The following is a 286264-nucleotide window of genomic DNA, read 5'->3' on the forward strand; positions in this document are numbered from 1 at the left end:
CCGCGCAGCCTGCATTTGCTCTATAGGACGCACACACATTTCCCCTTAATTTTTGGAGGGGGAAATGTGCATCCTATAGAGTGAAAAATACGTTATGTCCCCTCCCAGTCCCTAACAGGAGTGCTATTGTTCAGCATTCTAGGCAAGCCAGAAACTTTGCAGCAGTTGGGCTGCGGGGAGAGAGAAACCATTTTTATTTGTGTGCACGCGTTGCAATCGACATAAGAAGAGGCTTGCCTAGTTTAACTATGTGCTGTGTGACATGCTTCTTTGGCTGGCATTCAGCTTCATTGGATGACCAAGGGTTGGGTTCTAGCATGATGGGTGTGAAGAAATAGCGCACTCTCTGCTGTGGCATGGCTCCCCAAATCTATTTTCTGATGAGAGCAGCTTTTACATCTCATCTGGAAACCAAGGACCCAGAGTCTGGAGGAAGAATGTCTTGGAACTTTGAAGTGTCAGGCATAGCTCTAATGGCTTTAGCCCAAACGTAGCAGAGTTTTCCTGCACAGCGAAGAAGCTAGTTGAGGTGGAAATGACTAGTCAGCTAGACTCAGAATAACTATTTACAGGATTTATTAAAAGGAAAAATAAAACCAGCAGAGTTTCTGCATACAAAACAAAGCAAAATAAATCCTTTCTTTCTCTCTCTCTCTTAACCATACACAGCACTCCTTCTCCTAACACACCCACTTTAACACAAACTGTGCTAGCATTCCTAGATAACAGAGTTGAGTGCTGGTCGTTAACCAATCAGAGTAAGTAGTTTCTAGGCCAAGCAGACCTTGGCTTTCTGCCAAGAGTCAATTGACACGGCCTTGAGTTAATTGTGTGAAGTCAGAATCTGTAAGTTTCCATGAGAATCAATTAACAGAAACTGAACAGAATGGGGAGGCACACAATGCCAGATGCTTGAAGTCCAGTGTGAAGTTTCCACAGTCTGTGTTGATTTGGGGAGCCATGTCATCAGCTGGTGTTGGTCCACTGGGCTTCATTAAGTGCAGGGTCAAGGCAGCCGTCTACCAGGAGATTTTGGAGCACTTCGTGCTTCCTTCCGCAGACGAGCTTTATGGGGATGCTGATCTCCTTTTCCAGCAGGACTTTGGCACCTGCCCACACTGCCCAAAGTACCAAAACCTGGTTCAATGCCCATGGGATTACTGTGCTTGATTGGTCAACAAACTCGCCTGACCTGAACCCCATAGAGAATCTTTAACAAAGATGAGAGACATGAGACCGAGCAATGCAGAAGAGCTGGAGGCTGCTATTGAAGCATCCTGGTCTTCCATAACACCTCAGCAGTGCCACAGACTGATAGCATCCATGCCACGCTGCATTGAGGCAGTAATTGATGCAAAAGGGGCCCAAACCAAGTACTGAGTACATATGCATGCTTCTACTTCTCAGAGGTCCAATATTGCTCTTTTTGCAATCCTTGTTTTGTTGATTTCATTTAATATTCTAATTTTCTGAGATTGTTAATTTGAGGTTTTCATCAGCTGTATGCCATAATCATCACAATTATAACAAATAAAGGCTTAACATATCTCGCTTTGCCGGTCATAAAACTATCTCATATATTAGTTTCACCTTTTAAGTTGAATTATTGAAATAAATGAACTATTCCACGATATTCTAATTTTCTGAGTTTCACCTGTATTACGTTCTGAAGAGGAAAGAAAAATGTGGGTCAGATGACACCACAAAACCCACCTTGGATGGCTGCAAGAGAGCACAGAAGCAGCCCCAAGCCAGGAAGGATGGGGCTCCCCCTGGTTTGGACCCAATCCCTTGCCCCAGAGGACCTCCCTGGGCCCCACAGCCTCCTGGGCAGAGGTGGAAGGGCAGCATCAGGAAAGGGGGCAGGAAAAGCCTCTGGCCTCATCCTGGCTCCCAGGGACACATACTGCATCATGTGTTGAAAGTTGTTTGGGGGTGTGCTCTCGGGAGCGATTGAAGCAACCAAAGAAATGAATTCAAAAATGTTGCTGGCCGGTACTTTCCCCAAGGGCGTAGCCTTGAAGGTCCTGCGGGAGGAAAGAGCATCTCAGAGTCAGGGGCCAGTCTGGGCCAAAGCGGCCTCCACTCCCCCACCACAGAGTCCCTGGCACTCCTGAACCATGAAGGCTGCAAGTTTGTTTGTTTGTTTTAAAATAATTTTTATTAACTGGCCAATCACATCAAATTAAATCACATCGCATAAATTCCAAATTACAAAGCCAAATTTTTAAATTTTGTTGGGGGAAGCCATACTTCAAGATCCAAAGGGGGATTCAGATCATCTTCTTCTTACTGCGTTAATGTCCAAATCAGTCCCAATCAGTCCAGACAAAGTTCATAATTCTATCCAGTCTTATCTTGGTGCTTCCACATCATATCTTGTTCATATAATTTCTCTCTTCTGTTAGTCTCCTTAAGCCGATAAGCAAGTATAATAATCCTGTGTGGATTTCCCGTTCCTCCACTAAGTCCAGATGGTTTCCATATATCTCCTTTGTAGATAACATCACTCTTTCCATCATAAATTTGGCATTGTCGCTCTTAAGTCCCACCGAGGAGTTGATCCACGATATGTAAACAACTTTATTTCTCTCTTTCTCCTCCCAGACCCAAGAGCTCCAACAATGCCTCCCAAAATGGCGACCACATTTTTAACTGCGTCATTCCAAAACTCTTAGCTTTCCAGCTTTATCTTGAACCATTGCTTTGGATCAAAAGTTTATCTCCACACAGCCTTAAATCCACAGCTTAAGTCCTTAATTTCTGACTCATTAGGGGAGGGGATTCTTGTTAAATCACATGAAAAAAGGGAAGGCAGGTTTTCCCCCTGCTCCCCCCTCAGTCATTTGTCGTACCGTATCTTGACGTATCTTCTCATATTTTATTCTTGTCTTGTTATCAGAGATCTCTTCTGTCAGCAGTCTTTACTCCCCTTTTTCCTTGAAGCATGTGCAATTAATCTCGTCCAAATTGTTTCTTTTGAAGATCATTGCAACTAGCGGCGCGAATCAGGGACGGCGTCAAGGAGTGCCGGAATCCCACAGGAGGGCTTTGTGCCTAGTGCCCCCACCCCCACAAATTCGGGGGTGGTATAGGGCACAGCAGGCAAGGGCCGTCCATCCCCCACAATCCTGGGGGGGTTAAGGAGGCTAATTACCCCCATCATAGCCTCCAAATTACCACGTGTGGGTCGGAGAGATGTTATTGTCAGCCATCTTCCGATGCGCCACCTAGTGGCCCCCCGAAGGCTGCAAGTTTTGGTCTTGGGCCAACCCCATCCTGCCTATGAAGCAGACAGGAACATCTTCCCGGAGCAGGGTCACCATTTGGAGTTTCCGCATTGGCCTAAAGGAAAGTCACTAAAGTTCTAGCGATTCTACCAGTCTCTGTTTCCTGCCCCTGCGTTTGTAATATAAGGGGTCCCTTTACTTTTACCTAAGAAGTGCTGGAAAATAAGGGTTTTTTAATAATAATAAAAATACCCCACAATCAGTTGTAACAATGGCAGATGACATATGACATCTTAAAATCTGCATTTAGTTCGACGAGAGGGAAAACATATTTCCAAAACGATTACAGGGCAGGATTAATATAGGATCCGAGACCCCTCATTTGCACAGGCACCAGAGCTGCTGTAATACAGTGGTACCTCAGGTTACAGATGCTTCAGGTTACAGACTCCGCTAACCCAGAAATAGTACCTCAGGTTAAGAACTTTGCTTCAGGATGAGAACAGAAATCGTGCTCAGGCAGCGGGAGGCCCCATTAGCTAAAGTTGTGCTTCAGGTTAAAAACAGTTTCAGGTTAAGAACGGACCTCCGGAACAAATTTAGTTCTTAACCTGAGGTACCACTGTAGAAGAAAGGTCGTGGATCAACACAAAGAAAGCCCCATTCCCAGATGCCTGGCCACGTCCTTCATCCTGCAAACGGAACTAAACTACACTACACAGACTCCTTCCTTCCTGCCTCCCTGCCTCTGCTGTGGAGAATAAACTCTTTCTCCACGCTTGGAAAAGGCTGCTGCTCCACTTTGGGCTGGCCCGAAGCATCCATCGGCCGGCCAGCTTTGGAGAGGAGGGCAGGCTCAAGGGTCTGAGCACTGAGCAAGTTGGGAGGGAGCCCACAAGGGCCAATTTCTGTTCTCTCCCCCCCCCCAATAATTTTTATTATTTTTTTTCCAAATGTCGTAAACACAATAATAATATTATTCTCCTTTCAATCTATATCTTATCCAAATTAACTTCCCTCTACCCCTCTTCCGGCTTCTCCACATTGCTCTTACTTAAGCGTGATTACTATATATACATTCTATAAATGTCTACAATTCCTTAATAAATTTTTGTATTATACTTTAGACATACATTCCTTATTACAGCATTACATCTTGTGGTCTAACCAAATGTTTACAATAAACGTTATGAGTTTTATTCCAGTCCTGTGAAGTGTCTTTATTTATGTACAGTTTTTTTTCTCTCTTTTTTTTTAACAAAAAATTTATTACTTTTTATAATATCATCAACAAACAAAAACACAAAACAAACAAAACATAACAAACATAAATCATAACCTTATTGAAAATAACAGTTATTTACTTTGTAAAACAACTTCCTCGTTTCCTCTTAGTTGAATTTCATTGCATATCCTTATAACGGTTTTCCAAATCCCAATTTTAATACCCTTTAAATTAAACATTAACATCTTTAAGTCTTCTCCTTGTATTAGACATATTATTTTATCAGTTAACATAAATACAATCCTAAACCATTAAGTATCTGGAAGCTATTTCCAATTATTTTAGCTTAACAAATTTAGCTAAATAATCATTAAATTTCTTCCATTCTTCGTGGTGTTCCTCCTTCTGGTTGCGGACTCTTCCGGTTAGATCGGCTAGCTCCATAAAATCCATCATCTTCATCTGCCATTCTTCTACTGTTGGTAATTCTTGAGTTTTCCACTTTTTAGCTAACAAAATACAAGCCGCAGTTGTGGCATACAAAAATAAATTAACATCTTTCTTGGGCAATTCTGAACCTGTTATTCCAAGAAGAAAGGCCCCTGGTTTCTTTATAAATGTATATTTCAACATTTTTTTCAATTCATTATAAATCTTTCCCCAGAAGTCTTTCACCTTGGAGCAGGTCCACCACATATGAAAGAATGTTCCTTCTTTTTCTTTACATTTCCAACATATATTATCACAATTATGATACATCTTTGCTAATTTTACAGGAGTCAAATACCATCTATACATCATCTTCATAATATTTTCCTTTAACAAACTACATGCAGTGAACTTAACCCCTTTCTGCCACAATCTTTCCCAGTCCTCAAACATTATATTATGTCCTAAATCTCTTGCCCCATCTATCATCATCAATTTAACTTGTTCATTTTTCGTATGCCACTCCAGCAAAAGCTTGTACATTTTAGATAAGTTTTTACCTTCAGTATCTAACAACTCCATCTCCAACTTAGATTTTTCCAAGGCAAAACCATTTTTTATGTACAGTTTTCTCTAAGTATATCATAAATTTGGACCATTCTTTTTGGAATTTCTCATCATCCTGCTGTCGGATTCTTCCAGTTTGCCTTGCTATTTCCGCAAGGCAAGGAAATCCTTGGCGAGGAATCCTGTTCGGAATAAGGGAATTTCCCTTCAAAAATGGGAAACGTTGACAGCTATGCTCTCCCTACTCTTGTTTCCTCCAATACTCACCATTGCTGGATGACAAAAGCCTGTGGCACATCTTCAAGAAGAGAAAAACAAGTAATAAATGAAATAAGAAGCTGAGAAAATAAGAATCCACTGTTTGCCTCGCCTTGTCCTCCATCAACTGCCACCAACTGCTCTCTCGTCCACTCGCCTCACTGCTAACCCAAAATGGCCGCCTGCAAGTCTATGGCTTTTACCGGTCCTTGTCACCATGGCAACCCCCCTCCCCCTGGACCTGGGCCCACCTGGCTCCACCTATTGGGAGATGATCTATAATGAAATGAAAAAAAATGTTTAAGATAACCTTTGTTAAAAGATCAGAAGCGTTTTTATTAGGAATTTTAGGGCAGGATTTACCAAAAGATAAGGAAAATCTATTCATGTATGTGACAACAGCGGCCAGAATTTTTCTAGCTCAAAGATGGAAAGGCGATGAAATACCAGCGAAAGAACACTGGCAAGAAAAGTTGATGGAATAGGCTGAAATGGCGAAGCTAACTGAGAGACTTAAAGATAAGGACAATAATGACGTTTAAAAAGATTGGGGACCTTTTAAGATGTATATACAGAAACAATGCATAGAAATGAACTCACTGGCAGGATTTGAGTGATACACTTAGAGAGGACAAATACAAACAGAAAATACAATTATGAGGTAAAAATGAGAAGAAGAGACAAATGTTATAACCTTCATTTTAATATATAAGGAATACAAATTTATAAGCAAAAGAAACAGAGGTGTTATGAACCAGGAAGGGAAGTTGGGGGAAGACACGGATGGGGGAGTGTTAATTGAAATTGCAAAATGTAATTTGAATGTTTGATTATGTTAAAATTTATTTAATTAAGTTATATTTTTTAAAAAATAAAGAAAAGCAATGGCTCCTCTTACTTAAGGGCCCCCCAGACGTCATGGGACACCAGAGCAGATTCCCTTGTTGCTTTTTTGAGTCGACCAGCAATGGGGGTTGCATTTCTTTATTTCCAGGAGGGCTGTTGCTGAAGCACATGACATGCTCTTCACACTTAGTTATCTGTTAGGAACACAGGCACAAATTATTGTATGTGTGTTTGTATTTGCAATCTACCCCAGTCTGAGCGGTGAGATTCCACGGGTCCCAGGCGCTTCCCCATCTTCAGTTTCCTTGGAACGAAAATCAGTGGAGACTGTGTTGTCTTTATGATATCTAGTTTTACTCACATACGCAACCGGAGTGTAGGACGGAGGGGCTCACAGCATCAAGACCCGAACAGATCTTGCTTCTCTATTAGTCGCAGCTTTGGCTCCAGCACAGAGCAAGCTGGTTTCGAGGTTTCCCACAACTCTCTCTGGGTCTTGCTTTCCTATCTAGCAGCCAGGTGAGATGGGAGGGGGGAAGGACAGGTGAGTCCGTCCCTGAGCACCTGGCAAGGCTATTCCAAGAGTTTTTTCCTGGATTCCAAGTCCTACTACAGGGGAGGGACACCCCAGACCTTGGGGGCTAATCCTGGCCTCCTTCAACCAGAATGTGGCTCCCCAGGCTAACAAAACGCTATTAGCAACGTTATGCTATTAACAACCCTGGAGATTCCACCTGCCTCTTTTGAAAGGAGAACACTCACCTGATCAATTTAATTAATAATAATAATAATAATAATAATAATAATAATAATAATAATAATAATATATTTATACCCAGCCCATCTGGCTGGGTTTCCCCTGCCACTCTGGGCGGCTTCCAACAAAATATTAAAATACAGTAGTCCATCAAATATTAAAAGCTTCCCTAAACATAAAAATAACAACAATCCATTTTCAGTCCATTGAATTAGCAATTGAGCATTTCTGGAAAGGGAAATGACATTCTTTTGTTGCGTGCATAAGAAAGTATTACTCATTTATGATGAGAATAGGGTTTATTTATTTTGAACCTCGCTTGGTTCCTCCTTGGCAGCCAGTGCGATTGTTTCAGCAGGGCTGGAACTCAGGACCCGCTGCCTTGAGGGACATCTAAGAGCAGTTGGGCAGGGGAAAGGTCTCCCTTGGGAGGTGGGGGACTCTCCTTCCTTGGAGGTTTCTAAGCAGAGATCGGAGGGCCATCTGCCATGGATGCTTGAGCGGAGATTCCTGCATTGCTGGGGGTTGGACTAGATGACCCTGGGATCCCCTCCTATCTCTCCACTCCGGAATTCTAGGAGGAGCTTCCTTGCCTCCTGCAAAGCCCTTTTCCCTCCAAGCTCTTCCTCTGGTTTCTGGCCAAGGGAGGGAGATGCTCAGAGTCCAGCCAGGAGCCTCACCCCCAAAAGGATATCTGGGCAGCTGCCCCCTAAATCCATAAAAAATAATAGAAATCTGAGGTTCTGCCAAGCGAGAGAGGGCTGAGCTGGAGGGACTGGCTTGGCAAGGGTTAAAGGGAAGTGAGCTGCCTTCCTAGAGAGGCCAGGAAGCAAGAGGGGGCAGGTCCTCCAGAGCCAAGGCCCCTCCCTCCCTCCCTCCCCAGTCCTGTCCTTGCTTTGGGGTCTCTCCTGCCTCGCTGTCCCCTCCTGGGATCTGGTGAGTCTCCTCTCTCTCCCCCCAGAGGGTGCAGTGGGGAGACGGGGGGGAGGGCCAGGGCTGCAGCAGGGGAGGGTGCCTGGGGGGTCTGATCAGGGAGGAGAGTGTCCTGCCAGGGAGGGGCCAGGTCTGCCACGCTCTCCTTCCTGGAGATCAGAGGATCCCAAACTCATTTGCCCCCCCCCCCTTTCAGAAAAATTCTCCCTTTAAACAAAGGAGTCCCTGGCACTTTAACTCTGTGTGACATCGCTCAGCCTCATTGCACAACAGAGGAAACATGTGCAAATGGTTTTCCAAAGCTGGACGAGGAGGTGGACTAGCCCCCCCCCCAAAGAAAACACCACGTGGAGGAAGGAAGGAAGGAAGGAAAGGTGGGAGAGAAAGGAGAGGAATAAAGAGAGGGATCCCAGCCCATAGTCTGGCTGCTGCATTGCGGACCAATTTACCAGTCGTCTCCAAGGGCAGCTCCCCAGGGAGGCCACTGCAGCAATCCCCTCGCACCCAGAGCATGGCATCCCAGGACCACATCCTCGCTGTCCCAAAGGGATTGTTGATGGAAAAGCAGCCAGAAATGGGCGCTGCTACTCACCAAGCCTTCAGGGACCATGGCATCAATGGCTGTGTGTGTGTGTGAAGCTATCCAACAGAATAATAATAGTAATAATAATATTAAAATAAGAAATTACCCACCTAAATTTCAATGGAGATGTTTTTGGCCCTGCCCACTTGGCCCTCAGGGGGTTGATCAGATACATACCTGGCCCTCAGAGCAAAGAAAAAGGGTCCCCACCCCAGGAGTCTGCCTAGAGAGTGGCAGAGAGTGCAAGAAAAGGAGACAGAAGCTGGGGAGTGGGGGGGAGCAACTCCTGAGGACCCCCGGGTGAGGACCCCCACTAGAGCCAAGCATCCATTTTCACAAGATACAAACGATTCTCTTCTCTGTTGGTTCTGACTTCATGCCTTAACTGGAAGGCTGCAGAAACCAGGTTGATTAATTTTCCAGAAATCCCTTCAGTTGCCTCCACATTTTGCATTACTAGAAGGCTAGAGATTTATTTCTTCTCCTCTTCCTGATCTTTCTTTTCAAAAAGATAGCTCATGCTCTGCGATGCGGTGCAGTCCAGCCCTGGTTCCCAGCAAGACTCATCCATGCTTCCTCAGGGAACCATCCCCCCCCCCCCGGTTCTACAAATTTTGTAGCAGAACAATGTATTTGCTTTGTAGGATTTGCTAGAGCCTCTCATTAAGACGGACACAACTTGTCAGAAGACCAAAGGGTTCCTTCTGATATCTCAAAGGCTTCCTGAGGGCACTAATGGAAGAGCAAGACTCAGCTGGCCCTGGAACAGAAAGAGGCCATGCCAGCCAAACTGGGAGCAGTGGGGGATTCTGGGAAAACCCAGTGCAGAAGATCCTGGGTGAGGAGGACACCCTCTGCTCAGAGGTGCAGAGCCAGCAGTTGAGGCAGTTCTGCTGCCAGGAGGCCAAAGGACCCCGAGAGGTTTGCAGCCGACTTTACCACTTTTGCCACCACTGGCTGAAGCCGGAAAGGCACACGAAAGCTGAGATGCTGGACCTGGTGATCTTGGAGCAGTTCCTGGCTGTCCTTCCCCTGGAGATGGAGAGCTGGGTGAGGGACTGTGGAGCGGAAACCAGTTCCCAGGCGGTGGCCCTGGCCGAAGGTTTCCTCCTGAGTCAGGCAGAGGAGAGAAAACAGGTGAGAGGGACTTTCCTCTGGTTACTCCCAAGGGGCTCCAAACAGGACAGAGAACATCCCATAATGGTCTGCTGATGGCCAATCCGTTTTATGGGAAAACATCCATGGAATGAGATCTCACAGCCTTCAAGTCTTTGCCATTCTCTTTCTAATATTTCTCCCCATTCTCTGTTTTGAATCCTTGTTTCTTTTTCAGGGAAAGGATCTCTTTGCAGAAATGGACCTGGATTCCTGTGAGGCAGAGAGGCCTCCGTTGGTCACCAGAGAGAGCCCACTGGGTAAGGAGGAAGGTGGTTTTTCTCTGTTTGGTCTCATTCTGTTGGTTTTCCATCTGAGGGTTCTTTTTATCTTGTTTTGGGGGGAGACAGTTGGGAAGAAGGGTCCAGAGGAGGAGAGATGTATTTCTGCACAACTAACATATGAAATGGGCACAAACGTCCAAATGCTCTCTGTAGGAAAGGCTTTCTCAAAGGCCCATCTGCAGTTTGAGATGCCCTGTTTCACCTGTGAGAGAAGCAGGCACTCCAGGCGTCCTGCTTACCTATTTTCTCTTGCAGGTGGCAGAAGGATGCCAGCAAGACCTCCTGATCTGTCTTTTCATTGGGGCAGAAGGGAAACAGCGGCTGTGGAACCAGATCAGGTCAGGGGAAGCTGCCTTGTGGGGACAGAGGCTGAGGGATGGAGCAATGTCATGAACTTGTTGGGCACAGAGGAGTGGTGGGAGGAAGCAGCCGGGGAACCAGGAAGGGAAGATGGCTGAGAGCCCAAGAAGTGGAGGTAGAAGAAGGATGGGTGGTCAGAGGGGGAAGAGGGAGAAGCCTGGGAAGAGGAGGTGTCAGAAGCTGAAGGGCTTACAGGGCTTAGTGAGCTGGGAGACTCTGTGGCAGAAGCAGTGCAGAATCAGCGGAAGAAGAGGAAGGAGGCGAGTGGGAGAGGAAGGTCGAGAGGCAGAGGTGAGTCAGGATAAGGAAGAGCCACCGGTGGCTCCCTCTCCTTTTGCCAGAAGCCACCCTCCCTACTTGTCTCTCAGAGCCAGGAGACCCCGTGCATTGCAGGAATCTCTGCTAGATCATGCTAGAGACAGATGGCCATTCAAAATAGTCTTATTTTATTTCTTTACTTCGGTTACCAGACGTCCCCCTTTCCCAGGGACTGTCCTCGGATTTGTGAATAAGTCTGCGGACAAATACCATCCCTGGCATGTCCCCAGATCTCATCTAATGTCCCCGGGAAACGCAGCAGTGGCAGTCTCAGCAGCCCAGAGCTGCCTGAGAGATCCCTGCCTCTCCTGCTTGCACGCAAGTAGCAGTTGGGATGGGGCTGCTCCGAAAGGCAGTGTAAAGCCTCGCTTCGCAGCTAAGGGATCTACGCTCCCTCCTGCTAGCATGCAAGTAGGAATGGAATTGGGGCTGCTCCGATGAGAAGGGAGGCATCGCGCTGCCCGAGCCTTGCCGCTGCTCTTGGCCTTCCTTCTTCGCCTTCCATGCCTGACCCACCGCGCAGCACTCCCCCCCCCCCACCGAAGAACCAACAACTCAGGGGCTACCCAGGCTCATGGAGAAAGGAGATAGAAGCCTTGGAGGAAGGGGAACCGTGGCGGTTGAGGTCAAGGTGGTGGCCGCCCCTCTTCCACCTCCATCGCTGCAGCATCAACGTCCCACACTTGTAGTTTGATTTATTTATTTATTTATTTATACTTAGTTTCCCCGGATTCATTGAAAAAAATCTGATAACCTTATACAAGATTCATCAATGAATGCTAAAATTGGTTTCTAAGTGGTGGACAAATGTGAACAAATAGTGGCCTGGATTCACCTAACCAGCCCCATCGGCTGCAAAATGGGGCCTGCCCCCCATTGCTCCCCCCTCCATGCCCCCATGAACCCCTTGAATTTGGCTCTAGGGCATTGGGAGGGAAGTCCCCAGAACAGCTCATGAGGAGAGGAGAAAGTGGATCCTTCCATCAGGCAAACTGGAATGCTTATGTAGGCAGAATGACTTGGAAAACATAATGTGGAGAACCACATATTTGCACAGAGACAAATAAAGGTAAAGGTAAAGGTACCCCTGCCTGTACGGGCCAGTCTTGCCAGACTCTGGGGTTGTGCGCCCATCTCACTCAAGAGGCCAGGGGCCAGCGCTATCCGAAGACACTTCCGGGTCACGTGGCCAGCGTGACATCGCTGCTCTGGCGAGCCAGAGCTGCACACGGAAACGCCGTTTACCTTCCCACTGGTAAGCGGTCCCTATTTATCTACTTGCACCCGAGAGTGCTTTCGAACTGCTAGGTTGGCAGGCGCTGGGACCGAGCAACGGGAGCGCACCCCGCCGCGGGAATTCGAACCGCCGACCTTTCGATCGGCAAGCCCTAGGCGCTGAGGCTTTTACCCACAGCGCCACCCGCGTCCCTGCACAGAGACAAATACCCATAATTAAAACGCAGTATAAAATAAGCATCCATATTTGAAATGTGCAGCAAAGCAACCCTATTGAAACAACACCATAATGTACAGGAAGGAAACAACAGAGCATTGTGTAGCAGATCATATTTCTGCTGTCTCAGAGGAGGACATTTCCCTTTTTCTTTTAGGGTCCAGTGTGCTTTGAAGATGTCGCTGTTCGTTTCACGGACGAGGAGTGGGTGTTGCTGGATCCTGACCAGAGAGCTCTGCATAAGGGCGTCATGGAGGAGAATCATGGGATCCTGGCCTCTCTTGGTAAGCCTCCCTGTGGGATCGTCATATCTGCCTGGAAATTCAAAAAATACCTCTATGGGCCCAACCTCATTTATTTTCAAAAAGCTCAACACCTGGAAACCTGATGATGATGATAGTAATAGTAATACAGTGGTACCTCGGTTTACAAACTTAACAACAACAACAATAATAGCAAGAGTAATATAGTGGTACCTAGGTTTACAAACTTAATCTTTTCCGGAACAGGACTGTTCTTAAATCGAGGTACCACTGTGATAATAATAGTAATTTTTATTTCTATCCTGCCCATCTGGCTGGGTTGCCTCAGCCACTCTGAGCGGCTTCCAACGCATATATAATCATGAAACATAAATAAAAATGATCTGAACCCATATAAAAAGAACATTAACTTTAAAATTAACAACTTATACTAGAGGCTAAACTTGTGTAAATCTTTTGTGAAACATGTATTTCTGAGGTTTGATGTCTCATAACACTACTTTTGTGTGGAGTAATGCCATAAAATTATAGAGCAATGGAAAGACAATTTAATGAAGAATGTATTGCAATAACTTTTATGAAGGAGTATTTATTAGAACAGCAATCATAAAGAAAAAACGTGAAACCTTTGGTAACCATTGGTAACCTTTAGCTTTCATTACGGCCTTACAACGCCTTCCCATGAAGTGAACCAAGTTTTTAGTTTTGCAGCTGTAAGAATGCCAAACCAAGACTGAATTATTGTCTCTGTTAATTGGGCTTTATTGCTGGGTTGCTTCTGACTAATAAGTTTCTTTAATCGGCTCTATAGATCTCTGATTGGGTTAATGTTTGGGCTATTCCCAGGCCATTCCGGCAGTGAAATAAGATTATCTTGAAAGCACCTTTTGCACACACAGCAACATGACATGGAGCTGAATATTGTTGAAATAGAAAACAAACAAACAAACAAATATAAATGCTTCCGTATCTGGGTAAAGATCACCTGCGGAACGCTTCAGTTTGGGCTCAAGTATTTCATTGATGCGTTTTGTTGTTGTTTAGTCGTGTCCTACACTTCGTGACCCCATGGACCAGAGCACGCCAGGCACTCCTGCCTTCCACTGCCTTCCGTAGTTTGGTCAGACTCATGTTTGTAGCTTCGAAAACACTGTCCAACCATCTCGTCCTCTGTCGTTCCCTTCTCCTTGTGCCCTCCATCTTTCCCAACATCAGGGTCTTTTCCAGGGAGTCTTCTCTTCTCATGAGGTGGCCAAAGTCTTGGAGCCTCAGCTTCAGGATCTGTCCTTCCAGTGAGCACTCAGGGCTGATTTCCTTCAGAATGGAGAGGTTTGATCTTCTTGCAGTCCATGGGTCTCTCAAAAGTCTCCTCCAGCACCAGAATTCAAAAGCATCAATTCTTCGGCGATCAGCCTTCTTGATGGTGATGCGTTTTACATTCCCATTAATGACGCATATTTTGCCCACACCTTTTGCTGCCATGCAACCCCAGATCATCACACTATCTGCGTGTTTCACGGTCGGTGTAATGCAAGTAGGATGTAAATCTTTTTTTTAAATAACTTTTTATTAGGTTTTACACAGTTTTTATAGACACATACCATACACACTCTATATACAGACAAACATGTATAATTTCCAATCCCTTATTTCTTAACTACTTTTCCTGACTTCCCCATCCCTCCCCTTATTGTATCCCAATTCCCATGGTTAGTTCAGCAAGTTCTTACTAATATGACTTATATACTTTATGAGCTTATATATACTCAACTTATAAACTTATAGATGTAACTTATATACTTGCACATTCTTACCCCTTTTTCTAAGGTCGACCCAAGTTCCCTTCCACAAAATTCCCAATTTTTATATTGATTCCAAACCAAATGACAATAAAAAACAGAAAAAACAACTTATAGTTTAAATTCTAAAATTCTCCTCCCCCCCTTCCCGGTTTTGATCCCAAAAAATGCCCATCAACCAGTCAATTCTCATCCTGGATCCCTCACGTCCGAGGCTCTTAAGTCTCTCTCAGCCCTCTCAGCCGGTTTTGTTGGTAGTCCTTTATGTTGAACATCATGTCGCGGAGAAGCTCAGTCCCAAAAGGATCATTATTTCTTCCAACCAGGCCTCCATGCTCAAAAGTGGAACCCAAATCATATTCCACGTTTCTTTTAAATCCAAATGTCCCAAATGGTCCAAAGGCTCCATCTTTCACCTTATACAAATTTATAATCCTTAAACCTTCCGATCTCCCCATTGGAAGGTCTCTACTATCTTCCTTCTCAGTTTCAAACCGAATTTTGGTCATCCAAATCTTAATTTCCTTGTAATCCATTTTTGGAGGCCTCTGGTTGTTCTTTTCCACCAAAAACTTTTCAGCTCCTCCTTCTGGCCCTTCTGAAACAACACATTTCTCTTCTTGTTCAGCTGCAAGATTTTCTTGAGCCAAATCCGTAGTACAGTCTACAAGTTTGTTTACATTGAGATTCAAGGTCCTAACTTCTGCAACCAAAGCATCACTCTGTTCCTGTAACTTTCCCACAGTAGAAAATATTCTCTCTAGTTCAACCAGTACTTTTCCATCTGCAGCCATTGTAATGTCTCCGAACCCCTCTAGAGGGATTCTAGTTACTTAGTGTTCTTTCTCCAACAATCAAGTTACTTTGTTCTTTTTTCTTTATTTTCAACAACTTAAAATCAAATGTAGCGGGGGGGGGGACTCAGCAAAAGTAGCAACAAACAGATACTTCTAACTTTGACAGCTCATTTGACAGCTGTCAAAATCCTTATGTCTCCAGCCAGTTCTTTCACTGATCACTCCCGGGTCTCGGGGGGTTGCAATTCTTCTAACACAATACTTATATATCCAAATCGTGAAATTAATAACTTTCTTCACAAAAAGAGCGAAAGTAGTCTCTCAACCTTAGTTATCCAATTCTTGCTTTAAATTCACTACAATACTGGGGGGGGGCGGACTTCCTTTTGACACCTCCCCTGGTCGTTCCGAAATTCAAAGGGAAAAGAAATTTTTCGTTCCAATTTCCATATTACTCATGGGTTATTTCTTTGCAGTCCACATTTCAAGGAAGAAAGTCAGCGCTCTCTGGCCATGGCTTGCGGCTTCGCTCCGTAGAAGTAGCGGTCTACTCTCAGCACCGCGCCACTCTCCGTCCCCCGCTCCGAAGCCTTTAAAAAGGCTTCTTCGCGAGTTGGGGGGCGCAAATGGTCCCACCGAGTCACCAAGTCCACAGGCTTCCGCGCCTGTGGTTTTTAAGGGTCCCCGTGTCGCCAGCGCGGCAGGACCCGTCTTCCACGGAGCCGATTCCCTCCGGAGCTCAGAGGGAATCCGCCAGTAGCCTTTCGCGCTAACCCGGAAGTCCCCAAGTAGGATGTAAATCTCTGATTCTTCTTGCATATTTCATGCCATCACTTTCAAGCAAGGAGATTTGGGTCTCAATGCTCCAAATAACACTGTCCCATTGTTCCGCTGTCCAGTTAACATGGGTTTAATCATTTCAAGCTTTGCTTGAGAGATAACAATGGCTTTTTTCTTAAAATTCTAACATTTAGACCAGTCCTAGCACTCAACTTCACAGTACATTGCTCCATGTCATCTTGTATACACCCATATGATTTTCTTCTGTCATGTAGGGACAGTCTCTCCATTCTTTGATCGTTATCTGCCTTTGTGCACTTTTTCCTGCCTTTACCAGTCTGATTTTATAGTGATTGAGTCTCCTTATACCTCTTCAAAAATATAGAAAGGCCATCTTTGGTTAGGTTTTTCCCAATCTTTCATCTAATTTCTTCATAACGGTAGCCTTGTTCACTTAATGCTTAATGTTCAACTTTTTGTGCCATTTCTATAATTTTATAATGTTTTACAACCTAAGCAAATTGTGCTTCCTTTTTCTGGTTATTTTTCTATAATGTTTTATAGAATATGGATAATTGGTAAAAATATGGATACCGGTAAAAACAACACATAAATAACAGCTTGTGCATGTGGGGGAAAAAAACAGCCGCTAAACCACTATAACAATAAAATACTATAAGATAGAATGGCATACTACGCCTTAGTTAGCTTGTAGTGCTCCTTGGCGTCGCTTTTGGGTAAGGACAGCGACCAGGAACCTAGCCACTTTCAGGGTCGTATGAGTTTCCTTATCCTGCAGGATTTGGGCAAAGTGGAATTTTGGTGGGGTACCCTCTAGTTTCTGTATGATTGATCCCAACAAATTTGCCCGTGGCATGTTGAACAGGGGGCAAGTGAACATAATGTGCTGGAGCGACTCCGGCGTCTCCTTATCACATTCGCACATGGCGGGGGCTAGGCCCTTTGAGAATCTATGTCTCAGGACGTTGGAGGGAAAAACGTTGAACCTCGCTTTGGTAAAGGCCAGTCTATGGGCAACAGTCGAAAGGGAGGAGAGGTATGATGGAACGCAGTAAGTTAAAGTGATACCAATGTTCTGGGGTGAACAAACACCTCCCCCCAGCATATAATTTCGCTGTAGATCGATGTCATCCAGTCTTTGACGGATCAGTCTTTGAGCAGTAATTTGGTCTAGTTTTAGGGAATCTGAAGGGGAGATTCCATAACTCAGGAGTTTGGCATGAATTCTTGATTAAATTATCTTCCCATTGATATATAATTTTATGATATTACTCCAAAAGAAGTAGTGTTATGAGCCATCAAACCTCTGAAATACACTTTTTTCCAAAAAGTTTCCATAATTTTGACCACTACTGTATATCAAACAAAGCAACATTCAACAACACATCACAATCTCATACTTAATATGTTGGTTAATGACAAACAACACAGGTAATGAACAAAAGCCCTTCAGTTTTTCTCCATTTGTTCCTGAGGTTCTAACCCCTTTTTGTCTCCATTGCAGATTGTGATGAAACGGAAATAGAGAACAAAGGTGACCATGACAAAATCCCTAGAGAGGACAAGCCACGTAAAAATTTGGAGTGTGGAGAAATGTGTAGTCAGAGCTCCCATTCCACTTCCCTTCAACAAAATCTCATTGGAAAGAAACTCTATCAGTGCATGGAATGTGGAAAAAGCTTCAGTCACAGCTCCAAACTCACTACCCATCAAAGAATTCATACAGGGGAGAAACCCTATCAGTGTGTGGAATGTGGAAAGAGCTTCAGTCAGAACTCCCATCTCACTTCCCATCAAAGAATTCATACAGGGGAGAAACCCTATCAGTGTGTGGAATGTGGAAAGAGCTTCAGAATCAGCCACGATCTCACTTCCCATAAGAGAATTCATACAGAAGAGAATCCCTATCAGTGCGTAGTATGTGGAAAGAGCTTGAAGAATAACTCCAATCTCACTTCCCATCAGAGAATTCATACAGGGGAGAAACCCTATCAGTGTGTAGAATGTGGAAAGAGCTTCAGTCAGAACTCCGATCTCACTTCCCATAAGCGAATTCATACAGGGGAGAAACCCTATCAGTGTGTAGAATGTGGAAAGAGCTTCAGTCAGAGCACCCATCTCACTTCCCATCAAAGAATTCATACAGGGGTGAAACCCTATCAGTGTGTGGAATGTGGAAAGAGCTTCACTGATAGCTCCGATCTCACTTCCCATAAGCGAATTCATACAGGGGAGAAACCCTATCAGTGTGTGGAATGTGGAAAGAGCTTCAGTCAGAGCTCCTCTCTCACTTCCCATCAAAGAATTCATACAGGAGCGAAACCCTATCAGTGTGTGGAATGTGGAAAGAGCTTCAGTCACAGCCACAGTCTCACTTCACATCAAAGAATTCATACAGGGGAGAAACCATATCAGTGTGTGGAATGTGGAAAGAGCTTCAGTCACAGTCAGAATCTCACTTCCCATTATCGAATTCATACAGGGGAGAAACCTTATCAGTGTGAGGAATGTGGAAAGAGCTTCGGTCAGAGCTCCGATCTCACTTCCCATAAGCGAATTCATACAGGGGAGAAACCCTATCAGTGTGTGGAATGTGGAAAGAGCTTCAGTCGCAACCACAGTCTCACTTCCCATCAAAGAATTCATACAGGGGAGAAACCCTATGAGTGTGTGGAATGTGGAAAGAGCTTCACTCAGAGCTCCTCTCTCACTTCCCATAAAAGAATTCATACAGGGGAGAAACCCTATCAGTGTGTGAAATGTGGAAAGAGCTTCAGGAAGAGCTCTGATCTCACTTCCCATCAAAGAATTCATACAGAGGCGAAACCCTATCAGTGTGTGGAGTGTAGAAAGAGCTTCAGTAACAGCCGCAGTCTCACTTCACATCAAAGAATTCATACAAAGGTTGGAAAAACCATTATACAGATTTAGGAGCCAGGCAAATCCACACTTTTTAACCAGGCCTTTGGCTGATTGACATTTAATGCCCTTTTAAAATGTGGTGTTTTGTGTGTTTTTTTAGTGTTTTTTTATGTTGTAACTATCCTGAGACCTGTGGGTGTAGGGAATTGCTGCCAACTTTCTGCACCACCTAGAGTACCCACAGAATTGTGGCTTCTACTGGCAACACACAGAGGAGAACAAATGAAAGATAAACACAAGGGGCCGGGAAAAACCTGGAAAGGGCCATACCAAATGGACATCCGGTGTGAAGAGGTCACTTTTTCCACTCCTGAACCATGCCACAGGTAGAGGATTTGAAATGCTAGAAGTGTTCTTCGGGGCAAGGGGAGCTGCTGGGAAATTGAACTACGGGCTCAAAATATTACTTTTTTAAAAAGTTGCTGCCATTATAGGCATTACAGGTAGAGAGCTGGAGGGAGAGTAGGCCCAGGCTGTGCTGCGCCCAAGAATGGGGGTGAAGGGAGAAGGGAGAAGTGAAGAAACAGTGAAAGCTTTTTCTTCCTGACGTTTCCGGTGTGGCTCTGAATTCCACCTGCTCCGGAATTGTCCAGTGGAGGGACAGGATGTCTCCAAGGCCGTTTTCTGTGGTAACCAGATAACAGGAGCTGCCAAGTGTGGGAAGCCTCGCAAAAGTCCCAAGAGAAGTGGCAGAGACATGTCGTCACAGCATCATTTGGCTGCTGCTATGGCAACAGTGAAAAACTGCGACCAGGGCCACGGGCTGAGCTGGGTGATTGACAGTGGGGCCAGTCACCACCTCATGCCATCGCCATCTAGTGATTCTTTGTGGAACTGCAAGGCTGTGAAAACTGGAAGAAGTGTAACTCTTGCAGATGGTTCCAAGCGCTAAGTCTGGCTCTGTTTATTGTTCTTTTTTACAGGCGGAGATTGAGGCCTATGTCGTTCCAGAGATGCAGTGCTGTTTGCTTTCTGTTTCCTCTCTTGTCCATGATGTATTCAAAGTGTGTTTTGAAAATAATGTTTATTCCATTTCCAGAGGTGGGCGACAACTGGTCAGTATTGAGTGCAAAGACAGGCTGTTTGTGCTAGAAACGCCTATTGCAGGTAAAGGTCCCACTGAGGATGCACAAGCACAGTGTGCTAAGGTTCCCATTCATGATGGGTGCCATCATGGCGTTTGGCACCGGAGAATGTCACATATCAACTGGGGGTACGTGAATAAGGTCCCATGGTGCACTGAGGGGTGCAAGATGAAGGTATGTGACAAATACCTGGAATGCAGGGCCTTCAAGAAAGCTAAGGTTCAGACGTGCTCTTATCCTAGGTCTGACAGGGTAACCACAAAACCTTTTGAGCTAGTCCTTGCATACCTTTGGGGCCCTATGCCAGTTGCCAGTCTGGGCGGGGCCAAATTTTTGCTATCTCTGGTGGATGATTCTTCCAGAAATGGGTGGATTTTCTCTCTGAAGCACAAGTGAGAGGCCGCTGCTTTGGTGAAAGACTGGATAACGGCAGTAGAACTACAGTTCTCACTGTGGGTCAGAGCTTTCAATCAGATCACGGTGGAGAGTTCACCAGGTCTGTGTTGCAGAACTTCTTCTGCCAGAAAGGCATACGCCACAGGTTGACTAGCAAATTCTCCTCAGGAGAATGGAGTTGCAGAATGCAGGGAGAGAACGCTGCAGGAGGCAACCGAAGCCATGCTCTTTGACACAGGGTTGCCCCAGCAGTTTTGGGTGGAAGCGTGGAAATCTGCATCCTTCACTCTGAATCTTTCTTACAGTTCTGTAGTAGGGGACACGCCCTATTTTCTTCTGCATGGGAAGAAGCCCAAGGTCCATTTCTTCTTCTTTTCCTACAATCCCTAACAATAATGCTTCAGGCTTTTTTACAAAAGATAATTGGAACATTTTCTTCAACTTATTGTATATCATTTCCCAGAATTTTTGTATTTTATTAGAATCACACCACATATGGTAAAAAGTCCCTTCTTTTTCTTAGATTTCCAACATATCTTTGAGCTGGTTTTATAAATTCTTCCTATCTGCACTGGTGATATATAGCATCTATACATCATTTTCATGTAATTTCCTGTCAGCAAAGAGTGGTCTTTAAATTTTAAATCAGTTTTCCACAATCTTTCCCAATCTTCAAACATTATATTTTGACCTATATCTTGTGCCCATTTAATCATGTCGTGTAGCTAAATCCTTTCTTATGGTCTTCTTTGTATATTTCATATTAGTTGCCGATAGCGTAACCAACTCTGAAAGTGGTCTTTTTTTCCCTTGCAATCTCTTCGTTTGCATTTTCCTTCTTGATCCTTTAACAAGTCAGCAATACGTAAGCCACTTTCCTTTCTTTCCAAGTGGTTTGAGCAGTAAAGCTTCATGTGCTGAAAGCCACCGAGGGGTCTTCTGTTCTAACCTATCTTTATACAGTAGTACCTCGGGTTACATACGCTTCAGGTTACACACTCCGCTAACCCAGAAATAGTGCTTCAGGTTAAGAACTTTGCTTCAGGATGAGAACAGAAATCGTGCGGCGGCAGCAGGAGGCCCCATTAGCTAAAGTGGTGCTTTAGGTTAAGAACAGTTTCAGGTTAAGAACGGACCTCCGGAATGAATTAAGTTCTTAACCTGGGGTACCAGTGTATCTCTCCCATATGCTCATTAGTGATTTCCTAATTATATGGTTATAAAAACATTTTTTATATATCTTCCCTTTCCCATGCCATAAATATGCGTGAGACCCCCCCCTTATAAACCTGATAATTTATTTCTGCCATTCTTTGAAACATTTTGAAAAATCTTTCACAATTACTGGGACTGATTGAAAGAGGAATAGCATTTTTGGCAGAACATTCATTTTAACCACTTAAATTGATCTAATCTAAATACTGGACTACCCAATAGCCTGATTTATTTGAAAGCTTCAAATGCATGAGAATCCTCCATTGGGCTGTAGGTAATAAGACACTATACATTGAACATAAAAGCAATTATACACAAAAATTGGGTGTCCCCCCCCCCTTTGTGGAAATAACATACTGTCAGACACATGTTAGCATTCCTACATAATATCACACAATACACCACATACTAATGAAATCTCAGTTGCATATCTTGAGGCAATTGTGATCTTTTACATATCTTTTCAGTCCTGGCGCCCAGAGTCTTGAGGTTTAAAAGGTGAGTGAATGTGCTTGCAATTCAACTTTCCCCCCATTGTCAGCCCCCTCCCTGTCAGTCTATATCCTTTGGAAAGAGATAGCTGGGGCCACTCTGGTGTCTTTTGTTGTTGTTGCTGCTGCAGGTAATGAATAGTCTTGTGGTGACAAGGTCTGCGTTGACATCTGTAGAAGGGGTATCCTGTGGGGGGGGGGCAGGACTTTCGGGACTTAAAGACACAGTTATAAAGGGAAGAGGTAAAAGCCAAAAAGGGGAGAATCTCCTTGAGTTTTCTTGGGAAGCTGCAAGCATTTTATTCATTTCACTATTATTATCTTAGCGAGTTAAGCATTTTATTCATTTCAATATTAGGATCACATTTCCATATACCGGTATTTACTACTGTTATTATATGCTAAAAATACAAAAAAAGGAAAAATATAAAAAGAAAACAAAAGTAAAGAAGATAGATTACCAGTTAAACATTTCTTTCCAGATAAAAAATAAATGGACTTGATTCAAAGTTAGCAGATTTTTAAAAAAGTTATTATTAAATATTAAATAATACAAAGATATTATCAAAACCACACAGATTGTTACTGGACTGGAACCTTAAGGACTAGGACGTGAAGGTGAAATGGGCACACGATTGTGGCTGTCCAATGAAGATGAAAAATGGGGGGAATTATGGAAAAAGACATAAAATTCACCACGTGCTATCTGATTTTTAGATGGTACCTGACCACATCCAAATCAGTCAAAATAAATAAATAACAGCAATAAGTGTTGGACACGCAGACAAAATGAGGGAACCTTATTCCACAAGTGGTGGACATGTCCCCAAAGGGAAAATAAAATAAAGTAAAATAAATGCTATTTTAAAGAAAACCAAAGCTTTCCTATTTTATATTCTAACAATAAGCATGCCAAATGAAAATCAAAGAGTGTTTCTTTACACGACAACAGCGGCTAGGATGTTAATAGCAAAATACTGGAAAATGAGTTAATATCAACAAAAGGTGAGTGGCAATTAAGTTGTGCTGGTACCTTGAAATGGCCACAATGCCAGAACTTCCAAGAGACTGAGATCTACTCCCAGTAATAAAAATCCTGCCAGTGATATACCCATTGTCTCTGCCCAGAGTTCTTGAGCTTTTCTCAGGGAGCAGTGACCAGAGTGGTGGATCGACCACTAGATCATTTAACAAATTAAAATGATATAAACAATCGTGCTATAAAAGTACATGCCATATATGAAGTATCACGATAATATAACTTGTAACACAGTGGTTTCTCCAATGAACAACAAGTCTTACAATGTATATAGACAGGCGCAGCATTGATTTTAGCTACAGGTGACAGAGATCTGCAGCTGCAAGGTTTTCTTCTTCAAGTGACCCCTTTAAAACAACAAATGTAAAACAAACTTTATCCATTCACAGTTTGTTAATTTGTTAAAATATGTTGAATTACAACATTATATTCATTTATATTACTTAGAATATGTATAACGGATGGAGCCCATGAGAGCGAAACAAGGCATTATTCCGGAAATCCTTGTCAACACTGTGGAACTGTAATAGGCTCCAATTTGGACTTTATGAACGTATGTGGAACCGAAACCAGCAGACATTTGGTCTTTATGAATGAACTGATTTATTGGGGACTTCCGTCTATATTATTGAACTTTATGTGCTGTTTATGTGCAAGATAAACCTTTGATATTGTGATAAGAATGTATAGAAGAGTATTGTTTATGTGAATGCACAGCCGGTTACGTCTTGTGTGTTTGTACATTCAAGGAACAGCATTCCTGACCCAGATTTTCACAGGAAGTCCCTAAAATGATTCCCCTTTCAAACAGGATACGTGAACCTAGGCCAGCATGGTCCTCCTCTCTGGCAGATGGACAACCCTTCCCCCCCAAAAAATATAGTCTGGCCCCCCACATGGTCTGAGGGATGGTGGACTGTCCCATGGCTGAAAAAGGTTGCCCCAGGCTAACCAGATGGTCAATATCCGGTTCCACTCCACCCTTTTAAAATTTCAATATCAAAACAGATCCCAGCTTTCAGAGCATGTAAACCACATGAGTGGAAAGACCGCTGCTCCATGCACAAAAATAGGACTATACTTCCTTCTCCCACCTTTAAAGTAAACGTCTATGTAACGAAACCAAATTGATCCAAGTCTGCCTTTCTCCACCAACCTCAATTTCGCTCTTCAAGCCAAAAGACAACACTTCCCCGTCCCTGGGCGAAACCCCCTGGCCTTCCATTGGTAGAGCCGCCAACACGCCTGTGGCGTTTACCACAGCGCGACGCAAGGACTGAGCGGGTGGCGAGATGCTTTCAGCCTCAGACACTTGGCGGGTTCTGAAATGGCTGTGCAGGCCAGATTCACGACCCTGATGGGCTGGATTCATCCCGTGGAACATAGTTTGAGGACCCCTGGTCTACACTGACTGGGACATTCTGCATGCCAAGCAGATGCTCTAGGGCTCCCCATAGTTCACTAGCCTTTCAGTGTTATGCTATTAGCCACCATGGAGATTCCACCTACCTCTTTCATTTAATAAATAATCATAAACATAAACATAAGCATATATTTATACCCCGCCCATCTGGCTGGGTTCCCCAGCCACTCTGGGTGGCTTCCAACAAAATATCAAAATACAATAGTCCATCCAATATTAAAAACTTCCCTAAACATAATAACAACAACCATCCATTTTCAGTCCATTGAATTAGCAATTAAGCATTTCTGGAAAGGGAAATGGCATACTTTGTATATTAGCATAAAAAGCATGCATAAGAAAGTATTGCTCATTTATGATGAGAATAGGGTTTATTTCTTTTGAACCTCGCTTGGTTCCTCCTTGGCAGCCAGTGTGATTGTTTCAGCAGGGCTAGAACTCAGGACCTGCTGCCTTGAGGGACATCTAAGAGCAGTTGGGCAGGGGAAAGGTCTCCCTTGGGAGGTGGGGGACTCTCCTTCCTTGGAGGTTTCTAAGCAGAGATCGGACGGCCATCTGCCATGGATGCTTTAGCTGAGATTCCTGCATTGCTGGGGGTTGGACTAGATGACCCTGGGATCCCCTCCTCTCTCTCCCCTCCTGAATTCTAGGAGGAGCTTCCTTGCCTCCTGCAAAGCCCTTTTCCCTGCAGGCTCTTCCTCTGGTTTCTGGCCAAGGGAGGGAGATGATCAGAGTCCAGCCAAGAGCCTCACCCCCAAAAGGATATCTGGGCATGGGCCTAGCCAGGGGGGCAGCTGCCCCCCTAAATCCATAAAAAATAATAAAAATCTGAGGTTGTGCCAAGCGAGAGAGGGCTGAGCTGGAGGAACCCGGCTTGGCAAGGGTTAAAGGGAAGTGAGCTGCCTTCCTAGAGAGGCCAGGAAGCAAGAGGGGGCTGGTCCTCCAGAGCCAAGGCCCCTCCCTCCCTCCCCAGTCCTTTCCTTGCTTTGGGGTCTCTCCTGCAAGGGCTGCCTCGCTGTCCCCTCCTGGGATCTGGTGAGTCTCCGCTCTCTCCCCCCAGAGGGTGCAGTGGGGAGACGGGGGGGGGTCCCAGGGCTGCAGCTGGGGAGGATGCCTGGGGGGCCTGATCACGCTCTCCTTCCTGGAGATCAGAGGATCCCAAACTCATCTGGCCCTCCGCCGCCACCCGCTTGTCAGAAAAAAAATCTCCCTTCTTTAAACAAAGGAGTCCCTGGGACTTTAACTCTGTGTGACATCGCTCAGCCTCATTGCACAACAGAGGAAACATGGGCAAATGGTTTTCCAAAGCTGGACGAGGAGGTGGACTAGCCCCCCCCCAAGAAAACCCCACGTGGAGGAAGGGAGGAAAGGTGGGAGAGAAAGGAGAGGAATAAAGAGAGGGATCCCAGCCCATAGTCTGGCTGCTGCATTACGGACCAGTTTTCCCGTGTCTCCAAGGGCAGCTCCCCAGGGAGGCCACTGCAGCAATCCCCTCGCACCCAGAGCATGGCATCCCAGGACCATATCCTCTCTGTCCCAAAGGGATTGTTGCTGGCAAAGCAGCCGGAAATTGGCGCAGCTACTCACCGAGCCTCCAGGGACCTTGGCATCAATGGCTGCGTGTGTGTTTAGTTATGTAGTGAAATAATAATAATAAATTACCCGCCTAAATTTCAAGGGAGATGTCTTTGGCCCTGCCCGTTTGGCCCTCAGGGGGTTGATCAGATACATCCCTGGCCCTCATAGTAAACAAAAAGGGACCCCACCCCAGGAGTCTGTCTGGAGAGCGGCAGAGTCCAAGTGCAAGTAAAGGAGACAGAAGCTGGGGAGTGGGGGGTAGCAACACCTGAAGACCCCCGGGTGAGGACCCCCACTAGACCAAGCATCCGTTTTTCACAAGATACAAATGACTCCCTTCTCAGTCGGTTCTGACTTCATACATTGACTGGAGGGCAGCAGAAACCAGGTTGATTAATCTCCCAGAAATCCCTTCAGTTGCCTCCACATTTTGCATTGCTAGAAGGCAAGAGACTTATTTCTTCTCCTCTTCCTCCTCTTTCTTTTCAAAAAGATAGCTCATGGTCTGGGATGCGGTGCAGTCCAGCCCTGGTTCCCAGCAAGACTCATCCATGCTTCCTCAGGGAACCATTCCCCCTCCTCACAAACAAATTCTGTAACAGAACAATGTATTTGCTTTTTAGGATATGCTACAGCTTCTCATTTAGATGGACAGAACTTGGCAGAAGACCGAAGGGTTCCTTCCAATCTCTCAGAAGCTTCCTGAGAGCACAGATGGATGAGCAAGATTCAGCTGGCCCTGGAACAGGAAGAGGCCATGCCAGCCAAACTGGGAGCAGTGGGCGATTCTGGGAAAACCCAGTGCAGAAGATCCTGGGTGAGGTGCACACCCTCCGCTCAGAGGTGCAGAGCCAGCAGTTGAGGCAGTTCTGCTGCCAGGAGGCCAAAGGACCCCGAGAGGTTTGCAGCCGACTCTACCACTTTTGCCACCAGTGGCTGAAGCCAGAAAGGCACACGAAAGCTGAGATGCTGGACCTGGTGATCTTGGAGCAGTTCCTGGCTGTCCTTCCCCCGGAGATGGAGAGCTGGGTGAGGGAATGCGGAGCGGAGACCAGTTCCCAGGCGGTGGCCCTGGCCGAAGGTTTCCTCCTGAGTCAGGCAGAGGAGAGAAAGCAGGTGAGAGAGACTTTCCTCTGGATACTCCCAAGGGGCTCCAAACAGGACAGAGAACATCCCATAATGGTCTGCTGATGGCCCATTCGTTTTCTTGGAAAGCATCCATGGAATGAGATCTCACACCCTTCAAGTCTTTGTCATTCTCTTTCTAGCATTTCTCCCCATTCTCTGTTTTGAATCCGTGTTTCTTTTTCAGGGAAAGGATCTCTTTGCAGAAATGGACCTGGATTCCTGTGAGGCAGAGAGGCCTCCGTTGGACACCAGAGAGAGGTCACTGGGTAAGGAGGAAGGTGGTTTTTCTCCATTTGGTCTCATTCTGTTGGTTTTCCAACTCATCTGAGGGTTCTTTTCATCTTGTTTTGGGGGGAGACAGTTGGGGACAAGGGTCCAGAGGAGGGGAGATGTATTTCTGCACAACAAACATATGAAATGGGTACAAACCTCCAAATGCTCTCAGCAGGAAAGGCTTTCTCAAAGGCCCATCTTTAGTTAGAGATGCCCTGTTTCACCTGTGAGAGAAGCAGGGACTCCTGGCATCCTGTTTACCTTTTATCTTTTGCAGGTGACAGAGTGATCCCAGGAAGACTTCCTGATCCGCCTTTTCATGGGGGCAGAAGGGAAGCAGTGGCTGTGGAACCAGATCAGGTCAGGGGAAGCTGCCTTGTGGGGACAGAGGCTGAGGGATGGAGCAATGTCATGGACTGGTTGGGCACAGAGAAATGGTGGGAGGAAGCAGCCGGGGAACCAGGAAGGGAAGATGGCTCAGAGCCGAAGGAGTGGAGGTGGAGGAAGGATGGGCGGTCAGAGGGGGAAGAGGGAGAAGCCTGGGTAGAGGAGGTGTCAGAAGCTGAAGGGCTTACAGGGCGTATTGAGCTGGGAGACTCCGTGGCAGAATGCAGTGCAGAATCAGAGGCAGAAGAGGAAGGAGGCGAGTGGGAGAGGAAGGTCGAGAGGCAGAGGTGAGTCAGGAGAAGGAAGAGCCACAGGTGGCTCCCTCTCCTTTTGCCAGAAGCTGCCCTCCCTGCTTGTCTCTCAGACCCAGGAGACCCCCCTGCATTGCAGGAATCTCTGCTAGATCATCCAAGACAGATGCCCATCCAAAAGATGTTATTTCTAGATTGATCACTGATTGCAAAAATTGGTTTCTAAGCAGTGGACAAATGAGAACAAATAGTGGCCTGGATTCACCTAACCAGCCCCATCTACTGCAAAATGGGGCTTGCTCCACATTCCTCCCCCTCTCCATGCCCCCATGACCCCCTTGGATTTGACTCTAGGGCATTGGGAGGGAACCTTCCCAGAACGGCTCACAAGGAGATGAGAAAGTGGATCCTTCCTTTGGGGAAACTGGAATGCTTGTGTAGGCAGAATGACTTGAAAAACACAAGGTGGAGTACCACCTATTTGCGCAGAAATGAATACCCATAATTAAAATGCAGATTAAAATAAGCATCCATAATTAAAATGTGCAGCAAAGCAATCGTATTAAAACAACACCACAATGTACAGGAAGGAAACAACAGAGCATTGTGGAGCAGATCATATTTCTGCTGTCTCAGAGGAAGATATTTCCCTTTTTCTTTTAGGGTCCAGTGTGCTTTGAAGATATTGCTGTTCGTTTCACGGACGAGGAGTGGGCGTTGCTGGATCCTGACCAGAGAGCTCTGCATAAGGACGTCATGGAGGAGAATCGTGGGATCGTGGCCTCTCTTGGTAAGGCTCCCTGTGGGAATGTTATAGCTGCCTGGAAATTCAAAGCATACCTCTATGGGACCAACCTCATATATTTTCACGGAGCTCAACCGTGGCCCCTATATCACCTGGGAACCTAACACCCCCACAATAAACAGTAAATTACAGTTTTTTCTTTGAACAATCTTCCTCAAATTATTCCTTTTTCTACCATGATTGTGTTAGGATATTGATGTTCCGTTCCACCTAAACAGATGTGTGGAGCTATTGTATGTCACATGTCTGTTTACATTCCAGCACAGCTTGCTGGGAACTTCCGTTTGTGTATAGCTTTTGCCTCATCCTTCCTGCTCTTAGACATGAAGGAGAGCAGACATGCTTTTCTTTGTCTTGATCTATGCTGAATAAACTGCTTGTAAATATGCTTTACATATGCCTCTGTCCACCCTTCTTTTTTTAAAAAAAAACACATTTTATTAGTTTTTACAATATCAACAACAAACAAAAATATAAAACAAACAAAACATAACAAACATAAATCATAACCTTATTGAAAATAAGTTATTTACTTTGTAAAACGACTTCCTCGTTCCCCCTTAGTTGAATTTCATTGCATATCCTTATAACGGTTTTCCAAATCCCAATTTCAATACCCTTTAAATTAAACATTAACATCTTTAAATCTTCTCCTTCTTGTATTAAACATATTATTTTATCAGTTAACATAAATACAATCCTAAACCCATTAAGTATGTGGGCGCCATTTCCAGTTATTTTAGCTTAACAAATTTAGCTAAATAATCATTAAATTTCTTCCATTCTTCGTGGTGCTCCTCCTCCTTCTGGTTGCGGACTCTTCTGGTTAGATCAGCTAGCTCCATAAAATCCATCATCTTCATCTGCCATTCTTCTACTGTTGGTAATTCTTGAGTTTTCCACTTTTTAGCTAACAAAATACGAGCCGCAGTTGTTGCATACAAAAACAGATTAACATCTTTCTTGGGCAATTCCAAAACTGTTATTCCAAGAAGAAAGGCCTCTAGTTCCTTTATAAATGTATATTTCAACATTTTTTTCAATTCGTTATAAATCTTTTCCCAGAAGTCTTTCATCTTGGAGCAGGTCCACCACATATGAAAGAATGTTGCTTCCTTTTCTTTACATTTCCAACATATATTATCACAATTATGATACATCTTTGCTAATTTTACAGGAGTCAAATACCATCTATACATCATTTTCATAATATTTTCCTTTAACAAAGTACATGCGGTGAACTTAACCCCTTTCTTCCACAATCTTTCCCAGTCCTCAAACATTATGTTATGTCCTAAATCTCTTGCCCAATCTATCATCACCAATTTAACTTGTTCATCTTTCGTATGCCACTCCAGCAAAAGCTTGTACATTTTAGATAAATTTTTACCTTCAGTATCTAACAACTCCATCTCCAACTTAGATTTTTCCAAGGCAAAACCATTTTTCTTATCCAGTTTATACAATTCATTAATCTGGTGGTAATGTAGCCAATTTTGCTTATCTTTAATTTGCTCAAATGGTCCTAATTTATAACCTTCCTCTTCTTCTATTAATAAATCATAATATCTCAACCATTTGGTATCCATATTTATTTTTTTCTGGGCTTTTGCCTCCATTGGTGAAAGCCATCTGGGCGTCTTTCTTTCTAAAAGGTCTTTGTATTTTATCCAAACATTATACAACGATTTCCGAATTATATGATTTTTAAATGCTTTATGGGCTTTTACTTTATCATGCCACAAATATGCATGCCAACCAAACACATTATAAAATCCCTCCAAATCTAGTAAATCTGTATCTTCTAATTTCATCCATTCTTTAATCCAACAAAGTGTGGCAGCTTCAAAATAGATTTTTAAGTCTGACAGAGAGAATCCCCCTCTTTCTTTGGAATCCGTAAGTAATTTGCATTTAATTCTGGGTTTCCTCCCCTTCCACCCTTCTGTCACAAAGAGTTAATTACTCTGCTGATTAGAGGGTGCTCCAGCTTCTGAAGAGTTCTGAAGCTGCGGGTCGTTGTTTGATGCTGTTCCGCGGACCGGAGTTTGCCCGGTTACCGGTCGGTGGGCTGGAGCCAGCTGGGAGCCTGCCAAATGCCCCCGCTTCCCTTGGACGCATCCCAAGAGATTGGGCTGGTCTGAACTTCCCAGGCCACCTTCACTGTCAGCTTCAGAATTGTTAGGAAAGCTAAGTAGCTTCAGGTTTTTGTTATTGCTCCTGTCAGTCTTGGGTTGACCAAAGAGAGGACTGGCAGCGAAGCTCAGGTGCTGCCAGCCAGAGAAGAAGCAGGCCTAGGGAGAGGAGAGTTAGCAGCGGAAGGCAGAGAGGAGGGGGAGAGGAACTGTCATCTGAGCTCTGAACAAAGGGGAGAAGGAAAAGAGAGGCACAGTGACAGACAGCTGTGTGAGAGCTACAGGAGTGAGTCAGACGCTGGAATGCAGGAAGCATTCTCTGCCTAATCTCGTAAAGATACTGGAAGAGAAGGTGGGGGCTTCTGTGCTGGGGAAGGGGGAGGAGCTCAGTCTGGGCAACTCGATCTTGTGGGGAGGACGATGAGTAGAGGAGCTCCGTCCAAGTTTGTTGTTTTAGCAATACATCTGAAATTATTAACAGCCAGAGTCTTCTCACGTTTGTGGGAGGGACCAAGCCATAACAAGGACTGACATTGGAGATGGAGGGGATGCCATGACTGGGCCAAACAAAATCCATCCCAGAGAAAAGCTAGGCTTATGGAATCTCAGGTAGTAGTAGCAGTGATGAGGATGAGGATGATACAGTGGTACCTCGGTTTACAAACTTAATTTTTTCCAGAACAGGTACCACTGTAGTAATAATAATAATTTTTTGTAATGGCTTGGCTCTCCCACAGAAGCGAGACACCGGCAGTAATTATCTCAGGTTTATTGCTCAAACACATAAATCACTCCGGAGCTCCTTCACTCCGTGTCTGACTTCAAGTTTGCAGTTGCCAAGTCTAAACTCCGCCCCTTCCTCTTCTTCCAAGAGGGGAAAAAATCCTTTCGCTTCCGCTCTTTCCCCTCCTCTCACTGACCTTTTCGCGCCTTCGAGTTTTTGGGCTAGCTATTCCTGGCCTCTCCCCTTCTGTCTCTGAGCTAAGATTGGTATTTTGTGGATCTTTGCTATCTGCTGCCTGCTCTCTGTTCTCTGAAGCTCTGCCACTCGGCTGCCCCTCCTCCCTCTCACGTTCCAGCTCAAATTCCAGTTTCCTTATCTCTCTTTGCCTGCTTTCATACATTCCAGCCTCTGTCAGCTCCGGAACAAAGCTGACATTTTTATTTCTACCCTGCCTGTCTGGCTGGGTTGCCCCAGCCACTCTGGGCGGCTTCCAACACATATATAAACATGAAACATAAATAATAATATTCTGATCCCATATAAAAAGAACATCAACTTAAAATGAACAACTTATACTGGTGGCCAAAATTGTGGAAACCTTTTGTGAAAAGTGTATTTCTGAGGTTTGGTGGCTCATAACACCACTTTTGTGTGGAGTAATACCATAAAATTATATATCAATGGAAAGATAATTTAATGAAGAATGTAATGTAATGACTTTTATGAAGGAATATTTATTGGAACAGCAGTCATAAAGAAAAAGCATGAAACTTTTGGTAACCATTGGTAACCTTTAGCTTTAATTACAGCCTTACAACGCTTTCCCATGAAGTGAACCAAATTTTTATTTCTGCAGCTGTAAGAATGTGAAACCAAGATTGAATTATTGCCTCTGTTAATTGGGCTTTATTGCTGGGTTGCCTCTGATTAACAAGTTTCTTTAGTCGGCTCCATAGATTTCTGATTGGGTTAATGTTTGGGCTATTCCCAAGCCATTCCGGCAGTGGAATAGGATTATCTTGAAAGCACCGTTTGCACACAGCAGCAACATGACATGGAGCTGAGTCCTGTTGAAATAGATAAATAAATAAATGAAATGATAGATCGATAGATAGATGATAGATGATAGATAGATAGATAGATAAACAAACAAACAAACAAATATTTATAAAAATATATATAAATGCTTCAATATCTGCGAAAAGATCAGCTGCGGAACGCTTCAGTTTGGGCTAAAGTATTTCATTTATGTATTTGGGGGCATTTACATTCCCATTAATGACGCAAATTCCACCCACACCTTTTGCTGCCATACAAGCCCAGATCATCACACTATCTGGGTGTTTCACGGTCAGTGTAATGCAAGTAGGATGTAAATCTTCTCTTAATCTTCTCTTCGCGTATTTCATGCCATCACAACCAAGCAAAGAGATTTGGGTCTCATCGCTCGAAATAATAATGTCCCATTGTTCCACTGTGCAGTTAACATGGGTTTAGTCTTTCAACTTTGCTTGAGAGATAACAATGGCATTTTCCTTAGAATTCTAGCCTTTAGACGAGTCCTTGCAATCAACTTCACATTACATTGCACCATGTCATCTTGTATACACACAGATGATATTCTTCTGTCATGTAGGGACAGTCTCTCCATTCTTCGATCGTCACTTGCCTTTGTGCACCTTTTCCTGCCTTTACCAGTCTGATTTTATAGTGACTGAGTCTCCTTATACATCTCCCAAAATATAGAAAGGAAGCTTTGGTTATGTTTTCCCCAATCTCACTTCTAATTTCTTCATAACTGTTGCCTTGTTCACTTAATAGTACAATTTTACATCGCTTTCTGGGATGACCAGTCAACTCTTTGTGCCATTTCTATATTTTTATTGTGTCTTACAATGTCACTAAATGAAAGAACAAAAAAACCCCAACCAACTTGATAGCAATCACGTAACAAACTGACAAAAGTCAACCTAAGCAAGTTGTGCTTCGTTTTTCTGATTATTTGGCTATAACATTTGATAGAATACGGATAATAAAACAAACTTTGTTGAATTGCATTCTTGTTAAAATTATATTTCCATTGATATATAATGTTATAATATTGCTCCAAAAGAAGCAGAGTTTTGAGCCATCAAACCTCCGAAATACACTTTTCTCCAAAAGGCTTCCACAATTTTGACCATTTCTATATATCAAACAAAGCAAGATTCAACAAATCTCCAGAAACTCATAATAAATATGTTGGTTAATGACAAACAACACAGGTAGTGAAAACCCCCCCAAACTCCCTTCAGTTCTTCTCCATTTGTTCCTGAGGCTCTAATCCCTTTTTGTTTCCATTGCAGATTGTGATGAATCGGAAATCGAGAACAAAGGTGACCACGAAAAAATCCCCAGAGAGGAGAAGCCACGCAAAAATTTGGAGGGTGGAGAAAGCTGCAGTCAGAGCTCCCATTCCACTTCCCATCAACAAAATCTCATTGGAAAGAAACCATATCAGTGTGTGGAATGTGGAAAGAGTTTCAGGAAGAGCTCCCATCTCACTTGCCATCAAAGAGTTCATACAGGGGAGAAACCCTATCAGTGCGTCGAATGTGGAAAGAGCTTCAGTCAGAGCTCTGCTCTCACTTGCCATCAAAGAATTCATACAGGAGAGAAACCCTATCAGTGTGTGGAATGTGGAAAGAGCTTCAGTAACAGCCGCAGTCTCACTTCACATCAAAGAATTCATACAGGGGTGAAACCATATCAGTGTGTGGAATGTGGAAAGAGCTTCAGTGACAGCCACACTCTCACCTCCCATCAGAGAATTCATACAGGGGAGAAACCCTATCAGTGTGTGGAATGTGGAAAGAGCTTCAGTCAGAGCTCCACTCTCACTTCCCATCAAAGAATTCATACAGGAGATAAACCCTATCAGTGTGTGGAATGTGGAAAATGGTTCAGTCAGAGCTCCCATCTCACTTCCCATCAAAGAATTCATAGAGGGGATAAACCATATCAGTGTGTGGAATGTGGAATAAGCTTCAGTCATAGCCACAGTCTCACTTCACATCAAAAAATTCATACAGGGGAGAAACCATATCAATGTGTGGAATGTGGAAAGAGCTTCAGTCACAGTCAGAATCTCACTTCCCATCAAAGAATTCATACAGGGGAGAAACCCTATCAGTGTGTGGAATGTGGAAAGAGCTTCACTCAGAGCTCCAATCTCACTAAGCATCAGAGAATTCATACAGGGGAGAAACCCTATCAGTGTGTGGAATGTGGAAAGAGCTTCAGTAAGAAGAGCAGTCTTGCTTCCCATCAAAGAATTCATACAGGGGAGAAACCCTATCAGTGTGTGGAATGTGGAAAGAGCTTCAGGACGAAGGACATTCTCACATTTCATCAAAGGATTCATACAGGGGCGAAACCCTATCAGTGTGTGGAATGTGGAAAGAGCTTCAGTCACAGGCCGAATCTCGCTTCCCATCAAAGAATCCATACAAAGGTTGGAAAAACCATTATACAGATTTAGGAGCCAGGCAAATCCACACTTTTTAACCAGGCCTTTGGCTGATTGACATTTAATGCCCTTTTAAAATGTGGTATTTTGTGTGTTTTTTTGTTTTTTTATGTTGTAACTATCCTGAGACCTGTGGGTGTAGGGAATTGCTGCCAACTTTCTGCACCACCTTGAGTACCCACAGAATTGTGGCTTCTACTGGCAACACACAGAGGAGAACAAATGAAAGAAAAACACAAGGGGCAGGGAAAAACCTGGAAAAGGCCATACCAAATGGACATCAGGTGTGAAGAGGTCACTTTTCCCACTCCTGAACCATGCCACAGGTAGAGGATTTGAAATGCTAGAAGTGTTCTCCGGGGCAAGGGGAGCTGCTGGGAAATTGAACTACGGGCTTAAAATATTACTTTTTTAAAAAGTTGCTGCCATTATAAACATTACAGGTAGAGAGCTGGAGGGAGAGTGAGCAGGCCCAGGCTGTGTTGCGTCCAAGAATGGGGTGAAGGGAGAAGTGAAGAAACAGTGAAAGCTTTTTCTTCCTGACGTTTCCGGTGCAGCTCTGAATTCCACCTGCCCTGGAATTGTCCAGTGGAGGGAAAGGATGTCTCCAAGGCCGTTTTCTGTGGCAACCAGATAACAGGAGCTGCCAAATGTGGGAAGCCTCGCAAAAGTCCCAAGGGAAGTGGCAGAGACATGTCATCACAGCATCATTTGGCTGCTGCTATGGCAACAGTGAAAAACTGCGACCAGGGCCACAGGCTGAGCTGGGTGATTGACAGTGGGACCAGTCACCATCTCATGCCATCGCCATCTAGTGGTTTTTTGTGGAACTGCAAGGCTCTGAAAACTTGAAGAAGTGTAACTCTTGCAGATGGTTCCAAGCGCCAACTAACTATGTCTGGCTCTGTTTATTGTTTATTGTTCTTTTTTACAGGCAGAGATTTAGGCCTATGTCGTTCCAGAGATGCAGTGCTGTTTGCTTTCTGTTTCCTCTCTTGTCCATGATGGGTTCAAAGTGTGTTTTGAAAATAATGTGTGTTCCATTTCCAGAGGTGGGCGACAAGTGGTCAGTGTTGAGTGCAAAGATAGGCTGTTTGTGCTAGAAACGCCTATTGCAGGTAAAGGTCCCACTGAGGATGCACAAGCACAGTGTGCTAAGGTTCGCATCCATGATGGTGCCATCATGGTGTTTGGCACCAGAGAATGTCATATGTCAACTGGGGGTACGTGAAGAAGGTCCCAGGGTGCACTGAGGGGTGCAAGATGAAGGCATGTGACAAATACCTGGAATGCAGGGCCTTCAAGAAAACTAAGGTTCAGACATGCTCTTATCCTAGGTCTGACAGGGTAACCACAAAACCTTTTGAGCTAGTCCTTGCATACCTTTGGGGCCCTATGCCAGTTGCCAGTCTGGGCGGGGCCAAATTTTTGCTATCTCTGGTGGATGATTCCTCCAGAAATGGGTGCATTTTCTCTCTGAAGCACAAGGGAGAGGCGCTGCTTTGGTGAAAGACTGGATAACGGCAGTAGGACTACAATTCTCACTGTGGGTCAAGAGCTTTCAATCAGATCGCGTTGGAGAGTTCCCCAGGTCTGTGTTGCAAAACGTCTTCTGCCAGAAAGGCATACGCCACAGGTTGACTGCAGCAAATTCTCCTCAGGAGAATGGAGTTGCAGAATGCAGGTAGAGAACGCTGCAGGAGGCAACCAAAGCCATGCTCTTTGACACAGGGTTGCCCCAGCAGTTTTGGGTGGAAGCGTGGAAATCTGCGTCCTTCACTCTGAACCTTTCTTACAGTTCTGTAGTAGGGGACACACCCTATTTTCTGCTGCACGGCAAGAAGCCCAAGGTGCATTTCTTCTTCTTCTTTTCCTACAATCCTGAACAATAATGCTTCAGGCTTTTTTTACAAAAGTTAATTGGAACATTTTCTTCAACTCAATTGTATATCATTTTCCAGAATTTTTAAAATTTTATTACAAGCCCACTACATATGGTAAAAAGTCCCTTCTTTTTCCTTAGATTTCTAGCATATATTTGAGCCAGTTTTAGACATTCTTCCTATCTGCGCTGGTGATATATAGCATCTATACATCATTTTCATGTAATTTTCTTTCAGCAAAGAGCGGTCTTTAAATTTTAAATCAGTTTTCCCCAATCTTCCCCAATCTTCAAACATTAAATTATGTTTTTTGTTTTTTTTTCCAAATTTTTATTAGGTTTTTTTTAATAAAAAAGATACAGAAATAAAAAACAACATTGTTGTGTCTTGACAAAATTTCATAACATCTTTGGACTTCCTCACATCTCCCGCTCACACTTACATCATTCATAAAAATTTTCAAGCAAATTACCATCTTGTTTACGATTTTGTAACCAATCATTAAAATATAGTCTAATAACACTCATCTAATTTGGTGATGGCCAATTGAGTATGATCAAGCATCCATCTTAGCATTCCATCAAATTACAATAATTTTGTAAATAAATCTTAAATTTCTTCCAATCTTCTTCGATCTTTTCTTCTCCCAGGTCTCGAATTCTGCCAGTCATTTCCGCCAGCTGCATATAGTCCATCAGCTGCATCTGCCATTCTTCCAGTGTGGGTAGATCCTTCAAACATTAAATTATGACCTATATCTTGTGCCCATTTAATCATGACTGATTTTACCTCTTCATCTTTTGTTTCCCATTCTAGCAGAATACTATATGCATCTTTCAGCAACTTCCCTTTCCCTTCTACAACTTCCTTTTGAAATCTAGATGTTGTGTAGCTAAATCCTTTCTTATTCTCTTCTTTGTATATTTCATGTTCTTGTCGATAGCGTAACCAACTGTTAAAGTGGTCTTTTATTTCCTCGTAATCTCTTAGTTTCCATTTTCCTTCCTTTAACAAGTCAGCATAGGTAAGCCACTTTCCTTTCTTTTCAAGTGGTTTGAGCAGTAAAGCTTCATGTGGTGAAAGCCATCAAGGGGTCTTCTGTTCTTACATATCTTTATAGAGTGGTACCTCGGGTTACATACGCTTCAGGTTACACACTCCGCTAACCCGGAAATAGTGCTTCAGGTTAAGAACTTTGCTTCAGGATAAGAACAGAAATCGGGCTACTGCAGCGCAGCGGCAACAGGAGGCCCCATTAGCTAAAGTGGTGCTTCAGGTTAAGAACAGACCTCCGGAATAAATTAAGTACTTAACCTGGGGTACCACTGTATCTCTCCCATATGCTCATTAGTGATTTCCTAATTATATGGTTATAAAAACTTTTATGTACCCTCCCTTTCCCATGCCATAAATATGCATGCCAGCCAAATCTTTTGTCATGTCCTTCCAATTCTAATGCTTCTTGCTTTTCCAACTTCACCCAGTCCCTAATCCATACCAGGCATGCTGCTTCATAATATAATGAAAGATCTGGGAGGGCAAAACTAGCTCTGTCTTTTATGTCTATAAGTATCTTGTGTTTTATCCTTGGTCTTTTGCCCCCCCCCCCCCGCCCACTAAACTTGGAAATTTCTTTCTGCCATTTTTTGAAACATGCATCTTTCACAATTACTGGGACTGATTGAAAGAGGAATAGCATTTTTGGCGAACATTCATTTTAACCAATTAAATTCATCTAATCTAAATACTGAACAGTGCAATAGCCTGATCTATTTGAAAGCAAAATGCATGAGAATCCTCCATTGGGGTGTAGGCAATAAGACACTATACATTGAGCATAATAGCAATTATACACAAAATTTGGGTCCCCCTCTTTGCGGAAATAACTGTAATAATACTGTCAGACACATGTTAGCATTCCTACATAATATCACACAATACACCACATACTAATTACCATATTTTTCGCTCTATAAGACACACATTTTCCCCTCCAAAAATTAAGGGGAAATGTGTGTGCATCTTATGGAGTGAATGCAGGCTCCATGGCTTCAGCGATAGCAACTTGAAGCCTCCGAAGCGCAGTGGGAGCGCTGCTGCCATGCTCCGGAGGCTTCATGTTGCTTTCGCTGAAGCCTGAAGAGCGAGAGGGGTCGGTGCACACTGTCCTATCTCGCTCTCCAGGCTTCAAGGATAGCCGCCTGAAGCCTCCGGAGTGCGGCGGGAGCTCCCGCTGCATTCCAGAGGCTTCGGGTTGCCTTCACTGAAGGGTAGGTGCCCCTTCAGCTAAGGTGCAGCGGCCCTTCAGCTAAGCGGGAGGAGAAATGGAAGGGGCTCCGTTTCTCCTGCCGTTTTGCTGAAGGGGTGCTGCGCAGAGAGAGGGAGTTTTCCCCTCCCATGGTCTCCCCCCTCTATAGCAAGGTGCGTCCTATGGTCGGGTGCGTCCTACAGAGCAAAAAATACGGAAAATATCAGTTGCATATCTTGAGGCAATTGTGATCTTTTACATATCTTTTCAATCCTGGGGCACAGAGTCTTGAGGTTTAAAAGGTGAGAGAATGTGCTTGCAATTCAACTTTCCCCCCTTTGTCAGCCCCCCCATCAGTCTATATCCTTTGGAAAGAGATAGCTGGGGCCACTCTGATGTCTTTGTTGTTGTTGTTGCAGGTAATGAATAGTCTTGTGGTGACAAGGTCTGCGTTGACATCTGTAGAAGGGATATCCTGTAAGCGGGGGGGGGGGGGGTGTGTGTGGCAGGACTTTTGGGACTTAAAGACACAGTTATAAAGAGAAGAGGTAAAAGCCAAAAAGGGGAGAATCTCTTTGAGTTTTCTTGGGAAGCTGCAAGCATTTTATTCATTTCACTATTATTATCTTAGCAAGTTAAGCATTTTATTCATTTCAATATTATGATCACATTTCCATATACCAGTATTTACTACTGTTATTATATGCTAAAAATACAAAAAAAGTAAAAAGATAAAAAGAAAACAAAAGTAAGAAAGATAGATTACCAGTTAAACATTTCTTCCAGATAAAAAATAATGAGGGAACCTTATTTCACAAATAAAGTAAAATAAAGTAAAATAAAATAAATGCTATTTATTTTAAAGAAAACCAAAGCTTTCCTATTTGATGTACCGTATTTTTCGTCCTATAGGGCACACTGGCCCATAGGGCGCACCTATGAAGATGAAAAATGGGGGGAATTATGGGAAAAGACATAAAATTCACCACGTGCTATCTGATTTTTAGATGGTACCTGACCACATCCAAATCAGTCAAAATAAATAAATAACAGCAATAAGTGTTGGACACGCAGACAAAATGAGGGAACCTTATTCCACAAGTGGTGGACATGTCCCCAAAGGGAAAATAAAATAAAGTAAAATAAATGCTATTTATTTTAAAGAAAACCAAAGCTTTCCTATTTTATATTCTAACAATAAGCATGCCAAATGAAAATCAAAGAGTGTTTCTTTACACGACAACAGCGGCTAGGATGTTAATAGCAAAATACTGGAAAATGAGTTAATATCAACAAAAGGTGAGTGGCAATTAAGTTGTGCTGGTACCTTGAAATGGCCACAATGCCAGAACTTCCAAGAGACTGAGATCTACTCCCAGTAATAAAAATCCTGCCAGTGATATACCCATTGTCTCTGCCCAGAGTTCTTGAGCTTTTCTCAGGGAGCAGTGACCAGAGTGGTGGATCGACCACTAGATCATTTAACAAATTAAAATGATATAAACAATCGTGCTATAAAAGTACATGCCATATATGAAGTATCACGATAATATAACTTGTAACACAGTGGTTTCTCCAATGAACAACAAGTCTTACAATGTATATAGACAGGCGCAGCATTGATTTTAGCTACAGGTGACAGAGATCTGCAGCTGCAAGGTTTTCTTCTTCAAGTGACCCCTTTAAAACAACAAATGTAAAACAAACTTTATCCATTCACAGTTTGTTAATTTGTTAAAATATGTTGAATTACAACATTATATTCATTTATATTACTTAGAATATGTATAACGGATGGAGCCCATGAGAGCGAAACAAGGCATTATTCCGGAAATCCTTGTCAACACTGTGGAACTGTAATAGGCTCCAATTTGGACTTTATGAACGTATGTGGAACCGAAACCAGCAGACATTTGGTCTTTATGAATGAACTGATTTATTGGGGACTTCCGTCTATATTATTGAACTTTATGTGCTGTTTATGTGCAAGATAAACCTTTGATATTGTGATAAGAATGTATAGAAGAGTATTGTTTATGTGAATGCACAGCCGGTTACGTCTTGTGTGTTTGTACATTCAAGGAACAGCATTCCTGACCCAGATTTTCACAGGAAGTCCCTAAAATGATTCCCCTTTCAAACAGGATACGTGAACCTAGGCCAGCATGGTCCTCCTCTCTGGCAGATGGACAACCCTTCCCCCCCAAAAAATATAGTCTGGCCCCCCACATGGTCTGAGGGATGGTGGACTGTCCCATGGCTGAAAAAGGTTGCCCCAGGCTAACCAGATGGTCAATATCCGGTTCCACTCCACCCTTTTAAAATTTCAATATCAAAACAGATCCCAGCTTTCAGAGCATGTAAACCACATGAGTGGAAAGACCGCTGCTCCATGCACAAAAATAGGACTATACTTCCTTCTCCCACCTTTAAAGTAAACGTCTATGTAACGAAACCAAATTGATCCAAGTCTGCCTTTCTCCACCAACCTCAATTTCGCTCTTCAAGCCAAAAGACAACACTTCCCCGTCCCTGGGCGAAACCCCCTGGCCTTCCATTGGTAGAGCCGCCAACACGCCTGTGGCGTTTACCACAGCGCGACGCAAGGACTGAGCGGGTGGCGAGATGCTTTCAGCCTCAGACACTTGGCGGGTTCTGAAATGGCTGTGCAGGCCAGATTCACGACCCTGATGGGCTGGATTCATCCCGTGGAACATAGTTTGAGGACCCCTGGTCTACACTGACTGGGACATTCTGCATGCCAAGCAGATGCTCTAGGGCTCCCCATAGTTCACTAGCCTTTCAGTGTTATGCTATTAGCCACCATGGAGATTCCACCTACCTCTTTCATTTAATAAATAATCATAAACATAAACATAAGCATATATTTATACCCCGCCCATCTGGCTGGGTTCCCCAGCCACTCTGGGTGGCTTCCAACAAAATATCAAAATACAATAGTCCATCCAATATTAAAAACTTCCCTAAACATAATAACAACAACCATCCATTTTCAGTCCATTGAATTAGCAATTAAGCATTTCTGGAAAGGGAAATGGCATACTTTGTATATTAGCATAAAAAGCATGCATAAGAAAGTATTGCTCATTTATGATGAGAATAGGGTTTATTTCTTTTGAACCTCGCTTGGTTCCTCCTTGGCAGCCAGTGTGATTGTTTCAGCAGGGCTAGAACTCAGGACCTGCTGCCTTGAGGGACATCTAAGAGCAGTTGGGCAGGGGAAAGGTCTCCCTTGGGAGGTGGGGGACTCTCCTTCCTTGGAGGTTTCTAAGCAGAGATCGGACGGCCATCTGCCATGGATGCTTTAGCTGAGATTCCTGCATTGCTGGGGGTTGGACTAGATGACCCTGGGATCCCCTCCTCTCTCTCCCCTCCTGAATTCTAGGAGGAGCTTCCTTGCCTCCTGCAAAGCCCTTTTCCCTGCAAGCTCTTCCTCTGGTTTCTGGCCAAGGGAGGGAGATGCTCAGAGTCCAGCCAGGAGCCTCACCCCCAAAAGGATATCTGGGCATGGGCCTAGCCAGGGGGGCAGCTGCCCCCCCCCCAAATCCATAAGAAATAATAAAAATCTGAGGTTGTGCCAAGCGAGAGAGGGCTGAGCTGGAGGAACCCGGCTTGGCAAGGGTTAAAGGGAAGTGAGCTGCCTTCCTAGAGAGGCCAGGAAGCAAGAGGGGGCAGGTCCTCCAGAGCCAAGGCCCCTCCCTCCCTCCCCAGTCCTTTCCTTGCTTTGGGGTCTCTCCTGCAAGGGCTGCCTCGCTGTCCCCTCCTGGGATCTGGTGAGTCTCCGCTCTCTCCCCCCAGAGGGTGCAGTGGGGAGACGGGGGGGGGGGTCCCAGGGCTGCAGCTGGGGAGGATGCCTGGGGGGCCTGATCACGCTCTCCTTCCTGGAGATCAGAGGATCCCAAACTCATCTGGCCCTCCGCCGCCACCCGCTTGTCAGAAAAAAAATCTCCCTTCTTTAAACAAAGGAGTCCCTGGGACTTTAACTCTGTGTGACATCGCTCAGCCTCATTGCACAACAGAGGAAACATGGGCAAATGGTTTTCCAAAGCTGGACGAGGAGGTGGACTAGCCCCCCCCCAAGAAAACCCCACGTGGAGGAAGGGAGGAAAGGTGGGAGAGAAAGGAGAGGAATAAAGAGAGGGATCCCAGCCCATAGTCTGGCTGCTGCATTACGGACCAGTTTTCCCGTGTCTCCAAGGGCAGCTCCCCAGGGAGGCCACTGCAGCAATCCCCTCGCACCCAGAGCATGGCATCCCAGGACCACATCCTCTCTGTCCCAAAGGGATTGTTGCTGGCAAAGCAGCCGGAAATTGGCGCAGCTACTCACCGAGCCTCCAGGGACCTTGGCATCAATGGCTGCGTGTGTGTTTAGTTATGTAGTGAAATAATAATAATAAATTACCCGCCTAAATTTCAAGGGAGATGTCTTTGGCCCTGCCCGTTTGGCCCTCAGGGGGTTGATCAGATACATCCCTGGCCCTCATAGTAAACAAAAAGGGACCCCACCCCAGGAGTCTGTCTGGAGAGCGGCAGAGTCCAAGTGCAAGTAAAGGAGACAGAAGCTGGGGAGTGGGGGGTAGCAACACCTGAAGACCCCCGGGTGAGGACCCCCACTAGACCAAGCATCCGTTTTTCACAAGATACAAATGACTCCCTTCTCAGTCGGTTCTGACTTCATACATTGACTGGAGGGCAGCAGAAACCAGGTTGATTAATCTCCCAGAAATCCCTTCAGTTGCCTCCACATTTTGCATTGCTAGAAGGCAAGAGACTTATTTCTTCTCCTCTTCCTCCTCTTTCTTTTCAAAAAGATAGCTCATGGTCTGGGATGCGGTGCAGTCCAGCCCTGGTTCCCAGCAAGACTCATCCATGCTTCCTCAGGGAACCATTCCCCCTCCTCACAAACAAATTCTGTAACAGAACAATGTATTTGCTTTTTAGGATATGCTACAGCTTCTCATTTAGATGGACAGAACTTGGCAGAAGACCGAAGGGTTCCTTCCAATCTCTCAGAAGCTTCCTGAGAGCACAGATGGATGAGCAAGATTCAGCTGGCCCTGGAACAGGAAGAGGCCATGCCAGCCAAACTGGGAGCAGTGGGCGATTCTGGGAAAACCCAGTGCAGAAGATCCTGGGTGAGGTGCACACCCTCCGCTCAGAGGTGCAGAGCCAGCAGTTGAGGCAGTTCTGCTGCCAGGAGGCCAAAGGACCCCGAGAGGTTTGCAGCCGACTCTACCACTTTTGCCACCAGTGGCTGAAGCCAGAAAGGCACACGAAAGCTGAGATGCTGGACCTGGTGATCTTGGAGCAGTTCCTGGCTGTCCTTCCCCCGGAGATGGAGAGCTGGGTGAGGGAATGCGGAGCGGAGACCAGTTCCCAGGCGGTGGCCCTGGCCGAAGGTTTCCTCCTGAGTCAGGCAGAGGAGAGAAAGCAGGTGAGAGAGACTTTCCTCTGGATACTCCCAAGGGGCTCCAAACAGGACAGAGAACATCCCATAATGGTCTGCTGATGGCCCATTCGTTTTCTTGGAAAGCATCCATGGAATGAGATCTCACACCCTTCAAGTCTTTGTCATTCTCTTTCTAGCATTTCTCCCCATTCTCTGTTTTGAATCCGTGTTTCTTTTTCAGGGAAAGGATCTCTTTGCAGAAATGGACCTGGATTCCTGTGAGGCAGAGAGGCCTCCGTTGGACACCAGAGAGAGGTCACTGGGTAAGGAGGAAGGTGGTTTTTCTCCATTTGGTCTCATTCTGTTGGTTTTCCAACTCATCTGAGGGTTCTTTTCATCTTGTTTTGGGGGGAGACAGTTGGGGACAAGGGTCCAGAGGAGGGGAGATGTATTTCTGCACAACAAACATATGAAATGGGTACAAACCTCCAAATGCTCTCAGCAGGAAAGGCTTTCTCAAAGGCCCATCTTTAGTTAGAGATGCCCTGTTTCACCTGTGAGAGAAGCAGGGACTCCTGGCATCCTGTTTACCTTTTATCTTTTGCAGGTGACAGAGTGATCCCAGGAAGACTTCCTGATCCGCCTTTTCATGGGGGCAGAAGGGAAGCAGTGGCTGTGGAACCAGATCAGGTCAGGGGAAGCTGCCTTGTGGGGACAGAGGCTGAGGGATGGAGCAATGTCATGGACTGGTTGGGCACAGAGAAATGGTGGGAGGAAGCAGCCGGGGAACCAGGAAGGGAAGATGGCTCAGAGCCGAAGGAGTGGAGGTGGAGGAAGGATGGGCGGTCAGAGGGGGAAGAGGGAGAAGCCTGGGTAGAGGAGGTGTCAGAAGCTGAAGGGCTTACAGGGCGTATTGAGCTGGGAGACTCCGTGGCAGAATGCAGTGCAGAATCAGAGGCAGAAGAGGAAGGAGGCGAGTGGGAGAGGAAGGTCGAGAGGCAGAGGTGAGTCAGGAGAAGGAAGAGCCACAGGTGGCTCCCTCTCCTTTTGCCAGAAGCTGCCCTCCCTGCTTGTCTCTCAGACCCAGGAGACCCCCCTGCATTGCAGGAATCTCTGCTAGATCATCCAAGACAGATGCCCATCCAAAAGATGTTATTTCTAGATTGATCACTGATTGCAAAAATTGGTTTCTAAGCAGTGGACAAATGAGAACAAATAGTGGCCTGGATTCACCTAACCAGCCCCATCTACTGCAAAATGGGGCTTGCTCCACATTCCTCCCCCTCTCCATGCCCCCATGACCCCCTTGGATTTGACTCTAGGGCATTGGGAGGGAACCTTCCCAGAACGGCTCACAAGGAGATGAGAAAGTGGATCCTTCCTTTGGGGAAACTGGAATGCTTGTGTAGGCAGAATGACTTGAAAAACACAAGGTGGAGTACCACCTATTTGCGCAGAAATGAATACCCATAATTAAAATGCAGATTAAAATAAGCATCCATAATTAAAATGTGCAGCAAAGCAATCGTATTAAAACAACACCACAATGTACAGGAAGGAAACAACAGAGCATTGTGGAGCAGATCATATTTCTGCTGTCTCAGAGGAAGATATTTCCCTTTTTCTTTTAGGGTCCAGTGTGCTTTGAAGATATTGCTGTTCGTTTCACGGACGAGGAGTGGGCGTTGCTGGATCCTGACCAGAGAGCTCTGCATAAGGACGTCATGGAGGAGAATCGTGGGATCGTGGCCTCTCTTGGTAAGGCTCCCTGTGGGAATGTTATAGCTGCCTGGAAATTCAAAGCATACCTCTATGGGACCAACCTCATATATTTTCACGGAGCTCAACCGTGGCCCCTATATCACCTGGGAACCTAACACCCCCACAATAAACAGTAAATTACAGTTTTTTCTTTGAACAATCTTCCTCAAATTATTCCTTTTTCTACCATGATTGTGTTAGGATATTGATGTTCCGTTCCACCTAAACAGATGTGTGGAGCTATTGTATGTCACATGTCTGTTTACATTCCAGCACAGCTTGCTGGGAACTTCCGTTTGTGTATAGCTTTTGCCTCATCCTTCCTGCTCTTAGACATGAAGGAGAGCAGACATGCTTTTCTTTGTCTTGATCTATGCTGAATAAACTGCTTGTAAATATGCTTTACATATGCCTCTGTCCACCCTTCTTTTTTTTTTAAAAAACACATTTTATTAGTTTTTACAATATCAACAACAAACAAAAATATAAAACAAACAAAACATAACAAACATAAATCATAACCTTATTGAAAATAAGTTATTTACTTTGTAAAACGACTTCCTCGTTCCCCCTTAGTTGAATTTCATTGCATATCCTTATAACGGTTTTCCAAATCCCAATTTCAATACCCTTTAAATTAAACATTAACATCTTTAAATCTTCTCCTTCTTGTATTAAACATATTATTTTATCAGTTAACATAAATACAATCCTAAACCCATTAAGTATGTGGGCGCCATTTCCAGTTATTTTAGCTTAACAAATTTAGCTAAATAATCATTAAATTTCTTCCATTCTTCGTGGTGCTCCTCCTCCTTCTGGTTGCGGACTCTTCTGGTTAGATCAGCTAGCTCCATAAAATCCATCATCTTCATCTGCCATTCTTCTACTGTTGGTAATTCTTGAGTTTTCCACTTTTTAGCTAACAAAATACGAGCCGCAGTTGTTGCATACAAAAACAGATTAACATCTTTCTTGGGCAATTCCAAAACTGTTATTCCAAGAAGAAAGGCCTCTAGTTCCTTTATAAATGTATATTTCAACATTTTTTTCAATTCGTTATAAATCTTTTCCCAGAAGTCTTTCATCTTGGAGCAGGTCCACCACATATGAAAGAATGTTGCTTCCTTTTCTTTACATTTCCAACATATATTATCACAATTATGATACATCTTTGCTAATTTTACAGGAGTCAAATACCATCTATACATCATTTTCATAATATTTTCCTTTAACAAAGTACATGCGGTGAACTTAACCCCTTTCTTCCACAATCTTTCCCAGTCCTCAAACATTATGTTATGTCCTAAATCTCTTGCCCAATCTATCATCACCAATTTAACTTGTTCATCTTTCGTATGCCACTCCAGCAAAAGCTTGTACATTTTAGATAAATTTTTACCTTCAGTATCTAACAACTCCATCTCCAACTTAGATTTTTCCAAGGCAAAACCATTTTTCTTATCCAGTTTATACAATTCATTAATCTGGTGGTAATGTAGCCAATTTTGCTTATCTTTAATTTGCTCAAATGGTCCTAATTTATAACCTTCCTCTTCTTCTATTAATAAATCATAATATCTCAACCATTTGGTATCCATATTTATTTTTTTCTGGGCTTTTGCCTCCATTGGTGAAAGCCATCTGGGCGTCTTTCTTTCTAAAAGGTCTTTGTATTTTATCCAAACATTATACAACGATTTCCGAATTATATGATTTTTAAATGCTTTATGGGCTTTTACTTTATCATGCCACAAATATGCATGCCAACCAAACACATTATAAAATCCCTCCAAATCTAGTAAATCTGTATCTTCTAATTTCATCCATTCTTTAATCCAACAAAGTGTGGCAGCTTCAAAATAGATTTTTAAGTCTGACAGAGAGAATCCCCCTCTTTCTTTGGAATCCGTAAGTAATTTGCATTTAATTCTGGGTTTCCTCCCCTTCCACCCTTCTGTCACAAAGAGTTAATTACTCTGCTGATTAGAGGGTGCTCCAGCTTCTGAAGAGTTCTGAAGCTGCGGGTCGTTGTTTGATGCTGTTCCGCGGACCGGAGTTTGCCCGGTTACCGGTCGGTGGGCTGGAGCCAGCTGGGAGCCTGCCAAATGCCCCCGCTTCCCTTGGACGCATCCCAAGAGATTGGGCTGGTCTGAACTTCCCAGGCCACCTTCACTGTCAGCTTCAGAATTGTTAGGAAAGCTAAGTAGCTTCAGGTTTTTGTTATTGCTCCTGTCAGTCTTGGGTTGACCAAAGAGAGGACTGGCAGCGAAGCTCAGGTGCTGCCAGCCAGAGAAGAAGCAGGCCTAGGGAGAGGAGAGTTAGCAGCGGAAGGCAGAGAGGAGGGGGAGAGGAACTGTCATCTGAGCTCTGAACAAAGGGGAGAAGGAAAAGAGAGGCACAGTGACAGACAGCTGTGTGAGAGCTACAGGAGTGAGTCAGACGCTGGAATGCAGGAAGCATTCTCTGCCTAATCTCGTAAAGATACTGGAAGAGAAGGTGGGGGCTTCTGTGCTGGGGAAGGGGGAGGAGCTCAGTCTGGGCAACTCGATCTTGTGGGGAGGACGATGAGTAGAGGAGCTCCGTCCAAGTTTGTTGTTTTAGCAATACATCTGAAATTATTAACAGCCAGAGTCTTCTCACGTTTGTGGGAGGGACCAAGCCATAACAAGGACTGACATTGGAGATGGAGGGGATGCCATGACTGGGCCAAACAAAATCCATCCCAGAGAAAAGCTAGGCTTATGGAATCTCAGGTAGTAGTAGCAGTGATGAGGATGAGGATGATACAGTGGTACCTCGGTTTACAAACTTAATTTTTTCCAGAACAGGTACCACTGTAGTAATAATAATAATTTTTTGTAATGGCTTGGCTCTCCCACAGAAGCGAGACACCGGCAGTAATTATCTCAGGTTTATTGCTCAAACACATAAATCACTCCGGATCTCCTTCACTCCGTGTCTGACTTCAAGTTTGCAGTTGCCAAGTCTAAACTCCGCCCCTTCCTCTTCTTCCAAGAGGGGAAAAAATCCTTTCGCTTCTGCTCTTTCCCCCTCCTCTCACTGACCTTTTCGCGCCTTCGAGTTTTTGGGCTAGCTATTCCTGGCCTCTCCCCTTCTGTCTCTGAGCTAAGATTGGTATTTTGTGGATCTTTGCTATCTGCTGCCTGCTCTCTGTTCTCTGAAGCTCTGCCACTCGGCTGCCCCTCCTCCCTCTCACATTCCAGCTCAAATTCCAGTTTCCTTATCTCTCTTTGCCTGCTTTCATACATTCCAGCCTCTGTCAGCTCCGGAACAAAGCTGACATTTTTATTTCTACCCTGCCTGTCTGGCTGGGTTGCCCCAGCCACTCTGGGCGGCTTCCAACACATATATAAACATGAAACATAAATAATAATATTCTGATCCCATATAAAAAGAACATCAACTTAAAATGAACAACTTATACTGGTGGCCAAAATTGTGGAAACCTTTTGTGAAAAGTGTATTTCTGAGGTTTGGTGGCTCATAACACCACTTTTGTGTGGAGTAATACCATAAAATTATATATCAATGGAAAGATAATTTAATGAAGAATGTAATGTAATGACTTTTATGAAGGAATATTTATTGGAACAGCAGTCATAAAGAAAAAGCATGAAACTTTTGGTAACCATTGGTAACCTTTAGCTTTAATTACAGCCTTACAACGCTTTCCCATGAAGTGAACCAAATTTTTATTTCTGCAGCTGTAAGAATGTGAAACCAAGATTGAATTATTGCCTCTGTTAATTGGGCTTTATTGCTGGGTTGCCTCTGATTAACAAGTTTCTTTAGTCGGCTCCATAGATTTCTGATTGGGTTAATGTTTGGGCTATTCCCAAGCCATTCCGGCAGTGGAATAGGATTATCTTGAAAGCACCGTTTGCACACAGCAGCAACATGACATGGAGCTGAGTCCTGTTGAAATAGATAAATAAATAAATGAAATGATAGATCGATAGATAGATGATAGATGATAGATAGATAGATAGATAGATAAACAAACAAACAAACAAATATTTATAAAAATATATATAAATGCTTCAATATCTGCGAAAAGATCAGCTGCGGAACGCTTCAGTTTGGGCTAAAGTATTTCATTTATGTATTTGGGGGCATTTACATTCCCATTAATGACGCAAATTCCACCCACACCTTTTGCTGCCATACAAGCCCAGATCATCACACTATCTGGGTGTTTCACGGTCAGTGTAATGCAAGTAGGATGTAAATCTTCTCTTAATCTTCTCTTCGCGTATTTCATGCCATCACAACCAAGCAAAGAGATTTGGGTCTCATCGCTCGAAATAATAATGTCCCATTGTTCCACTGTGCAGTTAACATGGGTTTAGTCTTTCAACTTTGCTTGAGAGATAACAATGGCATTTTCCTTAGAATTCTAGCCTTTAGACGAGTCCTTGCAATCAACTTCACATTACATTGCACCATGTCATCTTGTATACACACAGATGATATTCTTCTGTCATGTAGGGACAGTCTCTCCATTCTTCGATCGTCACTTGCCTTTGTGCACCTTTTCCTGCCTTTACCAGTCTGATTTTATAGTGACTGAGTCTCCTTATACATCTCCCAAAATATAGAAAGGAAGCTTTGGTTATGTTTTCCCCAATCTCACTTCTAATTTCTTCATAACTGTTGCCTTGTTCACTTAATAGTACAATTTTACATCGCTTTCTGGGATGACCAGTCAACTCTTTGTGCCATCTCTATATTTTTATTGTGTCTTACAATGTCACTAAATGAAAGAACAAAAAAACCCCAACCAACTTGATAGCAATCACGTAACAAACTGACAAAAGTCAACCTAAGCAAGTTGTGCTTCGTTTTTCTGATTATTTGGCTATAACATTTGATAGAATACGGATAATAAAACAAACTTTGTTGAATTGCATTCTTGTTAAAATTATATTTCCATTGATATATAATGTTATAATATTGCTCCAAAAGAAGCAGAGTTTTGAGCCATCAAACCTCCGAAATACACTTTTCTCCAAAAGGCTTCCACAATTTTGACCATTTCTATATATCAAACAAAGCAAGATTCAACAAATCTCCAGAAACTCATAATAAATATGTTGGTTAATGACAAACAACACAGGTAGTGAAAACCCCCCCAAACTCCCTTCAGTTCTTCTCCATTTGTTCCTGAGGCTCTAATCCCTTTTTGTTTCCATTGCAGATTGTGATGAATCGGAAATCGAGAACAAAGGTGACCACGAAAAAATCCCCAGAGAGGAGAAGCCACGCAAAAATTTGGAGGGTGGAGAAAGCTGCAGTCAGAGCTCCCATTCCACTTCCCATCAACAAAATCTCATTGGAAAGAAACCATATCAGTGTGTGGAATGTGGAAAGAGTTTCAGGAAGAGCTCCCATCTCACTTGCCATCAAAGAGTTCATACAGGGGAGAAACCCTATCAGTGCGTCGAATGTGGAAAGAGCTTCAGTCAGAGCTCTGCTCTCACTTGCCATCAAAGAATTCATACAGGAGAGAAACCCTATCAGTGTGTGGAATGTGGAAAGAGCTTCAGTAACAGCCGCAGTCTCACTTCACATCAAAGAATTCATACAGGGGTGAAACCATATCAGTGTGTGGAATGTGGAAAGAGCTTCAGTGACAGCCACACTCTCACCTCCCATCAGAGAATTCATACAGGGGAGAAACCCTATCAGTGTGTGGAATGTGGAAAGAGCTTCAGTCAGAGCTCCACTCTCACTTCCCATCAAAGAATTCATACAGGAGATAAACCCTATCAGTGTGTGGAATGTGGAAAATGGTTCAGTCAGAGCTCCCATCTCACTTCCCATCAAAGAATTCATAGAGGGGATAAACCATATCAGTGTGTGGAATGTGGAATAAGCTTCAGTCATAGCCACAGTCTCACTTCACATCAAAAAATTCATACAGGGGAGAAACCATATCAATGTGTGGAATGTGGAAAGAGCTTCAGTCACAGTCAGAATCTCACTTCCCATCAAAGAATTCATACAGGGGAGAAACCCTATCAGTGTGTGGAATGTGGAAAGAGCTTCACTCAGAGCTCCAATCTCACTAAGCATCAGAGAATTCATACAGGGGAGAAACCCTATCAGTGTGTGGAATGTGGAAAGAGCTTCAGTAAGAAGAGCAGTCTTGCTTCCCATCAAAGAATTCATACAGGGGAGAAACCCTATCAGTGTGTGGAATGTGGAAAGAGCTTCAGGACGAAGGACATTCTCACATTTCATCAAAGGATTCATACAGGGGCGAAACCCTATCAGTGTGTGGAATGTGGAAAGAGCTTCAGTCACAGGCCGAATCTCGCTTCCCATCAAAGAATCCATACAAAGGTTGGAAAAACCATTATACAGATTTAGGAGCCAGGCAAATCCACACTTTTTAACCAGGCCTTTGGCTGATTGACATTTAATGCCCTTTTAAAATGTGGTATTTTGTGTGTTTTTTTGTTTTTTTATGTTGTAACTATCCTGAGACCTGTGGGTGTAGGGAATTGCTGCCAACTTTCTGCACCACCTTGAGTACCCACAGAATTGTGGCTTCTACTGGCAACACACAGAGGAGAACAAATGAAAGAAAAACACAAGGGGCAGGGAAAAACCTGGAAAAGGCCATACCAAATGGACATCAGGTGTGAAGAGGTCACTTTTCCCACTCCTGAACCATGCCACAGGTAGAGGATTTGAAATGCTAGAAGTGTTCTCCGGGGCAAGGGGAGCTGCTGGGAAATTGAACTACGGGCTTAAAATATTACTTTTTTAAAAAGTTGCTGCCATTATAAACATTACAGGTAGAGAGCTGGAGGGAGAGTGAGCAGGCCCAGGCTGTGTTGCGTCCAAGAATGGGGTGAAGGGAGAAGTGAAGAAACAGTGAAAGCTTTTTCTTCCTGACGTTTCCGGTGCAGCTCTGAATTCCACCTGCCCTGGAATTGTCCAGTGGAGGGAAAGGATGTCTCCAAGGCCGTTTTCTGTGGCAACCAGATAACAGGAGCTGCCAAATGTGGGAAGCCTCGCAAAAGTCCCAAGGGAAGTGGCAGAGACATGTCATCACAGCATCATTTGGCTGCTGCTATGGCAACAGTGAAAAACTGCGACCAGGGCCACAGGCTGAGCTGGGTGATTGACAGTGGGACCAGTCACCATCTCATGCCATCGCCATCTAGTGGTTTTTTGTGGAACTGCAAGGCTCTGAAAACTTGAAGAAGTGTAACTCTTGCAGATGGTTCCAAGCGCCAACTAACTATGTCTGGCTCTGTTTATTGTTTATTGTTCTTTTTTACAGGCAGAGATTTAGGCCTATGTCGTTCCAGAGATGCAGTGCTGTTTGCTTTCTGTTTCCTCTCTTGTCCATGATGGGTTCAAAGTGTGTTTTGAAAATAATGTGTGTTCCATTTCCAGAGGTGGGCGACAAGTGGTCAGTGTTGAGTGCAAAGATAGGCTGTTTGTGCTAGAAACGCCTATTGCAGGTAAAGGTCCCACTGAGGATGCACAAGCACAGTGTGCTAAGGTTCGCATCCATGATGGTGCCATCATGGTGTTTGGCACCAGAGAATGTCATATGTCAACTGGGGGTACGTGAAGAAGGTCCCAGGGTGCACTGAGGGGTGCAAGATGAAGGCATGTGACAAATACCTGGAATGCAGGGCCTTCAAGAAAACTAAGGTTCAGACATGCTCTTATCCTAGGTCTGACAGGGTAACCACAAAACCTTTTGAGCTAGTCCTTGCATACCTTTGGGGCCCTATGCCAGTTGCCAGTCTGGGCGGGGCCAAATTTTTGCTATCTCTGGTGGATGATTCCTCCAGAAATGGGTGCATTTTCTCTCTGAAGCACAAGGGAGAGGCGCTGCTTTGGTGAAAGACTGGATAACGGCAGTAGGACTACAATTCTCACTGTGGGTCAAGAGCTTTCAATCAGATCGCGTTGGAGAGTTCCCCAGGTCTGTGTTGCAAAACGTCTTCTGCCAGAAAGGCATACGCCACAGGTTGACTGCAGCAAATTCTCCTCAGGAGAATGGAGTTGCAGAATGCAGGTAGAGAACGCTGCAGGAGGCAACCAAAGCCATGCTCTTTGACACAGGGTTGCCCCAGCAGTTTTGGGTGGAAGCGTGGAAATCTGCGTCCTTCACTCTGAACCTTTCTTACAGTTCTGTAGTAGGGGACACACCCTATTTTCTGCTGCACGGCAAGAAGCCCAAGGTGCATTTCTTCTTCTTCTTTTCCTACAATCCTGAACAATAATGCTTCAGGCTTTTTTTACAAAAGTTAATTGGAACATTTTCTTCAACTCAATTGTATATCATTTTCCAGAATTTTTAAAATTTTATTACAAGCCCACTACATATGGTAAAAAGTCCCTTCTTTTTCCTTAGATTTCTAGCATATATTTGAGCCAGTTTTAGACATTCTTCCTATCTGCGCTGGTGATATATAGCATCTATACATCATTTTCATGTAATTTTCTTTCAGCAAAGAGCGGTCTTTAAATTTTAAATCAGTTTTCCCCAATCTTCCCCAATCTTCAAACATTAAATTATGTTTTTTGTTTTTTTTTCCAAATTTTTATTAGGTTTTTTTTAATAAAAAAGATACAGAAATAAAAAACAACATTGTTGTGTCTTGACAAAATTTCATAACATCTTTGGACTTCCTCACATCTCCCGCTCACACTTACATCATTCATAAAAATTTTCAAGCAAATTACCATCTTGTTTACGATTTTGTAACCAATCATTAAAATATAGTCTAATAACACTCATCTAATTTGGTGATGGCCAATTGAGTATGATCAAGCATCCATCTTAGCATTCCATCAAATTACAATAATTTTGTAAATAAATCTTAAATTTCTTCCAATCTTCTTCGATCTTTTCTTCTCCCAGGTCTCGAATTCTGCCAGTCATTTCCGCCAGCTGCATATAGTCCATCAGCTGCATCTGCCATTCTTCCAGTGTGGGTAGATCCTTCAAACATTAAATTATGACCTATATCTTGTGCCCATTTAATCATGACTGATTTTACCTCTTCATCTTTTGTTTCCCATTCTAGCAGAATACTATATGCATCTTTCAGCAACTTCCCTTTCCCTTCTACAACTTCCTTTTGAAATCTAGATGTTGTGTAGCTAAATCCTTTCTTATTCTCTTCTTTGTATATTTCATGTTCTTGTCGATAGCGTAACCAACTGTTAAAGTGGTCTTTTATTTCCTCGTAATCTCTTAGTTTCCATTTTCCTTCCTTTAACAAGTCAGCATAGGTAAGCCACTTTCCTTTCTTTTCAAGTGGTTTGAGCAGTAAAGCTTCATGTGGTGAAAGCCATCAAGGGGTCTTCTGTTCTTACATATCTTTATAGAGTGGTACCTCGGGTTACATACGCTTCAGGTTACACACTCCGCTAACCCGGAAATAGTGCTTCAGGTTAAGAACTTTGCTTCAGGATAAGAACAGAAATCGGGCTACTGCAGCGCAGCGGCAACAGGAGGCCCCATTAGCTAAAGTGGTGCTTCAGGTTAAGAACAGACCTCCGGAATAAATTAAGTACTTAACCTGGGGTACCACTGTATCTCTCCCATATGCTCATTAGTGATTTCCTAATTATATGGTTATAAAAACTTTTATGTACCCTCCCTTTCCCATGCCATAAATATGCATGCCAGCCAAATCTTTTGTCATGTCCTTCCAATTCTAATGCTTCTTGCTTTTCCAACTTCACCCAGTCCCTAATCCATACCAGGCATGCTGCTTCATAATATAATGAAAGATCTGGGAGGGCAAAACTAGCTCTGTCTTTTATGTCTATAAGTATCTTGTGTTTTATCCTTGGTCTTTTGCCCCCCCCCCCCCGCCCACTAAACTTGGAAATTTCTTTCTGCCATTTTTTGAAACATGCATCTTTCACAATTACTGGGACTGATTGAAAGAGGAATAGCATTTTTGGCGAACATTCATTTTAACCAATTAAATTCATCTAATCTAAATACTGAACAGTGCAATAGCCTGATCTATTTGAAAGCAAAATGCATGAGAATCCTCCATTGGGGTGTAGGCAATAAGACACTATACATTGAGCATAATAGCAATTATACACAAAATTTGGGTCCCCCTCTTTGCGGAAATAACTGTAATAATACTGTCAGACACATGTTAGCATTCCTACATAATATCACACAATACACCACATACTAATTACCATATTTTTCGCTCTATAAGACACACATTTTCCCCTCCAAAAATTAAGGGGAAATGTGTGTGCATCTTATGGAGTGAATGCAGGCTCCATGGCTTCAGCGATAGCAACTTGAAGCCTCCGAAGCGCAGTGGGAGCGCTGCTGCCATGCTCCGGAGGCTTCATGTTGCTTTCGCTGAAGCCTGAAGAGCGAGAGGGGTCGGTGCACACTGTCCTATCTCGCTCTCCAGGCTTCAAGGATAGCCGCCTGAAGCCTCCGGAGTGCGGCGGGAGCTCCCGCTGCATTCCAGAGGCTTCGGGTTGCCTTCACTGAAGGGTAGGTGCCCCTTCAGCTAAGGTGCAACGGCCCTTCAGCTAAGCGGGAGGAGAAATGGAAGGGGCTCCGTTTCTCCTGCCGTTTTGCTGAAGGGGTGCTGCGCAGAGAGAGGGAGTTTTCCCCTCCCATGGTCTCCCCCCTCTATAGCAAGGTGCGTCCTATGGTCGGGTGCGTCCTACAGAGCAAAAAATACGGAAAATATCAGTTGCATATCTTGAGGCAATTGTGATCTTTTACATATCTTTTCAATCCTGGGGCACAGAGTCTTGAGGTTTAAAAGGTGAGAGAATGTGCTTGCAATTCAACTTTCCCCCCTTTGTCAGCCCCCCCATCAGTCTATATCCTTTGGAAAGAGATAGCTGGGGCCACTCTGATGTCTTTGTTGTTGTTGTTGCAGGTAATGAATAGTCTTGTGGTGACAAGGTCTGCGTTGACATCTGTAGAAGGGATATCCTGTAAGCGGGGGGGGGGGGGGTGTGGCAGGACTTTTGGGACTTAAAGACACAGTTATAAAGAGAAGAGGTAAAAGCCAAAAAGGGGAGAATCTCTTTGAGTTTTCTTGGGAAGCTGCAAGCATTTTATTCATTTCACTATTATTATCTTAGCAAGTTAAGCATTTTATTCATTTCAATATTATGATCACATTTCCATATACCAGTATTTACTACTGTTATTATATGCTAAAAATACAAAAAAAGTAAAAAGATAAAAAGAAAACAAAAGTAAGAAAGATAGATTACCAGTTAAACATTTCTTCCAGATAAAAAATAATGAGGGAACCTTATTTCACAAATAAAGTAAAATAAAGTAAAATAAAATAAATGCTATTTATTTTAAAGAAAACCAAAGCTTTCCTATTTGATGTACCGTATTTTTCGTCCTATAGGGCACACTGGCCCATAGGGCGCACCTATGAAGATGAAAAATGGGGGGAATTATGGGAAAAGACATAAAATTCACCACGTGCTATCTGATTTTTAGATGGTACCTGACCACATCCAAATCAGTCAAAATAAATAAATAACAGCAATAAGTGTTGGACACGCAGACAAAATGAGGGAACCTTATTCCACAAGTGGTGGACATGTCCCCAAAGGGAAAATAAAATAAAGTAAAATAAATGCTATTTATTTTAAAGAAAACCAAAGCTTTCCTATTTTATATTCTAACAATAAGCATGCCAAATGAAAATCAAAGAGTGTTTCTTTACACGACAACAGCGGCTAGGATGTTAATAGCAAAATACTGGAAAATGAGTTAATATCAACAAAAGGTGAGTGGCAATTAAGTTGTGCTGGTACCTTGAAATGGCCACAATGCCAGAACTTCCAAGAGACTGAGATCTACTCCCAGTAATAAAAATCCTGCCAGTGATATACCCATTGTCTCTGCCCAGAGTTCTTGAGCTTTTCTCAGGGAGCAGTGACCAGAGTGGTGGATCGACCACTAGATCATTTAACAAATTAAAATGATATAAACAATCGTGCTATAAAAGTACATGCCATATATGAAGTATCACGATAATATAACTTGTAACACAGTGGTTTCTCCAATGAACAACAAGTCTTACAATGTATATAGACAGGCGCAGCATTGATTTTAGCTACAGGTGACAGAGATCTGCAGCTGCAAGGTTTTCTTCTTCAAGTGACCCCTTTAAAACAACAAATGTAAAACAAACTTTATCCATTCACAGTTTGTTAATTTGTTAAAATATGTTGAATTACAACATTATATTCATTTATATTACTTAGAATATGTATAACGGATGGAGCCCATGAGAGCGAAACAAGGCATTATTCCGGAAATCCTTGTCAACACTGTGGAACTGTAATAGGCTCCAATTTGGACTTTATGAACGTATGTGGAACAGAAACCAGCAGACATTTGGTCTTTATGAATGAACTGATTTATTGGGGACTTCCGTCTATATTATTGAACTTTATGTGCTGTTTATGTGCAAGATAAACCTTTGATATTGTGATAAGAATGTATAGAAGAGTATTGTTTATGTGAATGCACAGCCGGTTACGTCTTGTGTGTTTGTACATTCAAGGAACAGCATTCCTGACCCAGATTTTCACAGGAAGTCCCTAAAATGATTCCCCTTTCAAACAGGATACGTGAACCTAGGCCAGCATGGTCCTCCTCTCTGGCAGATGGACAACCCTTCCCCCCCAAAAAATATAGTCTGGCCCCCCACATGGTCTGAGGGATGGTGGACTGTCCCATGGCTGAAAAAGGTTGCCCCAGGCTAACCAGATGGTCAATATCCGGTTCCACTCCACCCTTTTAAAATTTCAATATCAAAACAGATCCCAGCTTTCAGAGCATGTAAACCACATGAGTGGAAAGACCGCTGCTCCATGCACAAAAATAGGACTATACTTCCTTCTCCCACCTTTAAAGTAAACGTCTATGTAACGAAACCAAATTGATCCAAGTCTGCCTTTCTCCACCAACCTCAATTTCGCTCTTCAAGCCAAAAGACAACACTTCCCCGTCCCTGGGCGAAACCCCCTGGCCTTCCATTGGTAGAGCCGCCAACACGCCTGTGGCGTTTACCACAGCGCGACGCAAGGACTGAGCGGGTGGCGAGATGCTTTCAGCCTCAGACACTTGGCGGGTTCTGAAATGGCTGTGCAGGCCAGATTCACGACCCTGATGGGCTGGATTCATCCCGTGGAACATAGTTTGAGGACCCCTGGTCTACACTGACTGGGACATTCTGCATGCCAAGCAGATGCTCTAGGGCTCCCCATAGTTCACTAGCCTTTCAGTGTTATGCTATTAGCCACCATGGAGATTCCACCTACCTCTTTCATTTAATAAATAATCATAAACATAAACATAAGCATATATTTATACCCCGCCCATCTGGCTGGGTTCCCCAGCCACTCTGGGTGGCTTCCAACAAAATATCAAAATACAATAGTCCATCCAATATTAAAAACTTCCCTAAACATAATAACAACAACCATCCATTTTCAGTCCATTGAATTAGCAATTAAGCATTTCTGGAAAGGGAAATGGCATACTTTGTATATTAGCATAAAAAGCATGCATAAGAAAGTATTGCTCATTTATGATGAGAATAGGGTTTATTTCTTTTGAACCTCGCTTGGTTCCTCCTTGGCAGCCAGTGTGATTGTTTCAGCAGGGCTAGAACTCAGGACCTGCTGCCTTGAGGGACATCTAAGAGCAGTTGGGCAGGGGAAAGGTCTCCCTTGGGAGGTGGGGGACTCTCCTTCCTTGGAGGTTTCTAAGCAGAGATCGGACGGCCATCTGCCATGGATGCTTTAGCTGAGATTCCTGCATTGCTGGGGGTTGGACTAGATGACCCTGGGATCCCCTCCTCTCTCTCCCCTCCTGAATTCTAGGAGGAGCTTCCTTGCCTCCTGCAAAGCCCTTTTCCCTGCAAGCTCTTCCTCTGGTTTCTGGCCAAGGGAGGGAGATGCTCAGAGTCCAGCCAGGAGCCTCACCCCCAAAAGGATATCTGGGCATGGGCCTAGCCAGGGGGGCAGCTGCCCCCCCCCCAAATCCATAAGAAATAATAAAAATCTGAGGTTGTGCCAAGCGAGAGAGGGCTGAGCTGGAGGAACCCGGCTTGGCAAGGGTTAAAGGGAAGTGAGCTGCCTTCCTAGAGAGGCCAGGAAGCAAGAGGGGGCTGGTCCTCCAGAGCCAAGGCCCCTCCCTCCCCAGTCCTTTCCTTGCTTTGGGGTCTCTCCTGCAAGGGCTGCCTCGCTCTCCCCTCCTGGGATCTGGTGAGTCTCCGCTCTCTCCCCCCAGAGGGTGCAGTGGGGAGACGGGGGGGGGGGTCCCAGGGCTGCAGCTGGGGAGGATGCCTGGGGGGCCTGATCACGCTCTCCTTCCTGGAGATCAGAGGATCCCAAACTCATCTGGCCCTCCGCCGCCACCCGCTTGTCAGAAAAAAAATCTCCCTTCTTTAAACAAAGGAGTCCCTGGGACTTTAACTCTGTGTGACATCGCTCAGCCTCATTGCACAACAGAGGAAACATGGGCAAATGGTTTTCCAAAGCTGGACGAGGAGGTGGACTAGCCCCCCCCCAAGAAAACCCCACGTGGAGGAAGGGAGGAAAGGTGGGAGAGAAAGGAGAGGAATAAAGAGAGGGATCCCAGCCCATAGTCTGGCTGCTGCATTACGGACCAGTTTTCCCGTGTCTCCAAGGGCAGCTCCCCAGGGAGGCCACTGCAGCAATCCCCTCGCACCCAGAGCATGGCATCCCAGGACCACATCCTCTCTGTCCCAAAGGGATTGTTGCTGGCAAAGCAGCCGGAAATTGGCGCAGCTACTCACCGAGCCTCCAGGGACCTTGGCATCAATGGCTGCGTGTGTGTTTAGTTATGTAGTGAAATAATAATAATAAATTACCCGCCTAAATTTCAAGGGAGATGTCTTTGGCCCTGCCCGTTTGGCCCTCAGGGGGTTGATCAGATACATCCCTGGCCCTCATAGTAAACAAAAAGGGACCCCACCCCAGGAGTCTGTCTGGAGAGCGGCAGAGTCCAAGTGCAAGTAAAGGAGACAGAAGCTGGGGAGTGGGGGGTAGCAACACCTGAAGACCCCCGGGTGAGGACCCCCACTAGACCAAGCATCCGTTTTTCACAAGATACAAATGACTCCCTTCTCAGTCGGTTCTGACTTCATACATTGACTGGAGGGCAGCAGAAACCAGGTTGATTAATCTCCCAGAAATCCCTTCAGTTGCCTCCACATTTTGCATTGCTAGAAGGCAAGAGACTTATTTCTTCTCCTCTTCCTCCTCTTTCTTTTCAAAAAGATAGCTCATGGTCTGGGATGCGGTGCAGTCCAGCCCTGGTTCCCAGCAAGACTCATCCATGCTTCCTCAGGGAACCATTCCCCCTCCTCACAAACAAATTCTGTAACAGAACAATGTATTTGCTTTTTAGGATATGCTACAGCTTCTCATTTAGATGGACAGAACTTGGCAGAAGACCGAAGGGTTCCTTCCAATCTCTCAGAAGCTTCCTGAGAGCACAGATGGATGAGCAAGATTCAGCTGGCCCTGGAACAGGAAGAGGCCATGCCAGCCAAACTGGGAGCAGTGGGCGATTCTGGGAAAACCCAGTGCAGAAGATCCTGGGTGAGGTGCACACCCTCCGCTCAGAGGTGCAGAGCCAGCAGTTGAGGCAGTTCTGCTGCCAAGAGGCCAAAGGACCCCGAGAGGTTTGCAGCCGACTCTACCACTTTTGCCACCAGTGGCTGAAGCCAGAAAGGCACACGAAAGCTGAGATGCTGGACCTGGTGATCTTGGAGCAGTTCCTGGCTGTCCTTCCCCCGGAGATGGAGAGCTGGGTGAGGGAATGCGGAGCGGAGACCAGTTCCCAGGCGGTGGCCCTGGCCGAAGGTTTCCTCCTGAGTCAGGCAGAGGAGAGAAAGCAGGTGAGAGAGACTTTCCTCTGGATACTCCCAAGGGGCTCCAAACAGGACAGAGAACATCCCATAATGGTCTGCTGATGGCCCATTCGTTTTCTTGGAAAGCATCCATGGAATGAGATCTAACACCCTTCAAGTCTTTGTCATTCTCTTTCTAGCATTTCTCCCCATTCTCTGTTTTGAATCCGTGTTTCTTTTTCAGGGAAAGGATCTCTTTGCAGAAATGGACCTGGATTCCTGTGAGGCAGAGAGGCCTCCGTTGGACACCAGAGAGAGGTCACTGGGTAAGGAGGAAGGTGGTTTTTCTCCATTTGGTCTCATTCTGTTGGTTTTCCAACTCATCTGAGGGTTCTTTTCATCTTGTTTTGGGGGGAGACAGTTGGGGACAAGGGTCCAGAGGAGGGGAGATGTATTTCTGCACAACAAACATATGAAATGGGTACAAACCTCCAAATGCTCTCAGCAGGAAAGGCTTTCTCAAAGGCCCATCTTTAGTTAGAGATGCCCTGTTTCACCTGTGAGAGAAGCAGGGACTCCTGGCATCCTGTTTACCTTTTATCTTTTGCAGGTGACAGAGTGATCCCAGGAAGACTTCCTGATCCGCCTTTTCATGGGGGCAGAAGGGAAGCAGTGGCTGTGGAACCAGATCAGGTCAGGGGAAGCTGCCTTGTGGGGACAGAGGCTGAGGGATGGAGCAATGTCATGGACTGGTTGGGCACAGAGAAATGGTGGGAGGAAGCAGCCGGGGAACCAGGAAGGGAAGATGGCTCAGAGCCGAAGGAGTGGAGGTGGAGGAAGGATGGGCGGTCAGAGGGGGAAGAGGGAGAAGCCTGGGTAGAGGAGGTGTCAGAAGCTGAAGGGCTTACAGGGCGTATTGAGCTGGGAGACTCCGTGGCAGAATGCAGTGCAGAATCAGAGGCAGAAGAGGAAGGAGGCGAGTGGGAGAGGAAGGTCGAGAGGCAGAGGTGAGTCAGGAGAAGGAAGAGCCACAGGTGGCTCCCTCTCCTTTTGCCAGAAGCTGCCCTCCCTGCTTGTCTCTCAGACCCAGGAGACCCCCCTGCATTGCAGGAATCTCTGCTAGATCATCCAAGACAGATGCCCATCCAAAAGATGTTATTTCTAGATTGATCACTGATTGCAAAAATTGGTTTCTAAGCAGTGGACAAATGAGAACAAATAGTGGCCTGGATTCACCTAACCAGCCCCATCTACTGCAAAATGGGGCTTGCTCCACATTCCTCCCCCTCTCCATGCCCCCATGACCCCCTTGGATTTGACTCTAGGGCATTGGGAGGGAACCTTCCCAGAACGGCTCACAAGGAGATGAGAAAGTGGATCCTTCCTTTGGGGAAACTGGAATGCTTGTGTAGGCAGAATGACTTGAAAAACACAAGGTGGAGTACCACCTATTTGCGCAGAAATGAATACCCATAATTAAAATGCAGATTAAAATAAGCATCCATAATTAAAATGTGCAGCAAAGCAATCGTATTAAAACAACACCACAATGTACAGGAAGGAAACAACAGAGCATTGTGGAGCAGATCATATTTCTGCTGTCTCAGAGGAAGATATTTCCCTTTTTCTTTTAGGGTCCAGTGTGCTTTGAAGATATTGCTGTTCGTTTCACGGACGAGGAGTGGGCGTTGCTGGATCCTGACCAGAGAGCTCTGCATAAGGACGTCATGGAGGAGAATCGTGGGATCGTGGCCTCTCTTGGTAAGGCTCCCTGTGGGAATGTTATAGCTGCCTGGAAATTCAAAGCATACCTCTATGGGACCAACCTCATATATTTTCACGGAGCTCAACCGTGGCCCCTATATCACCTGGGAACCTAACACCCCCACAATAAACAGTAAATTACAGTTTTTTCTTTGAACAATCTTCCTCAAATTATTCCTTTTTCTACCATGATTGTGTTAGGATATTGATGTTCCGTTCCACCTAAACAGATGTGTGGAGCTATTGTATGTCACATGTCTGTTTACATTCCAGCACAGCTTGCTGGGAACTTCCGTTTGTGTATAGCTTTTGCCTCATCCTTCCTGCTCTTAGACATGAAGGAGAGCAGACATGCTTTTCTTTGTCTTGATCTATGCTGAATAAACTGCTTGTAAATATGCTTTACATATGCCTCTGTCCACCCTTCTTTTTTTTTAAAAAAACACATTTTATTAGTTTTTACAATATCAACAACAAACAAAAATATAAAACAAACAAAACATAACAAACATAAATCATAACCTTATTGAAAATAAGTTATTTACTTTGTAAAACGACTTCCTCGTTCCCCCTTAGTTGAATTTCATTGCATATCCTTATAACGGTTTTCCAAATCCCAATTTCAATACCCTTTAAATTAAACATTAACATCTTTAAATCTTCTCCTTCTTGTATTAAACATATTATTTTATCAGTTAACATAAATACAATCCTAAACCCATTAAGTATGTGGGCGCCATTTCCAGTTATTTTAGCTTAACAAATTTAGCTAAATAATCATTAAATTTCTTCCATTCTTCGTGGTGCTCCTCCTCCTTCTGGTTGCGGACTCTTCTGGTTAGATCAGCTAGCTCCATAAAATCCATCATCTTCATCTGCCATTCTTCTACTGTTGGTAATTCTTGAGTTTTCCACTTTTTAGCTAACAAAATACGAGCCGCAGTTGTTGCATACAAAAACAGATTAACATCTTTCTTGGGCAATTCCAAAACTGTTATTCCAAGAAGAAAGGCCTCTAGTTCCTTTATAAATGTATATTTCAACATTTTTTTCAATTCGTTATAAATCTTTTCCCAGAAGTCTTTCATCTTGGAGCAGGTCCACCACATATGAAAGAATGTTGCTTCCTTTTCTTTACATTTCCAACATATATTATCACAATTATGATACATCTTTGCTAATTTTACAGGAGTCAAATACCATCTATACATCATTTTCATAATATTTTCCTTTAACAAAGTACATGCGGTGAACTTAACCCCTTTCTTCCACAATCTTTCCCAGTCCTCAAACATTATGTTATGTCCTAAATCTCTTGCCCAATCTATCATCACCAATTTAACTTGTTCATCTTTCGTATGCCACTCCAGCAAAAGCTTGTACATTTTAGATAAATTTTTACCTTCAGTATCTAACAACTCCATCTCCAACTTAGATTTTTCCAAGGCAAAACCATTTTTCTTATCCAGTTTATACAATTCATTAATCTGGTGGTAATGTAGCCAATTTTGCTTATCTTTAATTTGCTCAAATGGTCCTAATTTATAACCTTCCTCTTCTTCTATTAATAAATCATAATATCTCAACCATTTGGTATCCATATTTATTTTTTTCTGGGCTTTTGCCTCCATTGGTGAAAGCCATCTGGGCGTCTTTCTTTCTAAAAGGTCTTTGTATTTTATCCAAACATTATACAACGATTTCCGAATTATATGATTTTTAAATGCTTTATGGGCTTTTACTTTATCATGCCACAAATATGCATGCCAACCAAACACATTATAAAATCCCTCCAAATCTAGTAAATCTGTATCTTCTAATTTCATCCATTCTTTAATCCAACAAAGTGTGGCAGCTTCAAAATAGATTTTTAAGTCTGACAGAGAGAATCCCCCTCTTTCTTTGGAATCCGTAAGTAATTTGCATTTAATTCTGGGTTTCCTCCCCTTCCACCCTTCTGTCACAAAGAGTTAATTACTCTGCTGATTAGAGGGTGCTCCAGCTTCTGAAGAGTTCTGAAGCTGCGGGTCGTTGTTTGATGCTGTTCCGCGGACCGGAGTTTGCCCGGTTACCGGTCGGTGGGCTGGAGCCAGCTGGGAGCCTGCCAAATGCCCCCGCTTCCCTTGGACGCATCCCAAGAGATTGGGCTGGTCTGAACTTCCCAGGCCACCTTCACTGTCAGCTTCAGAATTGTTAGGAAAGCTAAGTAGCTTCAGGTTTTTGTTATTGCTCCTGTCAGTCTTGGGTTGACCAAAGAGAGGACTGGCAGCGAAGCTCAGGTGCTGCCAGCCAGAGAAGAAGCAGGCCTAGGGAGAGGAGAGTTAGCAGCGGAAGGCAGAGAGGAGGGGGAGAGGAACTGTCATCTGAGCTCTGAACAAAGGGAAGAAGGAAAAGAGAGGCACAGTGACAGACAGCTGTGTGAGAGCTACAGGAGTGAGTCAGACGCTGGAATGCAGGAAGCATTCTCTGCCTAATCTCGTAAAGATACTGGAAGAGAAGGTGGGGGCTTCTGTGCTGGGGAAGGGGGAGGAGCTCAGTCTGGGCAACTCGATCTTGTGGGGAGGACGATGAGTAGAGGAGCTCCGTCCAAGTTTGTTGTTTTAGCAATACATCTGAAATTATTAACAGCCAGAGTCTTCTCACGTTTGTGGGAGGGACCAAGCCATAACAAGGACTGACATTGGAGATGGAGGGGATGCCATGACTGGGCCAAACAAAATCCATCCCAGAGAAAAGCTAGGCTTATGGAATCTCAGGTAGTAGTAGCAGTGATGAGGATGAGGATGATACAGTGGTACCTCGGTTTACAAACTTAATTTTTTCCAGAACAGGTACCACTGTAGTAATAATAATAATTTTTTGTAATGGCTTGGCTCTCCCACAGAAGCGAGACACCGGCAGTAATTATCTCAGGTTTATTGCTCAAACACATAAATCACTCCGGATCTCCTTCACTCCGTGTCTGACTTCAAGTTTGCAGTTGCCAAGTCTAAACTCCGCCCCTTCCTCTTCTTCCAAGAGGGGAAAAAATCCTTTCGCTTCTGCTCTTTCCCCCTCCTCTCACTGACCTTTTCGCGCCTTCGAGTTTTTGGGCTAGCTATTCCTGGCCTCTCCCCTTCTGTCTCTGAGCTAAGATTGGTATTTTGTGGATCTTTGCTATCTGCTGCCTGCTCTCTGTTCTCTGAAGCTCTGCCACTCGGCTGCCCCTCCTCCCTCTCACATTCCAGCTCAAATTCCAGTTTCCTTATCTCTCTTTGCCTGCTTTCATACATTCCAGCCTCTGTCAGCTCCGGAACAAAGCTGACATTTTTATTTCTACCCTGCCTGTCTGGCTGGGTTGCCCCAGCCACTCTGGGCGGCTTCCAACACATATATAAACATGAAACATAAATAATAATATTCTGATCCCATATAAAAAGAACATCAACTTAAAATGAACAACTTATACTGGTGGCCAAAATTGTGGAAACCTTTTGTGAAAAGTGTATTTCTGAGGTTTGGTGGCTCATAACACCACTTTTGTGTGGAGTAATACCATAAAATTATATATCAATGGAAAGATAATTTAATGAAGAATGTAATGTAATGACTTTTATGAAGGAATATTTATTGGAACAGCAGTCATAAAGAAAAAGCATGAAACTTTTGGTAACCATTGGTAACCTTTAGCTTTAATTACAGCCTTACAACGCTTTCCCATGAAGTGAACCAAATTTTTATTTCTGCAGCTGTAAGAATGTGAAACCAAGATTGAATTATTGCCTCTGTTAATTGGGCTTTATTGCTGGGTTGCCTCTGATTAACAAGTTTCTTTAGTCGGCTCCATAGATTTCTGATTGGGTTAATGTTTGGGCTATTCCCAAGCCATTCCGGCAGTGGAATAGGATTATCTTGAAAGCACCGTTTGCACACAGCAGCAACATGACATGGAGCTGAGTCCTGTTGAAATAGATAAATAAATAAATGAAATGATAGATCGATAGATAGATGATAGATGATAGATAGATAGATAGATAGATAAACAAACAAACAAACAAATATTTATAAAAATATATATAAATGCTTCAATATCTGCGAAAAGATCAGCTGCGGAACGCTTCAGTTTGGGCTAAAGTATTTCATTTATGTATTTGGGGGCATTTACATTCCCATTAATGACGCAAATTCCACCCACACCTTTTGCTGCCATACAAGCCCAGATCATCACACTATCTGGGTGTTTCACGGTCAGTGTAATGCAAGTAGGATGTAAATCTTCTCTTAATCTTCTCTTCGCGTATTTCATGCCATCACAACCAAGCAAAGAGATTTGGGTCTCATCGCTCGAAATAATAATGTCCCATTGTTCCACTGTGCAGTTAACATGGGTTTAGTCTTTCAACTTTGCTTGAGAGATAACAATGGCATTTTCCTTAGAATTCTAGCCTTTAGACGAGTCCTTGCAATCAACTTCACATTACATTGCACCATGTCATCTTGTATACACACAGATGATATTCTTCTGTCATGTAGGGACAGTCTCTCCATTCTTCGATCGTCACTTGCCTTTGTGCACCTTTTCCTGCCTTTACCAGTCTGATTTTATAGTGACTGAGTCTCCTTATACATCTCCCAAAATATAGAAAGGAAGCTTTGGTTATGTTTTCCCCAATCTCACTTCTAATTTCTTCATAACTGTTGCCTTGTTCACTTAATAGTACAATTTTACATCGCTTTCTGGGATGACCAGTCAACTCTTTGTGCCATCTCTATATTTTTATTGTGTCTTACAATGTCACTAAATGAAAGAACAAAAAAACCCCAACCAACTTGATAGCAATCACGTAACAAACTGACAAAAGTCAACCTAAGCAAGTTGTGCTTCGTTTTTCTGATTATTTGGCTATAACATTTGATAGAATACGGATAATAAAACAAACTTTGTTGAATTGCATTCTTGTTAAAATTATATTTCCATTGATATATAATGTTATAATATTGCTCCAAAAGAAGCAGAGTTTTGAGCCATCAAACCTCCGAAATACACTTTTCTCCAAAAGGCTTCCACAATTTTGACCATTTCTATATATCAAACAAAGCAAGATTCAACAAATCTCCAGAAACTCATAATAAATATGTTGGTTAATGACAAACAACACAGGTAGTGAAAACCCCCCCAAACTCCCTTCAGTTCTTCTCCATTTGTTCCTGAGGCTCTAATCCCTTTTTGTTTCCATTGCAGATTGTGATGAATCGGAAATCGAGAACAAAGGTGACCACGAAAAAATCCCCAGAGAGGAGAAGCCACGCAAAAATTTGGAGGGTGGAGAAAGCTGCAGTCAGAGCTCCCATTCCACTTCCCATCAACAAAATCTCATTGGAAAGAAACCATATCAGTGTGTGGAATGTGGAAAGAGTTTCAGGAAGAGCTCCCATCTCACTTGCCATCAAAGAGTTCATACAGGGGAGAAACCCTATCAGTGCGTCGAATGTGGAAAGAGCTTCAGTCAGAGCTCTGCTCTCACTTGCCATCAAAGAATTCATACAGGAGAGAAACCCTATCAGTGTGTGGAATGTGGAAAGAGCTTCAGTAACAGCCGCAGTCTCACTTCACATCAAAGAATTCATACAGGGGTGAAACCATATCAGTGTGTGGAATGTGGAAAGAGCTTCAGTGACAGCCACACTCTCACCTCCCATCAGAGAATTCATACAGGGGAGAAACCCTATCAGTGTGTGGAATGTGGAAAGAGCTTCAGTCAGAGCTCCACTCTCACTTCCCATCAAAGAATTCATACAGGAGATAAACCCTATCAGTGTGTGGAATGTGGAAAATGGTTCAGTCAGAGCTCCCATCTCACTTCCCATCAAAGAATTCATAGAGGGGATAAACCATATCAGTGTGTGGAATGTGGAATAAGCTTCAGTCATAGCCACAGTCTCACTTCACATCAAAAAATTCATACAGGGGAGAAACCATATCAATGTGTGGAATGTGGAAAGAGCTTCAGTCACAGTCAGAATCTCACTTCCCATCAAAGAATTCATACAGGGGAGAAACCCTATCAGTGTGTGGAATGTGGAAAGAGCTTCACTCAGAGCTCCAATCTCACTAAGCATCAGAGAATTCATACAGGGGAGAAACCCTATCAGTGTGTGGAATGTGGAAAGAGCTTCAGTAAGAAGAGCAGTCTTGCTTCCCATCAAAGAATTCATACAGGGGAGAAACCCTATCAGTGTGTGGAATGTGGAAAGAGCTTCAGGACGAAGGACATTCTCACATTTCATCAAAGGATTCATACAGGGGCGAAACCCTATCAGTGTGTGGAATGTGGAAAGAGCTTCAGTCACAGGCCGAATCTCGCTTCCCATCAAAGAATCCATACAAAGGTTGGAAAAACCATTATACAGATTTAGGAGCCAGGCAAATCCACACTTTTTAACCAGGCCTTTGGCTGATTGACATTTAATGCCCTTTTAAAATGTGGTATTTTGTGTGTTTTTTTGTTTTTTTATGTTGTAACTATCCTGAGACCTGTGGGTGTAGGGAATTGCTGCCAACTTTCTGCACCACCTTGAGTACCCACAGAATTGTGGCTTCTACTGGCAACACACAGAGGAGAACAAATGAAAGAAAAACACAAGGGGCAGGGAAAAACCTGGAAAAGGCCATACCAAATGGACATCAGGTGTGAAGAGGTCACTTTTCCCACTCCTGAACCATGCCACAGGTAGAGGATTTGAAATGCTAGAAGTGTTCTCCGGGGCAAGGGGAGCTGCTGGGAAATTGAACTACGGGCTTAAAATATTACTTTTTTAAAAAGTTGCTGCCATTATAAACATTACAGGTAGAGAGCTGGAGGGAGAGTGAGCAGGCCCAGGCTGTGTTGCGTCCAAGAATGGGGTGAAGGGAGAAGTGAAGAAACAGTGAAAGCTTTTTCTTCCTGACGTTTCCGGTGCAGCTCTGAATTCCACCTGCCCTGGAATTGTCCAGTGGAGGGAAAGGATGTCTCCAAGGCCGTTTTCTGTGGCAACCAGATAACAGGAGCTGCCAAATGTGGGAAGCCTCGCAAAAGTCCCAAGGGAAGTGGCAGAGACATGTCATCACAGCATCATTTGGCTGCTGCTATGGCAACAGTGAAAAACTGCGACCAGGGCCACAGGCTGAGCTGGGTGATTGACAGTGGGACCAGTCACCATCTCATGCCATCGCCATCTAGTGGTTTTTTGTGGAACTGCAAGGCTCTGAAAACTTGAAGAAGTGTAACTCTTGCAGATGGTTCCAAGCGCCAACTAACTATGTCTGGCTCTGTTTATTGTTTATTGTTCTTTTTTACAGGCAGAGATTTAGGCCTATGTCGTTCCAGAGATGCAGTGCTGTTTGCTTTCTGTTTCCTCTCTTGTCCATGATGGGTTCAAAGTGTGTTTTGAAAATAATGTGTGTTCCATTTCCAGAGGTGGGCGACAAGTGGTCAGTGTTGAGTGCAAAGATAGGCTGTTTGTGCTAGAAACGCCTATTGCAGGTAAAGGTCCCACTGAGGATGCACAAGCACAGTGTGCTAAGGTTCGCATCCATGATGGTGCCATCATGGTGTTTGGCGCCAGAGAATGTCATATGTCAACTGGGGGTACGTGAAGAAGGTCCCAGGGTGCACTGAGGGGTGCAAGATGAAGGCATGTGACAAATACCTGGAATGCAGGGCCTTCAAGAAAACTAAGGTTCAGACATGCTCTTATCCTAGGTCTGACAGGGTAACCACAAAACCTTTTGAGCTAGTCCTTGCATACCTTTGGGGCCCTATGCCAGTTGCCAGTCTGGGCGGGGCCAAATTTTTGCTATCTCTGGTGGATGATTCCTCCAGAAATGGGTGCATTTTCTCTCTGAAGCACAAGGGAGAGGCGCTGCTTTGGTGAAAGACTGGATAACGGCAGTAGGACTACAATTCTCACTGTGGGTCAAGAGCTTTCAATCAGATCGCGTTGGAGAGTTCCCCAGGTCTGTGTTGCAAAACGTCTTCTGCCAGAAAGGCATACGCCACAGGTTGACTGCAGCAAATTCTCCTCAGGAGAATGGAGTTGCAGAATGCAGGTAGAGAACGCTGCAGGAGGCAACCAAAGCCATGCTCTTTGACACAGGGTTGCCCCAGCAGTTTTGGGTGGAAGCGTGGAAATCTGCGTCCTTCACTCTGAACCTTTCTTACAGTTCTGTAGTAGGGGACACACCCTATTTTCTGCTGCACGGCAAGAAGCCCAAGGTGCATTTCTTCTTCTTCTTTTCCTACAATCCTGAACAATAATGCTTCAGGCTTTTTTTACAAAAGTTAATTGGAACATTTTCTTCAACTCAATTGTATATCATTTTCCAGAATTTTTAAAATTTTATTACAAGCCCACTACATATGGTAAAAAGTCCCTTCTTTTTCCTTAGATTTCTAGCATATATTTGAGCCAGTTTTAGACATTCTTCCTATCTGCGCTGGTGATATATAGCATCTATACATCATTTTCATGTAATTTTCTTTCAGCAAAGAGCGGTCTTTAAATTTTAAATCAGTTTTCCCCAATCTTCCCCAATCTTCAAACATTAAATTATGTTTTTTGTTTTTTTTTCCAAATTTTTATTAGGTTTTTTTTAATAAAAAAGATACAGAAATAAAAAACAACATTGTTGTGTCTTGACAAAATTTCATAACATCTTTGGACTTCCTCACATCTCCCGCTCACACTTACATCATTCATAAAAATTTTCAAGCAAATTACCATCTTGTTTACGATTTTGTAACCAATCATTAAAATATAGTCTAATAACACTCATCTAATTTGGTGATGGCCAATTGAGTATGATCAAGCATCCATCTTAGCATTCCATCAAATTACAATAATTTTGTAAATAAATCTTAAATTTCTTCCAATCTTCTTCGATCTTTTCTTCTCCCAGGTCTCGAATTCTGCCAGTCATTTCCGCCAGCTGCATATAGTCCATCAGCTGCATCTGCCATTCTTCCAGTGTGGGTAGATCCTTCAAACATTAAATTATGACCTATATCTTGTGCCCATTTAATCATGACTGATTTTACCTCTTCATCTTTTGTTTCCCATTCTAGCAGAATACTATATGCATCTTTCAGCAACTTCCCTTTCCCTTCTACAACTTCCTTTTGAAATCTAGATGTTGTGTAGCTAAATCCTTTCTTATTCTCTTCTTTGTATATTTCATGTTCTTGTCGATAGCGTAACCAACTGTTAAAGTGGTCTTTTATTTCCTCGTAATCTCTTAGTTTCCATTTTCCTTCCTTTAACAAGTCAGCATAGGTAAGCCACTTTCCTTTCTTTTCAAGTGGTTTGAGCAGTAAAGCTTCATGTGGTGAAAGCCATCAAGGGGTCTTCTGTTCTTACATATCTTTATAGAGTGGTACCTCGGGTTACATACGCTTCAGGTTACACACTCCGCTAACCCGGAAATAGTGCTTCAGGTTAAGAACTTTGCTTCAGGATAAGAACAGAAATCGGGCTACTGCAGCGCAGCGGCAACAGGAGGCCCCATTAGCTAAAGTGGTGCTTCAGGTTAAGAACAGACCTCCGGAATAAATTAAGTACTTAACCTGGGGTACCACTGTATCTCTCCCATATGCTCATTAGTGATTTCCTAATTATATGGTTATAAAAACTTTTATGTACCCTCCCTTTCCCATGCCATAAATATGCATGCCAGCCAAATCTTTTGTCATGTCCTTCCAATTCTAATGCTTCTTGCTTTTCCAACTTCACCCAGTCCCTAATCCATACCAGGCATGCTGCTTCATAATATAATGAAAGATCTGGGAGGGCAAAACTAGCTCTGTCTTTTATGTCTATAAGTATCTTGTGTTTTATCCTTGGTCTTTTGCCCCCCCCCCCCCCGCCCACTAAACTTGGAAATTTCTTTCTGCCATTTTTTGAAACATGCATCTTTCACAATTACTGGGACTGATTGAAAGAGGAATAGCATTTTTGGCGAACATTCATTTTAACCAATTAAATTCATCTAATCTAAATACTGAACAGTGCAATAGCCTGATCTATTTGAAAGCAAAATGCATGAGAATCCTCCATTGGGGTGTAGGCAATAAGACACTATACATTGAGCATAATAGCAATTATACACAAAATTTGGGTCCCCCTCTTTGCGGAAATAACTGTAATAATACTGTCAGACACATGTTAGCATTCCTACATAATATCACACAATACACCACATACTAATTACCATATTTTTCGCTCTATAAGACACACATTTTCCCCTCCAAAAATTAAGGGGAAATGTGTGTGCATCTTATGGAGTGAATGCAGGCTCCATGGCTTCAGCGATAGCAACTTGAAGCCTCCGAAGCGCAGTGGGAGCGCTGCTGCCATGCTCCGGAGGCTTCATGTTGCTTTCGCTGAAGCCTGAAGAGCGAGAGGGGTCGGTGCACACTGTCCTATCTCGCTCTCCAGGCTTCAAGGATAGCCGCCTGAAGCCTCCGGAGTGCGGCGGGAGCTCCCGCTGCATTCCAGAGGCTTCGGGTTGCCTTCACTGAAGGGTAGGTGCCCCTTCAGCTAAGGTGCAGCGGCCCTTCAGCTAAGCGGGAGGAGAAATGGAAGGGGCTCCGTTTCTCCTGCCGTTTTGCTGAAGGGGTGCTGCGCAGAGAGAGGGAGTTTTCCCCTCCCATGGTCTCCCCCCTCTATAGCAAGGTGCGTCCTATGGTCGGGTGCGTCCTACAGAGCAAAAAATACGGAAAATATCAGTTGCATATCTTGAGGCAATTGTGATCTTTTACATATCTTTTCAATCCTGGGGCACAGAGTCTTGAGGTTTAAAAGGTGAGAGAATGTGCTTGCAATTCAACTTTCCCCCCTTTGTCAGCCCCCCCATCAGTCTATATCCTTTGGAAAGAGATAGCTGGGGCCACTCTGATGTCTTTGTTGTTGTTGTTGCAGGTAATGAATAGTCTTGTGGTGACAAGGTCTGCGTTGACATCTGTAGAAGGGATATCCTGTAAGCGGGGGGGGGGGGGTGTGTGTGGCAGGACTTTTGGGACTTAAAGACACAGTTATAAAGAGAAGAGGTAAAAGCCAAAAAGGGGAGAATCTCTTTGAGTTTTCTTGGGAAGCTGCAAGCATTTTATTCATTTCACTATTATTATCTTAGCAAGTTAAGCATTTTATTCATTTCAATATTATGATCACATTTCCATATACCAGTATTTACTACTGTTATTATATGCTAAAAATACAAAAAAAGTAAAAAGATAAAAAGAAAACAAAAGTAAGAAAGATAGATTACCAGTTAAACATTTCTTCCAGATAAAAAATAATGAGGGAACCTTATTTCACAAATAAAGTAAAATAAAGTAAAATAAAATAAATGCTATTTATTTTAAAGAAAACCAAAGCTTTCCTATTTGATGTACCGTATTTTTCGTCCTATAGGGCACACTGGCCCATAGGGCGCACCTATGAAGATGAAAAATGGGGGGAATTATGGGAAAAGACATAAAATTCACCACGTGCTATCTGATTTTTAGATGGTACCTGACCACATCCAAATCAGTCAAAATAAATAAATAACAGCAATAAGTGTTGGACACGCAGACAAAATGAGGGAACCTTATTCCACAAGTGGTGGACATGTCCCCAAAGGGAAAATAAAATAAAGTAAAATAAATGCTATTTATTTTAAAGAAAACCAAAGCTTTCCTATTTTATATTCTAACAATAAGCATGCCAAATGAAAATCAAAGAGTGTTTCTTTACACGACAACAGCGGCTAGGATGTTAATAGCAAAATACTGGAAAATGAGTTAATATCAACAAAAGGTGAGTGGCAATTAAGTTGTGCTGGTACCTTGAAATGGCCACAATGCCAGAACTTCCAAGAGACTGAGATCTACTCCCAGTAATAAAAATCCTGCCAGTGATATACCCATTGTCTCTGCCCAGAGTTCTTGAGCTTTTCTCAGGGAGCAGTGACCAGAGTGGTGGATCGACCACTAGATCATTTAACAAATTAAAATGATATAAACAATCGTGCTATAAAAGTACATGCCATATATGAAGTATCACGATAATATAACTTGTAACACAGTGGTTTCTCCAATGAACAACAAGTCTTACAATGTATATAGACAGGCGCAGCATTGATTTTAGCTACAGGTGACAGAGATCTGCAGCTGCAAGGTTTTCTTCTTCAAGTGACCCCTTTAAAACAACAAATGTAAAACAAACTTTATCCATTCACAGTTTGTTAATTTGTTAAAATATGTTGAATTACAACATTATATTCATTTATATTACTTAGAATATGTATAACGGATGGAGCCCATGAGAGCGAAACAAGGCATTATTCCGGAAATCCTTGTCAACACTGTGGAACTGTAATAGGCTCCAATTTGGACTTTATGAACGTATGTGGAACAGAAACCAGCAGACATTTGGTCTTTATGAATGAACTGATTTATTGGGGACTTCCGTCTATATTATTGAACTTTATGTGCTGTTTATGTGCAAGATAAACCTTTGATATTGTGATAAGAATGTATAGAAGAGTATTGTTTATGTGAATGCACAGCCGGTTACGTCTTGTGTGTTTGTACATTCAAGGAACAGCATTCCTGACCCAGATTTTCACAGGAAGTCCCTAAAATGATTCCCCTTTCAAACAGGATACGTGAACCTAGGCCAGCATGGTCCTCCTCTCTGGCAGATGGACAACCCTTCCCCCCCAAAAAATATAGTCTGGCCCCCCACATGGTCTGAGGGATGGTGGACTGTCCCATGGCTGAAAAAGGTTGCCCCAGGCTAACCAGATGGTCAATATCCGGTTCCACTCCACCCTTTTAAAATTTCAATATCAAAACAGATCCCAGCTTTCAGAGCATGTAAACCACATGAGTGGAAAGACCGCTGCTCCATGCACAAAAATAGGACTATACTTCCTTCTCCCACCTTTAAAGTAAACGTCTATGTAACGAAACCAAATTGATCCAAGTCTGCCTTTCTCCACCAACCTCAATTTCGCTCTTCAAGCCAAAAGACAACACTTCCCCGTCCCTGGGCGAAACCCCCTGGCCTTCCATTGGTAGAGCCGCCAACACGCCTGTGGCGTTTACCACAGCGCGACGCAAGGACTGAGCGGGTGGCGAGATGCTTTCAGCCTCAGACACTTGGCGGGTTCTGAAATGGCTGTGCAGGCCAGATTCACGACCCTGATGGGCTGGATTCATCCCGTGGAACATAGTTTGAGGACCCCTGGTCTACACTGACTGGGACATTCTGCATGCCAAGCAGATGCTCTAGGGCTCCCCATAGTTCACTAGCCTTTCAGTGTTATGCTATTAGCCACCATGGAGATTCCACCTACCTCTTTCATTTAATAAATAATCATAAACATAAACATAAGCATATATTTATACCCCGCCCATCTGGCTGGGTTCCCCAGCCACTCTGGGTGGCTTCCAACAAAATATCAAAATACAATAGTCCATCCAATATTAAAAACTTCCCTAAACATAATAACAACAACCATCCATTTTCAGTCCATTGAATTAGCAATTAAGCATTTCTGGAAAGGGAAATGGCATACTTTGTATATTAGCATAAAAAGCATGCATAAGAAAGTATTGCTCATTTATGATGAGAATAGGGTTTATTTCTTTTGAACCTCGCTTGGTTCCTCCTTGGCAGCCAGTGTGATTGTTTCAGCAGGGCTAGAACTCAGGACCTGCTGCCTTGAGGGACATCTAAGAGCAGTTGGGCAGGGGAAAGGTCTCCCTTGGGAGGTGGGGGACTCTCCTTCCTTGGAGGTTTCTAAGCAGAGATCGGACGGCCATCTGCCATGGATGCTTTAGCTGAGATTCCTGCATTGCTGGGGGTTGGACTAGATGACCCTGGGATCCCCTCCTCTCTCTCCCCTCCTGAATTCTAGGAGGAGCTTCCTTGCCTCCTGCAAAGCCCTTTTCCCTGCAAGCTCTTCCTCTGGTTTCTGGCCAAGGGAGGGAGATGATCCAGCCAAGAGCCTCACCCCCAAAAGGATATCTGGGCATGGGCCTAGCCAGGGGGGCAGCTGCCCCCCCCCAAATCCATAAGAAATAATAAAAATCTGAGGTTGTGCCAAGCGAGAGAGGGCTGAGCTGGAGGAACCCGGCTTGGCAAGGGTTAAAGGGAAGTGAGCTGCCTTCCTAGAGAGGCCAGGAAGCAAGAGGGGGCTGGTCCTCCAGAGCCAAGGCCCCTCCCTCCCCAGTCCTTTCCTTGCTTTGGGGTCTCTCCTGCAAGGGCTGCCTCGCTGTCCCCTCCTGGGATCTGGTGAGTCTCCTCTCTCCCCCCCCCCCAGAGGGTGCAGTGGGGAGACGGGGGGGGGGGGTCCCAGGGCTGCAGCAGGGGAGGATGCCTGGGGGGCCTGATCACGCTCTCCTTCCTGGAGATCAGAGGATCCCAAACTCATCTGGCCCTCCGCCGCCACCCGCTTGTCAGAAAAAAAATCTCCCTTCTTTAAACAAAGGAGTCCCTGGGACTTTAACTCTGTGTGACATCGCTCAGCCTCATTGCACAACAGAGGAAACATGGGCAAATGGTTTTCCAAAGCTGGACGAGGAGGTGGACTAGCCCCCCCCCAAGAAAACCCCACGTGGAGGAAGGGAGGAAAGGTGGGAGAGAAAGGAGAGGAATAAAGAGAGGGATCCCAGCCCATAGTCTGGCTGCTGCATTACGGACCAGTTTTCCCGTGTCTCCAAGGGCAGCTCCCCAGGGAGGCCACTGCAGCAATCCCCTCGCACCCAGAGCATGGCATCCCAGGACCACATCCTCTCTGTCCCAAAGGGATTGTTGCTGGCAAAGCAGCCGGAAATTGGCGCAGCTACTCACCGAGCCTCCAGGGACCTTGGCATCAATGGCTGCGTGTGTGTTTAGTTATGTAGTGAAATAATAATAATAAATTACCCGCCTAAATTTCAAGGGAGATGTCTTTGGCCCTGCCCGTTTGGCCCTCAGGGGGTTGATCAGATACATCCCTGGCCCTCATAGTAAACAAAAAGGGACCCCACCCCAGGAGTCTGTCTGGAGAGCGGCAGAGTCCAAGTGCAAGTAAAGGAGACAGAAGCTGGGGAGTGGGGGGTAGCAACACCTGAAGACCCCCGGGTGAGGACCCCCACTAGACCAAGCATCCGTTTTTCACAAGATACAAATGACTCCCTTCTCAGTCGGTTCTGACTTCATACATTGACTGGAGGGCAGCAGAAACCAGGTTGATTAATCTCCCAGAAATCCCTTCAGTTGCCTCCACATTTTGCATTGCTAGAAGGCAAGAGACTTATTTCTTCTCCTCTTCCTCCTCTTTCTTTTCAAAAAGATAGCTCATGGTCTGGGATGCGGTGCAGTCCAGCCCTGGTTCCCAGCAAGACTCATCCATGCTTCCTCAGGGAACCATTCCCCCTTCTCACAAACAAATTCTGTAACAGAACAATGTATTTGCTTTTTAGGATATGCTACAGCTTCTCATTTAGATGGACAGAACTTGGCAGAAGACCGAAGGGTTCCTTCCAATCTCTCAGAAGCTTCCTGAGAGCACAGATGGATGAGCAAGATTCAGCTGGCCCTGGAACAGGAAGAGGCCATGCCAGCCAAACTGGGAGCAGTGGGCGATTCTGGGAAAACCCAGTGCAGAAGATCCTGGGTGAGGTGCACACCCTCCGCTCAGAGGTGCAGAGCCAGCAGTTGAGGCAGTTCTGCTGCCAGGAGGCCAAAGGACCCCGAGAGGTTTGCAGCCGACTCTACCACTTTTGCCACCAGTGGCTGAAGCCAGAAAGGCACACGAAAGCTGAGATGCTGGACCTGGTGATCTTGGAGCAGTTCCTGGCTGTCCTTCCCCCGGAGATGGAGAGCTGGGTGAGGGAATGCGGAGCGGAGACCAGTTCCCAGGCGGTGGCCCTGGCCGAAGGTTTCCTCCTGAGTCAGGCAGAGGAGAGAAAGCAGGTGAGAGAGACTTTCCTCTGGATACTCCCAAGGGGCTCCAAACAGGACAGAGAACATCCCATAATGGTCTGCTGATGGCCCATTCGTTTTCTTGGAAAGCATCCATGGAATGAGATCTCACACCCTTCAAGTCTTTGTCATTCTCTTTCTAGCATTTCTCCCCATTCTCTGTTTTGAATCCGTGTTTCTTTTTCAGGGAAAGGATCTCTTTGCAGAAATGGACCTGGATTCCTGTGAGGCAGAGAGGCCTCCGTTGGACACCAGAGAGAGGTCACTGGGTAAGGAGGAAGGTGGTTTTTCTCCATTTGGTCTCATTCTGTTGGTTTTCCAACTCATCTGAGGGTTCTTTTCATCTTGTTTTGGGGGGAGACAGTTGGGGACAAGGGTCCAGAGGAGGGGAGATGTATTTCTGCACAACAAACATATGAAATGGGTACAAACCTCCAAATGCTCTCAGCAGGAAAGGCTTTCTCAAAGGCCCATCTTTAGTTAGAGATGCCCTGTTTCACCTGTGAGAGAAGCAGGGACTCCTGGCATCCTGTTTACCTTTTATCTTTTGCAGGTGACAGAGTGATCCCAGGAAGACTTCCTGATCCGCCTTTTCATGGGGGCAGAAGGGAAGCAGTGGCTGTGGAACCAGATCAGGTCAGGGGAAGCTGCCTTGTGGGGACAGAGGCTGAGGGATGGAGCAATGTCATGGACTAGTTGGTCACAGAGGAATTGTGGGAGGAAGCAGCTGGGGAACCAGGAAGGGAAGATGGCTCAGAGCCCAAGAAGTGGAGGTAGAAGAAGGATGGGCGGTCAGAGGGGGAAGAGGCAGAAGGTTGGGAAGAGGAGGTTTGAGAAGCTGAAGGGCTTACAGGGCTTAGTGAGCTGGGAGACTCTGTGGCAGAATGCAGTGCAGAATCAGAGGCAGAAGAGGAAGGAGGCGAGTGGGAGAGGAAGGTCGAGAGGCAGAGGTGAGTCAGGAGAAGGAAGAGCCACAGGTGGCTCCCTCTCCTTTTGCCAGAAGCTGCCCTCCCTGCTTGTCTCTCAGACCCAGGAGACCCCCCTGCATTGCAGGAATCTCTGCTAGATCATCCAAGACAGATGCCCATCCAAAAGATGTTATTTCTAGATTGATCACTGATTGCAAAAATTGGTTTCTAAGCAGTGGACAAATGAGAACAAATAGTGGCCTGGATTCACCTAACCAGCCCCATCTACTGCAAAATGGGGCTTGCTCCACATTCCTCCCCCTCTCCATGCCCCCATGACCCCCTTGGATTTGACTCTAGGGCATTGGGAGGGAACCTTCCCAGAACGGCTCACAAGGAGATGAGAAAGTGGATCCTTCCTTTGGGGAAACTGGAATGCTTGTGTAGGCAGAATGACTTGAAAAACACAAGGTGGAGTACCACCTATTTGCGCAGAAATGAATACCCATAATTAAAATGCAGATTAAAATAAGCATCCATAATTAAAATGTGCAGCAAAGCAATCGTATTAAAACAACACCACAATGTACAGGAAGGAAACAACAGAGCATTGTGGAGCAGATCATATTTCTGCTGTCTCAGAGGAAGATATTTCCCTTTTTCTTTTAGGGTCCAGTGTGCTTTGAAGATATTGCTGTTCGTTTCACGGACGAGGAGTGGGCGTTGCTGGATCCTGACCAGAGAGCTCTGCATAAGGACGTCATGGAGGAGAATCGTGGGATCGTGGCCTCTCTTGGTAAGGCTCCCTGTGGGAATGTTATAGCTGCCTGGAAATTCAAAGCATACCTCTATGGGACCAACCTCATATATTTTCACGGAGCTCAACCGTGGCCCCTATATCACCTGGGAACCTAACACCCCCACAATAAACAGTAAATTACAGTTTTTTCTTTGAACAATCTTCCTCAAATTATTCCTTTTTCTACCATGATTGTGTTAGGATATTGATGTTCCGTTCCACCTAAACAGATGTGTGGAGCTATTGTATGTCACATGTCTGTTTACATTCCAGCACAGCTTGCTGGGAACTTCCGTTTGTGTATAGCTTTTGCCTCATCCTTCCTGCTCTTAGACATGAAGGAGAGCAGACATGCTTTTCTTTGTCTTGATCTATGCTGAATAAACTGCTTGTAAATATGCTTTACATATGCCTCTGTCCACCCTTCTTTTTTTTTAAAAAAACACATTTTATTAGTTTTTACAATATCAACAACAAACAAAAATATAAAACAAACAAAACATAACAAACATAAATCATAACCTTATTGAAAATAAGTTATTTACTTTGTAAAACGACTTCCTCGTTCCCCCTTAGTTGAATTTCATTGCATATCCTTATAACGGTTTTCCAAATCCCAATTTCAATACCCTTTAAATTAAACATTAACATCTTTAAATCTTCTCCTTCTTGTATTAAACATATTATTTTATCAGTTAACATAAATACAATCCTAAACCCATTAAGTATGTGGGCGCCATTTCCAGTTATTTTAGCTTAACAAATTTAGCTAAATAATCATTAAATTTCTTCCATTCTTCGTGGTGCTCCTCCTCCTTCTGGTTGCGGACTCTTCTGGTTAGATCAGCTAGCTCCATAAAATCCATCATCTTCATCTGCCATTCTTCTACTGTTGGTAATTCTTGAGTTTTCCACTTTTTAGCTAACAAAATACGAGCCGCAGTTGTTGCATACAAAAACAGATTAACATCTTTCTTGGGCAATTCCAAAACTGTTATTCCAAGAAGAAAGGCCTCTAGTTCCTTTATAAATGTATATTTCAACATTTTTTTCAATTCGTTATAAATCTTTTCCCAGAAGTCTTTCATCTTGGAGCAGGTCCACCACATATGAAAGAATGTTGCTTCCTTTTCTTTACATTTCCAACATATATTATCACAATTATGATACATCTTTGCTAATTTTACAGGAGTCAAATACCATCTATACATCATTTTCATAATATTTTCCTTTAACAAAGTACATGCGGTGAACTTAACCCCTTTCTTCCACAATCTTTCCCAGTCCTCAAACATTATGTTATGTCCTAAATCTCTTGCCCAATCTATCATCACCAATTTAACTTGTTCATCTTTCGTATGCCACTCCAGCAAAAGCTTGTACATTTTAGATAAATTTTTACCTTCAGTATCTAACAACTCCATCTCCAACTTAGATTTTTCCAAGGCAAAACCATTTTTCTTATCCAGTTTATACAATTCATTAATCTGGTGGTAATGTAGCCAATTTTGCTTATCTTTAATTTGCTCAAATGGTCCTAATTTATAACCTTCCTCTTCTTCTATTAATAAATCATAATATCTCAACCATTTGGTATCCATATTTATTTTTTTCTGGGCTTTTGCCTCCATTGGTGAAAGCCATCTGGGCGTCTTTCTTTCTAAAAGGTCTTTGTATTTTATCCAAACATTATACAACGATTTCCGAATTATATGATTTTTAAATGCTTTATGGGCTTTTACTTTATCATGCCACAAATATGCATGCCAACCAAACACATTATAAAATCCCTCCAAATCTAGTAAATCTGTATCTTCTAATTTCATCCATTCTTTAATCCAACAAAGTGTGGCAGCTTCAAAATAGATTTTTAAGTCTGACAGAGAGAATCCCCCTCTTTCTTTGGAATCCGTAAGTAATTTGCATTTAATTCTGGGTTTCCTCCCCTTCCACCCTTCTGTCACAAAGAGTTAATTACTCTGCTGATTAGAGGGTGCTCCAGCTTCTGAAGAGTTCTGAAGCTGCGGGTCGTTGTTTGATGCTGTTCCGCGGACCGGAGTTTGCCCGGTTACCGGTCGGTGGGCTGGAGCCAGCTGGGAGCCTGCCAAATGCCCCCGCTTCCCTTGGACGCATCCCAAGAGATTGGGCTGGTCTGAACTTCCCAGGCCACCTTCACTGTCAGCTTCAGAATTGTTAGGAAAGCTAAGTAGCTTCAGGTTTTTGTTATTGCTCCTGTCAGTCTTGGGTTGACCAAAGAGAGGACTGGCAGCGAAGCTCAGGTGCTGCCAGCCAGAGAAGAAGCAGGCCTAGGGAGAGGAGAGTTAGCAGCGGAAGGCAGAGAGGAGGGGGAGAGGAACTGTCATCTGAGCTCTGAACAAAGGGGAGAAGGAAAAGAGAGGCACAGTGACAGACAGCTGTGTGAGAGCTACAGGAGTGAGTCAGACGCTGGAATGCAGGAAGCATTCTCTGCCTAATCTCGTAAAGATACTGGAAGAGAAGGTGGGGGCTTCTGTGCTGGGGAAGGGGGAGGAGCTCAGTCTGGGCAACTCGATCTTGTGGGGAGGACGATGAGTAGAGGAGCTCCGTCCAAGTTTGTTGTTTTAGCAATACATCTGAAATTATTAACAGCCAGAGTCTTCTCACGTTTGTGGGAGGGACCAAGCCATAACAAGGACTGACATTGGAGATGGAGGGGATGCCATGACTGGGCCAAACAAAATCCATCCCAGAGAAAAGCTAGGCTTATGGAATCTCAGGTAGTAGTAGCAGTGATGAGGATGAGGATGATACAGTGGTACCTCGGTTTACAAACTTAATTTTTTCCAGAACAGGTACCACTGTAGTAATAATAATAATTTTTTGTAATGGCTTGGCTCTCCCACAGAAGCGAGACACCGGCAGTAATTATCTCAGGTTTATTGCTCAAACACATAAATCACTCCGGAGCTCCTTCACTCCGTGTCTGACTTCAAGTTTGCAGTTGCCAAGTCTAAACTCCGCCCCTTCCTCTTCTTCCAAGAGGGGAAAAAATCCTTTCGCTTCCGCTCTTTCCCCTCCTCTCACTGACCTTTTCGCGCCTTCGAGTTTTTGGGCTAGCTATTCCTGGCCTCTCCCCTTCTGTCTCTGAGCTAAGATTGGTATTTTGTGGATCTTTGCTATCTGCTGCCTGCTCTCTGTTCTCTGAAGCTCTGCCACTCGGCTGCCCCTCCTCCCTCTCACGTTCCAGCTCACATTCCAGTGTCCTTATCTCTCTTTGCCTGCTTTCATACATTCCAGCCTCTGTCAGCTCCGGAACAAAGCTGACATTTTTATTTCTACCCTGCCTGTCTGGCTGGGTTGCCCCAGCCACTCTGAGCGGCTTCCAACACATATATAAACATGAAACATAAATAATAATATTCTGATCCCATATAAAAAGAACATCAACTTAAAATGAACAACTTATACTGGTGGCCAAAATTGTGGAAACCTTTTGTGAAAAGTGTATTTCTGAGGTTTGGTGGCTCATAACACCACTTTTGTGTGGAGTAATACCATAAAATTATATATCAATGGAAAGATAATTTAATGAAGAATGTAATGTAATGACTTTTATGAAGGAATATTTATTGGAACAGCAGTCATAAAGAAAAAGCATGAAACTTTTGGTAACCATTGGTAACCTTTAGCTTTAATTACAGCCTTACAACGCTTTCCCATGAAGTGAACCAAATTTTTATTTCTGCAGCTGTAAGAATGTGAAACCAAGATTGAATTATTGCCTCTGTTAATTGGGCTTTATTGCTGGGTTGCCTCTGATTAACAAGTTTCTTTAGTCGGCTCCATAGATTTCTGATTGGGTTAATGTTTGGGCTATTCCCAAGCCATTCCGGCAGTGGAATAGGATTATCTTGAAAGCACCGTTTGCACACAGCAGCAACATGACATGGAGCTGAGTCCTGTTGAAATAGATAAATAAATAAATGAAATGATAGATCGATAGATAGATGATAGATGATAGATAGATAGATAGATAGATAAACAAACAAACAAACAAATATTTATAAAAATATATATAAATGCTTCAATATCTGCGAAAAGATCAGCTGCGGAACGCTTCAGTTTGGGCTAAAGTATTTCATTTATGTATTTGGGGGCATTTACATTCCCATTAATGACGCAAATTCCACCCACACCTTTTGCTGCCATACAAGCCCAGATCATCACACTATCTGGGTGTTTCACGGTCAGTGTAATGCAAGTAGGATGTAAATCTTCTCTTAATCTTCTCTTCGCGTATTTCATGCCATCACAACCAAGCAAAGAGATTTGGGTCTCATCGCTCGAAATAATAATGTCCCATTGTTCCACTGTGCAGTTAACATGGGTTTAGTCTTTCAACTTTGCTTGAGAGATAACAATGGCATTTTCCTTAGAATTCTAGCCTTTAGACGAGTCCTTGCAATCAACTTCACATTACATTGCACCATGTCATCTTGTATACACACAGATGATATTCTTCTGTCATGTAGGGACAGTCTCTCCATTCTTCGATCGTCACTTGCCTTTGTGCACCTTTTCCTGCCTTTACCAGTCTGATTTTATAGTGACTGAGTCTCCTTATACATCTCCCAAAATATAGAAAGGAAGCTTTGGTTATGTTTTCCCCAATCTCACTTCTAATTTCTTCATAACTGTTGCCTTGTTCACTTAATAGTACAATTTTACATCGCTTTCTGGGATGACCAGTCAACTCTTTGTGCCATCTCTATATTTTTATTGTGTCTTACAATGTCACTAAATGAAAGAACAAAAAAACCCCAACCAACTTGATAGCAATCACGTAACAAACTGACAAAAGTCAACCTAAGCAAGTTGTGCTTCGTTTTTCTGATTATTTGGCTATAACATTTGATAGAATACGGATAATAAAACAAACTTTGTTGAATTGCATTCTTGTTAAAATTATATTTCCATTGATATATAATGTTATAATATTGCTCCAAAAGAAGCAGAGTTTTGAGCCATCAAACCTCCGAAATACACTTTTCTCCAAAAGGCTTCCACAATTTTGACCATTTCTATATATCAAACAAAGCAAGATTCAACAAATCTCCAGAAACTCATAATAAATATGTTGGTTAATGACAAACAACACAGGTAGTGAAAACCCCCCCAAACTCCCTTCAGTTCTTCTCCATTTGTTCCTGAGGCTCTAATCCCTTTTTGTTTCCATTGCAGATTGTGATGAATCGGAAATCGAGAACAAAGGTGACCACGAAAAAATCCCCAGAGAGGAGAAGCCACGCAAAAATTTGGAGGGTGGAGAAAGCTGCAGTCAGAGCTCCCATTCCACTTCCCATCAACAAAATCTCATTGGAAAGAAACCATATCAGTGTGTGGAATGTGGAAAGAGTTTCAGGAAGAGCTCCCATCTCACTTGCCATCAAAGAGTTCATACAGGGGAGAAACCCTATCAGTGCGTCGAATGTGGAAAGAGCTTCAGTCAGAGCTCTGCTCTCACTTGCCATCAAAGAATTCATACAGGAGAGAAACCCTATCAGTGTGTGGAATGTGGAAAGAGCTTCAGTAACAGCCGCAGTCTCACTTCACATCAAAGAATTCATACAGGGGTGAAACCATATCAGTGTGTGGAATGTGGAAAGAGCTTCAGTGACAGCCACACTCTCACCTCCCATCAGAGAATTCATACAGGGGAGAAACCCTATCAGTGTGTGGAATGTGGAAAGAGCTTCAGTCAGAGCTCCACTCTCACTTCCCATCAAAGAATTCATACAGGAGATAAACCCTATCAGTGTGTGGAATGTGGAAAATGGTTCAGTCAGAGCTCCCATCTCACTTCCCATCAAAGAATTCATAGAGGGGATAAACCATATCAGTGTGTGGAATGTGGAATAAGCTTCAGTCATAGCCACAGTCTCACTTCACATCAAAAAATTCATACAGGGGAGAAACCATATCAATGTGTGGAATGTGGAAAGAGCTTCAGTCACAGTCAGAATCTCACTTCCCATCAAAGAATTCATACAGGGGAGAAACCCTATCAGTGTGTGGAATGTGGAAAGAGCTTCACTCAGAGCTCCAATCTCACTAAGCATCAGAGAATTCATACAGGGGAGAAACCCTATCAGTGTGTGGAATGTGGAAAGAGCTTCAGTAAGAAGAGCAGTCTTGCTTCCCATCAAAGAATTCATACAGGGGAGAAACCCTATCAGTGTGTGGAATGTGGAAAGAGCTTCAGGACGAAGGACATTCTCACATTTCATCAAAGGATTCATACAGGGGCGAAACCCTATCAGTGTGTGGAATGTGGAAAGAGCTTCAGTCACAGGCCGAATCTCGCTTCCCATCAAAGAATCCATACAAAGGTTGGAAAAACCATTATACAGATTTAGGAGCCAGGCAAATCCACACTTTTTAACCAGGCCTTTGGCTGATTGACATTTAATGCCCTTTTAAAATGTGGTATTTTGTGTGTTTTTTTGTTTTTTTATGTTGTAACTATCCTGAGACCTGTGGGTGTAGGGAATTGCTGCCAACTTTCTGCACCACCTTGAGTACCCACAGAATTGTGGCTTCTACTGGCAACACACAGAGGAGAACAAATGAAAGAAAAACACAAGGGGCAGGGAAAAACCTGGAAAAGGCCATACCAAATGGACATCAGGTGTGAAGAGGTCACTTTTCCCACTCCTGAACCATGCCACAGGTAGAGGATTTGAAATGCTAGAAGTGTTCTCCGGGGCAAGGGGAGCTGCTGGGAAATTGAACTACGGGCTTAAAATATTACTTTTTTAAAAAGTTGCTGCCATTATAAACATTACAGGTAGAGAGCTGGAGGGAGAGTGAGCAGGCCCAGGCTGTGTTGCGTCCAAGAATGGGGTGAAGGGAGAAGTGAAGAAACAGTGAAAGCTTTTTCTTCCTGACGTTTCCGGTGCAGCTCTGAATTCCACCTGCCCTGGAATTGTCCAGTGGAGGGAAAGGATGTCTCCAAGGCCGTTTTCTGTGGCAACCAGATAACAGGAGCTGCCAAATGTGGGAAGCCTCGCAAAAGTCCCAAGGGAAGTGGCAGAGACATGTCATCACAGCATCATTTGGCTGCTGCTATGGCAACAGTGAAAAACTGCGACCAGGGCCACAGGCTGAGCTGGGTGATTGACAGTGGGACCAGTCACCATCTCATGCCATCGCCATCTAGTGGTTTTTTGTGGAACTGCAAGGCTCTGAAAACTTGAAGAAGTGTAACTCTTGCAGATGGTTCCAAGCGCCAACTAACTATGTCTGGCTCTGTTTATTGTTTATTGTTCTTTTTTACAGGCAGAGATTTAGGCCTATGTCGTTCCAGAGATGCAGTGCTGTTTGCTTTCTGTTTCCTCTCTTGTCCATGATGGGTTCAAAGTGTGTTTTGAAAATAATGTGTGTTCCATTTCCAGAGGTGGGCGACAAGTGGTCAGTGTTGAGTGCAAAGATAGGCTGTTTGTGCTAGAAACGCCTATTGCAGGTAAAGGTCCCACTGAGGATGCACAAGCACAGTGTGCTAAGGTTCGCATCCATGATGGTGCCATCATGGTGTTTGGCGCCAGAGAATGTCATATGTCAACTGGGGGTACGTGAAGAAGGTCCCAGGGTGCACTGAGGGGTGCAAGATGAAGGCATGTGACAAATACCTGGAATGCAGGGCCTTCAAGAAAACTAAGGTTCAGACATGCTCTTATCCTAGGTCTGACAGGGTAACCACAAAACCTTTTGAGCTAGTCCTTGCATACCTTTGGGGCCCTATGCCAGTTGCCAGTCTGGGCGGGGCCAAATTTTTGCTATCTCTGGTGGATGATTCCTCCAGAAATGGGTGCATTTTCTCTCTGAAGCACAAGGGAGAGGCGCTGCTTTGGTGAAAGACTGGATAACGGCAGTAGGACTACAATTCTCACTGTGGGTCAAGAGCTTTCAATCAGATCGCGTTGGAGAGTTCCCCAGGTCTGTGTTGCAAAACGTCTTCTGCCAGAAAGGCATACGCCACAGGTTGACTGCAGCAAATTCTCCTCAGGAGAATGGAGTTGCAGAATGCAGGTAGAGAACGCTGCAGGAGGCAACCAAAGCCATGCTCTTTGACACAGGGTTGCCCCAGCAGTTTTGGGTGGAAGCGTGGAAATCTGCGTCCTTCACTCTGAACCTTTCTTACAGTTCTGTAGTAGGGGACACACCCTATTTTCTGCTGCACGGCAAGAAGCCCAAGGTGCATTTCTTCTTCTTCTTTTCCTACAATCCTGAACAATAATGCTTCAGGCTTTTTTTACAAAAGTTAATTGGAACATTTTCTTCAACTCAATTGTATATCATTTTCCAGAATTTTTAAAATTTTATTACAAGCCCACTACATATGGTAAAAAGTCCCTTCTTTTTCCTTAGATTTCTAGCATATATTTGAGCCAGTTTTAGACATTCTTCCTATCTGCGCTGGTGATATATAGCATCTATACATCATTTTCATGTAATTTTCTTTCAGCAAAGAGCGGTCTTTAAATTTTAAATCAGTTTTCCCCAATCTTCCCCAATCTTCAAACATTAAATTATGTTTTTTGTTTTTTTTTCCAAATTTTTATTAGGTTTTTTTTAATAAAAAAGATACAGAAATAAAAAACAACATTGTTGTGTCTTGACAAAATTTCATAACATCTTTGGACTTCCTCACATCTCCCGCTCACACTTACATCATTCATAAAAATTTTCAAGCAAATTACCATCTTGTTTACGATTTTGTAACCAATCATTAAAATATAGTCTAATAACACTCATCTAATTTGGTGATGGCCAATTGAGTATGATCAAGCATCCATCTTAGCATTCCATCAAATTACAATAATTTTGTAAATAAATCTTAAATTTCTTCCAATCTTCTTCGATCTTTTCTTCTCCCAGGTCTCGAATTCTGCCAGTCATTTCCGCCAGCTGCATATAGTCCATCAGCTGCATCTGCCATTCTTCCAGTGTGGGTAGATCCTTCAAACATTAAATTATGACCTATATCTTGTGCCCATTTAATCATGACTGATTTTACCTCTTCATCTTTTGTTTCCCATTCTAGCAGAATACTATATGCATCTTTCAGCAACTTCCCTTTCCCTTCTACAACTTCCTTTTGAAATCTAGATGTTGTGTAGCTAAATCCTTTCTTATTCTCTTCTTTGTATATTTCATGTTCTTGTCGATAGCGTAACCAACTGTTAAAGTGGTCTTTTATTTCCTCGTAATCTCTTAGTTTCCATTTTCCTTCCTTTAACAAGTCAGCATAGGTAAGCCACTTTCCTTTCTTTTCAAGTGGTTTGAGCAGTAAAGCTTCATGTGGTGAAAGCCATCAAGGGGTCTTCTGTTCTTACATATCTTTATAGAGTGGTACCTCGGGTTACATACGCTTCAGGTTACACACTCCGCTAACCCGGAAATAGTGCTTCAGGTTAAGAACTTTGCTTCAGGATAAGAACAGAAATCGGGCTACTGCAGCGCAGCGGCAACAGGAGGCCCCATTAGCTAAAGTGGTGCTTCAGGTTAAGAACAGACCTCCGGAATAAATTAAGTACTTAACCTGGGGTACCACTGTATCTCTCCCATATGCTCATTAGTGATTTCCTAATTATATGGTTATAAAAACTTTTATGTACCCTCCCTTTCCCATGCCATAAATATGCATGCCAGCCAAATCTTTTGTCATGTCCTTCCAATTCTAATGCTTCTTGCTTTTCCAACTTCACCCAGTCCCTAATCCATACCAGGCATGCTGCTTCATAATATAATGAAAGATCTGGGAGGGCAAAACTAGCTCTGTCTTTTATGTCTATAAGTATCTTGTGTTTTATCCTTGGTCTTTTGCCCCCCCCCCCCCGCCCACTAAACTTGGAAATTTCTTTCTGCCATTTTTTGAAACATGCATCTTTCACAATTACTGGGACTGATTGAAAGAGGAATAGCATTTTTGGCGAACATTCATTTTAACCAATTAAATTCATCTAATCTAAATACTGAACAGTGCAATAGCCTGATCTATTTGAAAGCAAAATGCATGAGAATCCTCCATTGGGGTGTAGGCAATAAGACACTATACATTGAGCATAATAGCAATTATACACAAAATTTGGGTCCCCCTCTTTGCGGAAATAACTGTAATAATACTGTCAGACACATGTTAGCATTCCTACATAATATCACACAATACACCACATACTAATTACCATATTTTTCGCTCTATAAGACACACATTTTCCCCTCCAAAAATTAAGGGGAAATGTGTGTGCATCTTATGGAGTGAATGCAGGCTCCATGGCTTCAGCGATAGCAACTTGAAGCCTCCGAAGCGCAGTGGGAGCGCTGCTGCCATGCTCCGGAGGCTTCATGTTGCTTTCGCTGAAGCCTGAAGAGCGAGAGGGGTCGGTGCACACTGTCCTATCTCGCTCTCCAGGCTTCAAGGATAGCCGCCTGAAGCCTCCGGAGTGCGGCGGGAGCTCCCGCTGCATTCCAGAGGCTTCGGGTTGCCTTCACTGAAGGGTAGGTGCCCCTTCAGCTAAGGTGCAGCGGCCCTTCAGCTAAGCGGGAGGAGAAATGGAAGGGGCTCCGTTTCTCCTGCCGTTTTGCTGAAGGGGTGCTGCGCAGAGAGAGGGAGTTTTCCCCTCCCATGGTCTCCCCCCTCTATAGCAAGGTGCGTCCTATGGTCGGGTGCGTCCTACAGAGCAAAAAATACGGAAAATATCAGTTGCATATCTTGAGGCAATTGTGATCTTTTACATATCTTTTCAATCCTGGGGCACAGAGTCTTGAGGTTTAAAAGGTGAGAGAATGTGCTTGCAATTCAACTTTCCCCCCTTTGTCAGCCCCCCCATCAGTCTATATCCTTTGGAAAGAGATAGCTGGGGCCACTCTGATGTCTTTGTTGTTGTTGTTGCAGGTAATGAATAGTCTTGTGGTGACAAGGTCTGCGTTGACATCTGTAGAAGGGATATCCTGTAAGCGGGGGGGGGGGGTGTGGCAGGACTTTTGGGACTTAAAGACACAGTTATAAAGAGAAGAGGTAAAAGCCAAAAAGGGGAGAATCTCTTTGAGTTTTCTTGGGAAGCTGCAAGCATTTTATTCATTTCACTATTATTATCTTAGCAAGTTAAGCATTTTATTCATTTCAATATTATGATCACATTTCCATATACCAGTATTTACTACTGTTATTATATGCTAAAAATACAAAAAAAGTAAAAAGATAAAAAGAAAACAAAAGTAAGAAAGATAGATTACCAGTTAAACATTTCTTCCAGATAAAAAATAATGAGGGAACCTTATTTCACAAATAAAGTAAAATAAAGTAAAATAAAATAAATGCTATTTATTTTAAAGAAAACCAAAGCTTTCCTATTTGATATTCTAACAATAAGCATACCAGATGAAAATAAAAGAGTGTTTCTTTACACGACAACAGCAGCTAGGATGTTAATAGCAAAATACTGGAAAATGAGTTAATATCAACAAAAGATGAGTGGCAATTAAGTTGTGCTGGTACCTTGAAATGGCCACAATGCCAGAACTTCCAAGAGACTGAGATCTACTCCCAGTAATAACAATCCTGCCAGTGATCTACCCATTGTCTTTGCCCAGAGTTCTTGAGCTTTTCTCAGGGAGCAGAGACCAGAGTGGTGGATCGACCACTAGATCATTTAACAAATTAAAATGATAAAAACAATTGTGCTATAAAAGTACATACCGTATATGAAGTATCAAGATAATAGAACTTTTAACACAGTGGTTTCTTCAGTGAACAACAACTCTTACAATGTACTCTTACACCAGCAAAATTGGCAAAAATGTATAAAACCTGTAACAAATGCTGGAGGTGTAAGGAGAAGGAGGGTACGTTCATACATATGTGGTGGGACTGTAAAAAAGTAAGGGGGTTCTGGGAAGCTATATACAACGAACTAAAGAAAATACTAAAATACAGTTTTGCTAAAAAACCAGAAACCTTCCTTCTAGGTATAACAAGAACGGATATAAGTAGGAGAGATCTTAAACTGTTTCAATATGCTACTGTCGCAGCAAGGACACTGCTAGCACAAAGGTGGAAACAAGAAACGGTTCCGACTTTAGAGGAATGGAGGTCAAAACTAATAGATTACGCAGAGTTAGACAAATTAACGGGGAAAATTAGATACAAAAAGGACCAGAATTTTATTGAGGACTGGGGGAAATTTACAGAGTATTTGGAAAGTATATGTGAGGATAGTACAACGCTAGCGTGTTTTAAAGAGGCTTTGTGAAAGTAGAAGGAGTATTGTCAAAAGGCAAGCAAAGATAGAAACATAATACTTAATGGCAATATAAAATTAAGGAATGTGAAGAGAGGATTGGAAATACGAAAGATTGTCAGAAAGGTTGGGGGAGGTCCAAGTAAGGCTAAATATGTGATATATAAATGGATTTGTTTATTGCTTTTTATGGAAAACTTTAATAAAAATTTATACATAAAAAAAAAAAAAAATACAATGTACCGTATTTTTCGTCCTATAGGGCACACTGGCCCATAGGGCGCACCTATTTTTCAGGGGGGGAAATCAAGGAAAAAAATATGATCACACCCCCCTAAGCTCTGGGAGCAGGGGACAGGCTGCACACAGCCTGTGCGCTACTCCAAGACCTTCTTCCTGCTTTTGCGGGAGGTGGTGGAATTCCCCCATCTCCCGCAAAAGCCCACAGGAGGGAGAAAGGACTTACTCAGCCAGTCATTCCCTTCTCCCTCCTTGGGGAAAAGCCCCCAAGAGTGGCGCGCTCTTTAAAGGCTGCACGGCTCCTGCGGGATTTTCTATGAGGTGGGGGAATTCCCCCACCTCATAGAAAAGCCCGCGGAAGCCACACACCCTTTAAAGAGCACGCGGCTCCTGCGGGCTTTTCAACCCAACTTGTGGGGCTGGCGCTGATTTTCCCCACCGCCAGCCTCAAAGCCGGGTCATGGAGCAGCGCTTAGGCGTCACGCGCCTTCCCGCTGCCCCCCCCCCAGCTTGTGGGGCTGGCGGTGGGGAGAAGCGCTGCTTTCCCCCACTGCCAGCCTCAAAGAGCAGACTCTCCTGGCTTCAGCGAAAGCAACGCGAAGCCTCCGGAAAGCAATGCAAAGCCTCCGGAAAGCAATGCGAAGCCTCCGTTGCTGTCGCTGAAGCCAAGGACGCACACACATTTCCCCTTCATTTTTGGAGGGGAAAAAGTGTGTCCTATAGGGCAAAAAATACGGTATATAGACAGGCGCAGCATTTATTTTAGCTTCAGGTGACAGAAATCTGCAGCTGTAAGGTTTTCTTCTTTAATTGACCCCTTTAAAACAACAAATGTAAAACAAACTTTATCCATTCACAGGTTTGTTAATTTGTTGAAATATGTTGAATCACAACATTATATTCATTTATATTACTTAGAATATGTGCAACGGATGAAGCCCATGAGAGCGAAACAAGGCATTATTCCGGAAATCCTTGTCAACACTGTGGAACTGTAATAGGCTCCAATTTGGACTTTATGAACATATGTGGAACAGAAACTAGCAGACACTTGGTCTTTATGAATGATTTATTGGGGACTTCCGTCTATATTATTGCAATTTATGTATTTTTTATGTGCAATATAAACCTTTGATATTGTGATAAGAATGTATAGAAGAGTATTGTTTATGTGAATGCACAGCCGATTACATCTTGACAGATTAGAGAACTGGGCCAAAACAAACAAGATGAATTTTAACAGGGAGAAATGTAAAGTATTGCACTTGGGCAAAAAAAAATGAGAGGCACAAATACCAGATGGGTGACACCTGGCTTGAGAGCAGTACATGTGAAAAGGATCTAGGAGTCTTGGTTGACCACAAACTCGACATGAGCCAACAGTGTGACACGGCAGCTAAAAAAGCCAATGCAATTCTGGGCTGCATCAGACCTCACCTGGAGTACTGTGTCCAGTTCTGGGCACCACAGTTCAAGAAGGACACTGACAAACTGGAACGTGTCCAGAGGAGGGCAACCAAAATGGTCAAAGGCCTGGAAACGATGCCTTATGAGGAACGGCTAAGGGAGCTGGGCATGTTTAGCCTGGAGAAGAGGAGGTTAAGGGGTGATATGATAGCCATGTTCAAATATATAAAAGGATGTCACATAGAGGAGGGAGAAAGGTTGTTTTCTGCTGCTCCAGAGAAGCGGACACGGAGCAATGGATCCAAACTACAAGAAAGAAGATTCCACCTAAACATTAGGAAGAACTCTGGGCAGCTTCCAACAAAATATCAAAATACAATAGTTCATCAAATATTAAAAGCTTCCCAAAACATAATAACAGCAACCATCCATTTTCAGTCCATTGAATTAGCAATTAAGCATTTCTGGAAAGGGAAATGGCATACTTCTTTTATTAGCAAAAAGCATGCATAAGAAAGTATATTTAGGGTTTATTTCTTTTGAACCTCGCTTGGTTCCTCCTTGGCAACAAGTGCAATTGTTTCAGCAGGGCTAGAACTCAGGACCCGCTGCCTTGAGGGACATCTAAGAGCAGTTGGGCAGGGGAAAAGTCTCCCTTGGGAGGTGGGGGACTCTCCTACCTTGGAGGTTTCTAAGCAGAGACCGGACGGCCATCTGCCATGGATGCTTCAGCTGAGATTCCTGCATTGCTGGGGGTTGGACTAGATCAGTGTTTCCCAACCGGTGTTCCGCGGCACACTAGTTGTCTGGTGTGCCGTGGGAGGGAGGCGGGCGAGTCGGGCGGCGGGAGCGCAAGGCTTGCGGGCGGCAGCCGGCAGCACGGAGCACGGGGCACCAGCTCCGCGCTGGTGTCGGCAAGCCTTGCGCACCCGGGGATCTCCCCCCGAGAGCGCAAGGCTTGCGGGCGGCAGCCAGCAGCATGGAGCACGGGGCACCAGCTCCGCGCTGGTGTCGGCAAGCCTTGCGCACCCGGGGGATCTCCCCCCGAGAGCGCAAGGCTTGCGGGCGGCAACCGGGAGCACGGAGCACGGGGCACCAGCTCCGCGCTGGTGTCGGCAAGCCTTGCGCACCCGGGGGATCTCCCCCCGAGAGCGCAAGGCTTGCGGGCGGCAGCCGGCAGCACGGAGTACGGGGCACCAGCTCCGCGCTGGTGTCGGCAAGCCTCGCGTTCCCCATGCTGTGGACTGTAGCCTGCCGCCCGACGCAGACAGGCAGACATGGGCCAGCCCCACAAGCTCGGGGGACAGCGGGGAGGCGCAGCACCGCCATCCCACTGTTCCCCGACCTGGTTTTTCCTTTATTTCCCCCCCCAAAAAAGTAGGTGCGTCCTATTTCATAATAAAGTAATTATAAAATACTTTCTTTGTGTTTATTTGATGCCTATTAAAGAGAGTTACTTTATATATAGTCAATATAGGCACAGAGTTAATTTTTTAAACATTTTCTAATGGTGGTGTGCCTCGAGATTTTTTTCATGAAACAAGTGTGCCTTTGCCCAAAAAAGGTTGGGAAACACTGGACTAGATGACCCTGGGATCCCCTCCTCTCTCTCCCCTCCTGAATTCCAGGAGGAGCTTCCTTGCCTCCTGCAAAGCCCTTTTCCCTGCAAGCTCTTCGTCTGGTTTCTGGCCGAGGGAGGGAGATGCTCAGAGTCCAGCCAAGAGCCTCACCCCCAAAAGGATATCTGGGCATGGGCCTAGCCAGGGGGGCAGCTGCCCCCTAAATCCATACAAAATAATAAGAATGAGGTTCTGCCAAGCGAGAGATGGCTGAGCTGGGGGGACTCGGCTTGGCAAGGGTTAAAGGGAAGTGAGCTGCCTTCCTAGAGAGGCCAGGAAGCAAGAGGGGGCTGGTCCTCCAGAGCCAAGGCCCCTCCCTCCCCAGTCCTTTCCTTGCTTTGGGGTCTCTCCTGCAAGGGCTGCCTCGCTGTCCCCTCCTGGGATCTGGTGAATCTCCTCTCTCTCCCCCCAGAGGGTGCAGTGGGGAGACGGGGGGGGGGTCCCAGGGCTGCAGCTGGGGAGGATGCCTGGGGGGCCTGATCAGGGAGGGGCCAGGTCTGCCACGCTCTCCTTCCTGGAGATCAGAGGATCCCAAACTCATCTGGCCCTCCGCCCCCCCTTTCTGAAAAAATCTCCCTTCTTTAAACAAAGGAGTCCCTGGGACTTTAACTCTGTGTGACATCGCTCAGCCTCATTGCACAACAGAGGAAACATGTGCAAATGGTATTCCAAAGCTGGACGAGGAGGTGGACTAGCCCCCCCCAAAAGAAAACCCCACGTGGAGGAAGGGAGGAAAGGTGGGAGAGAAAGGAGAGGAATAAAGAGAGGGATCCCAGCCCATAGTCTGGCTGCTGCATTGCTGACCAGTTTCCCAGTCGTCTCCAAGGGCAGCTCCCCACGGAGGCCACTGCAGCAATCCCCTCACACCCAGAGCATGGCATCCCAGGACCACATCCTCGCTGTCCCAAAGGGATTGTTGCTGGCAAAGCAGCCGGAAATGGGCACTGCTACTCACCAAACCTGCAGGGACCTTGGCATGAATGGCTGTGTGTGTGTTAAATTATCTAGCAAAATAATAATAATAAATTACCCGCCTAAATTTCAAGGGAGATGTCTTTGGCTCTGCCCACTTGGCCCTCAGGGGTTGATCAGATACAAACCTGGCCCTCAGGGACCCCACCCCAGGAATCTGTCTGGAGAGTGGCAGAGAGTACAAGTGCAAGAAAAGGAGACAGAAGCAGGGGAGTGGGGTTGGGGTTGGGGAGCAACTCCTGAGGACCCCCGGGTGAGGACCCCCATTAGGGCCAAGCATCCATTTTTCACAAGATACAAACGATTCCCTTGTCTATTGGTTCTGACTTCATGCATTGACTGGAAGGCAGCGAAACCAGGTTGATTAATCTCCCAGAAATCCCTTCAGTTGCCTCCACATTTTGCATTGCTAGAAGGCTAGAGATTTAGTTATTCTCCTCTTCCTCCTTCTTTTCAAAAAGATAGCTCATGGTCTGGGTTGCGGTGCAATCCTGCCCTGGTTCCAGCAAGACTCATCCATGCTTCCTCAGGGAACCATTTCCTCCTCCCCCCCCCCGTCCTACAAATTCTGTAACAGAACAATGTATTTGCTTTGTAGGATTTGCTAGAGCCTCTCATTAAGACGGACAGAACTTGTCAGAAGACCAAAGGGTTCCTTCCGATCTCTCAAAGGCTTCCTGAGAGCACAAATGGAAGAGCAAGACTCAGCTGGCCCCAAAGCAGGAAGAGACCATGGCAGCCAAACTGGGAGCAGTGGGGGATTCTGGGAAAAACCAGTGCAGAAGATCCTGGGTGAGGAGGACACCCTCTGCTCAGAGGTGCAGAGTCAGCAGTTGAGGGAGTTCTGCTGCCAGGAGGCCAAAGGACCCCGAGAGGTTTGCAGCCGACTCTACCACTTTTGCCACCAGTGGCTGAAGCCGGAAAGGCACACGAAATCTGAAATGCTGGATCTGGTGATCTTGGAGCAGTTCCTGGCTGTCCTTCCCCCGGAGATGGAGAGCTGGGTGAGGGAATGCGGAGCGGAGACCAGTTCCCAGGCGGTGGCCCTGGCCGAAGGTTTCCTCCTGAGTCAGGCAGAGGAGAGAAAGCAGGTGAGAGAGACTTTCCTCTGGATACTCCCAAGGGGCTCCAAACAGGACAGAGAACATCCCATAATGGTCTGCTGATGGCCCATCCGTTTTCTGGGAAAGCATCCATGGAATGAGATCTCCCACCCTTCAAGTCTTTGTCATTCTCTTTCTAGTATTTCTCCCCTTTCTCTGTTTTGAATCTTTGTTTCTTTTTCAGGGAAAGGATCTCTTTGCAGAAATGGACCTGGATTCCTGTGAGGCAGAGAGGCCTCCGTTGGACACCAGAGAGAGGCCACTGGGTAAGGAGGAAGGAGGCTTTTCTCCATTTGGTTTCGTTCTGTTGGTTTTCCAACTCATCTGAGGGTTATTTTCATCTTGCTTTGGGGGGAGACAGTTGGGAAGAAGGGTCCAGAGGAGGGGAGATGTATTTCTGCACAACTAACATATGAAATGGGCACAAATGTCCAAATGCTCTCAGCAGGTAAGGCTTTCTCAAAGGCCCATCTGCAGTTAGAGATGCCCTGTTTCACCTGTGAGAGAAGCAGGGACTCCTGGCATCCTGTTTATGTTTTATCTCTTGCAGGTGACAGATTGATGCCGGCAAGACCTCCTGATCCGTCTTTTCATGGGGGCAGAAGGGAAGCAGTGGCTGTGGAACCAGATCAGGTCAGGGGAAGCTGCCTTGTGGGGACAGAGGCTGAGGGATGGAGCAATGTCATGGACTAGTTGGTCACAGAGGAATTGTGGGAGGAAGCAGCTGGGGAACCAGGAAGGGAAGATGGCTCAGAGCCCAAGAAGTGGAGGTAGAAGAAGGATGGGCGGTCAGAGGGGGAAGAGGCAGAAGGTTGGGAAGAGGAGGTTTGAGAAGCTGAAGGGCTTACAGGGCTTAGTGAGCTGGGAGACTCTGTGGCAGAATGCAGTGCAGAATCAGAGGCAGAAGAGGAAGGAGGCGAGTGGGAGAGGAAGGTCGAGAGGCAGAGGTGAGTCAGGATAAGGAAGAGCCACAGGTGGCTCCCTCTCCTTTTGCCAGAAGACACCCTCCCTGCTTGTCTCTCACAGCCAGGAGACCCCCTGCAATGCAGGAATCTCTGCTAGATCATCCAAGACAGATGATCATTCAAACTAGGCTTATTTTATTTCTAGATTGATCACTGAATGCTAAAATCGGTTTCTGATGAGAGCAAATAGTGGCTTGGATTCACCTAACTAGCCCCACTGGCTGCAAAATGGGGCCTGCCCCCCATTCCTCCCGCTCTATGCCCCCACGAACCCCTGGAATTTGACTCTAGGGCATTGGGAGGGAACTCCCCGGAACAGCTCATGAGGAGAGAAAGTGGATCCTTCCATCAGGCAAACTGGAATACTTACGTAGGCAGAATGACTTGGAAAACACAAGGTGGAGTACCACCTATTTGCACAAAGACGAATGTTGTTGTTTAGTCGTTTAATCGTGTCCGACTCTTCGTGACCCCATGGACCAGAGCACGCCAGGCACTTCTGTCTTCCACTGTCTCCCGCAGTTTGGTCAGACTCATGTTTGTAGCTTCAAGAACACTGTCTAAACATCTCGTCCTCTGTCGTCCCCTTCTCCTTGTGCCCTCAATCTTTCCCAACATCAGGGTCTTTTCCAGGGAGTCTTCTCTTCTCATGAGGTGGCCAAAGTCTTGGAGCCTCAGCTTCACGATCTGTCCTTCCAGTGAAGGACTCAGGGCTAATTTCCTTAAGAATGGATGCGTTTGATCTTCTTGCAGTCCATGGGACTCTCAAGAGTCTCCTCCAGCACCATAATTCAAAAGCATCAATTCTTCGGCGATCAGCCTTCTCCCTTCAGCTCTCACTTCCATACATCACTACTTGGAAAACCATGGCTTTATCTATACGGACCTTTGTTGGCAAGGTGATTTCTCTGTTTTTTAAGATGCTGTCTAGGTATGCCATCGCCTTTCTCCCAAGGAGCAGGCGTCTTTTACTTTTGTGACTGCTGTCACCATCTGCAGTGATCATGGAGCCCAAGAAAGTAAAATCTCTCACTGCCTCCAATTCTTCCCCTTCTATTTGCCAGGAGGTGATGGGACCAGTGGCCATGATCTTCGTTTTTTTGATGTTGAGCTTCAGACCATATTTTGCGCTCTCCTCTTTCACCCTCATTAAAAGGTTCTTTAATTCCTCCTCACTTTCTGCCATCAAGGTTGTGCCATCTGCACATCTGAGGTTGTTGATATTTCTTCCAGCAATCTTAATTCCGGCTTGGGATTCATCCAGCCCAGCCTTTCGCATGATGAATTCTGCATATAAGTTAAATAAGGAGGGAGACAATATACAGCCTTGCCGTACTCCTTTCCCAATTTTGAACCAATCAGTTGTTCCATATCCAGTTCTAACTGTAGCTTCTTGTCCCACATAGAGATTTCTCAGGAGACAGATGAGGTGATCAGGCACTCCCATTTCTTTAAGAACTTGCCATAGTTTGCTGTGGTCGACACAGTCAAAGGCTTTTGCAGAGTCAATGAAGCAGAAGTAGATGTCTTTCTGGAACTCTCTAGCTTCCTCCATAATCCAGCGCATGTTTGCAATTTGGTCTCTGGTTCTTCTGCCCCTTCTAAATCCAGCTTGCACTTCTGGGAGTTCTCGGTCCACATACTGCTTGAGCCTTCCTTGTAGAATTTTAAGCATAACCCTGTTAGCGTGTGAAATGAGTGCAATTGTGCGGTAGTTGGAGCATTCTTTGGCACTGCCCTTCTTTGGGATTGGGATGTAGACTGATCTTTTCCAATCCTCTGGCCACTGCTCAGTTTTCCAAACTTGCTGGCATATTGAGTGTAGCACCTTAACAGCATCATCTTTTAAAATTTTAAGTAGTTTAGCTGGAATACCATCACTTCCACTGGCCTTGTTATTTACAGTACTTTCTAAGGCCCATTTGACTTCACTCTCCAGTATGTCTGGCTCAAGGTCAGGAACCACACTACCTGGGGTGTACGAGCCATCCATATCTTTCTGATATAATTCCTCTGTGTATTCTTGCCACCTCTTCTTGATGTCTTCTGCTTCTGTTAGGTCCTTACCACTTTTGTCCTTTATTATGGTGATCTTTGTACGAAATGTCCCTTTCATATCTCCAATTTTCTTGAACAGATCTCTGGATCTTCCCATTCTGTTGTTTTCCTCTATTTCTTTGCATTGCTCATTTAAGAAGGCCTTCTTGTCTCTCCTTGCTATTTTTTGGAAATCTGCATTCAATTTCCTGTATCTTTCACTATCTCCCTCGCATTTTGCTTGCCTTCTCTCCCCCGCTATTTGTAAGGCCTCGTTGGACAGCCACTTTGCTTTCTTGCATTTCCTTTTCATTGGGATGGTTTTCGTTGCTGCCTCCTGTATAATGTTGCGAGCTTCCATCCATAGTTCTTCAGGCACTCTGTTCACCAAATCTAAATCCTTAAACCTGTTCCTCACTTCCACTGTGTATTCATAAGGGATTTGACTTTGATTGTATCTTACCGGCCGAGTGGTTTTCCCTACTTTCTTCAGTTTAAGCTTGAATTTTGCTATAAGAAGCTGATGATCTGAGCCACAGTCAGCTCCAGGTCTTGTTTTTGCTGACTGTATAGAGCTTCTCCATCTTTGGCTACAGAGAATATAATCAATCTGATTTCGATGCTGCCCATCTGGTGATGTCCATGTGTAGAGTCGTCTCTTGTGTTGTTCGAAAAGAGTGTTTGTGGTGACCAGCTTGTTCTCTTGGCAGAACTCTATTAGCCTTTGCCCTGCGTCGTTTTGAACTCCAAGGCCAAACTTGCCAGTTGTTCCTTTTATCTCTTGACTCCCCACTTTAGCATTCCAATCCCCTATAATGAGAAGAACATCCTTCTTTGGTGTCAGTTCTATAAGGTGTTGTAAGTCTTCATAGAATTGGTCAATTTCAGTTTCTTCAGCACTGGTAGTTGGTGCATAAACTTGGATTACTGTGATGTTAAAAGGTCTACCTTGGATTCGTATCAAGATCATTCTATCATTTTTCAGATTGCATCCCAATACAGCTTTTGCCACTCTTTTGTTGACTATGAGGGCCACTCCATTTCTTTTACGGGATTCTTGCCCACAGTAGTAGATATGATAGTCATTCAAACTGAATTCGTCCATTCCCGTCCATTTTAGTTCACTGATGCCCAGGATGTCAATATTTATTCTTGCCATCTCATTTTTGACCACTTCCAACTTACCCAGGTTCATGGTTCTTACATTCCAGGTTCCTATGCAATATTTTTCTTTACAGCATTGGACTTTCCTTTTGCTTCCAGGCATATCCGCAACTGAGCGTCCTTTCGGCTTTGGCCCAGCCGCTTCATCAGCTCTGGATCTACTTGTACTTGCCCTCCGCTCTTCCCCAGTAGCATGTTGGACGCCTTCCGACCTGAGGGGCTCATCTTCCAGCGTCATAACTTTTATATGCCTTTTGTCTTTGTCCATGGAGTTTTCTTGGCAGGGATACTGGAGTGGCTTGCCGGTTCCTGCTCCAGGTGGATCACGTTTGGTCAAAACTCTCCACTATGACGTGTCCATCTTGGGTGGCCCTGCGCGGCATAGCTCATAGTTTCTCCAAGTTATTCAAGCCCCTTCGCCACGGCAGTGATCCATGAAGGGGACAAAGACGAATACCCATAATTTAAACTTAGAATAAAATGAGCATCCATAAATAAGATGTGCAGCAAAGCAATCCTATTGAAACAACTCCCCTGCGTGAGTGCCTGAGGGCCCCGCTCCTGCCACTCACCACCTGGCCCAGGGTGGGGCCTGACAGGCCTCATAAGGACGGTTGCTGCTGCTGCTGGCCAGGAGGACTTGGAGTGATGCAATGTTCTTTTTTTTAAAAAAATAAATTTTCTTTTTTCCCTTTTGATTACTTTTTTTTGTGGGGGTGGCATGGATGTTTGGTTGGGTTCGGGAATTAGATTTTTTTTTTATAAGGGTTTTATTTTGTTCTTAAAGGGAGGGGTCAGGGCTGCCAGGTAGTGGGTCCCAGCCCACAAAATAGCTGGGGCATGTTCCACGGGGGAGGGGGGATGCACTGGGACAACCGATCTCAGTGGTCACGGGTAGAAGGAGGAGGTAAGCTAAGACCAGACCATGTCATTACAGAGGAAGCAGGTTTAGTCGTTGTTTGAGGACTATTCCTGCCTCTGGGTCTGGTCCTGACTGGACAGATACTAGAATCAGCAGGGGATACCCACATGACCTGAAGGTGCTGCTGTGCAATGCCAGGTCAATGATTCATAAAACCACTGCCATCTATGACTTGATCATGGATGGAGGACTTGACTTGGCATGTGTAACAGAGACTTGGTTGGATGAAGCAGATGGGGCTGTCCTTGCCGCTGCTTGTCCACCAGGTTTCTCTTACGCACAGCAACCCAGGCCTTGTGGGGGGGAGGGGGGGTTGCAGTGCCATGGTCAGATTACTTCCTGGTGCAACAGGACTTCTCCGTGAACCTTCCCCTCTGCAGGGAGGTGGGACCGATTCAGATGGTCCGCCCCCGCCACTTAATGGATCCAAATGGTTTCCAGAGAGTGGTAGGGGATGCTTTTGAGGAGATTTCACCCCTCCCATATCCAAGAATCTCCTGAGGAGCCTGCTGATTCTACAGAGAGGAGGAGGCGTGTCCTGCTATCTACTTATTCTGCCCAGCACCACATGTGTGTGTGAGAGAGAGAGTCAGTCAGTGTGTCGGAGAGAGAGTGAGTGCTAGAGATCGTGTTTAGGGATAAGGTTGCTGCTAAGAGCAGCTGCAGGCACTCAAAGTAGCATTGATTTATGCTCAGACTATTTAGCTCTGTATATAGTTTTGTATCATAGCTGTAGTTATAGAATAAAAGGAAGATACTCTACAGAGCTGCTCTCCGAGTGGTTTATACTCTGCAAGACTCTGCAAAACGCTGCTGCGCAATGACTGTATAATTGTGGAAGCGAATCCTGTGCTTCAGCTCTAAGCTGTGAGTCCACAGCACTGTGACCTGTCCCTGTGAGAAAGGTGGTCTCTGGCAGTGCTACCCAGCTCGCCTAGCCCAGTCGGGGTTGAAGTGCATGAGTCCAGTTGGTACACTGGCTCAAGGGCGATGCTGACAGCTTTATCCCATGTTGATGGCCTTTCAGCTGATTCCCTGGTGGCCCAGGACTATTGACTGTTTGGCACCAAAGCGCCCTCTCCGATTACATGGAGCCCTGATAGCCCTGTGGTTTTCCATGGATCTGAGGGCAATGAAACTATCGCTGAGACGGCTAGAGCGCTGGTGGCAGATAACTCATTCTGAAGCTGACCGGATACGGGTTAGAGCTCAATGTTGAGCCTACCAAGTGGCGGTAGTGACGGCAAAGAAGACTTTCTTTGCCGCCTCTGTTGCATCTGCAGAAAACAACAGCAGGAGACGTTTTAAGGTGGTTTGCAATTTAGCGGAATCACCTGCTACATTGGGGCCCAGTATGGGCCACATTATCTTTTTTTTGCAGATAAAGTCGCTCAGATTCGGGAAGAGGTAGACTCCACCGTGGGAGTAGGGCCGGGGCAGGAGAGTGCTAGAGCCCTGTCTAGTCAAGTTGTGTGGGATCAATTCCAATCTGTTACCTCCGAGGATGTGGACAGGCTGCTTGGATGAGTGAAACCAACCACCTGTCTCCTTGATCCTTGCCCATCCTGGCTTAGAAAAGCTAGCCGGGAAGGGTTGGGCGATGGGCTTTGCGGGGTCGTGAATGCTTCTCTCTGTGAGGGAGCCTTCCGAGACCCGCTGAAAGAGGCGGTCATTAAACCGCTTCTTAAAAAACCATCTTTAGATGCTGAAAATATGGCTAACTATCACCCAGTCTCAAATCTTCCATACTTGGGCAAGGTGATTGAGCGAGTGGTTGCTGAACAACTCCAGGCACGCCTGGAAGAAGCGGAGCATTTGGATCCCTTCCAGTCGGGATTCAGGCCTCATCACGGGACTGAAACTGCCTTGGTCGCACTGGTCGATGATCTCCGGCGGGCTAGGGACAAAGTTGAGAGCTGTTTCCTAGTTCTGCTGGATCTCTCAGGAGCGTTTGATACCATCGACCATAACATCCTTCTGGACCATCTTGAGGAGCTGGGGGCACTGTCATACAGTAGTTCCGCTCCTTCCTCCTGGGCCGTGTTCAGAAGGTGGTGGGGGGGGATGATACCCAGCTGTACCTCTCTTTCAAATCAGAACCAGTGAAGGAGGTGAAAGTCCTGTGTGAGTGTCTGAAGGCTGTTGGAGGATGGATGGCGGCTAACAGATTGAGATTGAATCCTGACAAGAGAGAAGTTCTGTTTTTGGGGGACAGGAGGCGGGCAGGTGTGGGGGACTCCCTGGTCCTGAATGGGGTAACTGTGTCCTTGAAGGACCAGGTGTGCAGCCTGGGAGTCATTCTGCACTCGCAGCTGTCCATGGAGGCACAGGTCAATTGTGTGTCCAGGGCAGCTGTTTATCAGCTCCATCTGTTACGCAGGCTGAGACTCTATCTGCCCGCAGACTGTCTCACCAGAGTGGTGCATGCTCTGGTTATCTCTCGCTTGGAGTACTGCAATGTGCTCTATGTGGGGCTATCTTTGAAGGTGACCCGGAAACTACAACTAATCCAAAATGCGGCAGCTAGACTGATGACTGGGAGTGGCTGCCGAGACCATATAACACCGGTCCTGAAAGACCTACATTGGCTCCCAGTACATTTCTGAGCAGAATTCAAAGTGTTGGTGCTGACCTTTAAAGCCCTAAAAGGCCTCGGTCCAGTATACCTGAAGGAGCGTCTCCACCTCCATCGTTCTGCCCAGACCCTGAGGTCCAGCGCCGAGGGCCTTCTGGTGGTTCCCTCGTTGCGAGAAGCCAAGTTACAGGGAACCAGGTAGAGGGCCTTCTCGTTAGTGGCACCCGCCCTGTGACACGCCCTCCCACCAGATGTCAAAGAGAAAAATAACTACCAAACTTTTATAAGACATCTAAAGGCAGCCCTGTTCAGGGAAGTTTTTAATGTTTAATAGCTTATTGTATTTTAGTGTTTTGTTGGAAGCCGCCCACAAAGACAAATACCCATAATTAAAACGCAGAATAAAATAAGCACCCATAATTAAAATGTGCAGCAAAGCAATCCTATTGAAACAACGCAATTAACAGGAAGAAAACAACAAAGCATTGTGTAGCAGATCATATTTCTGCTGTCTAAGAGGAAGACATTTCCCTTTTTCTTTTAGGGTCCAGTGTGCTTTGAAGATGTCACTGTTTGTTTCACGGACGAGGAGTGGGCGTTGCTGGATCCTGACCAGAGAGCTCTGCATAAGGACGTAATGGAGGAGAATCGTGGGATCGTGGCCTCTCTTGGTAAGGCTCCCTGTGGGATTGTCATATCTGCCTGGAAATTCAAAAAATACCTCTATGGGACCAACCTCATAAATTTTTACAGAGCTCAACAGCACTCCCTATAACACCTGGGAAATTAACACCCCCACAATAAAGAGTAAATTACCGTTTTTTCTTTGAACAATCTTCCTCAAATTACTCCTTTTTCTACCACAATTGGACTGGTCTGAACTTCCCAGGCCATTTTCAATGTCAGCTTCAGAATTGTTAGGAAAGCTGAGTAGCTTCAGGTTTTTGTTTTTGCTCCTGTCAGTCTTGGGTTGACCAAAGAGACTACTGGCAGCGAAGCTCAGGTGCTGCCAGCCAGAGAAGAAGCAGGCCAAGGGAGAGGAGAGTTAGCAGCGGAAGGCAGAGAGGAGGGGGAGAGGAACTGTCATCTGAGCTCTGGAAAAAGGGAGACAGAGTGACAGACAGCTATGTGAGAGCTACAGGAGTGAGTCAGACGCTGGAATACAGGAAGCATTCTCTGCCTAATCTCAGAGGTCTGAAAACTGGTCGAGACAGGCGAAAGATACTGGAAGAGAAGGAAAGATACTGGAAGAGAAGGTGGGGGCTTCCATGCTGGGGAAGGGGGTGTAGCTCAGTCTGGGCAACTCCATCTTGTGGGGAGGACGATGAGTAGAGGAGCTCCGCCCAAGTTTGTTGTTTTAGCAATAAATCTGAAATTATTAACAGGCAGAGTCGTATCACTTTTGTGGGAGAGACCAAGCCATAACAAGGACTGACATTGGAGATGGAGGGGATGCCATGACTGGGCCAAACAAAATCCATCCCAGAGAAGAGCTAGGCTTATGAAATCTCAGGTAGTAGTAGCAGTGATGAGGATGATGATAAAGTGGTACTTCGGTTTACAAACCTAAGCTTTTCCAGAGCAGGTACCACTGTAGTAATAATAATATTTTTTTGTAATGGCTTGGCTCTCCCACAGAAGCGAGACACCGGCAGTAATTATCTCAGGTTTATTGCTCAAACACATAAATCACTCCGGAGCTCCTTCACTCCATGTCTGACGTCAAGTTTGCAGTTGCCAAGTCTAAACTCCGCCCCTTCCTCTTCCAAGAGGTGAAAAAACCCTTTCGTGTCTGCTCTTTCCCCCTCCTCTCACTGACCTTTTCACGCCTTCGAGTTTTTGGGCTAGCTATTCCTGGCCTCTCCCCTTCTGTCTCTGAGCTAAGATTGGTATTTTGTGGATCTTTGCTATCTGCTGCCTGCTCTCTGTTCTCTGAAGCTCTGCCACTTGGCTGCCCCTCCTCCCTCTCACATTCCAGCTCACATTCCAGTGTCCTTATCTCTCTTTGCCTGCTTTCATACATTCCAGCCTCTGTCAGCTCCGGAACAAAGCTGACAATTTATTTCTACCCTGCCCATCTGGCTGGGTTGCCCCAGCCACTCTGGGCGGCTTCCAACACATATATAAACATGAAACATAAATAATAATATTCTGATCCCATATAAAAAGAACATTAACTTAAAATGAACAACTTACACTGGTGGTCAAAATTGTGGAAACCTTTTGTGAAAAAACGTGAAACCTTTGGTAACCATTAGCTTTCATTACGGCCTTACAAGGCCTTCCCATGAAGCTTTTAGTTCTGCAGCTGTGAGAATGTGAAACCAAGACTGAATTATTGCCTCTTTTAATTGGGCTTTATTGCTGGGTTGCCTTTGATTAACAAGTTTCTTTAGTCGGCCCCATAGAATTCCGATTGGTTTAAAGTTTGAGCTATTCCCAGGACATTCTGGTAGTGGAATAGGATTATCTTGAAAGCACCGTTTGCACACAGCAGCAACATGACATGGAGCTCAATATTGTTGAAATAGAAAAATAGATAGATAGATGATAGATAGACAGATAGATAAATAGATAGATAGATAGATTTTATATATATATAAAAGATCACCTGCGGAAGGCTTCAATTTGGCTAAAGTATTTCATTTATGTGTTTTGGGGCATTTACATTCCCATTAATGACGCAAATTCTGCCCACACCTTTTGCTGCCGTACAATAATAATAATAATAATAATAAATTTTATTTATATCCCGCCCTCCCCAGCCGAAGCTGGGCTCAGGGCGGCTAACAACACTAAAACAGTACATTATAAAACATTATAAAAATGAATTAAAATCAAAATTAATGGCAACCATAAACTAAAATCTTGTAAAGATTGCCAGAGGAGGGAGTCAGGCTGTGCCCTGACCAAAGGCCAGGTGGAACAGCTCTGTCTTGCAGGCCCTGCGGAAAGATGTCAAGTCCTGCAGGGCCCTTGTCTCTTGTGACAGAGCGTTCCACCAGGTTGGAGCCGCAGCCGAAAAAGCCCTGGCTCTAGTTGAGGCCAGCCTAACCTCTCTGTGGCTTGGGACCTTCAAGGTGTTTTTATTTGAAGACCGTAAGTTCCTCTGTGGGGCATACCAGGAGAGGCGGTCCCGTAGGTACAAGGGCCCTAGGCCGTATAGGGCTTTGAAGGTTAAGACCAGCACCTTAAACCTGATCCTGTACTCCACCGGGAGCCAGTGCAGCTTGTATAGCACCGGATGAATGTGATCTCTAAGCGAAGACCCCGTAAGGAGTCTCGCTGCGGCATTCTGCACCCGCTGGAGTTTCTGGGTCAGTCTCAAGGGCAGCCCCACGTAGAGCGAGTTACAATAATCCAGTCTGGAGGTGACCGTCGCGTGGATCACAGTGGCTAGGTCAGGGCGAGAGAGGTAAGGAGCCAACTGCTTAGCTTGGCGGAGATGAAAAAATGCCGCCTTTGTTATAGTTGCAATCTGCGCCTCCATGGAGAGGGAGGTATCGAAGATTACACCCAAACTCTTAACGGATGGTGCTGGCACTAATTGCACCCCCGCAAGAGATGGGAGTTGCCCCCTCAGTCCCATGTCGTCCCGTCCCAGCCAGAGGACCTCTGTCTTCGAAGGATTTAACTTCAACCGGCTCCCACGAAACCATCCAGCCACAGCCTCCAAGCATCTGATCAGTGTGTCTGGGGCCGAGTCCGGGTGGCCGTCCATCAACAGATAGAGTTGGGTGTCATCAGCATACTGATGGCAGCCCAGCCCAAAACTCCGGACAAGCTGGGCGAGGGGGCGCATAAAGATGTTAAAAAGCATCGGGGAGAGTATTGCACCCTGGGGCACACCACACACCAAGGAGTGGCGGGATGACAATTCCCCCCCAAGCGCCACCCTCTGTCCCCGACCAGAGAGAAACGAGCGCAGCCATTGAAGGACTGTGCCCTGGATCCCCACGTCGGCAAGGCGGTGGTCCAGGAGTTTGTGATCGACCATGTCGAAGGCTGCTGACAGGTCTAAAAGAATCAGCAGCCCCGACCCGCCTCGATCCAGCTGCCTGCGGAGATCATCTGTTAGGGCGACCAGAGCCGTCTCGGTCCCATGACCCGCGTGGAAGCCGGACTGGAATGGATCCAGAGCCGATGTTTCATCCAGAAACCTACCAAGCTGTTCAGCAACCGCTCTCTCAATCACCTTACCCAGGAATGGAAGATTCGAAACCGGGCGGTAATTGGATAGATCTAAAGGATCTAATGATGTTTTCTTTAAGAGCGGGCGCACCACTGCCTCCTTCAGTTCCCCTGGGAATGTCCCGGTGCCAAGGGACAGATTGATGATATCCCCAAGGGGGGCCCGCACCTCGTCTGGACACGCTCTAATCAGCCAGGACGGGCACGGGTCGAGAGGACAGGTGGTGGGCTTTCCAGCTCGGAGGAGTCTGTCCACATCGGCTGGGGATATCCAGTCAAAGTGGTCTAATACTGAACCCGAGGACAGTCGAGGGGCCTCCAGTTCCTTTATTGTATCCAAATTGGCAGGGAGGTCATGGCGGAGCAACAAGACCTTCTCCGGAAAAAGCTCGCGAATGCCTCACAGCTGTGTGTCAAATTGTTATTTAAATTTGGCTGTCCTTCAAGGGACGTTAAAGACCGAATTATACTAAATAATTGCGCCGGGCGAGAGCTAGCGGATGCAATGGAGGCCGAGAAGTAGGACTTCTTAGCGGCCTTCACTGCCATCTCGTAGGTTTTCATAAAAACCCTATAAGATGTTCTTGAAGCTCCGTCACGGGCACGCCGCCATACTCGCTCTAGCCGTCTGAGGTCCCGCTTCATTTTCCGGAGCTCCTCGGTAAACCAGGGAGCCCGGTTTCTGCGGGGTCGCAGAGGGCGCTTAGGTGCGATCTCATTGATGGCTGCTAGGAGCTGGGTATTCCAGGCCTCAACAAGCTCAGTCAATGAGTCGCCAGGGGGAGAAAGGTCCCGCAAGTCTTGACGGAATCTATCAGGGTCCATCAGCCTCTGCGGGCGAGCCCAAATTGGCTCGCCACCCAAGCAGGGTGGGGGTGGAACGTCAATCCTGGCTTTCAGAGCATAGTGATCAGACCATGGCACCTTCATCGAAGGAAACATGATCACATCTATACCGATGCCAAAGATCAAATCCAGCGTGTGGCCTGCTTGATGTGTGGGGCCCGAAACAAACTGGGAGAGCCCTAGTGTCGCCATGGAAGACACCAGGTCCAGAGCCTGTGAGGAGGGAGTGGCATCAGCATGGATGTTGAAGTCCCCCAATACCAATAGGTTAGGGAACTCCAAGGCCCAGCCGGCCACCGCCTCCAGCAGGCCTGACAGGGTGGCTGCTGGTGCGCTAGGTGGCCGGTACACCAGCCAGACAGCCAAGCTCACCTCGGAGCCCCACACTAGGCCAACACATTCAATGCCGGGGATCGATGGCGATGGTAGAGCCCTGAAAGAACAATCTTCCCGGATTAATAACGCCACCCCTCCCCCCCGGCCCACAGTCTGCGACTGGTGAAGGACGGAGAAACCCGGGGGCGCCATCTCTCGTAAGGGAACAGTATCCCCTTCGCGCACCCAGGTCTCAGTCACACATGCCAGGTCAACCCCCTGCGAGGTGAATAAATCTCGCAGGGTGGCGGTTTTGTTGCCTATAGACCTGGCATTGCACAACACCAGTGACGGAGGTGAGTAATCCTTGCTCACCCTACCCTCGTCTCTCGGGATGGGGCGCAGATTGGAAGGGGTACGAGCATATCCGTATCTCGATCCCCTTCGCCTATGACATCTGCCCCCACCGCCATACCTCCCTCGCCCCTCCACAGTAGGAATCCCAAGCCTAACATTCGCCTCCATTTACAGAATATAAAAGCAAACAAATAAAAACAATTACATGAAAACAAAACCAATCCCCACCCCACTCCACAACCACCCAACCCCGACCCAAAATAAACCAAAACAAAATAAAAATACATAGATAAAAACCACCGCTTATGGTGGTACAACAAAGCAAAATTAAAACAGTTTAAAACATATAAAAACACTTCAAACAACTGCTGCAGCAGCACTAGTGTCCCCAAAGCTGCGGCAGTGGTGAGCGTGGGCCCCGCCCCCTGGCCTGATGGAGAGTGGGCCTGCAGGCGGAAGAGCCCTCCCCACAAACGCACGGCAAAGCGGCAGCAGCAATGTTCCGAGGCCTCCTTGGAGCCTTATATGCTGAGATGGAGTCTGGGGCCCGCCCCCAGGCCCAAGGTGGAGAATGGGCTTGCAGGGGGAGCGGTCCTCCCCAAGACTCACCGGCAAAGCGGCAGCAGCAGTGTTCCGGGCCTCCTTGGAGTCTTTTATGCTGGGGTGGAGTATGGGGCCCGTCCCCAGGCCCAAGATGGAGAATGGGCCTGCAGGGGGAAGAGCCCTCCCCACAAACGCACGGCAAAGCGGCAGCAGATCATCACATTATCTGGGTGTTTCACGGTCGGTGTAATGCAAGTAGGATGTAAATCTTCTCTGATTCTTCTCCTCACGTATTTCATGCCATCACTACCAAGCAACGAGATTTGGGTCTCATCCCTCCAAATAACACTGTCCCATTGTTCCACGGTCCACTTAACAAGGGTTTAGTCATGGCGTGGTGTAGTGGTTAAGAGCGGTAGACTCGCAATCTGGTGAACCGGAACTCCTCCACATGCAGCTGCTGGGTCACCTTGGGGCAGTCACACTTCTTTGAAGTCTCTCAGCCCCACTCACCTCACAGAGTGTTTGTTGTGGGGGAGGAAGGGAAAGGAGATTGTTAGCCGCTTTGAGACTCCTGAAGGCACACCCAGTTTTTTGGGGGGAAATAAAGGGGAAAAAATTATTTTCCCCCCAGGCGGGGGCTGGGGCGAGGGAAGCTCGAGCTTCCCCCGACCCCAGCCCCCACACAGGCAGCTCTCTGCAAGCCATGGGAGCACTCCCGCTGCTTGCGGAGAGGTCCGCAAAGCCTGGGCGCGCTGAGCTCAGCGCGCGCAATCTTCAACATGCTGGCAACTCTCCGCAAGCAGCGGGAGCGCTCCCGCTGCTTGCGGAGAGGCCTGCGAAGCCTGGGCGCGCTGAGCTCAGCGCATGCAGGCTTCGGCATGCTGGCTACTCTCCGCAAGCAGCGGGAGCACTCCCGCTGCTTGCGGAGAGGTCCGTGAAGCCTGGGCGCGCTGATCTCAGCGTGCGCAGGCTTCGGCATGCTGGCAACTCTCCGCAAGCAGCGGGAGCCCAGCGCTGGGCTCCCGCTGCTTGCGGAGAGGTGTACGAAGCCTAGAGAGCATGAGGGTTCGGTGCGCACCGACCCCTCTCACTCTCCAGGCTTCAGCGAAAGCCTGCATTCGCACCATAGGACGCACACACATTTCCCCTTCATTTTTGGAGCGGAAAAAGTGCGTCCTATGGTGCGAAAAATACGGTAAGTTTTCCCCAATCTTCTAATTTCTTCATAACTGTAGCCCTGTTCACTTAATAGTACAATTTTACATCGCTTTCTGGGTGACCAGTAAACTCTTTGTGCCATTTCTATAATTTTATTATGTTTTTCAACCTCACTAAATGAAAGAAGACAGAAAACCAACCAACTTGTTAGCAATCACGTAACACACCAACAAAAGTCAACCTAAGCAAGTTGTGCTTCCTTTTTCTGGTTATTTGGCTATAATGTTTCATAGAATATGGATAATTAAACAAACTTTGTTGAATTGCATTCTTAATAAAATTAACTTTCCATTGATATATAATTTTATGATAGTACTCCAAAAGAAGCAGAGTTTTGAGCCATCAAACCTCTGAAATGCACTTTTCTCCAAAAGGCTTCTGCAATTTTGACCACTACCGTATATCAAACAAAGCAACATTCAACAACACATCAGAATCTCATATTAAATATGTTGGTTAATGACAAACAACACTGGTAATGAACACCCCCCCAAACTCCCTTCAGTTTTTCTCCATTTGTTCATGAGTGTCTAACCCCTTTTTGTCTCCATTGCAGATTGTATTGAATCGGAAATCGAGAACAAAGGTGACCAAGATAAAATCCCCAGAGAGGAGAAGCCACGTAAAAATTTAGAGTGTGGAGAAAGCTGCAGTCAGAGCTCCCATTCCATTTCCCATCAACAAAATCTCATTGGAAAGAAACCATATCAGTGTGTGGAATGTGGAAAGAGCTTCAGTAAGAAGGACAGTCTTGCTTCCCATCAAAGAATTCATACAGGGGAGAAACCCTATCAGTGTGTTGAATGTGGAAAGAGCTTCAGTCACAGCTTCAGTCTCACTTCCCATAAGCGAATTCATACAGGAGAGAAACCCTATCAGTGTGTAGAATGTGGAAAGAGCTTCAGTCAGAGCTCCCATCTCACTTGCCATCAAGGAACGCATACAGGGGAGAAACCCTATCGGTGTATGGAATGTGGAAAGAGCTTCAGTCATAGCTCCCATCTCACTTCCCATCAAAGAATTCATACAGGGGAGAAACCCTATCAGTGTGCGGAATGTGGAAAGAGCTTCAGGACGAAGGGCATTCTCACATTTCATCAAAGGATTCATACAGGGGAGAAACCCTATGAATGTGTGGAATGTGGAAAGAGCTTCAGGAAGAGCTCCCTTCTCACTTCCCATCAAAGAATTCATACAGGGGAGAAACCCTATCGGTGCATGGAATGTGGAAAGAGCTTTAGTCACAGCCACCATATCACTTCCCATCAAAGAATTCATACAGGGGAGAAACCCTATCGGTGTATGGAATGTGGAAAGAGCTTCAGTCAGAGCTCCCATCTCACTTGCCATCAAGGAACGCATACAGGGGAGAAACCCTATCGGTGTATGGAATGTGGAAAGAGCTTCAGTCATAGCTCCCATCTCACTTCCCATCAAAGAATTCATACAGGGGAGAAACCCTATGAATGTGTGGAATGTGGAAAGAGCTTCAGGAAGAGCTCCCATCTCACTTGCCATCAAAGAGTTCATACAGGGGAGAAACCCTATCAGTGCGTCGAATGTGGAAAGAGCTTCAGTCAGAGCTCTGCTCTCACCTCCCATCAAAGAATTCATACAGGGGAGAAACGCTATCAGTGCATGGAATGTGGAAAGAGCTTTAGTCACAGCCAGAGTCTCACTTCCCATCAAAGAATTCATACAGGGGAGAAACCCTATGAATGTGTGGAATGTGGAAAGAGCTTCACTCAGAACTCCCATCTCACTTCCCATCATAGAATTCATACAGGCGAGAAACCCTATCAGTGTGTGGAATGTGGAAAGAGCTTCAGGAGGAAGGATCAACTCACTTGCCATCAAAGAGTTCATACAGGGGAGAAACCCTTTCAGTGCTTTGAATTTGGAAAGAGCTTCAGTAAGAAGGACAAACTTACTTCCCATAAAAGAATCCATACAAAGGTCGGGAAAACCATTATATAGCTTTAGGAGCCAATAAATCTGCACCTTTATTACCTGGCGTTTGGCTGATTGACATCTAATGCCTTTTAAACATGTGGCGTTTTGTGTTTGTATGTTGTAACCATCCTGAGACCTGTAGGTATAGGAATAGGCGCCAATGCTTAAACCCTAGGCGTCTCCCCCCCCATAAAATATTTAAGGAGGCCTGTGGGGTTTGCCCTCCTAGGCGTGTGACATCATACTGGGTCATAAGGAAAGGGTTAACTAAGTATAAAATGATTAACCAATAGGAACCCAAGGGGAGGAGTTAGTGTCCTTAAGAGGTGAGTCTGGAGTTAGAGAAGGAGGGAGCATAAGTCTGTGGGTTGGGCTAGTCTGATATGAGAGAGTGAGAGAATCTGTTAAGAGGAGTCAGTTGGGATAATCAGAAGGTATTAGGAAGGTATAGGCCGGTAAAGAAACTAAGGTTAAGAAACTGACAAGAAAAATTATCTGAAACCATAAACTTGTTAGTGCTTATAAAATAAACTTGTTTATTTGGTTTAATTTTAACAACTGTCTGGACTCAGTGTGTAGCCGAGAGAAATGGGTTGGTGGCAACTGGGAAGTGATCACAGTGGTGGCACAGGGATCAATAGACCGTCAAACGTCCAGGGACCCTGTGGACAGGTCCCATCTTTATGGGCAAAACGCAAAAGTTTTGCGGACTACAGTTCCCATCATCACTCCCCATTGGTCCTGCTAGCTAGGGGTGATGGGACTTGTAATCCAAAAGCAGCTGGAGACCCAAGTTTGCTTTAAAGGGAAAGTAGGCTGGCCCTGTGACACCCTCTGCTGGACAAAAGCCCTGCCCCAGAATCTGAACAACTCCCAGTACTGCTAATTGAAATTTATAGAGCGCAAAACTGACGTTTGATCGGCACTTCAACCTCTAGGGAGCTTCTAGGTGCTTTCTGCGCCACCTAGAGTACCCACAGAATTGTGGCTTCTACTGGCAACACACATAGGAGAACAAAGACAAACACAATGAGCAGGCAAAACCCTGGAAAGGGCCATACAAAAAGGACATACGGTGTGAAGAGGTCCCCACTGCTGAACAATGCCACAGGTAGAGGATGTGAAATGCTACTAGAAGTGTTCTCCAGGGCAAGGGGAGCTGCTGGGAAATTGAAGTATGGTCTCAAAACATTGCTTTTTTTAAAGGTTACTGCCATTATAGGCATTGCCATTCAAATGGTGTGCATGCATCATGTGATTGATTGTGCAAGGCGGGCCTTACCTGGCCCCCCACCAATATTTTATTCAGGTCGGCAGCACTGGGTTGGTCGGTTTACAAATTAAATAAATGCATAAATCTCCTTCCTTTGCACATGTCAATATCCTCTTTTATTATTTTTAAAATTTATTCACCCTTCATCTGGAGATTTTACAAGATACAGGGTGAAAGCATGGCTTTCTCAAAAACGAGTCAAGCCAGAGGAATCTCTCCTTTTCTTTTTTTGGATGGAGTTACAAACTTTGTTGATCAGGGAACTGCTGTGGAAATTGTGCATCTTGATTTCAGTGAGGCTTTTGACAAAGTCCTCTGTGAGATTTATGTGAGGAAGCTGGTAAAATGTGGGCTGAATGAGATATATGTCTTAGGACATCAAACTGGGAAAGTGGATTTTAAACTGACGGAAGAGGTTTTATGCCGTTGGGAATTTGGTCTCTTAAATCTACCCCTTCACCTTCCGTTTCTGTGTGCTGCTCTGGTTCGCCAGAAGCGGCTTAATCATGCTGGCCACATGACTTGGAAGCTGTACGCTGGCTCCCTCGGCCAACAAAGTAAGATGAGCGCCGCAACTCCAGAGTCGGCCATGACTGGACCTAATGGTCAGGAGTCCCTTTACCTTTACCTATGCATTATAGAAGGGACGTCCAACTTCCAAGATTCCATTCTAGGAATTTGCAAAACAACATCAAACCTTGCGTTACATGAAATAGAATCGACAAACACGAGACGTAACCGGCTGTGGATTCACATAAACAATACTCTTCTATATATTCTTATCACAATATCAAATGTTTATCTTGCACATAAACAACACATAAAGTGCAATAAATCAGTTCATTCATAAAGACCAAGTGTCTGCTAGTTTCTGTTCCACATATGTTCATAAAGTCCAAATTGGAGCCTGCTACAGTTCCACAGTGTAGTAGTGTTGCACATGCCTCCATTGTAGGAACCGCATTCCTGACCCAGAATTTCACAGGAAGTCCCTAAGATGATTTCCCTTTCAAACAGGATACGTGAACCTACGCCAGTAGGGTCCTCCTCTCCAGCAAATGGACAACCCCTTCCCCAAAGCCCCTCCCTCCCCCAACTCCCCATGGGGGTCCCTCCCCAGAAGGGCCTCCACTGTCCAGTGCTTAGGCACCTGAAGGGCCTGGAGGCCTCTCAGGGCAGCTGCCTGGCAGCTCTGTATCACCTGGAGCAAGAAACCTTGCTCTGGCTCCAGCAAAAGTCAGGCTGTCAGTTCCTCCCAGCGGGGAGCAGGTCTTTGGGATCCTCTCCCTCATAGCTGTCAACTTTTCCCTTTTCTTGCGAGGAATCCTATTCGGAATAAGGGAATTTTCCTTCAAAAAAGGGAAACGTTGAAACAGCTATGCTCCCCCTACTCTTGTTTCCTCCAATACTCACCATTGCTGGATGGAGAAAGCCTGTGGGACATCTTCAAGAAGAGAAATACAAGTAATAAATGAAATAAGAAACTGAGAAAACAAGAATCCACTGATTGCCTCGCCTTGTCCTCCGTCAACTGCCACCAACTGCTCTCTCACTGCCAGTGTGGTGTAGTGGTTAAGAGCAGTAGTCTCGTAATCTGGGGAACCGGGTTTGATTCCCCGCTCCTCCACATGGAGCTGCTGGGTGACCTTGGGCCAGTCACACTTCTTTGAAGTCTTTTAGCCCCACTCACCTCACAGAGTGTTTGTTGTGGGGGAGGAAGGGAAAGGAGAATGTTAGCCGCTTTGAAACTCCTCAAAGGGAGTGAAAGGCGGGATATCAAATCCAAACTCCTCCTCCTCCTCCTCTCCTCCACTCGCCTCACTGCTAACCCAAAATGGCCGCCTGCAAGTCTGTGGTCCTTGTCACCATGTCAACCCCCCCCCCTCACCTGGACCTGAGCCCACCTGGCTCCACCTATTGGGAGATGGTCTATAATGAAATGGAAAAAAAAATGTTTAAGATAATCTTTGTCAAAAGACCAGAAGCGTTTTTATTAGGTATTTTAGGGAATGATTTACTAAAAAGATAAGAGAAATCCATTCATGTATGTGACAACAGCGGCCAGAATTTTACTAGCTCAAAGATGGAAAAGCGACGAAATACCAGCGAAAGAACACTGGCAAGAAAAGTTGATGGAATAGGCTGAAATGGCGAAGCTAACTGAGAGACTTAAAGATAAAGACAATACTGACTTTAAAAAGATTGGGGACCTTTTAAGATGTATATAGAGAAACAATGCATAGAAATGAACTCACAGGCAGGATTTGAGTGATACACTTACAATGGACAAATACAAACAGAAAATGCAGTTATGAGGTAAAAATGATAAGGTAGAGACAAATGTTATAACCTTCATTTTAATATATAAGGAATACAAATTTATAAGCAAAAGAAACAGAGGTGTTATAAACCAGGAGGGAAGTTGAGGGAATTCGCATGGTGGGGGGGGGGTGTTAATTAAAATTGTAAAATGTAATTTGAATGTTTGATTATGTTAAAATCTCTTTAATTAAGTTATATTTTTAAAAAAATAAAGAAAAGCAATGGCTCCTCTTACTTAAGGGCCCCACAGACGTCATGGGACACCAGAGCAGATTCCCTTGTTGCTTTTTTGAGTCGACCAGCAATGGGGGTCACATTTCCTTATTTCCAGGAGGGCTGTTGCTGAAGCACATGACATGCTCTTCACACTTAGTTATCTATTAGGAAAACAGGCACAAATTATTGTGTGTGTGTTTGTATTTGCAAACTACCCCAGTCTCTGAGGGGTGCGATTCCAGGGGTCTCAGGCGCTTCCCCATCTTCAGTTTCCTTGGAACGAAAATGAGTGGAGACTGTGTTGTCTTTATGATAACTAGTTTTATTTACTCACATACACAACCGGAGTGTACAACGGAGGGGCTCACAGCATCAACATACGAACAGATCTTGCTTCTCTATTAGTCGCAGCTTTGGCTCCAGCACAGAGCAAGCTGGTTTTGGGGTTTCCCACAACTCCCTCTGGGTCTTGCTTTCCTACCTAGCAGCCAGGTGAGATGGGAGGGGGGAGGACAACCCCCCCATTAGCTGCAGCTCTTGCAACCCAGCTCCTTCTTTGGGAATGCTGAGGAGGACACTCTATGGCCAGGAAAGGCCCGTGTCTTGCCAAGAAACTTGTCTGTGGGAATCGTGCATCCATAATGCTATGGAAAGGGTGAATGTCTTCTAGAATTCTCTGGTGTCACCAGAAGAGAAAGCCGTTCTTTTCAGTTAGGTCTGTTCTCAACTGCAGAGGATGAGTAGCCTTAGGAGCCTCTTGGGGAGATGGAAGTGATGGAAGGACTGAATCCATGAGGGAGAGCTACTTGCTCTGAGATGGGGGAACCCATTGTTAACTGGCAGCTTCTCCCCAGAGTTCCAGGCAGGGATTTCGTCCAGCCCTTGCAGGAGAAGTCAGGGGTTGACCCTGGGACATTCTGCATGCCAAGCAGATGCTCTAGGGCTCCCCATATTTGCCTAGCCTTTCAACGCTATGCTATTAGCAACCATGGAGATTCCACCTGCCTCTTTCAAAAGGAGAACACTCCATAGGCACCGACTCCATGGGGCCTGAGGGGGCCCGAGCCCCCTCAAAAATTCGTTTGGGGGGGCTCAGCCCCCCCAATAATTTAAGAAAATTATTACCGTAAACTTCGCTCTATAACACGCAAATTTAAGGGGAAATGTCTGTGCGTGTTATTGAGCGAATGTGTGGTCCCTGGAGCCGGAGCGCAGGGGCAAAAATCAGATCGGGCGGTCGGGCGGAGAGGGGCGGAAGCTGCTGCTTTCCTGCATTCTGCCTCAGGGTCTTACTGCCCTCCCGCTTCTGTTGCTGCGTTTGCTCAAACTCAACAAAGAGCAGGGAATCCCCTGCCCTCCTGGCAAGCAGAGGGTTAAGGAAAGGATCAAGTCCTTCCTTCTAATTCTATCCTAGTCCAGCCCACCACCTCCTCTCCGTGCTCTAGGGACTCGCAGGTGGGGGAGAGAGAGAGAGGGCTGGCTTGGGGGGGGGACTTTTGCCTTCCTTCCCCCCCCCCCGTTAAACTCATCCCCTGCATTCTTAGCCAGCTGCTTCTCCGCACACCCCTCTTGTGCTTCTTGTCCCTTCTGTGTTTTTCCTTCCTCCCCCTTTAAAACGTGGTGACAAAGCACGGATCTACATGGATCCTCAGGATTTTTGCATTGGGTCACCCCAAATTCACCATCAGATGACATTACATGTCCATGGCTACAGTCTGTACCAAAAAAATCACGCACCCACTGTTGCCTGGGGCTGCAATGGTGCAAAAACGTGGTTACAAAGCATGGATCCACAGGATCTTTGCACTGGGTCACACCAAATTCACCATCAGATAACATAGCATGTCCATGGCTACAGCCTGCACCAAAAAAATCACGCACCCACTGTGGCCTGGGGCCACAATGGTGCAAAAACATGGTTACAAAGCACGGATCCACATGGATCCTCAGGATTTTTGCATTGGGTCACCCCAAATTCACCATCAGATCACATAGCATGTTCATGGCTACATCTTGCACCAAAAAAATCACGCACCCACTGTTGCCTAGGGTCACAGTGGTGCAAAAACTTGGTTACAAAGCACGGATCCACATGGATCCTCAGGATTTTTGCATTGGGTTACCCCAAATTCACCATCAGATCACATAGCATGTCCATGGCTACATCTTGCACCAAAAAAATCACGCACCCACTGTTGCCTAGGGTCACAGTGGTGCAAAAACGTGGTTACAAAGCACGGATCCACATGGATCCTCAGGATCTTTGCATTGGGTCACCCCAAATTCACCATCAGATCACATAGCATGTCCATGGCTACAGTCTGTACCAAAAAAATCACGCACCCACTGTTGCCTGGGGCTGCAATGGTGCAAAAACGTGGTTACAAAGCATGGATCCACAGGATCTTTGCACTGGGTCACACCAAATTCACCATCAGATAACATAGCATGTCCATGGCTACAGCCTGCACCAAAAAAATCACGCACCCACTGTGGCCTGGGGCCACAATGGTGCAAAAACGTGGTTACAAAGCACGGATCCACATGGATCCTCAGGATCTTTGCATTGGGTCACCCCAAATTCACCATCAGATCACATAGCATGTCCACGGCTACATCTTGCACCAAAAAAAATCACGCACCCACTGTTGCCTAGGGTCACAGTGGTGCAAAAACGTGGTTACAAAGCACGGATCCACATGGATCCTCAGGATCTTTGCATTGGGTCACCCCAAATTCACCATCAGATCACATAGCATGTCCATGGCTACATCTTGCACCAAAAAAATCACACACCCACTGTTGCCTAGGGTCACAGTGGTGCAAAAACGTGGTTACAAAGCATGGATCCACATGGATCCTCAGGATTTTTGCATTGGGCTACTCCAAACTCACTGTCAGATATTAAAAATCTTTATAAAATAGAGAATTAAATACATAAAGAATGTTAAATTTTCAGTTTTGAAATATTAGTACTAGTTTAGTACTGTATTTCTATATTACTATTGTACTGTATTAGTTATTTTCAAATACTTAAATATTTTTAGGGTGTAAGACCCAATTAAAGCCCATTATTTACATACAGTATTACAGTATTTACATACAGTATTAGGCATACTGTATTAACTTTATTAACTGTATTAAAGCATTAACTTTGAGATATTATTTTTATTTAATGAACCCTCAGCCTTATTCAAAGTAAGCTTAAATTAGCTATTTCACTTATTAATCAAAGTTCTATTACTGTGCGACAGCAATATTTTATGTTTTATTCTTTTAATGATAGTTTAGGATTTATTTAAATATCATTTCAGTCTTTTCAGAGCTATATATTCACTGCTCTGTAATAGTCTATAAGCATAATTGTTACTGTAAATTAAATTAGCTTTTTACGAAAATACCGTGCGTGTTTATGTTTTGTTTCTTTTTTCAAAGCCAAAAAGTGTTTCAGGCTTGTCGAGTTTCCCAGAGTGTGGAGTTATAGAGAGTCGAGTTTTCGGGGTTCTAATGTTGATCATATGACTCTAAAATACTTTAAAAAAAACTTTTAAACTCACTAATTTTCATCTAAAATTTAGAAAACTTCCTGGGGCAGGACCCCGGTATGGGCACCCCCAATATTTTTTATAAGTCGGCGCCCCTGGAACACTCACCTGATCAATTTCAATAATAATAATAATAATAATAATAATAATAATAATAATAATAATATTTATACCCCACCCATCTGGCTGGGTTTCCCAAACCACTCTGGGCAGCTACCAACAAAATATAAAAATACAATAGTCCATCAAATATTAAAAGCTTCCCCAAACATAACAGCAACCATTCATTTTCAGTTCATTGAATTGGCAATTAAGCATTTCTGGAAAGGGAAATGCCATACTTTTGTATATTAGCATAAAAAGCATGCATAAGAAAGTATTACTCATTTATGATGAGAATAGGATTTATTTATTTTGGAATTTGCTTGGTTCCTCCTTGGCAGCCAGTGTGATTGTTTCAGCAGGGCTGGAACTCAGGACCCGCTGCCTTGAGGGACATCTAAGAGCAGTTGGGCAGGGAGAAGGTCTCCCTTGGGAGGTGGTGGACTCTCCTTCCTTGGAGGTTTCTAAGCAGAGATCAGACGGCCATCTGCCATGGATGCTTTAGCTGAGATTCCTGCATTGCTGGGGGTTGGACTAGATGACCCTGGGATCCCCTCCTATCTCTCCACTCCGGAATTCCAGGAGGAGCTTCCTTGCCTCCTGCAAAGCCCTTTTCCCTGCAAGCTCTTCCTCTGGTTTCTGGCCAAGGGAGGGAGATGCTCAGAGTCCAGCCAAGAGCCTCACCCCCTAAAGGATATATGGGCATGGGCCTAGCCAGGGGGGCAGCTGCCCCCTAAATCCATAAGAAATAATAAGAATCTGAGGTTCTGCCAAGCGAGAGAGGGCTGAGCTGGAGGGACTCGGCTTGGCAAGGGTTAAAGGGAAGTGAGCTGCCTTCCTAGAGAGGCCAGGAAGCAAGAGGGGCCAGGTCCTCCAGAGCCAAGGCCCCTCCCTCCCCAGTCCTTTGCTTGCTTTGGGGTCTCTCCTGCAAGGGCTGCCTCGCTGTTCCCTCCTGGGATCTGGTGAATCTCCTCTCTCTCCCCTCAGAGGGTGAAGTGGGGAGAGGGGGGGTCCCAGGGCTGCAGCAGGGGAGGAGGCCTGGGGGGCCTGATCAGGGAGGGGCCAGGTCTGCAACGCTCTCCTTTCTGGAGATCAGAGGATCCCAAACTCATTTGCCCCCCCCCCGTTCCCCCCTTTCTGAAAAAATCTCCCTTCTTTAAACAAAGGAGTCCCTGGGACTTTAACTCTGTGTGACATCGCTCAGCCTCATTGCACAACAGAGGAAACATGGGCAAATGGTTTTCCAAAGCTGGACGAGGAGGTGGACCAGCCCCCCCTCCAAGGAAACCCCACGTGGAGGGAGGAAGGAAAGGTGAGACAGAAAGGCCAGGAATAAAGAGAGGGACCCCAGCCCATAGTCTGGCTGCTGCATTGCAGACCAGTTTCCCAGTCGTCTCCAAGGGCAGCTCAACATGGAGGCCACTGCAGCAATCCCCTCGCACCCAGAGCATGGCATCCCAGGACCACATCCTCTCTGTCCCAAAGGGATTGTTGCTGGCAAAGAAGCCAGAAATGGGCACTGCTACTCACCAAACCTGCAGGGTCCTTGTCATCAATGGCTGTGTGTGTGTTAAGCTATCTAGGGAAATAATAATAATAATAAATTACCCGCCTAAATTTCAAGGGAGTTTTTTTGGCCCTGCCCACTTGGACCTCAGGGGATTGGTCAGATACATACCTGGCCCTCAGAGCAAATAAAAAGGGACCCCACCCCAGGAGTCTGTCTGGAGAGTGGCAGAGAGTCCAAGTGCAAGAAAAGGAGACAGAAGCAGGGGAGTGGGGGGGGGGGAGGAACTCCTGAGGACCCCCGGGTGAGGACCCCCACTAGAGCCAAGCATCCATTTTTCACAAGATAGAAATGACTTCCTTCTCAGTCAGTTCTGACTTCATGCATTGACTGGAAGGCAGCAGAAACCAGGTTGATTAATCTCCAGAAATCCCTTCAGTTGCCTCCACATTTTGCATTGCTAGAAGGCAAGAGACTTATTTCTTCTCCTCTTCCTGCTCTTTCATTTCAAAAAGATAGCTCATGGTCTGGGATGCGGTGCAATCCTGACCTGGTTCCCAGCAAGACTCATCCATGCTTCCTCAGGGAACCATTTCCCCTCCTGTCCTACAAATTCTGTAACAGAACAATGTATTTGCTTTGTAGGATTTGCTAGAGCCTCTCATTAAGACGGACAGAACTTGTCAGAAGACCAAAGGGTTCCTTCCGATCTCTCAAAGGTTTCCTGAGAGCACAGATGGATGAACAAGATTCAGCTGGCCCTGGAACAGGAAGAGGCCATGCCAGCCAAACTGGGAGCAGTGGGGGATTCTGGGAAAACTCTGTGCAGAAGATCCTGGGTGAGGAGGACACTCTATGCTCAGAGGTGCAGTTGAGGCAGTTCTGCTGCCAAGAGGCCCAAGGACCCCGAGAGGTTTGCAGCCGACTCTACCACTTTTGCCACCAGTGGCTGAAGCCGGAAAGGCACATGAAAGCTGAGATGCTGGACCTGGTGATCTTGGAGCAGTTCCTGGCTGTCCTTCCCCCGGAGATGGAGAGCTGGGTGAGGGAATGCGGAGCGGAGACCAGTTCCCAGGCGGTGGCCCTGGCCGAAGGTTTCCTCCTGAGTCAGGCAGAGGAGAGAAAGCAGGTGAGAGAGACTTTCCTCTGGATACTCCCAAGGGGCTCCAAACAGGACAGAAAACATCCCATAATGGTCTCCTGATGGCCCATCCGTTTTATGGGAACGCATCCATGGAATGAGATCTCACAGCCTTCAAGTCTTTGTCATTATCTGTCTGATATTTCTCACCATTCTCTGTTTTAAATCCTTGTTTCTTTTTCAGGGAAAGGATCTCTTTGCAGAAATGGAACTGAATTCCTGTGAGGCAGAGAGGCCTCCGTTGGACACCAGAGAGAGGCCACTGGGTAAGGAGGAAGGTGGTTTTTCTCCGTTTGGTCTCATTCTGTTGGTTTTCCAACTCATCTGAGGGTTCTTTTCATCTTGTTTTGGGGGGAGACAGTTGGGAACAATGGTCCAGAGGAGGGGAGATGTATTTCTGCACCACAAACATATGAAATGGGCACAAACGTCCAAATTCTCTCAGTAGGTAAGGCTTTCTCAAAGGCCCATCTTTAGTAAGAGATGCCCTGTTTTACCTGTGAGAGAAGCAGGCGTCCTGATCACCTTTTTCTCTTGCAGGTGACAGAATGATGCCGGCAAGACCTCCTGATCTGTCTTTTCATGGAGGCAGAAGGGAAGCAGCGGCTGTGGAACCAGATCAGGTCAGGGGAAGCTGCCTTGTGGGGACAGAGGCTGAGGGATGGAGCAATGCCATGGACTGGTTGGGGACAAAGGAATTGTGGGAGGAAGCAGCTGGGGAACCAGGAAGGGAAGACAGCTCAGAGCCGAAGGAGTGGAGGTAGAAGAATGATGGGTGGTCAGAGGGGGAAGAGGGAGAAGCCTGGTAAGAGGAGGTGTCAGAAGCTAAAGGGGTTACAGGGCTTTGTGAGCTGAGAGACTCTGTGGCAGAATGCAGTGCAGAATCAGAGGCAGAAGAGGAAGGAGGCGAGTGGGAGAGGAAGGTCGGGAGGCAGAGGTGAGTCAGGATAAGGAAGATTGTTTCCCTCTCCTTTTCCCAGAAGCCACACTCCCTTCTTGTCTCTCAGAGCCAGGAGACCCTGTGCATTGCAGGAATCTCTGCTAGATCATACTAGAGACAGCTGGACATTCAAAATAGTCTTATTTTATTTCTTGACTTCGGTTACCAGACTTCCCCCTTTCCCAGGGACTGTCCTCGGATTTGTGAATAAGTCTGCGGACAAATACCATCCCTGGCATGTCCCCAGATTTCATCTAATGTCCCCGGGAAACGCAGCAGTGGCAGTTTCAGCAGCCCAGAGCTGCCTGAGAGATCCCTGCCTCCTCCTGCTTGCACACAAGTAGCAGTTGGGATGGGGCTGCTCCGAAAGGCAGTGTAAAGCCTCGCTTCGCAGCTAAGGGATCTACGCTCCCTCCTGCTAGCATGCAAGTAGGAATGGAATTGGGGCTGCTCCGATGAGAAGGGAGGCATCGCACTGCCTGAGCCTTGGCGTTGCTCTTGGCCTTCCTTCTTCGCCTTCCATGCCTGACCCACCGCGCAGGGCTTCCCCATCACCACCACCACCGAAGAACCAACAACTCAGGGGCTGCCCAGGCTCATGGAGAAATGAGATAGAAGCCTCAGAGGAAGGGGAACCATGGCGGTTGAGGTCAAGGTGGTGGCCGCCCGTCTGCCGCCTCCATCGCTGGAGCATCAACACATGTGGCATTATTTATTTATTTATTTATACTTAGTGTCTCTGGATTCATTGAAAGAAATCTGGTAACCTTATACAGGATTCATCAATGAATGCTAAAATTGGTTTCTAAGTGGTGGACAAATGTGAACAAATCGTGGCCTGGATTCACCTAACCAGCCCCATCGGCTGCAAAATGGGGCCTGCCCCCCATTGCTCCCCCCTCCATGCCCCCATCAACCCCTTGAATTTGGCTCTAGGGCATTGGGAGGGAACTCCCCAGAACAGCTCATGAGGAGAGGAGAAACTGGATCCTTCCATCAGGCAAACTGGAATGCTTACGCAGGCAAAATGACTTGGAAAACACAAGGTGGAGAACCACGTATTTGCACAGAGACAAATACCCATAATTAAAACGCAGAATAAAATAAGCATCCATATTTGAAATGTGCAGCAAAGCAACCCTATTGAAACAACACCGCAATGTACAGGAATGAAACAACAGAGCATTGTGTAGCAGTTCATATTTCTGCTGTCTCAGAGGAGGACATTTCCCTTTTTCTTTTAGGGTTCATTGTGCTTTGAAGATGTCGCTGTTCGTTTCACGGACGAGGAGTGGGCGTTGCTGGATCCTGACCAGAGAGCTCTGCATAAGGACGTCATGGAGGAGAATCGTGGGATCGTGGCTTCTCTTGGTAAGGCTCCCTGTGGGATCGCCATATCAGCCTGGAACTTCAAAAAATACCTCTATGGGACCAACCTCATCTATTTTCACAGAGCTCAACAGCACCCCCTATAACACCTGGGAACCTAACACCCCCACAATAAAGAGTAAATTAGTTTTTTCTTTGAACAATCTTTCTCAAATTATTCCTTTCTCTACCAGTTTTGGGCTGGTCTGAACTTCCCTCTTAAATGTCAGCTTCAGAATTGTTAGGAAAGATAAGTAGCTTCAGGTTTTCTGTTTTTGTTTTTGCTCCTGTCAGTCTTGGGTTGACCAAAGAGATGACTGACATTGGAGATGGAGGGGATGCCATGACTGGGCCAAACAAAATTCATCCCAGAGAAGACTTGGACTTATTGAATTTAAGGTGGTAGTAGCAGTGATGAGGATGATGATGATGATGATAGTGATAGTAATACAGTGGACCTTGGTTTACAAACTTATCAACAACAACAATAATAATAATAACAAGAGTAATATAGTGGTACCTAGGTTTACAAACTTAATCTTTTCCGGAACAGGATTGTTCTTAAATCAAGGTACCGCTGTGATAATAATAGTATTTTTTATTTCTATCCTGCCCATCTGGCTGGGTTGCCTCAGCCACTCTGAGCGGCACAACACATATATAATCATGAAACATAAATAATAATAATCTGAACCCATATAAAAAGAACATTAACTTTAAAATTAACAACTTATACTAGAGGCCATCTTAAATGTTAGCTTCAGAATTGTTAGGAAAGATAAGTAGCTTCAGGTTTTCTGCTTTTGTTTTTGCTCCTGTCAATCTTGGGTTGACCAAAGAGACGACTGATATTGGAGATGGAGGGGATGCCATGATTGGGCCAAACAAAATCCATCCCAGAGAAGAGCTAGACTTATGGAATTTCAGGTAGAAGTAGCAGTGGTGGTGATGATGATGATGATGATGATGATGATACAGTGGTACCTCGGTTTACAAACTTTCCGGAACAGGACTATTCTTAAATCAAGGTACCACTGTAGTAATAATAATAATAATTTATATTTATTTATAAATATAATAATTTATATTTATACCCTGCCCATCTGGCTGGGTTGACCCAGCCACTCTGGGCAGCTTCCAACACACATATAAACATGAAACATAAATAATAATAATCTGATTCCATATAAAAGAACATTAACTTTAAAATGAACAACTTCTCCTAGTGGCCGAAATTGTGGAAACCTTTTGTGAAAAGTGTATTTCTGAGGTTTAATGGCTCATAACACTACTTTTGTGTGGAGAAATCCCATAAAATTATATAGCAATAGAAAGATAATTTAATGAAGAATGTAATGCAATGACTTTTATGATGGAGTATTTATTAGAACAGCAATCATAAAGAAAAAACGTGAAACCTTTGGTAACCATTGGTAACCTTTAACTTTCATTACGGCCTTACAATGCCTTCCCATGAAGTGAACCAAGTTTTTAGTTCTGCAGCTGTAAGAATGCCAAACCAAGACTGAATTATTGCCTCTGTTAATTGGGCTTCATTGCTGGGTTGCTTCTGACTAATAAGTTTCTTTAGTCGGCTCCATAGATTTCTGATTGGGTTAATGTTTGGGCTATTCCCAGGCCGTTCCGGCAGTGAAATAAGATTATCTTGAAAGCACCTTTTGCACACAGCAGCAACATGACATGGAGCTGAATCTTGTTGAAATAGAAAACAAACAAACAAACAAATATAAATGCTTCCGTAGCTGGGTAAAGATCACCTGCGGAACGCTTCAGTTTGGGCTCAAGTATTTCATTGATGCGTTTTGTTGTTGTTTAGTCGTTTAGTCGTGTCCTACTCTTCGTGACCCCCTGGACCAGAGCACGCCAGGCACCCCTGTCTTCCACTGCCTCCCGCAGTTTGGTAAAAATCATGCTCATAGCTTCGAGAACACTTTCCAACCATCTCGTCCTCTGTCGTTAGCTTCTCCTTGTGCCCTCCATCTTTCCCAACATCAGGGTCTTTTCCAGGGAGTCTTCTCTTCTCCTGAGGTGGCCAAAGTCTTGGAGCCTCAGCTTCAGGATCTGTCCTTCCAGTGAGCACTCAGGGCTGATTCCCTTAAGAATGGAGAGGTTTGATCTTCTTGCAGTCCATGGAACTCTCAAGAGTCTCCTCCAGCACCAGAATTCAAAAGCATCAATTCTTCAGCGATCAGCCTTCTTTATGGTGATGCGTTTTACATTCCGATTAATGACGCACATTCTGCCCACACCTTTTGCTGCCACGCAACCCCAGATCATCACACTATCTGCGTGTTTCACGGTTGGTGTAATGCAAGTAGGATGTAAATCTCTGATTCTTCTCGCGTATTTCATGCCATCACTATCAAGCAAGGAGATTTGGGTCTCAATGCTCCAAATAACACTGTCCCTTTGTTCCGCTGTCCAGTTAATATGGGTTTAATCATTTCAAGCTTTGCTTGAGAGATAACAATGGCTTTTTTTTCTTAAAATTCTAACATTTAGACCAGTCCTAGCACTCAACTTCACAGTACATTGCTCCATGTCATCTTGTATACGCCCATATGATTTTCTTATGTCATGTAGGGACAGTCTCTCCATTCTTTGATCGTTATCTGCCTTTGTGCACTTTTTCCTGCCTTTACCAGTCTGATTTTATAGTGATTGAGTCTCCTTTTTTTTATAATAATTTTTATTAAATTTTCACAACAATAAAAGAGCACACAAAAAGTACAACATAACAACATAACAAAGAAGAAAAACACAAAACATAAAAAGAAAAACTTACAACACATAATGACTTCCCCATACCTCTCCTGCTCTGCATCCTTATTTTCCAAATTTTTTAGCAACCCTTCAGTCCGTTTCTTTACCTCCTCCTTAAAATTTCTTCCCTAAAATTTATAGTTTACAGCTGTATTTCTTTATCTCATACCCCCCGACATCTTAACAGTCCTTTATTTGACAAAAGTTCTCGAGATACGTTTTAAACTTCTTCCAATCCTCCTCCACCGCCTCCTTCCTCTGGTCGCGGATTCTGCCGGTCATCCCAGCTAATCCCATGTAGTCAATCACCTTTATCTGCCATTCTTCCAGAGTGGGTAGTTCTTGCATCTTCCAGTACTTTGCAAGTAATATTCTTGCTGCTGTGGTAGCGTACATAAAAAATGTTCTATCCTTCTTCGGTACCAATTGGCCCACCATGCCCAGGAGAAAGGCCTCTGGTTTTTTAAGAAACGTCCACTTAAGGATTTTCTTGATTTCATTATAGATCATTTCCCAGTAGGCCTTAATCTTTGGGCAGGTCCACCAAAGGTGATAGAAAGTTCCTTCAGCTTCTTTACATTTCCAACATTTATTCTCAGGCACATGATAAATCTTAGCTAGCTTGACTGGGGTCATGTACCACCTGTACATCATTTTCATTATGTTTTCTTTCAGGGCGGAACATGCCGTAAATTTAGTACCGGTGGTCCATAACTGTTCCCAGTCAGCAAACATAATATCATGGCCTACATCCTGTGCCCATTTAATCATGGCTGATTTTACCGTTTCATCCTGTACATTCCATCTCAGCAGCAAATTATACATTCTGGAGAGATTCTTAGTATTGGGTTCTAGTAATTCCGTTTCTAGCTTTGATATTTCACTCTGAAAGCCTAGCTTCCTGTCTTGCTTAAATACTTCATTTATCTGATAATAGTGCAACCAATCTCGAACTTTAGACCTTAGCTCGTCATAACTCTTTAAGTTTGTACTTTCCACTCTCCTGTTCCAAAATTTCACAATATTTTAACCAATCTGAGTCCATATTAAGTTTTTTAACTGCCTTTGTTTCCATTGGTGATAACCATCTGGGGGTTTTACTTTCAAGTAAATCCTTATATCTAATCCAGACATTATATAGCGCCTTTCTGACAATATGGTTTTTGAAACCCTTATGTACCTTCACCTTGTCATACCACAGATATGCATGCCAACCTAGATTATTGTCATATCCTTCTAGATCCAAGGTGTCGGTGTCCTCAAGAAGTAGCCATGGTTTCAGCCAGCAGAAAGCTGCTGCCTCATAGTAAAGCCTTAAGTCCGGCAGGGCAAAGCCCCCTCTATCTTTTGTATCTGTCAAAATCTTAAGTTTAATTCTGGGCTTTTTGCCCTGCCAGACAAATTTGGAAATATCTTTTTGCCATCTCTTGAGGCACTCCACCTTGTCTAGAATTTGTAATGTCTGAAACAAGAACAACACTCTTGGCAATACATTCATCTTAATGACAGCAATCCGGCCTAACAAGGAAAGTTTCAATCTAGACCATGTGTCAAAATCTTTTTTCACTTCTGTCCAACATTTTTCATAGTTATCTTTAAATAAGTTAGTATTTTTTGATGTTACCTCCACCCCCAGATATTTCACTTTCTTTACTATTTCCAGACCAGTTGTACTCTGAAATTTATTTTTTTCTTCCGGTGTTAAGTTCTTCCCCAACACTTTGGTTTTCTGTTTATTCAATTTAAATCCTGCTACTTGACCAAATATTTCGATTAAATCCAACACTCTTTTGGTACTCTCATCTGGCTGTTGCAGTGTCAAAACTAGGTCATCTGCATAAGCCCTTAATTTGTAATGTTTTGCCCCAACCTGAATGCCTTTAACCAACGGGTCCATTCGGATCATATTTAACAAAACCTCCAGGACCGATATAAAAAGAAGGGGAGATATTGGGCATCCCTGTCGTGTCCCTTTTTCTATTGGGATTTCGTCCATAACCATCCCATTCACAATTAGTTTGGCCTTTTGTTCAAAATATATCGCACCAATACCGTTTTCAAATCCCTGGCCTACCCCCATCCCATGGAGATTCTTCTTCATAAAACTCCAACAAATGTTGTCAAAGGCTTTCTCCGCGTCCACAAAGATCAAAACAGCTTTTCTGTTGATATCTCTCTCCAACAATTCCAAAATGTCTATAATGTTCCTCACATTATTTGACATATATCTTCCTGGGAGAAAGCCTGCTTGGTCTTTATGAATCTCCCCAGCTAGCACACCTTTAAGTCTTTTTGCTAAAATGTCTGCAAAAATTTTATAATCCACATTTAGTAAGGATATAGGCCGGTAATTCTTGACCTGGTTTTTCCCAGTCTCTGTCTTCGGTATAAGTGAGATGAATGCCTCTTTCCACGATTCAGGTGCCCTTTTCCCTTCTAGAATTTGATTGCAAACCTCTTTCAATGGTTGAATTAACCATTCTTTTAGCATTTTGTAATACCTTGCAGTTAAGCCATCTGGTCCTGGTGATTTTCCCACTTTCAAGTTCTGAATGGCCCCCTCTATTTCTTGTTCTGTTATTCTCCCATTTAGGATCCTCCTACTATGTTCTGAGATTCTTGGTAGTCCATATTTTCCGATAAATTCCTCTATCTTTTGTTCATTTGTTGGCCCTTGTGAGTACAGTTTCTTGAAGAAGCTCTGAAAACAGTTACTTATTTCATTCGGTCTAGTGATGATTTTCCCGTCTTCTTCCAGAGATGTCACGGTATTCAACTTTTGTCTTTTTTTCAATTGCCATGCTAGCAGTTTCCCACATTTGTCAGCTGATTCGAAAGTCTTTTGTTTCATCTGTTTTACTTTCCATTCTATTTCATGATTCATCAATTCCATGTATTGCGTTTGGTAATATTTTATTTCTCTCAATATCTGTTGTGACTTTGGATTAGATCTCAATTTCTTCTCTGCTTCTTTCATCTTTTCCAAAATTTTCTCTTCCTTCTCCTTTTGTCTTTTCCTCTTTAATGAGTTCTGTTGTATAAGGAAACCGCGCATCACGGCCTTACTTGCGTCCCAAATTATCCTTTTCTCCACTTCTGTTCTCAAGTTTATTTCGAAATAGTCTCTTAGAGTTTTTTGGGCCTTCTGATAAATTTCTTCATCTTTTAAGAGGGTGTCATTCATTCTCCATCTGAATGTTCCCGCTGTTGTTTGTTTCATTTCCATCTTTACAGCATTATGGTCGGAGCATGTTTTTGGGCAGATTTCTACTTTTTTCACTCTTGATGCCAGATTACTGGAAATCCAGATTTGGTCAATCCTGGTCCATGTCATTTTAGCTTCGGAGAAAAAGGTTCCCTGTCTTTCTAGAGGGTTCCTTGTTCTCCAAATGTCTATAAGGTCCATGGTGTCAGTCATTTCAAAGAAAGTCTTTGGTAGTCTTCCATCATTAGATATCACATGTCTTTGTGCTTTATCCATGTTCGTGGAGACTACTCCATTCATATCGCCCATCATCAAGATTTTGTAGTCCATAAAGTCAGTTAAAGTCTCATGCAGCTTCTTGAAGAATTCAGCCTTCCCCTCGTTAGGTGCATACACTCCTACTATTAACAGTTTTTCTCCTTGTGATTGAATTTCCACAGCCAAATACCTTCCTTGTTCATCTTTAAAGATCATTTTTGGGGCTAGTCTTTCTTTAATATACATCACAACGCCTCTTTTTTTTACTTTGTCTGATGATATAAATTCAAGGCCTAATCTTCTGTTTATCAAGAGTTTCCTGTGTATCCTGGCGATGTGTGTTTCTTGGAGGCATATTATGTCCAATTGTTCTTTCTTTAGAATGTGAAAAACTTGTTTCCTTTTTCGAGGGAGGTTGAGACCATTACAATTCCAGCTTAGGAGCTGCAGAGACATCTTTACTGATGGGTATTTATTCCGCCAACCGCACCAGTGAGTTGTTCTTCGTCAGTTGGTGGGGAGACAAGTCCAAATGATAGGTTGGCAATGTCAGTTGGTTCTTTTAGACTCACAGTACCTTTCTGTAGGTCCTCTAGATGTCTGTCCAGAAACTGGTCTTTGTCCTGTATTGTTTTGATCTTTATTTTCTTTCCTTTAAAGTTGAAGGACAATCCTTGTGGGAATTCCCACCTGAATGGGATGTTGTTGCTTTTCAGCAGGTCGGCAAGGTCCTTAAAATAGGTTCTCACCTGTAGAATGTAACGAGGGATGTCCTTGAAGATCTGTATTCGAGAATTCTTTATCTCCAGTGCTTTCCGATAATGTAGGTTCAAAATTTTATCTCTCTCTTCTCTAGATCTTAGTGTAATTAGACAATCCCTTGGTTTTCTGCCTTGTCTCCTGCCCAGCCGAAAGGCTGTGGTTATCTGAAAGTCGTCTTCTCCTTCCCAGTCATCAATCCAAAATTCATGAATGATCTCTGTAAGGAATTCCTTTAGGTCGTCCCCCTCCTCTTCAGGGACCAGTCTCAGCTTCAAGTTTTTCCCTTTCTTCTCTAGTTCCCATAAAGCCAAAGTTGCGTCATGTTCACCAACCTTCCTTTCAATTGGTACAAATTTCTCTTTAAATTCCTCCACTGTACTTTGGGCGGTTTCAGCAATTTTCCTTGTCTCGGCACTTTCCTCAAGTAATTTGTTTATAGAACCAGTATGTGAAGCTAAAGTAGTTGTATTTAAATCTAGTCTTGTTGTAAGTTCTGATAATTTTTTGGAGTTCTCTGCCAGTCTTTTAGAGTTGTCCGTAGACTGTTTAGTTAATGCCTCTAGTGATTGATTAATTTTAAGTAGTGCCTGTGTCATAGATTCCATTGATGCTGTTGTTATCTTCTCCTGTGCAGCTGGTAGTCCTGCCGTAGAGGCCCTTTTCTTTTGTGCTTGAGCTTGTCTAGTTTTAGCTCTTGTTGATATTTCCTCCGGTGGATTGCTCATAGCCAAGGTCACTCTCATGGGAAAAAATGTTAAAGTGGAAAATCCCACTATCTCTCCTTCAATGGAACTGAGACAATGTCACTCTTTCCCTCTAGAGGCAGTAAAACATGTCTGGTTACTCAAAGTTACAAGGAAGCTTTAGGCATGTAGCAAAATAATCCAGCAGTTCAGCACAGACCCCCTTTAAATCAATAATGTTTCACTGTGAGCCAAAGTCGCTATTTTCTATCAAATAAAGTCATTTGTATCCACAGTTCAAATTTTGACAGCTCTTGACAGGTCCCTCTTTTCAGGCGATACAACGTAGCTCAGGCAGCCCTTGCCAGAGGGGACTAGCGGTGGGGGGTTTTCTTTCTGAGGTTATCTAAGGCAGGTAACAATCTGATCTATATTCTCACCCCCCCTCCTCCTGCCCAGGGGGGGGGAGGTTTCTTCCGATGCCGGGTTGCTTTAGTAAAACGGGCTTTTGCGTTTAAATGCAGCTTGATTTTTCGTTGCTTGCCAGATCATGCAGTTACGGGAGGCAGACTTCCTTGGTTTAATGCCTTACCCGCTTTCAGCCGAATCGAAAGTTTAATCCCGTTAAAGTCTTAAAGGTTGCTCTTACTCACGGGTATTACGATCTGATTGTAGTTTCAGGAAGGAATCGGCGCTCTCCGTCAATGGCGACGCGGCTTCACTCCACGGGCTGGGTTGCGACTCTCAGCACCGCGCTCACTCCCGATGCCGCTCCGGAGCCTTTAAAAAGGCTCTTTCACAGTACCGGGGGGCGCAAAGGTGCCCGCCGAGTCTCCTTGTTCACAGGCTTCAGCGCCTGTGATTTTAGGGGTCCCCCGCTCGCCGTAGCGGGTAAGACCCGAACTCGTGGAGCAGTCTCACCTCGGAGCTCGAGGCTGAGACCGCCATTAGACGCTGGCGCCGACCGGAAGTCCTCTAGTGATTGAGTCTCCTTATACCTCTTCAAAAATATAGAGAGGCCATCTTTGGTTAGGTTTTTCCCAATCTTTCATCTACTTTCTTCATAACGGTAGCCTTGTTCACTTAATGCTACAATTTTACATCTCTTTCTGGGTGACCGGTCAACTTTTTGTGCCATTTCTATAATTTTATAATGTTTTACAACTTAAGCAAATTGTGCTTCCTTTCTCTGGTTACTTGGCTATAACATTTGCTAGAATATGGATAATTAAATGAACTTTGTTGAATTGCATTCTTGATTAAATTATCTTCCCATTGATATATAATTTTATGATATTACTCCAAAAGAAGTGGTGTTATGAGCCATCAAACCTCTGAAATACACTTTTTTCCAAAAAGCTTCCACAATTTTGACCACTACTGTATATAAAACAAAGCAACATTCAACAACACATCACAATCTCATAATTAATTTGTTGGTTAATGACAAACAACACAGGTAATGAACACACACCCTTCAGTTTTTCTCCATTTGTTCCTGAGGCTCTAACCCCTTTTTGTCTCCATTGCAGATTGTGATGAAACGGAAATAGAGAACAAAGGTGACCATGACAAAATCCCTAGAGAGTACAAGCCACGTAAAAATTTGGAGTGTGGAGAAATGTGTAGTCAGAGCTCCCATTCCACTTCCCATCAACAAAATATCATTGGAAAGAAACTCTATCAGTGCATGGAATGTGGAAAAAGCTTCAGTCACAGCTCCAAACTCACTACCCATCAAAGAATTCATACAGGGGAGAAACCCTATCAGTGTGTGGAATGTGGAAAGAGCTTCAGTCAGAAGTCCCATCTCACTTCCCATCAAAGAATTCATACAGGGGAGAAACCCTATCAGTGTGTGGAATGTGGAAAGAGCTTCAGAATCAGCCACGATCTCACTTCCCATAAGAGAATTCATACAGAAGAGAATCCCTATCAGTGCGTAGTATGTGGAAAGAGCTTGAAGAATAACTCCAATCTCACTTCCCATCAGAGAATTCATACAGGGGAGAAACCCTATCAGTGTGTAGAATGTGGAAAGAGCTTCAGTCAGAACTCCGATCTCACTTCCCATAAGCGAATTCATACAGGGGAGAAACCCTATCAGTGTGTGGAATGTGGAAAGAGCTTCAGTCAGAGCACCCATCTCACTTCCCATCAAAGAATTCATAAAGGGGAGAAACCCTATCAGTGTGTGGAATGTGGAAAGAGCTTCACTGATAACTCCGATCTCACTTCCCATAAGCGAATTCATACAGGGGAGAAACCCTATCAGTGTGTGAAATGTGGAAAGAGCTTCAGTCAGAGCTCCTCTCTCACTTCCCATCAAAGAATTCATACAGGAGTGAAACCCTATCAGTGTGTGGAATGTGGAAAGATCTTCAGTCACAGCCACAGTCTCACTTCACATCAAAGAATTCATACAGGGGAGAAACCATATCAGTGTGTGGAATGTGGAAAGAGCTTCAGTCACAGTCAGAATCTCACTTCCCATTATCGAATTCATACAGGGGAGAAACCCTATCAGTGTGAGGAATGTGGAAAGAGCTTCAGTCAGAGCTCCGATCTCACTTCCCATAAGCGAATTCATACAGGGGAGAAACCATATCACTGTGTGGAATGTGGAAAGCGCTTCAGTCGCAACCACAGTCTCACTTCCCATCAAAGAATTCATACAGGGGAGAAACCCTATGAGTGTGTGGAATGTGGAAAGAGCTTCACTCAGAGCTCCTCTCTCATTTCCCATCAAAGAATTCATACAGGGGATAAACCCTATCAGTGTGTGAAATGTGGAAAGAGCTTCAGGAAGAGCTCTGATCTCACTTCCCATCAAAGAATTCATACAGGGGCGAAACCCTATCAGTGTGTGGAATGTGGAAAGAGCTTCAGTAACAGCCACAGTCTCACTTCCCATAAGCGAATTCATACAGGGGAGAAACCCTATCAGTGTGTGGAATGTGGAAAGAGCTTCAGTCACAGTCAGAATCTCACTTCCCATCAAAGAATCCATACAAAGGTTGGAAAAACCATTATACAGATTTAGAAGCAAGGCAAATCCACACTTTTTGAACCAGTCCTTTGGCTGATTGACATTTAATGCCTTTCTAAAATGTGTTTTGTGTTGCTTTTTTTTAATGTTGTAACCATCCTTAGACCTGTGGGTGTAGGGAATAGCTGCCAACTTTCTGCACCACCTAGAGTACCCACAGAATTGTCGCTTCTACTGGCAACACACATAGGAGAACAAAGACAAACACAAGGGGCAGGAAAAAACCTGGAAAGGGCCATACCAAATGGACATCCGGTGTGAAGAGGTCACTTTCCCCACTGCTGAACAATGCCACAGGTAGAGGATTTGAAATGCTAGAAGTGTTCCTGAGGCAAGGGGAGCTGCTGGGAAATTGAACTACGGGCTCAAAATATTACTTTTTTAAAAAGTTGCTGCCATTATAGGTATTGCAGGCAAAAAGATGTAAAAACTGCGACCAGGGCCATGGGCTGAGCTGGGTGATTGACAGTGGGGCCAGTCACCACCTCATGCCATCGCCATCTAGTGTTTTTTGTGGAACTGCAAGGCTGTGAAAACTGGAAGAAGTGTAACTCTTGCAGATGGTTCCAAGCGCTAACTAACTATGTCTGGCTCTGTTTATTGTTCTTTTTTACAGGCAGAGATTTAGGCCTATGTCGTTCCAGAGATGCAGTGCTGTTTGCTTTCTGTTTCCTCTCTTGTCCATGATGGGTTCAAAGTGTGTTTTGAAAATAATGTGTGTTCCATTTCCAGAGGTGGGCGACAACTGGTCAGTGTTGAGTGCAAAGACAGCCTGTTTGTGCTAGAAACGCCTATTGCAGGTAAAGGTCCCACTGAGGATGCACAAGCACAGTGTGCTAAGGTTCCCATTCATGATGGGTGACATCATGGCGTTTGGCACCAGAGAATGTCACATATCAACTGGGGGTACGTGAATAAGGTCCCATGGTGCACTGAGGGGTGCAAGATGAAGGCATGTGACAAATACCTGGAATGTAGGGCCTTCAAGAAAGCCAAGGTTCAGACGTGCTCTTATCCTAGGTCTGACAGGGTAACCACAAAACCTTTTGAGCTAGTCCATGCAGACCATTGGGGCCCTATGCCAGGTGCCAGTCTGGGCGGGGCCAAATTTGTGCTATCTCTGGTGGATGATTATTCCAGAAATGGGTGGATTTTCTCTCTGAAGCACAAGTGAGAGGCCGTTGCTTTGGTGAAAGACTGGATAACCGCAGTAGGACTACAATTCTCACTGCAGGTCAAGAGCTTTCAATCAGATCGCGGTGGAGAGTTCACCAGGTCTGCCTTGCAGAACTTCTTCTGCCAGAAAGGCATACGCCACAGGGTGACTGTATCAAATTCTCCTTAGGAGAATGGAGTTGCAGAATGCAGGTAGAGAACACTGCAGGAGGCAACTGAAGCCATGCTCTTTGACACAGGGTTGCCCCAGCAGTTTTGGGTGGAAGCGTGGAAATCTGTGTCCTTCACTCTGAACCTTTCCTACAGTTCTGTAGTAGGGGACACGCCCTATTTTCTGCTCCATGGCAAGAAGCCCAATGTGCATTTCTTCTTCTTTTCCTACAATCCCTAACAATCCCTAACATTCTTCCTATCTGCACTGGTGATATATAGCATTTATACATCATTTTCATGTAATCTTCTTTCAGCAAAGAGCAGTCTTTAAATTTTAAATCAGTTTTCCCCAATCTTCCCCAATCTTCAAACATTAAATTATGACCTATATCTTGTGCCCATTTAATCATGACTGATTTCACCTCTTCATCTTTTGTTTCCCATTCTAGCAGAATACTATATGCACTTTTCAGCAACTTCCCTTTCCCTTCTACAACTTCCTTTTGAAATCAAGATGTCATGTAGCTAAATCCTTTCTTATTCTCTTCTTTGTATATTTCATGTAGTTGCCGATAGTGCAACCAACTCTGAAAGTGGTCTTTTATTTCCTCGTAATCTCTTCGGTTCCATTTTCCTTCTTGATCCTTTAACAGGTCAGCATACATAAGCCACTTTCCTTTCTTTTCAAGTAGTTTGAGCAGTAAAGCTTCATGTGGTGAAAGCCACCAAGGGGTCTTCTGTTCTTATATATCTTTATACAGTGGTACCTCGAGTTACATACGCTTCAGGTTATATACGCTTCAGGTTACACACTCCGCTAACCCAGAAATAGTGCTTCAGGTTAAGAACTTTGCTTCAGGATGAGAACAGAAATCGTGCGGCGGCAGCAGGAGGCCCTATTAGCTAAAGTGGTGCTTTAGGTTAAGAACAGTTTCAGGTTAAGAACGGACCTCCAGAATGAATTAAGTACTTAACCTGGGGTACCAGTGTATCTCTCCCATATGCTCATTAGTGATTTCCTAATTATATGGTTATAAAAACATTTTTTATATATCTGCCCTTTCCCATGCCATAAATATGCGTGAGACCCCCCCCCCCCGATAAACCTGATAATTTATTTCTGCCATTTTTTGAAACATTTTGAAAAATCTTTCACAATTACTGGGACTGATTGAAAGAGGAATAACATTTTTGGCAGAACATTCATTTTAACCACTTAAATTGATCTAATCTAAATACTGGACTACCCAATAGCCTGATCTATTTGAAAGCTTAAAATGCATGAGAATCCTCCATTGGGGTGTAGGTAATAAGACACTATACATTGAGCATAATAGCAATTATACACAAAAAATGGGTCCCCCCCCCTTTGTGGAAATAACATACTGTCAGACACATGTTAGCATTCCTCCATAATATCACAGAATACACCACATACTAATTAAATATCAGTTGCCTATCTTGAGGCAATTGTGATCTTTTTGACATCTGTAGAAGGGATATCCTATAAGTGGGGGGGGGGCGGGGGGCAGGACTTTGGGGACTTAAAGACACAGTTATGAAGGGAAGAGGTAAAAGCCAAAAAGGGGAGAATCTCCTTGAGTTTTCTTGGGAAGCTCCAAGCATTTTATTCATTTCACTATTATTATCTTAGTGAGTTTAGCATTTTATTCATTTCAATATTAGGATCACATTTCCATATACCGGTATTTACTACTGTTATTATATGCTAAAAATACAAAAAAAGGAAAAATATAAAAAGAAAACAAAAGTAAAAAAGATAGATTACCAGTTAAACATTTTTCCAGATAAAAATAAATGGACTTGATTCAAAGATAGCAGATTTTTTAAAAAGTTATTATTAAATATTAAACAATACAAAGATATTATCAAAACCACACAGATTGTTACTAGGCAGGAACCTTAAGGACTAGGACGTGAAGGTGAAATGGGCACACGATTGTGGCTATCCAATCAAGATGAAAAATGGGGGAAATTATGGGAAAAGACATAAAATTCACCACGTGCTATCTGATTTTTAGATGGTACCTGACCCCATCCAAATCAGTCAAAATAAATAAATATCAGCAATAAATGTTGGAGATGCAGACAAAATGAGGGAACCTTGTTCCACATGTGGTGGACATGTCCCCAAAGGGAAAATAAAGTAAAATAAAATAAAATAAAAGCTATTTATTTTAAAGAAAACCATAGCTTTCCTCTTTTATTTTCATTTGGTATGCTTATTGTTAGAATATCAAATATCAAACTCATTTTCCAGTATTTTGCTATTAACATCCTAGCCGCTGTTGTTGTGTAAAGAAACACTCTTTTATTTTCACTTGGTATGCTTATTCTTAGAATATCAAAGAGTGTTTCTTTACACGACAACAGCGGCTAGGATGTTACTAGCAAAATACTGGAAAATGAGTTAATATCAACAAAAGGTGAGTGGCAATTAAAGTTGTGCTAGTACCTTGAAATGGCCACAATGCCAGAACTTCCAAGAGACTGGGATCTACTCCCAGTAATAAAAATCCTGCCAGTGATCTACCCATTGTCTTTGCCCAGAGTTCTTGAACTTTTCTCAGGGAGCAGTGACCAGAGTGGTGGATCGACCACTAGATCATTTAACAAATTAAAATTATATAAAGAATTGTGCTATAAAAGTACATGCCATATATGAAGTATAAAGATAATAGAACTTTTAACACAGTGGTTTCTGCAGTGAACAACAACTCTTACAATGTATATAGACAGGCGCAGCATTGATTTTAGCTACAGGTGACAGGAATCTGCAGCTGTAAGGTTTTCTTCTTTAAGTGACCCCTTTAAAACAACAAATGTAAAGCAAACTTGATCCATTCACAGGTTTGTTAATTTGTTAAAATATGTTGAATTACAACATTGTATTCCTTTATATTACTTAGAATATGTATAACGGATGGAGCCCATGAGAGCGAAACAAGGCATTATTCCGGAAATCCTTGTCAAGAATGTGGAACTGTAATAGGCTCCAATTTGGACTTTATGAACGTATGTGGAACAGAAACTAGCGGACATTTGGTCTTTATGAATGATTTATTGGGGACTTCCGTCTATATTATTGCACTTTATGTATTGTTTATGTGCAAGATAAACTTTGATATTGTGATAAGAATATATAGAAGAGTATTGTTTATGTGAATGCACAGCCGGTTACGTCTTGTGTGTTGTACATTCAAGGAACAGCATTCCTGACCCAGATTTCCACAGGAAGTCCCTAAGATGATTCCCCTTTCAAACAGGATATGTGAACCTAGACCAGGGTCCTCCTCTCCGGCAGATGGACAACCCCCTCCCCAAAGCCCCTCCCCCACTTCCCCATGAGGGTCTCCCACACCTCCCATCACTCACCAGGATGACTTTGGTCTTCTCCTGCTTGGAGCACTTCAGGGTTCGGAGCCCCCTGAGCTGAGCTGCCTGGCAGTTCAGAATCACCTCCGGCAGGTACAGCTGATCTTCCTCCAGCAGCTGAAATACAAAGTCAGTTCCTCACGAAGGGAGGGCTTCTCCACCTCCGAGAGGGCAGAGTGGGGGGCAAGGAGGGCAGGTCTGAGTCCCTGCTCTGGTTCTCCCCAATACTCACCTCTGAGTGACAGATGTGCAACCGCAGCACATCTGCAAAGAGAAGGACATGGGGACAGGTGAGTCCGTCTCTGAGCTCCTGGCAAGGCTATTCCAAGAGTTTCCTCCTGGATTCAAAGTTTTTAGATGAGTAGAATGTGTCCTTTTATTTAAAATGCCTCTCTGGGTTATTTGTGGGGCATAAGAATTCGTTCATTCCACCACCACCCCAAAAAAATATAGTCTGGTCCCCTACATGGTCTGAGGGACGGTGGACTGCCCCACAGCTGAAAAAGGTTGCTGACCCCTGCCCCAGGCTGACAAGGTGGCCAATATCCGGTTCCATTCCACCCTTTAAAAATCTAAATATCAAAACAGATCCCAGCTTTCAGAGCATGTAAAGCACATGAGTGGAAATACCGCTGCTCCATGCACAAAAATAGGACTATACTTCCTTCTCCCACCTTTAAAGTAAACCTCTACGGAACGAAACCGAATTGGCCCAAGCCTGCCTTCCTCCACCAACCTCAACTTTGCCCCTCAAGCCAAAAGACAACCCTTCCTCATCCCCGGGCGAAACCCCCTGGCCTTCCATTGGTAGAGCCGCCACCACGCCTGTGGCGTTTACCTCAGGGCAGTGCGGGGACTGATGACATGCTTTCAGCCTCAGACACTTGGCGGGTTCTGAAATAGCCGTGCAGGACATAGTTTGAGGACCCCTGGTCTACACTGACTGGGACATTCTGCATGCCAAGCAGATGCTCTAGGGCTCCCCATATTTCACTAGCCTTTCAACGTTATGCTATTAGCAACCGTGGAGATTCCACCTGCCTCTTTTGAAAGGAGGAAACTCATCTGATCAATTTAATCAATTAACAATAATAATGATAATATATTTATACCCCGCCCATCTGGCTGGATTTCCCCAGCCACTCTGGGCAGCTTCCAACAAAATATCAAAATACAATAGTCCATCCAATATTAAAAGCTTCCCAAAACATAATAAACAGCAACCATCCATTTTCAGTCCATTGAATTAGCAATTAAGCATTTCTGGAAAGGGAAATGGCATACTTCTTTTATTAGCATAAAAAGCATGCATAAGAAAGTATTACTCATTTATGATGAGAATAGGATTTATTTATTTTGAAATTCGCTTGGTTCCTCCTTGGCAGCCAGTGCGATTGTTTCAGCAGGGCTAGAACTCAGGACCCGCTGCCTTGAGGGACATCTAAGAGCAGTTGGGCAGGGAGAAGGTCTCCCTTGGGAGGTGGTGGACTCTCCTTCCTTGGAGGTTTCTCAGCAGAGATCGGACGGCCATCCGCCATGGATGCTTGAGCAGAGATTCCTGCATTGCTGGGGGTTGGACTAGATGAGGGAGGGAGATGCTCAGAGTCCACCCAAGAGCCTCACCCCCAAAAGGATATCTGGGCGTGGGCGTAGCCAGGGGGGCAGCTGCCCCCTAAATGCATTTAAAAAAGTAGAAATCTGAGGTTCTGCCAAGCGAGAGAGGGCTGAGCTGGAGGGACTCCGCTTGGCAAGGGTTAAAAGGAAGTGAGCTGCCTTCCTAGAGAGGCCAGGAAGCAAGAGGGGGCAGGTCCTCCAGAGCCAAGGCCCCTCCCTCCCTCCCCAGTCCTTTCCTTGCTTTGGGGTCTCTCCTGCAAGGGCTGCCTCGCTGTCCCCTCCTGGGATCTGGTGAGTCTCCTCTCTCTCCCCCCAGAGGGTGCAGTGGGGAGACGGGGGGGGTCCCAGGGCTGCAGCAGGGGAGGAGGCCTGGGGGGCCTGATCAGGGAGGGGCCAGGTCTGCCACGCTCTCCTTCCTGGAGATCAGAGGATCCCAAACTCATCTGGCCCTCCGCCCCCCCCCTTTCTGGGGCTTTAACTCTTTGTGACATTGCTCAGCCTCATTGCACAACAGAGGAAACCTATGGAAATAGTTTTCCAAAGCTGGACGAGGAGGTGGACTAGCCCCCCTAAAAAAAAAAAAAACCCATGTGGAGGAAGGAAGGATGGAAGGAAAGGTGGGAGAGAAAGGCCAGGAATAAAGAGAGGGATCCCAGCCCATATTCTGGCTGCTGCATTGCAGACCAGTTTCCCAGTCGTCTCCAAGGGCAGCTCCCCACGGAGGCCACTGCAGCAATCCCCTCGCACCCAGAGCATGGCATCCCAGGACCACATCCTCTCTGTCCCAAAGGGATTGTTGCTGGCAAAGCAGCCGGAAATGGGCACTGCTACTCACTCAGCCTCCAGGGACCTTGGCGTGAATGCCTGTCTGTGTGTGTGTTAAGCTATCTAACAGAATAATAATAATAAATTACCCGCCTAAATTTCAAGGGAGATGTCTTTGGCCCTGCCCGTTTGGCCCTCAGGGGGTTGATCAGATACATACCTGGCCCTCATAGTAAACAAAAAGGGACCCCACCCCAGGAGTCTGTCTGGAGAGCGGCAGAGTCCAAGTGCAAGAAAAGGAGACAGAAGCAGGGAAGTGGGGGGGAGCAACTCCTGAGGACCCCCGGGTGAGGACCCCCACTAGACCAAGCATCCGTTTTTCACAAGATACAAATGACTCCCTTCTCAGTCGGTTCTGACTTCATACATTGACTGGAGGGCAGCAGAAACCAGGTTGATTAATCTCCCAGAAATCCCTTCAGTTGCCTCCACATTTTGCATTGCTAGAAGGCAAGAGACTTAGTTCTTGTCCTCTTCCTGCTCTTTCTTTTCAAAAAGATAGCTCATGGTCTGGGATGCGGTGCAGTCCAGCCCTGGTTCCCAGCAAGACTCATCCATTCTTCCTCAGGGAACCATTTCCCCCCGTCCTACAAATTCTGTAACAGAACAATGTATTTGCTTTGTAGGATTTCCTAGAGCTTTTCATTACGACAGACAGAACTTGTCAGAAGACCAAAGGGTTCCTTCCGATCTCTCAAAGGCTTCCTGAGAGCACAGATGGATGAGCAAGACTCAGCTGGCCCTGAAGCAGGAAGAGGCCATGCCAGCCAAACTGGGAGCAGTGGGGGATTCTGGGAAAACCCAGTGCAGAAGATCCTGAGTGAGGAGGGCACCCTCTGCTCAGAGGTGCAGAGCCAGCAGTTGAGGCAGTTCTGCTGCCAGGAGGCCAAAGGACCCCGAGAGGTTTGCAGCCGACTCTACCACTTTTGCCACCAGTGGCTGAAGCCAGAAAGGCACACGAAAGCTGAGATGCTGGACCTGGTGATCTTGGAGCAGTTCCTGGCTGTCCTTCCACTGGAGATGGAGAGCTGGGTGAGGGAATGCGGAGCAGAGACCAGTTCCCAGGCGGTGGCCCTGGCCGAAGGTTTCCTCCTGAGTCAGGCAGAGGAGAGAAAGCAGGTGAGAAAAACTGTGGTTAAGAAAGTAAAGTACCTAGGGGTAAATATAACAGCAAAAAATCTGAGTCTATTTAAGGATAACTATGAAAAATGTTGTTCTGAAATTAAGAGAGACTTGGATAGTTGGACAAAACTGAAGCTTTCTTTGTTAGGCCGAATTGCTGCTATTAAGATGAATGTATTGCCAAAAATGTTGTTTTTGTTTCAAACATTACAGATTGTGGACAAGACGGAGTGCTTCCGGAAGTGGCAGAGAGATATTTCTAAATTTGTCTGGCAGGGCAAAAAGCCCAGAATTAAGTTTAAGATATTAACTGATGCGAAAGAGAGAGGGGGCTTTGCCCTGCCGGACTTAAGGTTGTATTATGAAGCCGCAGCTTTCTGCTGGCTAAAAGACTGGCTACTTCTCGAAGACACTGATGTACTGGATTTGGAAGGTTTTAACAATGCTTTTGGTTGGCATGCATACTTATGGTATGACAAGGTTAAGATCAATAAGGCCTTTAAAAACCATATTGTCAGGAAAGCAGTATTTAATGTCTGGACAAAATATAAAGACTTATTGGAAAATAAAACTCCAAGGTGGCTTTCACCTCTGGAAGCTAAGGCCCGAAAAAGACCCAATATGGAGGCCAAATGGCCAAAATATTGGGAAATATTAGAAAAAGATGGAGACAATTGGAAACTGCAGAGTTTGGAGAAAATGAAGGATAAAGTGCGAGACTGGTTACACTACGCTCAGATTAAAGAAGTTTTTAAAAATGACAAAAAATTAGGGTTCCAGGTGGAGAAATCGAAGTTGGAAACAGAATTGTTAGAACCAAAGACTAAGGTACTATCTAGAATGTATAACTTGTTGTTAAAATGGAATACACAAGACGAATTGGTTAAATCGGCTATGATAAAGTGGGCACAGGACATTGGGCATAACATTATGTTTGAGGACTGGGAAAGGTTGTGGACCACTGGGCTGAACTTCACTGCATGTAATGCTCTGAAGGAAAATGTAATGAAAATGATATATAGATGGTACATGACCCCAGTTAAACTTGCCAAAATATACCATTCGTCTGATAATAAATGTTGGAAATGTAAAGAAAGTGAAGGAACATTCTTTCACCTCTGGTGGACCTGCCCTAAAGTGAAGGCCTTCTGGGAAATGATATATAATGAGCTGAAAAAGGTATTTAAGTATACCTTCACCAAGAAACCAGAGGCCTTCCTTTTGGGTATTGTAGGCCAGAGGGTGTTAAAGAAGGACCGAACATTTTTTATGTATGCAACAACAGCAGCAAGGATACTCATCGCTAAGAACTGGAAAACTCGAGACCTACCCACACTGGAAGAGTGGCAGATGCAGCTGATGGACTATATGCAACTGGCCGAAATGACTGGCAGAATCCGAGACCTGGGAGAAGAGAGGATTGAGGAAGACTGGAAGAAATTTAAGATGTATTTACAGAAACATTGTAATTTGGTTGAATGTTAAGAAGGATGCTAGATTATAAATAATTGGCCACCACTAAATTAGATTTGAATGTGATGATAAGTGAGATTTAAAGAAAACATAAACTTTTTGGAGAACTATTAGATTATACCTAAATGAGTGGATATAAGATTGTAATCAAGTTGATAATTTGCTTGGAAAAACTTATAATGAAGTAAATGGGAGCGGGAGACGTGAGGGAGTTCAAAGAAGTGATGAAATCATGTTATGATATAAATAATGTTGTTTATTATATATGCATTTGTATTTTTAAAAAACCCTTAATAAATATTTTTTTTTAAAAAAAAGAGAAAGCAGGTGAGAAAGACTTTCGTCTGGATACTCCCAAAGGGCTCCAAACATGACGGAGAACATCCCATAATGGTCTGCTGATGGCCCATCCGTTTTCTGGGAAAGCATCCATGGAATGAGATCTCACACCCTTCAAGTCTTTGTCATTCTCTTTCTAGTATTTCTCCCCATTCTCTGTTTTGAATCCTTGTTTCTTTTTCAGGGAAAGGATCTCTTTGCAGAAGTGGACCTGGATTCCTGTGAGGCAGAGAGGCCTCCATTGGACACCAGAGAGAGGCCACTGGGTAAGGAGGAAGGTGGTTTTTCTCCATTTGGTCTCATTCTGTTGGTTTTCCAACTCATCTGAGGGTTCTTTTCATCTTCTTTTGGGGGGAGACAGTTGGGAAGAAGGGTCCAGAGGAGGAGAGATGTATTTCTGCACAACTAACATATGAAATGGGCATAAACGTCCAAATACTCTCAGCAGGTAAGGATTTCTCAAAGGCCCATCTGCAGTTAGAGATGCCCTGTTTCACCTGTGAGAGAAGCAGGCACTCCTGGCATCCTGTTTATGTTTTTTCCTTTTGCAGGTGACAGAAGGATGCCGGCAAGATCTCCTGATCCGTCTTTTCATGGGGGCAGAAGGGAAACAGCGGCTGTGGAACCAGATCAGGTCAGGGGAAGCTGCCTTGTGGGGACAGAGGCTGAGGGATGGAGCAATGTCATGGACTGGTTGGGCACAGAGGAATGGTGGGAGGATGCAGCTGGGGAACCAGGAGGGGAAGATGGCTGAGAGCCCAAGAAGTGGAGGTAGAAGAAGGATGGGCGGTCAGAGGGGGAAGAGGGAGAAGCCTGGGAAGAGGAGGTGTCAGAAGCTGAAGGGGTTACAGGCCTTAGTGAGCTGGGAGACTCTGTGACAGAATGCAGTGCAGAATCAAAGGCAGAAGAGGAAGGAGGCGAGTGGGAGAGGAAGGTCAAGAGACAGAGGTGAGTCAGGATAAGGAAGAGCCACTGGTGGCTCCCTCTCCTTTTTCCAGAAGCCACCCTCCCGGCTTGTCTCTCAGAGCCAGCAGATCCCGTACATTGCAGAAATCTCTGCTAGATCATCCAAGAGAGATGGCCATCCAAGACAAGCTTATTTTATTCCTGTATTGATCTCTGAATGCTAAAATAGTCTTCTAAGCACTGGACAAATGAGAACAAATAGTGGCCTGGATTCACCGAACCAGCCCCATCCGCTACAACAAGGGGCCGGCCCCTCATTCCTTCCCGTCTCAATGACCCCCTTGGATTTGGCTCTAGGGCATTGGGAGGGAACTCCCCAGAACAGCTCAGGAGGAGAGGAGAAAGTGGATCCTTCCATTGGGAAAACTGGAATGCTTTCGTAGGCAGAATGACTTGCAAAACACAAGGTGGAGTACCATCTATTTGCACAAAGATGAACACCCATAAATAAAATGCAGACTAAAATAAGCATTCATGTTTAAAATGTGCAGTAAAGCAATCCTATTGAAACAACACCGCAATGTACAGGAAGGAAACAACGGAGCATTGTGTAGCAGATCATATTTCTGCTGTCTCAGAGGAGGATATTTCCCTTTTTCTTTTAGGGTCCAGTGTGCTTTGAAGATATTGCTGTTCATTTCACGGACGAGGAGTGGGCGTTGCTGGATCCTGACCAGAGAGCTCTGCATAAGGACGTCATGGAGGAGAATCGTGGGATATTGGCCTCTCTTGGTAAGGCTCCCTGTGGGATCATCATATCTGCCTGGAAGTTCAAAAAATACCTCTATGGGACCAACCTCATCTATTTTCACAGAGCTCAACAGCGCCCCCTATAACACCTGGGAACCTAACACCCCCACAATAAAGAGTAAATTACAGTTTTTTCTTTGAACAACCTTCCTCAAATTATTCCTTTTTCTACCAGGATTGGGCTGGTCTGAACTTCCCAGGCCATCTTCAATGTCAGCTTCAGAATTGTAAGTAAAGCTAAGTAGCTTCAGGTTTTTGTTTTTGCTCCTGTCAGTCTTGGCTTGACCAAAGAGACGACTGGCAGAAGAGAAGAAGCAGGCCTAGGGAGAGGAGAGTTAGCAGCGGAAGGCAGAGAGGAGGGGGAGAGCAACTGTCATCTGAGCTCTGAACAAAGGGGAGAAGAAAAAGAGAGACAGAGTGACAGACAGCTGTGTGAGAGCTACAGGAGTGAGTCAGACGCTGGAATGCAGGAAGCATTCTCTGCCAAATCTCGTAGGATCTGAGCGCAAAAGATACTGGAAGAGAAGGTGGGGGCTTCCGTGCTGGGGAAGGGGGAGGAGCTCAGTCTGGGCAACTCCATCTTGTGGGGAGGACGATGAGTAGAGAAGCTCCGTCCAAGTTTGTTGTTTTAGCAATAAATCTGAAATTATTAACAGCCAGAGTCGTCTCACGTTTGTGGGAGAGACCAAGCCATAACAAGGACTGACATTGGAGATGGAGATGACATTGGAGATGATGATGCTGAGGATGATGATACAGTGGTACCTCGGTTTACGAACTTAATCTCTTCCGGAACAGGACAGTTCTTAAATCGAGGTACCACTGAAGTAATAATAATAATAATTTTTATTTCTACCATGCCCATCTGGCTGGGTTGCTACTAGTAGCCAAAATTCTGGAAACCTTTTGTGAAAAGTGTATTTCTGAGGTTTGGTGGCTCATAACACCACTTTTGTGTGGAGTAATACCATAAAATTATATAGCAATGGAAAGATAATTTAATGAAGAATGTAATGCAATGACTTTTATGAAGGCGTATTTATTAGAACAGCAGTCATAAAGAAAAAATATGAAACCTTTAGTAACCATTGGTAACCTTTAGCTTTAATTACGGCCTTACAACACCTTCCCATGAAGTTTTTAGTTCTGCAGCTGTAATAATGTGAAACCAAGACTGAATTATTGCCTCTGTTACTTGGGCCTTATTGCTTTGGTTGCCTCTGATTAACAAGTTTCTTTAGTCGGCTGCATAGATTTCCAATTGGATTAAAGTTTGGGCTATTCCCAGGCCATTCCGGGAGTGGAATAGGATCATCTTGAAAGGACCGTTTGCACACAGCAGGAACAGGACATGGAGCTGAATCCTGCTGAAATAAATAAATAAGCAAGCTTATCTGGGAAAAAGATCACCTGCAGAACGCTTCAGTTTGGGCTCAAGCATTTCGTTTATATATTTGGGGGGCGTTTAAAGTTAAAGGGACCCCTGACTGCTAAGTCCAGTGGCGAACGACTCTTGGGTTGTGGCGCTCATCTCGCTTTATTGGCCAAGGGAGCCGGCGTACAGCTTCCAGGTCGTGTGGTCAGCATGACCAATCCTCTTCTGGCGAACTAGAGCAGCGCACAGAAATGCAGTTTACCTTCCCACTGGAGCGGTACCTATTTATATACTTGCACTTTTACATGCTTTCGAACTGCTTGGTTGGCAGGAGCTGGGACCGAGCAACTGGAGCTCACCCCGTCGTGGTGATTCGAACTGCTGACCTTCTGATTGGCAAGCCCTAGGCTCTGTAGTTTAGACCACAATGCCACCCACTTCCCATTTTGGGGGCATTTACATTCCCATTAATTACGCAAATTCTGCCCACACCTTTTGCTGCCATACAACCCAAGATCATCACACTATCTGGGTGTTTCACGGTCGGTGTAATGCAAGTAGGATGTAAATCTTCTCTGATTCTTCTCCTCGCGTATTTCATGCCGTCACTACCGAGCAAAGAGATTTGGGTCCCATATCTCCAAATAACACTGTCCCATTGTTCCACTGTCCAGTTAACACGGTTTTAATCTTTTCAAGCGTTGCTTGAGAGATAACAATTGCTTTTTCCTTAGAATTCTAGCCTTAGACCAGTCCTTGCACTCAACTTCACATTACATTGTCCCATGTCATCTTGTATACACCCAGATGTCATGTAGGGACAGTCTCTCCATTCTTTGATCGTCATCTGCCTTTGTGCACCTTTTCCTGCCTTAACCAATCTGATTTTATAGTGACTGAGTCTCCTTATAACGCTTCAAAAATATAGAAAGGCCAGCTTTGGTTATGTTTTCCCCAATCTTTCTTCTAATTTCTTCATAACTGTAGCCTTGTTCACTTAATAGTACTATTTTACATTGCTTTCTGGGTGACCAGTCAACTCTTTGTGCCGTTTCTATAATTTTATTATGTTTTTCAACCTCACTAAATGAAAGAACACAGAAAACCAACCAACTTGTTAGCAATCACGTAACACACTGACAAAAGTCAACCTAAGCAAGTTGTGCTTCCTTTGTCTGGTCATTTGGTTTGATAGAACACGTTTGATAGAATACGTATAATTGAACAAACTTTCTTGGATTGCATTCTTGATTAAATTATCTTCCCACTGATATATAACTTTATAATATTACTCCAAAAGAAGTGGTGTTATTAGCCATCAAACCTCTGAAATACACTTTTTTCCCAAAAGGCTTCCACAATTTTGACCACTGCTGTTGGTGTTTAATCGCTTAGTCGTGTCCGACTCTTCGTGACCCCATGGACGCCAGGCACTCCTGTCTTCCATTGTCACCTGCAGTTTGGTCAAACTCATGCTGGTAGCTTCAAGAACACTGTCCAACCATCTCGTCCTCTGTCATCCCCTTCTCCTTGTGCCCTCCATCTTTCCCAACATCAGGGTCTTTTCCAGGGAGTCTTCTCTTCTCATGAGGTGGCCAAAGTATTGGAGCCTCAGCTTCAGGGTCTGTCCTTCCAGTGAGCACTCAGGGCTGATTTCCTTCAGAATGGATCAGTTTGATCTTCTTGCAGTCCATGGGACTCTCAAGAGTCTCCTCCAGCACCATAATTCAAAAGCATCAATTCTTCAGTGATCAGCCTTCTTTATGGTCCAGCTCTCACTTCCATACATCACTACTGGGAAAACCATAGCTTTAACTATATGGACCTTTGTTGGCAAGGTGATATCTCTGCTTTTTAAGATGCTGTCTAGGTTTGTCATTGCTTTTCTCCCAAGAAGCAGGCGTCTTTACATTTCGTGACTGCTATCACCATCTGCAGTGATCATGGAGCCCAACGAAGTAAAATCTCTCACTGCCTCCATTTCTTCTTCTTCTATTTGACAGGAGGTGATGGGCCCAGTGGCCATGATCTTCATTTTTTTGATGTTGAGCTTAAGGCCACATTTTGCACTCTATTCTTTCACCCTCATTAAAAGGTTCTTTAATTCCTCCTCACTTTCTGCCATCAAGGTTGTGTCATCTGCATATCTGATATTTCTTCCGGCAATCTTAATTTTGGCTTGGGATTCATCCAGCCCAGCTTTAAATAAGCAGGGCGACAATATACAGCCTTGTTGTACTCCTTTTCCAATTTTGAACCAATCAGTTGTTCCATATCCAGTTCTAACTGTAGCTTCTTGTCACACATAAAGATATCTCAGGAGACAGATGAGGTGATCAGGCACTCCCATTTCTTTAAGTTTGCTGTGGTCAACACAGTCAAAGACTTTTCCTTTGTCAATGAAGCAGAAGTAGATGTCTTTCTGGAACTCTCTAGCTTTCTCCATAATCCAGCGCATGTTTGCGATTTGGTCTCTGGTTCCTCTGCCCCTTCTAAATCCAGCTTGCACTTCTGGGAGTTCTCGGTCCACATACTGCTTAAGCCTGCCTTGTAGGATTTTAAGCATAACCTTGCTAGTGTGTGAAGTGAGTGCAATTGTGCGGTAGTTGGAACATTCTTTGGCACTGCCTTTCTTTGGGATTGGGATGTAGACTGATCTTCTCCAATCTTCTGGCCACTGTTGAGTTTTCAAAACTTGCTGGAATATTGAGTGTAGCAACTTAACACTATCATCTTTTAAAATTTTAAATAGTTCATCTGGAATATCATCACTTCCATTGGCCTTGTTATTAGCAGTGCTTTCTAAGGCCCGTTTGACTTCACTCTCCAGGATGTCTGGCTCAAGGTCAGCAACCACACTACCTGGGGTGTATGAGACATCCATATCTTTCTGGTATAATTCCTCTGTGTATTCTTGCCACCTCTTCTTGATGGCTTCTGCTTCTGTTAGCTCCTTACCACTTTTGTCCTTTATTATGGTAATCTTTGTACAAAGTGTTCCTTTCATATCTCCAATTTTCTTGAACAGATCTCTGCTTTTTCCATTCTATTGTTTTCCTCTATTTCTTTGCATAGCTTCTCTGAGTTATTCAAGTCCCTTCGCCACGGCAAGGCAGTGATCCATGAAGGGGATTTTGATCACTACTGTGTATCAAACAAAGCAACATTCAACAACTCATCAGAATCCCATGATAAATATGTTGGTTAATGACAAACAACACAGGTAATGAACACACACCCAATTTGACGCACAGTGTAAATTAATAGTGCAGAGTTCTTAAGTGAAAGAATAAGATCTTTACTGAGGTAAAATCAACTTCTTCATAAAAACATGGTTCCAAACAGTTTGACTGAGATTACATACTGACTCTGCTCACAACTGAGGCAGACTGACTCTGACTGAAATCTTACAGAGAACACAGAGAGAAAATGACTGCCAAGTCAGACTCAACAGTTAGCAGTTAGGCCTGAATGACTTTAGTAGACGCAAATGATTGTGCATTCCCAGCACCTGCCAGCCTATTTCCTGTTTCTGCTCTCATGTGTCTTTGTCACGTGACACGACTCCCTTCAGTTCTTCTCCATTTATTCCAGAGGCTCTTATCCCTTTTTGTCTCCATTGCAGATTGCTATGTATCGGAAATCAAGAACAAAGCTGACCATGACAAAATCCCAAGAGAGGAGAAGCCAGGTAAAAATGTGGAGTGTGGAGAAAGCTGCAGTCAGAGCTCCCATTCCACTTCCCATCAACAAAATCTCATTGGAAAGAAACTCTATCAGTGCATGCAGTGTGAAAAGAGGTTCAGTCAGAACTCCAATCTCACTAAGCATCAGAGAATTCATACAGGCGAGAAACCCTATCAGTGTGTGGAATGTGGAGAGAGCTTCACTGATAGCTCCTCTCTCACTTCCCATCAAAGAATTCATACAGGGGAAAAACCCTATCAGTGTGTGGAATGTGGAAAGAGGTTCAGGACATGCTACGAGCTCACTTCCCATCAAAGAATTCACACAGGAGAGAAACCCTATCAGTGTGTGGAATGTGGAAAGAGCTTCCGTCAGAGCTCTGCTCTCACTTCCCATCAAAGAATTCATACAGGGGAGAAACCCTATCAGTGTGTGGAATGTGGAAAGAGCTTCCGTCAGGGCTCCGATCTCACTTCCCATCAAAGAATTCATACAGGGGAGAAACCCTATCAGTGTGTGAAATGTGGAAAGAGTTTCCGTCAGAGCTCCCATCTCACTTCCCATCAAAGAAATCATACAGGGGAGAAACCCTATCAGTGTGTGGAATGTGGAAAGAGCTTCAATGATAGCTCCTCTCTCACTTCCCATCAAAGAATTCATACAGGGGAAAAACCCTATCAGTGTGTGGAATGTGGAAAGAGGTTCAGGACATGCTACGAGCTCACTTCCCATCAAAGAATTCACACAGGAGAGAAACCCTATCAGTGTGTGGAATGTGGAAAGAGGTTCAGGACATGCTACGAGCTCACTTCCCATCAAAGAATTCACACAGGAGAGAAACCCTATCAGTGTGTGGAATGTGGAAAGAGGTTCAGGACATGCTACGAGCTCACTTCCCATCAAAGAATTCACACAGGAGAGAAACCCTATCAGTGTGTGGAATGTGGAAAGAGCTTCCGTCAGAGCTCTGCTCTCACTTCCCATCAAAGAATTCATACAGGGGTGAAACCTTATCAGTGCGTGGGATGTGGAAAGAGCTTCAGTCGCAGCCAGAATCTCACTTCCCATCAAAGAATTCATAGAGGGGAGAAACCCTATCAGTGTGTGGAATGTGGAAAGAGTTTCACTAATAGCTCCTCTCTCACTTCCCATCAAAGAATTCATACAGGGGGGAAACCCTATCAGTGTGTGGAATGTGGAAAGAGGTTCAGGGCACACCACGTGCTCAGTTCCCATCAAAGAATTCATACAGGAGAGAAACCCTATCAGTGTGTGGAATGTGGAAAGAGGTTCAGGACACACTACGTGCTCACTTCCCATCAAAGAATTCATACAGGAGAGAAACCCTATCAGTGTGTTGAATGTGGAAAGAGCTTCAGACAGAGCTCTACTCTCACTTCCCATCAAAGAATTCATACAGGGGAGAGACCTTATCAGTGCGTGGAATGTGGAAAGAGCTTCGATCGCAGCCAGAATCTCACTTCCCATCAAAGAATTCATAGAGGGGAGAAACCCTATCAGTGTGTGGAATGTGGAAAGAGCTTCACTGGTAGCTCCTCTCTCACTTCCCATCAAAGAATTCATACAGAGGTAAAACCCTATCAGTGTGTTGAATGTGGAAAGAGGTTCAGGACACGCTACGAGCTCACTTCCCATCAAAGAATTCATACAGGGGAGAAACCCTATCAGTGTGTGGAATGTGGAAAGAGCTTCAGTCACAGCCACCATCTCACTTCCCATCAAAGAATTCATACAGTGGCAAAACCCTAACAGTGTGTGGAATGTGGAAAGAGCTTCAGTCACAGCCACCATCTCACTTCCCCTCAAAGAATTCATACAAAGGTGGGGGAAAACATACAGCTTTAGAATCCAGGCTTTTGGCTAATTGACGTGTATGAAAATCAAAGTGTTATGGGCCTTAATTTATGATGAGTTTAAAAAAATGTTTGGAATAACCTTTCTAAAAAGACCAGAGGGAATTCTGTTAAGTATTGTTGGCAGGGACATCCCGGATGCCTTTAGGGAGGTATTCTTATATGCAACGGCTGCAGCTTGGCCTTTGGTGGGAAAGGGGTGGAAGGAAGCAGAAGTCCCGACAATAATGGACTGGCATAACAAGCTACAAGAATTTGATGAAATGCAGTTGACAAATAGCCCGAGAGGCAATTCAAAACAAAAATATATGGAAAAGTGGGATAGATATATGTTCAAAAATACAGTAATGGTTCGCTATCTATGCTAGCATTCAATTGACGTTGGAAAGAGACTGAGTTGAGAAATAAGACAAAGGGTACATATTGATATAGGAATGTATTAGATAAAATGTAAAGAAATATACAGTAATAAGAGCACAGTCATTTGTGAAAAAGGAATATACAACGGGATAGACAGGAAGTCCAAAGTGTTGGTACATATATGATTTTGGAATAATTTTTTGTCCTTCTTTTCTTTTTCTTTTAGCATATAAACTTTGTATACATGTTGAAAATTATAGTATAATAAGCCTTGTGATGTTACATGATAATGTTTACCAATGTAACATAAGAACATTAATAAATAATTTTCTTGAAAAAAAAAATCTAATGCCCTTTTAACATGTGATGTTTTGTGTTTTTATGTTGTGTTTTATGTTGTAACCATCCTGAGACCTGTTGGTGTAGGGAATAGGCGCCAACTCTTAAAGGCCTAGGGGTCTTTGCCCCACCCCCAATAAAATATTTAAGGATGCCACCCCCAAGTTTTTGGTGTGTGTTTTTTGAAACACAACCTTTTATTCTTCTCTTAAAAAATTAAAAAAATAAACTCACAAAGGTCATGAAGAAAACAAAATGCAAGAAAATACAAACGTGGACAGGTCCCATCTTTGCGGGTGAAGCGCAGAAGTTGCTTTGAAGCAACGTTTCCCAAACTTGGGTCCCCAGCAGCTCCCGGACTACAGTTCCCATCATCCCTCCCCATTGGTCCTGCTAGCTAGTAAGGTTCTGCAGTTGTAAGAATGTGAAACCAAGATTGAATTACCGTATTGCCTCTGTTAATTGGGCTTTATTGCTGGATTGCTTCTAACAAACAAGTTTCTTTAGTTGGCTCCATTGATTTCTGATTGGGTTAATGTTTGGGCTATTCCCAAGCCATTCCAGCAATGGAATAGGATTATCTTGAAAGCACCTTTTGCACACAGCAGCAACAGGACATGGAGCTGAATCCTGTTGAAATAGAAAATAAATATATAAATAATTATTTATATAAATATATATAAGTGCTTCAGTATCTGGGTAAAGATCACCTGTGGAAGCCTTCAGTTTGGGCTAAAGTATTTCAATTATATATTTGGGGCATTTACATTCCCATTAATGACGAAAATTCTGCCCACACCCTTTGCTGCCATACAACCTCAGATCATCACACTATCTGGGTGTTTCATGGTCGGTCTAATGCAAGTAGCATGTAAATCTTCTCTGATTTCCCCCCTTGTGTATTTCATGCCATCACTACCAAGCAAGGAGATTTGAGTCTCATCCCTCCAAATAACACTGTCCCATTGTTCCACTGTCCAGTTAACATGGGTTTAATCTTTTCAACCTTTGCTTGAGAGATTTTCTTTAGTTGTGTAAGACTCTTTGTGACCCCATGGACCATAGCACGCCATGCACTCCTGTCTTCCACTGCCTCCCACACTTTGGTCAAACTCATGCTTTAGAGATAACAATGGCTTTTTCCTTAGAATTCTAACATTTAGACCAGTCCTTGCACTCAACTTCACATTACATCTCGCCATGTGATCTTGTATACACCAAGATGATTTTCTTGGAACGCTCTGTCACAAGAGACTAGGGCCCTGCGGGACCTGACATCTTTCCGCAGGGCCTGCAAGACAGAGCTGTTCCACCAGGCCTTTGGTCAGGGCGCAGCCTGACCCCCTCCTCTGGCAATCTGCACAGAATTTTGCTTAATGGTTGCCATCAATTTTGATTTTAATTAATTTTATAATGAATGTTTTTAGAATGTTGGATTATTTTGATTGTTGTTAGCCACCCTGAGCCCAGCTTCGGCTGGGGAGGGTGGGATATAAATAAAATTTATTATTATTATTATTATTATTCTGTCAGGTAGAGACAGTCTCTCCATTCTTTGATCATCACTTGCCTTTCTGCATGTTTTCCTGCCTTTACCAGTCTGATTTTGTAGTGGCTGAGTCTCCTTATACCTCTTCAATAATATAGAAATGCCAGCTTTGGCTAAGTTTTTCCCAATCTTTCATCTAATCTATTCATTTTTTATTTTTTTTAATGAATATTTATTAGCATTTTCAAAAAACACACAAAAACAACAATTAAACAGAAAATAACAGAAATACAAAAATCCAAAATTTAAAAAAGAAAAACAGTTAAAAACACATAAAATTCCAATTACTTATTTTCATTTAACTTATTTCTCAGACCTCCTCACACCTCCCCTTCTTGTATTCCAATTTGAATTATTCAGCAAATCCTTATTACTTATTTCTCAACTTTAACTTGATAATTCTTCCATTTCCTCAATTTAGTTTTACCAACCTTATTTTCATTTAATTTAAAGCGTTTTGAAAACCAATTTTATCTTATCCAAATTTAAACATCAATACTTAAACATCGTTGCTCCTTCTTAAACATTTTTCCTAAAGTTGACCAAAATTTCCCTTCCATGGCTTTCCCCAATTCCAAACAAATAGCAAAACAAAATAAAAACAAAGCAAGTTATAGTTATATACCCTTTGGATTCCCAGACTCCACCCACCCCTTTCCCAGTTTCAGTCCCCAACAAGTGTTCATCAGTTCAATATATTGTTTAGCCTGGAGATCTCACATCCGAGGCTCTTAAATCTCTTTCAGTTCCTCTCTGCCGGCCTTTTTGATAGTCCTTAATGTTGAACCCCAAATTTCGGAGAGGCTTCGGCCCAACAGGATCCATGTTTTTTCCAGTCAGCCCTCCATGCTTAAAGATAGAGCCTATGGGGTACTCCAAATCTTGTTTCATACTCCTTTCAAGTCCAAATGTCCCCAAAGCTCCAACTTCCACCTTGATCAAATTTATAATCCTTCGGTCTTCAGATCTCCACATGAGGGGATCTCTCAGTTTTGGGCTCACCAATTCAGGCCAGGCTTTCCACATCAAATTATTATTCTCCTTTGTTGCCTTCATGTCAGGCCACAAATTGCAACTCTCCTTAGACATCTGCAAAATTACAGCTCCTCCTTCCTTTTCTTCAGGGACAGCATATGTCTCCTTCTCCATGTTCTCATAACTCTCCTTTGACATCTGCAAAATTACAGCTCCTCCTTCCTTTTCTTCAGGGACAGCATATGTCTCCTTATCCATGTTCTCATAACTCTCAAGTTTCTCTATTTGTCCAATTGTATGAGCTTCCTGCTTCAAATCCTTATCAGCTTCAACAAAATTGTTTGCTGCTAGGATCAGAGTTGTGACGCTTGTAGCCAAAACATCAATTTCACCTTGTAACTTTCCCAAGAGAACAAATGTTCTATCCAGTTCAGTCTGAATTTTCCCTCCTCCAGCCATTATTGTAATGTCCTAAACCCCCTCTAGGGGGATTTTGGTTCCTTGATGTTTTTTCAGCTCAAATCCAATAATCAAGTTAATTTGTATCAGTCCTTCCTTATTTTCAACAAATTGTAACAAATATAACCAGCAGAAGCGACAGAAACAAAGTTCTCTTTTTCCTTCTGACAGCCAATTTGACAGCTGTCAAACTCTTCAGTACTTCATCAACAGGCTCTCTCGCGGGATGCTCCCGGGTCTGAGGGGGGTGAAACTTCAGCTCCCAAAGTTAATCTTTTATCCTCCAGTAAAATTTATTAATAGTGTCAAACCATGAAGGTTGAAGTCTTTTAAAAAAAGAAAGAAAGGATTCTCTCGACCTTAGATAGCAGGTTCTTTGCTTTAGATTATCTACAAAGAGGGGGGGCGGACTTCCTTTTTAACCCTTCCCCGCTCATTCCTGATTCAACAAAGATTTTTCTTTAAATTCCAAATTCCGTATTACTCACGGGTTTTTACTTTAAAGTCCAATTGTTCCAAGGAAAAAGTCAGCGCTCTCCGACAATGGCTTGCGGCTTCACTCCGCAGAAGGAGCAGTCTACTCACAGCACCGCGCCGCACCCCGTCCCCGTTCCGTAGCCTTTAAAAAGGCTCCTTCGCAGTTTGGGGGGCGCAAATGGTGCTCGCCGAGTCACCACGCTCACAGGCATCCGTGCCTGTGATTTTTAAGGGTCCCTGCGTCGCTGCTACGGACCAGACCCGATCCTGCAGAGCCGATTCCCTCCGGAGTTCGGAGGGAATCCGCCATTAGTTGATGGCACTAACCCGGAAGTCCCCCATCTAATCTATTCATAACTAGCCTTGTTCACTTAATAGTACAATTTTACATCGCTTTCTGGGTGACCAGTCTGTTGGGATACTGCCAAGGAGATGTGGCCATCAGGCAGCCTCCATGTCGTCTCCGGACAATCTCCCGGTCTCCCATAGGACAGCATCAGTCAATTAGCGACACGAGCCTCAGACACATTCCGAGTCTTGTGCACACTCTTTCTGCAGAGTTTCTACAACAGCCAGAACAAAAAACAGCCGGAACAAAAGCTATATACAAAATGGAAACTCCCAGTGACCAGGAAGTAAACAGGCATGTGACACACAACAATCATGCCTGACTCTTAAGGTGGAACGGAACTATATCCTAATTCTTTGTGCCATTTCTATAATTTCATTATGTTTTACAACCTCACTAAATGAAAGAACAAAAAAAACCCCAACCAACTTGATAGCAATCACATAACACACTGACAAAGGTCAACCTAAGCAAGTTGTGCTTCCTTTTTCTGGTTATTTGGCTATAACGTTTGATAGAATATGGGTAATTGAACAACCTTTGTTGAATTGCAGTCTTCATTAAATTATCTTTCCATTGATATATTATTTTATGATAGTATTCCAAAAGAAGTGGTGTTATGAGCCATCAAACCTCTGAAATACACTTTTTTCCAAAAGTCTTCCACAATTTTGACCACTACTATATATCAAACAAACCAACATTCAACAACTCATCAGAATATAATAATAAATATGATGGTTAATGACAAACAATACAGGTAATGACACCCCCGACTCCCTTCAATTCTTCTCCATTTGTTCCTGAGGCTCTAATCCCTTTTGGTCTCCATTGCAGATGGGGATGAATCAGAAATTGAGAACAAAGGTGACCATGATAAAATCCCCAGAGAGGAGAAGCCACATAAAAATTTAGAGTGTGGAGAAAGCTGCAGTCAGAGCTCCCATTCCACTTCCCAACAAAAAATCTCATTGGAAAGAAACTCTATCAGTGCATGGAATGTGGAAAGAGCTTCAGTCGGAGCTACAATCTCACTTCCCATCAAAGAACTTATGAGGGGAGAAACCCTATCAGTGTGTTGAATGTGGAAAACGCTTCAGGAAGAGCTCCGATCTCACTTCCCATTAAAGAATTCATACAGGGGAGAAACCCTATCAGTGTGTGGAATGTGGAAAGAGCTTCATTCAGAGCTCCTCTCTCACTTCCCATCAAAGAATCCACACAAAGGTCGGGAATACCATTTTACAGCTTTAGGAGCCAGGAAATTCGCAACTTTATTACCAACCCTTTTGCTAATTGACATCTAATGCCCTTTTAACATGTGGTGTTTGGTGTTTGTATGTTGTAACCATCCTGAGACCTGTTGGTGTAGGAATAGGCACCAATGCTTAAAGACCTAGGCATCTTCCCCCAATAAAATATTTAAGGAGGCCACCCCCAGGGGTCTTTTTCTTTTTTTTCCAAACGCAACCTTTTATTCTTCTGCTACTTGCCATACAATTTCTCTTTCAATTTGCCCTCTTAAACAAACAAACAAACAAACAAAAACAAGTGCAGAATGGTCATGAGGAAAAGAAAATACAAACATATACCCTTGCCATCTTTGTGGGCAAAACGGAAAAGTTGCTTTAAAGCAGGCTTTCCCAAGCTTAGGTCCCAGCAGCTCCCGGACTACAGTTCCCATATTCCCTTCCCAATTGTTTTGCTAGCTAGGGGTGATGGGAGTTGTAGTCCAAAAACAGCTAGAGACCCAAGTTTGCTTTAAAGGGAAAGTAGGCTGGACCTGTGACACCCTCTGCTGGCCAAAAGCACTGCCCCAGAATCTGAACCACCCCCAGTACTGCTAATTGGAATTTAAAGAGCTCAAAACTGAAGTTTGATTGGCACGTCAACCTCTAGGGAGCTTCTAGGTGCTTTCTGCGCCACCTAGAGTACCCACAGAATTGTGGCTTCTACTGGCAACACACATAGGAGAACAAATGAAAGACAAACACAATGAGCAGGCAAAAACCTGGAAAGGGCCATACCAAATGGACATCTGTTGTGAAGAGGTCATTTCCCCACTGCTGAACAATGCCACAGGTAGAGGAGATGGAATGCTAGAAGTGTTCTCCGGGGCAAGGGGAGCTGCTGGGAAATTGAACTACGGGCTCAAAATATTACTTTTTTAAAAAGTTGCTGCCATTATAGGCATTACAGGCAGAATGCTGGAGGGTGAGCAGGCCCAGGCTGTGCTGCACCCAAGAGTGGGGGTGAAGGGAGAAGTGAAATGTAGCCTTATTGGAGTTCACCGATTGGGTCTGCGTTGCTCCTGAACAGGAGGAAGTCAAAACGACACCAAGGTGGATTCAAAGAAAGAGTTTATTCTGCTCTCTGGATAGCAGAAGGCACTTGTGTGATCAAGTCCACGACAAGTCCAAAGACATGACAAGTTTCATGCAGTATATATATCCTCCAGGCATCCTCTCCCCCTTCCCCAGCCACATCAACTTGTATACGCAGTTTGACATCACATATGTTCCTGCTCTGGTACTCTCAACCATAAAAGGATCTTCCTTCCTGTACTTCTAACCATAAAAGGATCTTCCTCTTTCTACTCTTATCTGGGAAGAGGTCATAATCTCCGGGAACACGCTTTTGGCATTTCCCCCGGACATTGGTCTTGCGTGTATTTTGTGGTCAGCACATAAGATAAAGTTCTGACGTGTTTTCTTTGTTCCCCTGGAGGGCCAAGGCCACCCCTTGCCTGTCCTGATAAAGGAGAGAACTGTTTATGCAGTTGTTTATGGTTTTGTTCAACAGTTCAAGTTTTACGCAGTTAAAAGTGCTCTCTTTTGAAAGAACAAAAGGCAGGGGTTGAGTCAGTTTTTAAAATTACTACACAGAAACCCATTCCTTCAGAAACCGTGAAAGCTTTTTCTTCCCGATGTTTCCGGTGCGGCTCTGATTTCCACCTGGTCCAGAATTGTCCAGTGGAGGGACAGGATGTCTCCAAGGCCATTTTCTTTGGCAACCAGATAACAGGAGCTGCCAAGCGTGGGAAGCCTCGCAAAGGTCCCAAGAGAAGTGGCAGAGACATGTCGTCACAGCATCATTTGGCTGCTGCTATGGCAACAGTGAAAAACTGCGACCAGGGCCACGGGCTGAGCTGGGTGATTGACAGTGGGACCAGGCACCATCTCATGCCATCTCCATCTAGTGATTTTTTGTGGAACTGCAAGGCTGTGAAAACTGGAAGAAGTGTAACTCTTGCAGATGGTTCCAAGCGCCAACTAACTATGTCTGGCTCTGTTTATTGTTCTTTTTTACAGGCGGAGATTGAGGCCTATGTCGTTCCAGAGATGTAGTGCTGTTTGCTTTCTGTTTCCTCTCTTGTCCATGATGGGTTCAAAGTGTGTTTTGAAAATAATGTGTGTTCCTTTTCCAGAGGTGGGCGACAAGTGGTCAGTGTTGAGTGCAAAGACAGGCTGTTTGTGCTAGAAATGCCTATTGCAGGTAAAGGTCCCACTGAGGATGCACAAGCACAGTGTGCTAAGGTTCCCATTCATGATGGGTGCCATCATGGCGTTTGGCACCAGAGAATGTCACATATCAACTGGGGGTACGTGAAGAAGGTCCCAGGGTGCACTGAGGGGTGCAAGATGAAGGCATGTGACAAATACCTGGAATGTAGGGCCTTCAAGAAAGCCAAGGTTCAGACGTGCTCTTATCCTAGGTCTGACAGGGTAACCACAAAACCTTTTGAGCTAGTCCATGCAGACCATTGGGGCCCTATGCCAGGTGCCAGTCTGGGCGGGGCCAAATTTGTGCTATCTCTGGTGGATGATTATTCCAGAAATGGGTGGATTTTCTTTTTTCTTTTTTAAATAAATTTTTATTAAGGTTTTAAAGGTTACAGAAAGAAAAATAGAAAAAACATCGAGTTAAACAAAAAAGAAAAAGAAATGCATACAACATCAAAAAAACAAAAAAAGACAAAAACATGCAAACAATTGAAAAACAAATCAAACCTTTACATAACTTTCTTTCCTTTCCTTATTTCCTTGACCTCCTCACACCTACCTTTTTTGTATTCTAGTTCAATTAGATATTTCAGCAAATCCTTTCCTTCTTTGTTTTTATCCTAATAATTTATCTTAATATACTATATTCTTACATTCTCTTCTTTCGCTGATTAACAATCCATTTTTACTTAATCCTTTATAACGTTTCTGCTAAAACCACATAACTTCATTCCAACATCCTTCTAACATTCCTTAATTTTACAATGTTTCTGTAAATAAACTTTAAATTTCTTCCAATCTTCTTCCACCGACACTTTTCCCTGGTCTCGGATTCTGCCAGTCATTTCCGCCAATTCCATGTAGTCTATCACCTTCATCTGCCATTCTTCCCAGGTGGGTAGATCTTGTGTCTTCCAATACTTTGCAATAAGTATTCTTGCTGCTGTTGTAGCATACATAAAGAAAGTTCTATCCTTCTTTGACACCAATTGGCCGACCATGCCAAGGAGAAAGGCCTCTGGTTTCTTCAGAAAGGTATATTTAAATACCTTTTTCATTTCATTATAGATCATCTCCCAGAAAGCCTTAATCCTTGGGCATGTCCACCAAAGGTGAAAGAATGTACCTTCAATCTCTTTGCATTTCCAACATTTATTTTCGGGCAAATGATAAATTTTTGCAAGCTTGACTGGTGTCATGTACCACCTGTAGATCATTTTCATTATATTCTCTCTTAAGGCATTACATGCCGTGAACCTCATACCTGTGGTCCATAACTGTTCCCAGTCAACCATCATAATGTTATGTCCAACATCTTGTGCCCATTTAATCATAACCGATTTCACCGTTTCATCCTGAGTACCCCATTTCAACAGCAAGTTGTACATTCTTGACAAGTTCTTACTTTTGGGATCTAACAGTTCTGTTTCCAATTTTGATTTTTCCACCTGGAAGCCAATTTTCTTGTCCAAATTATAAGCCTCCATTATTTGGTAATAATGGAGCCAATCTCGCACTTTGTTTTTTAGTTTTTCAAAACTCTGCAGTTTTAATCTATCTCCCTCTTGTTCCAGAATTTCCCAATATTTCGGCCATTTGGTCTCCATATTGAGCTTTTTCTGAGCCTTCGCTTCCATTGGTGACAGCCACCTTGGAGTTTTGTTTTCAAGCAAATCCTTATATCTTATCCAGACATTAAACACTGCTTTCCTGACAATATGGTTTTTAAACGCTTTATGTGCTTTGACCTTGTCATACCACAAATATGCATGCTACCCAAAAACATTATTAAAACCTTCTAAGTCCAAAATGTCCATGTTTTCAAGAAGCAGCCATTCTCTCAGCCAACAAAATGCGGCTGATTCATAGTAAAGCTTAAGGTCTGGCAGGGCAAATCCACCTCTTTCTTTGGCATCTGTTAATATCTTAATTTTATTCGAGGCTTCTTGCCCTGCCAGACAAATCTAGAGATATCTCTCTGCCACTTCTTGAAACAATCCATTTTGTCCAAAATTTGGAATGATTGAAACAAAAACAGCATCCTTGGCAATACATTCATTTTTATCATAGCAATTCTGCCTAGCAATGATAACTTCAAATTTGACCATATTTCTAAATCCTTTTTCACTTCTGTCCAACATTTTTCATAGTTACCTTTAAATAGATTCACATTCTTGGCAGTCATATTAACCCCTAGGTATTTCACTTTCTTAACCAATGTTAATCCTGTCTCCTTCTGAAATCTCTCTCTCTCAATCACTGTTAGATTTTTCTCTAAAAACTTAGTCTTCATCTTATTCAACTTATATCCCGCTACCTGACCAAATTCTTGAATCAATTCCAATACTCTTTTGGTACTGGTTCCTGTAATGTCAATACCAGATCATCAGGAAATGCTTTCAATTTGTACTGTTTGGCTCCGACTTGTATACCTTTAACCAATTGGTCCTTTCTAATCATATTTAGCAGAACCTCCAGGACCGATATAAAAAGCAATGGAGAGATTGGACAACCTTGTCGTGTTCCTTTCTCAACCTTAAACTCTTCTGTGACTACATTTTTCATAATTAATTTTGCTTTTTGTTCTGAATAAATTGCACCTATACCATTTTCAAAACCTTGGCCTACCCCCATACCCTGTAAATTTTTCTTCATGAAACTCCAGGAAATATTGTCAAAGGCTTTCTCCGCGTCCACAAATATCAAAACTGCTTTGGTGTTAATATTCACTTGTAATTTTTCTAAAATGTTCATTATGTTCCTCGTATTGTTAGACAAGTGCCTGCCCGCTTGATCTTTATGTATTTCTTCTACTAAAACCTTTTTTTAGTCTTTTAGCCATAATATCAGCAAAAATTTTGTAATCCACATTGAGCAAAGATATGGGGCGGTAGTTCTTAAGCTGTGTCTTCTCAGACTCTGTTTTCGGTATAAGTGTAATATAAGCTTCCTTCCACGACTCTGGTGCCCTTTTCCCTTCCAATATTTCATTACAAACTTCCTTTAAAGGCTGTACTAACCATTCTTTCAAGGATCTATAATATCTTGAAGTCAATTTGTGCTATCTCTGGTGGATGATTATTCCAGAAATGGGTGGATTTTCTCTCTGAAGCACAAGTGAGAGGCCGTTGCTTTGGTGAAAGACTGGATAACGGCAGTAGGACTACAATTCTCACTGCGGGTCAAGAGCTTTCAATCAGATCGCGGTGGAGAGTTCACCAGGTCTGCCTTGCAGAACGTCTTCTGCCAGAAAGGCATACGCCACAGGTTGACTGTATCAAATTCTCCTTAGGAGAATGGAGTTGCAGAATGCAGGTAGAGAACGCTGCAGAAGGCAACTGAAGCCATGCTCTTTGACACAGGGTTGCCCCAGCAGTTTTGGGTGGAAGTGTGGAAATCTATGTCCTTCACTCTGAACCTTTCTTAGAGTTCTGTAGTAGGGGACACGCCCTATTTTCTGCTGCACGGCAAGAAGCCCAAGGTGCATTTCTTCTTCTTTTCCTACAATCCCTAACAATAATGCTTCAGGCTTTTTTTACAAAGGTTAATTGGAGCATTTTCTTCAACTAATTGTATATCATTTCCCAGATTTTTTAAATTTTATTACAATTCCACCACATATGGTAAAAAGTCCCTTCTTTTTCCTTACATTTCCAACATATATTTGAGCCTGTTTTATACATTCTTCCTATCTGCACTGGTGATATATACCATCTATACATCATTTTCATGTAATTTTCTTTCAGCAAAGAGCAGTCTTTAAATTTTATTTTATTTTAAAATAATTTTTATTAACAGGCCAATCACATCACATTATCCAAATCACATTAGTTCCAAATTATACAGCCAAATTTTAAATTTTGTTGGGGGTACCCATACATCATGTTCCGCACAAGTCCAAAACTCCGGACAAGTCCAAGCATCACTTATATTACTGCTTTAATTAGACAGTTCTATCCAGTTCGATCCGGATAGTCCTTTATTACTTTCTTTCTCTTCTTGTTGTTATCGTATATTCCTTTCTTTGCGATCTCTGATGATTTTCACAAGCAGATTGAAAACAGGCATCTCTGTGTGGGTTTTGTACTCCTCAAAGATCATATCGCTCAGGAACAGCCTCTGTTCAACACTTCCATAAACAAAATCTTCGGTCTGTCCTTTATTTTTCTCAGGCTTGCCAAATAAATCAAATGAGTGAGTCAGGGGGCTGTCAGGTCAAGCTTGCGTCCCAACATTCCTTCTCTTTCGAACAATCCTGATTCTCCTCCCCCTGTCCTTTCTCTGGCAAGCCTGTCTTGGCGAGTCGCCATTTTTAAACTGCGTCATAAAAAATGTCCTCTTTCTCACCGTTCAATCCTCTATCCTGTTATAATCCATCCCACACAGTTCTTGGATTCCTGCTTGTGTTTAATAAAAACGCAACAATCTTATTTCTATCTGGGGTGAAGGGTTATTAATATCACATCATGCAAAGAGAAAAAAGAGCTTTTTCCTCCACCCCCCTTCGTTCCATACATACAGTCTCCTAGTGGTGATTCTGTTGGGATACTGCCAGGGAGACAGGCCATCACTGCCTCCACGTCGATTCCGGACGTCCATTGACCTCCCGTAGATACAGTATCAGCAATTAGCAACACAAGCTCCAGAAAATAGCTTTTCACATTTCAGAGCACATGCACACTCTATCTCAGAGTTCATACAGCGAAAGATGCACTCAGGAGAGCATTATTTAGAAGTTTATTCAGCGTTGGTCAGAACAAAGAAAAAACATGACTGCCTGCTTGCGTGTTCTGGCGCAGGAGGGAGAGAGAGACAACAGCTCTATCAAAACACAAACATCCTGTGAACAGGAAATACGCAGACTCTGTGACTCACATAGCCTGCTCCCTTTTAAGGTGGAACGGAAATATCCTAACAGATTCATCAGAAGATTTACTTATCCATCCGTCACTCCCAGTCACAGAGATCCATTAATCAGCAGTCTTATCCTCAAGCATTACTTGATGTATGTGCTTCAGCTTCATTTCCAATCATTTGTTTCCAATTATAATTCTGAGCTGAAGCAACCAGCACGCGCTAATTGGAATCGGCGTCAGGATGATCTGACTCCACCGAGGGCTCGCACCCAGTGTTCAGCACCCCCTTCTCACGGATCTGGGGGTGCATTGTGAACACCGCTGGCAAGGCAGCACCCCCCATCTCCTGGGGGGGAGGAAGACTGCATACTTCCCATAGCAGCCCCTTAATTACCTTGTTTGGGTCAGAGAGATGTTATTGTCGGACATCTTCCAATGCGCCACCTGGTGGCCCCCCCCCACAGTCTTTAAATTTTAAATCAGTTTTCCACAATCGTTCCCAATCTTTAAACATTATATTATGACATATATCTTGTGCCCATTTAATCATGACTGATTTCACCTCTTCATCTTTTGTTTCCCATTCTAGCGGAATACTATATGCACCTTTCAGCAACTTCACTTTCCCTTCTACGACTTCCTTTTGAAATCTAGATGTCGTGTGGCTAAATCCTTTCTTATGGTATTCTTTGTATATTTCATGTAGTTGCTGATAGCGTAACCAACTGTTAAAGTGGTCTTTTATTTCATCGTAATCTCTTTGTTTCCATTTTCCTTCTTGATCCTTTAACAAGCCAGCATACGTAAGCCACTTTCCTTTCTTTCCAAGTAGATTGAGCAGTAAAGCTTCATGTGGTGAAAGCCACCAAGGGGTCTTCTGTTCTTACATATCTTTTACAGTGGTACCTTGGGTTACATACGCTTCAGGTTACATACGCTTCAGGTTACAAACTCTGCTAACCCAGAAATAGTGCTTCAGGTTAAGAACTTTGCTTCAGGATAAGAACAGAAATCAGGCCCCAGCAGCGCAGCAGCAGCAGGAGGCCCCTTTAGCTAAAGTGGTGCTTCAGGTTAAGAACAGTTTCAGGTTAAGAACGGACCTCCGGAACGAATTAAGTACTTAACCTGGGGTACCACTGTATCTCTCCCATATGCTCATTAGTGATTTCCTAATTATATGGTTATAAAAACTTTTATGTACCTTCCCTTTCCCATGCCATAAATATGCGTGCCAGCCAAATCTTTTGTCATGTGCTTCCAATTCTAATGCTTCTTGCTTTTCCAACTTCACCCAGTCCCTAATCCATGCCAGACATTCAGCTTCATAATATAATGAAAGGTCTGGGAGGGCAAAATCACCTCTGTCTTTTATGTCTGTAAGTATCTTGTGGTTTATCCTTGGCCTTTTGCCACCCCCCACCCCCGATAAACTTGGAAATTTATTTCTGCCATTTCTTGAAACATTCATCTTTCACAATTACTGGGACTGATTGAAAGAGGAATAACATTTTTGGCAGAACATTCATTTTAACCACATAAATTGATCTAATTAAATACTGGACTACACAATAGCCTGATCTATTAGAAAGCTTAAAATGCATGAGAATCCTCCATTGGGGTGTAGGTAATAAGACACTATACTTTGAACATAAAAGCAATTATACACAAAAATTGGGTGTCCCCCCCTTTATGAAAATAACATACTGTCAGACACATACTGGTATCTGAAGAAGTGTGCATGCACAAGAACTAACTTAGTTGGTCTTTAAGGTGCTACTGGAAAGAATTTTTTTTGTTTTGTCAGACACATGTTAGCATTCCTACATAATATCACACAATACACCACATACTAATTAAATATCAGTTGCCTATCTTGAGGCAATCATGATCTTTTACATATCTTTTCAATCCTGGGGCCCAGAGTCTTGAGGTTTAAGAGGTGAGAGAATGTGCTTGCAATTCAACTTTCCCCCCTTTGTCAGCCCCCTCCCTGTCAGTCTATATCCTTTGGAAAGAGATAGCTGTGGCCACTCTGGTGTCTTTTTTGTGGTTGTTGCTGCAGGTAATAAATAGTCTTGTGGTGACAAGGAATTGGGCTGAGGGCTTTCCATCGTTGGGTCTGCATTGACATCTGTAGAAGGGATATCCTGTAAGCGGGAGGGTGGGGCAGGACTTTTGGGACATAAAGACACAGTTATAAAGGTAAGAGGTAAAAGCCAAAAAGGAGAGAATCTCCTCTTTGGGAAGCCGCAAACAATAAAAATCTTGGCGAGTTAAGCATTTTATTCATTTCAATATTATTATCACATTTCCATATGACTGTTATTATATGCTAAAAATACGAAAAAGAAAAATATAAAAGGAAAACAAAAATAAAAATGATAAATTACCAGCTAATCAATTTTTTCCAGACAAAAAATAAATTGACTTGACAGAACAACAGCGGGTTTTTTAAAAATATATATATAATAATAATATTAAATAATACAAAGATATTATCAAAACCACACAGATTGTTCCTGGACTGGAGCCCTAAGGACTAGGAGGTGAAGGTGAAATGGGCACACGATTGTGGATATCCAATCAAGATGAAAAATGGGGGGAATTATGGAAAAAGACATAAAATTCACCACGTGCTATCTGATTTTTAGATGGTACCTGACCCCATCCAAATCAGTCAAAATAAATATCGGCAATAAATGTTGGAGATGCAGACAAAATGAGGGAACCTTATTCCACATGTGGTGGACATGTCCCCAAAGGGAAAATAAAATAAAATAAAGTAAATGCTATTTATTTTAAAGAAAACCAAAGCTTTCCTATTTGATATTCTAACAACAAGCATACCAAATGAAAATAAAAGAGTGTTTCTTTACACGACAACAGCAGCTAGGATGTTAATAGCAAAATACTGGAAAATGAGTTAATATCAACAAAAGATGAATGACAATTAAAGTTGTGCTAGGACCTTGAACTAGTCACAATGCCAGAACTTCCAAGAGACTGGGATCTACTCCCAGTAATAAAAATCCTGCCAGTGATCTACCCATTGTCTTTGCCCAGAGTTCTTGAGCTTTTCTCAGGGAGCAGTGACCAGAGCTGTGGATCGACCACTAGATCATTTAACAAATTAAAATTATAAAAACAATTGTGCTATAAAAGTACATACCGTATATGAAGTATCAAGATAATAGAACTTATAACACAGTGGTTTCTCCAGTGAACAACAACTCTTACAATGTATATAGACAGGCGCAGCATTGATTTTAGCTACAGGTGACAGCAATCTGCAGCTGCAAGGTTTTCTTCTTTAAGTGACTCCTTTAAAACAACAAATGTAAAACAAACTTTATCCATGCACAGGTTTGTTAATTTGTTAAAATCTGTTGAATTGTGGCATTATGGTCATTTATATTACTTAGAATATGTACAACGAATGAAGCCCATGAGAGCGAAACAAGGCATTATTCTGGAAATCCTTGTCAACACTGTGGAACTGTAATAGGCTCCAATTTGGACTTTAGGAACGTATGTGGAACAGAAACTAGCAGACATTTGGTCTTTATGAATGATTTATTGGGGACTACCGTCTATATTATTGCAATTTATGTGTTGTTTATGTGCAAAATAAACCTTTGATATTGTGATAAGAATGTATAGAAGAGTATTGTTTATGTGAATGCACAGCCGATTACATCTTGTGTGTTTGTCAATTCCGGGAACAGCATTCCTGATCCAGATTTTCACAGGAAGTCCCTAAGATGATTCCCCTTTCAAACAGGATACGTGAACCTAGGCCAGTAGGGTCCTCCTCTCCGGCAGACGGAGAACCCCTTCTCCAAAGCCCCTCCCTCCCCACTTCCCCATGGGGGTCTCCCACACCACCCATCACTCACCAGGATGGCTTTGGCCGTCTCCTGCTTGGAGCACTTCTGGGTTCGGAGCCCCCTGAGCTGAGCTGCCTGGCAGTGATGAATCACCTCCGGCAGGTACAGCTGATCTCCCTCCAGCAGCTGAAATACAAAGTCAGTTCCTCACGAAGGGAGGGCTTCTCCACCTCTGAGAGGGCAGAGTGGGGGGCAAGGAGGGCAGGTCTGAGTCCCTGCTCTGGTTCTCTCCAATACTCACCCCTGGGGGAGGGATGTGCAACCGCAGCACATCTGCAAAGAGAAGGACATGGGGATAGGTGAGTCCGTCTCTGAGCTCCTGGCAAGGCTATTCCAAGAGTTTTCTCCTGATTCCAAATTCCTACTGCAGGGGAGGAGGGACACCCCAGGCCTTGGGGGCCAATCCTGGTCTCCTTCAACCAGAATGTGGCTCCCCAGGCCAGGGGTAGGCAAACTAAGGCCTGGGGGCCAGATGTGGCCCAATCGTCTTCTCAATCCGGCCCGCGGACAATTCGGGAATCAGCGTGTTTTTACATGAGTAGAATGTGCCCTTTTATTTAAAATGCCTCTCTGGGTTATATGTGGGGCATAGGAATTCATTCATTCCCCCCCCCCCATATAGTCTGGCCCTAATAATAATAATAATAATAATAATAATAATAATAATAATAATAATTTATTTATACCCTGCACATCTGGCTGAGTTTCCCCAGCCACTCTGGGCCGCTCCCAGTCGAGTGTTCAAAACAGGACAGCGTTAAATATTAAAAACTTGAACAGGGATGCCTTCAGATGTCTTTTAAAGAGAAGATAGCTGCTTATTTCCTTCACATCTGAAGGGAGGGTGTTCCACAGGGTGGGCGCTGCTACTGAGAAGGCCCTCTGTCTGGTTCCCTGTAACCTCGCTTCTCGCAATGAGGGAACCTCCAGAAGGCTCTCGGAGCTGGACCTCAATGTCCCGGCTGGACGATGGGGGTGGAAACGCTCCTTGGTCTGAGGGACGGTGGACCGGCCCACGGCTGAAAGAGGATGCTGACCCCATCGCCAGGCTAACAAGATGGTCAATATTCGGTTCCACTCCACCCTTTTAAAATTTAAATATCAAAACAGATCCCAACTTTCATTTTTTTTAAAAGATATTTATTGAAGTTTCAAAAGTTATACAAAAAAGCAATAATAAAAACAAAACACCAACACAAAAAATAACAAATATAACAAACAAAATACAAAATACAAAACTAAAAACCATTTAAAAACAAGTAAAGTTCCATTCCCTTCTTTTCTTATAACTTACTTCCCCGACCTCCTCATACCTCCCCTTTCTGTATTCCAATTTCTAATTATTAATTCAACAAATCCTCTCCCTTAATTTTTATTTAATTTTTAACCTTTCTTTTCTTTTTACTTAATCATTACAGCTGAAAACCACTTAATTTCTAAACCAACATCATTCTAACATTCATTAATTTTGCAATGTTTCCTAAGATAGTCCTTAAATTCTTCTTCCGCCGTGTCTCTTCCCTGGTCTCGGATTCTGCCAGTCATTTCTGCCAGTCCCATGTAGTCTATCACCTTCATCTGCCATTCTTCCAAGGTGGGTAGATCTTGTGTCTTCCAATACTTTGCGATGAGTATTCTTGCTGCTGTTGTTGCATACATAAAGAATGTTCTATCCTTCTTTGGCACTAATTGGCCGACCATGCCCAGGAGAAAGGCCTCTGGTTTCTTCGGGAAGGTATATTTAAATACCTTTTCATTTCATTATATATCATTTCCCAGAAAGCCTTAATCCTTGGGCACGTCCACCAAAGGTGAAAGAATGTACCTTCATTTTCTTTACATTTCCAACATTTATTATCAGGCAAGTGGTAAATTTTTGCAAGCTTGACTGGGGTCATGTACCACCTATAAATCATTTTCATAATATTCTCTCTTAGGGCATTACATGCCGTAAATTTCATACCGGTGGCAGATCCCAACTTTCAGAGCATGTAAACCACATGCGTGGAAACACCGCTGTGCCACTCACAGAAATAGGACTATACTTCCTTCTCCCACCTTTAAAGTATACATAAGGAACCTCAACTCCTCTCTTCAAGCCAGAAGACAACACTTCCACGTCCCCGGGTAAAACCCCTGGGCTTTCATTGGTAGTTTACCTCAGCGCGACGCAAGGACTGACTGAGCGGGCGGCGAGATGCTTTCAGCCTCAGAAACTTGGCAGGTTCTGAAATGGCCGTGCAGGCCAGATTCAGGACCCTGGCAGGCTGGATTCGGCCCACGGGACATAGTATGAGGACCCCTGGTCTACACTGACTGGGACATTCTGCATGCCAAGCAGATGCTCTAGGGCTCCCCATAGTTTACTAACCTTTGAATGTTATGCTATTTGCAACCATGGAGATTCCACCTCCCTCTTTCGAAAGGAGAAAACTCACCTGATCAATTAATAATAATAACAATAATAATATATTTATACCCACCCACCTGGCTCTGGGCGGCTTCCAACAAAATATTAAAATACAATAGTCCATCAAATACCGTAAATTTCGCTCCATAACACGCAGATTTTTCCTCCTAGAAAGTAAGGGGAAATGTCTGTGCGTGTTATGGAGCGAATGCCTAGAGATGGTGGGGGAATCTGCTGCAGTTGTGAGCTGTCCGTGGCTCGCTTTGAAACAGCAAAGCGGGTGTATGCGGCTCCTGTTGGCTGCTTTAAAACAACCCGGTCGTCTTTAAAACAACCTCTCTCCTCCCCACTGAGCTGCTAAGTAGCAGCAAAGCTTTTCAGCCAGATTAGCCGGGAGGAGGGAGAGAAGCAGAGCGGGGTTGGCTGCTTTAAAACAACCCTGTACTCTCTGTCCCTGCCTGCAGTTTTTTGCTGTCCGATGTTGGATTAGCCACTGTAGGGGCTGTGTGTGTGTGCTTGAGCTATCGTTCTCTTCCTCCTGCTTCCCGTTCACTCTCCCTGCGCTCTCCCTCCGACTTTAGAATTGACACTCTGTGTGTGTGTGTGTGTGTGTGTGTGTGTGAGAGAGAGAGAGAGAGAGAGAGAGAGAGAGGGCTCCTTCTCCTTCTCTTGCTTCCCGTTCACTCCCCCAGCGCCCCAGCGACTTCCAGCGCCCTGCGACTTTAGGGCCAGTTCCCTCTCTGTGTGTGTGTGTGTGTTTTGACCTCACTGCGCTTGTTGGGGCAGAGTGTTGGTCGCAATTTTTCTTGATTTGTCTCAGAGTGGTTACTATCATGGTTTCCTTGCCGGGGAGGAGGGAGAGACGCAGAGCCTGCTTGTTCTAAAGGAGCAAAGCCAGAGAGGAGCCTCTTCTGCATTATCAGCAGCATCCTTCTCCACACCCCCCACGCGTGCTCCTTGTCCCTTGAGTTCTTTTCCTTCCCTCCCCACTTAAAACGTGGTTACAAAGCACGGATCCACATGGATCCTCAGGATTTTTGCACTAGGTCACCCCAAATTCACCATCAGATCACATAGCATATCCATGGCTACAGCCTGCACCAAAAAACACACGCACCCACTGTTTCATGGGGCCGCAATGGTGCAAAAACGTGGTTACAAAGCATGGATCCACATGGATCCTCAGGATTTTTGCATTGGGCTACCCCAAACTCACCGTCAGATCACATGTCTGTGGCCACAGCATGAACCACAAAAATCATACATCCACTGTTTCATTTAGAATATTTTTTTCTTGTTTTCCTCCTCTAAAAACTACGTGCGTGTTATGGTCAGGTGCGTGTTATAGAGCGAAAAATACGGTATTAAAAGCTTCCCTAGACATAAAAATAACAACAATCCATTTTCAGTCCTTTGAATTAGCAATTAATCATTTCTGGAAAGGTTAATGGCATACTTTTTATTAGCCTAAAAAGCATGCATGAGAAAGTATTACTAATTTATGATGAGAATAGGATTAATTTATTTTGAAATTTGCTTGGTTCCTCCTTGGTAGCCAGTGCGATTGTTTCAGCAGGGCTAGAACTCAGGACCCTCTGCCTTCAGGGACATCTAAGAGCAGTTGGGCAGGGGAAAGGTCTCCCTTGGGAGGTGGGGGACTCTCCTTCCTTGGAGGTTTCTAAGCAGAGATCGGACGGCCATCTGCCATGGATGCTTCAGCGGAGATTCCTGCATTGCTGGGGGTTGGACTAGATGACCCTGGGATCCCCTCCTCTCTCTCCACTCCTGAATTCCAGGAGGAGCTTCCTTGCCTCCTGCAAAGCCCTTTTCCCTGCAGGCTCTTCCTCTGGTTTCCACCCAAGGGAGGGAGATGCTCAGAGTCCAGCCAAGAGCCTCACCCCCAAAAGGATATCTGGGCGTGGGCTTAGCCAGGGGGGCAGCTGCCCCCCTAAATGCATTAAAAAAGTAGAAATCTGAGGTTCTGCCAAGCGAGAGAGGGCTGAGCTGGAGGGACTCGGCTTGGCAAGGGTTAAAGGGAAGTGAGCTGCCTTCCTAGAGAGGCCAGGAAGCAAGAGGGGGCAGGTCCTCCAGAGCCAAGGCCCCTCCCTCCTTTCCTTGCTTTGGGGTCTCTCCTGCAAGGGCTGCCTCGCTGTCCCCTCCTGGGATCTGGTGAGTCTTCTCTCTCTCCCCCCAGAGGGTGCAGTGGGGAGACGGGGGGGGGTCCCAGGGCTGCAGCAGGGGAGGATGCCTGGGGGGCCTGATCCGGGAGGGGCCAGGTCTGCCACGCTCTCCTTCCTGGAGATCAGAGGATCCCAAACTCATTTGCCCCCCCCCGCCCCCCTTCAGAAAAGATCTCCCTTCTTTAAACAAAGGAGTCCCTGGGACTTTGTGTAACATCGCTCAGCCTCATTGCACAACAGAGGAAACATGTGCAAATGGTTTTCCAAAGCTGGACGAGGAGGTGGACTAGCCCCCCCCCCCCAAGAACAACGGGGAGGAAGGAAGGAAAAGTAGTAAAAAGAGGCCAGGAATAAAGAGGGATCCCAGCCCATAGTCTGGCTGCTGCATTGCAGACCAGTTTCCCAGTCGTCTCCCAGGGCAGCTCCCCAGGGAGGCCACTGCAGCAATCCCCTCGCACCCAGAGCATGGCATCCCAGGACCACATCCTCTCTGTCCCAAAGGGATTGTTGCTGGCAAACCAGCCGGAAATGGGTGCTGCTCCTCACCAAACCTCCAGAGACCTTGGCATCAATGGCTATCAGAATAATAATAATAAAGTAATAATAAATTACCCACCTAAATTTCAAGAGAGATGTTTTTGGCCCTGCCCACTTGGCCCTTAGGGGGTTGGTCAGATACATACCTGTCCCTCAGAGCAAAGAAAAGGGCTTGACTACATGGGATTGGCGGAGATGACGGGCAGAATCCGTGACCAAGAAAAAGAGACGGTGGAAGAAGACTGGAAGAAGTTTAAAGTATATCTCAAGAACTGTTGTAAAATTAATGAGTGCTAAAATGTCAAGGGAAAGGAAAATATAGAATTACAGCCGTAATTGACTAAGCATAAGAAGAAGCTAAAAAAGAAAATGAGCAATTAGTTAATTGGAGTGAGGGGTTGTTGAAGAAATTTTAAAACAGGGATGCAGAAAAGGGGAGGTAAGGGGAAGTCTGGGAAGTAAGGTTTATGAAAAAGAGGTTTTGAAATTATACATGTTTATATGTTTTGTTTGTTTATATATTGTGTGTTGTTTTGTTTTTAATTTGTGTTGGAAAATCAATAAAAAATTATTTAAAAAGAAAAGAAAAGGGCTTCTTGCTTCCCCGAATAAAATTTAAGATATTAACTGATGCTAAAGAAAGAGGTGGATTTGCCCTGCCGGACCTTATACTTTGAATCAGCTGCTTTTTGCTGGCTGAGAGAATGGCTGCTTCTTGAAAACACAGATGTGTTGGATTTAGAAGCTTTCAACAATGTATTTGGTTGGCATGCATACTTGTGGTATGATAAGGTAAAAGCACATAAAGTGTTTAAAAATCATATTGTTAGAAAAGCACTGTTTAATGTTTGGATAAGATATAAGGATTTGTTAGAAAATAAAACCCCAATATGGTTGTCTCCAATGGAAGCGAAGGCTCAGAAAAAACTCAATATGGAGGCCAAATGGCCAAAATATTGGGAAATTTTAGAACAAGATGGAGACAGAATAAAACTACAGAGTTTTGAGAAATTGAAAAACAGAGTGCGAGATTGGCTTCATTATTACCAAATAATGAAGGCATATAATTCGGACAAAAAAGTTGGTTTCCAGGTGGAATTATACCTTCCTGAAGAAACCAGAGGCCTTTCTCCTGGGCATGGTCGGCCAATTGGTGCCAAAGAAGGACAGAACTTTTTTTATGTATGCAACAACAGCAGCAAGAATACTTATCGCGAAGTATTGGAAGACACAAGATTTACCCACCCGGGAGGAATGGCAGATGAAGTTGATGGACTATATGGAACTGGTGGAAATGACTGGCAGAATCCGAGACCAGGGAGAAGAGTCGGAGGAAGAAGATTGGAAAAAATTCAAAGATTATTTACAGAAATACTGTAAAATTAATGAATGCTAGAAAAATGTTGGAATGAAGTTATAGGGCTTTAGCAGAAAGGTTATAAGGAATTAAATATACATGGATTTTTAATGTATCAAAGGGAAAAAAATAAGGTTAAAATAAGTTAAGATAAATTACAGGACAGAAAACTGAGGAAGATGGAAAGGATTTGCTGAAACAGTTAATTGAAGTGGAATACAAAAAGGGAGGTGTGAGGAAGTCGTGGAAATAAGTGAATGAAAGATAAGATACTGAAATTATGGATGTGTTTTAAATTGTGTATGTTGTATTTTGTTAATTTAATGTTTTTAATGTCAGTGTTATGTAGTGTTTTTGTTTTTGTATTGTATTGTTTTGTTGAATTATTTTTCTTTTTTTATACTCTTTAAACTGTTAATAAATATTATTATTTTTTTTAAAAAGAAAAGGGACCCCACCCCAGGAGTCTGTCTGGAGAGCGGCAGAGAGTCTAAGGGCAAGAAAAGGAGACAGAAGCAGGGGAGTGAGGGTGGGGAGGAACTCCTGAGGACCCCCACTAGAGCCAAGCATCCATTTTTCACAAGATACAAACGATTCCCTTGTCTGTTGATTCTGACTTCATGCATTGACTGGAAGGCAGCAGAAACCAGGTTGATTAACCTCACAGAAATCCCTTCAGTTGCCTCCACATTTTGCATTGCTAGAAGGCTAGAGACGTATTTCTTCTCCTCTTTCTTTTCAAAAAGATAGCTCATGGTCTGGGATGCGGTGCAATCCTGTCCTGGTTCCCAGCAAGACTCATCCATGCTTCCTCAGGGAACCATTTTCCCCACTGTCCTACAAATTCTGTAACAGATCAATGTATTTGCTTTGTAGAATTTCCTAGAGCTTTTCATTACGACAGACAGAAGGTTTCCTCCTGAGTCAGGCAGAGGAGAGAAAGCAGGTGAGAGAGACTTTCCTCTGGATACTCCAAAGGGCTCCAAACAGGACAAAGAACATCCCACAATGATCCGTTTTCTGAGAAAGCATCCATGGAATGAGATCTCACACCCTTCAAGTCTTTGCCATTCTCTTTCTAATATTTCTCACCATTCTGTGTTTTGAATCCTTGTTTCTATTTCAGGGAATGGATCTCTTTGCAGAAATGGACCTGGATTCCTGTGAGGCAGAGAGGCCTCCGTTGGACACCAGAGAGAGGCCACTGGGTAAGGAGGAAGGTTGTTTTTCTCCGTTTGGTCTCATTCTGTTGGTTTTCTAACTCATCTGTGAGATGTTTTCATCTTGCTTTGGGGGGAGACAGTTGGGAACAAGGATCCAGAGGAGGGGAGATGTATTTCTGCACCACAAACATATGAAATGGGCACAAACATCCAAATGCTCTCAGCAGGTAAGGCTTTCTCAAAGGCCCATCTGCAGTTAGAGATGCCCTGTTTCACCTGTGAAAGAAGCAGGCACTCCTGGCGTCCTGCTTACCATTTTTCTCTTGCAGGTGGCAGAATGATGCCGGCAAGACCTCCTGATCCGTCTTTTCATGAGGGCAGAAGGGAAACAGCGGCTGTGGAACCAGATCAGGTCAGGGGAAGCTGCCTTGTGGGGACAGAGGCTGAGGGATGGAGCAATGTCATGGACTGGTTGGGCACAGAGGAATGGTGGGAGGAAGCAGCTGGGGAACCAGGAAGGGAAGATGGCTGAGAGCCCAAGAAGTGGAGGTAGAAGAAGGATGGGTGTTCAGAGGGGGAAGAGGGAGAAGCTTGGGAAGAGGAGGTTTCAGAAGCTGAAGGGCGAACAGGGCTTAGTGAGCTGGGAGACTCTGTGGCAGAATGCAGTGCAGAATCAGAGGAAGACGAGGAAGGAGGCGAGTGGGAGAGGAAGGTCAAGAGACAGAGTTGAGTCAGGATAAGGAAAAGCCACCAGTGGCTCCCTCTCCTTTTTCCAGAAGCCCCCCTCCCTGCTCGTCTCTCAGAGCCAGGAGACCCCATGCATTGCAGGAATCTCTGCTAGATCATCCAAGACAGATGGCCATCCAAAACAGGCTTATTTTATTTCTAGATTGATCACTGAATGCTAAAATCGGTTTCTAAGCAGTGGACAAATCAGAACAAATAGTGGCCTGGATTAACCTAACCAGCTCCATTGGCTGTAAAAAGGGGCCTGCCACCCATTCCTCCCCCTCTCCATGCCCCCATGAACCCCTGGATTTTGTCTCTAGGGCATTGGGAGGGAACTCCCCAGAACAGCTCAGGAGGAGAGGAGAAAGTGGATCCTTCCATCAGGCAAACTGGAATGCTTGCGTAGGCAGAATGACTTGAAAAACACAAGGTGGAGTACCACCTATTTGCACAAAGACGAATACCCATAATTAAAACTTAGAATAAAATAAGCATCCAGAATTAATATGTGCAGCAAAGCAATCCTGTTGAAACAACACCACAATTAACAGGAAGGACACAACAGAGCATTGTGGAGCAGATCATATTCCTGCTGTCTCAGAGGAGGACATTTCCCTTTTTCTTTTAGGGTCCATTGTGCTTTGAAAATGTCGCTGTTGGTTTCACGGACGAGGAGTGGGCGTTCCTGGATCCTGACCAGAGAGCTCTGCATAAGGACGTCATGGAGGAGAATCGTGGGATTGTGACCTCTCTTGGTAAGGCTCCCTGTGGGATCGCCATATCACCCTGGAACTTCAAAAAATACCTCTATGTGAACACCCTCATTTATTTTCACAGAGCTCAACAGCGCCCCCTCTAACACCTGGGAACCTAACATCCCTGCAATAAAGAGTAAATTAGAGTTTTTTCTTTGAACAATCTTCCTCAGATTATTCCTTTTTCTGCCATGATTGAGCTGCTGTGAACTTCCCAGGCCATCTAAAATGTCAGCTTCAGAATTGTTAGGAAAGCTAAGTAGCGTCAGGTTTTCTGTTTTTGTTTTCACTCCTGTCAGTTGACCAAAGAGACGACTGGCAGCGAAGCTCAGGTGCTGCCAGCCAGAGAAGAAGCAGGCCTAGGGAGAGGAGAGTTAGCAGCGGAAGGCAGAGAGGAGGGGGAGAGCAACTGTCATCTGAGCTCTGAACAAAGGGGAGAAGAAAAAGAGAGACAGAGTGACAGACAGCTGTGTGAGAGCTACAGGAGTGAATCAGACATTGGAATGCAGGAAGCATTCTCTGCCAAATCTCGTAGGGTCTGAGCGCAAAAGATACTGGAAGAGAAGGTGGGGGCTTCCGTGCTGGGGAAGGGGGAGGAGCTCAGTCTGGGCAACTCCATCTTGTGGGGAGGACGATGAGTAGAGGAGCTCCGTCCAAGTTTGTTGTTTTAGCAATAAATCTGAAATAATTACTGTAACAGCCAGAGTCGTCTCACGTTTGTGGGAGAGACCAAGCCATAAGAAGGACTGACATTGGAGATGATAAATAGCTTCAGGTTTTTGTTTTGCTCCTGTCAGTCTTGGGTTGACCAAAGAGATGATGGACATTGGAGATGGAGGGGATGCCATGACTGGGCCAAACAAAATCCATCCCAGAGAAGAGCTAGGCTTATGGAATCTCAGGTGGTAGTAGCAGTGATGAGGATGATGATGATACAGTGGTACCTCGGTTTACAAAATTAAGCTTTTCCAGAACGGGTACCACTGGAGTAATAATAATAATTTTTATTTCTATGCTGCTTATAATAATAATAATCTGATTCCATATAAAAAGAACATTAACTTTAAAATGAACAACTTCTACTAGTGGCCAAAATTGTGGAAACCTTTTGTGAAAAGTGTATTTCTGAGGTTTGATGTCTCATAACACTACTTTTGTGTGGAATAATGCCATAAAATTATATAGCAATTGAAAGATAATTTAATGAAGAATGTAATGCAAAGACTTTTATGAAGGAGTATTTATTGAAACAGCAGTCATAAAGAAAAAATGTGAAACCATTGGTAACCTTTGGCTTTCATTACGGCCTTACAACGCCTTCCCATGAAGTGAACCAAGTTTTTAGTTCTGCAGCTGTAAGAATGTGAAACCAAGACTGAATTATTGCCTCTGTTAATTGGGCTTTATTGCTGGGTTGCCTCTGTTTAAAATGTTTCTTTAGTTGACTGCATAGATTTCCAATTGGGTTAAAGTTTTGGCTATTCCCAGGCCATTCCGGCAGTGGAATAGGATTATCTTGAAAGCACTTTTTCAACACAGCAGCAACATGACATGGAGCTGAATCTTGTTGAAATAGAAAACAAACAAACAAACAAAAACAAACAAACAAATATAAATGCTTCAGTATCTGGGTAAAGATCACCTGCGGAACGCTTCAGTTTGGGCTCAAGCTTTTCATTTATGTATTTGGGGGGTATTTAAAGTCCAGTCGCGAACGACTCTTGGGTTGTGGCGCTGCAGTATTGGTGTTAAATAAGTAATGATCAGACGAAAGCCATCCTGGAAAAAGGAGATTGATCTGTGTGTGCAGCTGGTCTTCTGGAGAGCCACCAAGGTCACCTTGAATGACCCTGAAAGGCTGATGCAATGTAAGAACCTAAGAATGCAAGAGTCTTGCTGAATCCATATAGGTCCATATGAGGTCCATAAAGTTCAGCATCCTGGTCTCATCTCAGGGACCAACCACATGGCCCAATGGGATGCCCATTTGAGATTCCCAGCAAGTGGCATTCGGAAGCATATTGCCTCATGCAGTGGATGTCCAACACTGTAGTTCCATGCAAGGTGGGCCAGGGCCCCTGGTCTGGATAGAGGCAGAGGCTTAAAGCCCCCAGCCCTTTGCACTAGGTTCTGTGATAAGAATTTTCAGGTCTTAAAGGTAAAGGGAACCCTGACCATTAGTTCCAGTCGTGACCAACTCTGGGGTTGTGGCACTCATCTCACTTTATTGGCCGAGGGAGCCGGCGTGCAGCTTCTGGGTCATGTGGCCAGCATGACTAAGCCGCTTCTGGCGAACCAGAGCAGGGCACCGAAACACCGTTTACCTTCCCGCTAGAGCGGTACCTATTTATCTACTTGCACTTTTACGTGCTTTCGAACTCCTAGGTTGGCAGGAGCTGGGACCGAGCAACGGGAGCTCACTCCGTCGTGGGGATTCGAACCGCTGACCTACTGATTGGCAAGCCCTAGGCTCTGTAGTTTAGACCACAGCGCCACCCGCTTCACATTTTGGCGGCATTTACATTCCCATTAATGATGCAAATTCTGCCCACACCTTTTGCTGCCATACAACCCAAGATCATCACACTATCTGGGTGTTTCACGGTCGGTGTAAGGCAAGTAGCATGTAAATCTTCTCTGATTCTTCTCCTTGTATATTTCATGCCGTCACTACCAAGCAAGGAGATTTGGGTCTCATCACTCCAAATAACACTGTCCCATTGTTCCGCTGTCCAGTTAACATGGGTTTAATGTTTTCAAGCCTTGCTTGAGAGATAACAATGGCTTTTTCCTTAGAATTCTAGCCTTAGACCAGTCCTTGCACTCAACTTCACATTACATTGCGCCATGTCATCTTGTATACACCCAGATGATTTTCTTCTGTCATATAGGCACAGTCTCTCCACTCGTCCATCGTCACTTGCCTTTGTGCACCTTTTCCTGCCTTAACCAGTCTGATTTTGTAGTGACTGAGTCTCCTTATACATCTTCAAAAATATAGAAATGCCAGCTTTGGTTAAGTTTTTCCCAATCTTTCATCCAATTTCTTCATAACTGTAGCCTTGTTCACTTAATAGTACTATTTTACATCGCTTTCTGGGTGACCAGTCAACTCTTTGTGCCATTTCTATAATTTTATTATGTTTTTCAACCTCACTAAATGAAAGAACACAAAAAACCAACCAACTTGATAGCAATTACATAACACACTGACAAAAGTCAACCAAAGCAAGTTGTGCTTCCTTTTTCTGGTTATTTTTCTATAATGTTTTATAGAATATGGATAATTGAACAAACTTTGTTGAATTGCATTCTTGATTAAATTATCTTTCCATTGATATATAATTTTATAATATTACTCCAAAAAAAGGTCTGTTATGAGCCATCAATCCTCTGAAATACATTTTTTTCCAAAAGGCTTCCACAATTTTGACCACTACTGTATATCAAACAAAGCAACATTCAACAACTCATCAGAATCTAATAATAAATATGTTGGTTAACGACAAGCAACACAGGTAATGAACACACACCCAACTTGAAGCGCAGCATAAATTAATAATGCAGAGTTTTTAAGTGAAAGAATAAGAGCTTTACTGAGTTAAAATGAACCTCTTCATAAAAACATGGTTCCAAACAGTTTGACTGAGATTACATACTGACTCTGCTCACAACTGAGGCAGACTGACTCTGACTGAAATCTTACAGAGAACACAGAGAGAAAATGGCTGCTAAGTCACATGCCAGAGTGACTCAACAGTTAGCAGTTAGGCCTGAATAACTTTAGTAGACCCAAATGATTGTGCAGTCCCAGCACTTCCCAGTCTGCTTTGCTGCTTCTACTGTCATGTGTCTTTGTCACATGACACTCCCCCAAAGACCTAGAGAGCAGAAGTATAAACATGAAAAATTAACTTATTCATACTTTGTCCACAAGATTCAGCTTTGCAATCAATTCAACATGTTGCACCCTAGGGAACATGTTTTGTAAATAAATCAGACAAATTATCCTGTGATTGACAATAAACCAACTTAATCACATTACATTGTATATAGTCTTTAACATTGCAAAATTTGGTGGCCATGTGTTTTGCACGTGCTGAAGTGTTCCCTGAATTAGCGATTGTGATACCAGCTTGATTATCCTCATAGATTGTCACAGACTGTTGCACTTCATATCCCAAATCATTTAATACCTGGATGTACCATGTGACTACGTCACACGCTTCAGATAATGCAGAAAATTCTGCCTCACAGGTAGATGTGGCAACAAAACCTTGCTTTTTGGATTTCCAACCAATTTGTGAATTTCTAAACATGACCACCAGACCGCTGGTTGATTTTCTCGTGGGTTGGACGATTTGCGAAGTCACTGTCCACAAACACCTGCAAATCACTTGAATTAGATGCAGATAATTTTATACATTTACTCTGTGTACCCTTCAGGTATCTCAGTATTCGCTTCACAGCAGCCCAATCATTTACACTAGGCTTACTCACTTTTCTGCTTAGAATACCTACACAAAATGAAATATCAAGCCTTGACCATTGGCTCAGGTACAGGAGAGATCTCATTACCGATTGGTACAAATCTGGTTGATCAAACAAAACATCACTTTCAGTCTTTTGAAAATCTACAGTCATAGGGGTTTGCACAGCATTACAATCCTGCATTTCTAGCTTTCTAACTTTCAAGCAGACCTTTAATATTTTCTCTTGGCATATTAAGAAACTTTCATCTGCTTCTCTGCATATTTGGACCCCTAAATAGTGACTTATTGGTCCTAGGTCTTTCAGTTTGAAATGTTTTTCCAACTGATTTGCTATCTTTGGAATTTTACCTGTGGAACTACCTGCCACCATCAAGTTATCTACAAAGATCAAAACCAATATGTAATTGTCGACTGATCCTCTTGTATATAAGCAAGGGTCAGCAATACTTTTAAATCCAAGATTTGAGTTGTGTGTTTGTACAATCGTTCCAGCATTTAGCACTTTGCTTAAGACCACAGACAGCTTTGTCTAATTTCACACCAAATCATTCTCCTCCTCAAACCCTGGGGGTTGTGCCATGTATATTATCTAATCCAGAGGAGCATTTAGATATGCAGAAGTAATATCATAATGACTCACTTCCAATTTCTTGTCGGCTGCAACAGACAAAACAAGCCTCACTGATTCTGCCTTGGCAGTGGGCGCAAAAAAGTTCACCATAGTGAATTCCTGGTTTTTGTGCAAAACCTTTTGCTAGCAGTCTAGCTTTAAAACTTGTGTCACCAGACACTTGAATCTTCCTTTTAAAGACCCACCTGCTAGAAATTCACTTTTCACCTGGTGGCAATTTGGCTAGTGTGTAAACCTTATTTTCTTTGAATGATCTCAACTCTTCTTTCATGGCGTCAAACCATTGGGTTTGTTCCTTAGAAGGTAGTTTCAGAACTTGAGCAAAGTCCTGCAGCTCTGTACAATTAACATGACACCCTTTTGTTGCACCAAAAGCCAATTTATCAGGGGGAATACCCTTGGTAGTCTGTGTAGACTTCCTAGGAATAACCACTGGGCTTTCCTTCTCTTGTTGCTCCTCAAGTTCATCATTTTGTTGTTCCTCTGATTCACTGCTTGTGCCACTTCCCAAAGTGACAGTGTCTGAGGGCAAATTTTCCCCACTTTCTAGCCTTTCCTCAGCAGCTGGCTGCCTGAGAGGCTCCTGTGGCTGTACTGAGAGAGGAATTAAAATACTAAGATTGGCATGAACCTGTTCCCACCTATCCTGTTCAGCAAATTCAGCAATTTGTGAAATGACTACTCGGCCACGTCCCAAAGCAAAACGATAATGCCTGCTAGAATAGCCCTGATAGCCAATGAAACGTAGCTTTCTGGTTTTAGGCTCACCTTTGCGTCTCAGAGACTTGGGGATATGAACAAAAGCCCAACTCCCCCCCACATGTCAACCTCTGTAATCTGGTTCCTTCCCAAAAAGCATTCTGTAGGGAATATCACCAGTGGCAGTAGTGAAAGTATGGTTCACTAGAAAATTTGCAATCAGGAGAGCTTCTCTCCAGAGCTTTGCATCATTTTGATGCAATCCAGCATCAGTTAACAAGCTGTCCTTTACAATTTGTTGTCAGCATCGCCCTTGAGCCAGTGTCACCAACTGGACTCATCCACTTCAGCCCCAACTGGGCTAGGCGAGCTGGGTAGCACTTCCAGAGACCACCTTCTGCACAGGAACAGGTCAAAGTGCTGTGGTGTTGTTGTTGTTGTTGTTTAGTCGTTTAGTCGTGTCCGACTCTTCGTGACCCCATGGACCAGAGAACGGCACCTCTGTCCTCCACTGCCTCCCGCAGTTTGGTCAAACTCATGCTGGTAACCTCGAAAACACTATCCAACCATCTCGTCCTCTGCCGTCCCCTTCTCCTTGTGCCCTCCATCTTTCCCAACATCAGGGTCTTCTCCAGGGAGTCTTCTCTTCTCATGAGGTGGCCAAAGGATTGGAGCCTCAGCTTCACAATCTGTCCTTCCAGTGAGCACTCAGGGTTGATTTCCTTCAGTATGGAGAGGTTTGATCTTCTTGCAGTCCATGGGACTCTCAAAAGTCTCCTCCAGCACCATAATTCAAAAGCATCAATTCTTCGGCGATCAGCCTTCTTTATGGTCCAGCTCTCACTTCCATACATCACTACTGGGAAAACCATAGCTTTAACTATACGAACCTTTGTTGGCAAGGTGATGTCTCTACTTCTCAAGATGCTGTCTAGGCCTGTCATTGCCCTTCTCCCAAGAAGCAGGCGTCTTTTAATTTCGTGGCTGCTGTCACCATCTGCAGTGATCATTGAGCCCAAGAAAGTAAAATCTCTCACTACCTCCATTTCTTCCCCTTCTATTTGCCAGGAGGTGATGGGACCAGTGGCCATGATCTTCGTTTTTTGGATGTTGAGCTTCAGACCATATTTTGCGCTCTCCTCTTTCACCCTCATTAAAAGGTTCTTTAATTCCTCCTCACTTTCTGCCATCAAGGTTGTAAGTGCTGTGGACTCACAGCTTAGAGTTGTGAGCACCGGATTCACTTCCACAAGAAGATAGTTGTCACACAGCAGAGTCTAGCAGAGCATATAAACGACTCGGAGAGCAGCTCTGTAGAATATCTTCTTTATTCTATAACTACAACTATAATACACAACTATATACAGAGCTAAATAGGTCTAAGCATAAATGAATGCTGCACTGCACTGAGTGTCTGCAGCTGCTCTTAGCAGCAACCTTATCTATACACACGATACCTAACACTCAGTCTCTCTCTCTCTCTGACACTAACTGACTGACACTTTGATGTGGTGCTGGAGCGGAATAAGTAGAGAGGAGAAAACTGCCCCTCCTCTCTGGAGAATCAGCAGAGAACACCTGCAGATTCTTGGATATGGGAGGGGTGAAATCTCCTCATCTGTATGATTCCTACACGTCTCTGCAACTCCATTTTTCCAGGGACTATTTGGACATGTAAGACGATGCGTTATTCCATGGCGTTTAAGCCATACCTGGAATGATTACTTAAATATTCACCTCCTCGGTCAGTTTGGAGTTGAATAACGGGCCTTTGAAAACGTCCTTCTGCCCATACCTTCCAGGACTTAAAAGCATCAGCACATTCTGATTTGTTTCTCAATAGATATAGCCATGAATACCTTGTTTTATCATCCACAATAATTAGGCAATATCTAGATCCTCCCTCACTCTCTGTAAAAGGACCAATTAAGTCAGAATGAACAAGTTGCAAAGCATGTATAGAAATTCTATCACTTTTACCTGTTATTGGTTGCAACTTTGATTTTGCTTGCTTGCAAATAGCACAATCAAGGTATGTGCTGCACTGGTTAACATATAAATCTTTACATATTTTTTGCATGTTCTCCAGATATTTGAAACTTGCATGCCCCATTTTTCTATGCAAAGCATGGATGCAGTTTTTATGGGGGCAATTAGAGTTTTGCTGGCATAGTTCAGTTATTAACACATCCTTTTTTCCAGCTTTAGGTCTCTCTGTGACCCCATCACTGAGCGGAGAATGCTGTAAAGAATACAAGCCATCTACCATTTTTGTAGAAGCAATTACCTTGCCCTGCTTCTTAATAAAACACTCATCACCCTCAAAAATAAATTCAAAACCAACATTTGTAAGGCATGAAATTGACAATAAAGAAAATTCTAGTTCTTCAACAAACAATACATCCTTCAATTGTGCATCTAGGCATGGCAAATAGCATGTACCTATACCTGAGATTGGGCAACGCCGCCCATCAGCAAGACAAATGCTGTCCTTGTCTTATGGCAATTTGCTGAGTGTTGTAAAGCAGTCAGGGTTGTTCATTATGATTCTGGCAGAGCCAGTCCAAAATGTAGCCGTCTGAAAAAAAAATCTTTTCTTGCGGTGGCCGAGACAAAATGCATCCACTTTTCTGTCTCACATAGATCGCTCACTTTTCCTGGGATTTTCACACGACAATTTTTCTTCATGTGCCCGAGCTTGCCACACCGATAGCATTTCTTTGCCAACATGGCACGATCTGTGGAGCGTTCTTCGGTCCCATTTCCTCCTGAGAATCTGGGTCTCTGGTTAGCAGGGCGACTCAAACTCCACCAGTCTGCCTTCTCACACGCTTTTCAGATTCCTCCTGTAGACGGGTTGTTACATACGCCATCAATAAATCTTCTTGCCTCATGCTTTCAAGAGAGGCTATCACAATATTAAAGGTTGGTGGGAGACTGGATAGCAGGATATAGATTTGATCCAGGTCTAGAAATCTTTTACCTCTCCTTTGCAACCAGAGGAATAATGTGCAAAGTCTGGAGGTGTGTGACTAAACATCCACCTTCAGATAGCACAGTTCTGTACAGTCTCCTGTTGTTGTTGTTGTTTAGTCATTTAGTCATGTCCAACTCTTCGTGACTCCATAGGCCAGAGCACGGCAGGCACTCCTGTCTTCCACTACCTCCCGCACTTAGTCCAATTATTGAACAAGCACTGTCAGACAGGTGTATCTGATGTAGATGATCCCAATATTGTTTGGCAGAGTACAAATCTGCAATGTGCAGGACCTGTGGTTCCTCTAGAGCCAACAAAGACATTAAGACATTCAGACATTCCATCTGGGCAGTGTTGCCAAGATTAATAAACTGTGTAGGTTACTGAGCTGGCATGGCTTCTGCTCTTGCTGCACCGAGTCCGCTTCTTTCGTACACGGTCTCACTACTGGACCTTCAGTCCCTTTGAGGTCCTCAGCGACAGTACCCTGATTCTCCAGCTTTAGCAATTTGCCATCCATAAAACACAAGGCCCATAACCTGACGCTCAGCGTAAATTAATAATGCAGAGTTTTTAAGCGAAAGGATAGGAGCTTTACTTAGTGAAAATAAACTTCTTCATAAACAACATGGTTCCAAACAGTTTGACTGAGATTACATACTGACTCTGTTCCTCACAACTGAGGCATACTGACTCTGACTGAAATCTTACATTGAACACAGAGAAAAAATGGCTGCTAAGTCACATGTCAGAGTGACTCAACAGTTAGCAGTTAGGCCTGGATAACTTGAGTCGGCCCAAATGATTGTGCAGTCCCAGCACTTCACAGCCTGCTTTGCTGCTTCTGCTCTCATGTGTCTTTGTCACGTGTCACAACTCCCTTCAGTTCTTCTCCATTTATTCCTGAGGCTCTGATTTTGTCTTCATTGCAGATTGTGATGAATCGGAAATCGAGAACAAAGGTGACCATGATAAAGTCCCCAGAGAGGAGAAGCCAGATAAAAATTTGGAGTGTGGAGAAAGCTGCAAACAGAACTCCCATTCCACTTCCCTTCAACAAAATCTTATTGGAAAGAAACCCTATCAGTGTGTGGAATGTGGAAAGAGCTTCAGTCGGAGCATCAACCTTATTTCCCATCAAAGAATTCATACAGGGATGAAACCCTATCAGTGTGTGGAATGTGGAAAGAGCTTCAGTCACAGACAGAATCTCACTTCCCATCAAATAATTTATAGAGGGGAGAAACCCTATCAGTGTGTGGAATGTGGAAAGAGCTTCAGCCAGAGCTCCCATCTCACCTCTCATCATAGAATTCATACAGGGGAGAAACCCTATCATTGCTTTGAATGTGGAAAGAGCTTCGGTCAGAGACAGAATCTCACTTCCCATCAAAGAATTCATACAGGGGAGAAACCCTATCAGTGTGTGGAATGTGGAAAGAGCTTCACTGATAGCTCCTCTCTCAGTTCCCATCAAAAAATTCATACAGGGGAGAAACCTTATCAGTGTGTGGAATGTGGAAAGAGCTTCAGTAATAAGGACAGTCTTACTTCCCATCAAAGAATTCATACAGGGGATAAACCCTATCAGTGTGTGGAGTGTGGAAAGAACTTCAGAAATAGCTCCTCTCTCACTTCCCATAAAAGAATTCATTCAGGGGAAAAACCCTATCATTGTTTTGAATGTGGAAAGAGCTTCAGTCACAGACAGAATCTCATTTCCCATAAGCGAATTCATACAGGGGAGAAACCCTTTCAGTGTGTGAAATGTGGAAAGAGCTTCACTAATAGCTCCTCTCTCACCTCCCATCAAAGGATCCATACAGGGGAGAAACCCTATCAGTGCTTTGAATGTGGAAAGAGCTTCACTAATAGCTCCTCTCTCACTTCCCATCATAGAATTCATAAAGGGGAGAAACCCTATCAGTGTGTGGAATGTGGAAAGAGCTTCAGTCACAGTCATAATCTCACTTCCCATCAAAGAATTCATACAGGGGAGAAACCCTATCAGTGTGTGGAATGTGGAAGGAGCTTCAGTCACAGTCAGAATCTCACTTCCCATCAAAGAATTCATACAGGGGAGAAACCCTATCAGTGTGTGGAATGTGGAAAGAGCTTCACTGATAGCTCCTCTCTCACTTCCCATCAAAGAATTCATACAGGAGAGAAACCATATCAGTGCTTTGAATGTGGAAAGAGCTTCACTAATAGCTCCTCTCTCACTTCCCATCATAGAATTCATAAAGGGGAGAAACCCTATCAGTGTGTGAAATGTGGAAAGAGCTTCAGTCACAGTCATAATCTCACTTCCCATCAAAGAATTCATACAGGGGAGAAACCCTATCAGTGTGTGGAATGTGGAAAGAGCTTCAGTCACAGCTCCTCTCTCACTTCCCATCAAAGAATTCATACAGGGGAAAAACCCTATCAGTGTGTGGAATGTGGAAAGAGCTTCACTGATAACTCCTCTCTCACTTCCCATCAAAGAATTCATACAGGAGAGAAACCATATCAGTGCTTTGAATGTGGAAAGAGCTTCAGAGACCGCCGCAATCTCACTTGCCATCAAAGGATTCATACAGGGGAGAAACCCTATCAGTGTGAGGAATGTGGAAAGAGCTTCACATGTAGCTCCTCTCTCACTTCCCATCAAAGAATTCATACAGGGACGAAACCCTATCAGTGTGTGGAATGTGGAAAGAGCTTCAGCCAGAGCTCCCATCTCACTTCCCATCATAGAATTCATACAGGGGAGAAACCCTATCCGTGTGTGGAATGTGGAAAGAGCTTCAGAAACAGCCACAATCTCACCTCCCATCAAAGAATTCATACAGGGTAGAAACTCTTTCAGTGTGTGAAATGTGGAAATAGCTTCACTGATAGCTCCTCTCTCACCTTCCATCAAAGGATTCATACAGGGCAGAAACCCTATCAGTGTGTGGAACGTGTCAAGAGCTTCAGTCACAGCCACAGTCCCACTTACCATCAAAGGATTCATACAGGGGAGAAACCTTATCAGTGTGTGGAATGTGGAAAGAGCTTCACGGATAGCTCCAATCTTACTTCCCATTAAAGAATCCATACACAGGTGCGAAAAACCATTATACAGCTTTAGAATCCAGGCTTTGGCTAATTGATGTGTATGAAGATAAAAGTGTTATGGGCCTGAATTAATGATGAGTTAAAACAAATGTTTGGAATAACCTTTCTAAAAAGACCAGAGGGATTTATGTTAAGTATTGTTGGCAGAGATATCCCAAATGCCTTTAGAGAAGTATTTTTATATGCAACGGCCACTGAGACTGAGTTGAGAAATAAGACCAAGGTTACATATTCATATAGGAATGTATTAGATAAAATGTAAAGACATATACAATAATAAGAGTACATTCATTTATAATAAAGGAATATAGAACCGGATAGACAGGAAGTCCCAAGTGTTGGTACATATATGATTTTGGAATAATTTTTTGTCCTTGTTTTCTTTTTCTTTTAGCATATAAACTTTGTATACATGTTGAAAATTATAGTAAAATAAGCCTTGTGATGTAACATGATCATGTTTACCGATGTAACATAAGAACATTAATAAATAATTTAAAAAATACATCTAATGCCCTTTTAACAGAGCAAGCTGGTTTCGGGGTTTCCCACAACTCTCTCTGGGTCTTGCTTTCCTGCCTAGCAGCCAGGTGAGATGGGAGGGGGGAGGACAGCCCCCCCATTAGCTGTAGCTCTTGCAACCCAGCTCCTTCGTTGGGTATGCTGAAGAGGACACTCTGTGGCCAGGAAAGGCCCTTGTCTTGCCAAGAAACTTGTCTGTGGGAATTGTGCATCCATAATGCTATGGAAAGGGTGAATGTCTTCTAGAATTCTCTGGTGTCACCAGAAGAGGAAGCCGTTCTTTTCAGTTAGGTCTGTTCTCAACTGCAGAGGATGAGTAGCCTTGGGAGCCTCTTGGGGAGATGGAAGTGATGAAAGGACTGAATCCATGAGGGAGAGCTACTTGCTCTGAGATGGGGGAACCTTTGGGCAAAGGCCAGCTGAGTAGAGATGCTGTTGGCCACTAGTTTCCGCTCTTCCCCATTGTCACAGAGGGCGTAACATCGGAGGTCCTGCGGGAGGAAAGATGCCTCAGAGTCAGGGGCCTTTCTGGGCCAAAACGGCCCCCACTGCCCCCACCACGGAGTCCCTGGCACTCCTGGGCCATGAGGGTTGCCAACTTTAGTCTTGGACCAACTTGGTGGGCAAACTGTCAGTATTTCATTCTCCCATTGCTAGTGTACCATGATATCCATGTTTACACCTTCTGTACTGTCTGTGTAAGAATGGAAGTCAGTCTGTAAATCACTTCCATCCTTTCTTCTCTTTTACTCTGACCAAGGAGGAGACGGCTGTGGAAGACAGCTCACGCCATGTTTCTTTGTTATTTTCCGCTGCAAATAAAGCTTGATGTCACATTTTAACACAGTTTGCAGGACATCTGCAAAGAGAAGGACATGGGGACAGGTGAGTCCGTCCCTGAGCACCTGGCAAGGCTATTCCAAGAGTTTCCTCCTGGATTCCAAGTCCTACTACAGGGGAGGAGGGACATCCCAGGCCTTGGGGGCTAATCCTGGCCTCCTTCAACCAGAACGTGGCTCCCCAGGCTAAGGAGATGGTCAATATCCAGTTCCATTCCACCCTTTTAAAATTTAAATATCAAAACAGATCCCAACTTTCAGAGCATGTAAATCACAGGAGTGGAAAGACCTCTGCTCCACTCACAGAAATGGAACTATACCTCCTTCTCCCACCTTTAAAGTATACGTAAAGAACCTCAGCTTCACTCTTCAAGCCAAAAGACAACACTTCCCCGTCCCCGGGCGAAACCCCTGGCCTTTCATTGGTAGAGCCACCATCATGCCTGTGGCGTTTACCTCAGCGAGGCGTGGGGACTGACTGAGCAGGTGGCGAGATGCTTTCAGCCTCGGACACTTGGCGGGTTCTGAAATGACCGTGCAGGCCAGATTCACGACCCTGACGGGCTGGATTCAGGCCAGGGAACATAGTTTGAGGACCCCTGGTCTACACTGACTGGGACATTCTGCATTCCAAGCAGATGCTCTAGGGCTCCCCGTATTTCCCTAGTCTTTCAACGTTATGCTATCAGCAGCCATGGAGATTCCACCTTCCTCTTTCAAACGGAGAAAACTCACCTGGTCAATTTAAATAATAATAATAATAATAATAATAATAATAATAATAATATATTTATACCCCACCCATCTGGCTGGGTTTCCCCAGCCACTCTGGGCGGCATCCAACAAAATATTAAAATACAATAGTCCATCAAATATTAAAAGCTTCCCTAAACATCATAACAACAACCATCGATTTTCAGTCCATACTGGAAATGTCATACTTTTTTATTAGCACAAAAAGCATGCATGAGAAATTATTACTCATTTACTCATTTAATTTATTACTCATTATTACTCATTTTGCCAGGGGAAGGGTCTTCCTTCAATGTTATGCTATAGCAACCCTGGAGATTCCACCTGCCTCTTTCGAAAGGAGAACACTCTCCTGATCAAATAATAATAATAATAATAATAATAATAATAATAATAATAATAATAATAATTGGAAATGGCATCCTTTTGTATATTAGCATAAAAAGCATGCATAAGAAAGTATTACACATATATGATGAGAATAGGATTTATTTATTTTGAACCTCGCTTGGTTCCTCCTTGGCAGCCAGTGCGATTGTTTCAGGAGGGCTAGAACTCAGGACCCGCTGCCTTGAGGGACATCTAAGAGCAGTTTGGCAGGGGAAAGGTCTCCCTTGGGAGGTGGTGGACTCTCCTTCCTTGGAGGTTTCTAAGCACAGATTGGACAGCCATCTGCCATGGATGCTTTAGCTGAGATTCCTGCATTGCTGGGGGTTGGACTAGATGACCCTGGGATCCCCTCCTGTCTCTCCACTCCTGAATTCTAGGAGGAGCTTCCTTGCCTCCTGCAAAGCCCTTTTCCCTGCAAGCTCTTCCTCTGGTTTCTGGCCAAGGGAGGGAGATGCTCAGAGTCCAGCCAAGAGCCTCACCCCAAAAGGATATCTGGGCATGGGCCTAGCCAGGGGGGCAGTTGCCCCCCTTAATCCATAAAAAATAATAGAAATCTGAGGTTCTGCCAAGCGAGAGAGGGCTGAGCTGGAGGGACTCGGCTTGGCAAGGGTTAAAGGGAAGTGAGCTGCCTTCCTAGAGAGGCCAGGAAGCAAGAGGGGGCAGGTCCTCCAGAGCCAAGGCCCCTCCCTCCCTCCCCAGTCCTTTCCTTGCTTTGGGGTCTCCTGCAAGGGCTGCCTCGCTTTCCCTCCTGGGATCTGGTGAGTCTCCTCTCTCTCCCCCCCAGAGGGTGCACTGGGGAGGGGGGGGTCCAAGGGCTGCAGCAGGGGAGGATGCCTGGGGGGGCCTGATCTGCTCCTGCAGGGGGGGACCCCAAGTCAGGGAGGAGGAGAGGGTCCTGCCAGGGAGGGCCCAGGTCTGCCACGCTCTCCTTCCTGGAGATCAGAGGATCCCAAATTCATTTGCCCCCCCCCTTTCAGAAAAAAACTTCCTTCTTTAAACAAAGGAGTCCCTGGGACTTTAACTCTGTGTGACATCGCTCAGCCTCATTGCACAACAGAGGAAACGTGCAAATGGTTTTCCAAAGCTGGACGAGGAGGTGGACTAGCCCCACCTCCAAGAAAACCCCACGTGGAGGAAGGAAGGAAAGGTGAGACAGAAAGGCCAGGAACAAAGAGAGGGATCCCAGCCCATATTCTGGCTGCTGCATTGCAGACCAGTTTCCCAGTGTCTCCAAGGGCAGCTCAACATGGAGGCCACTGCAGCAATCCCCTCGCACCCAGAGCATGGCATCCCAGGACCACATCCTCTCTGTCCCAAAGGGATTGTTGCTGGCAAAGCAGCCGGAAATGGGCGCTGCTACTCACCGAGCCTCCAGGGACCTTGGCATCAATGGCTGTGTGTGTGTGTGAAGCTATCTAACAAAATAATCATAATAATAAATTACCCCACCTAAATTTCAAGGGAGATGTCTTTGGCCCTGCCCACTTGGACTGGAGATTGGTCAGATACATACCTGGCCCTCAGAGCAAATAAAAAGGGTCCCCACCCCAGGAGTCTGTTTGGAGAGTGGCAGAGAGTACAAGTGCAAGAAAAGGAGACAGAAACAGGGGAGTGGGGGGAGCAACTCCTGAGGACCCCCAGGTGAGGACCCCCACTAGAGCCAAGCATCCATTTTTCACAAGACACAAACGATTCTCTTGTCTATTGGTTCTGACTTCATGCATTGACTGTAAGGCAGCAGAAACCAGGTTGATTAATCTCCCAGAAATCCCTTCAGTTGCCTCCACATTCTGCATTGCTAGAAGGCTAGAGACGTATTTCTTCTCCTCTTCCTCCTCTTTCTTTTCAAAAAGATAGCTCATGGTCTGGGATGCGGTGCAGTCCAGCCCTGGTTCCCAGCAAGACTCATCCATGCTTGCTCAGGGAACCATCTCCCCGCCCCCCCTCGTCCTACAAATTCTGTAACAGAACAATGTATTTGCTTCGTAGGATTTCCTAGAGCTTTTCATTACGATAGACAGAACTTGTCAGAAGACTAAAGGGTTCCTTCCGATCTTTCAGAGGCTTCCTGAGAGCACAGATGGATGAGCGAGACTCAGCTGGCCCTGGAACACGAAGAGGCCATGCCAGCCGAACTGGGAGCAATGGGGGATTCTGGGAAAACCCAGTGCAGAAGATCCTGGGTGAGGTGGACACCCTCCGCTCAGAGGTGCAGAGCCAGCAGTTGAGGCAGTTCTGCTGCCAGGAGGCCAAAGGACCCCGAGAGGTTGGCAGCCGACTCTACCACTTTTGCCACCAGTGGCTGAAGCCAGAAAGGCACACGAAAGCTGAGATGCTGGACCTGGTGATCTTGGAGCAGTTCCTGGCTGTCCTTCCCCTGGAGATGGAGAGCTGGGTGAGGGAATGCGGAGCGGAGACCAGTTCCCAGGCGGTGGCCCTGGCCGAAGGTTTCCTCCTGAGTCAGGCAGAGGAGAGAAAGCAGGTGAGAGAGACTTTCCTCTGGATACTCCCAAGGGGCTCCAAACAGGACAGAGAACATCCCATAATGGTCTGCTGATGACCCATCCGTTTTCTGGGAAAGCATCCATGGAATGAGATCTCACACCCTTCAAGTCTTTGTCATTCTCTTTCTAGTATTTCTCCCCATTTTCTGTTTTGAATCCTTGTTTCTTTTTCAGGGAAGGGATCTCTTTGCAGAAATGGACCTGGATTCCAGTGAGGCAGAGAGGCCTCCGTTGGACACCAGAGAGAGGCCACTGGGTAAGGAGGAAGGTGGTTTTTCTCAGTTTAGTCTCATTCTGTTGGTTTTCCAACTCATCTGTGAGTTGTTTTCATCTTGCTTTGGGGGGAGACAGTTGGGAAGAAGGGTCCAGAGGAGGGGAGATGTATTTCTGCACAACTAACATATGAGCACAAACGTCCAAATGCTCTCAGTAGGAAAGGCTTTCTCAAAGGCCCATCTGTAGTTAGAGATGCCCTGTTTCACCTGTGAGAGAAGCAGGCACTCCTGGCATCCTGTTTATGTTTTTTCCTTTTGCAGGTGACAGAAGGATGCCGGCAAGACCTCCTGATCTGTCTTTTCATGGGGGCAGAAGGGAAACAGCGGCTGTGGAACGAGATCAGGTCAGGGGAAGCTGCCTTGTGGGGACAGAGGCTGAGGGATGGAGCAATGTCATGAACTGGTTGGGCACAGAGGAATGGTGGGAGGAAGCAGCTGGGGAACCAGGAAGGGAAGATGGCTGAGAGCCCAAGAAGTGGAGGTAGAAGAAGGATGAGCGGTCAGAGGGGGAAGAGGGAGAAGCCTGGGAAGAGGAGGTGTCAGAAGCTGAAGGGGTTAGAGGCTTAGTGAGCTGGGAGACTCTGTGGCAGAAGCAGTGCAGAATCAGAGGCAGAAGAGGAAGGAGGCGAGTGGGAGGAGGGGGGTCGAGAGGCAGAGGTGAGTCAGGAGAAGGAAGAGCCACAGGTGGCTCCCTCTCCTTTTGCCAGAAGCCACCCTCCCTGCTTATCTCTCACAGCCAGGAGACCCCCTGCAATGCAGGAATCTCTGCTAGATCATCCAAGACAGATGGTCATTCAAACTAGGCTTATTTTATTTCTAGATTGATCACTGAATGCTAAAATCGGTTTCTGATGAGAGCAAATAGTGGCTTGGATTCACCTAACTAGCCCCACTGGCTGCAAAATGGGGCCTGCCCCCCATTCCTCCCGCTCTATGCCCCCACGAACCCCTGGAATTTGGCTCTAGGGCATTGGGAGGTAACTCCCCGGAACAGCTCATGAGGAGAGAAAGTGGATCCTTCCATCAGGCAAACTGGAATACTTACGTAGGCAGAATGACTTGGAAAACACAAGGTGGAGTACCACCTATTTGCACAAAGACGAATGTTGTTGTTTAGTCGTTTAGTCGTGTCCGACTCTTCGTGACCCCATGGACCAGAGCACGCCAGGCACTTCTGTCTTCCACTGTCTCCCACAGTTTGGTCAGACTCATGTTTGTAGCTTCAAGAACACTGTCTAAACATCTCGTCCTCTGTCGTCCCCTTCTCCTTGTGCCCTCAATCTTTCCCAACATCAGGGTCTTTTCCAGGGAGTCTTCTCTTCTCATGAGGTGGCCAAAGTCTTGGAGCCTCAGCTTCACGATCCGTCCTTCCAGTGAAGGACTCAGGGCTAATTTCCTTAAGAATGGATGCGTTAGATCTTCTTGCAGTCCATGGGACTCTCAAGAGTCTCCTCCAGCACCATAATTCAAAAGCATCAATTCTTCGGCGATCAGCCTTCTCCCTTCAGCTCTCACTTCCATACATCACTACTTGGAAAACCATGGCTTTATCTATACGGACCTTTGTTGGCAAGGTGATGTCTCTGTTTTTTAAGATGCTGTCTAGGTTTGCCATCGCCTTTCTCCCAAGGAGCAGGCGTCTTTTAATTTTGTGACTGCTGTCACCATCTGCAGTGATCATGGAGCCCAAGAAAGTAAAGTCTCTCACTGCCTCCATTTCTTCCCCTTCTATTTGCCAGGAGGTGATGGGACCAGTGGCCATGATCTTCGTTTTTTTGATGTTGAGCTTCAGACCATATTTTGCACTCTCCTCTTTCACCCTCATTAAAAGGTTCTTTAATTCCTCCTCACTTTCTGTCATCAAGGTTGTGTCATCTGCACATCTGAGGTTGTTGATATTTCTTCCAGCAATCTTACCGTATTTTTCGCTCTATAACACGCACCTGACCATAACATGCACATAGTTTTTAGAGGAGGAAAGCAAGAAAAAAAAATTCTGAATGAAACAGTGGATGTATCATTTTTGTGCTTCATGCTGTGGCCACAGACATGTGATTTGACGGTGAGTTTGGGGTAGCTCAATGTAAAAATCCTGAGAATCCATGTGGATCTGTGCTTTGTAACCACGTTTTTGCACCATTGCAGCCCCAGGCAACAGTGGGTGCGTGATTTTTTTGGTGCAGGCTGTAGCCATGGACATGCTATGTGATCTGATGGTGAATTTGGGGTGACCCAATGCAAAGATCCTGAGAATCCCTGTGGATCCATGCTTTGTAACCACGTTTTTGCACCATTGCAGCCCCAGGCAACAGTGGGTGCGTGATTTTTTTGGTGCAGGCTGTAGCCATGGACATGCTATGTGATCTGATGTTGAATTTGGGGTGACCCAATGCAAAGATCCTGAGGATCCATGCTTTGTAACCACGTTTTTGCACCATTGCAGCCCTGTTTTTGCATCAGATCATTGCTACGTGATCTGATGTTGAATTTGGGGTGACCCAATGCAAAGATCCTGAGGATCCATGTGGATCCGTGTTTTGTAACCACATTTTAAGTGAGGAGGGAAGGAAAAACATAGAAGGGACAAGGAGCACTGAGAGGGGTGTGCGGAGAAGCAGCTGGCTAAGAATGCAGGAGAGGGGTTTTACCGGAGGGAGGAAAGGAAGGCAAAAGTTCCCCAAGCCAGCCAGCGCTCGCTCTTTCTTTCTCTCTCTCTCTCTCTCTCTCTCTCTCTCTCTCTCTCTCTCCGCCCCCCCCCCCAATCTGCATGTTGCCTGCGAGTCTCTAGACGCAGCATCAGCAGCACAGGAGCACGGAGAGGAGTTAGAAGGAAGGACGCTCTGCTTTCCCCTCGTAACGAAAGAGAAGAGGGTGGGCAGTAAGACCCTGAGGCAGAATGCAGGAAAGCAACAGCTTTCTCTCTCGCTGCCTGCAATCAGTTTAGCAGACGGAGAGTGAAGATAAACTGGTAAAATCAGGGGGCTGGGTTAAAGCTAAAGGGAAAACCTCAAAGATCCCTCATGAACAAGGCAGGGGTTCAGGGCTCCCAAAGCCGAGCTGCAGCCTTAGAAGGGAAAAATGGGGCTTTCGGAGGTGGTTTTTACTGCCCCGCTGCTTCCAATTTTTAAAAGGCAAATTGCAGGAGAAGATGCAGCAGTCCGTCACTCTCTCACTCCCTCCAAGCACCCACGCTAGCGAACAAACACACAGGCAACCACACACTCACAAAGCACACACACTAGCAAACACGCAGTCGGGCTGCAGAGTGGCCAAACCTCCTAGCAAGCACTTCCCTGGCTTCTGCTGACCGCAATGAAGACGACCCTCGAAGAAAATGTGTGATGCACTCGGGCCAGTTGGCTCCAGGGACCACACATTCGCTCCATAACACGCATAGACATTTCCCCTTACTTTTTAGGAGAAAAAATCTGCGTGTTATAGAGGGAAAAATACGGTAATTCCGGCTTGGGATTCATCCAGCCCAGCCTTTCGCATGATGAATTCTGCATATAAGTTAAATAAGGAGGGAGACAATATACAGCCTTGCCGTACTCCTTCCCCAATTTTGAACCAATCAGTTGTTCCATATCCAGTTCTAACTGTAGCTTCTTGTCCCACATAGAGATTTCTCAGGAGACAGATGAGGTGATCAGGCACTCCCATTTCTTTAAGAACTTGCCATAGTTTGCTGTGGTCGACACAATCAAAGGCTTTTGCATAGTTAATGAAGCAAAAGTAGATGTCTTTCTGGAACTCTCTAGCTTTTTCCATAATCCAGCACATGTTTGCAATTTGGTCTCTGGTTCTTCTGCCCCTTCTAAATCCAGCTTGCACTTCTGGGAGTTCTCGGTCCATATACTGCTTGAGCCTTCCTTGTAGAATTTTAAGCATAACCTTGTTAGCGTGTGAAATGAGTGCAATTGTGCGGTAGTTGGAGCATTCTTTGGCACTGCCCTTCTTTGGGATTGGGATGTAGACTGATCTTCTCCAATCCTCTGGCCACTGCTGAGTTTTCCAAACTTGCTGGCATATTGAGTGTAGCACCTTAACAGCATCATCTTTTAAAATTTTAAGTAGTTCAGCTGGAATACCATCACTTCCACTGGCCTTGTTATTTGCAGTACTTTCTAAGGCCCATTTGACTTCACTCTCCAGGATGTCTGGCTCAAGGTCAGCAACCACACTACCTGGGGTGTACAAGACATCCATATCTTTCTGATATAATTCCTCTGTGTATTCTTGCCACCTCTTCTTGATGTCTTCTGCTTCTGTTAGGTCCTTACCACTTTTGTCCTTTATTATGGTGATCTTTGTACGAAATGTCCCTTTCATATCTCCAAGTTTCTTGAACAGATCTCTGGTTCTTCCCAATCTGTTGTTTTCCTCTATTTCTTTGCATTGCTCGTTTAAGAAGGCCTTCTTGTCTCTCCTTGCTATTTTTTGGAAATCTGCATTCAATTTCCTGTATCTTTCACCATCTCCCTCGCATTTTGCTTGCCTTCTCTCCCCCGCTATTTGTAAGGCCTCGTTGGACAGCCACTTTGCTTTCTTGCATTTCCTTTTCATTGGGATGGTTTTCGTTGCTGCCTCTTGTATAATGTTGCGAGCTTCCATCCATAGTTCTTCAGGCACTCTGTTCACCAAATCTAAATCCTTAAACCTGTTCCTCACTTCCACTGTGTATTCATAAGGGATTTGACTTAGATTGTATCTTACCGGCCCAGTGGTTTTCCCTACTTTCTTCAGTTTAAGCTTGAATTTTGCTATAAGAAGCTGATGATCTGAGCCACAGTCAGCTCTAGGTCTTGTTTTTGCTGACTGTATAGAGCTTCTCCATCTTTGGCTACAGAGAATATAATCAATCTGATTTCGATGCTGCCCATCTGGTGATGTCCATGTGTAGAGTCGTCTCTTGTGTTGTTGGAAAAGAGTGTTTGTGGTGACCAGCTTGTTCTCTTGGCAGAACTCTATTAGCCTTTGCCCTGCTTCGTTTTGAACTCCAAGGCCAAACTTGCCAGTTGTTCCTTTTATCTCTTGACTCCCCACTTTAGCATTCCAATCCCCTATAATGAGAAGAACATCCTTCTTTGGTGTCAGTTCTATAAGGTGTTGTAAGTCTTCATAGAATTGGTCAATTTCAGTTTCTTCAGCACTGGTAGTTGGTGCATAAACTTGGATTACTGTGATGTTAAAAGGTCTACCTTGGATTCGTATCAAGATCATTCTATCATTTTTCAGATTGCATCCCAATACAGCTTTTGCCACTCTTTTGTTGACTATGAGGGCCACTCCATTTCTTTTACGGGATTCTTGCCCACAGTAGTAGATATGATAGTCATTCAAACTGAATTCGTCCATTCCCGTCCATTTTAGTTCACTGATGCCCAGGATGTCAATATTTATTCTTGCCATCTCATTTTTGACCACTTCCAACTTACCCAGGTTCATGGTTCTTACATTCCAAGTTCCTATGCAATATTTTTCTTTACAGCATTGGACTTTCCTTTCGCTTCCAGGCATATCCGCAACTCAGCGTCCTTGCTGCTTTGGCCCAGCCGCTTCATCAGCTCTGAATCTACTTGTACTTGTCCTCCGCTCTTCCTCAGTGGGATGTTGGACGCCTTCCGACCTGAGGGGCTCATCTTCCAGCGTCATAACTTTTATATTCCTTTTGTCTTTGTCCATGGAGTTTTCTTGGCAGGGATACTGGAGTGGCTTGCCGGTTCCTGCTCCAGGTGGATCACGTTTGGTCAAAACTCTCCACTATGACCTGTCCATCTTGGGTGGCCCTGCGCGGCATAGCTCATAGTTTCTCCAAGTTATTCAAGCCCCTTCGCCACGGCAGTGATCCATGAAGGGGACAAAGACGAATACCCATAATTTAAACTTAGAATAAAATGAGCATCCATAAATAAGATGTGCAGCAAAGCAATCCTATTGAAACAACTCCCCTGCGTGAGTGCCTGAGGGCCCCGCTCCTGCCACTCACCACCTGGCCCAGGGCGGGGCCTGACAGGCCTCATAAGGACGGTTGCTGCTGCTGCTGGCCAGGAGGACTTGGAGTGATGCAATGTTCTTTTTTTAAAAAAATTAAATTTTCTTTTTTCCCTTTTGATTACTTTTTTTTGTGGGGGGTGGCATGGATGTTTGGTTGGGTTCGGGAATTAGATTTTTTTTTTATAAGGGTTTTATTTTGTTCTTAAAGGGAGGGGTCAGGGCTGCCAGGTAGTGGGTCCCAGCCCACAAAATAGCTGGGGCATGTTCCACGGGGGAGGGGGGATGCACTGGGACAACCGATCTCAGTGATCACGGGTAGAAGGAGGAGGTAAGCTAAGACCAGACCATGTCATTACAGAGGAAGCAGGTTTAGTCGTTGTTTGAGGACTATTCCTGCCTCTGGGTCTGGTCCTGACTGGACGGATACTAGAATCAGCAGGGGATACCCACATGACCTGAAGGTGCTGCTGTGCAATGTCAGGTCAATGATTCATAAAACCACTGCCATCTATGACTTGATCATGGATGGAGGACTTGACCTGGCATGTGTAACAGAGACTTGGTTGGATGAAGCAGATGGGGCTGTCCTTGCCGCTGCTTGTCCACCAGGTTTCTCTTACGCACAGCAACCCAGGCCTTGTGGGGGGGAAGGGGGGTTGCAGTGCCATGGTCAGATCACTTCCTGGTGCAACAGGACTTCTCCGTGAATCTTCCCCTCTGCAGGGAGGTGGGACCGATTCAGATGGTCCGCCACCGCCACTTAATGGATCCAAATGGTTTCCAGAGAGTGGTAGGGGATGCTTTTGAGGAGATTTCACCCCTCCCATATCCAAGAATCTCCTGAGGAGCCTGCTGATTCTACAGAGAGGAGGAGGCGTGTCCTGCTATCTACTTATTCTGCCCAGCACCACATGTGTGTGTGTGAGAGAGAGTCAGTCAGTGTGTCGGAGAGAGAGTGAGTGCTAGAGATCGTGTTTAGAGATAAGGTTGCTGCTAAGAGCAGCTGCAGGCACTCAAAGTAGCATTGATTTATGCTCAGACTATTTAGCTCTGTATATAGTTTTGTATCATAGCTGTAGTTATAGAATAAAAGGAAGATACTCTACAGAGCTGCTCTCCGAGTGGTTTATACTCTGCAAGACTCTGCAAAACGCTGCTGCGCAACGACTGCATAATTGTGGAAGCGAATCCTGTGCTTCAGCTCTAAGCTGTGAGTCCACAGCACTGTGACCTGTCCCTGTGAGAAAGGTGGTCTCTGGCAGTGCTACCCAGCTCACCTAGCCCAGTCGGGGTTGAAGTACATGAGTCCAGTTGGTACACTGGCTCAAGGGCGATGCTGACAGCTTTATCCCATGTTGATGGCCTTTCAGCTGATTCCCTATTGACTGTTTGGCTCCAAAGCGCCCTCTCCGATTACATGGAGCCCTGATAGCCCTGTGGTTTTCCATGGATCTGAGGGCAATGAAACTATCGCTGAGACGGCTAGAGCGCTGGTGGCAGATAACTCATTCTGAAGCTGACCGGACACGGGTTAGAACTGAATGCCGAGCCTACCAAGTGGCGTTAGCAACGGCGAAGAAGACTTTCTTTGCCGCCTCTGTTGCATCTGCAGAAAACAACAGCATGAAACGTTTTAAGGTGGTTTGCAATTTAGCGGAATCACCTGCTACATTGGGGCCCAGTATGGGCCACATTATCTTTTTTTTGCAGATAAAGTCGCTCAGATTCGGGAAGAGGTAGACTCCACCGTGGGAGTAGGGCCGGGGCAGGAGAGTGCTAGAGCCCTGTCTAGTCAAGTTGTGTGGGATCAATTCCAATCTGTTACCTCCGAGGATGTGGACAGGCTGCTTGGATGAGTGAAACCAACCACCTGTCTCCTTGATCCTTGCCCATCCTGGCTTAGAAAAGCTAGCCGGGAAGGGTTGGGCGATGGGCTTTGCGGGGTCGTGAATGCTTCTCTCTGTGAGGGAGCCTTCCGAGACCCGCTGAAAGAGGTGGTCATTAAACCGCTTCTTAAAAAACCATCTTTAGATGCTGAAAATATGGCTAACTATCACCCAGTCTCAAATCTTCCATGCTTGGGCAAGGTGATTGAGCGAGTGGTTGCTGAACAACTCCAGGCACGCCTGGAAGAAGCGGAGCATTTGGATCCCTTCCAGTCGGGATTCAGGCCTCATCACGGGACTGAAACTGCCTTGGTCGCACTGGTCGATTATCTCCGGCGGGCTAGGGACAAAGTTGAGAGCTGTTTCCTAGTTCTGCTGGATCTCTCAGGAGCGTTTGATACCATCGACCATAACATCCTTCTGGACCATCTTGAGGAGCTGGGGGCACTGTCATACAGTAGTTCCGCTCCTTCCTCCTGGGCCGTGTTCAGAAGGTGGTGGGGGGGGGATGATACCCAGCTGTACCTCTCTTTCAAATCAGAACCAGTGAAGGAGGTGAAAGTCCTGTGTGAGTGTCTGGAGGCTGTTGGAGGATGTATGGCGGCTAACAGATTGAGATTGAATCCTGACAAGAGAGAAGTTCTGTTTTTAGGGGACAGGAGGCGGGCAGGTGTGGGGGACTCCCTGGTCCTGAATGGGGTAACTGTGTCCTTGAAGGACCAGGTGTGCAGCCTGGGAGTCATTCTGCACTCGCAGCTGTCCATGGAGGCACAGGTCAATTGTGTGTCCAGGGCAGCTGTTTATCAGCTCCATCTGTTACGCAGGCTGAGACTCTATCTGCCCGCAGACTGTCTCACCAGAGTGGTGCATGCTCTGGTTATCTCTCGCTTGGAGTACTGCAATGCGCTCTATGTGGGGCTATCTTTGAAGGTGACCCGGAAACTACAACTAATCCAAAATGCGGCAGCTAGACTGATGACTGGGAGTGGCTGCCGAGACCATATAACACCGGTCCTGAAAGACCTACATTGGCTCCCAGTACATTTCTGAGCAGAATTCAAAGTGTTGGTGCTGACCTTTAAAGCCCTAAAAGGCCTCGGTCCAGTATACCTGAAGGAGCGTCTCCACCTCCATCGTTCTGCCCAGACCCTGAGGTCCAGCGCCGAGGGCCTTCTGGTGGTTCCCTCGTTGCGAGAAGCCAAGTTACAGGGAACCAGGTAGAGGGCCTTCTCGTTAGTGGCACCCACCCTGTGACACGCCCTCCCACCAGATGTCAAAGAGAAAAATAACTACCAAACTTTTATAAGACATCTAAAGGCAGCCCTGTTCAGGGAAGTTTTTAATGTTTAATAGCTTATTGTATTTTAGTGTTTTGTTGGAAGCCGCCCACAAAGACAAATACCCATAATTAAAACGCAGAATAAAATAAGCACCCATAATTAAAATGTGCAGCAAAGCAATCCTATTGAAACAACGCAATTAACAGGAAGGAAACAACAGAGCATTGTGTAGCAGATCATATTTCTGCTGTCTAAGAGGAAGACATTTCCCTTTTTCTTTTAGGGTCCAGTGTGCTTTGAAGATGTCACTGTTTGTTTCACGGACGAGGAGTGGGCGTTGCTGGATCCTGACCAGAGAGCTCTGCATAAGGACGTAATGGAGGAGAATCGTGGGATCGTGGCCTCTCTTGGTAAGGCTCCCTGTGGGATTGTCATATCTGCCTGGAAATTCAAAAAATACCTCTATGGGACCAACCTCATAAATTTTTACAGAGCTCAACAGCGCCCCCTATAACACCTGGGAAATTAACACCCCCACAATAAAGAGTAAATTACCGTTTTTTCTTTGAACAATCTTCCTCAAATTACTCCTTTTTCTACCACAATTGGACTGGTCTGAACTTCCCAGGCCATTTTCAATGTCAGCTTCAGAATTGTTAGGAAAGCTGAGTAGCTTCAGGTTTTTGTTTTTGCTCCTGTCAGTCTTGGGTTGACCAAAGAGACTACTGGCAGCGAAGCTCAGGTGCTGCCAGCCAGAGAAGAAGCAGGCCAAGGGAGAGGAGAGTTAGCAGCGGAAGGCAGAGAGGAGGGGGAGAGGAACTGTCATCTGAGCTCTGGAAAAAGGGAGACAGAGTGACAGACAGCTATGTGAGAGCTACAGGAGTGAGTCAGACGCTGGAATACAGGAAGCATTCTCTGCCTAATCTCAGAGGTCTGAAAACTGGTCGAGACAGGCGAAAGATACTGGAAGAGAAGGAAAGATACTGGAAGAGAAGGTGGGGGCTTCCGTGCTGGGGAAGGGGGTGTAGCTCAGTCCGGGCAACTCCATCTTGTGGGGAGGACGATGAGTAGAGGAGCTCCGTCCAAGTTTGTTGTTTTAGCAATAAATCTGAAATAATTACTGTAACAGCCAGAGTCGTCTCACGTTTGTGGGAGAGACCAAGCCATAAGAAGGACTGACATTGGAGATGACATTGGAGATGATAAATAGCTTCAGGTTTTTGTTTTTGCTCCTGTCAGTCTTGGGTTGACCAAAGAGACGATGGACATTGGAGATGGAGGGGATGCCATGACTGGGCCAAACAAAATCCATCCCAGAGAAGAGCTAGGCTTATGAAATCTCAGGTAGTAGTAGCAGTGATGAGGATGATGATGATACAGTGGTACTTCGGTTTACAAACCTAAGCTTTTCCAGAGCAGGTACCACTGTAGTAATAATAATATTTTTTTGTAATGGCTTGGCTCTCCCACAGAAACGAGACACCGGCAGTAATTATCTCAGGTTTATTGCTCAAACACATAAATCACTCCGGAGCTCCTTCACTCCGTGTCTGACTTCAAGTTTGTAGTTGCCAAGTCTAAACTCCGCCCCTTCCTCTTCTTCCAACAGGGAAAAAACCCTTTCACTTCCGCTCTTTACCCTCCTCTCACTGACCTTTTCGTGCCTTCGAGTTTTTGGGCTAGCTATTCCTGGCCTCTCCCCTTCTGTCTCTGAGCTAAGATTGGTATTTTGTGGATCTTTGCTATCTGCTGCCTGCTCTCTGTTCTCTGAAGCTCTGCCACTCGGCTGCCCCTCCTCCCTCTCACCTTCCAGCTCACATTCCAGTGTCCTTATCTCTCTTTGCCTGCTTTCATACATTCCAGCCTCTGTCAGCTCCGGAACAAAGCTGACAATTTATTTCTACCCTGCCCATCTGGCTGGGTTGCCCCAGCCACTCTGGGCAGCTTCCAACACATATATAAACATGAAACATAAATAATAATATTCTGATCCCATATAAAAAGAACATTAACTTAAAATGAACAACTTACACTGGTGGTCAAAATTGTGGAAACCTTTTGTGAAAAAACGTGAAACCTTTGGTAACCATTAGCTTTCATTACGGCCTTACAAGGCCTTCCCATGAAGTTTTTAGTTCTGCAGCTGTGAGAATGTGAAACCAAGACTGAATTATTGCCTCTTTTAATTGGGCTTTATTGCTGGGTTGCCTTTGATTAACAAGTTTCTTTAGTCGGCCCCATAGAATTCCGATTATATATATATATGCTTCGGTATCAGGGAAAAGATCACCTGCGGAAGGCTTCAGTTTGGGCTAAAGTACCGTAAATTTCGCTCCATAACACGCAGATTTTTCCTCCTAGAAAGTAAGGTGAAATGTCTGTGCGTGTTATGGAGCGAATGCCTACAGATGGCGGGGGAATCTGCTGCAGTTGTGAGCAGTCCGTGGCTTGCTTTGAAACAGCAAAGCAGGCGTAAGCGGCTCCTGTCAGCGAGCCGAGTTGGGGAGGAGGGAGAGAAGCAGAGCGGGAGTTGGCTGCTTTAAAACAACCCCGTACTCTCTGTCCCTGCCTGCAGTTTTTTGCTGTCCGATTTTGGATTAGCCACTGTAGGGGCTGTGTGTGTGTGTGTGCTTGAGCTATCGTTCTCCTCCTCCTGCTTCCCCTTCGCTCTCCCTGGCTCTCCCTCCGACTTTAGAATTGACACTCTGTGTGTCTGTGTGTGTGTGCTTGAGCTATCGTTCTCCTCCTCCTGCTTCCCCTTCGCTCTCCCTGGCTCTCCCTCCGACTTTAGAATTGACACTCTGTGTGTCTGTGTGTGTGTGCTTGAGCTATCGTTCTCCTCCTCCTGCTTCCCCTGCGCTCTCCCTCCGACTTTAGTATTGACACTGTGTGTCTGTGTGTGAGAGAGAGGGCTCCTTCTCCTCCTCCTGCTTCCCGTTCACTCTCCCTGCGCTGTCCCTCCGACTTTAGAATTGACACTCTGTGTGTGTGAGGGCTTCTTCTCCTTCTCTTGCTTCCCGTTCACTCCCCCAGCGCCCTGCGACTTTAGGGCCAGTTCCCTCTCTGTGTGTGTGTGTGTTTTGACCTCACTGCGCTTGTTGGGGGAGAGTGTTGGTCGCAATTTTTCTTGATTTGTCTCAGAGTGGTTACTATCATGGTTTCCTTGCCGGGGAGGGGGGAGAGACGCAGAGCCTGCTTGTTCTAAAGGAGCAAAGCCAGAGAGGAGCCTCTTCTGCATTATCAACAGCATCCTTCTCCACACCCCCCACGCGTGCTCCTTGTCCCTTGAGTTCTTTTCCTTCCCTCCCCACTTAAAACGTGGTTACAAAGCACGGATCCACATGGATCCTCAGGATTTTTGCACTAGGTCACCCCAAATTCACCATCAGATCACATAGCATATCCATGGCTACAGCCTGCACCAAAAAACACACGCACCCACTGTTTCATGGGGCCGCAATGGCGCAAAAACGTGGTTACAAAGCATGGATCCACATGGATCCTCAGGATTTTTGCATTGGGCTACCCCAAACTCACCGTCAGATCACATGTCTGTGGCCGCAGCATGAACCACAAAAATCATATATCCACTGTTTCGTTTAGAATATTTTTTTCTTGTTTTCCTCCTCTAAAAACTATGTGCGTGTTATGGTCAGGTGCGTGTTATAGAGCGAAAAATACGGTATTTCATTTATGTATTTGGGGGCATTTACATTCCCATTAATGACGCAAATTCTGCCCACACCTTTTGCTGCCATGCAACCCAAGATCATCACATTATCTGGGTGTTTCACGGTCGGTGTAATGCAAGTAGGATGTAAATCTTCTCTGATTCTTCTCCTCACGTATTTCATGCCATCACTACCAAGCAAGGAGATTTGGGTCTCATCCCTCCAAATAACACTGTCCCATTGTTCCACGGTCCACTTAACAAGGGTTTAGTCATGGCGTGGTGTAGTGGTTAAGAGCGGTAGACTCGTAATCTGGTGAACCGGAACTCCTCCACATGCAGCTGCTGGGTGACCTTGGGCCAGTCACACTTCTTTGAAGTCTCTCAGCCCCACTCACATCACAGAGTGTTTGTTGTGGGGGAGGAAGGGAAAAGGAGATTGTTAGCCACTTTGAGACTCCTGAAGGGGAGTGAAAGGTGGGATATCAAATCCAAACTCCTCCTCCTCCTCCTCCTCTTCTTCTTCTTCTTCTTCTTCTTCTTCTTCTTCTTCTTCTTCTATCTTTTCAAGCTTTGCTTGAGAGATAACAATGGCCTTTTCCTTAGAACTCTAACATTTAGACCAGTCCTTGCACTCAACTTCACATTGCATTGCGCCATGTAATCTTGTATACACCCAGATGATATTTTTCTGTCACAGTCTCTCCATTCTTCAATCGTCACTTGCCTTTGTGCACCTTTTCTTGCCTTTAACGGTATGATTTCATGGTCACTGAGTCTCCTTATAGCTCTTCCAAAATATAGAAATGCCAGCTTTGGTTACCGTATTTTTCGCACCATAGGGCGCACCGGACCAATGGGGCGCACCCAGTTTTTTGGGGGGGAAATAAAGGGGGAAAATTTATTTTCCCCCCAGGCGGGGGCTGGGGCGGGGGAAGCTCGAGCTTCCCCCGCCCCCAGCCCCCAAACAGGCAGCTCTCTGCAAGCCGTGGGAGCACTCCCGCTGCTTACGGAGAGGTCCGCAAAGCCTGAGCGCGCTGAGCTCAGCGCGCGCAGGCTTCAACATGCAGGCAAGTCTCCGCAAGCAGGGGGAGCGCTCCCGCTGCTTGCGGAGAGGTCCGTGAAGCCAGGGCGCGCTGAGCTCAGCGCGCGAGGCTTCAGCATGCTGGCAACTCTCAGCAAGGAGCGGGAGCCCAGCGCTGGGCTCCCGCTGCTTGCGGAGAGGTGTGCGAAGCCTGGAGAGCGTGAGGGGTCGGTGCGCACTGACCCCTCTCACTCTCCAGGCTTCAGTGAAAGCCTGCATTCGCACGATAGGACGCACAGGACAAAAGTGCGTCCTATGGTGCGAAAAATACGGTAAGTTTTCCCCAATCTTTCTTCTAATTTCTTCATAACTGTAGCCCTGTTCACTTAATAGTACAATTTTACATCGCTTTCTGGGTGACCAGTGAACTCTTTGTGCCATTTCTATAATTTTATTATGTTTTTCAACCTCACTAAATGAAAGACAGAAAACCAACCAACTTGTTAGCAATCACGTAACACACCAACAAAAGTCAACCTAAGCAAGTTGTGCTTCCTTTTTCTGGTTATTTGGCTATAATGTTTCATAGAATATGGATAATTAAACAAACTTTGTTGAATTGCATTCTTAATAAAATTATCTTTCCATTGATATATAATTTTATGATAGTACTCCAAAAGAAGCAGAGTTTTGAGCCATCAAACCTCTGAAATACACTTTTCTCCAAAAGGCTTCTGCAATTTTGACCACTACCGTATATCAAACAAAGCAACATTCAACAACACATCAGAATCTCATAATAAATATGTTGGTTAATGACAAACAACACAGGTAATGAACCCCCCCAAAAAAACTCCCTTCAGTTCTTCTCCATTTGTTCATGAGTGTCTAACCCCTTTTTGTCTCCATTGCAGATTGTAATGAATCGGAAATCGAGAACAAAGGTGACCAAGATAAAATCCCCAGAGAGGAGAAGCCACGTAAAAATTTAGAGTGTGGAGAAAGCTGCACTCAGAGCTCCCATTCCACTTCCCATCAACAAAATCTCATTGGAAAGAAACCATATCAGTGTGTGGAATGTGGAAAGAGCTTCAGTAAGAAGGACAGTCTCACTTCCCATCAAAGAATTCATACAGGGGAGAAACCCTATCAGTGTGTGGAATGTGGAAAGAGCTTCACATGTAGCTCCTCTCTCACTTCCCATCAAAGAATTCATACAGGGGAGAAACCCTATGAATGTGTGGAATGTGGAAAGAGCTTCAGGAAGAGCTCCAATCTCACTAAGCATCAGAGAATTCATACAGGGGAGAAACCCTATCAGTGTGTGGAATGTGGAAAGAGCTTCAATCAGAGATCCTCTCTCACTTCCCATCAAAGAATTCATACAGGGGAGAAACCCTATCAGTGTGTGGAATGTGGAAAGAGCTTCAGGAATAAGGACATTCTCACATTTCATCAAAGGATTCATACAGGGGAGAAACCCTATGAATGTGTGGAATGTGGAAAGAGCTTCAGGAAGAGCTCCCTTCTCACTTCCCATCAAAGAATTCATACAGGGGAGAAACCCTATCAGTGTGTGGAATGTGGAAAGAGCTTTAGTCACAGCCAGAGTCTCACTTCCCATCAAAGAATTCATAGAGGGGAGAAACCCTATCAGTGTGTGGAATGTGGAAAGAGCTTCAGGAAGAGCTCCTCTCTCACTTCCCATCACAGTATTCATACAGGGGAGAAACCCTATCAGTGTGTAGAATGTGGAAAGAGCTTCAGTCAGAGCTCCCATCTCGCTTGCCATCAAGGAACGCATACAGGGGAGAAACCCTATCGGTGTATGGAATGTGGAAAGAGCTTCAGTAAGAGCTCCCATCTCACTTGCCATCAAAGAGTTCATACAGGGGAGAAACCCTATGAATGTGTGGAATGTGGAAAGAGCTTCACATGTAGCTCCTCTCTCACTTCCCATCAAAGAATTCATACAGGGGAGAAACGCTATCAGTGCATGGAATGCGGAAAGAGGTTTAGTCACAGCCAGAGTCTCACTTCCCATCAAAGAATTCATACAGGGGAGAAACCCTATGAATGTGTGGAATGTGGAAAGAGCTTCAATCAGAGATCCCATCTCACTTCCCATCAAAGAATTCATACAGGGGAGAAACCCTATCAGTGTGTGGAATGTGGAAAGAGCTTCAGGAAGAAGGACATTCTCACATTTCATCAAATGATTCATACAGGGGAGAAACCCTATGAATGTGTGGAATGTGGAAAGAGCTTCAGGAAGAGCTCCCTTCTCACTTCCCATCAAAGAATTCATACAGGGGAGAAACGCTATCAGTGCATGGAATGTGGAAAGAGCTTTAGTCACAGCCAGAGTCTCACTTCCCATCAAAGAATTCATACAGGGGAGAAACCCTATGAATGTGTGGAATGTGGAAAGAGCTTCAATCAGAGATCCCATCTCACTTCCCATCAAAGAATTCATACAGGGGAGAAACCCTATCAGTGTGTGGAATGTGGAAAGAGCTTCAGGAATAAGGACATTCTCACATTTCATCAAAGGATTCATACAGGGGAGAAACCCTATGAATGTGTGGAATGTGGAAAGAGCTTCAGGAAGAGCTCCCTTCTCACTTCCCATCAAAGAATTCATACAGGGGAGAAACCCTATCAGTGTGTGGAATGTGGAAAGAGCTTCAGTAAGAAGGACAGTCTTGCTTCCCATCAAAGAATTCATACAGGGGAGAAACCCTATCAGTGTGTGGAATGTGGAAAGAGCTTCAGGAGGAAGGACAGTCTTGCTTCCCATCAAAGAATTCATACAGGGGAGAAACCCTATCAGTGTGTGGAATGTGGAAAGAGCTTCAGGAGGAAGGACAGTCTTGCTTCCCATCAAAGAATTCATACAGGGGAGAAACCATATCAGTGTGTGGAATGTGGAAAGAGCTTCAGGAGGAAGGACATTCTCACCTCCCACAAACGAATTCATACAGGGGAGAAACCCTTTCAGTGCTTTTAATGTGGAAAGAGCTTCAGTAAGAAGGACAAACTCACTTCCCATAAAAGAATCCATACAAAGGTTGGGAAAACCATTATATAGCTTTAGGAGCCAAGAAATCTGCACCTTTATTACCTGGTGTCAGAGCCACCCGAGGTCCCAGCTCACAAGAGACCAAAGTCCAGTCCAGCTTATATACAAAAGCTTTTATTGAAGAACATTCTTGGCTTTACATCCGAGCTCCGTGGCTCTACGTGTCTTACTCTTACACCGCTGAAGTACCCTCTGAATCAGTACCGCCCCTGCACCAGTTTAAGAGTCTTGTGCTGGACCACCTCTTCCTCTCTTTCCTTTTCCGCAGGGTCTTCCTGCCCCCCTGGGCTCCCTCCCGTCGGGACTCCTCCGAGGCTGACTCCTCTGACGCCTGTTCCCCCCTCCTTCGTGCTTTGGGACCAGGCTCCTCCCCAGGACTTCCCTCACTTCCGCGCGCCTCCACATTTGAACTTGGCGCGCGTATGTTGCTTCTGACCTTCCTCTCGACCGCTACACTGCTCCCGGTACTACTCTCCGCCCCTTCCGGCAGGACGTCTTGCCCCGATCTCCTTCCCCTGTCTGCTTCCTGTCCTGCTCCCTCTGACACACTGGCAACTCCACCCCCTTCACTCCGTTCCGGTGGAGAAGCCGGCTCCGACCTCCAACTCCCCCTGGGGATTCCCCCTTCGCTCCCCTGCTCCTGTCCGCTTCCCCCTTTGGCTCCCCTCGGCCTGATCAGGGGGGCTTCCTTCTGGGAGTCCTCTGACTCACTGGACAAACTCATGGACGACCTTGGGTCATTGTCATCCTCTTCCTCGTCGCTCTGGGATTCTTCCCCCTCGCTCTCTGTCTCCTCCCTCATCTGCTCTTCTCCCCCTGAACCCCTGACATCCATCCCCCCTCGAAGCCCCCCCTTCCCCCCTCCCGCCCGTCGGGTGCAGGTTGTGGGAGCTGCGGCTCTTCGGAGGTGGATTCGGGATACAGGTTGTCTACTTCAATGTCCTCTGTGTTGGTTTCTGCTTTCTTCTCTGTGCAGCGAAGTGCTTGTCACGAGACAGGTTGTTTACATTCCACAGAGTCTGTACTGTTGGGTTTCTCACGGGAAAAGGAGACTGGATGTGACGTACACTGGTTTCCTGTTTTTCACTGTGCTTTGCAGTTTCACTTTGTGAGATTCTCTCCGTGCTTTAGAGGAGAGATGACGCTTTCTCTGCTCCGGCAGAGGGAAAATGTTTTTCTGTAACATACCAGCTTTGAACTGTAAATAAAGTAGTATAGAGCATGTTGGCTCATACTTCTCATCATTCCGCTGTGCACTGGACACTGCTTATCCCCAACATTTGGTTCCGGGCCCAGAAAAATGCAGTGTTTTGAGAATGTACTTCAGAAGTCGGGCTCCTGGCAAAGGAACAAAGGAGCAAGGAGACAAAGTGCCGGCAAAGCATCGGAACAGCGGCAGAGAGACGGAACGCACGGTATCTGCTCTGCGCGTCAAAATGATTGATGAAGGTATGTGCTACTGCTCCGGGCAGCCTGCCAGCTTCTAATTAATGGCTTTATGGCTGGACTTTGAACTTTTAATAGCCGGTTTTTGCCATGGCACAGGCAAATGGCTAAAAGCAACACTTTCCTATGCTGGGGGAAATCGAAAGTAATTTTTACAAATGCTGCAGTTTCAAAGCAGCTGCAGACATGACGCAGCTAGAATTAAAGGGCAACATAGAGAAAGCACTTGGGGACTTTCGCTTTTGAATTTGCCTTTGGAATGCAGTTTGAAGGAGCTGCAGAAAAGCAAAGCAGTTAAGCAGAAGAGCAGCACAGGCAAGGCAGAGGCTGTTTTGATTTTGCTTTTGGATTGAAGCAGCTGTACACAAACGCAGCTTGTATAAAGCAGTCTGATTTAAAGCAACAGAGATGCCAGAGTCATGATGGCTAGCTGCAGAAGGCTGGATGAAGCAAGTGGGGAATTTGATACCACTGATCAGCCAAATGCTCAACTCACAGTAGCCTGTGATACTGCCATGATTCAGAATGAAGCAGATCGCCGAGGTGCTGGCTGCATGGGAAATGGGGAGACTTCACAGACGTCATCCCATAGTGCAGTGGAACCACCAGATGGCGCCAAAGCTTTGAAGGCAGTGAAATGCTACTCGTGTGGACGTCTAGGCCATATGAAGAGGGAATGCAAATATCCCAGGGCCAAGACAGAGCAGCGCAGCGAAAGCTCATCGCGTGGAAAAGGCCAGAGCAAAGGCAAAGGTCCGGTGTCCAGGACAACGCAGCACAAGGCAATGGTCTCACGCTACGCTCCAAAGGTTGCAGAGGTTGCAGAGGTTGCAGAGGTCCAGAAGACGTCTAGATCTTTCTTCGTTGTTGATTCAGCTGCAACACATCACATGTGCAACGATAAGCGACTGTTCGTGTCTTTTACACCGCAGGAAGGTGCAATTCACCAGGCGGATGACCACACAATCCCCAGTAAAGGCTACGGAACTGTTGTTCTTCACAGTTTGGACTTATCGATACAGGATGTTCTTTATGTGCCGGATGCGAAACATAATCTGCTCAGCGTTGGTCAGCTGATTGAGAAGAAGATTGACGTTTCCTTTAAGAACAATAGATGCATCATCACTAAGAAAAATGATTATCAATTGTATGCTGAATTTGTTGATCGTTTGTTTGTTTTGTATTATGATGATGTTGTGCAGGATGACACTTGTTGCATTGCAGGTTCTAACAAAAGTTTGCATGCAGAATGTATTCACGATTTTCATCGAAAATTTGGTCATTTGCATTTTGAGGCAGTATCTAAAATGCCTGCCTTGGTTGAAGGTATGACTATTAAACCCTGCAGGTACCACATGAAGTGCAAGGCATGCGCAGCAAACAAGGTGAAAATGGCTGTGAAAGGTAAGGTGTCTAGTAGGCAAGCTACAGAACCATACCAAATTATTCATGCTGATTTGGTTGGACCACTAGCGCCCTCTTTGGGTGGGAATAGGTACTTCATGGTTCTTATTGATGCATTTTCCAGGTATATTTTTGTGTACAATCTCAAGCAGAAATCAGAGGCTTTTCCTAGGTTCAAGGAATTCTGTGCTTGGTTGGGAAATGTGCATGGTAAGAAGATAAAAATTCTTTTTACTGACCGGGGGGGAGAATTCACTTCTCAGCAGTTTGAAGCTTTTCTGGCTGAGAAAGGAATTCAACACGATTTGTCTAGTCCTCGCTCGCCATGGCAGAATGGACTTGCGGAACGAGCAAATCAAACATTGCTTCAAGGGTTAAAGACCTTGCTGCATGATGCAAATCTTCCAGAGAGTTATTGGGCCGAAGCTCTCTCATGTTTCACTTACAGTTATAATCGCAGGTTATCTTCAGCGATTGGTTGTACCCCCTATGAGAAGATGTTTGGCAAGAAGCCATACATCAAACACATGAAAATTTTTGGTTCTGACATGTGGGTTCACTCACCACAAAACTCCAAGTTAGACAAGCGTGGATTGCATGGTATCTTTCTAGGTTATCAGAAAGGGTCTTACAGAATAATGATGACTGACTCTAAGGAAATTAAGCTCACAAGAAGTGTTGAGTACAATGCCAAGTGGGGGGAGAATGTGGGAATTTTCCAATGTTATCCTGATGACAATGATGAGACTGAGGATAGTCAAAAGCAACCACAACAACCCACACCCACTGATGAAGGTTCTGATTCTGAGTCTGAAACTGAATCGGGTGATTCAGAGGATTTCAAGAGTGCGAAAGCCTCTATGCGACCCTCTGAAAGTTCTGATCAAGAATTGGAGGAACCATTGTTCACAATAGGTCGCTTTTCTCCTAAGAAGGAAGAGGAGAGTGTTGAAGACTTAAGGCTAATTCGTAGGTCACAGAGAGCCACAAAAGGCAAACCTCCAAAGAGATTTGCTGATGAGTATGCTAAGATAGCAGTAACAGCTGTTAAAAGCTCCAAGAAGGTTTTTGAACCTTCAAGTTTCCAAGAAATCCAGGATTTGGATTCAAAGGAAGCTGAGCCATGGTTAAATGCCATGAAGGCTGAGCTTGATTCCTTGGAAAGGAACAAAACATGGGAGCTAGTTCCAGTAGTTCCAGGAATGAAATTGCTTGGAAGCAAATGGGTCTTCAAAGCGAAGACTGATCAAAATGGCAAGATAGTCAGACACAAAGCCAGATTGGTAGCCAGAGGATTTGCTCAGGTACCAGGTGAAGACTATCACGAGACCTACTCACCTACAGTGAGGTATGAGAGCATTAGGCTTATGCTCAAGCTAGCTGCAGAAGAAAATCTACACATTAGTCACCATGATGTGAATACAGCTTTTCTGTACGGATCTCTAAATGAATCACTTTATATGCTTCCACCTGATGGCGTACAGGTAAAACAGGGATTTGTTTGTGCTCTGAAAAAGTCAATTTATGGTCTCAAACAAAGTGCACGGTGTTGGCACACAAAACTCACTGAAGTATTGTTTTCTCTAGGTTTTCAGCAAGGGAAAGCTGATCCATGTATATTTGTCAAAGAGGAGGGGCAAAAGAAACTGTATTGTTTGTTTTATGTTGATGATCTTTTATTCTTTTGGAAAGATGTCACAATGTACAATAACGCCCTAGCTCAACTGAAAGAGCACTTTGACATGAAAGATCTTGGTGAGGTAAACAACTACCTATCTCTAGAAATAGAGAGAGATCAAGATGGTAACATTCTAGTACACCAGTCACGGAAAATTGCTGATGTGTTAAGCAAACTAAACCTGATGGATGCTAACCCTGTAGACACACCGATGACAACAGGTTATCAGGTAGATGACACTGAAGAAACATTTTCTGACACTACACTGTACAGAAGTGTGCTAGGCAAGTTAAACTTCATTGCCAGATGTTCAAGACCAGACATTGCTGTTAGCTGTAATTTGCTAAGCAGACAAGTCAACAATCCTACTGTTAAGGATTGGAAAGCTCTGAAACGCATAGCGCGGTATTTGAAAGGCACTATGCATTACAGACTGAGATTTAACCATCAGAAGTCTGGTGGTCTTGAGATATTTGCAGATGCAAGTTTTGGAAGTGACACTACAGACAGGAAAAGTACGTCTGGAGTTTGCTATAAGTACAATCAGGGTCTATTTGATTGGTCATGCAAGAAGCAAACAACAGTTAGCTTAAGTACTTGTGAAGCTGAACTGAATGCACTGTCTTATTCACTTAAAGATTGTGAATGGTTGTTACAATTGTGCAAAGACATGAAAATTCCTGTCAAATGTCCAATCCAGGTTTACCAGGACAACAAAGCATGTTTGGCTTTGCTGAATTCTGAAGGTTGTAAGCAAAGCACGAAGCACTTGCAATTGAAGGTGCAACATGCTAGGGAACGTATTCAGAAGGGACTCGTAACGGTGTCCTATATGCCAGGTGATGAAATTCCTGCTGATGTATTGTCCAAGATTGTATCAAGGGATCAACACTGTACCTATGTGCAGAAGTTGGGTTTGTACTGATATTGTACGAACACGCTGCCCAGAGATGTTCACAGAAAGGGGGAGGATGTTGGTTTCTGCTTTCTTCTCTGTGCAGCGAAGTGCTTGTCACGAGACAGGTTGTTTACATTCCACAGAGTCTGTACTGTTGGGTTTCTCACGGGAAAAGGAGACTGGATGTGACGTACACTGGTTTCCTGTTTTTCACTGTGCTTTGCAGTTTCACTTTGTGAGATTCTCTCCGTGCTTTAGAGGAGAGATGACGCTTTCTCTGCTCCGGCAGAGGGAAAATGTTTTTCTGTAACATACCAGCTTTGAACTGTAAATAAAGTAGTATAGAGCATGTTGGCTCATACTTCTCATCATTCCGCTGTGCACTGGACACTGCTTATCCCCAACACTCTGCTGGCAGTTCTGTGTATGTGTGTTCGAACTCGGGCTTTTCACCCAAAGTGTTCTCAGTCACCTCTTCCATCGCTACTTCGTCTGGTGCTGCCGGCCAAGGTCCCGTCAGCCATCTCTTGCGCCAGTCCTCCTCTGGTTGCTCCTCCCACCAATCCGAGGGTAGTGTGTCCACCCCCGAACACGATCCTCTGGGCGGGCTCGATTCTGCCGTTCCTTCCTCGGTGGAAGAAAAGCCCCGGAAAGTGCTATCTGAAAATGTGGGCGTGAAGAGCCAGTCATCAAAGTACTCGGCTGGCATGGGTCTATGTGGGAAAAGTGCATGGAACTCGTCCTTCAAAAGAGGTTCGTCTAAAGCGTAGCCCGGCACCCAACTATTGGCAGTGGCTGGGGTACCCTCTCTGGCGAGAAAGTATTCAACTCCCTCCGCCCCCCATCTTGAGTCCAGGATTTCTGTGACCTCGTTGAGTGATTCGGCCCTAGGTGACCCCCCCCTTGGGTGCCTCTTCGTGTGGGTATGGTATTGTGTCTGGCTCCTGAAACCTGTGCGGGGCTTTGTAGGGAGTGAGCACCGACCTATGAAAGACCGGGTGCACTCTGGAGCCTTCGGGGAGGGCCAGTCGAAACGCTACGGGATTGATCCTAGCCTCAACTTGGTATGGCCGTAGCTGCCTGTGTCCCAGCTTCTTCTTGGCTAACGACTTGGCTGGCATCGCTTGGGCTGCTAACCATACCCAGTCCCCCACCTGGATGTCCTCCCCCCGCCCTTCTGTGTTTGTCCGCCTGCACCTTATAGGCTTGTTTGGCTAACTCCAAATGCCTCCGCAGCTCCTCGTGCACCTCTTGCAGCTCTGCTGCGAACTGGTCTGCTTCTTGCGGCACCTCCTCTCCCGTTGCTAGGAGCCTCGGAAAGGTTCTGGGATGACGGCCATTGTTCGCGAAGAACGGCGTCACCCCCGTCGACGCGTGCTTCGTGTTGTTGTAGGCAAACTCCGCCATCGGCAGGTAGTCCACCCACGCTGCGGGTCGCTGATTGGCGTAACATCTCAGGTACTGCTGCATAATCGCGTTGACCCTCTCTGCTTGGCCGTTGGTCTGTGGATGTCTCGCCGACGCTAGGTTGATCTTGACGTGCAGGATACCGAGAAGCTTCTGCCAGAAACTGGAAACAAATTGTCGCCCCCTATCGGACAGGATGGACTGCGGCAGCCCATGCACTCTGAACACGTGGTCGATGAAGAGTTTGGCGGTCTGTTCAGCTGTCGCCACCTTGGCACAAGGAATGAAGTGCGCCATCTTGGTGAACAAGTCCACAACCACCAGTACCGCTGTCTTGCCCCTGGAGCTGGGCAGATCGGTAACAAAGTCCAGTGCTACCCTCTCCCACGGTTGCTGCGGCGTCTCCAGCGGTTCCAGCAACCCCGCTGGCTTCTGGTGTACTGGTTTGGACCTCTGACAGGTGTCACACCTGGCGACGTAATCCGCCACCTCTCCCCGCATCTGGGGCCGCCAAAAGTCTCTGGCCACTAGTTCTATTGTCTTCTCCTTGCCGAAGTGGCCCGCACTGGGGGCGTCGTGCAACTGCTGCAGAACCTTCGCGCAGAGCTCGTCGCTGGGGACGTAGATGGCACCCTTGCGAGTCAACAGCCCGTCTCGTAACTGGAACTCATCGTCTCGCTGTGAACCCCTGCGTAGCTCCTCCATCTTGGATTGTGCAAACTGATCTACTTGCAACGCGCGTCGCACCGCGTCCAGGTCGACTGCGATGGCAGCGCACGCCCACGCCTGCGGTGCGAAAATGTGCTTGGCTGCTATTGGTGCCGCCTCCTCAAGGTACTGCGGTTTTCTGGAGAGCGCATCGGCTATAACGTTGGAATCCCCAGGGATGTATTCTATTTTGAAGTTGAAATCTGCGAAGAATTCCGCCCAGCGCATGTGTCTTTGGCTCTGGAGCTTCGCTGTTCGCCAATACTCTAAGTTCTTGTGATCCGTGCGGACCTGCACTGTGTGTTTGGCTCCTATGAGGAAGTGTCGCCACGCTTTGAAAGCTGCGTGAATGGCCAACAGCTCCCTGTCCCATATGGTGTAGTTTTGCTCCGTCTTGCTGAGCTTCCGGGAGTAAAAGGCACCAGGTCTCCAATTCCCTTGCGGATCTTCTTGCAGGAGGACCGCTCCAACCGCTCTATCGGACGCGTCTGTTTCTACTCGCATGGGTCTGCCGGGATTCACGTGCAGCTGCTGCTCTTCTGAGGCGAAGAGGCTTTTGAGCTTCCGGAAAGAGCGCTCCGCCTGTTCCGTCCAAGCGAACTTCTTCTTCTTGGAACTAAGAGTGTCCGTGATTGCTGCCGTCTCCTTTGCAAAACCTCTGATGAATTTGCGGTAGAAATTGGCAAACCCGATGAATCTCTGGACTTCCTTTCGATTGCGTGGGCTCTTCCAGTCCAACACCGCGCGGACCTTGACGCTGTCCATGGCCAGTCCCTCGTCGGACAGCTTGTAGCAGAGGAAATCCACCTCCGTCACATCAAACTGGCATTTCTCCAACTTGGCGTAGAGCCTGTGTTCCCGTAGCCTCTGCAGGACCTCCTTTACGTCCCTTTCGTGGGCTTCCTGCGATTCCGAGAAGATCAGGATGTCGTCGAGGAAACACACACACTTTTTGTAGAGGAGCCCCGCCAGCACGTGATGCATAAAGGCCTGGAAGACATGAGAGCCATTTTGGAGACCAAACGGCATAACTCTGTATTCATACGTGCCTAGAGGCGTGAACATGGCCGTCTTCCACTCATCGCCCTCCCTTATACGGATGAGGTTGTACGCTCCACGCAGATCCAGCTTGGTGAAGATCTTCCCCTTCCGTACGGTCGCTAGGAGGTCGTCAATCTTGGGCATGGGAAAGGCTTTGGGCTTAGTCATTCTGTTTATGGCCCGGTAGTCCACAATGAGCCTTTTTTGGGGCGTGTCCTTCTTTACAAAGAAAACAGGACTGCCCCCCACTGCTTTGGATTCCCGGATGAATCCGCGCTTCAAATTATGCTCTATGAACTCTCTGAGCTCTTGGAGCTCGTCCTCAGACATGGAATACAGCTTTGCAGTCGGCAGCTGCGCCCCCGGCACCAGGTCGATCGCACAGTCGTAAGGCCTGTGGGGCGGCAACTTGTCAGCTTCCTTCTCGCAAAAAACCTCCAAGAATCCTTCGTACTTGCGAGGCACTGCCTGCACCATGCCAAGTTGCAGCTGCTGCTTAGCCCCCTCCTCCTGGTTGGACTGGATGCAATGTTGAGCACAGTACGATGAGCAGAAGGTGATCTGCCTTTGGTACCACGCTACAGCTGGACTGTGCCGCTCCAGCCAACTCATGCCTAATACTATGGGCGTGTCTGACAGGTGGGTGACATTGAAGCTAATGACTTCTCGATGATGGCCAATCCGCATCACCATGGGAGGCGTCTGTTGCACGACTTGCCCTCCTAGCAATTTCCTGCCATCCACCGTAACCACGTTCAGGGGCGTTGTCGCGGGCAGAAGTGCTATGCGATGCTGCTTGACAAACTGCAGCCCCATAAAATCCGTGTTGCTCCCAGAATCGATCGTGATGGGGACTTCCAGGGCGGTTCCATTCGGCAACTGAAGTGTTGCAGTGAGCTGTACCGCTGGCTTGGGTGGTAAAGGGTCTGTGCGTTGCAAAAACGCTGGGGACTGCTCTACAGATTTGCCTGGCTGAGCCCCAGCAGCTCTGTTTCCAGCCAGGCACTGTCGTTTCCCTGAGGTTGTTCTTCTTGCGTCCCTTCTGCTGCCACTGTTGCTAAAGCTGCAGTATGCTTTTGGAGCCTCCGGGGGCACTCTTTCGCCATATGCTGTGCACTGTCACAGATGTAACACTTCCTGGTCCCTCTAGGAGGCTTCGCTTTCACTGCACCGGAAACAGGGGCTCTGGTTGGTGTCTGAGCCCTAGCACCACCAATTTCCATCGGCTCTTCTCCCTGCCTCCCCAAAGGCGAGGGATGTGCCTGGCCGAAATCTCTGGGGATAAAAGGGGGGGTCCTTGGTGGTGCACGCGCCTGGTGTCCTTCCCCCTCATGCCAAGGGCGATTCTCGTGTCTTACTCCAATCGCAAGAGACCTCTGCACCATGTCTTCTAGGGTCTGAGGTCTGTCTCCCCTGGCAAGATCGTCTTTTATGGGGGGGCTGAGACCTTCCCAGTACAAATCTCTCACAGGTTTGCAATCTTTCTCCCAGCCTAATACAGTCAATAGCGCGAAGAATCTAGAATGATACTGACGTACTGTGGCTTTGCCTTGCCTCAGGCCATGCATCTCCTTGCGCGCAAGATCAAGATCTACAGTTGACTGGAAACAAGCATCCATCGCTTTAATAAATTCAGCAGAATCTCGGCGGGCAGGACCGTCTTCACGCCACAAATTGCGCAGCCAAGCTCTGGCCTCCCCATGCAAATGCGAAATTATAAACCCCACTCTCTCCTCCTCATCTTTAAAATCATCGCAAAGCAAATGCAGTGCATACAAGACGTCTGCCCTGAAACTAGGGTAGTGCTTCAGGTTCCCATCGAAGTGGGTGACTAGGGTGCCCCCCCCGCCTTCCAAGTCCAACTCCCTCCGATCTGGAGCCCGGGAACCCTGCCCTGCTTGCATGCTCCCACCTTGCTTGCAGGTCCTGGCAGCGCTTCTCCAGGTCTTCATTCTTCTTCTGAGATGCAATGACTGCAGCTGTGAGTTCGGTAACCTGGTTCCCCAGCGCCTTCAGCTGTTCCTCCGCACTCATGGCTGCTACCGTTGGTGAGCTTTGCAAAAAAAAATTTTGCGTTCTTTGGGAGGGTACTTACTGTCTGAGCCACCCGAGGTCCCAGCTCACAAGAGACCAAAGTCCAGTCCGGCTTATATACAAAAGCTTTTATTGAAGAACATTCTTGGCTTTACATCCGAGCTCCGTGGCTCTACGTGTCTTACTCTTACACCGCTGAAGTACCCTCTGAATCAGTACCGCCCCTGCACCAGTTTAAGAGTCTTGTGCTGGACCACCTCTTCCTCTCTTTCCTTTTCCGCAGGGTCTTCCTGCCCCCCTGGGCTCCCTCCCGTCGGGACTCCTCCGAGGCTGACTCCTCTGACGCCTGTTCCCCCCTCCTTCGTGCTTTGGGACCAGGCTCCTCCCCAGGACTTCCCTCACTTCCGCGCGCCTCCACATTTGAACTTGGCGCGCGTATGTTGCTTCTGACCTTCCTCTCGACCGCTACACTGCTCCCGGTACTACTCTCCGCCCCTTCCGGCAGGACATCTTGCCCCGATCTCCTTCCCCTGTCTGCTTCCTGTCCTGCTCCCTCTGACACACTGGCAACTCCACCCCCTTCACTCCGTTCCGGTGGAGAAGCCGGCTCCGACCTCCAACTCCCCCTGGGGATTCCCCCTTCGCTCCCCTGCTCCTGTCCGCTTCCCCCTTTGGCTCCCCTCGGCCTGATCAGGGGGGCTTCCTTCTGGGAGTCCTCTGACTCACTGGACAAACTCATGGACGACCTTGGGTCATTGTCATCCTCTTCCTCGTCGCTCTGGGATTCTTCCCCCTCGCTCTCTGTCTCCTCCCTCATCTGCTCTTCTCCCCCTGAACCCCTGACACCTGGCGTTTGGCTGATTGACATCTAATGCCTTTTGAACATGTGGTGTTTTGTGTTTGTATGTTGTAACCATCCTGAGACCTGTAGGTATAGGAATAGGCGCCAATGCTTAAAGACCTAGGCGTCTCCCCCCCCTAAAATATTTAAGGAGGCCTGTGGGGTTTGCCCTCCTAGGCGTGTGACATCATTCTGGGTCATAAGGAAAGGGTTAACTAAGTATAAAATGATTAACCAATAGGAACCCAAGGGGAGGAGTTAGAGTTGTTAAGAGGTGAGTCTGGAGTTAGAGAAGGAGGGAGCATAAGTCTGTGGGTTGGGCTAGTCTGATATGAGAGAGTGAGAGAATCTGTTAAGAGGAGTCAGTTGGGATAATCAGAAGGTATTAGGAAGGTATAGGCCAGTAAAGAAACTAAGGTTAAAAAACTGACAAGAAAACTTATCTGAAACCATAAACTTGTTAGTGCTTATAAAATAAACTTGTTTATTTGGTTTAATTTTAACAACTGTCTGGACTCAGTGTGTAGCCGAGAGAAATGGGTTGGTGGCAACTGGGAAGTGATCACAGTGGTGGCACAGGGATCAATAGACCGTCAAACGTCCGGGGACCCTGTGGACAGGTCCCATCTTTACGGGCAAAACGCAAAAGTTTTGTGGACTACAGTTCCCATCATCACTCCCCATTGGTCCTGCTAGCTAGGGGTGATGGGACTTGTAATCCAAAAGCAGCTGGAGACCCAAGTTTGCTTTAAAGGGAAAGTAGGCTGGCCCTGTGACACCCTCTGCTGGACAAAAGCACTGCCCCAGAATCTGAACCACCCCCAGTACTGCTAATTGGAATTTATAGAGCGCAAAACTTACGTTTGATCGGCACTTCAACCTCTAGGGAGCTTCTAGGTGCTTTCTGCGCCACCTAGAGTACCCACAGAATTGTGGCTTCTACTGGCAACACACATAGGAGAACAAATGAAAGACAAACACAATGAGCAGGCAAAACCCTGGAAAGGGCCATACAAAAAGGACATACGGTGTGAAGAGGTCCCCACTGCTGAACAATGCCACAGGTAGAGGATGTGAAATGCTAGAAGTGTTCTCCAGGGCAAGGGGAGCTGCTGGGAAATTGAAGTATGGGCTCAAAACATTACTTTTTTTAAAGGTTGCTGCCATTATAGGCATTGCCATTCAAATGGTGTGCATGCATCATGTGATTGATTGTGCAAGGCGGGCCTTACCTGGCCCCCCACCAATATTTTATTCAGGTCGGCACCACTGGGTTGGTCGGTTTACAAATTAAATAAATGCATAAATCTCCTTCCTTTGCACATGTCAATATCCTCTTTTATTATTTTTAAAATTTGTTCACCCTTCATCTGGAGATTTTACAACATACAGGGTGAAAGCATGGCTTTCTCAAAAACGAGTCAAGCCAGAGAAATCTCTCCTTTTCTTTTTTTGGATGGAGTTACAAACTTTGTTGATCAGGGAACTGCTGTGGAAATTGTGCATCTTGATTTCAGTGAGGCTTTTGACAAAGTCGTCTGTGAGATTTATGTGAGGAAGCTGGTAAAATGTGGGCTGAATGAGATATATGTCTTAGGACATCAAACTGGGGAAGTGGATTTTAAACTGACGGAAGAGGTTTTATGCCGTTGGGAATTTGGTCTCTTAAATCTACCCCTTCGCCTTCCGTTTCTGTGTGCTGCTCTGGTTCGCCAGAAGCGGCTTAATCATGCTGGCCACATGACTTGGAAGCTGTACGCCGGCTCCCTCGGCCAACAAAGTAAGATGAGCGCCGCAACCCCAGAGTCGGCCATGACCGGACCTAATGATCAGGGGTCCCTTTACCTATGCATTATAGAAGGGACGTCCAACTTCCAAGATTCCATTCTAGGAATTTGCAAAACAACATCAAACCTTCCGTTACATGAAATACATTCGACAAACACAAGACGTAACCGGCTGTGGATTCACATAAACAATACTCTTCTATATATTCTTATCACAATATCAAATGTTTATCTTGCACATAAACAACACATAAAGTGCAATAAATCAGTTCATTCATAAAGACCAAATGTCTGCTAGTTTCTGTTCCACATATGTTCATAAAGTCCAAATTGGAGCCTGCTACAGTTCCACAGTGTAGTAGTGTTGCAGATGCCTCCATTGTAGGAACCGCTTCCTGACCCAGAATTTCACAGGAAGTCCCTAAGATGATTTCCCTTTCAAACAGGATACGTGAACCTACGCCAGTAGGGTCCTCCTCTCCAGCAAATGGACAACCCCTTCCCCAAAGCCCCATCCTCCCCCACTTCCCCATGGGGGTCCCTCCCCAGAACAGCCTCTGCTGTCCGGTGTTTGGACACCTAGAATCATAGAATAATAGAATCATAGAGTTGGAAGAGACCACAAGGGCCATCGAGTCCAACCCCCTGCCAAGCAGGAAACACCATCAGAGCACTATAATAATAATAATAATAATAATAATTAATTATTTGTACCCCGCCCATCTGGCTGGGTTTCCCCAGCCACTCTGGGCGGCTTCCAACAGAAATGAAAAATACACTAAAATGTCACATATTAAAAACTTCCCTGAACAGGGCTGCCTTCAGATGTCTTCTGAATGTCAGGTAGTTGTCCATCGCCTTGACATCCGGTGGGAGGGCATTCCACAGGGCGGGCGCCACCACCGAGAAGGCCCTCTGCCTGGTTCCCTGCAACTTGGCCTCTCGCAGGGAGGGAACCGCCAGAAGGCCCTCGGAGCTGGACCTCAGTGTCCGGGCAGAACGATGGGGGAGGAGACGCTCCTTCAGATATACTGGACCGAGGCCATTTAGGGCTTTAAAGGTCAGCACCAACACTTTGAATTGTGCTCGGAAACGTACTGGGAGCCAATGTAGGTCTTTCAAGACCGGTGTTATATGGTCTCGGCGGCCGCTCCCAGTCACCAGTCTAGCTGCCGCATTCTGGATTAGTTGTAGTTTCCGGGTCACCTTCAAAGGTAGCCCCACGTAGAGCGCATTGCAGTAGTCCAAGCGGGAGATAACCAGAGCATGTACCACTCTGGGGAGACAGTCCGCAGGCAGATAGGGTCTCAGCCTACGTACCAGATGGAGCTGGTAAACAGCTGCCCTGGATACAGATTTGACCTGTGCCTCCATGGACAGCTGTGAGTCCAAAATGACTCCCAGGCTGCGCACCTGGTCCTTCAGGGGCACAGTTACCCCATTCAGGACCAGGGAATCCTCCACACCTGCCCGCCTCCTGTCCCCCAAAAACAGTACTTCTGTCTTGTCAGGATTCAACCTCAATCTGTTAGCCGCCATCCATCCTCCAACCGCTTCCAGACACTCACACAGGACCTTTACCGCCTTCACTGGTTCTGATTTAAAAGAGAGGTACAGCTGGGTATCATCTGCATACTGATGAACACCCAGCCCAAACCTCCTGATGATCCCTCCCAGCGGCTGCATGTAGATGTTGAAAAGCATGGGGGAGAGGACAGAACCCTGAGGCACCCCACAAGTGAGCGGCCAGGGGCCTGAACACTCATCCCCCACCACCACTTTCTGAACACGGCCCAGGAGGAAGGAGCGGAACCACTGTATGACAGTGCCCCCAGCTCCCAGCCCCTCAAGACGGTCCAGAAGGATGTCGTGGTCGATGGTATCAAACGCCGCTGAGAGATCCAGCAGAACTAGGAAACAGCTCTCACCTTTGTCCCTAGCCCGCCGGAGATCATCAACCAGTGCGACCAAGGCAGTTTCAGTCCCATGATGAGGCCTGAATCCCGACTGGAAGGGATCCAAATGGTCCGCTTCTTCCAGGCGTGCCTGGAGTTGTTCAGCAACCACTCGCTCAATCACCTTGCCCAAGAATGGAAGGTTTGAGACTGGGCGATAATTGGCCATCGTGGCCGCATCTAAAGATGGTTTTTTAAGAAGCGGTTTGATAACCGCCTCTTTCAGCGGGTCTGGGAAGGCTCCCTCACGGAGGGAAGCATTCACCACCCCACGAAGCCCATCGCCCAGTCCTTCCTGGCTAGCTTTTATAAGCCAGGATGGGCAAGGATCCAGGAGACAGGTGGTTGGTTTCACTCGACATATGGTTGTCAAGCCTCTGCGTAAAGACCTCCAAAGAAGGAGACTCCACCACACTCCTTGGCAGCAAATTCCACTGTCGAACAGCTCTTACTGTCATGAAGTTCTTCCTAATGTTTAGGTGGAATCTTCTTTCTTGTAGTTTGGAACCATTGCTCCGTGTCCCGTCTCTGGAGCAGCAGAAAACAACCTTTCTCCCTCCTCTATGTGACATCCTTTTATATATTTGAACATGGCTATCATATCACCCCTTAACCTCCTCTTCTCCAGGCTAAACATGCCCAGCTCCCTTAGCCGTTCCTCATAAGGCATCGTTTCCAGGCCTTTGACCATTCTGGTTGCCCTCCTCTGGACACGTTCCAGTTTGTCAGTGTCCTTCTTGAACTGTGGTGCCCAGAACTGGACACAGTACTCCAGGTGAGGTCTGACCAGAGCAGAATACAGTGGCACTATTACTTCCCTTGATCTAGATGCTATACTCCTATTGATGCAGCCCAGAATTGCATTGGCTTTTTTAGCTGCCGCATCACACTGTTGGCTCATGCCAAGTTTGTGGTCAACCAAGACTCCTAGATCCTTTTCACATGTACTGCTCTCAAGCCAGGTGTTACCCATCTGGTATTTGTGCCTCTCATTTTTTTTGCCCAAGTGCAATACTTTACATTTCTCTCTGTTAAAATTCATCTTGTTTGTTTTGGCCCAGTTCTCTAATCTGTCAAGGTCGTTTTGAAGTGTGATCCTGTCCTCTGGGGTGTTAGCCACCCCTCCCAGTTTGGTGTCATCTGCAAATTTTTTCAGGATGCCCTTGAGGCCATCATCCAAGTCGTTGATAAAGATGTTGAATAAGACCGGGCCCAAGACAGAACCCTGTGGCACCCCACTAGTCACTCTTCTCCAGGATGAAGAGGAACCATTGATGAGCACCCTTTGGGTTCGGTCAGTCAGCCAGTTACAAATCCACTGAGTGGTAGCATAGTCAAATCCACATTTTACCAGCTTCTTTACAAGAATATCATGGGGCACCTTGTCAAATGCCTTGCTGAAATCAAGGTAGGCTACATCCACTGCGTTCCCTTCATCTACCAGGCTTGTAGTGCTGTCAAAAAACGAGATCAGGTTAGTCTGACATGACTTATTTTTCAGAAATCCATGCTGACTATTGGTGATCACAGCATTCCTTTCTAGGTGCTCACAGACTGTTTGCTTAATGATCTGCTCCAGAATCTTCCCTGGTATTGATGTCAGACTGACTGGGTGGTACTTATTTGGGTCCTCTCTGTTCCCCTTTTTGAAAATAGGGACAACATTTGCCCTCCTCCAGTCTGCCGGGACTTCGCCTGTTCTCCAGGAATTCTCAAAGATGACTGCCAGTGGTTCTGAGATCACATCTGCCAGTTCTTTTAATACTCTTGGATGCAGTTCATCTGGCCCTGGAGACTTGAATACATCTAAACTAGCCAAGTATTCTTGTACTATCTCCTTAGTTATTCTGGGCTGTGTTTCATCTGCTGAATCATTTGCTCCAAATTCTTCAGGTTGGGCATTGTTTTCTTTATCGGAGAAGACTGAGGCAAAGAAGGCATTGAGGAGTTCAGCCCTTTCTGTGTCCCCTGTTTGCATTTCACCATCTTCTCCTCTGAGTGACCCCACGGTTTCTTTGTTCTTCCTTTTGCTACGAACATACCCATAAAAGCCTTTTTTGTTGCTTTTAACCTCTCTAGCAAGCCTGAGTTCATTCTGTGCTTTAGCTTTTCTGACTTTGTGTCTACACGTGCTGGCTATTTGTTTGAATTCCTCTTTGGTGGTTTACCCCTTTTCCATTTTTTGTACACATCCTTTTTTAATCTTAACTCAGTTAAAAGTTCTTTAGATAGCCACCCTGACTTCTTTAGGCACCTTCCATGTTTCCGTCTCATTGGTATTGCCTGAAGTTGTGCTTTTACTATCTCCCTCTTAACAAACTCCCAGCCATCATGAACTCCTTTTCCTTTTAGTATTACTGTCCATGGGATCTCACCCAGCAATTCCCTAAGTTTTATGAAGTCGGCTTTCTTAAAGTCAAGAAATTGAGTCCTAGTATGCTTGGCTGCTCCTTTCCGCTGTATAGTAAACTTCAGAAGAGCATGATCACTCGCGCCTAATGATCCTTCCACTTCTACCCCACTAACCAGGTCATCAACATTGGTTAGGACCAGATCTAAAATGGCTGTTCCTCTTGTTGCTTCTCCCACTTTCTGGACAACGAAGTTGTCTGCAAGGCCAGTGAGGAATCTGTTTGACCTTATGCTCTTGGCTGAGTTTGACATCCAGCAAATATCCGGGTAATTGAAGTCCCCCATTACTACTAAGTCCCTTCCTTTTGCATGCTTGGCCATCTGTTCCAGGAAGGCATCATCTATGTCCTCCGTTTGGCTTGGGGATCTATAGTAAACTCCCACAATGAGGTCCCTGTTATTCTTCTCTCCCTTAATTTTGACCCAAATGCTCTCACTTTGGCTTTGAGGTTCTAAATCTTGGATCTCTTCACAGGTATACACATCCCTGACATATAACGCCACTCCTCCTCCTTTCTTGTCTGGTCTGTTTCTCTGAAATAGATTGTATCTCTCCATTATTACATTCCAGTCGTGGGACTTACCGGTATCCCACCAGGTTTCAGTGATGCCTATTATGTCATATTTAGTTTGCTGTACCAAGAGCTCAAGCTCATCTTGTTTATTACCCATGCTTTGCACATTAGTGTACAGACATTGAAGTCCATTAATCATTCCCCCGTGTCTTTCCCTTTGGTGTTGTCTGCAAATGTGATGAGCATCCCCTCAGTTCCTTCATCCATGTCATTTATCAAGACGTTGAACAACAACGGGCCCAGGACAGAACCTGCAGCACCCCTCTGGTCACTTTTCCCCAGGATGAGGAGGAACCATGAAGGAGTCCTCTTTGGGTTCGGTCAGTCAAATCCACCTAACAGTTACCTCATTCAGCCCACATTTTACCACCTTCCTCACATAAATATCACAGGGGACTTTGTCAAAAGCCTTACTGAAATCGAGATGCACTATTTCAACAGCAGTTCCCAGATCAAAAAAGTTTGTAACTCCATCCAAAAAAAGAAAGAGGTTTCTCTGGCTTCACTTGTTTTTGAGAAAGCCATGCTTTCATCCTGTATATTTATATTGTAAAATCTTCAGATGAACGCAAAAAAATTTTAAAAAGAATAAATGAGCATATTGACAAGCTGGAACATGTGCAAAGGAAGGAGATTCATGTCTTTATCTAATTTGTAAACCACACGACCCAGTGCTGCCGACTTGAATAAAATATTGATGGGGGGCCAGGTAAGGCCCGCCTTGCACAATCAATCACATGATGCATGCATGCCATTTGAATGGCAATGCCTATAAAGGCGGCAACTTTTTAAAAAAGTAATACTTTGAGCCCGTACTTCAATTTCCCAGCAGCTCCCCTTGCCCCAGAGACACTTCTAGCATTCCATCTCCTCTACCTGTGGCATTGTTCAGCAGTGGGGAAAGTGACCTCTTCACACCGGATGTCCATTTGGTATGGCCCTTTCCTGGTTTTTTCCTGCCCCTTGTGTTTGTCTTTCATTTGTTCTCCTATGTGTGGGTACTCTAGGTGGCGCAGAAAGCACCTAGAAGCTCCCTAAAGGTTGAAGTGCTGATCAAACTTGTGATGGCCTGGAATTCCGATTCAGAGGCTGAACCGGAGGAATCCCAGCCTGCAGAGGAGTCCCCGCCTCCAGGGCCGGCTGAACTGGGGCAGGGCCTTGATTCTGAAGCACCTGCACCTGTGTCGGATCCTCAGGAGCAGACACCAGGTGATTCCACTCTGGCTCCAGAGGTGGTTGAGGACTCAGTGCCTGCAGGTGAGTCTCCCCCTGGGTCCGGTAACCCTTTAGCCTCTCCTGAACTGCAGAGACTCAGGGCAGAGAGGCGAAGGGAACTGGTTTCTCCCAGGAGGAGTGCTTGCCTTAAGGCCAAGAGAGGCGGGTCTCCTAGAGGCCGGGACCGCCCCTGGCCTCAGAACAGATAAAGGCCAGTCGGCCCGGTCCCAGGTTGTGGAAGCAACGTCATTGTTGAGTACCTGTTCCTGCCCGGACCCAGACCTGACTCTCTGGTGCTCCTGTCCCCACCCGGCTTCCTGTTTCGGACCTCGCCCCGCTCCTTGTGGACTGATTCCAGGCTAGTGACCCAGGACTACGCCTACGGTAACCTTCCCCCCAGGATCAGCACAGTTTGCTCCCACCAAGCCCGCACTCCCCCTTCGTTGGGGTGCGTTCGGGAAGAGCTAGAAGCCATGGCCGATCAAGCAGCTGCGCTGGTGGCATTGGCCCAGGAGAACCAGGCCTTGACTCACACTTTGCAGCAGCTCAGCAATGCGGTTACGGCACTTCAGCAGCGGTTGGACGCCCTACCGGCTCTTGGGGCCAACGCCCTGGCTCCTGGCAAGTACCCAGTGGCTTTGCCAGAGAAATTTGATGGGGACCCGGCCAGCTTCCCCATGTTCCTTGCCCAGGCCAAGTTGTATATTCAGGGGCGGGCCCGGAACTTCCCTGATGACCGCACCAAGGTGCACTTCTTGATTAGTTTGTTAAAGGACCAGGCGGCCAAGTGGGCGTTGCCGCTGCTCAGGCAAGACTCCCCCTTGCTGACAGATTATATGGGGTTTTGCAATCATTTGGAGGCCGCGTTCGGCAACCCCCAGAAGGGGAGTCAAGCCAACCGGGCAATCAGGCGTTTGAAACAGGGCAAGTCCACTGTAGCCGCATACACCACGGAATTCCGGCTGCTGGCACAGGACTTGACCTGGAATGACTCTGCTCTTCGGGACCAGTATCTCGAAGGGCTTTCAGATGAGATACTGGACCAGCTGGCCACAATGGAACGCCCCACCACGCTAGACACCCTCATTCAACGGAGTCTACAGATAGACGATCGGCTAGAGGACCGTTGTTAGGCCCGGGGCCGCCGGCACTTCCAGTTCTCGGCACCAGTTTCTACCAGCAGCTCCATGGCCACAGCTGAGTCATCGGAGGAGCCTATGAAGCTTGGGGCAGTGCGGCCACACCTCTCCCCCATGGAGAAGACGCGGCGTCGGGAGGGGAATCTATGTCTCTATTGTGGCGGAAGCGGATACTATGCCCGGTCCTGTCCTGAGAAGCGCCAGCAGCAGGGAAACCGCCAACCCCAGTAGCTGATGGCCCTGGCTACCTGGGGTCCCAAACAGCGCAGAATGGGGCTGCACCAATTGAATTGCAACACCTTATGGTTCCGGTACGTCTATACCCTCCAGGTGGGCCCTGGATTCTTACCCATGCTCTGGTGGATTTGGGGGCAACCCGCTCCTATATGGACGCTGCTTTTGCTGCCCATCATCGGGTGCCAATTCAGAACAAGCCAGAACCGGTACAGGTGGAGGCAATCGACGGACGGCTCCTGCGTTCAGGTGCCGTTACTCAGGAGACCCAGCCCTTGGTCCTGTGTCTCAAGCAGCACCGGGAGATGCGAACTTTGGACATTGCCTCCATGCCCTGGTTCCCCCTGGTGCTTGGGATGGACTGGCTGGAGGCTCACAATGTGCAGATTGACTGGGTCAAACAGACTGTGCACTTCCCAGACCCAAGTTCTCATGCTCAAACCGAGATGCTAGCAGCTGCGCCCACTGAGGAGGCTGCATCAACGCTCCCCGCTGAGTACCGGGACTATCACGACGTGTTCAAGGAATGGGGGGCAGACCAGCTGCCGCCACATCGCTCTTTTGACTGCGGCATAGACCTCCAGCCCGGAGCGCCCCTACCGGTGAGTCGCTTATACTCTCTAACAGAGCCAGAGCGCGAGGCTTTGCAGGACTTCTTGCGCAAGAACCTGGAGCGTGGTTTCATTAGGCCTTCTACCTCGCCCACCGCTGCGCCAGTGCTCTTTGTTAAGAAGAAATGTGGGGAGCTCCGCCTTTGCCATGATTACCGGGCCCTGAACAAAATTACCATCCCAGACCGGTACCCCTTGCCCCTTATTTCGGAGTTGCTGGAGCGGGTGCAAGGGGCGCAGGTGTTCACCAAGCTAGACCTCCGGGGGGGGGCTACAATTTGATTCGGATCCAAGCCGGTGATGAGTGGAAGACAGCATTCGGGACCCGGTACGGGCAGTTCGAATACCTGGTTATGCCCTTCGGTTTGTGCAACGCGCCTGCTGTGTTCCAACGGTACATCAACCACGTGTTCCAGGACTTGCTAGACAAGTACGTGGTGGTGTACTTGGATGACATTCTGGTTTACTCCTGTGACCCGGCTCACCACGAGGGTCATGCCCGGACCGTGCTGCAGCGCTTGCGCGAGCACCGTCTGTATGCAAAACTCAGCAAGTGCGAGTTCCATCAGCAGTCAGTGGACTTCCTTGGTCACCGACTCTCTCCAGATGGGGTGCAGATGGATCCTGGGAAGGTGGCAGCGCTTCGAGAATGGGCGGCACCTCGGAATCGCAAGGACCTACAGCGATTCCTGGGGTTCGCCAACTATTACCGGACCTTCATTGCAGATTATGCTCATCGCACCACCCCGTTAACCCGGCTACTACGCCTCAAGACGCCATTTTCCTGGGACAAGGAGGCAGAGGAGGCGTTTCAGGGGTTGAAGGCCTGTTTCCAGAGAGCGCCAATCTTGCAACATCCTGATCCCTCTCAACCCTTTGTGGTAGAGACTGACGCCTCCAGTACACCTCTCGGTGCCGTCTTGTCTCAGCAGTACGGACCTGAAGCGCCTCTCTTACCCTGCGCCTTCTATTCCCGCCAGCTCCTTCCAGTGGAGCGTAGCTATACCGTGTGGGAGCGGGAACTACTGGCCATCAAGGTGGCCTTTGAGGTTTGGCGCCACCATTTTGAGGGGGCACGACACCCGGTGGAGGTGAGAACCGACCACCGGAACCTGGAGTACCTCCAGACCACCCGCAAGCTGAACCAAAGGCAGATCCGGTGGGCGTTGTTCTTTTCCCGGTTCCAGTTCCGGATCCGCTACATCCCTAGCTCCCAAAACCAGAAGGCGGATGCCCTGTCCCGGAAACCTGAAGACAACGCAGACATGGTACAGCAAGCAGTACCCACCACGATCCTACCACCAGCTGCATTCCTGGCCACCCAGGAGGCTGAGCCACTGCAGGCTCGGGTGCTGGAACAGCAGCGGGTTGACGCTTGGGCCCAGGAATGACTCCGGGAACTGGCCAAAGGCTCATGCCCTCAGTATCCAGGGCTGGTCTTGCATCAGGGTCTTCTGCTGCACCACGGTTGCCTATACATCCCGCCAGGGCCACTGCGGGCTTAGGTTCTCCGGATGACCCATGATGCTCCAGTCGTGGGACACTTTGGGCGGTATCGGACCACCCATCTGGTAAGCCATGAGTTTTGGTGGCCCCGCCTGAAGGCGGACGTGGCTCGCTACGTCGCTGGTTGTGATGTCTGCCGGCGGGCCAAGGGCCCTACCGGGCGACCCCCCGGCCTTCTTCAGCTGTTGCCAGTTCCACCACGTCCTTGGCACACGGTTTCTCTGGACTTTGTAGTGGAGCTACCCCCGTCTCGTGGCTGCACCTGCCTTCTAGTTTTCTCCAACCATTTCATGAAGATGGTGCACTGTGCCCCCTGCCCATCCATACCCTCAGCTAAGGAAACCGCTCAGCTGTACCTTCAGCATGTCTTCCGCCTGCATGGCCTACCTGAGCGTGTGGTGTCTGACCAGGGCGTTCAGTTCACGTCCCGGTTTTGGCGAGCTTTGCACCAGGCCCTCGGAACAGAGGTCTGTCTCTCATCAGCCTACCATCCACAGACCGATGGCCAGACGGAATGGGCGAACACGGTGCTGGAGCAGTACCTCCGGTGTTACTGCTGCTACCAGCAGGATGACTGGGTCGACCACCTAGCATTGGCGGAGTTCGCTTACAACAACGCGGTGAATGCGTCCACCCAGCAGACCCCGTTCCAGGCCAGTTACGGTTTTCATCCACGGCTGTTTCCGGATGTGCTGCCGGCATCCACGGTCCCTGCGGTGACAGAGTGGCTTCAGGAGCTCCAGTCCCAGCAACAGCTATTGATGGAGCAACTGCGCCAGGCCAAGGAGGTGTACAAGGTCCAGGCCGACCGCCACCGCCAGGTGGGGCCGGAACTCCACGTTGGTGACCTGGTATGGCTCTCCACTCGCCACCTCCACCCTTCTCGACCTTCGCGGAAGCTGGATGCCCATTTCACCGGCCCGTTTCCTTTCGTGGACCAGGTCTCGCCTGTGGCATTCCGTCTCCGGTTGCCCGCAACCCTGAAGGTTCACCCGGTATTCCACAGGTCCCTTCTGAGTCCGGTGGCCCCACCCGACGAGTTCCACCCGAACCGTCCCCGACCGCAGCCAGTTTTGGTTCAGGGGGAGCCTGAGTACGAGGTGGAACGCATTCTGGACTCCCGATACCGCAGGGGAAAGCTGCAGTATCTCATAGACTGGAAGGGGTATGGACCGGAGGACCGTTCCTGGGAACCAGCAGCCAACGTCCACGCGCCTGCCTGCCTCCGAGAGTTCCATGCGGCGTACCCCAGCAAGCCGGGTCCAGACCCTCGATTGGGGGGGGCTGGGAGGGGGGATGGTGTGATGGCCTGGGATTCCGATTCAGAGGCTGAACCAGAGGAATCCCAGCCTGCACAGGAGTCCCCGCCTCCAGGGCCGGCTGAACTGGGGCAGGGCCTTGATTCTGAAGCGCCTGCACCTGTGTCGGATCCTCAGGAACAGACACCAGGTGATTCCACTCTGGCTCCAGAGGTGGTTGAGGACTCAGTGCCTGCAAGTGAGTCTCCCCCTGGGCCCAGTAACCCTTTAGCCTTTCCTGAACTGCATAGACTCAGGGCAGAGAGGCGAAGGGAACTGGTTTCTCCCAGGAGGAGTGCTTGCCTTAAGGCCAAGAGAGGCGGGTCTCCTAGGGGCCGGGGCCGCCCCTGGCCTCAGAACAGATAAAGGCCAGTCGGCCCGGTCCCAGGTTGTGGAAGCAACGTCGTTGTTGAGTACCTGTTCCTGCCCGGACCCAGACCTGACTCTCTGGTGCTCCTGTCCCCGCCCGGCTTCCTGTTTCGGACTTCGCCCCGCTCCTTGTGGACTGATTCCAGGCTAGTGACCCAGGACCGGATTTTGACTACGCCTACGGTAACCTTCCCCCCGGGATCAGCACAAAACTTCTGTTTTGTGCTCTATTAATTCCAATTAGCAGTACTGGGGGTGGTTCAGATTCTGGGGCAGTGCTTTTGTCCAGCAGAGGGTGTCGCAGGGCCAGCCTACTTTCCCTTTAAAGCAAACTTGGGTCTCCAGCTTGTTTTGGCCTACGGCTCCCATCATCCCTAGCTAGCAGGACCAATAGGGAGGGATGATGGGAGCTGTAGTCCGGGAGCTGCTGGGGACCCAAGTTTGGGAAAGCCTCTTTTAAAGAAACTTTTGCGTTTTGCCCGGAAAGATGGGATCTGTCCACATTTGTATTTTCTTGTATTTTGTTTTCCTCATGACCTTTGTGAGTTTATTTTTTTATTTTTTAAGAGAAGGATAAAAGGTTGTGTTGGGGGGGGGGACACACCAAAAACTGGGGGGTGGCCTCCTCAAATATTTTATTGGGGGATGGGTCAAATTCCCCTAGGCCTTTAAGGGTTGTAGTCTATTACCTACACCCACAGGTCTCAGGATGGTTACAACATAAAAACACCACATAAAAACACAAAACATCACATGTTAAAAGGGCATTAGATGTATTTTTTAAAAATTATTTATTAATGTTCTTATGTTACATCGGTAAACATGATCATGTTACATCACAAGGCTTATTTTACTATAATTTTCAACATGTATACAAAGTTGACATGCTAAAAGAAAAAAAAGGACAAAAAATTATTCCAAAATCATATATGTACCACCACTTTGGACTTCCTGTCTATCCCGTTGTATATTCCTTTTTCACAAATGAATGTATTCTTATTATTGTATATTTCTTTACATTTTTTTCTAATACATTCCTATATCAATATGTACCCTTGGTCTTATTTCTCAACTCAGTCTCTTTCCAACGTCAATTGAATGCTAGCATAGATAGCGAAACTTTACTGTATTTTTTAACATATATCTATCCCGTTTTTAAATAATTTTTTGTTTTGAAGTGCCTCTCAGGCTATTTGTCAAGTGCACCATTTCAGCAAATTCTTGTAACTTGTTATGCCAGTCCGTTTTTGTCTTCCTTCCACCCCTTTCCCACTGTGACCGTTGCATATAGAAATACCTCTCTAAAGGCATTCGGGATGTCCCTGCCAACAATACGTAACAGAAATCCCTCTGGTCTTTTTAGAAAGGTTATTCCAAACACTTTTTTAAACTCATGATAAATTAAGGCCCATAATACTTTGATCTTCATACACATTAATTAGCCAAAGGCCTGGATTCTAAAGCTGTATAATGGTTTTTCCCACCTTTGTATGGATCCTTTGATGGGAAGTGAGATTGTGGCTCTGACTGAAGCTCTTTCCACATTCCACACACTGATAAGGTTTCTCCCCTGTGTGAATGGCTGTTCCTCACCAGGTTGTATCCCACCAGGTTTCAGTGATGCCTTTTATGTCATATTTAGTTTGCTGTACCAAGAGCTCAAGCTCATCTTGTTTATTACCCATGCTTTGCGCATTAGTGTACAGACATTGAAGTCCATTAATCATTCCCCCGTGTCTCTTATTTAAGGATTTTTTCCTCCCACCACTAGGTCTGCGTGCTGTTTGCTCCACTTGGTCTATGACATTTGGATGATCATCTTCATCAATTGATAGACTCCTACCTTCAGGAGCACTGTCTCCCTCCCCCACATTAGTCAGTTTAAAGCCCTCCTGATGAGGTTTCTGAGATTTTTAGCAAAAACATTCCTCCCAACTGTTGTGAGGTGCAGCCCATCGCTTGCCAGAAGTCCATCTTCAAGAAACTGCAGTCCGTGATCTAAGAATCCAAACCGTTCCTGTTTACACCATTTGCGAAGCCAGCTGTTCACTTCCACTATTTTTCTCTCTCTCCCTGGGCCACATCGTTCAACTGGGAGGACAGATGAGATGACAATTTGTGCATTTACGGTAATTGCTTCAATTTCCTGCCCAGAGCCTCATAGTCTCTTTTGATCTTCTGGAGGCTATTGCTTGCAGTGTCATTGGTTCCCACATGAACCAAGAGGATAATCCTATGGAAAGGGTGAATGTCTTCTAGAATTCTCTGGTGTCACCAGAAGAGGAAGCCGTTCTTTTCAGTTAGGTCTGTTATCAACTGCAGAGGATGAGTAGCCTTGGGAGCCTCTTTGGGAGATGGAAGTTTTGAAAGGACTGAATCCATGAGGGAGAGCTACGTGCTCTGAGATGGGGGGACCTTCGGGCAAAGGCCAGCAGAGAAGGGATGCTGTTGGCTGCTGGCTTCCGCTCTTCCCCATTGTCACAGAGGGCGTAACATCGGAGGTCCTGCGGGAGGAAAGATGCCTCAGAGTCAGGGGCCAGTCTGGGCCAAAGCGGCCCCCACCGCCCCCACCACGGAGTCCCTGACACTCCTGGGCCATGAGGGTTGCCAACTTTGGTTGTGGACCAAATTGGGGGTCAAACTGTCAGTATTTCATTCTCCCATTGCTAGTGTAACATGATATCCATGTTTACACCTTCTGTACTGTCTGTGTAAGAATGGAAGTCAGTCTGTAAATCACTTCCATCCTTTCTTCTCTTTTACTCTGACCGAGGAGGAGACGGCTGTGGAAGACAGCTCACGCCATGTTTCTTTGTTATTTTCGGCTGTAAATAAAGCTTGATGTCACATTTTAACACAGTTTGCAGGACATCTGCAAAGAGAAGGACATGGGGACAGGTGAGTCCGTCCCTGAGCACCTGGCAAGGCTATTCCAAGAGTTTTCTCCTGGATTCCAAGTCCTACTGCAGGGGAGGAGGGACATCCCAGGCCTTGGGGGCTAATCCTGGCCTCCTTCAACCAGAATGTGGCTCCCCAGGCTAACAAGATGGTCAATATCTGGTTTCACTCCACCCTTTTAAAATTTAAATATCAAAACAGATCCCAACTTTCAGAGCATGTAAATCACAGGAGTGGAATGACCGCTGCTCCACTCACAGAAATGGGACTATACCTCTTTCTCCCACCTTTAAGGTATACGTAAGTGTTATGTACTGACGTTCTCAGCCTGGGCCAGCAGGGGGATACTGTAGATAGTTTTCACTCAGGTCCACGTCAGTTATTTTAGGCGGGAAACCCTGGATTTGAGCTGTTTGCTGTTCAGTTCTGTCCAGCTTACAAATAAAGAGCTGCTTTGGAGAAATCGCTGTGTCATCTGCTATGTTCGCCCACAACTTAACAGTAAGGAACCTCAGCTTCACTCTTCAAGCCAAAAGACAACACTTTCCCGTCCCCAGGTGAAACCCCTGGCCTTCCATTGGTAGAACCGCCACCACACTTGTGGCGTTTACCTTAGCGCAGCACGGGGACTGACTGAGTGGGTGGCAAGATGCTTTCAGCCTCGGACACTTGGCGGGTTCCTGGCTGTGCAGGCCAGATTCATGACCCTGACAGGCTGGATTCGGCCCACGGGACATAGTTTGAGGACCCCTGGTCTATATTGACTGGCAGCAGCTCCCCAGAGTTTCAGGCAGCAATTTGGTCCAGCCCTTGCAGGAGATGTCAGGGGTTGAAGCTCTAGGGCTCCCCAAGCAGATGCTCTAGGGCTCCCCATATTTCCCTAGCCTTTCAACGTTATGCTATTAGCACCTGCTTCTTTGAAAAGGAGAACACTCTCCTGATCAATTTCAACAACAACAACAACAACAACAATAATAATAATAATTTATTTATACACTGCCCATCTGGCTGGGTTTCCCCAGCCACTCTGGGCGGCTTCCAACAAAATATTACAATACAGTAGTCCATCAAATATTAAAAGCTTCCCTAAACATAAAAATAACAACAATCCATTTTCAGTCCATTGAATTAGCAATTGAGCATTTCTGGAAAGGGAAATGACATTCTTTTGTTGCGTGCATAAGAAAGTATTACTCATTTATGATGAGAATAGGGTTTATTTATTTTGAACCTCGCTTGGTTCCTCCTTGGCAGCCAGTGCGATTGTTTCAGCAGGGCTGGAACTCAGGACCCGCTGCCTTGAGGGACATCTAAGAGCAGTTGGGCAGGGAGAAGGTCTCCCTTGGGAGGTGGGGGACTCTCCTTCCTTGGAGGTTTCTAAGCAGAGCTCGGACGGCCATCTGCCATGGATGCTTTAGCTGAGATTCCTGCATTGCTGGGGGTTGGACTAGATGACCCTGGGATCCCCTCCAATCTCTCCACTCCGGAATTCTAGGAGGAGCTTCCTTGCCTCCTGCAAAGCCCTTTTCCCTGCAGGCTCTTCCTCTGGTTTCTGGCCAAGGGAGGGAGATGATCAGAGTCCAGCCAAGAGCCTCACCCCCAAAAGGATATCTGGGCATGGGCCTAGCCAGGGGGGCAGCTGCCCCCCTAAATCCATAAAAAATAATAAGAATCTGAGGTTCTGCCAAGCGAGAGAGGGCTGAGCTGGGGGGACTCGGCTTGGCAAGGGTTAATGGGAAGTGAGCTCCCTTCCTAGAGAGGCCAGGAAGCAAGGGGGGCAGGTCCTCCAGAGGCAAGGCCCCTCCCTCCCTCCCCAGTCCTTTCCTTGCTTTGGGGTCTCTCCTGCAAGGGCTGCCTCGCTGTCCCCTCCTGGGATCTGGTGAGTCTCCTCTCTCTCCCCCCCAGAGGGTGCAGTGGGGAGACGGGGGGGGGGGTCCCAGGGCTGCAGCAGGGGAGGGTGCCTGGGGGGCCTGATGCGGGAGGGGCCAGGTCTGCCACGCTCTCCTTCCTGGAGTTCAGAGGATCCCAAACTCATCTGGCCCTCCGCCCCCCCCTTTCAGAGAAAACTCCCTTCTTTAAACAAAGGAGTCCCTAGGATTTAACTCTGTGTGACATCGCTCAGCCTCATTGCACAACAGAGGAAACATGTGCAAATGGTTTTCCAAAGCTGGACGAGGAGGTGGACTAGCCCCCCCCAAAAGAAAACCCCACGTGGAGGAAGGAAGGAAGGAAAGGTGGGAGAGAAAGGAGAGGAATAAAGAGAGGGATCCCAGCCCATAGTCTGGCTGCTGCATTGCGGACCAGTTTCCCAGTTGTCTCCAAGGGCAGCTCCCCAGGGAGGCCACTGCAGCAATCCCCTCGCACCCAGAGCATGGCATCCCAGGACCACATCCTCTCTGTCCCCAAGGGATTGTTGCTGGCAAACCAGCCGGAAATGGGTGCTGCTACTCACTGAGCCTCCAGGGACCTTGGCATGAATGGCTCTGTGTGTTTGTTAAGCTATCTAGCAGAATAATAATAATAATAATAATAATAATAATAATAATAATAATAATAATAAATTACCCGTCTAAATTTTTAGGCAGATGTCTTTGGCCCTGCCCACTTGGCCCTCAGGGGGTTGACCAGATATATACCTGGCCCTCAGAGCAAGGAAAAAGGGACCTACCCCAGGCATCTGTCTGGAGAGCGGCAGAGAGTCCAAGTGCAAGAAAAGGAGACAGAAGCAGGGGAGGGGGGGAGGAACTCCTGAGGACCCCCGGGTGAGGACCCCCACTAGAGCCAAGCATCCATTTTCACAAGATACAAACGATTCTCTTGTCTCTTGGTTCTGACTTCATGTCTTGACTGGAAGGCTGCAGAAACCATGTTGATTAATCTCCCAGAAATCCCTTCAGTTGCCTCCACATTTTGCCTTGCTAGAAGGCTAGAGACTTATTTCTTCTCCTCTTCCTCCTATTTCTTTTCAAGAAGATAGCTTGTGGTCTGGGATGCGGTGCAGTTCAGCCCTGGTTCCCAGCAAGACTCATCCATGCTTGCTCAGGGAAATATTTATTTTCCTGTCCTACAAATTTTGTAACAGAACAATGTATTTGCTTTGTAGGATTTGCTACAGCTTCTCATTTAGAAGGGCAGAACTTGTCAGAAGACTAAAGGGTTCCTTCCGATCTCTCAAAGACTTCCTGAGAGCACAGATGGATGAGCAAGATTCAGCTGGCCCTGAGGCAGGAAGAGGCCATGCCAGCCAAACTGGGAGCAGTGGGGGATTCTGGGAAAACCCAGTGCAGAAGATTCTGGGTGAGGAGGACACCCTCCGCTCAGAGGTGCAGAGTCAGCAGTTGAGGGAGTTCTGCTGCCAGGAGGCCAAAGTACCCCGAGAGGTTTGCAGCCGACTCTACCACTTTTGCCATCAGTGGCTGAAGCCGGAAAGGCACACGAAAGCTGAGATGCTGGACCTGGTGATCTTGGAGCAGTTCCTGGCTGTCCTTCCCCCGGAGATGGAGAGCTGGGTGAGGGAATGCGGAGTGGAGACCAGTTCCCAGGCGGTGGCCCTGGCCGAAGGTTTCCTCCTGAGTCAGGCAGAGGAGAGAAAGCAGGTGAGAGAGACTTCCCTCTGGATACTCCCAAGGGGCTCCAAACAGGTCAGAGAACATCCCATAATGGTCTGCTGATGGCCCATTCATTTTCTGGGAAAGCATCCATGGAATGAGATCTCACAGCCTTTCTCACCATTCTCTGTTTTGAATCCTTGTTTCTTTTTCAGGGAAAGGATCTCTTTGCGGAAATGGACCTGGATTCCTGTGAGGCAGAGAGGCCTCCGTTGGACACCAGAGAGAGGCCACTGGGTAAGGAGGAAGGTGGTTTTTCTCCACTGGTCTCATTCTGTTGGTTTTCCAACTCATCTGTGAGTTGTTTTCATCTTGCTTTGAGGGGAGACAGTTGGGAAGAAGGGTCCAGAGGAGGAGAGATGTATTTCTGCACAACTAACATATGAAATGGGCACAAACGTCCAAATGCTCTCAGCCGGAAAGGCTTTCTCAAAGTCCCATCTGTAGTAAGAGATGTCCTGTTTCACCTGTGAGAGAAGCAGGCACTCCAGGCGTCCTGATCACCTTTTCTCTCTTCCAGGTGACAGAAGGATGCCGGCAAGACCTCCTGATCAGTTTTTTCATGGGGGCAGAAGGGAAGCAGCAGCTGTGGAACCAGATCAGGTCAGGGGAAGCTGCCTTGTGGGGACAGAGGCTGAGGGATGGAGCAATGCCATGGACTGGTTGGGGACAGAGGAATGGTGGGAGGAAGCAGCTGGGGAACCAGGAAGGGAAGATGGCTCAGAGCCAAAGAAGTGGAGGTAGAAGAAGGATGGGTGGTCAGAGGAAGAAGAGGGAGAAGACTGGGAAGAGGAGGTGTCAGAAGCTGAAGGGCTTACAGGGCTTAGTGAGCTGGGAGACTCTGTGGCAGAATGCAGTGCAGAATCAGAGGCAGAAGAGGAAGGAGGCGAGTGGGAGAGGAAGGTCGAGAGGCAGAGGTGAGTCAGCATAAGGAAGAGCGATAGGTGGCTCCCTCTCCTTTTGCCAGAAGCCACCCTCCCTGCTTGCCTCTCAGACAGGAGACCCTGTGCATTGCAGGAATCTCTGCTAGATCATCCAAGACAGATGGCCATCCAAAAGAGGCTTATTTTATTTCCAGATTGATCACTGAATGCTCAGATTGGTTTCTAAGCAGTGGACAAATGAGAACAAATATTGGCCTGGATTCACCTAACCAGCCCCATCAGCTACAAAAAGGGGCATGCCCCCCATTCCTCCCCCTCTCCATATCCCCATGAACCCCTGGATTTTGGCTCTAGGGCATTGGGAGGGAACTCCGCAGAACAGCTCAGGAGGCGAGGAGAAAGTGGACCCTTCCATCAGGCAAACTGGAATTCTTGCGTAGGCAGAATGACATGGAAAACACAAGGTGGAGTACCACCTATTTGCACAAAGACGAATACCCATAATTAAAACTTAGAATAAAATAAGCATCCAGAATTAAAATGTGCAGCAAAGCAATCCTATTGAAACAACTCCCCTGCGTGAGTGCATGAGGGCCCTGCTCCTGCCACTCACCACCTGTCCCAGGCCTGGGCCTGACTGACCTCATAAGGACGGTTGCTGCTGCTGCTGGCCAGGAGGACTCGGAGTGGCGCAATGTTCTTTTTAAAATGTTTTTAGCATTTTCTTTTTTCCCTTTTGATTACTTTCTTTTGTGGGGAGTGGCATGGATGTTTGGTTGGGTTCGGGAATTAGATTTTTTTTTTATAAGGTTTTAATTTTGTTCTTAAGGGGAGGGGTTAGGGCTGCCAGGGCGTGGGTCCCAGCCCACAAAATAGCTGGGGCATGTTTCAAGTGGGGGGGATGCACTGGGATAACCGATCTCAGTGATCATGGGTAGGAGGAGGAGTTACGCTAAGACCAGACCATGCCATTACAGAGGAGACAGGTTTAGTCGTTGTTGGAGGACTATCCCTGCCTCCAGGTCTGGTCCTGACTGGACGGATACTAGAATCAGCAAGGGATACCCACATGACCTAAAGGTGCTGCTGTGCAATGCCAGGTCAATGATTCATAAAACCACTGCCATCCATGACTTGATCATGGATGGAGGACTTGACCTGGCATGTGTAACAGAGACTTGGTTGGATAAAGCTGATGGGCCTGTCCTTGCCGCTTCTTGCCCACCAGGTTTCTCTTACACAGCAACCCAGGCCTTGTGGGCGGCGGCGGGGGGGTTTGCAGTTCCATGGTCAGATCACTTCCTGGTGCAACTGGACTTCTCCGCGACCCTTCCCCTCTGCAGGGAAGTGGGACCGATTCGGATGGTCCGCCCTCGCCAGTTAATGGATCCAAATGGTTTCCAGAGAGTGGTAGGGGATGCTTTATCCCATGTTGATGGCCTTTCAGCTGATTCCCTGGTGGCCCACTGGAATGTGGAGTTAACCAGGGCTGTTGACTGGTTGGCCCCGAAGCGCTTCTTCGATTGCATGGAGCCTGGACAGCCCTGTGGTTTTCCACGGATCTGAGGGCAATGAAACAATCGCTGAGACGGCTCAAGCGCCGGTAGCGGATAACTCATTCTGAAGCTGACCAGACACAGGTTAGAGCTCAATGTCGAACCTACCAAGTGGCGGTAGTGACGGTGAAGAAGACTTTCTTTGCTGCCTTTATTGCATCTGCAGAAAACAGCAGCAGGAGACTTTTTCAGGTGGTTTGCAATTTAGCGGAACCACCTGCTACATCGGGGCCCAGTATGGGGCACATGATCTCCTGCAATGATTTTGCAAAGTTTTTTGCAGATAAAGTTGCTCAGATTCAGGAAGAGGTAGACTCCACCATGGAGCAGGGCGGGGGCGGGAGAGTGCTAGTGTCCTGTCTAGTCAAGATGCGTGGGATCAATTCCAATCTGTTACCTCTGAGGATGTGGACAGGCTGCTTGGACGAGTGAAACCAACCACCTGTCTCCTTGATTCTTGCCCATCCTGGCTTATAAAAGCTAGCCGGGAAGGGCTGGGCGATGGGTTTGTGGGGTGGTGAATGCTTCCCTATCAAACCGCTTATTAAAAAACCATCTTTAGATGCTGCCAATATGGCTAACTATCGCCCAGTCTCAAATCTTCCATTTTTGGGCAAGGTGATTGAGCGAGTGGTTTCTGAACAATCATAACATCCTTCTGGACCGTCTTGAGCGGCTGGGAGCTGGGGGCACTGTCATACAGTGGTTCCGCTCCTTCTTCCTGGGCTGTGTTCAGAAAGTGGTGGTGGGGGATGAGTATTCAGACCCCTGGGCTCTCACTTGTTGGGTGCCTCAGGGTTCTGTCCTCTCCCCCATGCTTTTCAACATCTACATGCAGCTGCTGGGAGAGATCATCAGGGGGTTTGGGCTGGGTGCTCATCAGTATGCGGATGATACCCAGCTCTACCTCTCTTTCAAATTGGAAGCAGTGAAGGAGGTGAAAGTCCTGTGTGAGTGTCTGGAGGCTGTTGGAGGATGGATGGCGGCAAACAGATTGAGATTGAATCCTGACAAGAGAGAAGTACTGTTTTTGGGGGACAGGAGGTGGACAGGTGTGGGGGATTCACTGGTCCTGAATGGGGTAACTGTGCCCCTGAAGGACCAGGTGCGCAGCCTGGGAGTCATTCTGGACTCACAGCTGTCCATGGAGGCACAGGTCAATTGTGTGTCCAGGGCAGCTGTTTATCAGCTCCATCTGTTATGCAGGCTGAGACCCTACCTGCCCGCAGACTGTCTCCCCAGAGTGGTGCATGCTCTGGTTATCTCTCGCTTGGACTACTGCAATGCGCTCTATTTGGGGCTACTTTTGAAGGTGACCCGGAAACTACAACTAATCCAAAATGTGGCTGCTAGACTGGTGACTGTGAGCGACCATCGAGACCATATAAACTGGTCTTGAAAGACCTACACTGGCTCCCAGTACGTTTCTGAGCACAATTCAAAGTGTTGGTGCTGACCTTTAAAGCCCTAAACGGCCTCGGTCCTGTATACCTGAAGGAGCGTCTCCACCTCCATCGTTCTGCCCAGACACTGAGGTCCAGTGCCGAGGGCCTTCTGGTGGTTCCCTCGCTGCAAGAAGCCAAGTTACAGGGAACCAGGCAGAGGGCCTTATTGGTAGTGGCACCCGCCCTGTGGAACGCCCTCCCAACAGATGTCAAAGAGAAAATTAACTACCAAACTTTTAGAAGACATCTAAAGGCAGCCCTGTTTAGGAAAGGTTTTAATGTTTAATAGATTATTGTATTTTAGTGTTTTGTTGGAAGCCGCCCACAAAGACAAATACCCATAATTAAAACGCAGAATAAAATAAGCACCCATAATTAAAATGTGCAGCAAAGCAATCCTATTGAAACAAAACCGCAATTAACAGGAAGGAAACAACGGAGCATTGTATAGCAGATCATATTTCTGCTGTCTCAGAGGAAGACATTTCCCTTTTTCTTTTAGGGTCCAGTGTGCTTTGAAGATGTTGCTGTTCGTTTCACGGACGAGGAGTGGGCGTTGCTGGATCCTGACCAGAGAGCTCTGCATAAGGACGTCATGGAGGAGAATCGTGGGATCGTGGCCTCTCTTGGTAAGGCTCCCTGTGGGATCGTCATATCTGCCTGGAAATTCAAAAAATACCTCAATGTGACCAACCTCATCTATTTTCACAGAGCTCAACAGCGCCCCCATAACACCTGGGAACCTAACACCCCCACAATAAAGAGTAAATTACAGTTTTTTCTTTGAACAATCTTCCTCAAATTATTCCTTTTTCTACCAGGATTGGGCTGGTCTGAACTTCTGAGGCAATCTTAAAGGTCAGCTTCAGAATTGTTAGGAAAGATAAGTAGCTTCAGGTTTTTGTTTTTGCTCCTGTCAGTCTTGGGTTGACCAAAGAGACGACGGACATTGGAGATGGAGGGGATGCCATGACTGGGCCAAACAAAATCCATCCCAGAGAAGAGTTAGGCTTATGGAATCTCAGGTAGTAGTAGCAGTGATGATGATGATGATGATGATGATGATGATAGTAATACAGTGGTACCTTGGTTTACAAACTTAATCTTTTCCGCAACAGGACAGTTGTTAAATCGAGGTACCACTGTAGTAATAATAATAATAATTTTTATTTTATAATTTTTATTTCTATCCTGCCCATCTGGCTGGGTTGCCCCAGCCATTCTGGGCGGCTTCCAACACATATATCATCATGAAACATAAATAATAATAATCTGATTCCATGTAAAAAGAACATTAATTTTAAAATGAACAACTTATACTAGTGGCCAAAATTGTGGAAACCTTTTGTGAAAAGTGTATTTCTGAGGTTTGATGGCTCCTAACGCCACTTTTGTGTGGAGTAATACCATAAAATTATATAGCAATGGAAACATCATTTAATGAAAAATGTAATTCAATGACTTTTATGAAGGAATATTTATTGGAGCAGCAGTCATAAAGAAAAAATGTGAAACCTTTGGTAACCATTGGTAACCTTTAAGCTTTCATTATGGCCTTACAACACCTTCCCATGAAGTGAACCAAATTTTTAGTTCTGCAGCTGTAATAATGTGAAACCAAGACTGAATTATTGCCTCTGTTAATTGGGCTTTATTGCTGGGTTGCTTCTGATTAACAAGTTTCTTTAATCGATTGCATAGCTGAATCATGCTGAAATAAATAAATAAATAAATAAATATGCTTCAGTATCTGGGAAAAGATCACCTGCAGAGCGCTTCAGTTTGGGCTCAAGCATTTCGTTTATGTATTTGGGGTGCGTTTAAAGTTAAAGGGACCCCTGACTGCTAAGTCCAGTGGCGAACGACTCTTGGGTTGTGGCGCTCATCTCACTTTATTGGCCAAGGGAGCCGGCGTACAGCTTCCAGGTCGTGTGGTCAGCATGACCAATCCTCTTCTGGCGAACCAGAGCAGCACACGGAAATGCCGTTTAAAACCAACCAACTTGTTAGCAATCAACCAACCAACTTGTTAGCAATCACGTAACACACTGACAAAGGTCAACCTAAGCATGTTGTGCTTCCTTTTTCTGCTTATTTGGCTATTATATTTGATAGAATACAGATAATTGAACAAACTTTCTTGGATTGCATTCTTGATTAAATTATCTTCCCACTGATATATAACTTTATAATATTACTCCAAAAGAAATGGGGTTATGAGCTATCAAACCTCTGAAATGCACTTTTTCCCCAAAAGGCTTCCACAGTTTTGGCCACTGTTGTTGTTGTTTAATCGCTTAGTCGTGTCCGACTCTTCGTGATCCCAGGGACCAGAGCACGCCAGGCACTTCTGTCTTCCACTGTCTCCCGCAGTTTGCTCAAAGTTTGCTGGTAGCTTCGAGAACACTGTCCAACCATCTCGTCCTCTGTCGTCCCCTTCTCCTTGTGCCCTCCATCTTTCCCATATAGCTTTAACTATATGGACCTTTGTTGGCAAGGCGATGTCTCTGCTTTTAAAGATACTATCTAAGTTGGTCATTGCTTTTCTCTCAAAAAGCAGCTCACATTCCAGCTCACATTCCAGTTTCCTTATCTCTCTTTGCTTGCTTTCATACATTCCAGCCTCTGTCAGCTCAGGAACAAAGCTGACATTTTTATTTCTACCCTGCCTGTCTGGCTGGGTTGCCCCAGCCACTCTGGGCGGCTTCCAACACATATATAAACATGAAACATAAATAATAATACTCTGATGCCATATAAAAAGAACATTAACTTAAAATGAACAACTTATACTGGTGGCCAAAATTGTGGAAACCTTTTGTGAAAAGTGTATTTCTGAGGTTTGATGGCTCATAACACCACTTTTGTGGAGTAATGTCGTTGTTGTTGTTTAATCGCTTAGTCGTGTCTGACTCTTCGTGACCCCAGGGACCAGAGCACGCCAGGCACTCCTGTCTTCCACTGTCTCCCACAGTTTGGTCAAACTCATGCTGGTAGCTTCGAGAACACTGTCCAACCATCTTGTCCTCTGTCATCCCCTTCTCCTTGTGCCCTTTCTTGCAGTCCATGGGACTCTGAAGAGTCTCCTCCAGCACCATAATTCAAAAGCATCAATTCTTTGGCGATCAGCCTTTTTTATGGTCCAGCTCTCACTTCCATACATCACTACTTGGAAAACCATGGCTTTATCGATACGGACCTTTGTTGGCAAGGTGATGTCTCTGCTTTTTAAGACGCTGTCTAGGTTTGCCATCGCCTTTCTCCCAAGAAGCAGGCGTCTTTTAATTTCGTGACTGCTGTCACCATCTGCAGTGATCGTGGAGCCGAAGAAAATAAAATCTCTCACTGCCTCCATTTCTTCCCCTTCTATTTGCCAGGAGGTGATGGGACCAGTGGCCATGATCTTCGTTTTTTTGATGTTGAGCTTCAGACCATATTTTGCGCTCTCCTCTTTCACCCTCATTAAAAGGTTCTTTGATTCCTCCTCACTTTCTGCCATCAAGGTTGTGTCATCTGCATATCTGTGGTTGTTGATATTTCTTCCAGCGATCTTAATTCCGGCTTGGGATTCATCCATCCCAGCCTTTTGCATGATGAATTCTGCATATAAGTTAAATAAGCAGGCAGACAATATACAGCCTTGCCGTAGTTCTTTCCCAATTTTGAACCAGTCAGTTGTACCATATGCAGTTCTAACTGTAGCTTCTTGTCCTACATAGAGGTTTCCCAGGAGACAGATGAGGTGATCAGGCACTCCCATTTCTTTAAGAACTTGCCATAGTTTGTTGTGGTCGACACAGTCAAAGGCTTTTGCATAGTCAATGAAACAGAAGTAGATGTCTTTCTGGAACTCTCTAGCTTTCTCCATAATCCAGCGCATGTTTGCAATTTGGTCTCTGGTTCCTCTGCCCCTTCTAAATCCAGCTTGCACTTCTGGGAGTTCTCGGTCCACATACTGCTTAAGCCTGCCTTGTAGGATTTTAAGCATAACCTTCTAGCATGTGAAGTGAGTGCAATTGTGCGGTAGTTGGAGCATTCTTTGGCACTGCCCTTCTTTTTTAAAAAAAATATATATATTATTTGGGTTTTTAAACATAAATGCAAAAGTAAAAACAGTATAACATATATCATAACATCTTTTCTTGACATCTTTGGACTCCCTCACGCCTCCCGCTCCCATTTGCATCATTGTCAGTTCTTGCCAGCAATTTATCATCTTGTTTACACTCTTGTGTCAAATTCATTTAAATATAATCTATAAATTCTCCAATAGGTTTATAATTTTTCCTCAAATTTACTTATCATCTTAATTCCTTCTAATTTAGTGGTGCACAATTATTTATGATCTAGCATCCTTTCTTAACATTCAACCAAATTACAGTGTTTTTTCAAATAAATCTTGAATTTCTTCCAATCTTCTTCAACCCTCTCCTCTCCCAGGTCTCGGATTCTGCCAGTCATCTCAGCTAGTTCCATATAGTCCATCAGTTGCATCTGCCACTCTTCCAGTGTGGGTAGTTCTTGGGTTTTCCAATTCTTAGCGATGAGTATCCTTGCTGCCGTTGTTGCATACATAAAAAATCTTCTGTCCTTCTTTAACACCTTCTGGCCGACAATGCCCAGAAGGAAGGCCTCTTGGTTTCTTGGTAAAGGTATACTTAAATACCTTTTCCAGCTCATTATATATCATTTCCCAGAAGGCCTTCACCTTAGGGCAGGTCCACCAGAGGTGAAAGAATGTTCCTTCATTTTCTTTACATTTCCAACATTTATTATCAGACAAATGGTATATCTTGGCAAGTTTAACTGGGGTCATGTACCATCTATATATCATCTTCATTACATTTTCCTTCAAAGCATTACATGCAGTGAAGTTCAGCCCAGTGGTCCACAACCTTTCCCAGTCCTCAAACATAATATTATACCCAATGTCCTGTGCCCACCTTATCATAGCTGATTTAACCATTTCATCTTGTATATTCCATTTTAACAGCAAGTTATACATTCTTGAAAGTACCTTAGTTTTTGGTTCCAACAATTCTGTTTCCAATTTCGATTTCTCCACCTGGAACCCTAACTTTTTGTCATTTTTAAAGACTTCTTTAATCTGAGCATAATGTAACCAGTCTCGCACTTTATCCTTCATTTTATCCAAACTCTGCAATTTCCAATTGTCTCCATCTTTTTCTAATATTTCCCAATATTTTGGCCATTTGGCCTCCATATTGGGTCTTTTTCGGGCCTTAGCTTCCAGAGGTGAAAGCCACCTTGTGGCACTGCCCTTTTTTGGGATTGGGATGTAGACTGATCTTCTCCAATCCTCTGGCCACTGCTGAGTTTTCCAAATTTGCTGGCATATTGAGTGTAGCACCTTAACAGCATCATCTTTTAAAATTTTAAATAGTTCAGCTGGAATATCATCACTTCCACTGGCCTTGTTATTAGCAGTGCTTTCTAAGGCCCATTTGACTTCAGGATGTCTGGCTCAAGGTCAGCAACCACACTACCTGGGGTGTATGAGACATCCACATCTTTCTGGTATAATTCCTCTGTGTATTCTTGCCACCTCTTCTTGATGTCTTCTGCTTCTGTTAGGTCCTTACCATTTTTGTCCTTTATTATGGTAATCTGTGTACAAAGTGTTCCTTTCATATCTCCAATTTTCTTGAACAGATCTCTGCTTTTTCCCATTCTATTGTTTTCCTCTATTTCTTTGCATAGCTTCTCTGAGGTATTCAAGTCCCTTCGCCACGGCAAGGCAGTGATCTATGAAGGGGATTTTGATCACTACTGTGTATCAAAGAAAGCAATATTCAACAATTCATCAGAATCCAATAATAAATATGTTGGTTAATGACAAACACAGGTAATGAACACATACCCAATTTGACGCGCAGTGTAAATTAATAATCCTGAGTTTCTCAGTGAAAGAATAAGAGCTTTACTGAGTTAAAATAAACTTCTTCATAAAAACATGGTTCCAAACAGTTTGACTGAGATTCCATACTGACTCTGCTCACAACTGAGGCGGACTGACTCTGACCGAAATCTTACAGAGAACACAGAGAGAAAATGGCTGCCAAGTCACATGTCAGAGTGACTCAACAGTTAGCAGTTAGGCCTGAATGACTTTAGTAGACCCAAATGATTGTGCAGTCCCAGCACTTCCCAGCCTGTTTCCTGCTTCTGCTCTCATGTGTCATATGACACAACTCCCTTCAGTTCTTCTCCATTTATTTCGGAGGCTCTAATCCCTTTTTGTCTCCATTGCAGATTCTGATGAATTGGAATTCGAGAACAAAGGTGACCGTGAAAAAATTCCCAGAGAGGAGAAGCCACGTAAAAATTTGGAGTGTGGAGAAAGCTGCAGTGAGAGCTCCCATTACACTTACCATCAACAAAATCTTATTGGAAATAAACTCTATCAGTGCATGGAATGTGGAAAAAGCTTCAGTCACAGCCAGAATCTTGCTTCCCATCAAAGAATTCATACAGGGGAGAAACCTTATCGGTGTGTGGTATGTGGAAAGAGCTTCAGTCAGAGCTCCCATCTCACTTCCCATCAAAGAATTCATACAGGGGAGAAACCCTATCAGTGTGTGGAATGTGGAAAGAGCTTCACTGATAGCTCCTCTCTCACCTCCCATCAAAGGATTCATACAGGGGAGAAACCTTATCAGTGCGTGGAATGTGGAAAGAGCTTCAGTCACAGCCACAATCTCACTTCCCATCAAAGAATTCATACAGGGGAGAAACCCTATCAGTGTGTGGAATGTGGAAAGAGCTTCAATCAAAGCTCCGCTCTCACTTCCCATAAAAGAATTCATACAGGGGAGAAACCCTATCAGTGTGTGGAATGTGGAAAGAGCTTCAGTCACAGCCACCATCTCACTTCCCATCAAAGAATTCATACAGTGCCCAAACCCTATCAGTGTGTGGAATGTGGAAAGAGCTTCAGTCAGAGCTCCCATCTCAGTTCCCATCAAAGAATTCATACAGTGGGGAAACCCTATCAGTGTGTGGAATGTGGAAAGAGCTTCACTGATAGCTCCTTTCTCACTTCCCATCAAAGAATTCATATAGGGGCAAAACCCTATCAGTGTGTGGAATGTGGAAAGAGCTTCAGAAACAGCCGCAATCTCACTTCCCATCAAAGAATTCATACAGGGGAGAAACCCTATCAGTGTGTAGAATGTGAAAAGAGCTTCATTCAGAGCTCCTCTCTCACTTCCCATCAAAGAATTCATACAGGGGAGAAACCCTATCAGTGTGTGGAATGTGGAAAGAGCTTCACTGATAGCTCCTCTCTCACTTCCCATCAAAGAATTCATACAGGGGCAAAACCCTATCAGTGTGTGGAATGTGGAAAGAGCTTCCGTCAGAGCTCCCATCTCACTTCCCATCAAAGAATTCATACAGGGGAGAAACCCTATCAGTGTGTGGAATGTGGAAAGAGCTTCAGTCAGACCTTCTCTCTCACTTCCCATCAAAAAATTCATACAGGCTTGAAACCCTATCAGTGTGTAGAATGTGGAAAGAGCTTCACTCATACCTCCTCTCTCACTACCCATCAAAGGATTCATACAGGGGAGAAACCTTATCAGTGTGTGGAATGTGGAAAGAGCTTCAGTCAGAGCTCCCATCTCACTACCCATCAAAGAATTCACACAGGGGAGAAACCTTATCAGTGTGTGGAATGTTGAAAGAGCTTCAGTAACAGCCCGAATCTCACTTCCCATCAAAGAATCCATACAAAGGTGGGAAAAACCATTATACAGCTTTAGAATCCAGGCTTTGGCTAATTGACGTGTATGAAGATCAAAGTATTTTGGGCCTTAATTTATGATGACTTAAAAAAAGTGTTTGGTATAACCTTTCTAAAAAGACCAAGGGGGATTTCTGTTAAGTATTGTTGGCAGGGACATCCCGAATGCCTTTAGAGAGGTATTTTTATATGCAACAGCCACAGCTCGGACTTAGGTGGGAAAGGGGTGGAAGGTAGACAATAACGGACTGGCATAACAAGTTACAAGAATTTGCTGAAATGGTGCAGTTGACAAATAGCCTGAGAGGCACTTCAAAACAAAAAATTATTTTAAAATGGGATAGGTATATGTTCAAAAATACAGTAAAGTTTCGCTATCTATGCTAGCATTCAACTGACGTTGGAAAGAGACTGAGTTGAGAAATAAGACCAAGGGTACATATTGATATAGGAATGTATTAGAAAAAAATGTAAAGAAATATACAATAATAAGAATACATTCATTTGTGAAAAAGGAATATACAACGGGATAGACACGAAGTCCAAAGTGTTGGTACATATATGATTTTGGAATAATTTTTTGTCCTTGGTTTTTTTTTCTTTTAGCATGTCAACTTTGTATACATGTTGAAAATTATAGTAAAATAAGCCTTGTGATGTAACATGATCATGTTTACCAATGCAACATAAGAACATTAATAAATAATTAAAGAAATACATCTAATGCCCTTTTAACATGTGATGTTTTGTGTTTTTATGTGGTGTTTTTATGTTGTAACCATCCTGAGACCTGTGGGTGTAGGGAATAGGCTACAACCCTTAAAGGCCTAGGGGTCTTTGACCCATCCCCCAATAAAATATTTGACCCAGTTTTTGGTGTGTGTCCCCCAAACACAACCTTTTATCCTTCTCTTAAAAAAATAAAAAAATAAACTCACAAAGGTCATGAGGAAAACAAAATACAAGAAAATACAAACGTGGACAGGTCCCATCTTTCGGGGTTCTGCGGGGCAAGGGAAGCTGCTGGGAAATTGAAGTACGGGCTCAAAGTATTACTTTTTTAAAAAGTTGCCCCCTTTATAGGCATTGCCATTCAAATGGCATGCATGCATCATGTGATTGATTGTGCAAGGCGGGCCTTACCTGGCCCCCCATCAATATTTTATTCAAGTCGGCAGCACTGGGTCGTGTGGTTTCCAAATTAGATAAAGACATGAATCTCCTTCCTTTGCACATGTTTCAGCTTGTCAATATCCTCATTTATTCTTTTTAAAATTTATTTGCGTTCATCTGAAGATTTTACAATGTAAATATAACCTCTTTTTTTGGGGGGGATGGAGTTACAAACTTTGGTGATCAGGGAACTGCTGTTGAAATAGTGCATTTCGATTTCAGTAAGGCTTTTGACAAAATCGTCTGTGATATTTATGTGAGGAAGGTGGTAAAATGTAGGCTGAATGAGGTAACTGTTAGGTGGATTTGACTGACCGAACCCAAAGAGGACTCTTTCATGGTTCCTCCTCATCCTGGAGAAAAGTGACAAGAGGGGTGCTGCAGGGTTCTGTTCTGGGCCCGTTGTTGTTCAACGTCTTGATAAATGACATGAAGGAACTGAGGGGATGCTCATCACATTTGCAGACAACACCAAAGGGATTATAATGGCGTCCTCTCTCTTCTTCAGCAACAGACAGGGAGACACAGAACAGTGCAAAAGCACAGCAGAGCGGAAGAGATAAGACTGACTTCCGTTCTTACACTTTCCAAGCCTAGGAAAGTAAACAGCTTCATGTTCAAAATGAACTTTCTTAAACACCCTTTTTGTTAGGTATCCCAAAACAAGCGCTGCCAAAAGAAAAATGAATATTATTTATGTATGCTACAACAGCGGCCAGAATCTTGATTGCACTATATTGGAAGATGGAAGAAATACCATCAAAGGAACAATGGCAAGAAAAACTGATGAACTATGCAGAGTTGGCTAAGCTAACAGATAAACTATGAGAGAAGGACAAAAAGGACTTCAAAAGAGTCTGGGAACCATTTACAGTCTATTTGCAGAAACAACAAAATGGACTGGATTCACTAGCAGGGTTTGAATAAACTTTCACAACTTTATTTCAGTAACAGATACTTTAGAGAAATTATTTGGGAAATTGCTTTTATATAAGAAAAGCAGGATACAACAAATAAAGCTAAATAACTCAGCAGAGGGGAAGTTGAGGGAAGTTCAGAGGAGGGGAGGGAAAACAATGGTAAATAACATGATGATTGAGATCTGTATTTTTATTTGTTATAAAATTCAATAAATATTCATTGAAAAAAGTAAACAGAAATGTGACATACTAGCCACATATCCAGCAACGGGAGGAGTGAATTGCTAACACAACACACATGATTGCAGGTGTTAAGGAAATGACATGGGGTGGCATATCTTTAAAGCTGTCATAATGTGAATTCTGGGCATCACTGAAGGAGAAGGGACGTGTCTGCAAGCATTGGAGAGTGAATTTTAAGTTATGGTGGGGTGGGGTGGGGTGATGGGCTGAAATTCAGCCAAGCTTTGCTCTTTGGTAGAAAAAGATGGAAGGATTGGTTTTCAGAGTTTGGAATAGAGTGTTAAGAAGTGGGAGGTGAAGGAAGTGATGTTTTGAAGCAGAGCTGGCGATATCAAGCATTTGAGTGATTATCTGGGGATTTTCATCACTTTGTCTGTTATTCAAATCAGACTTCAAATATGCTAAAGTCAAGCCAAAGTTTAAAGCGCATACAAATTCATAATTAGGTGGAATGTGCCTTGACCAAACTTTTATTACTGGCTTTGGTGGGAAAGTTGAGTTGTTGGGTTGTCTGAATGTTGAAGTTCTGATCTATTTAAAGTTTCAGATCCATAAGCCTGATGCTAAGCAAAAAGAAACAGGGAAGCATACCATTTCAGGTGGTTCACAATTTAGCGGAACCACCTGTAACATCGGGGCCCAGTACGGGCCACATAATCTCCTGCAATGATTTTGCAAAGTTTTTTGCAGATAAAATCGCTCAGATTCGGGAAGAAGTAGACTCCACCGTGGGAGCAGGGCCGGGGCGGGAGAGTGCTAGAGTTCTGTCTAGTCAAGTTGAGTGGGATCAGTTCCAATCTGTTACCTCCGAGGATGTGGACAGGCTGCTTGGACGAGTGAAACCAACCACCTGTCTCCTGGATCCTTGCCCATCCTGGCTTATAAAAGCTAGCCGGGAAGGACTGGGCGATGGGCTTCGCGGGGTGGTGAATGCTTCCCTCCGTGAGGGAGCCTTCCCAGACCCACTGAAAGAGGCGGTTATTAAACCGCTTCTTAAAAAACCATCTTTAGATGCAGCCACAATGGCCAACTATCGCCCAGTCTCAGATCTTCCATTCTTGGGCAAGGTGATAGAGCGAGCGGTTGCCGAACAACTCCAGGCACGCCTGGAAGAAGTGGACCATTTGGATCCCTTCCAGTCGGGATTCAGGCCTCATCATGGGACTGAAACTGCCTTGGTCGCACTGGTTGATGATCTCCGGCGGGCTAGGGACAAAGGTGAGAGCTGTTTCCTAGTTCTGCAGGCTCTCTCAGCGGCGTTTGATACCATCGACCATAACATCCTTCTGGACCGTCTTGAGGGGCTGGGAGCTGGGGGCACTGTCCTACAGTGGTTCCGCTCCTTCCTCCTGGGCCGTGTTCAGAAAGTGGTGGTGGGGGATGAGTGTTCAGACCCCTGGGCTCTCACTTGTGGGGTGCCTCAGGGTTCTGTCCTCTCCCCCATGCTTTTCAACATCTACATGCAGCCGCTGGGAGAGATCATCAGGAGGTTTGGGCTGGGTGTTCATCAGTATGCAGATGATACCCAGCTCTACCTCTCTTTTAAATCAGAACCAGTGAGGGCAGTGAAGGTCCTGTGTGAGTGTCTGGAGGCGGTTGGAGGATAGATGGCGGCTAACAGATTGAGGTTGAATCCTGACAAGACAGAAGTACTGTTTCTGGGGGACAGGAGGCGGGCAGGTGTGGAGGATTCCCTGGTCCTGAATGGGGTAACTGTGCCCCTGAAGGACCAGGTGCGCAGCCTGGGAGTCATTTTGGACTCACAGCTGTCCATGGAGGCACAGGTCAAATCTGTGTCCAGGGCAGCTGTTTACCAGCTCCATCTGTTACGTAGGCTGAGACCCTATCTGCCTGCGGACTGTCTCGCCAGAGTGGTGCATGCTCTGGTTATCTCCCGCTTGGACTACTGCAATGCACTCTACATGGGGCTACCTTTGAAGGTGACTCGGAAACTACAACTAATCCAGAATGCGGCAGCTAGACTGGTGACTGGGAGCGGCCGCCGAGACCATATAACACCGGTCTTGAAAGACCTACATTGGCTCCCAGTATGTTTCCGAGCACAATTCAAAGTGTTGGTGCTGACCTTTAAAGCCCTAAACGGCCTCGGTCCAGTATACCTGAAGGAGCGTCTCCACCCCCATCATTCAGCCCGGACGCTGAGGTCCAGCGCCAAGGGCCTTCTGGCGGTTCCCTCATTGCGGGAAGCAAAGCTACAGGGAACCAGGCAGAGGGCCTTCTCGGTAGTGGCGCCCACCCTGTGGAACGCCCTTCCAGCAGATATCAAAGCGATAAACAACTACCTGACATTCAGAAGACATCTTAAGGCAGCCCTGTTCAGGGAAGTTTTTAACGTGTGATATTTTACTGTATTATTGGTTTTTATGGAAGCCGCCCAGAGTGGCTGGGGAGGCCCAGCCAGATGGGCGGGTATAAATAATAAATTATTAATTATTATTATTATTATTATTATTATTATTATTATTATTATTATCAGAAATGTCTTAGGACATCAAACTGGGAAAGTGGATTTTAAACTAACTGAAAAGGTTTTATGCCCTTGGGAATCTTAAATCTACCCCTTCGCCTTCCTTGAGTCCCTGGTAGGGCAAGCCAATTATGGCTTTATTCAAATGGTAATTTAGTCAGGTGATGCAACACTTCAAATGGTATAATAGATTGCTGAATCATGTACCCTGTACATGTACAGTGGCTACGTTAGTTTAAAAAAAGAAGAAAAGAAAAGAAAAAGTAGGTTTAAACCAAGAGGTGACAAAGCTATGCTCTGCACATGAAACTTTATTCAAATTTCTTTTTGTAAAATTGGGAGCCATTGAGGGAACGGCAGTGAGAAGGACCCCTTTTGTGTGTTTGTGTAAAATGGTTGGTTGCCCCAAATCTTTGCCCTAGCGGGTCCCAAAGGGGAAATAATGGTGAAGTACTGAACCATCAGCTATGGAAGAAAGGTTGCCAAGGTCCAAATCTAACATGCAAGATTCTTTCCACAGGTAAATTTCAGAGTTCTCCCACTCTGAATTGTCTCTGAGTAGTTGTTTTATTTAATGGATTTTTATAGATTTTATCAGGTTTTGTTTTGTGTGTTATGCATTATAGCAGGGACTGAAGGGGGACAGTTAGGGGGAACAGGTTTCCCTAAAACTGAATTTCCTCCCCCAGCCAGGCCTCAAAACCTCAAGCACTTTTCAAACTGCACTTTTCAAAGTTTTTCTCTAAAGCTAAAAGCTTATAGCTCAGCATCTTTCTATGTAACAAAGGTAGCTGAATTAGAACAAAGCCTTTTCGCTTCTCAGGCCTAGCTGACCTTGTCAAACAGTACATCTAGATTGTTGCAAACTTTTCCGGGAACAGAGCCAGGGAACAAGAGAAACATTTCCATGCAATCCTGTGAAGGGGGAGAGGGGAAAAGGGGGTTTGGGGAAATGGATAAAAACCTGCTGTAAAATGTTTTTTTTTCTGCAGCCTGTTTTGTGAATCCATCACACAGGTGCCTTTGCCCCCCCCCCCCCGCCCATGGCAGAATAAAGCTCTTTCTCTGGATTTAACCCCTTGGTGTCGATTGACCCTTTTTGTCTCTGCCCGGGTGCAACGTTTTCCTACCCATGGTTAAAAGGCATAGAAAGGCTACAGGACGTCCAACTTCCAAGATGCTGAGATCTACTCCCAGTAATAAAAAACCTGCCAGTGATCTACCCATTGTCTTTGCCCAGAGTTGTTGAGCTTTTCTCAGGGAGCAGTGACCAGAGTTGTGGATCCACCAGTAGATCGCGACTGACCTGTTGCACATGCCTCCATTCTAGGAACAGCATCCCTGACGCAGAATTTCACAGAAAGTCCTTATGATGATTCCCCTTTCAGACAGCATACCTGAACATAAGCCAGCAGGGTCCTCCTCTCCGGCAGCCCCAGAATGGCCTCCACTGTCCGGTGCTTGGACACCTGAAGGGCGTGGAGGCCTCTCAGGGCAGCTGCCTGGAGCAAGAGATCTTGCTCTGGCTCCAGCAAAAGTCAGGCTGTCAGTTCCTCACAAGTGAGAGTCCTGGCAGCGGGGAGCAGGTCTTTGGGATCCTCTCCCTCATAGCTGTCAACTTTTCCCTTTTCATGCGAGGAATCCTGTTCGGAATAAGGGAATTTCCCTTCAAAAAAGGGATACGTTGACAGCTATGCTCTCCCTACTCTTGTTTCCTCCAATACTCACCATTGCTGGATGAAGAAAGCCTGTGACACGTCCTCAAGAAGAGAAAAACAATAAATGAAATAAGAAACAGAGAAAATAAGAATCCACTGATTGCCTCGCCTTGTCCTCCATCAACTGCCACCAACTGCTCTCTCCTCCACTCGCCTCACTGCTAACCGAAAATGGCCGCCTGCAAGTCTGTGGTCCTTGTCACCATGGCAACCCCCCCTCACCTGGACCTGGGCCCACCTGGCTCCACCTATTGGGAGATGATCTATAATGAAATGGGGAAAAAATGTTTAAGATAATCTTTGTTAAAAGACCAGAAGAGTTTTCAGTAGCTATTTTAGGGCATGATTTACTAAAAAGATAAGAAAAATCTATTCATGTATGTGACAACAGCGGCCAGAATTTTTCTAGCTCAAAGATGGAAAAGCGATGAAATACCAGCGAAAGAACACTGGCAAGAAAAGTTGATGGAATAGGCTGAAATGGCGAAGCTAACTGAGAGACTTAAAGATAAGGACAATAATGACTTTAAAAAGGATTAGGAACCTTTTAAGATGTATATACAGAAACAATGCATAGAAATGAACTCACAGGCAGGATTTGAGTGATACACTTACAATGGACAAATACAAACAGAAAATGCAGTTATGAGGTAAAAATGAGAAGGAAGAGACAAATGTTACAACCTTCATTTTAATATATAAGGAATACAAATTTATAAGCAAAAGAAACAGAGATGTTATAAACCAGGAAGGGAAGTTGAGGGAATTCGCATGGCGGGGGGGGGGGGTGTTAATTGAAATTGTAAAATGAAATTTGAATATTTGATTATGTTAAAATTTCTTTAATTAACTTATTTAAAAAAAAAAAGAAAAGAAAGAAAAGCAATGGCTCCTCTTACTTAAGGGCCCCACAGACGTCATGGGACACCAGAGCAGATTCCCTTGTTGCTTTTTTGAATCAACCAGCAATACTGGTTGCATTTCCTTATTTACAGGAGGGCTGTTGGTGAAGCACATGACATGCTCTTCACACTTAGTTATCTATTAGAAGCACAGGCACAAATTATTGTGTGTGTGTTTGTATTTGCAAACTACCCCAGTCTCTGAGGGGTGAGATTCCAGGGATACCAGGCACTTCCCCATCTTCAGTTTTCTTGGAACGAAAATCAGTGGAGACTGCGTTGTCTTTATGATATCTAGTTTTATTTACTCGCATATACAACTGGAGTGTAGGACGGAGGGGCTCACAGCATCAACACACAAACAGATCTTGCTTCTCTATTAGTCGCAGCTTTGGCAAGCTGGTTTTGGGGTTTCCCACAACTCTCTCTGGGTCTTGCTTTCCTACCTAGCAGCCAGGTGAGATGGGAGGGGGAGGACAGCCCCCCATTTGCTGCATCTCTTGCAACCCAGCTCCTTCGTTGGGAATGCTGAGGAGGACACTCTATGGCCAGGAAAGGCCCGTGTCTTGCCAAGAAACTTGTCTGTGGGAATCGTGCATCCATAATGCTATGGAAAGGGTGGATGTCTTCTAGAATTCTCTGGTGTCACCAGAAGAGGAAGCCGTTCTTTTCAGTTAGGTCTGTTATCAACTGCAGAGGATGAGTAGCCTTGGGAGCCTCTTGGGGAGATGGAAGTATTTCGAAAGGAGAACACTCACCTGATCAATTTTAATAATAATAATAATAATAATAATAATAATAATAATAATAATAATAATACCCTGCCCATCTGGCTGGGTTCCCCAGCCACTCTGGGCGGCTTCCAACAAAATATTAAAATACAGTAGTACATCAAATATTAAAAGCTTCCTCACGGGGACTGACTGAGCTGACGGCATCATGCTTTCAGCCTCGGGGACTGACTGAGCGGGAGGGGAGAAGCTTTCAGCCTCAGACACTTGGCGGGTTCTGAAATGGTCGTGCAGGCCAGATTCACAGCCCTGGGGGGCTGGATTCGGCCCGTGGGACATAGTTTGAGGACCCCTGGTCTACACTGACTGGCAGCAGCTCCCCAGACTTTCAGGCAGGGATTTCATCCAGCCCTTGAAGGAGATGTCAGGGGTTGACCCTGGGACATTCTGCATGCCAAGCGGATGCTCTAGGGCTCCCCATATTTCACTAGTCTTTCAACGCTATGCTATTAGCAACCATGGAGATTCCACCTGCCTCTTTCGAAAGGAGAAAACTCACCCGATCAAATTTAATAATAATAATAATAATAATAATAATAATAAAAATTATTATTATTATTACTACTACTACTACTTTATAGGCTGCCCTTCTGGCTGGGTTTCACCAGCCACTCTGGGCGAATTCAAATAAAATATTAAAATACAATAGTCCATCAAATATTAAAAGCTTCCCTAAACATAAAAATAACAACAATCCATTTTCAGTCCATGGAATTAGCAATTAAGCATTTCTGGAAAGGGAAATGACATACTTTTGTATATTAGCATAAAAAGCATGCATGAGAAAGTATTACTCATTTATGATGAGAATAGGATTAATTTATTTTGAAATTTGCTTGGTTCCTCCTTGGTAGCCAGTGCGATTGTTTCAGCAGGGCTAGAACTCAGGACCCGCTGCCTTGAGGGACATCTAAAAGCAGTTGGACAGGGGAAAGGTCTCCCTTGGGAGGTGGGGGACTCTCCTTCCTTGGAGGTTTCTAAGCAGAGATCGGAGGGCCATCTGCCATGGATGCTTTAGCTGAGATTCCTGCATTGCTGGGGGTTGGACTAGATGACCCTGGGATCCCCTCCTATCTCTCCACTCCGGAATTCTAGGAGGAGCTTCCTTGCCTCCTGCAAAGCCCTTTTCCCTGCAAGCTCTTCCTCTGGTTTCTGGCCAAGGGAGGGAGATGCTCAGAGTCCAGCCAAGAGCCTCACCCCCAAAAGGATATCTGGGCAGCTGCCCCCCTTAATCCTTAAAAAAATAATAGAAATCTGAGGTTCTGCCAAGCTGAGAGAGATGAGCTGGAGGGACTCGGCTTGGCAAGGGTTAATGGGAAGTGAGCTGCCTTCCTAGAGAGGCCAGGAAGCAAGGGGGGCAGGTCCTCCAGAGCCAAGGCCCCTCCCTCCCTCCCCACTCCTTTCCTTGCTTTGGGGTCTCTCCTGCAAGGGCTGCCTCGCTGTCCCCTCCTGGGATCTGGTGAGTCTCCTCTCTCTCCCCCCCAGAGGGTGCAGTGGGGAGACGGGGGGGGGGGTCCCAGGGCTGCAGCAGGGGAGGGTGCCTGGGGGGCCTGATGCGGGAGGGGCCAGGTCTGCCACGCTCTCCTTCCTGGAGTTCAGAGGATCCCAAACTCATCTGGCCCTCCGCCCCCCCCTTCAGAAAAAATCTCCCTTCTTTAAACAAAGGAGTCCCTGGGACTTTAACTCTGTGTGACATCGCTCAGCCTCATTGCACAACCGAGGAAACATGTGCAAATGGTTTTCCAAAGCTGGACGAGGAGGTGGACTAGCCCCCCCCCCCAAAGAAACCCCCACGTGGAGGAAGGAAGGAAAGGTGGGAGAGAAAGGCCAGGAATAAAGAGAGGGATCCCAGCCCATAGTTTGGCTGCTGCATTGCGGACCAGTTTCCCAGTGTCTCCCAGGGCAGCTCCCCACGGAGGCCACTGCAGCAATCCCCTCGCACCCAGAGCATGGCATCCCAGGACCATATCCTCTCTGTCCCAAAGGGATTGTTGCTGGCAAAGCAGCTGGAAATGGGTGCTGCTACTCACCGAGCCTCCAAGGATCTTGGCATCATTGGCTGCGTATGTGTGTGAAGCTATCTAACAAAATAATAATAGAAAATTACCCACCTAAATATCAAGGGAGATGTCTTTGGCCCTGCCCACTTGGCCCTTAGGGGGTTGGTCAGATACTTACCTGGCCCTCAGAGCAAAGAAAAAGGACCCCACTCCAGGAGTCTGTCTGGAGAACGGCAGAGAATCCAAGTGCAAGAAAAGGAGAAAAAAAGCAGAGGAGTGGTGGTGGGGAGCAACTCCTGAGGACTCCTGGGTGAGGACCCTCACTAGAGCCAAGCATCCATTTTTCACAAGATACAAATGACTCCCTTCTCAGTCTGTTCCGACTTCATGCATTGCCTTGAAGGCAACAGAAACCAGGTTGATTAATCTCCCTGAAATCCCTTCAGTTGCCTCCACATTTTGCATTGCTAGAAGGCTAGAGACTTAGTTCTTCTCCTCTTCCTGCTCTTTCTTTTCAAAAAGATAGCTCATGGTCTGGGATGTGGTGCAGTCCAGCCCTGGTTTCCAGCAAGACTCATCCATGCTTGCTCAGGGAAATATTTCTTTTCGTGTCCTACAAATATTGTAACAGAACAATGTATTTGCTTTGTAGGATTTGCTACAGCATTTAGAAGGGCAGAACTTGTCAGAAGACTAAAGGGTTCCTTCCGATCTCTCAGAGGCTTCCTGAAAGCACAGATGGATGAGCGAGACTCAGCTGGCCCCGAAGCAGGAAGAGGCCATGCTAACCAAACTGGGAGCAGTGGAGAATTATGGGAAAACCCAGTGCAGAAAATCCTGGGTGAGGAGGACACCCTCCGCTCAGAGGTGCAGAGCCAGCAGTTGAGGCAGTTCTGCTGCCAGGAGGCCAAAGGACCCCGAGAGGTTTGCAGCCGTCTCTACCACTTTTGCCGCCAGTGGCTGAAGCCGGAAAGGCACACGAAAGCTGAGATGCTGGACCTGGTGATCTTGGAGCAGTTCCTGGCTGTCCTTCCCCCGGAGATGGAGAGCTGGGTGAGGGAATGTGGAGCGGAGACCAGTTCCCAGGCGGTGGCCCTGGCCGAAGGTTTCCTCCTGAGTCAGGCAGAGGAGAGAAAGCAGGAACAGAGAAAGCAGGTGAGAGAGACTTTCCTTTGGATACTCCCAGGGCTCCAAACAGGACAGAGAACATCCCATAATGGTCTGCTGATGGCCCATTCGTTTTCTGGGAAAGCATCCATGGAATGAGATCTCACACCCTTCAAGTCTTTGCCATTCTCTTTCTAATATTTCTCACCATTCTGTGTTTTTAATCCGTGTTTCTTTTTCAGGGAAAGGATCTCTTTGCAGAAATAGACCTGGATTCCTGTGAGGCAGAGAGGCCTCCGTTGGACACCAGAGAGAGCCCACTGGGTAAGGAGGAAGGTGGTTTTTCTCTGTATGGTCTCATTCTGTTGGTTTTCCAACTCATCTGGGGGTTCTTTTCATCTTGCTTTGGGGGGAGACAGTTGGGAAGGAGGGTCCAGAGGAGGGGAGATGTATTTCTGCACAACTAACATATGAAATGGGCACAAACGTCCAAATGCTCTCAGCAGGTAAGGCTTTCTCAAAGGCCCATCTGTAGTAAGAGATGCCCTGGCGTCCTGTTTACCTTTTTTCTCGTGCAGGTGACAGAAGGATGCCGGCAAGACCTCCTGATCTGTCTTTTCATGGGGGCAGAAGGGAAGCAGCGGCTGTGGAACCAGATCAGGTCAGGGGAAGCTGCCTTGTGGGGACAGAGGCTGAGGGATGGAGCAATGTCATGAACTGGTTGGGCAGAGAGGAATGGTGGGAGGAAGCAGCTGGGGAACCAGGAAGGGAAGACAGCTCAGAGCCGAAGGAGTGGAAGTGGAGGAAGCATGAGCGGGAAGAGGGAGAAGCCTGGGAAGAGGAGGTGTCAGAAGCTGAAGGGGAAACAGGGCTTAGTGAGCTGGAAGACTCTGTGGCAGAATGCAGTGCAGAATCAGAGGCAGAAGAGGAAGGAGGCGAGTGGGAGGAGGGAGTTCGGGAGGTCGAGGTGAGTCAGGATAAGGAAGAGCCACCGGTGGATCCCTCTTCTTTTGCCAGAAGCTACCCTCCCTGCTTGTCTCTCAGTGCCAGGAGACCCTGTGCATTGCAGGGATCTCTGCTAGATCATGCTAGAGACAGATGGCCATTCAAAACAGTCTTATTTTTTTTCTTGACTTCGGTTACCAGACGTCCCCCTTTCCCAGGGACTGTCCTCGGATTTGTGAATAATTCTGCGGACAAATACCATCCCTGGAATGTCCCCAGATTTCATCTAATGTCCCCGGGAAACGCAGCAGTGGCAGTCTCAGCAGCCCAGAGCTGCCTGAGAGATCCCTGCCTCCTCCTGCTTGCACGCAAGTAGCAGTTGGGATGGGGCTGCTCCAAAAGGCAGTGTAAAGCCTCGCTTCGCAGCTAAGGGATCTACGCTCCCTCCTGCTAGCATGCAAGTAGGAATGGAATTGGGGCTGCTCCGATGAGAAGGGAGGCATCGCGCTGCCTGAGCCTTGCCGCTGCTCTTGGCCTTCCTTCTTCGCCTTCCATGCCTGACCCACCGCACAACGCTTCCCCCACCACCACCACCGAAGAACCAACAACTCAGGGGCTACCCAGGCTCATGGAGAAAGGAGATAGAAGCCTCAGAGGAAGGGGAACCGTGGCGGTTGAGGTCAAGGTGGTGGCCGCCCCTCTTCCACCTCCATCGCTGCAGCATCAACGTCCCACACATGTAGTATTATTTATTTATTTATACTTAGTTTCCCCGGATTCATTGAAAAAAATCTGATAACCTTATACAAGATTCATCAATGAATGCTAAAATTGGTTTCTAAGTGGTGGACAAATGTGAACAAATAGTGGCCTGGATTCACCTAACCAGCCCCATCGGCTGCAAAATGGGGCCTGCCCCCCATTGCTCCCCCCTCCATGCCCCCATGAACCCCTTGAATTTGGCTCTAGGGCATTGGGAGGGAAGTCCCCAGAACAGCTCATGAGGAAAGGAGAAGTGAATCCTTCCATCAGGCAAACTGGAATGCTTGCGTAGGCAAAATAACTTGGAAAACATAATGTGGAGAACCACGTATTTGCACAGAGACAAATACCCATAATTAAAACGCAGAATAAAATAAGCATCCATATTTGAAATGTGCAGCAAAGCAGCCATATTGAAACAACACCGCAATGTACAGGAATGAAACAACAGAGCATTGTGTAGCAGATCATATTTCTGCTGTCTCAGAGGAGGACATTTCCCTTTTTCTTTTAGGGTTCATTGTGCTTTGAAGATGTCGCTGTTCGTTTCACGGACGAGGAGTGGGCGTTGTTGGATCCTGACCAGAGAGCTCTGCATAAGGACGTCATGGAGGAGAATCGTGGGATCGTGGCCTCTCTTGGTAAGGCTCCCTGTGGGATCCTCATATCTGCCTGGAACTTCAAAAAATACCTCTGTGGGACCAACCTCATCTATTTTCACAAAGCTCAACAGCGCCCCCTATAACACCTGGGAACCTAACACCCCTACAATAAAGAGTAAATTAGTTTTTTCTTTGAACAATCTTTCTCAAATTATTCCTTTCTCTACCAGTTTTGGGCTGGTCTGAACTTCCCAAGCCCTCTTAAATGTCAGCTTCAGGTTTTCTGGTTTTGTTTTTGCTCCTGTCAGTCTTGGGTTGACCAAAGAGACGACTGACATTGGAGATGGAGGGGATGCCATGACTGGGCCAAACAAAATTCATCCCAGAGAAGACCTGGGCTTATTGAATTTAAGGTAGTAGTAGCAGTGGTGATGATGATGATGATGATGATGATGATAGTAATAGTAATACAGTGGTACCTTGGTTTACAAACTTATCAACAGCAACAATAATAATAACAAGAGTAATATAGTGGTACCTAGGTTTACAAACTTAATCTTTTCCGGAACAGGATTGTTCTTAAATCAAGGTACCACTGTGATAATAATAGTATTTTTTATTTCTATCCTGCCCATCTGGCTGGGTTGCCTCAGCCACTCTGAGCGGCACAACACATATATAATAATGAAACATAAATAATAATAATCTGAACCCATATAAAAAGAACATTAACTTTAAAATTAACAACTTATACTAGAGGCCATCTTAAATGTTAGCTTCAGAATTGTTAGGAAAGATAAGTAGCTTCAGGTTTTCTGGTTTTGTTTTTGCTCCTGTCAGTCTTGGGTTGACCAAAGAGACGACTGACATTGGAGATGGAGGGGATGCCATGACTGGGCCAAACAAAATCCATCCCAGAGAAGAGCTAGACTTATGGAATTTCTTTTTTTTTTAATAAGTTTTTATTGAAGTTTCCACAAATTTTTAAGACAACAAAACAACACAGTAACAAACAAAAAAGAAAAAAGAACAATATAAAGTATAAAAACAAAAAACACATATAAGTTCAAATTTTAATTTCTTACAGCTTACTTTCCCGACTTCCTCATACCTCCCCTTTCTGTATTCTAATTTCTGATTAATTTGTCAGCAAATCCTTCCCTTACTTTTAGCTTAATTTTAATATTACTCATTTTCTTTTAATTACCCCTTACCGCTATTAACCCCTTATTTTATAATCCAGCGTCATTCTAACATTCATTAATTTTACAATATTTCCTTAAATAGTCCTTGAATTTTTTCCAATCTTCTTCCGCCGTTTCTCTTCCCTGGTTTCGGATTCTGCTCGTCATCTCTGCCAAACCCATGTAGTCTATCACCTTCATCTGCCATTCTTCCACGGTGGGTAGATCTTGCGTCTTCCAATACTTTGCAATGAGTATTCTTGCTGCTGTTGTAGCATACATAAAAAAAGTTCTGTCCTTCTTTAACACCGATTGGCCGACTATGCCCAGGAGAAAGGCCTCTGGTTTCTTAGGGAAAGTGTACTTAAACACCTTTTTCAGTTCATTATAGATCATTTCCCAGAAAGCCTTAATCCTTGGGCACGTCCACCAAAGGTGAAAGAATGTTCCTTCAGTTTCTTTACATTTCCAACATTTATTTTCGGGCAAGTGATAGATTTTTGCAAGCTTGACTGGGGTTATGTACCACCTGTAAATCATTTTCATAATATTTTCTCTTAAGGCATTACATGCCGTAAATTTCATCCCGGAATTTCAGGTAGAAGTAGCAGTGGTGGTGGTGGTGGTGAGGATGAGGATGAGGATGATACAGTGGTACCTCAGTTTACAAACTTTCCGGAACAGGACTATTCTTAAATCAAGGTACCACTATAGTAATAATAATAATAATTTATATTTATACCCTGCCCATCTGGCTGGGTTGACCCAGCCACTCTGGGCAGCTTCCAACACACATATAAACATGAAACATAAATAATAATAATCTGATTCCATATAAAAGAACATTAACTTTAAAATGAACAACTTCTAGTGGCCGAAATTGTGGCAACCTTTTGTGAAAAGTGTATTTCTGAGGTTTAATGGCTCATAACACTACTTTTTTGTGGAGAAATCCCATAAAATTATATAGCAATAGAAAGATAATTTAATGAAGAATGTAATGCAATGACTTTTATGATGGAGTATTTATTAGAACAGCAGTCATAAAGAAAAAACGTGAAACCTTTGGTAACCATTGGTAACCTTTAGCTTTCATTACGGCCTTACAATGCCTTCCCATGAAGTGAACCAAGTTTTTAGTTCTGCAGCTGTAAGAATGCCAAACCAAGACTGAATTATTGTCTCTGTTAATTGGGCTTTATTGCTGGGTTGCTTCTGACTAATAAGTTTCTTTAGTCGGCTCTATAGATTTCTGATTGGGTTCATGTTTGGGCTATTCCCAGGCCATTCCGGCAGTGAAATAAGATTATCTTGAAAGCACCTTTTGCACACAACAGCAACATGACATGGAGCTGAATCTTGTTGAAATAGAAAACAAACAAACAAACAAACAAATATAAATGCTTCCGTAGCTGGGTAAAGATCACCTGCGGAACGCTTAGTCGTGTCCTACTCTTCGTGACCCCATGGACCAGAGCACGCCAGGCACTCCTGTCTTCCACTGCCTCCCGCAGTTTGGTAAAAATCATGCTCATAGCTTCGAAAACACTGTCCAACCATCTTGTCCTCTGTCATCCCCTTCTCCTTGCGCCCTCAATCTTTCCCAACATCAGGGTCTTTTCCAGGGAGTCTTCTCTTCTCAGGAGGTGGCCAAAGTATTGGAGCCTCAGCTTCAGGATCTGTCCTTCCAGTGAGCACTCAGGGCTGATTTCCTTAAGATTGGATAGGTTTGATCTTCTTGCAGTCCATGGGACTCTCAAGAGTCTCCTCCAGCACCATAATTCAAAAGCATCAATTCTTCGGCGATCAGCCTTCTTTATGGTGATGCGTTTTACATTCCCATTAATGACGCTTATTCTGCCCACACCTTTTGCTGCCATGCAACCCCAGATCATCACACTATCTGCGTGTTTCACGGTCGGTGTAATGCAAGTAGGATGTAAATCTCTGATTCTTCTCGCGTATTTCATGCCATCACTACCAAGCAAGGAGTTTTGGGTCTCAATGCTCCAAATAACACTGTCCCATTGTTCCGCTGTCCAGTTAATATGGGTTTAATCATTTCAAGCTTTGCTTGAGAGATAACAATGGCTTTTTTCTTAAAATTCTAACATTTAGACCAGTCCTAGCACTCAACTTCACAGTACATTGCTCCATGTCATCTTGTATACACCCATATGATTTTCGTCTGTCATGTAGGGACAGTCTCTCCATTCTTTGATCGTTATCTGCCTTTGTGCACTTTTTCCTGCCTTTACCAGTCTGATTTTATAGTGATTGAGTCTCCTTATACCTCCTCAAAAATATAGAAAGGCCATCTTTGGTTAAGTTTTTCCCAATATTTCATCTAATTTCTGCATAATGGTAGCCTTGTTTACTTAATACTACAATTTTACATCTCTTTCTGGGTGACCAGTCAACTTTTTGTGCCATTTCTATAATTTTATTATGTTTTACAAACTAAGCAAATTGTGCTTCCTTTCTCTGGTTACGTGGCTATAACATTTGCTAGAATACGGATAATTAAATGAACTTTGTTGAATTGCATTCTTGATTAAATTATCTTCCCATTGATATATAATTTTATGATATTACTCCAAAAGAAGTGGTGTTATGAGCAATCAAACCTCTGAAATACACTTTTTTCCAAAAAGCTTCCATAATTTTGACCACTACTGTATATCAAACAAAGCAACATTCAACAACACATCACAATCTCATAATTAATATGTTGGTTAATGACAAACAAAACAGGTAATGAACACACCCCCTTCAGTTCTTCTCCATTTGTTCCTGAGGCTCTAACCCCTTTTTGTCTCCAATGTAGATTGTGATGAAATGGAAATAGAGAACAAAGGTGACCATGACAAAATCCCGAGAGAGGACAAGCCACGTAAAAATTTGGAGTGTGAAGAAATGTGTAGTCAGAGCTCCTATTCCGATTCCCATCAACAAAATCACATTGGAAAGAAACTCTATCAGTACATGGAATGTGGAAAAAGCTTCAGTCACAGCTCCAAACTCACTACCCATCGAAGAATTCATACAGGGGAGAAACCCTATCAGTGTGTGGAATGTGGAAAGAGCTTCAGTCAGAACTCCCATCTCACTTCCCATCAGAGAATTCATACAGGGGAGAAACCCTATCAGTGTGTGGAATGTGGAAAGAGCTTCAGAATCACCCACGATCTCACTTCCCATAAGAGAATTCATACAGGGGAGAAACCCTATCAGTGTGTGGAATGTGGAAAGAGCTTCAGTCAGAGCACCCATCTCACTTCCCATCAAAGAATTCATACAGGGGAGAAACCCTATCAGTGTGTGGAATGTGGAAAGAGCTTCACTGATAGCTCCTCTCTCACTTCCCATCAAAGAATTCATACAGGGGAGAAACCCTATCAGTGTGTGAAATGTGGAAAGAGCTTCAGTCAGAGCTCCTCTCTCACTTCGCATCAAAGAATTCATACAGGAGCGAAACCCTATCAGTGTGTGGAATGTGGAAAGAGCTTCAGTCACAGCCACAGTCTCACTTCACATCAAAGAATTCATACAGGGGAGAAACCATATCAGTGTGTGGAATGTGGAAAGAGCTTCAGTCACAGTCAGAATCTCACTTCCCATCGAAGAATTCATACAGGAGAGAAACCTTATGAATGTGAGGAATGTGGAAAGAGCTTCAGTCAGAACTCCCATCTCACTTCCCATAAGCGAATTCATACAGGGGAGAAACCCTATCAGTGCGTGGAATGTGGAAAGTACTTCAGGAATAGCTCCCATCTCACTTTCCATCAAATAATTCATACAGGGGGGAAACCCTATCAGTGTGTGGAATGTGGAAAGAGCTTCACTCATAGCTCCTCTCTCACTTCCCATAAGAGAATTCATACAGGAGAGAATCCCTATCAGTGCGTAGTATGTGGAAAGAGCTTCAGTCAGAACTCCCATCTCACTTCCCATCAAAGAATTCATACAGGGGAGAAACCCTATCAGTGTGTGGAATGTGGAAAGAGCTTCAGTCACAGTCAGAATCTCACTTCCCATCGAAGAATTCATACAGGGGAGAAACCTTATCAATGTGAGGAATGTGGAAAGAGCTTCAGTCAGAGCTCCGATCTCACTTCCCATAAGCGAATTCATACAGGAGAGAAACCCTATAAGTGCGTGGAATGTGGAAAGAACTTCAGGAATAGCTCCCATCTCACTTTCCATCAAAGAATTCATACAGGGGAAAAACCCTATCAGTGTGTGGAATGTGGAAAGAGCTTCACTCATAGCTCCTCTCTCACTTCCCATCAAAAAATTCATACAGGGGAGAAACCCTATCAGTGTGTGGAATGTGGAAAGAGCTTCAGGAAGAGCTCTGATCTCACTTCTCATCAAAGAATTCATACAGGGGCAAAACCCTATCAGTGTGTGGAATGTGGAAAGAGCTTCAGTAACAGCCACAGCCTCACTTCACATCAAAGAATTCATACAGGGGAGAAACCATATCAGTGTGTGGAATGTGGAAAGAGCTTCAGTCACAGTCAGAATCTCACTTCCCATCAAAGAATCCATACAAAGGTTGGAAAAACCATTATACAGATTTAGGAGCCAGGCAAATCCACACTTTTTAAACCAGTCCTTTGGCTGAATGACATTTAATGCCCTTTTAAAATGTCTTTTGTGTTGTTGTTTTTTAATGTTGTAACCATCCTTAGACCTGTGGGTGTAGGGAATAGCTGCCAACTTTCTGCACCACCTAGAGTACCCACAGAATTGTGGCTTCTACTGGCAACACACATAGGAGAACAAATGAAAGACAAACACAAGGGGCAGGAAAAAACTTGGAAAGGGCCATACCAAATGGACATCCGGTGTGAAGAGGTCACTTTCCACATTGCTGAACAATGCCACAGGTAGAGGATTTGAAATGCTAGAAGTGTTCTCCAGGGTAAGGGGAGCTGCTGGGAAACTGAACTACAGGCTTAAAATATTACTTTTTTAAAAAGTTGCTGCCATTATAGGCATTACAGGCAAAAAGTTGTAAAAACTGCAATCAGGGCCACGGGCTGAGCTGGTTGATTGACAGTGGGGCCAGTCACCACCTCATGCCATCGCCATCTAGTGTTTTTTTGTGGAACTGCAAGGCTTTGAAAACTGGAAGAAGTGTAACTCTTGCAGATGGTTCCAAGCGCCAACTAACTATGTCTGGCTCTGTTTATTGTTCGTTTTTACAGGCAGAGATTGAGGCCTATGTCGTTCCAGAGATGCAGTGCTGTTTGCTTTCTGTTTCCTCTCTTGTCCATGATGGGTTCAAAGTGTGTTTTGAAAATAATGTTTATTCCATTTCCAGAGGTGGGCGACAACTGGTCAGTGTTGAGTGCAAAGACAGGCTGTTTGTGCTAGAAATGCCTATTGCAGGTAAAGGTCGCACTGAGGATGCACAAGCACAGTGTGCTAAGGTTCCCATCCATGATGGGTGCCATCATGGCATTTGGCACCAGAGAATGTCATATGTCAACTGGGGGTACGTGAAGAAGGTCCCAGGGTGCACTGAGGGGTGCAAGATGAAGGCATGTGACAAATACCTGGAATGTAGGGCCTTCAAGAAAGCCAAGGTTCAGACGTGCTCTTATCCTAGGTCTGACAGGGAAACCACAAAACCTTTTGAGCTAGTCCATGCAGACCTTTGGGGCCCTCTGCCAGTTGCCAGGCGGGGTGGGGCCAAATTTGTGTTATCTCTGGTGGATGATTATTCCAGAAATGGGTGGATTTTCTCTCTGAAGCACAAGTGAGAGGCCGCTGCTTTGGTGAAAGACTGGATAACGGCAGTAGAACTACAGTTCTCACTGTGGGTCAAGAGCTTTCAATCAGATCACGGTGGAGAGTTCACCAGGTCTGCGTTGCAGAACTTCTTCTGCCAGAAAGGCATACGCCACAGGTTGACTGTAGCAAATTCTCCTCAGGAGAATGGAGTTGCACAATGCAGGTAGAGAACGCTGCAGGAGGCAATTGAAGCCATGCTCTTTGACACAGGGTTGCCCCAGCAGTTTTTGGTGGAAGCGTGGAAATCTGCGTCCTTCACTCTGAATCTTTCTTACAGTTCTGTAGTAGGGGATACGCCCTATTTTCTGCGGCACGGCAAGAAGCCCAAGGTGCATTTCTTCTTCTTCTTTTCCTACAATCCCTAACAATAATGCTTCAGGCTTTTTTTTACAAAAGTTAATTGGAACATTTTCTTCAACTCATTGTATATCATTTCCCAGAATTTTTTTTATTTTATTACAATCTTACCACATATGGTAAAAAGTCCCTTCTTTTTCTTACATTTCCAACATATATTTGAGCCGGTTTTATATATTCTTCCTATCTGCACTGGTGACATATACCATCTATACATCATGTTCATGTAATTTTCTGTCAGCAAAGAGCGGTCTTTAAATTTTAAATCAGTTTTCCACAATCTTTCCCAATCTTCAAACATTATATTTTGACCTATATCTTGTGCCCATTTAATCATGACTGATTTCACCTCTTCATCTTTTGTTTCCCATTCTAGCAGAATACTATATGCATCTTTCAGCAACTTCCCTTTCCCTTCTACAACTTCCTTTTGAAATCAAGATGTTGTGTAGCTAAATCCTTTCTTATTGTCTTCTTTGTATATTTCATGTAGTTGCCGATAGCGTAACCAACTCTGAAAGTGGTCTTTTATTTCCTCGTAATCTTAGTTTCCATTTTCCTTCTTGATCCTTTAACAGGTCAGCATAAGTAAGCCACTTTCCTTTCTTTCCAAGTGGTTTGAGCAATAAAGCTTCATGTGGTGAAAGCCACCAAGGGGTTTTCTGTTCTAAAGCATCTTTATACAGTGGTACCTCGGGTTACATACGCTTCAGGTTACACACTCCGCTAACCCAGAAATAGTGCTTCAGGTTAAGAACTTTGCTTTAGGATAAGAACAGAAAGCGGGCTCCGGCGGTGCAGTAGCAGCAGGAGGCCCCATTAGCTAAAGTGGTGCTTCAGGTTAAGAACAGTTTCAGGTTAAGAACGGATCTCAGGAACGAATTAAGTACTTAACCTGAGGTACCACTGTATCTCTCCCATATGCTCATTAGTGATTTCCTAATTATATGGTTATAAAAACTTTTATGTACCCTCCCTTTCCCATGCCATAAATATGCATGCCAGCCAAATCTTTTGTCATGTCCTTCCAATTCTAATGCTTCTTGCTTTTCCAACTTCACCCAGTCCCTAATCCATACCAGTCATGCTGCTTCATAATATAATGAAAGATCTGGGAGGGCAAAACTAGCTCTGTCTTTTATGTCTATAAGTATCTTGTGTTTTATCCTTGGCCTTTAGCCCCTCTCCCCCCGATAAACTTGGAAATTTCTTTCTGCCATTTTTGAAACATGCATCTTTCACAATTACTGGGACTGATTGAAAGAGGAATAGCATTTTTGGCAGAACATTCATTTTAACCAATTAAATTCATCTAATCTAAATACTGGACAGTGCAATAGCCTGATCTATTTGAAAGCTTAAAATGCATGAGAATCCTCCATTGGGGTGTAGGCAATAAGACACTATACATTGAGCATAATAGCAATTATACACAAAAATTCGGCCCCCCCCCACCCTTTGTGGAAATTGTTGTAATATGAGTACTCAGCAGCTTCGAACAAGCTTGATGTTTTCATCACATGATGGGTCTAAGCGTGGGACAGGAAGTTCCAAGCTATTCTCAGAGTTGTGTTCTCAGTATAACATGAAAGCTTCCTCTTGTTTGTGTCCAGGAGGAGTGAGTGAGTTGCTCAGAGGTTTCCTAGAGAGAAGTCATGCTTTTGTACAGTGTACAGTCCAGGAATAAAAGTAGAATGAAATAGACTACTTTTTCAGACTGCTTTCTTTCTCCTGCTGCTCTGCAAGGGGGGAGGGAGTGTGCACCTCTCAGGAGGTAGGTGTTGCTTATCCAAGACCTCCCTGGTCTGTCCGGATGCCAGCCAGGGTAGATCACCGGCAACAGGCCCAGAGTGCCTGGGAAGAGGAGCCAGTCTTTCCCGAGGGAGCCAGTTTCCAACAGAAATAACATACTGTCAGACACATTCCTACATAATATCACACAATACACCACATACTAATTAAATATCAGTTGCATATCTTGAGGCAATTGTGATCTTTTACATATCTTTTCAATCCTGGGGCACAGAGTCTTGAGGTTTAAAAGGTGAGAGAATGTTCTTGCAATTCAACTTTCCCCCCTTTGTCAGCTCCCCCCCCCCCCCGTCAGTCTATATCCTTTGGAAAGAGATAGCTGTGGCCACTCTGGTGTCTTTTGTTGTTGCTGCTGCAGGTAATGAATAGTCTTGTGGTGAGGAGGTCTGCGTTGACATCTGTAGAAGGGATATCCTGTAAGCGGGAGGGTGGGGCAGGACTTTTGGGACTTAAAGACACAGTTATAAAGAGAAGAGGTAAAAGCCAAAAAGGGGAGAATCTCTTTGAGTTTTCTTGGGAAGCTGCAAGCATTTTATTCATTTCACTATTATTATCTTAGCGAGTTAAGCATTTTAATCATTTCAATATTATGATCACATTTCAATATACCGGTATTTACTACTGCTATTATATGCTAAAAATACAAAAAAAGGAAAAATATAAAAAGAAAACAAAAGTAAAGAAGATAGATTACCAGTTAAACATTTCTTTCCAGATAAAAAATAAATGGACTTGATTCAAAGTTAGCAGATTTTTAAAAAAGTTATTATTAAATATTAAATAATACAAAGATATTATCAAAACCACACAGATTGTTACTAGGCAGGAACCTTAAGGACTAGGACGTGAAGGTGAAATGGGCACACGATTGTGGCTATCCAATCAAGATGAAAAATGGGGGGAATTATGGGAAAAGACATAAAATTCACCACGTGCTATCTGATTTTTAGATGGTACCTGACCACATCCAAATCAGTCAAAATAAATAAATAACAGCAATAAGTGTTGGACACGCAGACAAAATGAGGGAACCTTATTCCACAAGTGGTGGACATGTCCCCAAAGATAAAATAAAATAAAATAATTGCTATTTATTTTAAAGAAAACTAAAGCTTTCCCATTTGACATTCTAACAATAAGCATACCAAATGAAAATAAAAGAGTGTTTCTTTACACGACAACAGCGGCTAGGATGTTAATAGCAAAATACCGGAAAATGAGTTAATATCAACAAAAGATGAGTGGCAATTAAAGTTGTTCTAGTACCTTGAAATGGCCACAATGCCAGAACTCCCAAGAGACTGAGATCTACTCCCAGTAATAAAAATCCTGCCAGTGATATACCCATTGTCTCTGCCCAGAGTTCTTGAGCTTTTCTCAGGGAGCAGAGTTGTGGATCGACCACTAGATCATTTAACAAAAAAAATGATATAAACAATCGTACTATAAAAGTACATGCCATATATGAAGTATCACGATAATAGAACTTTTAACACAGTGGTTTCTGCAGTGAACAACAAATCTTGCAATCTTTATAGACAGGCGCAGCATTGATTTTAGCTACAGGTGACAGAAATCTACAGCTGTAAGGTTTTCTTCTTTACGTGACCCCTTTAAAACAACAAATGTAAAACAAACTTTATCCATACACAGGTTTGTTAATTTGTTAAAATATGTTGAATTACAACATTATATTCATTTATATTACTTAGAATATGTACAACGGATGAAGCCCATGAGAGCGAAACAAGGCATTATTCCGGAAATCGTTGTCAACACTGTGGAACTGTAATAGGCTCCAATTTGGACTTTATGAACATATGTGGAACAGAAACCAGCAGACATTTGGTCTTTATGAATGAACTGATTTATTGGGGACTTCTGTCTATATTATTGCACTTTATGTGCTGTTTATGTGCAAGATAAACCTTTGATATTGTGATAAGAATGTATAGAAGAGTATTGTTTATGTGAATCCACAGCCGGTTACGTCTTGTGTGTTGTACATTCAAGGAACAGCATTCCTGACCCAGATGTTC

The 286264-nt window shown here is 45.2% G+C and overlaps 9 protein-coding genes and 2 long non-coding RNA genes across 14 annotated transcripts; 9 read left to right on the plus strand and 2 right to left on the minus strand.

Annotated features, from left to right (window-relative positions):
* Positions 1-25596: 25596 nt before the first annotated feature.
* On the plus strand, positions 25597-35875 carry LOC309369157 (uncharacterized protein). Its single transcript, XM_081909890.1, has 7 exons — positions 25597-25664; positions 26831-27323; positions 27520-27601; positions 27886-27968; positions 28910-29036; positions 34256-34850; positions 35019-35875. The coding sequence occupies exons 2-7, from the start codon at positions 26922-26924 to the stop codon at positions 35428-35430; spliced, it is 1701 nt and encodes a 566-aa protein (XP_081766016.1). The 5' UTR covers positions 25597-25664; positions 26831-26921; the 3' UTR covers positions 35431-35875.
* A 7400-nt stretch (positions 35876-43275) lies between these two features.
* LOC309368555 (uncharacterized protein) lies at positions 43276-53497 on the plus strand. The gene is made up of 7 exons (XM_081908707.1): positions 43276-43343; positions 44512-45004; positions 45201-45282; positions 45567-45649; positions 46591-46717; positions 51942-52536; positions 52705-53497. Exons 2-7 carry the CDS (start codon positions 44603-44605, stop codon positions 53114-53116), a joined length of 1701 nt encoding a protein of 566 aa, XP_081764833.1. The 5' UTR covers positions 43276-43343; positions 44512-44602; the 3' UTR covers positions 53117-53497.
* Positions 53498-60920: 7423 nt separating this feature from the next.
* On the plus strand, positions 60921-118796 carry LOC309368778 (uncharacterized protein; the record flags this gene model as incomplete). The annotated part of the gene is made up of 4 exons (XM_081909085.1): positions 60921-61021; positions 107904-108030; positions 115389-116046; positions 118775-118796. Exons 2-4 carry the CDS (start codon positions 107997-107999, stop codon positions 118794-118796), a joined length of 714 nt encoding a protein of 237 aa, XP_081765211.1. The 5' UTR covers positions 60921-61021; positions 107904-107996.
* LOC309369158 (uncharacterized protein) lies at positions 62202-71175 on the plus strand. The gene is made up of 6 exons (XM_081909891.1): positions 62202-62682; positions 62879-62960; positions 63245-63327; positions 64269-64395; positions 69620-70214; positions 70383-71175. Exons 1-6 carry the CDS (start codon positions 62281-62283, stop codon positions 70792-70794), a joined length of 1701 nt encoding a protein of 566 aa, XP_081766017.1. The 5' UTR covers positions 62202-62280; the 3' UTR covers positions 70795-71175.
* On the plus strand, positions 78592-119603 carry LOC309369156 (uncharacterized protein). The gene is made up of 8 exons (XM_081909889.1): positions 78592-78696; positions 79869-80361; positions 80558-80639; positions 80924-81006; positions 81948-82074; positions 87298-87892; positions 88061-88878; positions 117992-119603. The coding sequence occupies exons 2-7, from the start codon at positions 79960-79962 to the stop codon at positions 88470-88472; spliced, it is 1701 nt and encodes a 566-aa protein (XP_081766015.1). The 5' UTR covers positions 78592-78696; positions 79869-79959; the 3' UTR covers positions 88473-88878; positions 117992-119603.
* LOC309369086 (uncharacterized protein) lies at positions 97879-159546 on the plus strand. 2 transcript variants are annotated; one of them, XM_081909726.1, is made up of 6 exons: positions 97879-98008; positions 99192-99684; positions 99881-99962; positions 100247-100329; positions 129076-129202; positions 156755-159546. In XM_081909726.1, exons 2-6 carry the CDS (start codon positions 99283-99285, stop codon positions 158584-158586), a joined length of 2526 nt encoding a protein of 841 aa, XP_081765852.1. In that variant the 5' UTR covers positions 97879-98008; positions 99192-99282; the 3' UTR covers positions 158587-159546. The 2 variants fall into 2 exon arrangements, with proteins under 2 accessions (XP_081765852.1, XP_081765853.1); XM_081909727.1 differs by lacking the exon at positions 156755-159546 and adding an exon at positions 138424-139954 and having other exon boundaries at positions 97893-98008.
* On the minus strand, positions 143971-144891 carry LOC309369396. Its single transcript, XR_014168089.1, has 2 exons — positions 144666-144891; positions 143971-144098 (listed from the first exon to the last, which is right to left on the minus strand). It is a non-coding gene; the product is annotated as an uncharacterized lncRNA (long non-coding RNA).
* On the plus strand, positions 146496-164095 carry LOC309369299 (zinc finger protein 213-like). Of its 2 annotated transcripts, XM_081910126.1 has the most exons (6): positions 146496-146570; positions 147731-148238; positions 150223-150304; positions 150590-150672; positions 151610-151872; positions 164036-164095. In XM_081910126.1, the coding sequence occupies exons 2-5, from the start codon at positions 147822-147824 to the stop codon at positions 151838-151840; spliced, it is 813 nt and encodes a 270-aa protein (XP_081766252.1). In that variant the 5' UTR covers positions 146496-146570; positions 147731-147821; the 3' UTR covers positions 151841-151872; positions 164036-164095. The 2 variants fall into 2 exon arrangements, with proteins under 2 accessions (XP_081766252.1, XP_081766251.1); XM_081910125.1 differs by lacking the exon at positions 164036-164095 and having other exon boundaries at positions 151610-151887.
* Positions 164096-173991: 9896 nt separating this feature from the next.
* Positions 173992-177886, minus strand: LOC309369406. 2 transcript variants are annotated; one of them, XR_014168100.1, is made up of 3 exons: positions 177604-177886; positions 175454-175717; positions 173992-174878 (listed from the first exon to the last, which is right to left on the minus strand). It is a non-coding gene; the product is annotated as an uncharacterized lncRNA (long non-coding RNA). The 2 variants fall into 2 exon arrangements; XR_014168101.1 differs by lacking the exon at positions 177604-177886 and adding an exon at positions 177503-177598.
* Positions 177887-199693: 21807 nt separating this feature from the next.
* On the plus strand, positions 199694-283827 carry LOC309369088 (uncharacterized protein). Its single transcript, XM_081909736.1, has 6 exons — positions 199694-199739; positions 249259-249751; positions 249919-250000; positions 273334-273416; positions 274977-275103; positions 279076-283827. The coding sequence occupies exons 2-6, from the start codon at positions 249350-249352 to the stop codon at positions 280836-280838; spliced, it is 2457 nt and encodes an 818-aa protein (XP_081765862.1). The 5' UTR covers positions 199694-199739; positions 249259-249349; the 3' UTR covers positions 280839-283827.
* Positions 201047-218627, plus strand: LOC309369063 (uncharacterized protein; the record flags this gene model as incomplete). The annotated part of the gene is made up of 5 exons (XM_081909642.1): positions 201047-201463; positions 201660-201741; positions 202022-202104; positions 211207-211333; positions 216532-218627. Exons 1-5 carry the CDS (start codon positions 201062-201064, stop codon positions 218625-218627), a joined length of 2790 nt encoding a protein of 929 aa, XP_081765768.1. The 5' UTR covers positions 201047-201061.
* Positions 283828-286264: the final 2437 nt, after the last annotated feature.

Source organism: Podarcis melisellensis (assembly GCF_964234715.1).
Source record: "Podarcis melisellensis genome assembly, chromosome: 4".
Taxonomy (NCBI): Eukaryota; Metazoa; Chordata; class Lepidosauria; order Squamata; family Lacertidae; genus Podarcis; species Podarcis melisellensis.

Bases quoted from the DNA above. Each gene is read 5' to 3' on its own strand.
- LOC309369157 (XM_081909890.1), top strand. From the start codon at position 26,922: ATGGATGAGCAAGATTCAGCTGGCCCTGGAACAGGAAGAGGCCATGCC. The intron at 27,324-27,519 runs GTGAGAGAGACT...TTTCTTTTTCAG, and splicing joins AGGCAGAGGAGAGAAAGCAG to GGAAAGGATCTCTTTGCAGA. The intron at 27,969-28,909 runs GTCAGGGGAAGC...TTTTTCTTTTAG, and splicing joins TGGCTGTGGAACCAGATCAG to GGTCCAGTGTGCTTTGAAGA.
- LOC309368555 (XM_081908707.1), top strand. From the start codon at position 44,603: ATGGATGAGCAAGATTCAGCTGGCCCTGGAACAGGAAGAGGCCATGCC. The intron at 45,005-45,200 runs GTGAGAGAGACT...TTTCTTTTTCAG, and splicing joins AGGCAGAGGAGAGAAAGCAG to GGAAAGGATCTCTTTGCAGA. The intron at 45,283-45,566 runs GTAAGGAGGAAG...TATCTTTTGCAG, and splicing joins CACCAGAGAGAGGTCACTGG to GTGACAGAGTGATCCCAGGA.
- LOC309369158 (XM_081909891.1), top strand. From the start codon at position 62,281: ATGGATGAGCAAGATTCAGCTGGCCCTGGAACAGGAAGAGGCCATGCC. The intron at 62,683-62,878 runs GTGAGAGAGACT...TTTCTTTTTCAG, and splicing joins AGGCAGAGGAGAGAAAGCAG to GGAAAGGATCTCTTTGCAGA. The intron at 64,396-69,619 runs GTAAGGCTCCCT...TTTCCATTGCAG, and splicing joins TGGGATCGTGGCCTCTCTTG to ATTGTGATGAATCGGAAATC.
- LOC309369156 (XM_081909889.1), top strand. From the start codon at position 79,960: ATGGATGAGCAAGATTCAGCTGGCCCTGGAACAGGAAGAGGCCATGCC. The intron at 80,640-80,923 runs GTAAGGAGGAAG...TATCTTTTGCAG, and splicing joins CACCAGAGAGAGGTCACTGG to GTGACAGAGTGATCCCAGGA. The intron at 81,007-81,947 runs GTCAGGGGAAGC...TTTTTCTTTTAG, and splicing joins TGGCTGTGGAACCAGATCAG to GGTCCAGTGTGCTTTGAAGA.
- LOC309369086 (XM_081909726.1), top strand. From the start codon at position 99,283: ATGGAAGAGCAAGACTCAGCTGGCCCCAAAGCAGGAAGAGACCATGGC. The intron at 99,685-99,880 runs GTGAGAGAGACT...TTTCTTTTTCAG, and splicing joins AGGCAGAGGAGAGAAAGCAG to GGAAAGGATCTCTTTGCAGA. The intron at 129,203-156,754 runs GTAAGGCTCCCT...TCTCCATTGCAG, and splicing joins TGGGATCGTGGCTTCTCTTG to ATTGCTATGTATCGGAAATC.
- LOC309369299 (XM_081910126.1), top strand. From the start codon at position 147,822: ATGGATGAGCAAGACTCAGCTGGCCCTGAAGCAGGAAGAGGCCATGCC. The intron at 148,239-150,222 runs GTTAAGAAAGTA...TTTCTTTTTCAG, and splicing joins AGCAGGTGAGAAAAACTGTG to GGAAAGGATCTCTTTGCAGA. The intron at 150,305-150,589 runs GTAAGGAGGAAG...TTCCTTTTGCAG, and splicing joins CACCAGAGAGAGGCCACTGG to GTGACAGAAGGATGCCGGCA.
- LOC309369088 (XM_081909736.1), top strand. From the start codon at position 249,350: ATGGATGAGCAAGATTCAGCTGGCCCTGAGGCAGGAAGAGGCCATGCC. The intron at 249,752-249,918 runs GTGAGAGAGACT...TTTCTTTTTCAG, and splicing joins AGGCAGAGGAGAGAAAGCAG to GGAAAGGATCTCTTTGCGGA. The intron at 250,001-273,333 runs GTAAGGAGGAAG...TTTCTCGTGCAG, and splicing joins CACCAGAGAGAGGCCACTGG to GTGACAGAAGGATGCCGGCA.